We start from the raw sequence: 250,000 nt of genomic DNA on the forward strand, positions 1-250,000 counted from the left end.
TATATATAATTATGATAATGACCTGTGGATATGTGGTATTACATGTTCCATGTTGTTTTTCTCTTCAATGGCCCAATATGTGAAGCCCATCAGAATAACTCCCTGTACTCCTGACAGCCAGTTTTCTATCTGGTTTCTGGTTAATATTACAAATCTGTAAATCCTAGAGAATGCACTTTTTTTTCGAAGGCTTATAAGAGCAACGTGTTTACAAAAACGTTGCTGGAAGGCACAGTCAGTACGCTAAGTAAATATTTATGAACAAACTCCTAACCTGGAAAAAAACACGCAAGAGATGGGGCCTTGGCCAAACCAGCCGTTGCTTAAATAAGGCCCAAGTTGCTTCATCATCAACCAGTGAGCATTTCAAATAACAAATGCAGAGTCATGAAATTTAGTAGAAAAATATATAATTAATGCAGAAGATTATAGACAAGCACTTGAGTTTAACAAAGTTTAAACTGGCATGAAATTCTGAATGTTTCACAATAGGGTTGCCAGTAAGCTTGTGAGAGGGGAAGTGGTACAGTGGAGCAGAAGTGTTTCTAGTTAATGTACTCTGATTAGGACAGTTTGTATTTTCCCTAAATAGAACAACACTGAGAACACACAAAGTAAATTTGAGTATCTCTTTCTCTGCCATTTTTAAACACTTGATGTTGGTTCTTGGTGTAGTAATATCTGGTGTCCACTGGGTGGTGACTTTGTCATATGTTATTCAAACTGACATTCACAGTATGTTAAATGTAATGGAGCCAGAGCCTTCTCAGCCTGGCAAATCTGCTCGGGTCTTGCAGTTACAGATGATGATGTAACACAGTAGCACGTTAAATTTGGCTGTACATCAGAAAGTGTACGAATGCCGCAGACTTTCACATTTTGATTGTGTAATTGTTTGCGTAGAGAAAGAGATCTGCTTCTAAGGTAAATGTAAATGGTTTTGCCCTTCTGTCCATACATTGGAGGATGGCCTAGCTGTAGATAACTGGTCGTTCCCTGTCAACTACTATTAAGATTAGTCAGTCACATTAACAGTACACTACACTTTCCGATGCACCCTAACGTCTTAATGTGTTACGTCTCCTATAAATGCAGGACTCCATGCAGAGCTGCTAGGCTGATCATTTCTGGTACCTGTTTAAAATCTATTTGATTGTGGGTAAAATATGTGTGTTGTTTATACCCTAGGTGAAGCCCTTGATCTGGATTGAATCTGTTATTGAGAAGCACTCCCACAGTCGGATCGAGTACATGATCAAGGTAAGTCACTTTTTCAGTTGGTACATAAGTTGCTATGTAATTTATTGCAGCACTGCCTTTGTTGTCAGCCCCATAGTTATTCATAGAAGACAAAGTAAACAAACATGTTTTGGCTGTAATGCAGTTCAGACGAGCTCAAGGTATGTTCCCTCACATCAGAGTACCAATATCTTGTAATGATTTTCAGGCACTTTGTGTCTCGTGTTTTCATGCGTGACACAACCTATTTTATACTATATATAAAGCTATCATTAAGCACTGGTTGAATACCCTGTTTAGGCTGGACTTCACGTTTAACTTGCTTGATACTTGTTTCAGGCAAAGAGTCAGTTCAAAAGGCGTTCCACAGCCAACAACGTGGAGATCCACATTCCTGTGCCAACGGACGCCGACTCACCCAAATTTAAGACCACAGTGGGCAGTGTGAAGTGGGTGCCTGAGAACAGCGAGATTGTCTGGTCAATCAAGTCCTTCCCTGTGAGCAGAAATCATGACTCATGAGTATCATGCAGATGGTTAAAAATTATTGTGTAATCTTGTGTTTGGGATTTTTTTTGTTTTACGGCTGCACTTTGCTTGTGTTTTTCACCTTTTTTTTCATGTGTAAGTTTCTGCATTTGTCCTGCTGTTAATGTTTATAAAAACTTGTAAGGGGACTCTCTTTAGGGTTTAACACATGAGGTTTCCAGAGTTTTAGTTTTGTATTATAGACTTTGTGTTATAACTGTCACAGGGTGGGAAGGAGTATTTGATGCGGGCCCACTTCGGTTTGCCCAGTGTAGAGGCTGAAGACAAGGAGGGGAAGCCGCCAATCAGTGTCAAGTTTGAGATCCCATACTTCACCACCTCCGGCATCCAGGTACATCCGGCAGATATGCACACATGACCTCTGTCGAACAGAAAATAACTCCAAGTAATTTGTTTAACCTTCTTGCAGCAGCACATGGAGGTAAAATTAAGGACATTGTATCACAGGAAAACGTCTGTTCTGTTTATAGTTGGTCGAATTGTGTTTTTTATTATTCCTTTACTAAACCAAATAGGAGCAGATTGATGATCTTCCAGCGCACATGACTGCATAGTCCAAATATCTTGTGGTTCTATGTTGTTTCCCCATCATCCTGGATTTAAAATTTATGGCACATAGCAGTGTCTCATACTCTGTCTTCAGAGCAGGAATGTAAGTTGTTTTTGTCCTGTTTTTTGCCAGAGGGGGCAGTAATGGAGCACTTTTAAACTGTGTGACTCCTTTTTGTGGTGGAGAAAATTTTTACTGTTGAACAAACCAGAGAGCAACTGCTCATCATCTCGGACATGACCCTCTGCCTTTATGTTAATCACAGTGATCTAAAATGTCGGTCTTAGTTACAGGTGAGTAGATTCATTGGATTTTGATTGTGAAATTGAGAGAGAAGATAATGTTTTTCCTTCATGTCTGAATGAAAACTCTTCCTGACCACAGACGTACACAGATGTGCTACACTTACTATATAATCACAGCTGTCCTGTGATTATACGTGTAGCACCACAGTGACACAAAATTAAGTTTTCCCATGTCTTTATGTGAGGGGAAAAAATGGCAGCATGGCAAACTCCATTAGAAAAAATCATATTATTGCTTCGAGAAAGAAAAAAAGAGCGTTTTCCATAGGTCCATTTAATAACTACACCTCGGTTACACACAGAGAAGAGTAATAATAAAAACCACAGGAAAAAGATCTTTGTGTTTTTTACTCATTCTCTCTAGATTTTAAACGTCACGTATTTCATTTTGAAAGCGTTAATGATTCTCAGTTAGCACATATGTAGATATGGCCAACCTCTCCACCACATAGTCAGTTCCTATGAGTATGCGGTGAACTGTAATCACACTGTAATTACAAAATGTGCTTAAGAAGCAGCTACGTACATCTTTGTAATCGTAAATAATCGTTGATTCCTAAAACCAAACTTTGTGTAGATTATGAAATGATATTACCCAATTACTGTTACATAATTACAGCGGTTTGTAAGTGTGTTTGTTTAAAAAATACAGGAAGTACAGGCAGTAGATTCCTAGAGCAGCAAAGCTTGGTTATTGAGCATTTATGAATTCGTATTACAGTATAAACAGTCAAATTGTATATAAAGTATTTCAAAACTTACTTTAATAACATCTGTTGTATTTACCATCCACCCTTACAGTAGCTCTTTGATCAACTTTATTCTCTTCTTCTAATACGCTTTTATTTACTTCTTAACTTTTAATACAGCTTTCTGTATAGCTCATAAAAAAGAGCTACAAGATCATATTTTCCAGCTTCTCCACATTTCCTGTGATAGTCAATAAAACATTATTAGGTTGTATGGACATTATGCAGCCCACTCGGAAACAATAAGCTCAAACCCAAATTAATTGAGATATGTTGTACTTTCAATTGGGGCGGTGTTGGCAGTGTAAGAATGCTTGCCATTTTCCAAGGTAATTGGCAATCTGAAATAAGTAATCTCCTTTTCCTTCCTTCCTTTTCAAATCTTTGCCAATCCATAAATGAACAGATGCTTGAATAAAAGCAAGTGCATTAAGTCATAGTGCAGCGACAAAGGCAGGTACGGAGTTGCTTTGCATGTGATAAAGCCTTGTCATACATTACGGTAAAAGCTAAAATCCCCAAATGGCTTCAACTTTTAATCTTGTTTCTAAAATTTAGTTGTTTTTTTTAACTCCTTTTATAGTCCCTGTCTACTATTTTTAGATCAGTTCATTTGGCCAGAAAACCTTCTCTTTTAACACAGTTTAGCAGAAATCTTTCAATTTCTAGCAGGTTATTTCTTATTTCACGATTTTAATTCTGCTTCATTCTCCACCTTGTTTTAGTGTTTGCTCACTACTTGAATCTGCTCCTTTTCCCTTCAGTTTGTCTTTTCCCCAAATGATCACACCTACACCTCTGACTGCAAACACACCGCCTTGCCTCTCCTCTATATTTCTCTCTCTTTGTATGTGTCTGCTCTGTTGACTTTCTCCATCAGTAGTGTTTTTTTGTAAAGTTGCCAAAAAGACCCATAACTCTGGACTCTTTGTCCACCTGTGATTTCGTTTTCACAGCAGCAGGTGCGGCGCAAGTGGAGTAGACTTGTTAATGACGTAGCCTATTGAAACGAACAAATCTGCACTGATGTGGTGTGTTCACTGTTGCTTTACCTGGTCCATGCTTGTAAAATATACACCATCACCAAGGATACACCAAGAATGAACTAAAGCAACAACTAAAAGTAATATAATATACAGTGAAATCTTGCCCAGTTATTTGGTTGATGGATCCTCTTTTTGTGGTTTTCTATAAACCATTGCTGACACATTTCCTATTCCTATTCAGTTTGAACACACACTTCGGTGCAGTGGTCAGTGTCTACAAACACCATTGTGCTTTTCTTGACCATTAAAAAGATGTAAAAGAAATGCTATAATGTATCAATACGTTTACAATGGAACAATGTCAGTTTTTTCCGAACTTTATATTCCAAGACAATATTAAATTTTTGTAAGCGGTTCTTGGCAATACTAGCTTTACTATTAATGGACCTCTCTACTGATTGGCTGGGACAGTTTTTAAAACATATTCATTTGCATAATTCTGTTCATCAGGCCATCTAGCTAAACGGCTAAACATTACAGCTAATGACTAAACATATGAAACTCATCATAAACGGGTCAAATGTCAATAACTAATTACTAATTCCAATAAATTAGTAACTGCCTTCCAGGAAGTTGCACTCTGGGGACTTTTCTTTTATCTATTTGTTGTTGTTTTTTTCTTGTCTAACATACCTCAGCTGAGTGCTAGAGATATTTCCAAAAGATTTGACATCTGAAAATGTGCTCAGTACTTAGTATCAACCTAAAATATCAGATTCAGCTTCTTAAGTTCTAGCAGTTCACTAGTTCCCAAGTTGCTGTAGGCCTCCACTGTTCTGTCAAGCCAAAAGCTTCAAAACTCTTCTAATCACACTGCGTTGCAGCCACCATCTCAAAGGCGACTTATTAAGAGTTATATTCCCATCGAACTCTTGTCAGGGCAGTAACCTTTCCTTATTACAGGGTAACAGCAGACTGGGTCTCAGGCTCTAATGCAGCCAGTAACACAACTCTGTACGTGTGAGAAGAGGCTATGAAGTTTAATTAGACGCATGTAAATATCAAAGCATGAGAAAGTTCCTCTTAACTCTGCCACTAAGTGTAGGGAAGAGCACATGTGAAGTGTGTATGATGCAAGTAACTGCACCTTATAAATTTAACTAGGAATGGAGTAATCCCACACTTTGGCCGAGTGGCAGAACGAGCAGAACTGTAGTTAGGTTTTCAAATCTCCCATCTTTAGGTGATGCTGAGGGACCCAAACAAGTTGGTAGATACTTTTCGGGCCAAAGCTTCTACCAAAAGCCTGATAAGTCCAGACCACACATGTAGTCTGTACTTACCAAACGAGATACAACAAACATCCTTCTTTCCCCTTCTCATCTTACAAGCCATAATGATATTTTGCGGAGGATGGCTTTTGATGCAGTTTTGCTGACTGCGTACCCACGGTCAAGCCGACTACATGTTTGGCTGCTGGGTTCAGGGAGAATTGCTGTGCCGGCAGACTTGGTGATCCTGTGTCTATGTGTTTGTCGTCATGTGTCTGGCGGCCACAGCGTTCTCGCTCTCTCGCTCTCTCGCTCTCTGACCTCACTGTGTAGTGGAAGGTAATAACAAGGCAGCCACTACCGAGGCCTTACCAGAGGCCCGCCGCCACACGACCCACAAATTCCTGCCCTGTCTGTCCTGCTTTCGGCTGGGAACCGGGATAATGGAGACATGGCACGGCGGCATCTCCCTGAGAGGGGTCGTGTCAGCCTTAAAACGGCCGAGCTCTCATCCCTGCTAATTGTGAGAGCACAGATCTGATTTTTTTTTTTTTTTTCTTGTAACAGAAAGGTTTGTGTGAAGGTTATTACTGAAAAAGCACACAGAAGCAAGAAAGAAATGTCTGTAATTATTTTTGTACCTCATAGTGACAGATACTTATTGCTACCACAAGTTGAAAAGGCACGCCACAGAAAAGTAAGTTTTCGTAATTGTGGTTGACTTGTGATAGAAATGAATTCAAATAAATGAAGACATAGCTCATCTTTTAGAAACAAGTCACTATAAATCTAACTAACATGGACAGATTGTTAAAGAGACATGCCTTTTAACAGTGTTTTTTCCCACCTGACGGGGAAAAAAACGTGCAATCGTGTTAAGCGATGGTCAGGATGGCAGGGTATTTTTAGAGTGTTTTTCTCGAAAACCAGCTCTGTTGTAACATTGGTCTGGTGAAACATCGGTTAATGGCTTGTGAAAGTTGTCTTGATTATGCTGATGTGCATTTTTTTTTCTTTCTGGCCTCAAAAAATAGTATGTTACAGTTATGTAAATTCAATTTGTGTCTCCCTTGAAAGCTGTTCTGTATCAGCTTCCCCCTTCTCAGTGTGACTCATACTACTGCTTCCTCATCAGCAACACCACTCTCACTACAACTTGCAGCTTGCTAAAAGCTTAAAAGAGTACTCAACTAAAAATCTGTCTTTTGAGTATTGAATACTCAAAGGATAGGGTTTAAAGGTGGCTCTGAACTCTTTGTAGTTAGCTATGATCAGAAGAAAATTGCTTCACGCCAAATGCTTTCTGCAGTACATAATAATTATATACACTTTCATGCTACATGCAACATTTTACAGTATACTGTCATTCAACATATCGAAATACCTTTTTATACTGACAGGAAATTATACAATGTATGCTCTCTGATGTACATTAAAAATGTGGCTTTACAACACTGCAAACTAACAAAAGCAAAATGGTTTTTGAAATATTTCTATATTTTTTGGTTGCTGTGATATTTTTGGAGCTATCTCACCATCACTGCAATTTTTTGCAGCTGTGAGTGCCACTTCCTTTGTGAGAAAATAGTGTACATCAACAGTAGACAAAAACATCAAGTTTTTGTTGAATTATTCACTTCCTTATGGAGTCATGCTTTTTTAACTTTGACTTTTGTAGTTTAAACACATTACATACAAATTATTTGCAGGTTTTGAGTATGTAGTGCGGAAGTGGGCTGGGGCCTTTTTAATGGGTACTGTTTGCATTTTCTCCTTCTGTCTACGTGGGTTTCCTTTGGGCACTTCACTTCTCAATTCAGTACTTTCCACAGTCCAAAGACATGCAGGTTAGAGTAGGTGAGAATGTATTTATATTTTGGTTTGTCTGTGTGTTAGCCCAGTGATAGACTGGCAGCCAGTCCTGGGTGTATCCTGGCTCTCTCCCAGTGCATCCTGAGAGGGGCTCCTGTCCCCTGGGACTCTGTGCAAAGTCATTTCTCTATATTAGTTATGTTCATACCAGTCATTCAGCTTTGTTTTCCCTTGACAGGTGCGTTACCTGAAGATCATTGAGAAGAGTGGATATCAAGCCCTGCCATGGGTGCGCTACATCACCCAAAATGGAGGTAGGTTAAGAGTTCAGAAATACTTTTACAGAGTGCCCATATATGCAGTTATTAGGCAACAGTTGGGCAATGTAGTGCAATGTTGTGGGAACCAACCTTGAACTGAGGCAGTTCTACGAAAAGGGGATACACTGCAGAACATGAGGCAATGTGGTAACGTCCTGCGAAATGTGAGAAAGTGAACTTATGTTAAGCTTCCCTGATCTTCATACTGAGATTGCCAAGGTTGCACATGTTGGTCTTTTTGCTAATGTTGCCACTAATTGCCAAACATCCTCATCTCATTTCCTTTATATTCCATTCATTCTGGGTGGACAGCATCAGCTGCCTCCACTTGATTTCTCTCCGATTCCCTTTTTTCTTTGTCCATTTGATTAAGTCTTGTCCATTTCCTCCTCAGATTACCAGCTCCGGACCCAGTAGGCAGCTCTTCAGCCAGCAGTAGGCAGGTGGAAATCAGAGGGGGCGGAGTCAAGCCGCTAATGTGCTATCAATGGCAGGTGTCAGTCAGTCAGTATCTACTTTTTGTTTAGTTTTTTGTATTTGTTGAAGTTATATTAATTTCTGATCAATGCAAATATTAGATGGAGCCTTCAGTTAGGCAAGGTTTAATAAAAAAAAAAAGAAAGGAATATTATTGTTTAGTGTGAGCGAGGCCAAGGAGAGCAGGAGTATTGTTTACATCCAACCCATACAGCGCAGAGATGTACATGTACACAATCTATTACAATGGGTCAAGTTTAAGAGTATGTTACAATTCTCACTTAAAGTTACTGTAATCACCTCCACACAGGTTAATAAGTATATTTTTTATGAAGCTGCTTTGTTCTGCCACAATTCCTATTTGTTGATTATCTGTATATATTTGTTACATGCTAATGAACTTCAATTCAGTGTTATATGTTTGATAACTGTAAATTAAAAAGTTCTCTCTTGCTTTGTATTATCACCTGAATGTGATGCCATTGATACATGTCAGAGCGACGCCTTTCTGCATGGCTGTTGTGCTTTTTCGTCAGTTTGACTCCATAGACATTCAGCTTTGCAGAAAACATGGAAAGTCAGTGTAAGTTGCACGGTAAACAGAATACCAGTTAAAAAAAGAAAAAAAATCCCTCTTTTCCACCCCAACACCTGACACCCCCCCCCCCCCTGTCTGTAACCACATTATTTTAAATCATTAAATGTCTATTTAGAGAAAATTGTTCCATCGTCTCTTTGCGTCATTTCATGTGTGATGTCACTGCAGTCATCACAGTGAGTTGTCATAGTGTCATCTGCAGGCACCTGTCCCACAGACCAATGAGGAATGCTGAATAGAGAGGAAAACTCCACAGAGAGAGACAGGGGAGGGGGTTTCCTGTATCAGGCTTGTGGTTATAGCAAACCCTGGATGGTTCTTTCCACTCTGTCCTGGAGGTCTTTTCAAACAGTGCGACTCCTAATAACCCAGGGCTCGTGATATCATAGGCAGTTGAGCGCCAGCACTCCGTAAACAAGCAGGAAAGCCGGGAAGGATGTGACTCAAGCTGTGGTCAATGCTCATAGACATGCTGGAGAGAAACGTAGGATGGACCAGCACAGACTCGCTATTGTTCATACCAAGCCAGACTGCAGTGGTCCCGCATGAGGTCATTTTCAAGTTTGTCTTGTAAGCGGGACTGTGATACTCTTAATTCATGTGACGCACTCAAAGCAGGTGCTGAAGATTGAGTTTGTGTCACTATAACCTGAAATGCCAGATTTATTCCAGTTAGTCCTCACATGATGGTCTGGATTCTGCCAGGGGTGTTCTTCTTGCAAGCACCTGTTTTTGTTGAAACACCTATACAGCAGTAGTGCTGAGTCTGGGAACAAAATATGACTAACTTTCTGAAGACGCAATGCTGTGGTATTCAGCTTTAAATGTTCATGATAGTGATCTAGATCAAGGAAAGTGTTAACCGCCTGTAACCACCACACCACCCATACAGTTTGTTTTACAGCACACAAACATTTGTCACATAACTTAAATATAACAATAAATGATTTCAATCCGTGCTTTCCTTTATGCGCTGTGACTGAAAAAACAAGTCAGTTAACGCTGATGCAAGTGATCTATTGATAATGTCAGTCTGCTTTTCAACAGACCTAATCTATGAGTGAGTGAGTGACAGTGTTAGAGTGCAGTTTTGCATGTGAATTCCTGTTTTATCCAGCTGTGATCTGGATGTCTGGCTGACACAATAACACCTACTCAAGATCAGATTAAATTTACTTAATCTACATTGACCTGTTGAACAGTCTGGTGTTAGGAGGATGGAGGATTTTTACAGGATTGTCCTTTCATACAGGCACTTTTACAACTCTTGCTAACAATAATTTAAGCATCTCTAACTCAAAGTCATAAAATCCCCACGGCACAGCCATTGGCGGAACACACTTAACTGGTCGACGTGTGCTCTCACTCACTGGGGATCAGTCTCTGTGATACTTGGCAGGCAATGTGAATATAGTATTTGGCACATGATGAGAAGGTTGCATTCATAAAGCAAATTCAACCTCTGAGGAGTCAGAGGGGAGACCTGACCTATACCTCCATGTTGCAAGATTGCTTACGGAGGGCTTGGTCGCAGCAGTGTCCTCTCTTATGTTCCCAAATATTTAACATAAACAGATACTCTCGTATCTAAGATTAACCGCAAGGTTTTTATAACATGTTCCTCATTTATGTTCAAAAAGTTAAAGAATTGTGAAAAAGTTACATGTCATTTAAAGCATAAAGTATGTGTAAATGTACATAAAATATTAAAAGTAAAAGCCTTCATTATGCAGCACAATGGCTGATTGTCTAATGTGTAAGCAATGTTTTACTTTATAAACAGCAGTTTAACCTATAGATAAATTAATCATATGCTTTGAATTTAAAATTGTAATCTGCAAAGTAACTAGTAATAATAGCTATAAAATGAGTAAAAAGAACAATATGTCTCTCTAGCAGAGTCTAGTTGAACTTCCTCAAAATTGTACTTGGAAGTATTTAAGTAAATGCTCCTTCAGCTAAATGCTATTTCAGCCACTGATGAACTATTGTATATTTTAACATTTTAATTAAAAACTCAAGCATTGTGATTGTGAACCAATTGAAAATACCCCAAAATAGGAATAAGGAATAAATATAAATGAACTGTAATGTACCTTTTAAAAACTAATAAACTCATCTTTATTTTTTAACCAGTATTTTCTCATTTTATGGTATTTAAAATGACAGCATTAGCTTTAATTCACTTCATTATCTCTGGAATTCATACTTTGGATTATGGTTTAAAGCATAATTAGTTAACGTTTGTGTCTGTAAAAGTGTCACAACAACTTCAAGGAAATATAATATGTAACCCAATCATTTTTGTATTAACCACAGGGTTACATAACTGCATTGTTTTAGTTTTGATGTGGTACTGAATGTAAGGAACCTTCTCATGCCAAAACTAGGTTAAAAGGCGAATCAAATAAAAGCTTCACCTTTCCCCTCAGGGAGTTATTTGGTTGCCGTGTGAACGTTTGCTGTGCAAACTATTGTAACAGATTTTTATAACAGATGCCTCACTGTAGTTTGTGTCAATGGAAAATAACTATGGTTACTCAACAGTGTGATGAAGCAATAGGTAGAGAGGTCTGACAGTGTGGCAGTGTCGACTTCAAACACAGGTGTGCCACGAGGAACCCCATGTTTGTCCACACACGGAACCCCGGTGCCTAGCAACAGAGGGAAATCCTCTCGTGTGGCATCAGGACTCTGATCTCTGCGTGACGTCAAGACAGGTCGTTCCCCTCTCAGGCATGCTGAGTGCCCCTATAATTGCCTGTGTATGAAGTCGCTCACCCTCAGTTGTGAAGTACAAATAGCTGATGAGTCACTTTGAGACAGTAACTTTAGAAAAGGTATTTCACTATAGGTGAAGCCGCAGAATCGGAGGGACTTCCTCCCACTGAAACCTGAAATAGCTGTTACACGTGTTGAAATATAGCAGGAGCTCAGTGTGTGGTCCGTGCTTTACAGCAGGGTATTCCTCAACTGTAGAGAAATTTCCATCCTCCTGTGTAGAACAATATTGGTTTAAAGAGCATATAGCTGAGTGTTCAACCTAGCTGACCTTGAGACAATGTTGTAATTTGACAGAGTCTCCAGCCCACACATCGCGGACAGATAGTGTGCTGAGACAGCCAAGTGTAGTACGTGACAGTAGGTCATACAGCCTCATCGGAGCCTTCACATTGGATCATTTATTTGTAGTGTCACGGGGTGAAAGTGCAGATCAGGGTAAACATTTGGCACTGTTGCTATATTTACTTCCCATTAGGAGATCTCATGTTGCAAGTGTTTTGTTATGTCTTTGCCTTGGAAACTGACTTATCAGCTGTGGAGTCCAAAGTCTGAAAGATCAGTAGTAACAATAGAACACGTACAACCTTATAATCAACCCCATTTCACAATACGCATAGAGCATATCATTATGGACTACTAGAGCAGCGAATCCCAACCTGTGGGATGGGCCCTCCAAAAGGACCCAAGATGAATTAGGGGGGTCAGCAGGTGATTAAAGGAATAGTAAGACATTTTGAGACATAAGCTTATTCATTTCCTGAAGGAGTAAGATTAGAAGATCAATATCACTCACGTGTCTTGTGGCAATGAAAGCAGTAACTTAGCTAAAGACTGGAAACGGAGGGGAGCAGCTAGCCTGTCTGTGTAAAGGTAAAATCCACTTACAGCACCTCCAAAGCTCATTGTGTCTTGTTTACTTAATCCATACAAAAACTGGTTATGGCCAGTTATGTCCCACACTATTTCTTGGCCAGAGCCACAATACTTCCTGCATTCTCTGCTCCCCCTGTTCCTGTTCCGTCTTCTCATCTCAACTCTCGGCGAGTAAGCAAATAAGCAAATCATTTCCCAAAACGTCAAACTCCTTAAAAGGGACGACAAAATTAAAAACAATGTATAGTTAGAGATGCCCCTTCACAGTCGGGAGAGAGAGTGGCACACAGCTCGGACACTCGTGTGCTTGTGGGACACAAACAAACAGAGGGTGTCACAGAGAGATGCAGTGGTTTTCATAATGTTTACAGTGTTTTCGTCGGCAGTTTGCTGTCACACACGACAATCCTAACAGTTGAGAAGCCAGGACTAGGGGAAAATGGCATTTGTGCTTAAAATGACAGAAAAGTCAATCAATTAGCACAATTATTAATTGATTGATTTTGTGTTGACTCAGTTATTGATTAATCACTTGAGCTCTATTTTAAGGGGTCACAAACCAAAGGGACTGACACATGCTGCATTTCATCCTTTGCTTCTTGGTGGGAAAAACTCAGCTGTAACTATTTCATGAATCACTCATAGATGTTTTTTGGAAACATAGACTGTAACCTCAGACGCTACTGATACACAGTATGTATTACAGAGTCGGTTCACTGACCATAACTGGAAGTCTGACATCATTATTTTTTCAGCCAACCCAACTTTCAAAGATCTGCTGCTTATACAGTATTCCTTGAAAACTCCCCTGGATATGGGAACGGCACGCAAAACAAGAGGCACTCACTGCTCACTGTCAGTTTGTTTTGTCAGTTAGTAATTGTGTCCTCTTTTAACACATAACCAAACTGAAAGTCAATGCAAGAGATAGTGCTTTTAAATATGCCCCCAGGTAGTTCTTTAGCGCTCTATATTTACAAGTTTGTCTTTCCCCTATGCTGTGGAGTTACGGTGCCCCGACATGCCCTGCACTGCTGAAGGATTATGTGAAAATGGCATATCTATAATGGCAGTATTGTACAACCTGAGCCAAAGTCTACAGGGAAGTTTGAATAATGTTTTCCTTTGACAACTGTCTGTGATGGCACTTGTCTTGAAAAGTAAACAACCCCCCACTAAACAAATAAAGATGTGTCCCTCCTGTATGAGAGGGAAGTTGTCTTCTAAAAGAAAGATGTCCTGCCTTTATCATCACATACATAAGAAGAGAAGAAGCGCCGAGTGTGTTCAAGCAGCACTCTCTTTCTCTTCTCTGTCACGGAAAAACGTCAAAATAAATGTATCTTGAGGCAGTGTGTTAATTGAGAAGCCTTTTCTTGTAGCACAATAGAGGGTAAAATCCTTGTGTGTCCTCTTTGAGAAAACGCAGGACACCTGGCTGTTAGATGTCAGTTCAAAGGCTTGTAGGAGCGTTCAGTAACCTTCTGTTCTTGTTTTATATTTGGATAAAGAAAACAAGTGCACAGCGAGCACAGAGACACCTTGCGCTCTGGCTAATGATAATTGCAGATCTTCAGCAGTACCGCAGAGAACAAACCTCTACTCCCTGTCTTTCAAATTGCTTTTTTTAACCAGCTACAAATCTACAAAATCTACATCTGGACATTGTCTGGACAGTAACAGCTGTAATAAACACTGACGCACTCATCAGAAACCTCCTAATTCACTTTGATTGTCCACCAGAGCGCCTTTTGGTTTTGCTCCCTGCTACTGAAAATATTTGTGCTCACTCCTCTGGACATTTGATAGGCCTTGGATGGCGTCCGACATACTTTCTGCTGTCTTAATGCCGGCCCGTTGCACCAAATGATATTTTAGCACAAGTGCATGGCAACAGCAAAACAAAGAGGCACAAGATGAATTCTTTGGCCGACCACTTTTTGAATTACTGATCATGTAAAAACCCACTGTGGCTCCCAGATTGCAAACATCAGTCCTTGGAGCCTGCATGCAAACCAGGCCTCGAAATAGGCTTGTCTATTTCTGTTAGGCTGTGGGGGGAAACATGTGTTTGACATCAGTGTCACTCGCGAGACGTTTTGCAGTGGGGCTTCATTGTCCCCTTACAGCAACTCCACTTAAATAAACGGGTGACAATGGCTGATTTCAGAGAGTACCGATAATTACAGTCCAATCAATGAGCTCATGTTTGAGGACAGCCCTGCTTACTGAGGTTAAATGGTTTTTGGATCCTTCATTGTGTCTCATTTTGAATCTTTTTGGGTTGCTGTTTATACTAGCCCTTTGAAAAGGGCTCTGGATAGACAGCAGCAAAGTAAACACACGCACAAAGTACAGTGTGTCCCGTGCCACAACAAACTTTCCAAGACTATCAGGCCATGTACAACATGTTCAACATCAAAGGGAACACTCATACGCAACTCAGAAACCTGATGCGCAGTGACAGTTTGGGCAGGCGAAAGTGAACGAGCAACTCTGTCCTGCCATGACAACTCCTGTTGAGGAGCTCATAATCAAAACACAGGCAAATTGCTCCAGCTGTACTACTGACGATCCAGTGGGAAAAAAATGCTTAGTGTGGATATGTACCAGCTAAAATGTGTGTTTCAGCTAATAAATAATAGTAGGTCACACAAAACTTTGTCTTCAAATTACTTTAAATTAGAAAATTCAGTGCATGTTAGGAAAAGACTGAGAGATACTTTTCCCAACATAAAAGGATTACATGATGGAGGAGACATAAAAAGACAAATCCAAAAAGAGGAGTTCAGGAGGATTTGCCATCAAATCTGTGAGATTGTGACTTTTACTACAAATGAAGTTTTCATTTTCAGTTTGTTTCTTAATTCTAACCCTAAACAGTTACCTATATATAAAAACTACAACATCCGTTATTGAAACTTGTTGTACTTGTTTGACTTTAAAAACAAACCCTTTCACATGACATGCGCATGAACATTTGTGGTGCTGCCTGTCACACAATGCTTTTGTGGTAAAGAAGCATAATCTTTGCGTTATTCGCATCCACAATGCAAAATCTGCCGTTTTTAGAGTTTTCATAGTGACTCTGAGCTGAATATCAATGTGAAGTGGGATTTCTGCTGAAAAAGAGCAGGCCTACATCACAACTCTCCTCCAGAGAGTTGTGATGTAGGCCTGTTTTGTGATGTCCTGTTGTGAAGGCAGGTGATGTGTCTTGTATCCTCATGAACCCAACCCGTGGCTGTTTCCCAGTCCCAGAGAAACCTTGTGTATTTACCCAATCAGCTCCTGGAGAAGAGGAGGAATGAAAGGCCTGTGTGACACCAGCTTTCTCCCTCTATAATTTCCTTCCCCATTTTCCACTAAGACCACTCAATCTTACAGCCATATGGCGGTTTGCTGCCATAACCATTCACAGCTGAGTAAAAATAAACCTTTGGGATGCATCCTTGGGACAGGGGTTTGAAGACGCATTCAGTACGACTTGTGCTTGACTTTGTGTTGGTTATGATAACCTACTGTGATTCATCCTATCTGCAGATGATTCCCCCTCATATAATTTGCAATGGGAGTACGGTCAGGGTATACAATATCATTCAGTTAAAATTCAAGGGTGAGGCAAAAATAGAAATTCAACCACATGAAGAAGTTCAGACCAGAAATAGCTTGTTTGATGGGTATATATTTCGGTGGTGCAATGATGGGGTCTCTTCAGAGAGCTTTTAAAGCTTCCCCCCCATTTATGATTTGGGGTAGGGTGGTTGCACACGTGGTTAGCTTACTGTGTGCCTCTGCATAAGACACAAAGAATTCAAACATCCTGCAGCATTTTAGATAAAAAAAAAAAAACATCTTTAAATTTAAATTATACACATCTGCACTCCCAAAATAAACACACGTGTTGAGCATGCCACTTACTGTTAATCTTAGACAAGATTAATGAGATCAACTGATGCTCTTTCCTCAGTCTTTCAGCAAACACAGCATGTCTTCATATTACAGTCTGATGTAGTAACTACTGTATATTAGGAGGTGTGGTCGACATTTACTGCCTCCCACGTTGATTAACCTGTAAATGTGGTATGAGGTGTGCAGACATGGAGGCACAACCTTCGCCCACCTTGGAGCAATTAAAGAGATTACTGTCTCTATAATTATTGTGTCTGATTTATGGCCTGCAAAGTATTGTAACAGTATTTCACAATGGAAAAACCCTGTTGGTAAATATGTTCATTAACAGCTCAAATACCTGTGTGCAGACAGCCTGAGATATACAGGCAGAGCATTTATTTACTTAAGCTCTTTAAATCCTAATATGAGGACTTTGCAGGATTAAACCTTATTTTTAAATGAACAAAAATCTCTTTTTGAAAGCACAGTAGCTTTTCAGTGAGATTAATAAATCCCAATGTGGGGTTTTCAGACTGGTGGTCCAGACTGAAATATCTCTTTTGTACAAACATACATGGTACGTAGATGATGAATCCTGCTGACTATGGTGATCAACTGAGTTTTCCTCTAGCACCACTATGAGATTCACATTTTTGATAACTTTGGTGATCCCTTAACATCCCATATAACAGGTTAATACTTTAGTTTATGACCAAATGCCTGCAAGACTAATAACATTTCAAGCAGCCTCAGCTGTACTTTGGTTGAGTACTAATTAGCTAATATTAGCATGTTCACACGCCAAACTAAGATAGTGAACGCTTTTCAAAAGCAAGAAAATTACCAAAACTGGAAGTGAAGGGCCTTCACTTGACAAAAGATTATTCTCTGAATTCATTTTCAATAAGGTGGTATAGAAAGGGAAACTCACTGTACTATGTATCTGAGAGACCTGAATATTTGTCAGTGAAGAGATTCACCTTTACACCCTGGGTTAATTGTCTTTTCTACTCTCAGCACTTACACAAGCCTGACAAGCTTCAGCTGGCATCTGTCAGCACACCAAAGCTGAGGTTGTAGTGCTGTGATCACTATCTCAACATCTACACAGAGGGACAATTCCCTCTCATGCCCACAGGAGATCATAAGGCACTCAAGCAATAAATTACAAGTCTGAATCAAAGGCCGTGGTTCCGTGTGTGTGAACAGGAAATATTTGCAAATTAATGTTTCCCTGCCAACATTTCAGCAGCGTGGATATTTTTTCACTGCTGTTCCTGTTTTATTTGTCACTGTCACAACAAGATGCTCTTCCTCGTTACTTTATGCTCAACTTATTGTTTTAACAAGAACACAGAGGGGATCTTTTATTTTTATCAGCCCTGTCATCAGTATTATCTTAAATAGGCAGGAAGTTATTATAAAAATAAGTTATTCAAATCCCCTGGTGGCTACTGATGTACCCAACAGATTCTTAGTAGGGTCACATAATGATGTCTTCTGTCACATATGCAGGAAGTCCTTCATTGGTTTCATAAGACTACACAAGCTCTGACTTTCAGTATGTGTGTAGCTGTTCACTTGGGAGTAAAAGATAGTTTAAGTGTGACAATAGTCTGTCTGTCGGTGGTTTTCCACTTATTAATAACAAATCACATATACTTTACATCACTGGCAACCATTTTCCAAGATGGGTTATCTATCTAACTTCCAGGCCCCGGTTTCTGCTTATTATACTAACGTATGAAACACAAAAAATTTTGAAGGTCTTTCGTCAAAATTAACATATATTTAGCAACAATGTTTCACGGGAATGTTGCTGTGAACAGAGACCATTTTGAAAACTTTTGAAAATCTTGCTAGTGCACTCGAGAAACCTCCAAGAACACTGGTCAAACATGTATGTTGTGAAATGATCATTAGAATTTAGCCCTTTCTTGCATAAAAAGTTAGCTGAATGCACACAAAAATTAAAAAACTTTGCAGTTGCATTACCTTTATAATGATAATCTAACTTTGACTTTGCTTGGGACTCTGGAAGATGAGAAATCAGTCTAAAGATGTGTGTTGTCCTTTGGAAAATAGCTGTGTGTGTAAGTGTATAACCTACCTTAACCTAAACCACAGGTATGTCTTTTTACGTTTGTATGTGTAGGTGGAAGTGGGGAATCAGAATCTATAAATTGCATGTAAAAAGCATGGCATTCCCAGAAATACCACACAGTGAATGGAGTTGTTTGAGCAACAGCTGCTTAATTTAAGTGATGCATCTGGATCTGCCTGAGGGACACATTTCATTACCATAGCACTGTGTAAAAGGTTTAAAAATGGAAGGGAATTCTTCAGCTGCCTCCTTCCTTTCTCTCTTCATCAGTTACATAATAGCTTGAATAGCCCCACCTCTTTCTTGGTCTTTCTTTTCCTCCACTATCCTCCACATACACACCTGACAGGACAGGTGAAGCGAGGTGAGGAGCAACAAGAGGCAACAGCATGCCTCGGGGCTGAAGCTCCTCTCCTTTGATCCTCCACAGCAGATATGATCACCGACGGTACCTCACTAGCCCACCCCCCAACCCCCCCCCCAAAAAGACCTTCAGAATCATCTCTCAGAATTCAAGCTGTGCTAATCTCAGTGATCTTTATCTCCACACTTCACCCCCCCCCCCCCCCCCCACCCCCCCAAAGTACAGCGAGGGTCTCAAAGTTCAACAGAATCTCTTCACCTAAATCCTAATGAGGAGTTTCACTAGCAAGGGATGAAACAGCTCAGCTCTGCCACCTGTTTGTGTGCTCTGCTTTCTGAAGGAGGCTGAGGGTGAGCCAGAGTTCCCCGTTTGTGTCAAGTTCATAGCTTTTAAACAGATGCTGGACCCGCTGTAGCCAAACCAGCCTCACTTTTAGTGTTGACCCATGTGGTAATTCGATTTAACTTCTTACAGACCCCATTAAATTGACCCAAATGACTCAAGCCAAATATATCAAGCAATTTCAGTTTATATGGAGTCGACTTTAGTGAGTCACTTTTAGTTTTACCAGCGTGCACAGGTCGGTTTGAAGGAATCCTCCAGGAGATATATTTTGAGGATGATTTAAAACTCAGGGGAGTTTAACTTGCTCTACTCCCACAGGAGATGTGTTAAAGTGTTTGAGTTATATTGTTAGAAGCTTGTGTGGGAAAGTCTTCAAACATGTGTTCCCTCAGAAGGAAAACTGTGTATGCCGTTCGTTGACTCCATGCAATGTAGGACATCCACTCCCTCTGCATCTGACAGAAATTGAGTGAGAGATACATTTCAGCCATGATAGAGAGAATTAGTGGAGTAGTAGGCGGGTTACAGAGGAAGAAATTAGTCAAATGTGTTGATTGTCTAATTTAGCAGAACATCCCCATACATTCATCTGCACTCCCTCTTAATCATCTATTACCCTCCTACATGCACAACAACAACAAAAAAGACCATTTCCCTCTGCGGATGGTTAGCTGCAATGGTTTTATAATGGCTTGCATGTTGAAAAGTCTTCTTCTATTTTATAGGAAGAAGGAAAAATAATAACAGCAACATTCCTGAGGGGCTGTAATTTTCTTCCGGCGGGTAAAAGTTGTCCATTATGGTCAGGGTCAAGGAACACATGCAACCCCGTCATCAGGGCCGCGTGGTCGGCCACATCAGAACCGCCCGTCACGACCAGTGGAAAGGCCCTGTCTGTTAGCACAACACACAGCCAATCACCAGCCAGAGGCCCCAGCTTTGGTGCATTTGCCCCCCCTAACCACGCCATGCTCTAATTTAAGCACACATATTCCATTTAAATTACAGCATACATACCCACCCTTCCCTGCAATTTACATGATTTGCACTCTGATGGGGTGAACTTAGACAATGCTGATGCAGTAGATACACAGGATGTTTCTTTTTCTTTTCTTTTGTGCGGGTTAGTAGTGTAATCGAAAGCTCAGAGACAAGCTAATCAAGGTCACAAGAAAACAATAAGTCACAACAAGTTTCATCAGGAAGTTTCATTAGTAAATATCATTTGATTCATTCACTAGAAACAAGCACCCAGCACTGACACACAATAACGAAACACTGAACAACAAAGTCACACATTCACTGACACCTCATTTGTCCTCATTGGATGGCAAACTGCCAAACAGTTTTCTGAGCGAGCAACAAGTAGTGAGAGATGTTTTGGCAAAACTCACACCATCTCTGCAACAAAAACGTACTCCATCCAGTTGTAACAAAAACAAAAGTAATGAGTTTGAGGTTTGACACTTGCTGCAAACCTTTTTACTTTTCATCGTTCAGTTTGTGAGTTTTGGAACATTTTAATCTCACAACAATATGAATCTGTGAAGACACATCCTAGAACATTGATTGTTCCTGGTGCATGGGTTTGATGGATGTGAAACCCAACAAAATACTTGATGAAAGATGAATAATAAATATTTGACATATTTTAGAATGGTAGACATTTTTACACTCTCCAAAATGTGTACGGGAAGTTGTTACTGAAAAATACTGTATGAATAAAAAACTAAATGCACAGCCTCTTTTGCTAACTAAATGTTGCTAAAGAAACCCTAAATAAATCTAGCTAAGTGTGGCAACAATTTTATAATTTTTTTCATAAAAACGGCAAGACTTTTAAAGCTGCACATCAATATTTTTATGTTAACAAAGGCTCAAATGACTATGTGTGAGGTTAAAAGTGTCTCTCGTATTGATGAACCTGTAGAGAATCATCACTCTGCAGTTCCCCTCAGCTACATGGAGCATTTTAGCATTTCTCAGTTAATTGTTTTGGTTTTACAAAGTTAGCAGGTAGTTAGTGAACACAATGGAACATTTAGCTGCTAAAGAGTTCTCAGGAGCTTGGGACAACCAAACTAACTAACCATGGGTGGGTTTCCCAAAAGCATCGTTGCTGACTACAGTAGCAACTTTCTTGGTAGGAACTATTCCCAAAACCCTAGTTCGAACTATGGAAGTAACTAAGTTGTTAACTTACATGTTACGAACCATCTTTAAGCGTTCCTCGAAACCGTCGTTCTGACGAACATTCCACTGTCGTTAAGTTGCATAGTTTGAACTATGTCACCGAATTCAGTGTTAGGAGGTGGATGTAATGTGTTTTAAGCAGGCAATGTTAGATAATCCTGCTGTACAAACATATTTAAGGTGAAGTTTTTTTTAAATGTAGATGTATAACTACTTTTAAATGTATTTCTCGGGTCAAGGGTAGGGTTGCATTATTTCAGTGGTAAGTATCTTAGTTTGGACAATTTACAAACAGCAGGTGTTTTTCTCAAAGACTGCTATTCTCAAGGCCTTGATATTGTTTGCGGCCAAGGGATTCATAATAGTGGTAAAGTGTTGAAATAAAGATACTTGCAGATTTAACTAAATGTCTTGTAATCACTAACCATTTTTCTTCTAAAATGTCGCTATTGCTATAAAAAATGTCTATATTTAGGCTAAATAAAATGATTAGGTTATATATTATTTATATTGTTTATTTCATTAATACTATTGCTGATTTTCTTGTTTTTGCCAGCACGACATGATATGAAAAGCCTAAATAATAAGTTAGCAAATTAATGTCACTTAATATCAGTCTCAACTAACATATTTAGGTAGAATATGACAATGTTTTGTGAGTTTCATGCTGTGAAAGTCACAAAACACACCTGGGAACATGCTAGTTTGAACTATGTTGGTTCAAACTAAGTTAATTCAAACCACTTAGGTACCAACATGGTTCAACAGTTTTGGGAAACGGTCATACTTTGTTAGATAGTTTAACAATGCATCGTATCAAGATAGTTCAATGCTACCTTCCATTGTTGTACAGGAAACGCACCACAGAATAAAATTAAACAATACTCAAGTAGCGAGAATTGTGAGAGAACAGTGTTGTGTTGTTGATTATTCATGCATCAACAAATGTCAAACTCTATCAACGTTTTTGTACTCGTGGAGAAGCTCTCTTGTATATAGCAGTATGAATAAAATAAAAACGCAACACACCCAATATGTCTGAATATCTGCTGGTGGACAAACTGTCTATCAGAAGTTTAAAATGTTGCTCATTGTGGGTCTTGCTCATGCAAGAGTAGACTGCTTTTATCTAAAGGCCTGTGTGGGATGTCACTTGGCTGCATCAACACTGCGATCAAGAGTGGAATTTTACAGGTGTTGTGGGAATGTGAGGCTCCTCTCTACATAACAAACCCATCTTCACACCTACACAGTCTGAAACTTTAATAGTTGTTGTTGGACCTGAAGTTATTCGGCATATCTCCCTTCGAGCCATTGACAGAGATAAATGTCAGGAGCTCACTCGGGCTGTCTGCATGTAATAGGTGCAATGAAAGACATGACAGAATTACACACACACACACACACACACACACACACCTCAACTGGGAGTGCCTCGAAAAACACACACTGCTGCAGTGCGTGGTGCATCCTGGGATAGATGACAGTGGTGAGTCATTGCAGCACGCTGGGAACCTAGAGCATGAAATGTGTTGTGGTGTTTTGGTATTTTGACTATCAGATCCAGACACCGTCACTGGCATTTGTTTTTATTTTTATAAGGCTTGTCTGTTATGCATTTTAAGTGTTTGATTCTGAGAAACAGATTCCATGAGTATTTAACAAAATGTATTAACCTTTGCACATTTACATGAACAAAGACGCCAACGGTTGTACGCAGGCAGTTGGCAGGTGTCCGATGCAGAGGCGTATTTAACTTCTGGTCACCAAGGAGATAAAGATATTGAAGACAATAACCCAGACCAGTGATTCCCAAAGTAATGTGCAGTTGATAGGTGGTGCATTGAAAGATCAGATAATTAACTCAACTGAAACTAGAAATGAATCGATCAAAGTGAGAAAAATATTGTATGTCCATGTATTTGTGTCTGGTAGGAAAATAAACAGCGAAATTGGATAACACAAATAACCAGGAAGCTACCCATCCTGAGTAATTTGTCACCACAGATGTTGAAAATAGTTTACTGAAAGTAACCAATAAACAGTTGAAATAGTAAGTACAATAACATCCAGTTTATAATCCATCCATGAGAACACATGTGGAACGTGACAGGTCTGGTGTTAATGAAGGGATACTTCATCTGGGCTGTGGGGGTACATTGGACAAAAATGGTTGGGAACCACCAACCCAGACCATACTTCATGACACAATCATTTTAATCGCCAGTGAAATGTCTTTATTTTGGACTGATTTCAATGTGTCAAACAGGTTTTTGAGTAATGACAAGAGGCATTCATCCACGTTTGTCACGTTTACAGCTGAAGTAAACTGTAAAAGTGCTTTGTTCAACACTGATGTGATTCATTCATTTACTCAGGTGTGTTGAAGGCACCACAATGCTACGCTATCGCACAGTAAGTGCTTTTGAATAGGAATTTGTTCATTGTCACGTAAGATGGAGAGCCGAGGGGGCCTTGGCATTTGAAAAGGCCATATTTGAGGGCCTCCTCTGTGAGTGTTTACCTTCAAGGACAAATGAAGCCATTGAGTCGCTGTGAGCTGTGAATGAGCTCCTTCTGCACACACAGGCTTTTTGAATGTACATCAAAACAACCTCAGCAAACCCAGGGACGCATTCCTCAGGCGTTTAATGTGAGGGCAAATAGGCAACCACTTCAATAAAATACCTCTTGGATGGAATTGCATAAGTCAGAAAACCAAGTGTTGGCCAGACTGGGGAGAAACTCAGGGAACACCAACAGTTGAAGGTTTACCTGAAGTTTTTAGGGACTATTTAAATAAAGGCAATTTATTGTGTTGACAGGTTTACCGCGGAAATACATGCAACCGGTGTGTGCAGATACAAAAACGTGATTGAGGGAATGCCGAGGCTGTCACTTGATTAGCTATCAACATGTCGATCAGTGGAACCACCTCAATGTCAGAATTAAATCATCAGATCTTTGTAAAATACATGAAGGAAGAAGAAGAAAAACTTCTGCCACATGTCTATTTTTACATGACGTCTTTTTGAGGTTGAAAAGACAATAACAAGTTGAGCCCTGCGAAGGCCATCCTATTTTAATTATATTGTACCAAAGCTCCCCCGCCCCATCTCCCTCTCCTTTCCGCAACCCCTTCCCTTCACAAACACACACAAAATGGCATCACATTACACGGTAACATCCCCGCTTCCCGGCCATGTAATTATACAATCGGCAGAAAACATTTATTTTTAGGGTTAGTAAATGTTTGACTTCTGCTTGTGTGTATGAGGCTGCGAGAACAAGATTTCACTATAAATTTTTTAACAACTCAAGCTTCATTGTCCAGTTTGGGGATTTTATGGTCTGTAGGCGGTTTACTTGAGTTGAAAGCGTTTCCAGTTCCAGCATCATCCAAGAAAAGACTCAAAGCACACAGTGTTCTCAGTATAACAGGTGTAGCTAGTTAGTAGTTAGCAAGGACTGTGGCTACTCTACAACGGGTGGATTTTCAAGGTAACACTGCTAAAATTCTGTTCATTCATGACAAGGGTGTCACTTTGTGTTGAAAAGTGGTGGGTACATTTAAGTGCTCAGATTAGGGGTGAGACGAAACACTTAGTCCACGAGACATGATAATGCACAATATTGGCGTCACAAGACAACAAGATGCTCCAATTTAGAAGAAATAGTCATTTATCAAATAGGCTATTCAATTGGGGGGTCTGGGGGTCCTCCACCAGACGATTGTGAGCATTAAACTATTAATTTCCTGCATTCTGGAGACATTTACTGCATCGATTTATGGTTGAAATGTCTTTATTTATATGAAGAGAAACAAAATTCATGTGTCTGGTGAAAATTCATATAAATAATAAATAATAAATAATATCGTATATAATGCAGTAATCAACAGCTTGTTTTTTTTAGCCTAAGTTACTTTTTTTGGACAAGGCAGATCTGTTTCTTCTATATTTACATTGCATTTCATGTTTTCCTATTGTGCAAGTAAATCTTTCTCATAGAATCTTTATTTGTTATTTAATATTTTTGTTGCAAGCTAATTTACAGAAAACTTTTAGCAATTGCTTTCAAAAAGTGGTGGGGACATGTCCCCAGAGTCCCCATTGTAAATGACACCTATGATTCATTAGGAGTTCAAGAGGCATAATGCCACACAGGAATGTCAACAATATACAGCACAGAAGAAGAAGAAGAAACTGCAATTGAAGCAAAAAAATGTCATGATGCCAAGTCCAATTTCTTCAACTTTTACTTTTTTGAGTCAGTAATGTGTTGCAACATCGGTTGCTTGCTCACAGCTGTCTTCCATGTTGGACTGAAGAAAAAAATAGTTTGATTGTGTCATAAATTAGTAAATAATGACCCAGAACAACTCTGCTGTTATTTTTTTATTCATTTTATTTTTAAAAATGCAGTTTCTTGAAATACTTATTGCCAGGGAGCATTTCTCTGCCATTTTAGTGGAATGCCGGCCAGAAAGTGAATTTTTAAAGCCAGAACTTTCTGAGGCTGGCAAATTAATCTGTGAGTCATTGGGATTGGTTGATAATTATATTAAAGGCTTATTTATATGATGCATTGTGCTGCTTAGAGGAAAGTAAAGTCTTAGTCATAGGATCATTAACCTCCGTATGAATAATATTCACATTTTTTAGACATGAGTTTGGGGAGTATAATAATATTTGGGGTTGTCCCTCCTTTAACAGACACTGGACATGTTCTGATAACCACTACAACAATGAAGGACGAAGACGACATGAAAGTAAAGACAACAGAACATGCACATGCGTCACTTTATCTCTTTTTTCAGTGACTAAAAGTAAAAACACAAGTAGCAGCCTCTTCCTGTTCTTTAACCCCTGAAAAGATAAGTCTGGTGATATTCTATATTTATCGTATTGTCAGCAAATGAAAGGACTAAAACCAACAATAAATTCATCCTTCTAACAAGTATTGTCTGTGTAGCTAAAATCTGATATGGCGTATCCCTTTGTGCTATAGAGCTCCATTGTTGTCCAAAACTATTAAAACACATCAATGAGCCACACTCTTGCTCTGTGTGGCATCTTCCGTCATTGAACACAGCCAGTGTAATTTATTTTCAGTCAGTCCCGCATAAATCATCCTGTTTCCGGAAAGTCTCATTTGACCACACAAAGTGTATTAATCCGCAACTGAAAATAGAAAACAAATGAGCCATTTACTCATTTTTAAGTTTTGTTTTTAGGAAATTAGTTTTTTTTTTAAACCTATATATTTGTGATCTGTTTGAGAGATGAACATTTTTGTTTTTGGTGTTTTCATGGGATTTGCTGACAGAGTTACTGTGTTCTTTAACAAGCAACACCCAGCTGAACTGGCATGCAAAGTTGACAAAGTATAGATTGTTTAAAAACACCTAATAATTCTATCAGTGTAAGCTACTTATTTTTGCAAACAAAACAGAAGAGCATAGTAAGATTACATTAGTATGATTGTGCCTCTATAAATGTGGCTGACTGTGACTGCACTTCTTAAGAGTAAAATCAAAAGCGTTACCGAACAGAAGTGTTCAAGGGTTCAAAGGCAGTAACCATTTTATTTTTGGTATGTTGAATTTGAGCTTGTACAGAAAAAGATCTGTACTTGTTAATGGGTACAATATTTCACAATTTCCACAACTGCTTGTATATGAAGAGTGCCTCATTAGTAACTCAGACAGTCATTCTGCTCATCAGTATTGCTGGTAGCACAAAGAACAAGACTGCACATGGTTTGTGCTATTAGTTATTACTCATGATAAGTTCATCAAAGAGGTATTTTAATGTGAAACAGGACAAAGAATAAGAAGGGATAATTGCTGCTGCAATATGCTGTGACTTGTCTTTCTAATGTCTTGCTGTCCATCACATCTTCTGAGGGCAGACATGTATTTGAGGCTTGACTCATTGTTGAGGTAGGATCAGGCAGGATGGTCACAGTGCCAGTGTTATGTAATTAGCACGTTTCATCTGTGAAGTTCATGTGACCTGCAGGGCTGCAGTTGGTCTACACCTCGTTTTTGCTTTGCAAGTCGCACGATCACCCAAAGCAAACTGTTTGCAGAAGTTGAGGCCTTATCTCGGTTTAATAAATAAAACATTTGCTAAAGAAGCTATTGAATCTGGTACTGTGCCAGTTTTTAATCTAATCTAGCAGACTGAATCAATGCCAAGGAGAAATGATATGGAGGTCTCCTTGTGTGGTTTATCTTATCTAACAGTGCTTATAGGTATTAGATTCAATTTTTATCTCTACCAAATTACATTTTAGGATATAATGTTGGTTGATTGGACATATTTCTTTTCTGTTTTTCTAAAATTGTTTATACACATTTTGAAGAAAAGAAAAATTCAGGGATTTGTTGCTTATGTTTCTAAAAAAAAGCCAATGCAATGAGAAATAGAGTCAAAATTACTATAATGCTGTCAACCAGGGACACAAGTGAGCTATTAAAATATACAAAATGAAAAGGACAAAGAAACAAACTTGAAGATCCAAAATCCCATATTGGCTAAATTCTGTTATATTGGGTGAATGGAGTTTGATGGGGAGAAAGAAATGGCACACCCATGTTTGCAGTCATGGTGACTCATACTCAAAAATCAAGTTGCTGGCACTATCCACACTCATATCTTCTCACGTGGTCAATTATGCACAAGCATACAGAATATTCAAGTGATACAGAAATGTTTCTAAATGACTTACTGCCTATTTTCTTAAAAAAGCCAATCCAGTTTGTCTGTTTTTTAACAGAAAGTGGCAGAAAACCTGCAATTTGTCTGCAGTATTTTTTTCCTACCTAACAGACAAAATGTAATTCTTCTACTTAACAATCAGTTCACCTTCATCATGGAAAATACAACTTCTCACTTGCCTTTTAATGATGTATCTAGCCATGCGGCTTTTTTGTGTAATTTGGCCTTTACTTTGAAGAAGAAAAAAAGCAGCAAAATTAAAAACAGCTCCATTATATTGGAGTAAATTTATGTTTAGGCACTGCCTTATATAAATATGGTTAATGTTAGGGAAAGATCATGGTCTTGGTTGGTTGAATATGTGTACTTTAGGAACATTTAACCAAAACCACAACCTTTTGCTTTTTGTTGCCTAAACTTAATCACACGCTTGAATTTATTTTTTGTGGTGTAATAGTCCTGTGCTGTGTACGTTTCCAATCAAAATGTAATTAGCAAAATGTAAATGTGAATTCTAGACAAGGTTGACACGTGAAAACCAAAACTAATATCAAAAAGGGTATGTCAGAAAACATCTGTGAGAACATCTCTTCATTGCTAAATGCCGTTTTTAAGTTTTTGATTAGTTTTACTTATTATTGCTACCTTCATGCAACCTGAGATCTTCAGGCAGAAATGTCCTGACTTTTCCTCTTACAAGGCTGAAAACTAAAGGTGACCTGCTGGCTTTGGAAAGACCTGCCAGAGGATCTCCAGCTAGAGAACACTAATCTTACTCACACAGAATAATAAAGAAATTTTGGCTTTAACTCTCTTTATCTGTATTTGTAGTAGGTTTTTACATCATGTTGAGCTTTGCAGGTTGAGTACAGTAAACCAGCTTGAATGCTAAATTTAATTATAGCCAAGGAGCCGCTGCTGAATGAGTCAAGTTAAAGCGTGCTCTTCCACATTTTTAGAATAGCAGGATGTTAACACATTGTGCTGATGCTGTTTTAATGCAGATTCATTGTGATTGCGGGCATTTTTGAAATCAGAAATCCTACCTGAAAACGACCTCTGTTTCATGTTACCTGAATGTTTTTCTAACAATACAAATGAGATTTAATTCTATTGTCATTCTTGATTAGTTTGGAGTCAGAGGGACCTCAGGGCTACAGCTTCGTTACCTGCACTTAGTGTTTGGTGTTGATGGGAGAAGGGGGGCGGGGGGGGTGTTACTTTACCGAGATGCTATCAGATGACGGAGTATTTACCTCCATTTGTGTTTTCTGTAAATAAAGAGTTTGCTTTTACTAAATGCTGTGACCACTAATGACTTCAACAGCTATTGTCCTCCAGTAGCCTTTCATGGTGTCATGGATCTCTTTTAGCTTAGAAAGCATACAAAAATTACAGAGTAGCTCTGATACAGTCATTTGAATATGAAACTTTCATTTCAGATCATTCTCTGCTTCTAATTACAAGATGAATCTGTCATCTACTCTGGTGTGTTTTGAATAACGTCACATCTCTGAAATATGACACCTAATCTGCAGCCTACGGGAACGCCATGCCTAAAGGAAACCACTAAGAGAAGCCTCAACTGTGTTAAGCTGGACATCTTATCTACAACACATCTCCAGGGCTGCTTAAAAAGTCTGCAATTATAGGTTGCCACAAAGAAAGAGATAATGAGTTAAGCTTGGCTGCTGGAACAGCACAGGCTTATTTTAAAGGTTACAGTTTACGTCAAACATCATTCTAGCGCTTCACCCCCTTCAGTCCATAACTTAAGAATGTTTTGGTTAAAATTTTTCTCTGTGAGGTTTAAAAGACAATTTAGAGCATGTTAGTGTTGCAGAACAACAGGGCTTTAGGATGAAACTCCCCAGCTTCTGCTGTAATGTTGTAAAAAGAAAATGATCAGAAAAACGTTTGTTTTCGCAAGGACAAGGATTTTTGTCTTTGACATGACTCAAACAGAATACACAGAATAAAACTTAGTTTACACATAATGTTAAAAGCTAATTTCAGTTGGGAACAAAATGTTATTGTACCCTTGCCTTTGCAGTTTTGGGGCAGTGGGATATATTACTATAAAAACATAATGTTTACAGTTCTCAACACTACCACCAGGCACAAAAAAGTGAGTCACAACTGTATTTAGGTAAACTCATTTTCAAATTACTTTTCAAACTCATTATGATTGTGTTTTCTTGAAATATGTCAATATTATTGTTGCGCTACTTTTTTCCATTGTCATCTTGGATTAGCAACATACTGTTACACCTTCAAGAAGCTGCTCATTGAGAAGCTTTTAGTACCAAGAAACGTGACCTCTGTCGTGTTGGGGACAATATTATCGGGGACAGCAACAAATGCAATGTGATACCTCCACAGCAAGCCATGTGATGTAATTTCCTCTGGGTGTTCAATTTGGCAGGGTTGTGGGAGATTAAAGGTTCTTCCGATGTGCTTCCTCTCCCTCTGAAGAAGCACCCGTGTTCCCCTTCTAATTTGCCTCCCCCTGCCATTTGCTTTGTGCACAGATTGAGGCCTTTGAAGTGGTGAAGCTATCCTGCACATAGTGTATATCTTCGTGTTAGTGTGTGTGTGTGTGTGTGTGTGTGTGTGTGTGTGTGCACTCACTTTGGTGTTGTGCACACAAAGGCACCAGCACTGAAGTCATAATACAAAATATAAGAGATCAACAAAAGGTAGGTTTCCTGCCGTCCCCATTCCCATGTAACACAATGCAGGTGAACAATGGAAGCAGGCTCAGTCACTGTTATTATCCACCGAGATTCCCTGTGCTTCAGTTACATGAGCTCTGCACACATCCCTCCAGTGAATCCACTGAAGAGGTAACCTCGGGTTTATCTGGTTGACCGTCAGTATAAAGTTGCATATGAAGGGGTTATATTTCCAAATGTTACTGTATATATGTTTTTGTTTTTGTTTTGCATTTGTGAATACAATTCACCACGTTGAACACGAGGTATGACAGCCAATATCTGAAAAATCCCAGATTACTCTGAGGATTTACCATATTCCAGGCTGATAAAGCACTTGCTAAAATGGCATGCCAATTTATTTTCCACTTTTTCATGTGCTGAGTTTGTCTCTTTGTATCTTTGTAACCAAACCTTTATTTCTCAACTGGCCTTAGAGATAATGGACAAATTTTTGGCTAAATAAATAGGGTGACTGAGTGATATTCACACATCAGCACAGACCTAGCACTGAGATCAGCAGCTCCAATAACCGTGGATATTAGTGTATTTATGAATGTAAACTTTGAATATCAATCATTTTTTAACAAAAGACTAAAACAAACTTCCAAAATTACACTTCACAATTTCTTCTCCTCCCCCTTGAAGTTGTTCTTTTAGCATCCTCTTGCGTGCTGAGGAAGAGGCTGTTAGCAGGAGCTTGGCTCGTTCAGTCTGCTGACAGATGTTAAAACGTTCCCTGATCTGATAGCAGCTGAGTCTTTGATTAGTTAAACAAAACAATGGCTCTGCAAAGAGGGGAAATCACAACACGGAGCCACAGAAAGAAAGAGAGCAGATATTGATATAAAGGTCTGATTACGGCATCATGCAACAACGTGGGGTCCAAACACAAATATGGCACATTCCTTATCCTGAATGTGCCACTGAGTGCATTTGAATGTGGAGTTACTGTTTCTGTATGTTTCAGTACAGTGTGTTTATATGCATGCATTTATTTGGTTGTGTGTGTTTATTCTAATGTTGGAAACATTTAACTTTAACCCCACACAGTTGCAACAGTACAGAATACAGTCTCATAGCTTCAGTCTTATATCAGAACTTTTTTGAATTAGTTGTTTACAAATACTGTACCTTAGTAAACATTTAAGAATAGTTGTATATCTGCCTACAACTACAATATAGTGTGTTATAAACCATTTATGTTTATAGTGTTTATAAATACTAAATAGGGGTATCTAGTGTCAATAGTATTTGTTGTAAGGATCTAGGCTATGTAGTATGTTTGGGCAATTGATTTTGTACCATATTTTAAGAACTTTTTGTAATTTTTTGTCCAGACATCAAAACACTGCACATCAGCCAGCTAACCTGAAAGATGTAGTTTGTAGAATTAACACATTTTAACAATTTTCACACTATTAGACACTTTGTTGATGTTGTGACTGACAGCAGCTTCAAATGTTGTACAGTTCAACAGGTAACATCCTTTAGTCCTTCTTTTCAAGCCAGTTTTGTCTGTAATTGGAGTCCTTACAGTAAGTAGAGCAAGTAAAGAAACCATCTTGTTTCAATTATTTTCTAAAAACACGTATAGTGAGACACTAACATCTGGAAATTTTCCTGACACAAGCTGATTTACATTGGTAACAGGCTGAAATATTTCCACTGCGCTAACATTTTTTTAAACTTTTTTTTTATGACCCAATAATATACTGTGAATCGTAGATTACCCACAAAAAATGTTTCCATACTGTTTTTACAATACAGTAGGCACAGAGGTTATTAAGGCTGTTTTCATTTGTTTGTTTATATATATGAGGTTTAATTTTCATAATTATTTAATTATATTATCTATCATATTAATAATTGATCAGGTGTGTTGTTGAAGTTCCATTGATATATTCCTATTGTATTTGATCACTATTTGAGACTGCTGTTAATCCAGGCAGCAGCAATTCATCCACATTCTTCTGTCCTGATGGGGTATTTTGGTGCGCTGATGGACTCCCAGGTGGTTCCATTCAGCAGGTCAACAAGACCTCACAGGAGCCGCTGGCAGCCCGATGCCCTCACAGCCAATTCTCCAGCACGAAGCAAGACAATATTGCAAGAGGCCCCTCACAATGCCGGGCTCCCATTAACAATGAGGGGAGACTAAAGAAGCAATGCAGGACTCCCAATGAGGCAGACTAGGGCAGTGCAGACGTCTGGGCTGGGGATTTAACCAGAGGCCTTGGGCCATCATACCTGACTGCAGGCAACCTGAGACAAAGAGTGGAAGGAGGGGGTGGGGTGGAGAGGTGAATGAATTGAGAGAAAAAAAATCACCCGAAAAACTGTTGCATTTCTGGGCATATCTCGCTGCTTTGGCTGTGTGCAAAATTTCTGCTCAAACATACAAATTCTCTCATCACATCCAGATGTCTTCAGCAGCTACGATGGGAGGTACAATATTTTAGTTATGATTCATGTCAGTTCTTGAGGAACAGGAGAGTGGAGTGGCATGGTTTTTACCTGGACCATGAAGCAACTTTTGTGAAAGTCAAAGCCTTACTGTTCACTCCCACATCCAGACAACAGTCCATCCCACAAGCGTACTTGGTAAAAGCCCATAATACAACTTGAGGCATTGATGGAATACCGGGCACAGACCAAGGGCCCAGGGAGTCAGGGGGCCCTGCCTCAGCCGAAGGCTGTTTGAAATTACTGTTTCTGTCATTTTTATAGTCAAAAGTAGGGATGTCCTTTAATATTGATTATATGCCAATACTGATTCCTTTAATAAATGTATTTGTATGTATACTACAGCTAGAGTGGGGTTGCCGAGCAGTTTGATTCCCCGGATCCTCCAATCTGCATGTAAAAGTGTCCTTGGGCAAGAAATTGAACCCCAAATTGCTGTGTGATTGGTGTGTTTGTGTGTGTTCATCTATTTCTGTTTCGGATGAGCAGCTGGCACCTTAACCTCCTCTTAATGTTGTCGTGATGAGAAAAATAAAAACTGATTTAAAGTAGACATAAGTGGTGGTTTTCTGTTGCGTCCACTGACTTTCCTCTGGCCTCTTTTTGGAAGAAAGCTGTCTCTCTCACTGTGTTTCAGGTCTGATACGCCCTTCTCTGCTCTCCTGGATCACCCACACCTGAACGTAATTTGATCATCAGTGGAGGTGTACATCAACCCCGAGAACGAGCACTTCTTGCCGTTTGGCCACTGAGCTGTTTGTTGAGCGGGTTGCAATTGTTGTTGCGTGTTTTTGATAGCACCTTGGTACAGCTCACGTCCTTTTCTTTACTGACTGGCAGATAGAAGTGCTTGTGCCAGGTAACCTTGCTAATTTTAAGGAAGCCTTGTAGAGGTTCTCCGCTATTTATTTTCCTGCTTTGTTGTTAGTTTGGGAGCTATAAGCATTGTTTTTATGTTTGATTCTGTAGATCAACTGAGCTTTTTATTTTCTAGTGAGTGTGGGATTTATTTACCATTTCGGCCTTAGATACCCTAATGCCTTATTTACTTCCATTTCTGCAATTTTAGTTGGTTTCTCTGTTACTCAATTTTTATGTAAATTAATGTTATTTATTGCTACACTTAGTGTTTCAGCTACCTTTTCTTCATTGCTATAAGAATCACTTTATCAATTTATGCATGCAGCCAACACACTCAACACATTGCTAAATTGATGCAATAGCTTGTTATATCTAATAGTGTAAGAGGATATGATATGAAGTATTTCACTTCAAAATATTTAGATCTTCAGTGACCCAAAACTATAATTACATGGTATGAAGTACAAACAGCATGCAGTATAAAGTAATGACAAAACAATGGCACCCAGCAACATAAAATTCAGAGGTAATGAAAACATTCTGCAAGAAGGCGCCTGATTTATCCTGTTTATCCAAAAGTGAATTTAGACTTAAATGGACCACTTAAATTGTACTCTGGCCTTTCCTTCTAAATTATTGCATTCCTACATTCATTCAAAAAGTGTTATTTAATTAATTCCACTCTTCTAAATACCATTTGTAACAGAAGTAGAGTGTCTATGACTTTTATTTTGAACTTCAGTGGTCACCTCTGTAAGCCAAAGCATGATTATTTAACTCAGAGAAGTGCTATTTATCCATACACACATTCATCAGTCCCTTTGCATGTGGAAAAAAAAACTAGGCAACAAAGAAGGAATGAGACCAATAACACGGCACTTCTCTGGCCTTAGGTAATCCGATGACATCTTGTGAATCCTGCCAAAAGGACCGTTCCAGCTCAAATTTAAAAGAAAATCTAATCAAATGGGAGGGTGCAAGTGTGCGTCTGTTTGCCATTTGCGTTTACGTGTGCATGTGTTTGTGACACGCCGCATAAATATTTACCATCTCTAACCAAATGAGTGTGTTGATGTGGATTTAAAAGCTAACATTACAGCGGATGAAATAATGAGCTTGTGGTTTCAGGGAGCTGGAGGGAAACACGCTTGGACAAATAAGGATGGTGAGTAAATGGGGCCTTTGTTGAGCTCCGTGATACTTCTCACTCTGCACAAACAGAAAAGAGGTGTCGGAGGTGATTAGGAAAACAAATGTCAAGTTCTTTCACTCTGTTATCAGCTCTTTTCAGCACAATCCTGCACAGGTGCATGGTGTGTGTGTTTAACTGAGTGTGTGTGGAAGCACGCCCAACTGAAGCGTGTTTTGCTGCTGATAGCCAGGGTTTGACTTGATGTAACCTTGTTAGGCCGAATCACGCTCTGCCACCTATTAGCCGCTGGCGTTTATTAAAATAATTTATTATATGAAAAGTGAGAGGTGAAGGGTTTTTTGTTTTTTTTCCAACTGACACACCTAAGCTTCCTCAACAAACAGGTTGAGTCAGGAGTTGCATAAAACTGAATATAAAAATCAAATGCACTCTTAAAGAGTTAGTGGGCTGTAAGGAATTTTATGTGGTTGCCTGTGAGAAAATCAAACTCACAACTGGTCTTACCTGCAAGACTTGATGCTCCTCATAAATGGTTAAAAAGTAATAGACAGATGCAGCACAGAAAGTGCTCTGTGAAAGGACCAACAAAACACTGTCAGAACTCTTTAATTTTTCTCTGTCAACACAAGTGCATTTTTAGTTTATGATGTGCTCATTAAAATACTTGCAGTCTCAGGTAACATTTTACAGGGAGGTCACACTCAAGGAGCTCCTCTGCAGATTGTTTTATTGATGAAAGATCTAAACAAAACTGGAAAAAAATATTCATGCACGATTCTCAGTGTAGTGTTAGATTATGTATTGTGAAGAAAAGTAACAGACAATTTTAAATAGTGTTTCATGTCAAGCAAATTTGAATTAAAAAAAAAATGTGTCTGTTCTTCAAAGGAGACATGAATCCACAGCTAAATACAATAAAGGTGTGGCAGAAGATGAGACCTGGGCAGACAGGTAAACACGCCCATGGAATGTAGTAATAGTTTTGAGAGCATATTTTCCCACAACTGTTTTTTTTTTTTTCTTTCATCTTAATACAAACCACATCAACAAACAAACAAAAAAAGCATACTTGGTAAATTAAAGACTGTGCTTTATCTGCTTCTACCTCTTAGATTCAGAAGGTGTTCTAAAGCTCTAAATTGAAACCTCTCAAGTTGTACTTGGTGTGTTAAGTTATATTCATGATGTGCTATTGATGTTCTTGGACACTTACAGCATATCAGTGACCACCACACTACATACTATATGTAATAAAACATGCAAATATACCCTCAGAAGAACATATATCTGTAGAAATATACCATTAACATACTTATCATACCAACAATATACTTTCATTACAGGGAAAAATACATGTTTTTGACTTGAATGCATGCACAAGCAAACGTACTCATGCATGCATGCCCACACGCATACACACACAAGCTGTGTATGAGAGAAACAAAACAAGAAAACAAAGCAAAAAAACAAAATAGCTACAGAGTTGTAAAAAAACATAACTTAACTTAGTATGTCTATAATATGGTATATCTATAAAATTTCAGGGCCTGAAAATGTCCATTAATGATTACCTCTAGAAATTATTTCCAAGTAAGCAAATAACAGGAACCAAAGGTTCTGATATATCCACAGTTTTGTTTTTCTAGAGGGTCTCCATTAGTAGAAATGATGACATTTGGTCGAGGAACAGCTTAAAAGTTGGAGGAAATTTTTCTAAATTAGAAGTATGCATTTCTTGGTAAAATATGTTCCTAATGTTTGTATTGTCTCATACACATGACACCAATGGTTTACTCACCACTGCAAAAAGCAAAGGTGACAATGGAATCCCCTCACTTGTCCCTCTGGATAAAGAAAATAAGTCAGAGGAAGCTCCATTAGTGATATATGCTGCTTTAGGACTTTTATAAATTGATTTGATCCATTCAGTGAAATTAGAGCCCACATTATATCTTTGTAAAACGGAGAAAAGATAATTCCATTCATCCCTGTCAAAAGCCTTCTCCGCATTGTAAGTCTTGTCAATATAAAACACACCTACACTCTGTGTTATATGACTACAAAAACATGTCTGTGGTTGATTTATAGGTATTACCCAACCACAAGTCTAAAATAGAAACCTTATTATCGTCCATGTACATATAGTTTTAACATTAGTCAATGTGAAAAATTTTAACTGAAGTTATCAAGTTCAACCCCTTGACACTGATGAATCAGTTTCACCTTATCTTAGAAATAAAGATAAGTTTGAAATTATGGTCGCAAAGCTAATGTCAACGCCCAATGCTTTGCAAACAATTTTGACATCCTTTGAACTCTGCATTTACCTTGAACGATAGCAGGGATATTATCATTAACAAGAGACTAAGAAAAGCTTGCAGATTTCTTTGAAAAGCACAAGAGGAGAAGAAAACAAGGGGTTGATAAATAACAGGTTGGATTTCCCGTCTGATTTCTCTCTCTTGCTCTTAATCCCCTTCTTTCATATTGTATACTCCTCTGCCGCATCTATCTTTGTAACCATCTGTTTTTCTTTTTTTCCATTCCAGTGTGGACCAGTTGGATTTGTGACACCAAATCGGATCCAAACTTGTACAAAACACGCCACCTGGAATTCGTCAGCAATTCTATGATAAAAGTAAATCTTTCATCTGAGAATTTGGCATACCTTTGCTCGGCTGAGCCAGCATTAGCATGAAGCAGCATGAGACACAACAATGGGGAAAAAAGCAAAACAGCCAAGTTGACTAATACTTGGAGAGACACCACAGTCAAACACGAAAGGGATACACTGCAGATACAATGTGTGTTAAACTATTTTGGGTGAAATAAAAATATTTTTTATTTATTAACATTGCAGTCACATTCGTGCTTTCGTGTTTCCTGTAAAAAAGGGTTATATTATCTTTTTGGTTAATCTGTATGTGTTTTTTTTTAAACAGACGCATTCACTGTAAGCATCCATCTACTTACTGTAGGAAGGTTTACTGTAAAAAACCTTTTCTAAATGTGGTTGCATTGTAATATTTTTGTGCAGAGGATACAAAAAAAGGTCTGAAGCTACAATTAAAGAAATAACGGGATGAAAAACATTGACATCTGTTGCATAAAAACAATCTTTCCCCTTGTACATTATATATATAATTTCCTGCATTGTCTTGTTCTGAATGTTAAATGTTATATCACATGTGAATGGAACTATTTTCCATGATTTTTGATGATGACTTTAAAACAAACACAGCAATATTACTGATTCCATGACTGAAAGGGGCTTATCTTTATGGCTGCTTCTATTTCCCATCTCTCTCTCTCTGTCTCTCTCTGTCTCTCTCTGTCTCTCCCCCACATAGTCGAGTTGTCATGTCAAGTCTGTCGTCACCTCTGGGTTCAGGCCCGGGGTGCTGTGTTGTCTCCAGGTGAGAGGAGAATCCTCCTCATACTCATGTTTATCACTCCAGTGCTGAGGAGCTGCTGAGTGAGGTCGGTGTAAACTGGGATTAACCCATCCCACTTTCTGGTTGACCAGAGGGTCAGGGTGAACTCTCCTGCCTCTCACTCCACTCCCTTGTTTTTACTTCTTTTGTCTGGAGAAGCATCTGAAATATTTAAATCATTTAAAGAGCTTTTCTTTGCTAAGAGGTTCGCCTGTGTTGTCGGGGGACCAGAGCTCATTGGTTGCCTCGTGCAGGAGCAGGTGAAACAGGAGATGTTGGGTGCATGAGTGCTGACACTGGAGGAATTCTCCAGGGATTAATTCCTGAGAAGCCAGAAGATCAAATGCCCTTGTTCTAAATTGTTATATTTTGAGGAAATTCCACAACTTTATAATTTAAAATGAGCAAACTCTAAAAGTGTCATCAGTCAGGAGTTTAGGTTAGCCATTATCGAATCTACAATCAATCAAGTTTTGATTTTATGTCAACAAGCGGGTTTCACTTTCTCAAACATTTGGTACACAGTGCATTGAGATATTCATTTGGAAGACACTTTAGTCTAAAGCATTTCCCCCCCTAATTTCGACTTCAGAGTCTTGCTAAAAGTTATATACATCGAATATTCTTCAAACCACAAACATAAAATTGAGACAAGCTGCTAAAAGTAATTTTCTTCAGCGAATATCTAAAGGAAGTTTTAGATGATAGCCTACATTAAAATTAATTTGAAAACTATAAAACCTTTTGTTGACTGGGGTTCAACTCCCCACTGTGACATATCCCCCAATGTGTCCCTGAGCAAAACACCTAACCCCTAGTTGCTCCAGAGGCGTGTGACCTCTGACACACACACATATATATATATATATATGTATATACAGGAATTGTAAGTTGCTTTGGATAAAAGCATCAGCTGTAAATGCAATCAATTACTATTTTCCCTACAAACTCTGATAAAGGGGAAGTTGTTTCCTGAAAGTTATAATTTATTGAATTGAATGTATTGAAAAAGTGACAGCTGTATATCTACAGAACACATCAGCTGCCAAACAGTGCACTGCTAACAATAACGGTGGAATGCACAATATTTCTTTGCTCTTATGCATTGTAATTGTCCCACTATTCACACTGTAGAGTAATTAACCAAGCAATTAGCAAATATGATGAGGGTGTCAAAGGTCTACCGTGACACTCCAGAGTTCCATGCAGGCACTGTGACCTCCCAGGCAGTGTTTGCTCTCCAGCGCAGCACGAACATGTTTTCACTGTGGATCCTGGGCTCATAAAACACACTAATTAGAAGGCATCCTTCAGCTGAGTGCAGCTATCAGTCAGTCATTTTATGTTTATGGCCATTTTTTTCTGTTGCTATAAAATTCTGTTGCTGAAGTGGTGTATGGCTGACTGAAGGAGCCTGGGGCTGAGATAAGACACCCATAATGTCTCCATATCAGCACTGAGGTTAACGCTGTCTCCATCGGGCTGTAACCCTTGGTCAGGCACCAATTCATGGCTCTGACAGTCACCCACGCATGTTTTCAAAGCCAAGAACTGTGTGCACTTAATGTAGTGCATGTGCTTTGGCAACACAACAGATTCCATCATAACGAATCAAAGCAGTCTTGAGTGACATGTGAGATGCAGTTTTAAAGAAAAGGAAAAGACAGAGAAAGGTGTTCACTTGTCTTTGAGATGGATGTTGCCACGTTAGCATGCAATAACCACAGATAGGAATGCCTTACAAAAGCTCAAGTCAAACATATACTCTACTTAAGGCCTGAGAAAAGATAGACAGTCCGGGTCCCATCCAACAGGCATGCGATGAGTCACAGCAGTTTGGGCAAACAACGCTGTCTGGAGTGACTCACAACCACTGACACATGGGCATCCAGAACACGTGGCTGGGCAACACAACAGGCAAGTCCAGGCAAAGGGCTGCATCCAGCCATTTACACCTGGATAAATCCTCTCATCTATCTCACACCAAACCATTCTCTACACCCAACTGTGAGGGTGTATAAGCACGTGTATGCATCCGTTTTGGTTTCATTGTGCTTTTGCTTTTCCCTGCTGTCTTGCTTTACTGTGTGTCCGGACTGGTCCATCTGAGTTTACCTGCAGCAGGATCCTGCTCCTCCACCCTCTCACATGGCCATATACTCTTGTGATTAACAGCCCAGTACAAACAGCAACAATCCTGCTGTGAGTCACTAAGTCAACAAGAAAGTCGTCTTCTTGTCTTTGGCTCTGAACAGTTCTCATCACATCGTCCTCTTTCCAAGTCTCTCAACGCCTTAGAAAGAGTGGAACAGTTATTTGTGCATATATGAAAAAATATGTATTTAACATGTTAACATAGTTGTATAGGATGTTTTTTGTATTGTTTTGTTTTTGACTCACAGTTTCAAGAGTTTCCAAAAGCAAACACATGCACACATGCACACACACCTGTCACCCTGGCAGTTGTGCAGGCTTTGCATATCCTGTCTTCTTTTTCAAACAGGATTTAAAGATTAATATATCACACTGAACAAAGCAGCCAACTTGCCATCTTGGAGCCAGTGTCTCCAGGTTGATATAAACCAACCTACCGCAATACACCATGTTGTATATTTATTCACTGTATTCCAAGAACTAAAGTACACACAGCTGCAACATGTGGCTCCTAGCAGTCGAGGTATTTGAAAGGTTACTGTACGGCTGGGTCGGTTGGTTAGTTGGTTGGTTTAGGATACTCCCACAGAGTGAAACAGAGCAAGTTTCCTTCAGCTTGACACGGGACATTGTGCCAAATGATCAATGACTCTAGAACAGACAGTGCTCTTGTTTGAATGTCTTTGTCGTATTATGTGTGCCAGTACAGCTGATAATTCATTTGGTGGAATGTGGCAATTCCTGCTGATGCCTCAGAGGAAATAAAAAGAAAACGCCTGACCTACCATCCAACTCTTGTAGGCGTACATCTGACAAACGTTTTTAAAATGTGTGAAGCACAATTAAACCACAACCTGCAAAAGTCCCCTGTTGTCCAATTTTGATAATTAACAAACCTATCATCCAATATTGTTTCATGGCCACTGTTTTCAGTGTCAATATGGCAGCAGCAAGTGATGAGAGAGAAGTCAAGAAAAACTCAGCGCAGCCACAACTGAAAGTTGAACTTGATCGTAGACAAATCACAGGCAGGGTTTTCATATCCTTGCAAACATTCAATAATAGATCATGAACAAAGTTTTTCCTTTTAAGTAGCTTTAAAAGGAATAGCTCAACATTTTTAGCAAACACCTATATGCTGTCTTGTAGAGAGACAGATGAGTAGATTGCAACTACTCTCATATCTGTGCTTTAGCTACAAAGATGGACCCTAGATTAGCCTACCTTAGCATAAAGACTGTAAGCAAAGATAACAGCAAACCTGACTCTGTCCAAAGTTTGAAAATATGCCTACAAGCACCTATAAAGCTCACCAATCTGTCTTTATGCTAAGCTAACCACGCCAAGAGTCCATGTTATTTATGGCTACACTTCTCGAATAATCCTTAACATTTGCAAAACATTAAGTGCATTTCTCAAAACAGGTAGTACAAACAGCACAGCACAGTGGATTACCTGCAAAAGCCCAGTCTATCTCTCAAAAGCAAATCTTTATGTCATTGAACTTGTCAGTGCCATTAGAACGACAAGTCCTTGTGTCTTGTTTATGAACAAGCAAGTAAAAATGTTTAGCCATCTTGTCAATATAACAGTGTACAGAAATTGCCCCAAGCTGCACTTTTTCTGTATGGCATATATCACTTTACTTTAAAGTTATACATTGCAGGAGAGAGGACAGCTATGCTTTAACTGTTCGTACTGTAATTTGTTGACAGAGCATGTCACTGTAATACGGAAAACAATTTTGCTGAAGAGGATAATACACACAAAAGAAGAAAAAGAAAGTCAACAAGATATATTGATAATTGATAATGTAGGAAACAGCAGACAATTGTACATAATCATTTGCATCAGTGTGTCAAGTCATTTGCAATTTGTTCAAAACCATGAAAAAGTGCTTTTATGATGTGCACAAGTGACGAGATGATGTGGAGGTTGAACAATTGGTTTTGAGAATTTCCAATTCTGATTTGAGAAATGCACCAAAGCAGAGAAAAACTGTAAATGAAAATATTCTAAAGTGTCCTGTGGAGTATTTTATGCACATTTTCCCAGTTCAAACATGCAGTATTAATATCCTTGAAAATTTTAAGATTACTCCACTGCTGCACAGCACAAGTTTGTAGTAACTGCCCCACTGGTTAATCAAATGGTAGAGGTGCTTTCACAGTATCAAATAAAACCTTTAATGTCATTATCAAATTAAGCTAAATTAATGGTTAATAAGCTACTGTATAAATTAAACTGTATTTTTATGAACTCCGTATGTATCTTTTTTGTCCACCCCTAACCACTGCAGATACTTGACATTCTGTACTGGATAACTGTTGTTAAACTCGGGATATTTTGAAGTGTAAAGTTTATGCAGGTTGCATGCAGATGCAGCAAGTTAAAAAGCACTTGAGAGTTGACACTCACAAGCCAGCTGCTCCATGTCAAAGCTATCCTGGAAATAAAGGTTCTGGTGTGTAGAGCCAAGAAGCTGTTGTAGGTTAGTTATGAAATTTATGAGACTGATAAAGGGAAATCCTAATCAAGAGCACATGTTATCCTACAAATGAACCTAAAAAACAGCTGCCACTGACATCTGCAATGAGAACTCGTAATCCAAAGGAATATGACAGGTTGACTGGAAATGTTTCATGATCAGTTAAAATTTGTGTCCATTAAAACCCTCATCTAGTGTACACTTTTCATCTGCTGTTGTGCTTTCCACAGAAAATCCACCCTGCTGTGACCTGTAGTTTAAGTGCAGCCATGAACTCTCTGCGGCCACTCAGGGTCTAAGGATGAAGACGAGGTCCCCAGGGTCCTGATGTGACAGCTACACTGGACACCACAGCTTAGAGGTCTCTAGCAGAGAATAGGATATGGTTTTTCTTTCCTTTTCCTTCTTTTTTCTTTTTCTCCAGGGTCGCGTAAACACCAGCGCCAGACCTGAGTGGGATCAAAGTGCTCATTAAAGAAGCCCACAACCCTGAGAAATGGCAGACCAAATAGCAGCCCACGGTGGCGGGCAAAAACTAAATTTGGAACAAGGGCACGCATTCATTTCCTAGGAATGGGGTGTCTTAGGCAATTGCCATTGAGCAACGACAGTGTTTTAAACAGCAGTGTTTTTAAAGCTACAGTAACAAACAGATGAGTTTTGATGCAGAAAACAAGATGAGTAGATAGATAGATAGATAGATAGATAGATAGATAGATAGATAGATAGATAGATAGATAGATAGATAGATAGATAGATAGATAGATGATTCTGAACTTTGATTGACCCCCTAAAAAAATATGTCACATGCTTCAGAAATACTGTAAATATGCTATTTAAAATATTTTAATGTCACCTTATGTCTAAACCAGCCGTATTACAAAAGGGAAAATCTGAATGTCTCATCAAAAAGGAAAATGGTCCAAATAAAGACAAAACCCTGCCAGCTATTCATAACACAGGTCAGTGCAGCTCATGCATGATCAGCAAGTTCATAAACAGGTGACCAAACCTCAAGTTAAAATAATATACACCTATATGGAAGAAAATGTGCACTACATCTAATTTTCATACCAAGAAGGTGTCATAGTTTCTGCTCATTTAACGGTTTCCGCCAGCTGGGCTGTTTGTGTGTGTGTAACAGAAACACAGTGAGGCATCTGTTGTACGCGGGTGAACACAGGAGTGCGATTCACAGTTGGCCACTGATTGAAGTCAATGTCAGAATTGAACTGCCTTTTAAATCGGCAAGATACAAGACACAGAAAAACACCTTTGATGTGGCTTCTGAGTGAAAGCAAAAACACAAAAGCACAATTACATACCACCACGTTCAGGCTTCTTAAAGGCTCAATCAGGGAAATGTTAACATTTGTGCAAGGGACAATGGCTTTTCCAGTTCCGAATGTAAATCAAAATGGCCTTGTCTAAACAGAGGGAACAAGTCAATCTGGAATCATCTGTTGCTTCAGATTTCTATTTGAGTCTTTGTGATTATGGCGTTCCCACCATTGCTCTGTAATTATAGACCTGCTCTCCTCGGCAGTAAGGTTCACATTACAAGTGTGGTTATCAACATGTGTGTGAGAGCGAGTGAGAATGTGTGAGAGTGAGTGTATGTGACGGGCAGTGGAGAACTTACAGCGCAGGCTGAGTGTGCTTGTGGTTGACCTGTTACCCTTAACATCCACTGTGGAGGCTTAATTATCAGAAATAATGCGTCTGGTGAGACTTTCATATAAACTGTGCGATACACGAGTATACTGATGACAGGCATGCATGTTTGTCAGGGTTGGAAAATAACTAAATACATTTACATGTGGTTTGCCTGAGTTCAGTTTTGAGGTACTTGTTGTTTACTTGAGTATTTTTATTTCATTCTGTTTTTTCCACTACATTGCAGAGAGTACTATTACACCTTATACTGACATCTATAGTTATTAGTCACTTTGCAGATTAAGATTTTCTTTTTAATTTCAGAGGGCTTTTTAGCCTTTATTTTTATGACAGGACAGAGACAGATAGGAAGTCTGTGAGAAAGAGAGAGGGGATAACATGCAGCAAAGGGCCATGGATCCTTTGTACATGGGGTTCGTGCTCTAGCAGTGAGCTAACTGGTGCCCCGCTGATTAAGATTTTATATCCAAAACATATGATCAGTTTATGATGTATAATGCTTTATCATTGATAACTACCAACTAAGTGCATATTTTAGGTAACATTATCTAAGTATAAGTATAAGTATTATATAAGTATTTAACTTTTGATAATTGATTAAATTTTGGGGACAATACTTAAATGCTGTCAGATTACTTGAATTTACTCAAATTAATTATCTTACAATTAAGTTACAATTTCAGTCTTGATGGATTTGGCGACATCTGTGGTTACCGGTGGTAACAGCAAGTGTGTTTTTATATTAAATGTCTGTGTGGGAAATCAGTCCCTCGTTCACTCGACCACTATTCCCTATATAGTGGTCGAGTGAGACACTAGACACTACTTTCATGTTCTATTGTGGAAACTTTCGGAAGCACTATAGTACATAGATTTAGTGCACTAAAGAGTAACTAGGGTGTGATTTCAAACACAGTCCAGGTCCCAGGTTCAGAGAAACAACACAAAAAATAAAATATAATACATCAGAAATGGAGTTTAACATTTGACTTTTACATAGACCTTTTGCTTACTGACTGACTTTGTACCTTTAATTCAAGACAGGTACGCTTCTGCTCAGTAAATTTGGTACTCTCCATGCCCAAACAATCACAGTGACACCATTCTATGTATTTGCATTCCATTACCGCCTCTCTCCATAGTGGTTTTCATTGTTACTGGTTGAGTCACAGAAAGAATTCATAGTAAGCGATGCGTGCACATATTGGACGTGAAGCGTAAGACGATAGCTGATGCTCATCAGTTCAGTATGAATGGGAATGGCAACACTGTTGAATCTCTTCTTTAGGTGTTGAGCTGCTATTCCAGTTCAAAACACGCTTCTTTACTTTGGATTTTTTTCTATAGTAAATTTTATTGAATTTATACAGAAGAACAACACATCTAACTGTGTATTACAACCACACCACCCCAACCTTCAGTCAGCACATCATACACATCACAGTGTCACACTCAAATGCATGATTTTTAATTGTAAAAGAGAATTTTAATATGGTAGTATTTCTGTTTTTGCTTAAATTGGGGATCGGGATCCATCTTCCACCAGTGATGTTTGTTATTTTATGAATGAAGCCAAAAAACTAAAGGATTAGACAAAATGCTGTTTCCTTTGTCAAATGGGGGGACGGTTGAAGAGAAATGCAGGCTTACAGTTTTTAGGTAGAACCACATTTTAACTGTGGAATTTTGATTCTCCAGAGAAGTCATCAGTCAAATGGAGGACAGGACTGAGTTGTAGTTTCTTTAAGCTCAAGAGACAGCGCCAACAGTCCCACTTTTTAAGTGTAGATAGAGATATTCCCAGATGAGGCTTAGACAGGCCTAACCCCGAATGATGAATTAGGCTATTCACCTCTCCCAAATCCACACAGACCTCTGTGTGTTTTGTCACATGAAAACACAAGGTTGCCTCTTGTACCCCAGGCCCAAGTATGTAAAAACAGAGGAAATAGCTGAAAGAAAAGGTGTCATTTTTCTTCATCTGAAAGAGTGCACATTTGTGTGTGCATGTACGACTCAGAGAGAAAAAGTAAGAGCGGCTGCATGCGTGAGAAGCACATGGAAGAAAAGTGAGAGTGCGAAGGGAGAAAGAGAAACCAGCCTCTAATTCGCTGATCTCAGCTGATTACATTTTCCCGTCCAGACGGTAGACATTCCTCCAACCTGTGGCCACAACCATAGGCCCCTCGGTTTTCACTCTGCAGCAGAGTCCCATTAGAGGTAAACAACCCAGAGTCTATGCAGGCCACAGAAACAGGTGGGCGTAAGGGGTTGAGACTGGTCACTAAAACTTTGATAGAGGTCAACAGACAGAAAATATTCACCAAAACTTTTGACAGAGGACATGAGGATTCAGACTTCAAGTATTTTTAACTTTTGTGCATCGGATTTCAAAACCGGCCAGTGATACTAGGAAGATATGACATGGCAGAAATAAGTCAGGTTCATAGTATATAAATTTAAGCAGTTCCTCTCGCCTGGCCGGTGTCGCTGTACACTAGTGGTGGAAGAAGTATTCATCAAATAAAAGTACTAATTTTGCAGAAACATTGCTACTGTGACTGAAAAATCATTGTAATATTGTTCATTCTGATGCATCAGTGTGTAAGCAACATTCTACTGTTGTAGCTGCTGGAAGTGGCGCTACAGTAGTTTATAGTTTGTCATTAACTACTTTTTATACTGGTAACTTTAGTTGTGGTTGCAAACAGTCACAATATAAAGAGATTAATCAGGTATGAAAGAATAATGAACTAAATTCTGCCACACAAACATGTTTTTTTTAGTACTATTCTTTAATCTTTGCTGTTTTGTAAAATATTGGATCATTTTATATCTTTGAGCCGCAAACATTTGTTTATATTATTTCTGTCACTTTGTCATGTGAGCAACGGCGTTATCAGGAAGAAATACTGAAAACTATACTTGAATAAATGTACCTAGTTACTTTCCGCGATTGCTGTACACCCGCAAACACATGCACACAGTCAAAACACACACCTCAGCATCAGTTTTTCCGCCATGAAGGCCACGAAGGTCAAGGAAACAGTGGCAGCATTTCAACAAACCCCTCACCCCACCCCTCCCTTTCTCTGTTCCTCAGCAGGCCACACGTTTACTATCAACAGGAAACATCTTTCACAGTAAAGGAAGTGTTACTCTCTAATTGGCCTGATGAGATTCAATGACCAGAGTGCTCTCAGCCAATAGGAGGGGGATTATTTTAAGAGGAGGTATAAAAGGGAACAGAGGCCTTTCCAGAAAGCTTAGATGGCACAAGGTTCTCACACTGACTACATGGTGCGCTCTCAGCTGAACTTCTGCAAAGTTGTTAAGACTGTACATAGACACATTACAAAGCACATCTGGTTTCATTGTTGTTTCATGGATCCCATAACACATCATGAAACCACAGTCTAAGCAAAAGAAGATGGGGAAACCCAGAGTGCAAAAAACTGACCTCCTTATGATTCTCCAGTCTTGGCAAATGCATTCCTCCTCGCACATCTTGAGAAAATAGAAAAAAATACCCATGTATCCAGTAGCCTGTAATAAATCAAATCATAAATAATACAGGAACTCACATGCATGTGAAGGTGAGAGGATGATCCCGTTGAAAGGGATTTAGGGAGTTATTACTTTTACTTTTGGAGCTCATGACGGAGCAGATACCCCCCTCAGCTGCCACTGCTGCCACAATCTCATTTTTAGTCTACACATTCCTAAAAGTGATTGTTCTTGCCAACTTTGACTTTTTTTGCTTCCGTGGACTGTGAGAGGCATGAGAGCAGAGCCAAAAATATCATTACACAGAGGGTGACATTAGGGGAGCGCGGCCTAGCGACAGGGAGCTATGACGGAGTTCCCTGATTAGTGAGTTACCACGCAGAGACAAAGGGCCTCTGAAATCACAGGAAACAGAACAATCAAAGAGCCAGCGCACATTCCAAGAAAAGCAGCGCGCCACAGAAACACAACATGATCCAGGACGTTGCTGTGTAAGAACATCTGATAAAAGCTTTAGCTGAACAAGTGCAGTGGATTGTTAGTAAAGAATGATGCCAAGGAGAGCAAACAGATGAAATCTTAAATTACTGAAATGCATACATCAGACACCATCTTTCATTGCTGTTCGTCACATTTTCCTTCTGAGAGAGGGAAAATCAAACAGCCTGACGTGAATCATAGCCATGTTTGGATAAGATCTGACCCTAATTATAACGTCCACACAGTTTGAATATGTCTTACAATCTGACTGACAGGTATTTTCATACACTTGCAGATGCAAAACACTCAAAACTGTAGCCTCCCCCTAAAAAACAGACCACAAGGCCAATGATCTATTAGATCTCAGCCTGGACTCAGGAAATAACTGGCTCCTTCCCTTTCTCCAAAATGGCAGCTCTGTTTCCGCAGCATTGGTTTGCTGGATTAGAACAATTCCCCACCAGCCCATAATTTGTGGGATTGTCATAACATGCCACACCCTTCCATACATTTCCATTAAAACCCCATTTTGTCCCCTGATGAGGATATTTCAGGATTAAGGCGGACATCCAGTTTTTGGTGTAAGACCCTCTGGTTTTTGGGGCCTGCTTTGGATTATGCCCTACACGGATGAGCTTCTAGTTGCTGAATGGCTCAGGTTTCTCCTCAATTGTTCAGTAGCAGGTAACAACAGGGTTGGGTGGAAAACCCTAAATGTGGGCGCACAAATTTTAGGTCAAGTAGAGATGAAGGGAATCTATTTTCAGCTAAATGTGCTGTTTATCTCTGTGTGTAAATCTAGTGGGGAGCCTCTTCCCCCACAAGTCAGGCCCACTTCTCTAACTTGTGGTGTATGTGGCTACCTATGTGATGCGGTTGTATCTGTTTTCTCTTTCTGTTGTGTGTGAGATACAAACAACTACCAAATTGATGGAGACTTTTACTATCTCCTGAGTATTTCCACATGATTACAAACATGATATCATTCAAATCCCTCATGTGAGTATCAAATGCAGAGATCAGAACAAGCTGTGAGCCCTTTCTCTGTATTTCCAGGCCAACAGCGTTTCAGTCAGGCTTGTGCAACGCAATGGGGCGAGGGCGAAAAACGCCAGATGAATATAAATCTTAGTACGGTCGACCTCAGAGTCTGCGAAAACAAATTAGGGCCCGGCAGTCCCCTTGGCTCAGAGACACACACATTATATACACAACTGGTGTACACGTGTTCCTGTTAATCGCTGATTTGAAAGACAACATTCAACATGGGCCTTGGCGCATGCAAGAATGTGGTATCTCTGTCGTGAGGCTGTGTAGGGGCCACGCTGCTGAGCTGATCGTAGACAAAGCACAGAAGAAGACAATGTGAACAAAGCTCCCACATGTTGCTGTTCAGCTGAGTAGGAAGGTTACAGTATGATGCCAGAATGGCGTGTGATGCATCAGTTTCCTGATAGTGTTAAAGAGAAAGAAGTTTGACAACATGTCACTCAGGGAAAAAAAAGGGACGCTCATTTTGTTCCATTACAACATCCCTCCATAAACACAACCATCACACTCACACAAGAAGCTACATTAGCACACAGATTTGCATAGCTGCACATGCACACAGACGCAAAAGCACACACAAATACAAATGTTATTGGTGCATACTTGCCATTAACTTTAGAAAGATTGTATTGTATTTGCAGCTCACAAAATGCACCACATTGAGTAGAGAGGAACTGTGATTGTTCATTGCAAACATGCAAGCCACCTCAGTTTGCGTTAACCCACAACACACAAAGGCTTGCGCTCACACACACGAAACACACTTCAGGAAATTATGGCCAAACTGTGAGAAGATTCACTGTTCAAAAAACAGGATGTGGTTACCAGCTGCATTAAACCAGAGTACACCTCTGTAATACTAACACTCAAAATACACAGACAACCTGCAATGTCTGACTACTTTAAAACATCCTCCTCAAATTGAATTTTCTATTTATATTTATAATTATTTGCATCAGAGACGCGTGTTCAAACAAGTGCATTATTTATTTTGTGCAGGAATGCAGTTCCTCAAAGAAGCATCCCCTTCTCATTAGAAAGTTGTTCTCACTCACATACATGCGGGCCTTTGTCAAAGAACATCTCTATCCCTTTAACAAAAGAATGTCTGAATTGCATAATATGCCAGGCAGGTAGATTAGCAAAGGCTTATTTCTCCTACACCGTGTCTGTGCCTCAGGTTAAACAGAGCAGCTGCATTTGAGAATGTCACCCAAAGCTGCAGGGCTCTCTTTCCAAATGAGCACACATGCATTTATGGATCAAGTGTGCTTATCCCCTCGGCCTGCTACAGGTTGAAGTACATGACCTGTCCTGCTGCAGAGAAGTGCCCAGGCACGCTGGCGATTGTGAGAGCTTAGATGGGAACAAAAACAAAGAGGGAATTTATCGAGCCAAGAGTCATTATCTGAGCGGTTTGTGTCAGTGGCTCAAAGGACAACACAGGCAACAGGCGGTGTGAGAACAGGTTCTGACAGTTGAGCTGAGCTGTTCAAGATGGGTCCGATAAGTGGTTAAGAGAGAGCTCAGGTGAGTTTAAAGTGGTCAGTCAAGGTTGAGAGGGTGGGGACCTCAAGCTCTCCAGAGGTCATGGACTCAGGGCCGACTCAGAGAAGCGGCCACTTTAACCTTTGGCCCTTAAAGAAGCCCGTGAAATGTGGTCACAGACTCAGATGTTGAGGTGGGAGAGTTGCTCTGTCTCGGCTTTCCCCAGTCCGTCAGAGCACATGCCGTTGCTAAGCACTAGGAGTGTTTGTGTGTGTGTGTGTGTGTGTGTGTGTGTGTGTGTGTGTGCAGTGTGTTACAATAACTATTCACTCTGACAGTACAAGATGATCCCATATTTTGGGAACAGTTGGTTGATGAATAAGACACTCAGTCATGCAACACCGCTGTGCAGTTACGTCTTCTTTTTTAAAAAAATACACCCAGCCATTCACAAGTAGACCTGACCCTGCCTTGACATATTAGAAAACTCTGCACTGACGCCTGGAATTGGACACGTGTTAATTAACGTTCTGTAATCATTATCTTTCTGAGGTCAAATGGTATCATCCAACTATGCTATTAGTTTTGTCTTCATTCCTCAGCTTCTCAGGTATTATAAGAACCAGCCCTGTCTATTTGCATCCCACAAAAAGCCCATAATTTACACCTTGATCAGTGGTGGGCCCCACTCAGGAAGCGATTGAAGAGGCACAAATGATACAAGAGATACAGGTTATTAAAGAGCAGCGGGGAGAAGGGGAAGTTTGTAGTTAACCAGTCGGGTGAGGCCCCTGAGCCATTACAGCAGGGTAATTATACCTTAGTTGAAGTGTTAAATAGACCAGTAACCCATGCTTTGGTGCCGTTTATTGAAGCCAGGTGTAGTTAATAAATCAATTAGGTATGCAGCTTCGGAAGAAATTTGACTCACTTCACTCCTTGGGGGAGTTTTTGAAGCTATCTTTCACTTGATGTTCTGCACTCTGTGGGCATTTTCAGTTCTGTTACAGTACTAAAACACTACAATATTTAAAATAGATGAAAATCTTCTAACTGTAAACGACTTTGTACAGATTTTAAATCAGGTTTCATCAGTGGATTGCACATAGCCACAAAAGAAACTGCTGAAAGTTGGAGAGGAAACCGACATGCGGCTCAGCAAACCACTCTCTCCGTTGAGGTAGCACACTTCACACATGATGAACTGAATATTTTGCATTGGTTTGGATTCTCTCTGTGCATCGTGGACACACCTGGTTAGCTGACAAAACCACACTACAAACACCAATTCCTGTCAGCAGGCTAAGAGTGAAAGAGGGACACATCAAAATCTGAATGTTGCGCGTGCCAAATGGTCGGTACACACCGGATCTCGTTTGTTTGTCAACCACAGGTTGTTATCTTCTCTGTCTTTTTGCAACCAAACCCCAAAATCTAAATTAGTCAGCTGTAGATACACCCTCAGCACCTGAACACTCCCTTTAACTGCTCTAACTGCCCAAAGTAGAAAATGCATTGATTTAGCACTTGTTACACCCAGAAATCACTTCATCATGCGTATTTTGCTCAATATGAAACTCACACTGTGGCCATCATTAAATAAGATAATTTCTATCAATCGAACAAAACTGCAGTTTCCATATTACACTATGTAAGCCAACAACGAGTGATACGAAGTGTACTATACTAGATACCATCAGACAGCATCTTTCTCACCCATCACCCGCTTGAAAAGCAGGGATGTTTTATGACAGTTTGACTGTAGGTTAATGTCCCTGTGCTCCTTTGAGATAGCATCTGTAATCAGTGCCACAGCCTGATGAGTTATTGACTGAGTGAGTGCTGGACGGCTTGCAGGCAAACTCGGGATGCCTCCTACTCAGGGAGACTTAAGACCTGAGTGGATACTCAGGGAGACTTAAGACCTGAGTGGATTTGAGTTCCTGTAATTATTCTTACCAAGACCTGCCACGTTAGATATTTGGGAAAATAATTATACTACTACCTCAAATAGAGGCTGTAGAAATATATTACTAACTTCAAACTTTAGATATCATGCCGGGATTTTTTTGTCCATTTTTACTTGTTGATTCCTAGAGAGTTTTTGACAACTTTCAATTTGCTGATACTATATATATTTATCTACCAGTGTTGATTGAAGGAGCACTTTGGTATTGCATTTCCTCAAAGTTGGGGGTTTCACAGGAAATGCTCAAAATCAAAGCAACATACTTTTAGTCTCTAGCATTAATCAAGCATCAAAAATATCTCTGCCTTTTAAATGCACTCTCCTTTTAAATCCAACACCAACTGTTTGTCCCTCCAGGTCACAATAATCTTTCACTTTGGAGTTATCTTCACGTAAGATCAAGATCACTCACACGTTGGCTAATGGCCTTGTAAGCGGCTCAGAGGGAAGAGATGTACTGGCAGTGGTCTTCAACATCAAATTTGAATTCAATCTCTCTGTGCTGTTCAGATAGTGTGGTGATGGCCTCCACTAGCTGCAGAGTCATCTTTTATACTGGCAAAGCATTAAAACCGATATAACTGATATTTCAATAATAACAACGTATCAAATGACAGTCTGAACATAATGTGACAATGTAAAAGAGGTCACTTGTAATGATGAACCTACAGAGAATTATCACCTGAAACTACAGTTCTGAAACTTTTCAGCTCAATGTGTACTGACTAAACTTACTATTCAGTGGAATCAGGTGGACAGAAACATAACTCCAAATGAATGATAATGTTGCTCTGTATCTGCTCAATTTGTAAATAAGCAATAAATTTATTAACAAGTTTGCCAAATCTACCTTCTGACCCTGGTTTAAATACAAAAACAAAAAATGTAGCCCTTTTAAAAATTAAAAGAATTTGAAGCCATCCCACACCTCAAGTTTGCAATGCAGGCATTCGGGTAAAATGTTAAGCCCACGCACGTTTTTAAACTTTAGAAATGTCCAGAGCCAACGTAGACATTATACAGCTGTTGCTACAGACTGAAAAGTACTCCTCAGGATGTGTAAAGTGAACTTCATGTGTAAAATCAGTCCCTCTATTGAAATATTTATCTTTGAAATGTGACCCATCTGAGGCCCTGACCATGAGATTGAGAAATTCTCCTGATACACAGTCATACAGTCCTGCTAGCTTTGTCACATCCAGTGATAGCCTTCTTCTCACACAGACACTTCTTCACCATTTGACCCCTGTTTTTGACGCTTCTGCTGTCACCTGCCTCTGCCTCCCACTTGATTTCACACACGATGACTTCCACTCATTACGAAGTTCACCATCACATTGTAGCGCATACTCATTCATTTCCCAGCTACCAACAGCTCACCACAAAGCTCGTAACAGTTTGGATTGAAATGGCGTCAAGCTCTGACCCTTTAAGGGAACCGTATTTTCAGTGTCATCCATTTAGAAAAACACAACGCCATTCATGAGTACAGGATCAATATCCACTCTCAGGGAGAGCATGGCTCTATGAAAACAGACGAGTACACTCAAGGAATCGCAACCAGGTGTAGGGGAGGAAATACCTGGAGCATTCCTTGCTGCAGGAATGTTTTTATTAGCCTTTTTACAAATGTCGCCATTTCGAGGTGTGTACACTATAAAGTGCACTGCAGGCTGGATCACTCCATCAAGCGGAGCGTGGCTTCAATGGGGAACCTGTGTTGGGGCCGGGGTTATTCTATTTGAACAGCTGGCACAGTTTAGTTCGGCATGTTCAAATGTGCACTGGTCTGAAGCTGTTGTACCACAGAGAGAAAAAAAACACCGGCCTCCCTGAGCTTTCAGCAGGATAGACTCTACTTTATACAGTGTCATCATGCTGAAAGTGAAACAGTTGACTTAAACTGCTGACATTAGATGGGTCATAAATCAGTAAAAACAGAACAGAAAAGGTCATATGCGGTTAAATGGACACACCAAATTATGAGTGAAAGCGTCCACATCATGCACAGTCAATACATGAGCTTTAAAGGAGTACTTTGACATTTTGGGAGATACACTTGCCAAGAGTAAGATGAGATGATAGATGCCACTGTCTGTTTCTACACTAAAATATGTAGCTACAGCCAGCAGCTGGTTAGCTTTGCTTAGCAGAAAAAAATGGAAATGGGTGGAACAGCTTGCCTGGTTCATTTTTACGTACACTTTGTTTTTTGTATGGATTAAACAAACTAACTATAACTTACTCATTAGTGAGCTTTAGAGTTGGTGATGGACAGATTTTGTTAGCTTTGGACATAGCCAGGTTAGCAGTTTCCCAGTTTTTGTGCTAAGCTTCTTATGTCACTCTTGCTAAGAAAGTTTATCATCCAAATTATCCCAAAATGTCAAACCATTCCATTAAGGTGAAGAAAAAGCAGAAAAACACTTTTAATAATGAAATAGTTGTAGTGAGCCTGGCCAGCAATTTATGTGCCAGAGTCATGTGTCCAAAGGCCGATCTGAAAATGTTCCAGTCTTTTCAGAGTGGCCTGCTTCAAGCCCCCAAGAGCCTGCCCATTCTCATTTATCAAATTAAAAACACCTTTCCTAGCACTTTGGAAAGAAAAAAAAAACGACATTTTCACAGCCAGTGAAACCATGTGTGTGTGGTATGACGAGTAGGACCGGTATGATTCCTGGTGTTAACAGCTAATAAATTGGGACCCATCCCCCGCCTGCTCTACTGGCTCAATTATATCCACATGTAGCCATTATTCCTGCCATGTTAGCCTGAGTGAGCTGCATATTTTTAAAAGGTGGGTTTCCATAACACTTGCTGAATGCTATATTGGTTGTCAAGACAGATGTTTGGGTTCTGTGGAAGCCAGATACTGGCTGTTTAATGCAGAGGTGCTGTGGAGCACAGCAGGGGCCAGCATGTGCCCTTTGTTTTCAGAAGTCTCACCTCAGTAATGTGTGTAGACACAATAAACAGGTTTGTTACCTGGAGAGATTCGCAACACTTGACAGAACTGAAAAACGAATAGATGCAAAAGAGGAGGTTTTTTCTCAGTTATTTAGTACTTACACTTTTGTACAATAGACCTGACATACACTCAGGTGCTAGTTTATTAGCACAATTAGCTACAATTAATGCGGTCTAATACAACAGCTTCAAATCCTCCCTCATGAAGGTTATGATGTTAAACTTTTGTTAAAACTTTAAGAGAAGTATTGATGCAATGTTATGGTCATTTTGTAGTTTTTGGTGCTATTGAACTGTACTTCTAATATTCAGTCTACCCTCATTGATAAAACTGGGATTGCCCTCCATAAAAAACACTACCATTAACGTACAAAGCAAAAGTTTGACTTTGGTGGTAGAAACTGTAAGGGTTTGAATTGATTTTTCTGTATTCTCAACTATCAACTAGTTTACATTTACATCTCAACAATGTAAACAACCAGTCAGTGTCATGCAATACATTAAATAAATTCAAATGAGTGCAGTTCAATAAGCTCTGTAGTATACTCTGTAATATACTGTAGGTCACTGACAGCTCCGTTTGGTGACAGTTATCTTTAACAGTGAAACTCAACTGTTCTTTAATTATGCTAATTCACTACAGAAACCTTGTTGAATGCTCCCCAGCAGGTACACATGTGGGATCAGGACTATCTGCCCTGTCTCCACATTGGTTTTTTTTTTAAGAAATGTTTGAGGGTTTCTGAACTACAGCCAGCTCTTTGAATGTCATGCCGTTAGCGCGTGCCAAAGCTTTCTGCTAAACATTTCTCTCCCCCCTTGCCCTCCTTCCCCTTTCCCTTTCCAACAGGGGGGTTGGAGAGCCTCAATGCTATCATTCTTTGATTCTGTTTGAATCTGGCCGCGTGTGAGCAGGAAAAGGAGCCAAACGTGCTTCCTGAGTGGTCCAGGGGGAAACTCTGTAATAAGCAAGGGGTGGGTGGTTAAAAATAACTGGGCTATATAAGCCCAGAGCAGGATCCCGCTCACTCTCAAACTCTCGCTGACTCTCGCTCAGTCAGGACGTCCCTTGCAGGCCCGGCGCTACCTCTCACACTTACACACTGTTTTTCCATGGACATTAGTGGAGTATGCCACATGAGGCAGAGCTCATGTGTCCAAATTGTCACCACAGTGACAGAACACTTACAGACCAGACATGATGTGTGCTTGTATTTATGACTGACTTGCCCAAAAACAACTTATGGGGAATATGAGACATATATGCATGTGAGGAGTCATGTAGCACACTTGTTGAGCTGTTCTTGTAAGTAAATATGAAATTCTAAAATACTGTCAACATCACAGGTGTGCCGTTTATATTCTGTCCAAAAACGTTATATTTTAGGAAACTGTTATGTGTTATCTGTTTTTCCACAGCCACGGAAAAGTTGGACTTAAGTATATTTTTCGTTCATAAATGCTTAAGTGAAAGAATGAGGTGGAGGCTCATGGATTTCCATGTAGGGGTTACGCTTTTGTACCTTTTCTCAGAAGTGTGTTGTCTTGATTTTCTGTTTTGCTGTATTTCTAAGAAAGCCATGTTGTGTTTAGTTGGAGTCCTCTTGTTTCTGTGTTTGGGTGGGATGGGACATGGAAGTTGTGTTTGTAAATAGACTGTATGTTTAGTGATACTGATTTACAGAACTGATGTTGTTTGTCAAAATAAAAATTGCAAGTCATAAAAAAAACAAAATTAACAGTGATCTTAAAAATAAAAAATAAAAACAGAAGAGGATGTTTTTGTGAGAACAAGTGCATTAAGAAAACAGAATATTTTTAAAGAATTAGTGTCTCTCACTGAAGAACATGTCAACAATTTGATGACTTGTTCATAACTTGGTCACGTAACTGGACAGAGACCGCAACCCCAATAGTACAAGCTTTACAATTGTGAAATGATACACGGGTTGCCCAATGGTAAAACTATTGTGTAAATGTCAATTCAGGGAAAGAGATTTTCAGAGGCTTCTGTGGAAATGTTGCGCATCCATATTCAACACTTGTTTTATGCAATGATTTGAATGGTTCCTCTTCTGCAGGGAAAGTCTAATATGGAGTCCACATGGGGCTGCACGTTGGGAGACGGTGCTTTGACATGGGGTCAAGAATTTGAGTAGGACAATGAATCCCTACATGCTCCGAGGTGTTTGTCCTATTTTTGACCTCTTTGGAGGTGGCAAGCAAAAGGAGAATTTCCTTAAAGGGATAAATAAAGTACCACTTCTTTATGAACTTCTCACAAATCTCTTTCACTTTACAAACCTCAACTGAGAAATGTTTTCATTTGGGCTGCTGCCGTCAAAAGAGTGCCCCACCTATCGTATGTGAGGTCATGGACATGCACCCCAGTTTGCCCAAATGAAATTTTCTCGTTGGGTACGTACACTTCTCCACAGGAAGCGATGGATCAGAATGAAATACAAACCTGTCTCTGAAACAGCATGTGAATTAGTGAGTGCTCCCCCCGGGGGAAACACCATACTTGCCAACTACATCTTAATTTTTTTTGTTGCCTTTCTCATCCCTTTGCTGCATGTCTCAGAGCAGAGCACGTTGTGTGCAGTTTCACATGATTTCAGGCTTCTCAAGTGCACAGTTTTCAGTTCTGTCATGCTCAACCAGGTGTAGAGTTGGTAAGTAAAGTCTTTGTAGAGTTCTGTCGCAAATGTCCTGTTATCAAGTCAGGTTGTATCATGACATTTAACTGAGTGTATGCAAATAATAGATGTACCAGTTATAATAATACCAGGTGTAATATTTTAAGTAAAAGTTAACAAAGGGAAATGTCTGATATGGTGGATTTATTTAAGTAATTTCCAAATTTGGTTACAGGAACACCAAGATCTATACTTGTCTTCCTAAAGTTTAGTCCTAATACAAACCTTGAATAACGTAAACATGAACAGCAGTTGTAGTTTCATATTAATCACAGAGATCTGAGTGTGGTATCAATCTTCTTATGCAACTCTCAGCAAGAAACTAGCTATCCCTATAAGCAAGACACTGTTTCCCAAACAAAAAATTTAAGTTGCTCTGGACAAAAGAATAAAATAACTCTCAAATCAGTGAGGTCATGAAAAGTTTATTGTCAAATAGCACAGACATGTTGAGATAGCCTGGTTTACATTTTGAAGCACAATCTGATGTCCACAGTCACTGAAATTCATCAGGTGAGAACCTCCAACATAAAGAAATGTTGCAAAAAGCTTTCAATGTAAAACAGAAAAGTTTTTGAAAGTAAATTCTAAGATATGATTATAACTACCAAGAGGTCAGTAGCGGGTGAAGTTCCTTAAATGTGAAATATGCAGCATTACAACTTATTAAAGGTAGCTGAGTAAGAGGGGAAGTTGTAGCACTTTCACTGGTAGCAGAGCAGAGCAGGAGCCGGGGTCAGAGTTAGCGGTCAGAGGTTCAGACATCGGGCCGGCCGCTCCGCAGCCACTAAAAACACACTTCCTCTCCGGCCTTACTGAACTCCAGTCGTGTGACGCACAGCACAGATCAGGGATCAGGATGTGGAAACCTCACACCTCAAACCTCTGCACTGACAAAGTTTAGTGGTGGTGGAGGACATGACAGCTTGATGAGAAGTGATGTGTCTCTCAACAGCTCAGTTGTCCTGTATTTGCTCACATCATCAGCACAATGAGTACTTTTAAAGCTTTTTTCACCTGTTGCAAAAGCTGATTATTTCCCTCTCTTGGGTTTTGGATTACACGATGATGCTACTTACAGCAAACAGTGTGTTGATCAGTGAAGGGAAAGTACTTTTACTCAGGTACTCACTGTACTTGAGTACAATTCTGAGTACTTCCATTTTATACCCCTTTATACTTCGGCTGCACTACATTTATGAGGTAATTGTTTTACATTTTAGACAGACAGACACTTTTTAAGTTTATCATATCCATAAAGTAGATTGAACAATCGCAACAGCATATAATCACTACTTTTACTCAAGTGAAGAACCTGAACACTTCTTTCCCCACTGCTCCCCACTGCTGATGATTGTGGGACTTAATAAACCTGAAATAAATGTGAACCATATTTAAACCTTTAATTAGTCTCTTCATTTCCATTGCTAGATATTATTTATTTGTGTGATTTTACATTCTCTGTTTTATTGCTTATGGAAATGATGTTCAATGGGATGACAGGATGATCTTAAAATCTATATATCAAAGTCCAGGTCAGTGACTTCACAATATAGCTTTATTTAAAGATTTAAAACAGTACAGTTGTGCAGAGTTACAGTTGACCCAGTGACCTCTGGAGCCAGGGCATCCCTGGTGATAAAACAACCTGACTGTCTTTGCATCAGAAACCAGATCTTAGCAGAAACAGCAACAAACAGGCAAGACTTTTTATGTAAATTTGGCTCCAATCGACACAGTAGCCCCCTCGTCCGTCATTTACACCTGAATGGGACTTTAACTTAAATCATGTTTACATGGCGAGTGGTCAGAGCGTTAAAAAGCCATGAAACCCGTTTCAGACGACCCTGGCGCCTGTTTGGACAAGCCTGCGGTGAGCGAACAAAACCATCTTCCATAAAGATAATGTGCCGAGAGCAAGACGCGTCAAATAGGTGGAGGCAGCAGCACAAAAACTGTAGAGAATCTCTCTATCCGCATATACAGTAGGCTATATTGCATTATTCTAAACTCACGTATGTTTTAATAGACATAGGCCTAACGGTTATAGAGACTTTTATAGACACCAATTTAAAGGTTTGAACGGAGTAGCCTACTGACTTGCTTTTAGAGTTTTGTTTTAATAAAAGAGAGGTAAAAAGAAACCATAGACTGAAATGTATTTTGAGGCTAAATGATGCAATCACAAAGAAGAATTTATAAAACTTAAACATAAATTTTGATGTTTTGGGACATTTTCTAGCTATTATGCCAATAGCCTGCCTTTTATTAAAGAACATTTTTTAGTGCTGTGTCTTTCCTTCCAGAGTTTTACCCAGTACTCTGAATCTAATTATATTTGTATTACTGTGCATCAAAAAAAAAACCAACCCAACCACATATCTATTTCTGCTGTGATGATTAACTAAAGTACTGACAGCCTTTATATTAAGTTGTTGGTGCGGCTTATGGCCACCAGCAGTTTCTGCCCTTGGGTTTATTCTTTTCAGCGCATTACGTAAGTATCTATGGTTGCTATATTGTCCGTGTGTTTGTAATTTGACAGCAACTTTTTTCCAACTCTAGCTCAGGTGGGTTGGTCTGTTGAGTGTTTGCGTCAGCCTGTGGGGGAGGTCCTGCGCTTTATAGGCTCGTCTGCCCAGCCCTGCCTGTCATAGAGCGCACTGAGCCCCGCTGCCTGCTGGAGCCGCTTTATAAAGAGCTAAATTTACCTAACTTTACGTTGTTTCCTGAGCTCTCACAATTGGCCAGACGTACTCGGGTTAGAGAGTTATAAGGTTTGGAGGACCTCCTACCACTTTTAAACTTGTTCATGTCTTTGGATCGCAGCTGTGGAGAGGCGACAGTGAAATACGCGCACTGACTCTGGTGCGGCTGCCGCTCAACACAACGAGACTTTGACAAGAGATAGTTATTATTTCACTAAACGATGGCCTTGTCTGGAGTGATGCTACCGTCATTTTCGACATTCTCAAACCAAAGAGAGAGAACCTGGGAAAACGTAAGTTAAAAATACAAGGGTTAGGCAATGTTTTAAAATCTGAGGATGTCACTTTGTTTCACCCATTTTGATAAGGATTGTAATCTCTTGATATCTTGTAGATCTTTTGGAACTTGCTTAAAGAAAAAACACAAAAAAATAATATATTTCCTTGTTTTCTGGGGGGGAAAAAACAATTAGGTATTATGCTGAATTACTTGTTTAGCTGGATATATTTTGCAATTTCTCATACAGCATTTTATTTTACAGCAACGCTATTATATCTAATCATTTCTTTTTTTATACTTTCAGAGGTGGAAAGGAGATATGGACAAAATAGTCTCCACCAGCTGCTCCATGCTTGAAATGGTACAGAACCTGGACAATCACAGCAGAAAGGACGACGAGGATCTGAGTAATTATTTGGATCTGGATTTTATTCTTGCCAACACAACTGGCTCAGACAGCGTGGCGGAATTTGTGGGCACAGTTGACCCCAGCATGTACACGACTGGAAACTCGGTGCCATCCTACCCAGGAGACGACCACCGCTCCCCGCCGCCCCCATACGGCGCCAGCCTCATGACAGAGCTGCTCCGCTCCGAAGGACCCAACAACTATGGCATTACGCGCAACCCTGGTGTTCAGGGGAGATTTTATGTCAGCACTGGGCCTTTTCCCCGCCAGGACATCAAAGTGGAGCCACCCATGGACGGTTACGGTCCCGTTTTGGGCATGGTGCCCCAAAGCTGCAGCAAAATCAAGCAAGAAGGGAACGTTTCGTGCATGATGCCCTTCGAGCAGCCCCGGGTAGCCATCTCCCCGAGGGCAGCCAGCAACATGACCCCGCCTCTCAGCCCCGATGACCAGGGAGCTTCGGACTGCCAGGCACAGCTGTGCCAGGCCATGAACTTCTCACAGAAGTATCACACACCGGCGGGTTTCCCGCACCACCCTCAGGCTCCCCAGATGCAGATGTCTTACCACGCTCCACATACTTCCTTTGGCATGTACGACGAAGGTCTCAGCCTGCAGCCAGGCGCGCAGAGGGTGATGCTCACACCTCCCTCATCTCCCCTCGAGCTGCTGGAGTCCAAACCCAAGAGGGGACGGCGCACATGGCCGCGAAAGCGCACAGCCACGCACACCTGCACTTTTGCTGGCTGTGGAAAAACCTACACCAAGAGCTCACACCTGAAGGCACATCTCAGAACTCACACCGGTAAGTTTAAGTCCGTGTCCATTATGATGAATATCGTGTGTGCGCAATTAAGCACAGCCCGGCATCGCTCAAAACCATATTCCCCCTCTCAGCACAGGCTAATAATCTTCCATTTTTTCTGTCCTCGCAGGTGAGAAGCCGTACCACTGCAGCTGGGAAGGCTGTGGATGGAAATTTGCCCGGTCCGATGAGCTGACCCGTCATTTCCGCAAACACACAGGACACAGGCCCTTCCAGTGCCATCTGTGTGAACGCGCCTTCTCCAGGTCTGACCACCTGGCACTTCACATGAAGAGACACATGTGAAGGAGCCCACATAAGGACTTGGGGTTCATAGGGGATTGTGTTATTTTTATTGTGATGCAACTGATGTAATTTTTTAATTTAAATTGTCCTCCAAATGACAAAAGTCTTTTTTTTATATATAATATTGAATTATTGAGGTTTTAGTGTTATTATTTTCTAATAATGTAGCTGGTACTACTTTGGTTCTATAAAAGCTTTAGAAAAGCTTTGTTTGCTTAAGAGCAGGCAGACCAAGAAGGGGCTGGCCCTGTACAGTATACTACTCCTCTTTGACAGAACTGGAATGCTGTTTGACACAAAAGTGCCTTTCTATGACTGTGCTACTGTAAAACTCTGTGTGACAGAACGCTATGGCCACAAAATAGTACATGTTCTTGTTGACAGGAGTGAGATGCACATACAGTTGCTTGACATGTGCAAAGACAATGTTTTCTTTAAACTGCCTCAATGTCTGAATGGTTTAATTTTTATGGCTTTTCCCTATTTGGAGTTGATGTTGTCTCCTCTTGTGTGAAACTCTTGGATCTAGTCCCTCTGTTCACTATCAGGGCTTGATGTCTTGTGCATTCTTTTTCACTTAAATTTATATAAGTATGTACATGGATTTTATACTGTTAAATGTATTTATTGTAAATATTAAAAACAATGAAATTGAACTTTTGACTGGTGAACTCTACTTTTCATGCATGCTTAGCCATTCTAGATACATCTTGTTCACACATTTAGTTTAATGAAGCACATCCACCCACTCATCAACAGGTTTCATACTGCACCTACTTAGACATACAACCAGTCTAAGTACCTACTTAGACATACAACCAGTCTAAGTAGGTTCAGCAGACCCGCAGACCACCAGATCAGTTACACTGAATAGGTTATACACGTTGCCATTGTATACCCACTTTAATTTAAAACATGGGCACTTGATTTCCACTATGATGTTTTGCAGCTGCAAGACAGAAGGGCAGCCGATTGTGGGCTTAGCCTATAAATACAAACACTCCATTTCCATAATTACAGACTGAGCCGGGAGTTGTCTGGACAGAGGGGCACAGCAAACCCTCATCAGGGAGCCCTTAGACTCCCTTTCTGATGGGTAGAAATTATAGGACATCAAAGGGCCTTAATACTACAATTACACAGAGTCACTCTGCACCACAGTTTCAAAGTATCTGAGTCCGTGCATATTATGTCTGCATGGTGTCAGTGAGCATGTTTCTCCCGCATCAAAGGCTGCATTGAGTTAACGTATCAAAGCCAGATGGCATTCTAAAAAGTAGATTAATATTAAACATTGGTCTTCAAATATGTGGTTGGTGATTGACATAGTTCTCTTCTTTCTGGTGAGTTTTAAAACTTTAAAAATAACTTGAGAAAACCACATTTGTGGCATCAAAGCTACACATTTAACTTGTATCTTATATTTACCAATTACAATAAAATGTACAGGCAGAGTGTGACTTGTTGTTCAAACACTTTACTAGAATTTATCTACCTATTTAAAAAAAGAGGAAGTACACAGAAGATAAAAATATCTGCAGTGGTAGATGCAAATGTATCACTCCCATTTCTCTTTTTTTGTTCCAATATCGATGCAGAACTACAAGATATAAACAAACTTTCTCACACGTATTTTAGTGTACTGTCTGCAATTTTTTTTGATATGAGAATTTGTAGTATCAGATTAGGACCTAAGAAGATAGTTAATAAAGTTCCCCCTTAATACTTCACATCTGTGCAATGCTGAGCTACTGTTCCTCAAGGCCATCTACAGTACATAAATTCTATATTTATCACAGATAAATTTATTTCACAAACTATTCATGACCTGCTGTTACATGTAACTGCGTCACTTCTTTCTGTGGCTGTTGTTATACTTTATTTAAATGAAAAGACTTACCTTGTTCCAGAAATGTTAAAAATCACTTTTATTCAATTAAAAGTTATTACACTTTTGAGTAACTCAAAACTCTTCAGATTCTTTTATAATCACATATATACTTTGCAATATTACATGTTACAATGTTGATATGTTGATAAATAAGGCGCTGTCGCTCTGTACATGTCCAGGAAACTCTGGAATGCACAGTGCATACATTATGTGCCAAATAAACCCCATTAGTGTTCTATAATTAGCAAGCAATATTTTAAGGCGTTTTGTCCTTTTGACCGGATCATAAGACATTAATGAACAGAAATACACTTTCAGTGTTAAGAGAAAAGTACAAAGTTGCAAGCAGATGTCACTGTGCATCAGTGGTAGTGTGAACAAGTAAAAAGGACAAAGCTAAGTGTAACAGCACCAGTATAAACAATGTAGGTTTATACTATTTCCATTTTATAGGAGGCTTTTAGTTGTATGGGAGTGCAAGTTGTTTGGGCGTTACAACAAGTCACCCAATGATAAACATGAGCTGTTGATGCAACAGTGCTCCAGGTGGAGTAAACTTTTTTCAAAGAAAGGAAGACCTCAATGATTATCGCTAGCATCTGAATATTTATATTAAGAGGCAACCGATGATACGGGACCAAATCATATTTTTAACCAATGCTAAATCAGGACTAAAATCCTTATGAGAGATTCCCAAAACATCATATTTTTACCTTGACATGTAGATCCCTCGAGGGTGTGATTATATTCAAATACCTCTTCAATCCCTGTACTTGAAGGCCATTATCGTTATGCAGGCATAAATGGCCAGAAACATTTCTAACATTTGAAATAAAAATCTAAATCATGCCATTATTATCTGATCACTGAGCTCAAGTCCTTTAAGACAGATTTGGGTTTTTTTAAAGGCGGACTCTGCTCTTCCAAGGTTTGTACATAAAACCATCATCTAACAATATTTACAATACATGAAGGAGTTTTGTTTTAAATAATAATAAATGAAATTGGACAAACTCAATCAAAGGCCAACAGTAGTTAGCAAATATGATTTGAATTTCAATATGAGTAATTAAAGGGTATGTAAAACAGTTTATACACCGCATTTTACAAGTACTTCATACACCACAGAGTCATTGCTTAAGCATATAAATAAACAGTAAAATATTCTTAAAAGATTATTTTTTCTTGCAACAGTAAGGCTTTTGGATGGATCAGGGTGATTATCCATAACAACATATGGAGTTAGATGTAGGTTGTCATCAAGTACCCTGCTGGTTGCGTTAAACCGCTATGTTCTTGCAGGACGAAGCCAGGTTCCGTATTGTCCCTGATTCTAGTTGCCATGTAGTTTGGGAGCAATGGACCTTAACTGCTTGCTAAATGTGGAGTCATTTGACACGAGTCCAGTTATGGCTGGAGAAACACTGGTCTCTTACACAAATTGGTAACAGGGGCTGCTAGTCATGTTGGGCCAGTCTTGGTGCTGTTGTCGTGAGCTTGTGTACGGAGGACTGTATGGCAGGAGGATGTAGCTGTGGTGGGGACATGCCTGGTCACGAGCCGGGCATGTTGGCCCTGCTGAGAGCGATGGCGAGCTCCAGGTCCTGCTGCTCCTGGAGCCGCAGCCTCCTCAACCTCTCCTGCTCCTCACGCTCGCTCTCACGCTTGGCCCACTCCAGCTGCTGGATCTCACTTCCAAACTAAAGCAGACAAACAAACATTAGATGTGGACAAAAACACAGCGATGCAGGCTGAAATATCAAAACAAATGGAGAGAAGTCACTGGGTGAAAGAGAGATGGCAAAACTAACAGTGGATCAAAATCAAATGCTTCTAATACAAAGTGTGAAATACTACGTCAAACATAACTAAATGATTTGATATATAGCAGTGAATTAAGAAAAAGCAACACAAAAAGCTTCAGAAAAGATTCCTACACAATACACTAATAAACTAGTGCCATACATTGCTAGCCACATATTTCCCGTAAACATTCAGCGCTTGAATCAATGGGAGATTTACTGAAATAACCGTGCTCATGAATCACTGTACTCAGATTAAGCAGTGCACACAGCTTTTTCACATGCAAAGGATTGACCACCACACCCTTGTACAGTCTTACCTTGATTTTTTCAGATCCTGGCAGAAAAACAAAAATTACAATACAGAGCACGATATAAAAACCCCCCACAGAAATCCCTTTCACAACTGTCATGCTAGCATGAGGGACAAAATAAATTCATGTCATGTCAAATGAAGCCAGACATAAAAAGCTGCCATTCATCATCTCTCCACTTGAGAGCACGCTCAGCCGTTTGGGCCATACACGACAGTAAAGAAGCGGAAGACGGAGGACAAAGAGGCAGATTTACCATGTTGTGCTCTGCTTCGAGGCATATCATGCTTTGACAACAACTAAGCTTTAAGCTTGTACTGCAAGACTTGAAAAATGCTCCTCAAGTGCTACCTGACCAGGCAAGTTCACTAACTCGCTGAAGTGTATAAATTATGACTTCCTTTCAAGGCTGAAGCCAGAGACAACAGCAAGCATGCAAAAGCCCCTTTACCAGATGGACAGACAACTAGACAGACACAAATACAGGGACTGTCCAAGTCAGTGATGTAAACATTTAATACCTTTCAAACCAAACCCTTAAAAAGCTCTCATACATTCTATCACTTGTTAGTCAACAGGCAGTAAGCACGACGGTCCTGTGATCGCTTGTTGAAGTCACTGTGAGGGAAAGCTAAAATAACATCTCTGAGCCTTCAGCTCTACAATCTGGAGAGTGAGATCATGAGACCAGCAGCTCATGCAGACAAAGATACTTGATCCAACAGCAAACTGTAGACTACACTTACAGATCCCAAATCTGTAGAACCCACAGGACAGCCTTTGGATGCTTTACTCAAGTGTGTCATAACAAAAGAGTCTGTGGAGCAAACGCTCTGGAACAGCTCTGATGCAGTCAAACTGAGAATACCTACTAGAGAAGGAAGACATTTAAAATCAATCCCAATAAGATAACTCACTTTAGTGCCTTCACATCAGATGATAACAACTGGTGTCCCCTTGGGAAAATATGCTCAGACTTTAAAAGGCCATAGTGTAATATTGTGTTGCAAAATTTTCACAGGAAGCCAACAGCTTTAAGGTGATGGCTTGCAGAGTAAGCACCCAGGGGAAAGCGATATTGGTTCACAAAAGGTGTTAACCGCATTTTTTGAGTATGGCTCACTGATGCATTGATGCTTAACAAGCAAAGTGTGGCTTTTTTGGAACACGCAATTGTAAAAGACGGACCCACCCTTGTCTACAGTAAGCTTTGAACACATTATAAGGTAGCCACAATTATTCATCTCTCGACTTTGTGCACCAATGCCGCATGGACTGCACCTGCATATTGAAGGGCTTCTATCAAAAACATAGCTCCACTATCTAATAAAGAACAACTGTAAATATTGTAGGTCTAAAATATTGCTCTATCAAAAATCAACAAACTATGCTTTATTGTTGCTAAGTAACGCCTGAAAAGTTGCTGCAACACTGAAGGCAAAAAGCTCAATTACACTTTTAAACTTGACCAAAATTTGCTTTTGCAATGGTCCCTGTGATTCAGACATTCAGAACAGCCCATGCCTTCAAGACTGGGTTTCTTACTTCCCCATCCGGCATGAGGCACACCTCTGGAGCTAGCTCGCTGGCTTACTGTGGCTACTCATCTCCCTCTCCATGTCGTAAAGCAAAGGGGAACACCAACTTTCTCACGTTGTGGCTTCTGCTAAAAGAATAAGTGCAAAGTCACAGCGGAAGGGCATGTGCTGGGCATGGCCTGTGGGTGATTGTGTGAACGTACACAGAAAAACAAAGATGAACATAATTTAACACTGAACTGGCTATTTCAACTGTTGGAGACAAAAATACATGAATAATAGCACTAACAACGGCACATCACTCTGTAAAACCCATAGTACTTCTATACCTCTAGCAACACCTTTCCTGTTTACATCTTCAAAAGAAACTACTTTTTCCTGCACATTCATAGCTCAACAGGGAAGTTATTTTTTCCCCTCATACCATATCAAACAATTCCTTTTAAGTAGGACAACAGTCACTCACCCCGAAAATGTTGCTGCCATTACATTTCTGTGACAAGGTGCAACCACTTAAAGTTGCAAAGAGAAATATCTTACAATGTCGTACTCACAACATTTGCATGATAAACACTATTAATTACAGTTGGTTTAAACCAACATTACATGCTAATCATGAAAATCACTGAACCATTAATGTCAAGTTAAGCTGCAAGCACAGTCATGTTCAAACACACACACACACACACACACACACACACACGGGGCTTACCATAGGGAGGTGCAGGCCGGTTAGGCACATTTTTCTTTGATGGGAGCACTGGGTTGTCTGACTTCTGTTCACACACAAGGGAAAAGACAAAAAATACTTCAGCTCTAAAAGAAATGTCAGCCAAAATTCAAAGCTTCTGGCCTCATAACCAGAGACTGTTTTCATAAATGTGATAAATTGGCAGAAAAATAAGAAATCACTCATGATGAGAGCAAAATTAACAACACAGCTTTCTACAGCTTAAGTGGAAAATGATGCTTTATGGCGCAACAGATTCATAGAGAGCCTCCTGAGCTTACCTTTGACATCCGACTAAAGTCAGCAAATCCACCCCCCTTGCTTCCAAAAGAGTTGCTTCCAAAGGGGTCCGCTGTCCCAAACACATCTGAGGCAAAAGTGCATTAAAATGCATTTGGAACATTTAAATATGTTTATAGAAAGAGCCAGAAACTATAATGAAGTTCAACCCCATACCACACAATTCAAAATCGTATTTGCATCTTGTTTATTCTGAAAGGGCCTGCATGCTATTTTCAGAGAGGGGAATGTGGCATGACCGTTTAATTTTCCGTGACATTTCGCAAAAAACCTGGAAAGCAGGGGTTTTGTTTAACCTGACGCATGCATCTGATCAGCTAATTAAAGGCGTCAGTTGGCGTACTGTTAACCAGAACTGTGCCTGGGTTGTTTTGAAGCTCAGTGGTATGCCACTTAATAAAAAAAAAAAAACCCAGCAAACTGCAGATGGTTACAGTGAAAAAACAAAACATTGTAATAGAATATGTTTGTTGTGAGTGTGCAACCACAAGAGGCCCCATTCATGTCAAGTATGCAGTGTTTTCTTTTACGCACAGTAACTCAGCTCAGGTCTACAGTTGCCTCTGTGTTCTTCTGAAGGCGTGTAGCATGGCACAGCATTGACCAGAGGTAGCCACTAACTTAAAACAACTTCCGTCCAGAATGAGGTAGAGCCGTTCAATTGCAGCAGATATAAAGACAGGACAGAGGCAGCAGAGAACTGGTTAAAGGAGTGGCAGTGTATTCTAGTAGAGCAGGACCAGCAGTCACAGAGTTTCTGTTATGTTTGGCTCCTGCAAGCCTCCTGTTTTTCCAGGGTAGGGGGAGTATTTTTAGTTGGCCAGTAGTTAAATGCGTAGGTACTCTGCTAAAAATAGTCCTAAACCACAGGAAAAATTGAAGCCACAGTCAGGAAAAATTGTTTGCCCCTGATGCCCCAAAACTAAAATCTAAATCTAACACGTCACCCAGAACGGCAAAGAATGACTCTTTGAGACGTGTTTCATAACTAGAATGTTCTTTCACGTTTAGATGTCAATTAATAGAGTCACATACTGTATAACTCTTCACGTAGTACAGGGATGACTATGTCTTTTATTTGACAAACTGCCATGGTAAGATGTCAACGCACAGTTCCGCATCCTACTGCAGTACCATCACATCTTACCTTCCTGACCACAGTAACTGCAAAAAGAGAAGCATACAACCTACATATTCAAAAAAAATAAAAATAACCACACAACCTGAAACCAACAAATACAAATACTGAAGCTTCAACCTATTCTAATTGTATGTGTAAAGTATTGTCTGTACTACAATATAGAAAATTGGAAAAACAATGAAAAAGCACATGTGAGATGACATGCTTGTGACTAGTAACGTACCTGAATCCTTTGGTTTTGAGCTGTTTGATGTGAAAGCGTCACCACTGCTGAAGGCACTTGGCTGAGAAAAACAAAGAAGCAAAGCACAAGTTCAGTAAGCAAGCTATTCAAACAATCTTCTTTAAAATACACACACACACACACCATCAGCATAACCACTAGTACTCTCTCTTTGTCGTACTGTTTGTTTTTCCAGTTATCTATAATAGTGAAGACATGGTCTTCAGAGCTGGTTTATATCAGCACTGAACTATAGCAAGTAATTAAACATAGAAAAGAAAATATCATTTTCAACTTTTGACATAAGAGCACTTATTTTCTGACAGTCATTTTGTAAACAAAAGAACCATAATCAGCACTTTTGACAAACATCATTTGAGTGGTAAAGAGAAGAGGTGTTCAATACTTTTGCTGGCGGTGTGGGTCTTCTACCGAAGGGGTCTGAGGATCCAAACCGGTCTGGCTTGTCTGTTCTCTTAAAAAAATCTTCAGATGAGGTGCCTTTGAAGGGGTCACTTTCCTTGAAAGGATCTTCTCCAAATGGATCTAGAAAAAGGACAAGACAATGAGAGGAGAGCAACTGTCGTGGCTGGGTATATGTACTTTGATCATCTAAAGCCTCTAAAAAGAAGTAATCAAGAGCTGTCTTTGATTTTTTTTCCCCCACAGCATCAATTCCAACAGATTGGAACATACAAATATTTCCATTTCATTAAATAATTACAATTTGGCATCTTAATTGTAGGTACATGTCAGGTATTTAGCTGAAATGCTTTTTCACAGGGCGTCTAATGAGTGCAGGTGATAACCAGCAAGCAACAGCTGGCAGAGCAGGGAATAACATTGATCCTTACAGAAATACAGGAGCAAATGATAAAAAGGTAGATTAGGTATTCTGACCTTTGAAGGGGTCGGACTTGAAGGGGTCCTCTGTCTGGAAGGGGTCTGCTGTAGGCCCCTTTACACTGCTGTTGTTGAACATGGCCATCTTTGACTTGAAAGAATCACCCTGATAAATGATTTAAAAAAAAAAAAAAAAAAAATCAATACATAAAAAATGGACGCTGTCTATGTGACAGCAGAACACAGTGAGCCACAAAAACAGCATGTTCACTTTCTAAACTGAAAAAATAATGCATGATAAATTATGACATAAGGCCCTAACTCCACCAAAACAGTGCATTTCATTCCTCAGATGTTTGAATAGCTATGAAAAAGGCAAATTGGGAATAGGTGATATGAAAAGTACTATTGAGACTGAGATGTTTATGCAGTTATTTATCCTTCTTTTTAGTGGGAAGGATTCAAAATCTGAACCAGGAGGATGGCAAAATAAAGTTTCTGGGTTCTGTAATAAAGTCTTGTAGTGAAAAGAGTTCCTGATCTCCTCACCGCACTTCTGAAACCTCCGTTTTCCTTCTCAGCAAACCCTTCATTTAAGTCCGACAGGTTACTGAAGCTTCCTCCATTGATGTCACTCAAAGTGTTGTTGTACTGCTCAATGGTCTTGGTCATCTCCTTTTGGCTGTCCTGGATCAGTGACAGCTTACTGCGAGCCTAAAAACACATATAAGACTGTTTAATCCATATCTGATTCCATAAAATATATTGATTATTATTGATTTTTTGTCTCTTTTAAGCAGGTTTCATAGTTGGTCTGGAAAATTTCCAACCTGACAGAAATGGGTAAGCAACTATGATTTCAAGCCACAAATTTAAAATAAAAAAGTGATTTTAGAGCAAAACCAGAGTTTGCACACTATTATCGGATTACTTTTTTATTTTACAGAATTATGTCCTTTGATTATTTATTATTATAATTTACCGTCACTTATAATGCAAGTGGTGGTTAGTGGTTAAGATGATCATAAGAAAATACATCAACCACCATGATGCAACACTTTCACTTCAGTGTACTTGAAGTGTACGTGAGAGCATACTAAATACTTCAGCATAATGGTCATGGAGGTAAAAGTAATAATAACTTTATTTATAGAGCAATTATCAAACAGAGTACAAAGCGCTTTCACAGAAGAAAAGTAAGAAAGTAAAGTAAAGCTAATGTTTCCAAAATAGACAATGCTGTGTTGTAAAAGCCATCGCCAACAACACAAACATAACACAATCCAAAATCCACAGAATGTCACACAGTATTGAGCCAATTAGAGAGCTTATTGGGCAAAAGTGGCTGAATTACCTTATGTAACCTCTAGTTACGCTAGTTACATCTGCACTGACCTGGTTGATCTCTTCCTGAGTAGTTTTGAGCGACTTAATGATGCTGTCCAGCTGGACACGACCAGAGAGCAGGCTCTGCTCCAACTGGGCCTCCTCCTCCTGCAGTCGGCTCAGGTCCACCTTGGTGCGGCTCAGTTCATCCTCCTGGCTCCGGAGGTCGGTCTCCTGAGAGCGGATCTGGCTCTGCAGGGACGAGATCTGGAGGGTGAAAGTAGAAAAAAAAAGAAAAAAAAAAAAGTAATAACTAACTATTTTATGAGGTTTAGGTTTCTTATTACGAAGACCAAAGCAACAGTATTTTAAAGTTTGTTCTCAGGAGGATTAGAAAAAAATAAAAAGGTCTGCATTAAAGTTAGATGGTGGTGCTCATTGTACTTATTTTAAAAATAATTTTTATCTATTTGCCTCAAAAGCATCAGCCATGCAGTTTCAAGTAAGCAATACTTACAAATAAGTACAGTCTTTTAAAACACTTTATTGTTTAAAGCAATAAAGTGCAGCATTTTCCTTTGAACAAACCTCAAATGACAAATGTTTGATTGATATCTGATTGATCTGCTCCAAAGATATCAAAACATATGCACTTACAAGATAACAACATAGTAACTGCATGTGTATTTCCATATAACCACAAGCACAATACAAATCGCAACTGCATTTTTTTTCATAACTTCCGTCTCTGACCATCTGGGACTCTTCCTGGCACTTCATCTTGATATCGTTGAGCATTCCCTCCAGCTTGGAGCGCTGCTGGTCCATCTCCTCTAGACGTTCCTGGGCATCTTGCTTCTGCGACTCCAGGTCCTGCAGGCTGCTGCTCTCCCTGTCCAAGCCATTCTGCATTTCCTGCAATCGGTGCATAGGTGTTTGTATCATACAGCTACTGAGTATAATTTTTATTCAGGTACTAACTCTAATACCAAATTATATACAGTGCCTTGTGAAAGTATTCGGACCCCTTGAACTTTTCGACCTTTTGCCACATTTCAGGCTTCAAACATAAAGATATAAAACTGTAATTTTTTGTGAAGAACCAACAACAAGTAGGACACAATCATGAAGTGGAACGAAATTTATTGGATATTTCAAACCTTTTTAACAAATAAAAAACTGAAAAATTGGGCGTGCAAAATTATTCAGCCCCTTTACTTTCAGTGCAGCAAACTCTCTCCAGAAGTTCAGTGAGGATCTCTGAATGATCCAATGTTGACCTAAATGACTAATGATGGTAAATAGAATCCACCTGTGTGAAATCAAGTCTCCGTATAAATGCACCTGCTCTGTGATAGTCTCAGAGGTCCGTTTAAAGCGCAGAGAGCATCATGAAGAACAAGGAACACACCAGGCAGGTCCGAGATACTGTTGGAGAAGTTTAAAGCCGGATTTGGATACAAAAAGATTTCCCAAGCTTTAAACATCCCAAAGAGCACTGTGTAAGCGATAATATTGAAATGGAAGGAGTATCAGACCAATGCAAATCTACGAAGACCCGGCCGTCCCTCTAAACTTTCAGCTCATACAAGGAGAAGACTGATCAGAGATGCAGCCAAGAGGCCCATGATCACTCTGGATGAACTGCAGAGATCTACAGCTGAGGTGGGAGACTCTGTCCATAGGACAACAATCAGTCGTATACTGCACAAATCTGGCCTTTATGGAAGAGTGGCAAGAAGAAAGCCATTTCTTAAAGATATCCATAAAAAGTCTCGTTTAAAGTTTGCCACACGCCACCTGGGAGACACACCAAACATGTGGAAGAAGGTGCTCTGGTCAGATGAAACCAAAATCGAACTTTTTGGCAACAGTGCAAAACGTTATGTTTGGCGTAAAAGCAACACAGCTCATCACCCTGAACACACCATCCCCACTGTCAAACATGGTGGTGGCAGCATCATGGTTTGGGCCTGCTTTTCTTCAGCAGGGACAGGGAAGATGGTTAAAATTGATGGGAGGATGGATGGAGCCAAATACAGGACCATTCTGGAAGAAAACCTGATGGAGTCTGCAAAAGACCTGAGACTGGGATGGAGATTTGTCTTCCAACAAGACAATGATCCAAAACATAAAGCAAAATCTACACTGGAATGGTTCACAAATAAACATATCCAGGTGTTAGAATGGCCAAGTCAAAGTCCAGACCTGAATCCAATCGAATCTGTGGAAAGAACTGAAAACTGCTGTTCACAAACACTCTCCATCCAACCTCACTGAGCTCGAGCCATTTTGCGGATGTACCCCAAGCGACTTACAGCTGTAATCGCAGCAAAAGGTGGCACTACAAAGTGTTAACTTAAGGGGGCTGAATAATTTTGCACGCCCAATTTTTCAGTTTGAAAAAAGTTTGAAATATCCAATAAATTTCGTTCCACTTCATGATTGTGTCCCACTTGTTGTTGGTTCTTCAAAAAATTAGTTTTATATCTTTATGTTTGAAGCCTGCAATGTGGCAAAAGGTCGAAAAGTTCAAGGGGTCCGAATACTTTCACAAGGCACTGTATATAATTTGGTATTAGAGTTAGTACCTGAATAAAAATTATACTCAGTAGCTGTATGAGGGGGGCTGAATACTTTCGCAAGGCACTGTAGTTTGGGTGGGAACACCCAAACACAGGCAGGGTGAGTTCAATGATTGAAGCAAATACAAGCTCGGCCTATTAATTTACATTATACTGTATATCATATTGATTAAGTTAAAAATATTCTTGAATGGATCTCAAACACTTTAAAATGGGTTCATATGTTTGCCTTGTTTAAAAATGTGTATATACATTATGTATTTTCAAGCTGTTGGCCACTCAAACATTTATTGATTTGAACCCCTGAACTTCATACTAAACTTCACTAAATTGGACCTGTCACTCTCACGTTCACTGATATTTTAACAGAAAACTTAAATGATTTTGGTGCAGCCTTACCTGGAGTTCACTATTTTGCTGTCTGATGGCTTCCTCCTTTTCCCTGATCTCGTGCTCCAGAATGAATTTCTCTCTATAGGTGAACAGGACAGGAAAAGAGCAAGGTAAGTAACAAGTGGTACTATTACTTGCTAACAATGCCTATGCTTCAGAAAAAAAACACACACACACGGCTCCATGGTGAAACTGTTTTCTTGACCAAGTCTCTCTTGGATTAAAAAGTAATCTAATATGGTTAAAGGTTAAAATTATTTGATGAAAATGTATCTAATAGTATCCAAAGCACTTTCATCATGAACATCACTTCACTGCAAACTCCCCTTCTGTTTCTCAGAGGAAGAGAAACAAAGTTGTACTCCTGCTACTCAGGAGTAGCAGGGGGCTCACCTCTGCAGCTGAGCTATTTCCTGGCTGAGGTCATCCAGCTCTTTGATGCCTGTCAGCTCGGCCGACCCCGTGGAGGTGGTGCTGTCCTGAGGCGAGAGACAGAGATGGACGAGTGAGAGAGCGGGGAAAAATGAGAGTTGGGTAAGAAAGTACGATGGACCAAGTGAGGGTGACAGAAGGTGAGAACAAAGACAATGAGAGTGACAACCGCTGGTGGAACAGGTAAATGGATGAAATGGCTGCTTAAAGAGGGCACAAGAGGGAAAATGTTTAAATAGGGAAAGGGGATAAAACTGAGGGAGAGTGGAGCTCCCTGCTGATATGTAAAAAACAAAAGACACAGGAAGGAAATACAAACACCTTGCACAGCTAGGGAGGGAGCAACAGTTCCAGACAATACATGAATGAGGGGAAATGCATACAGACAAGAGAATACAAAAGAGTTTTACACTACGCTTTTATATCAGTGTTTCACATACAGTGAGGAAAATAAGTATTTGAACACCCTGCTATTTTGCAAGTTCTCCCACTTAGAAATCATGGAGGGGTCTGAAATTGTCATCGTAGGTGCATGTCCACTGTGAGAGACAATCTAAAAAAAAGAAAATCCAGAAATCACAATGTATGATTTTTTAACTATTTATTTGTATGATACAGCTGCAAATAAGTATTTGAACACCTGAGAAAATCAATGTTAATATTTGGTACAGTAGCCTTTGTTTGCAATTACAGAGGTCAAACGTTTCCTGTAGTTTTTCACCAGGTTTGCACACACTGCAGGAGGGATTTTGGCCCACTCCTCCACACAGGTCTTCTCTAGATCAGTCAGGTTTCTGGGCTGTCGCTGAGAAACACTGAGTTTGAGCTCCCTCCAAAGATTCTCTATTGGGTTTAGGTCTGGAGACTGGCTAGGCCACGCCAGAACCTTGATATGCTTCTTACAGAGCCACTCCTTGGTTATCCTGGCTGTGTGCTTCGGGTCATTGTCATGTTGGAAGACCCAGCCTCGACCCATCTTCAATGCTCTAACTGAGGGAAGGAGGTTGTTCCCCAAAATCTCGCAATACATGGCCCCGGTCATCCTCTTCTCTACAGTGCAGTCGCCCTGTCCCATGTGCAGAAAAACACCCCCAAAGCATGATGCTACCACCCCCATGCTTCACAGTAGGGATGGTGTTCTTGGGATGGTACTCATCATTCTTCTTCCTCCAAACACGGTTAGTGGAATTATGACCAAAAAGTTCTATTTTGCTCTCATCTGACCACATGACTTTCTCCCATGACTCCTCTGGATCATCCAAATGGTCATTGGCAAACTGAAGACGGGCCTTGACATGTGCTGGTTTAAGCAGGGGAACCTTCCGTGCCACGCGTGATTTCAAACCGTGACGTCTTAGTGTATTACCAATAGTAACCTTGGAAACGGTGGTCCCAGCTCTTTTCAGGTCATTGACCAGCTCCTCCCGTGTAGTTCTGGGCTGATTTCTCACCTTTCTTAGGATCATTGAGACCCCACGAGGTGAGATCTTGCATGGAGCCCCGGTCCGAGGGAGATTGACAGTCATGTTTAGCTTCTTCCATTTTCTAATGATTGCTCCAACAGTGGACCTTTTTTCACCAAGCTGCTTGGCAATTTCCCCGTAGCCCTTTCCAGCCTTGTGGAGGTGTACAATTTTGTCTCTGGCGTCTTTGGACAGCTCTTTGGTCTTGGCCATGTTAGTAGTTGGATTCTTACTGATTGTATGGGGTGGACAGGTGTCTTTATGCAGCTAACGACCTCAAACAGGTGCATCTAATTTAGGATAATAAATGGAGTGGAGGTGGACATTTTGAAGGCAGACTAACAGGTCTTTGAGAGTCAGAATTCTAGCTGATAGACAGGTGTTCAAATACTTATTTGCAGCTGTATCATACAAATAAATAGTTAAAAAAATCATACATTGTGATTTCTGGATTTTTTTTTTTTAGATTATGTCTCTCACAGTGGACATGCACCTACAATGACAATTTCAGACCCCTCCATGATTTCTAAGTGGGAGAACTTGCAAAATAGCAGGGTGTTCAAATACTTATTTTCCTCACTGTATCGGGCTTCTTTACATCTCAAGTAGTCGTAGTATAAAATCAACGTCCCAGAATCGTCTCCTTTATGAGCGCACATATCCTACACCTAAAGCCCCCCTCCCCCAAACACTATTTGTTTTTAGGTTTCATGTTCAACCTCAAAAAGGGAACTGTGCAATAGAGCTATTTGTCTGTAATGATAGTATTTGTGTAAGAGTTACAAAAGAGTATGTATTTGTACTTTTCTTTGAATGTTAATTCAATCAATGTTAATTGATTTTACTCATGACATTAATCAGTTTATAATAAACAAAAGATCAGGCTTTCGGATTTCTTTGATGTGGAAGGGAGTGAAAGAGTGACTTATTAAGTGTCCTTGCCTTTATAGTCAAATTTGAAGCTACACACTTCAGGCAGTTTCTCCAAACTGATTATGTGTCCATTGACCATAACTGTGAAAAACAAGCAACCTTTAAAATAATTTGTCTTTTCTTTTCTTTTCTTTGCTAATACTGAATAAAAAGCTGCAGTCTGATGTCTGTTTTGATGGTCTCACACAAAAAGTGAAGAATTTGATTCAAAAATGACATCACCCAATTGGGAAAACTGAAAGCTGATAAGAAATTAAACATCATAAGATGATAAGGATAAGATGTTTTTAAAGATTCTCAAAGGCCTCCTCAATCATTGGTTTGCCAAAACATCACATCTTTACCTGAATATTGTATATTTCCAAACTTGTCAAGTAAGTGACACTACCTGTTTTACTAAAACTAAAATGTATTATTAAGTAACTATACTTTAGCTGACCATCATTTCACAGTGGCCGCTGTGAGAGACCAATGATGGTGGAACTCCAGCAGGTGGCAGTGTTTGCCTTCAGCACAGGTTTAAAAAACCTGACACATTCTGGGAAGTCCAAGGCCTGACAAATATTTGGCAAAGACTAAACAAGATTTAAGATATTCTATGTTCCTCTTTGCTGTGTAAATACATTGGGAAAATAATCCATAATGCAAGGGAGATGGTCCAATTCACACCTATTGCTTCAGATTGAGACAGAATATATGACAGAACAAAAGCGCCACCTTGTGACACAAATATTAGCACATATTAGCTTCTGGGACAAGCTCAGGTCACACGGCTGACATAAGCCCCACATAGCTCTGTTAGACAGCATAGAAGAAAGCTCAAAAAAAGCAAAAGAATAAAAATAAAAAACAGGTTTGCAAGGCAAAAACTTTTTATATTTCCCTGTTGCTTTTATGTTTTATTTAAAGCACTTTGAATTACCTTGTTGTTGAAATGTGCTATACAAATAAACTTGCCTTGCCTTGCAAGGCTAAAAAGCAAAGAAAAAAGAAATCACCATTTAAAATGCATAAGAAATGCAGGAAAACAGAGTCTTGAAGTAAATATACAAGTGAAGAAATCCAATAAATAGGGATATTGAAAGATGATGCAGCGGTTGCAGTGGGCAATAGTCAGGACTCACGGTGCCAGCTGCTGAAGCTGCAGTCCTTTCTGATGGGGGAATCATGTCTGGGGTTAGAGCTGACGGAGGGTCTATGCCTTTAGTGGCCTTCTGCTGGATCAGATACATTGCAAGAGAGAACTGCTCCCGGGTCAGCTTGCCCGTCTGTTTAGTGTCAGCGAGTCCCCTGCAGAGAGGAGAGATTTCTCTCAAAACACAAGAATAGATACTGCATTCTTTCTGAGAAATAAAACCCAAAGTCATCTGAAAGGTCACCGTTTGGCACACTCATCATCATTTTTGCATGTTATGTTGCATCCACTTTCTGGAGAAAATCTAATGATATAAAATGGCCACCAGATTGAGCTATAGATTTAAACCTGGTGATACTAGATATGCACAGGTGTGTATGATTCTGCCCTATTCAGATACCGGTACTCAGGTATGATAAAAAGTAAGATAGGTTCTATAGGGCATAATTCTTTTCTTGAAACTGAAAAATATAGCATATAATGTATACGCTGATGAATCGGTTTCCTAATTTGCTTGTGTTTTCTTAAACTGCAGTGTATTGAACTCTCTTGGCCACTGTAATATTCTTAATATGTGAAAAGTGGGGTGTGAAAGAAATGAGGAAAACCTTCTGTGAATAAATACGATCTGAACTGAGTTGTGGTCTCACCATATCTGTGCCAGCATAGTCTGGGAGAGACTGGACATCATGAAGATCTCTATGACCTCAGTTCCATTAACGAGGCCATCGTTGTCAGAGTCTGTTTTCTTGAAGATGTCATCGTATCTCTCCCTGTCAGCCACCGGTACCACCCAGTTAACCGCTGGCTGGAATCAACAAAAGACAATATGTATGTGATTTTAGTCGATCTGCTGAAACCTCAAGAGCCATAGCTATAATAGTATAATAGTTAAGGTATTTATATTATTATAGTTAAAAGTAAAAATGAACTGCACTTGGTGACGAATGGGAAAACATGTCCTATATATACACACACACACACACACACACACTAGAGGTGACCCCGAATGGTCAAAGATTTGACATGAGGAGCCTGATTGAACTCACAATCTCACAGTCAAATATTCGCAGAGCTGTTATGAAACGAGGATCATGCCATTTTGGCTATATGGAGTTGGTCAACATCTGCTTTTACACAGAACTACTAGTTTTCTCCCACTAACTTAATATACAGCCTATTATGATACAAATATCAACATATGATGCTGTAAATATACATATATACAAGAAGCTTTTAATAAATTTTTTAAAGTGTGTAAATAAATCCAAAACTGTAACCCTAAACCCTAAAAGGAGGCGGCGTCAGTCAACTATAGGCAATCCTCGACAATTCTGATTCGACTATCTAAATTCTCAGTCGAATACACCCCTAATATATACTAACAAGTCTTGCCATACATAGCTAAAAGTCCTAACACGGCTAAAAATGTCCTGCAGTCCTTATCAACTGTTACTGTTGTCATTGACCTATTATACACATTCAAACAAAAACTGAAAAATACTAAATTCAAGATACTGCAACTAAATTAGCTGATGATACATAACTATGCAAGAAAGATTTATTCTGAAATATATATCTGGGAAAAGGGCAATGAAACTGGCTATTAAAGGAGAAAAAGTGGCACAACTGAAAAAAAGGAAATCACAAGTGTCATGACAGCAAACACCAGTTGATCATGGTATGAGGGAAAATCATTCTTCTCTTCTCTTTAAAGGAAACCGGTTTCTCTAAAAGTCACGGGCGAAAATCCCTGCAACTATGAAAAGGTGGAGAGAAACACACTGGGCTGTGGACAATACTCGAAACAATGTGGCCAAACAAGTCCAACCATTAGCAACAGAAAAACATCAATACAGGAAATGCTTGTTTCTTTAAACTCCAGGCTCTGCCCTTGTGATACTCACTCGGACAACTAAATATCAGGACGGTGCAATATGCAAAACATAAAATACTATTGCATTTATTTCATCAGATATTGAGATGGTGATAATTTTAGTGCAAATGGTCATTTTTATGTTTCATGGTCACTGAAAAAAATATAAAAAGTCAAAATTCTGATTCCAGCTTCTTAAATGTGAATATTTTCTGGTTTACTTACTGCTCTATGACAGTAACCTGAATATCTTTGGGCTGTGGACAAAACAACACATTAGAGGACGTCATCTTGGGCTTTGGGAAACACTGATGGACATTTTTCCCCCTTTTTTGACATTTTATAGAGCAAACAAATAATCGATTAATCAAGAAAATTATCAGCAGATTAATCAACGATGAAAATAATCATCAGTTGTGGCCCTAGAAGGAAACAAAACCTGTAAATAAACAGCTAGTAAAAGAAGTATATATTTTTAATTCCGAGAGAAGGGCTGGGTGCTAACTTAATATTTACATTCATCAACTTTCAGAACAACTATATGTAAAAAAACTTTTTTTTAAAATTATCATATCATGTTATTATTTCACAAAATACTGTTGTCTTAATTACCTACTCTGAGAAAATTTTGATAAAAAGCTTGTTTTACTCAAATGAAGAGTTGTTTGATGTAATGCAGAAAAACAGATCATAGTTATGTAGTATATCATTGCACTGCATTAGTTTAATTATTATATGTGTATTACTTCATGCCATTTCTCTATTAGGATGTAATTAGAACCATATCGAAAGAGCACATCTCCCATAGACTAATCAATGTAGTCATTTCGCCTACATTAACACCACGAGAGAAATGTTGTCTTACCGGTGAGCTGGATTTAAAGGAGTGTTTTGGAGAGAGGTTGACAGTACTGGTAGGAAGTACTGGGGAAGTACTTAGGTGAAGAGTGCTGCTCACAGGAGGAGTGCTTCGCAGGGACTCTTTCAAGGGAGCTGGGCCAGCCGTCAGCCCAGAAAGAACAGGCAGCACAGCCACAGCACCTGGCAGAGCACCTGCAGACTTCTTCCTTTTAGAAGGGGGGATGAGGGAAGTGGGTAAGGTAGTTGGGACAGGCTCATTTTCCATGGCACGATACACAAGATGCATGGCCTGGAAAATAAGAAATCAGATAATCTATTAATAAAAATAAAACGAACAGTATTACTCTGGAGTGACAGTAAAACCTTAACAAAACGGCACCAGCTTACCACTGTGAATTCATCCTTATCCAGGTTTCCATCTTTGTCTACATCACTTAGGTCCCAAATCTACAGAAAGTTATGTAAATGCAATAATGAGCAAGAATTAGTTGCTTTGAATTGTTACCATTGCAATGTCAGGGAAGACTGTACAACAATAAATATACATCATTCTAACATGTAATATCACCTTTCCTAACACATCCAGAGGTAGCTTGGAGTTGATCAAAATTGGCCTGACTTTTTCACCAGGGAGGAGGCCATTTACAGGGGACAAACTCTCAAAAATGCCTTCAAACTTCCCTTTTTCATCAGGCTGGGGAAGAAAAAAGTTTAGGTGATGTGACAAGGATGATTTTATTATATTCTCATTTTGTTCTTGATAAATGGGATCAACTCACCCTAATTGCCCACTGTGAATCAGTTCCTGTCACTGAAACACTTAGTAATGGACTGTTAGTGTCTTTCTGTAAAAAAAAAAAAATGAAGTGAATATAAGATACTAGCAAAGAAGACAAACACGGTAACAACTGTATGAAGATGGCAAAAAGACAGGGATACATACAACATTATCACTTTGAGACATTCAATGTCCACTCATTTCTCATATAAGCAGCAGAAGTAGATTTTCCACTCAGTGTGTTGACTATCACAGCATTGAATACTGCAAGTGTCAGGAGAATCACTTACAAATTTGGGCGCAGCTAAGTTTTGGTTGAGGTTATTGAGGCTGATATCATTTCCGCCCTGTGCTGAGGCCACCAGTCTCAAAGCTATGAAGAAACCCTACAAATCAGGAAGAAAGTAAGGAAAATCATGCGTTTTATGCACACATCAGCATTATCGATCACAGTAAATCTCCAGCGAAATTCAAGAGAAGAGATACGATACCCGCTTGTCCAAATAGCCTTTTCTTTCTGAATCTGCCAAATCCCAAATCTAAAGGATGACAAAAAAGAAAAAAACATTTGTGTGCTATAAACCTATTATATGAGTTTTGTGTGTTGGTGCAAGCTGCTTGGGTTTTTGACCCACCTTCCCCAATGTACTGTCTGACAGCCCAGACTTCTTAAGGAACTGAGCTGCATCTCCAGCCGATATTTTGCCTGTGTTTCCTGGATCCAGCTACAACAAATCAATAACAAAACACTAAATGGATGCAGCAGACATAACTGGGTTTATTAAATGACTTTATTCAACAGATAATATTCAGCTGAATGAACACCACAAGAGCTGGAGTGTAAAAATCAAAGCAGTAACCCAGACCATACCTGTCTATAATAGCTCTCATAAGCTGGGACTCCACTTGATAGCTGGAGAAGCACACAGAAGAGAAATATAACACCAGTTACAAATGAGAGTGTGTCAGATTGCCCATACCCCAAATTAAAGTTATTTAAAGCTAGAAATAGCTATAACGTTAGCAGACTGTACGTCAGTAATAGGTAAAAGTAACTGGTTAACGTTAACAGATAAATACAGCTATGATGGCTAACGTTAGCTAACTAAAGGTTTGTTTCAGTTCAGCTTTAGCTACACTGGTTAGACAGTTTTTAATTTTCATTAACACCACCTTAGCTGCTAAATTAATTTACTTCCAATACTAGCTTTCTTCTTCCATTAAAACGTACAGTAACTTTGCTATCTTTACTTAACCTAACGTTAGCTAACCATGTACACTTAGCTGACACCGGCAGGTTGCTAATACGGTTCCACTAGCCAATATTCACTAAGTAGTTATATAGTGAGACCATACAACGACTGTCACTGTCTTGACATTGACCAGTATTAAAATTTGAGACATTTCTTCAGCTATTGAGAGTTGTTACCTGACTGAGCGTCATAAGCGCCGCCATATTTCCTGGTGTGTCGGGAGTGCGCACACGCCCCTTAATCGAGCAGGCACGAGCGGCTAAAGACGGACAGACAGGACCGTGGTTCCGGTTGGTGAAGTGTTTAGGTCACCACACGAGGTGCAGGGCATTGTCCCTGTGAAACTGTGAACCAAGCAATAGCTGATGCTAGAGGGATTCGAGATGAGAAAGATATATTGTTCGAGTCCTCAGTTCTGATTGGATAAGTCACATCCCGGATGGAAAAACATACCATCAGACCAGGCTCAGGTGGGAACCTGATTAAAGGTTTTATTATAGCGCCAATTTACTCCCATACCAGCATCATGCCATTACTTCTCACCATTTCCTCCTTCAGAAACAGCAAGGTATGAATACCTACTGCGCAAAAGTGGACGACTGCCCACCCCAGACCCTCAAGGACCGCAAAGGCCCTCTTATTAACTGTGAGGTAACTTGACAGATTTTAATTTTGTGCATGCTACTAAATAAGGTTGTGTTTAATCAAATTACCACAAACAAACAGACGCAGTGTAAAATTGCAGACTGTTTAGTAGTATTTCTGTAGGAGCATTGGCTCATTTCTGGAACTCTAGGCAAAATATAATGAAGATTTCATTTGTGCTCTGCTGTGTGTTTAAACATGACATACACAGTTCAATGAGAGTGGGCCTGAGCAACAAACCAGATTTCAGAAATGGTACTATTTGTTAATTGTTAAAGTTTTAGCAAATTTAGCAATTCTACTATTTATTCACCGTACTGTTCTCCATTGCAATTTTTAATAATGTAAATATTGTACATTTCCATACCCATTTATATTTATACCCTTATATTTATCTACCTTCTATTATTATTTCTATTCCTTATGCCTTGATGTGAATAACAAAAATGTAGGTGTACAGTCAGATAATTTACATTACTTCAAAAATGTGCATATGCAGTATAAAATATGACCAGGCAAAAAGGGTATAATCTTTTAATAAAAACTTTGGTATCAATAACATTCTGTCCAAATAAAAATAAGTTTGTGACCCTTAGTGATGTCACAAGTCACACCAGGGGCTCAACATCTCTTTCGCCAGATATTCAGGGTATAATGTAGATCCCATCATTAGCATGACGGCATGTTGAATTTATGCCATTTCAATATAGAAAAAAAAAACTATTTAACTGGGTGCTACTGCAGAAGAGGAAGTGGAAAGAAAACTAAGTCAGTGCCACAGATATAATGAAAATAAGTTACATTACTCTGTAATTTCTTTTTTCAGTAAGTCTTAAAAGGTTTTGCATTATATGTTCAGTTATGTGCATTTTATGTTTCACCGGGCTGCAAGAGACATTTTCCTTTGGGGAAAATTATTAAAATCTGAATGGCTAATCCTTGCAAATCTCAATTTGTCATATTTATCACAGCTCTGGGTCAACTGTGCAAGGGAATCTGAAAGTAGATGTGTAGATCAAGAAAAAATAAAAACACAAAATAGTAAATGAGCAATGGACTTTGTGGGTGGAAAACCTTAGAATCAATCCAGCAGTTGAGGGCAACAGCGTAATATCATGACCAAAATGAAAGAGAAACTTAAGTCCATTTACTTCCACTTGCCACCCTACACCAAATTTGCTCCCCCCCCGCCTCCCCCTCCCAAAAATGGGTTGTGTCCAAATCTCAGGGAAAGGATGCACAGCAGCCACAATACCCCTGGGAAATACAGGACAGTTTCTAACGGAGGGACAGACAAAATCTCTGGCCACCTCCTCAAAGCTCATCTTTAAGCTTTCCTTCCTCATCATCCATTTCTGAAAGGGCCTCCTCCATGTCGTCCTTTGTTTCTTCCTCATCAGTGTCATCTTCTTCATCATCATCATCATCATTGGCGTCAGTGTCTTGTTCTTTGTTCTTCTCCTCCTCTTCTTTTCGTTTTAGGTCATCTTGCTCCTGTTTCATTTTCCTCTCTGGTTCCTGTGGGGAAAGTTTAGATAAATCACAAAGCATGTCTTTTAATCTCTTCGGTATATTATTGGCAATTGTTGCATGGGTTGTTCAAATTACAAAATATGTCTTAAAAAGAATACCAGCACCAGCATACCTTTGTCAAACCCCATGTCTCGTTTGCAATGTCTTCTGCTTCCTTCACATCATCTGTGATCAAGAAGTTGTCAAAGATGGTACCAGATTTCACCTGCGATAAAAAGTCACAAAATGTTACACTGCAGTTGGGGCATCACTACAGCAATAACATTACTATTTCAAGATAGTTTCTTTCCTGCTCACCTGCCAAAGATCAAGACCTAAAACACCAATTTTGTCAAACTTGTAGATGTTTGAATCAGGACTGTATTCAGGATTGTCAATCTCAGGGTGCACCCAGGATCCTTTATAGTTGGGGTTGTCGATCTGTTTCGGTTTCCATTCTCCCTGCAATAGAGAAGGTATTTTTCAGGCTACAAATGCATTGGCAGGGTGAATGTTAAGCATTTCTCAGGCAGAGGCGATCACACAGAGCATAAGCTCTAAGCCATGACCAATTTTAGCCTACCTTGTACTCTGGGTTGGGGATCATGGGTGGCTCCCACTCTCCGTCCATATCCTCCTCCCAGTCTTCAGGCTTTTTAGCGTCAGGGTCTGGAATGTTCTCAGGTTTGTCCCAGTCCTAAAGTACACATAATACAAAAGATGGAAGTTGAACTAACAGATGTAGGGATGGCAATTTAGCCCTTCAAAACACCAGGACAGCTGTGGGAGAGAAATCAATGGGAAAACTCTTCTCTTTAGCATTTCCTATGAAAAGCACTTTCAGTCAGTGCAAAGTAGAACAAAAAGGTACATTTTATACAGGAAGAGGTTGATTAATTTAACTACTTAAGTATATTAGTAATAAATTAATTATATTTGTAAGCTTACTTCAGGCTTGGTGTCATCAGCATCGTCAATCTTGGCGCGATCATCCCAGTCCTCTGGCTTCTTGGCTTCGGGGTCCTTAATTTTCTTAGGAGGTAGAAAGTCCCAGTCTTCCTCCAGACTGCCAGATTCTACCTTCTCATTGTCAATCTTCACCTCATAGGTTTGATCTGGATTCAAGATCAGTGTGTACAAGTGGGTCAGCTCATCATCCTAGAAGAAACACAAGTGTTTAGATTTGGCCACTGGTGCAGAGGCAATACATGTGCAGACAAATACTCCCCCACCCACACACACTTAAAATGCCAGAATTCAATTACCTTGCACTTAATCTCTTTCTTGATGAGGTGATTCTTGCCCTTGTAATTGAAGATGACATGGACTTTCTTTGTGCTGTAGCCGCAGATATCAGGGCCTGGGTGAAATAAATTTAATTACATGTTGTTCCATATGCTGTTATTGTAACCATTTAATGACAATTGTTCATTACCAAGAACATCACTTACCAAACATGATGTAGTATGTGGATTCTCCATGCATCTCAGCCTGATCCAAATCAGCAGGGAACACCTTCACGTAGCCACCACCACAGTCGATCTTTTGCTCATGCTTAACTGTAAACTGAATGACCAAAGGCTTGCCCTCGTTGCTGAAAGGTTCGAAACGGGCAGAGGTAGCATAGAAACGAGCATCCTGACTTGTTTGCAGACCTGAAAGTGCAAAAGAAACCTTTAACAAGACTTTAAGAAAACAATGTGGGTACTACAAAATAGACACAGGGGCACTTTAACTTGACTGGGTATAAGAATTGTGTAAGATACAATATCTTATTTGTTGTTCTCAAAAGATCTATCTACCATTTAGTTTCTACATCTGGAACACATTTTTAATCACTAGAGACTTTTAGCCATAATTAATATATCATGACCAACACTTGTGAATTACTTAAAGCACATGACTCTTACCTTTGTCTTTCTCAGCATCTCCAAAGAAGTTGCCAGCTGTTAGTTTCCACTCTCCATAGTCAGATTTGTGTTTGGAGTTCATCCAGCGACTTCTCCATTCATCTGAAAAGATAAAGACCAGGTTTAACACTTGGGGCATCCTTTTAAAATGCATCAAGCTAAGTTACTTCCCGAAAATCCTATTACACAATTGCCCATTCATTGGCATTATTGAAACTGTCACATCGTGTAAATTCGTTTGGTTGGCTAACGTTACACAACAACACACACATTTATACTGCTACTTAGGCCACAACCTAGCAACTTAGTTAGGGGTTAGTGGTAACGTTATGGGTGTTAAGTTTGCTAGCGTTGGGGCCTTGCTAAAGTTAGCCAGCTAACAAGTTAGGATACTGAAACTGGAGCTTCTTTTCACTGAATCACCGACTGAAAAACAAAACGTTTCGTCAAGAGAACAGTGTTTCAAGAGAAACTTACTATGCTAACTGTGACCAAATGATGGCTAAAAGTCAAGCTAACATGCAATCAATTAACGTTAACCTCATGCACAACTAGTTTTTTACATGTCAATGCCAAACTTACCACCGTCCACAAACTCCTCCCGAAAGTAAACCTTTGCATGTACACAGTACACTGCTAGCATCACCGCAACTACACCCAAGACTTGCATTTTCCCCATCTCAGCTCTCCTTTCCAATGCAGCCAACGTCCTTGCTAAAATGTGAATACCTTGTGGAGACGGAAGAGAACAGAATATTTTAGAGTCGCTCCAGCGAACAGATGTCTGCCTGCCATTGGACAACAAGATGGTGTGCCTGGACCAATAATAGTAGACCACGAAACATATGTCATCTCCAGAGCCTGATCCAGGATCAGTGATCATTTCGACTCTGTTATTGTGTCCACAGTCCTGTAGAGGGTGCTAAATAGAGAGGCTCGACACGACCTATGGTCTCGACAAAAACTCGATGGCCATTACTTAGTCATCCTGACATTATGATAATGATATTATTGAAGCAAGCATAGGTTTTGAAGCTTAAGTAGTTGGGTTTGGTTACATAAAAGCTTGACATTACGCTTACGTCAATTAAAACGTCTACAAATTAATTATGGCAACCAGGCAGGGACGTGCACAGACATTTGGTGGGCAGGGGCTCAAGGGAAAAAAGGGCATTTTTTTTAAACAAGACAAATATGTTAACTCAACAACATCTGAACTTTTCTACACAATAATCAGTTCACACAGAGACCACGGCCTTCTTTAGTATTGTATTAGTATCTATCAGCATACAACAAACTAATAGAATGGAGAGTTATTAGATGAGCAGCCTACCATTAAAACTATGAAGTTACTCTTTAAGGCACTTTTTCATGGAGTGGTCAATTTTGAGACTTTGCTCTATTTTGCTTCCATGTCTTCTTTTACTCTAATGGAAATAAAACTTCAAGAATACACCTTTAGACCGTGTTGGTTTTAAGCCTAATAACTTCGGTCTATTTGCATCTGTAGATTTATTCTATATTAACCAAAACAAGCTAATCTGCATATGTACAAAGCACGTTTCAGAGGAAAATAGCCAACTCTTGATGTAAGTCATTAACTCGGGAAGTTCTGTGGTGATATGCTTTAGTTATTTTCTTTATCCCATTTACCTGCAGTGACTTGTCAAATGTGTGCAAATTGCCGTATTTTAATTAATTGTGATGACGTTACGAAATCGTTACAAATGTTACTGTGTTCACCTGTAGTGTCTGCATCAGTACATTAGGTTGTAAGGCCATGAGATATTGCCTTAGCTAAACTTCAGCTAACTTATTACATTAGCTCAGCTCATGAGTCATGCGTTAGCAATACATAGGCCTAGGCCTATATTGTCTTTTGTTTAATTAGCGGTAAACTCGAGGCACTGGTAGTTTAGTCTTTTGTTCATCACCACTCACCTCCACACAAGCCAAGAAAACACTGCTGGGAGAGAAGCTGGAGGGGCTGCTGTCTGTCTGTCTGTGCGCTCTGGTTGCACAGTGAGATGCAGAGAGAGAGAGAGAGAGAGAGAGAGAGAGAGAGAGAGAGAGAGAGAGAGAGCATCTGAACTCCAAAGTCTCATCTTCCGACCTGATAGCCTATTTAGATTTTTCCCCCCAATAAATATATTTGTTTGACAGGAAATCTGTTGCAAACAGGAATAAATATACTGTATATTAATTTATTTTTACATGGAAAAGCGTAATCTTAATCTTTGGCAAGTTCCCTAAAACGGAGGGAAAGGTCATAAACAAATTATTAAGGTTAACTAGGAACGTTGAGATTTAAACTGTCTTCCATCACGTCATGGTGGCGCTAACTGCTACAGCGCGTGGATTGCCAACGTTAGGCAACGGTAATAGTTACAGGGCTGATAACGGCTGGATTTGGATGAAAACTGCGTTATCATCGGCCAAAAAATATCAAGTCTTTTCTACTTGGAACTTAGAAACAGCACAAACAGAAAATGTGTCCAACAGGCGTCTATGTTTTTATCGGGTGACTAAGTTTTGGTAAGAGTAAATATGTTAACGATACAGTAAACGTTTAGTTAACAAGACGAAAGTTAAAATATTAACGTTAACGTTTGCTAACAGCAAAGTGTTGTTTGCTAACGGTAACGTTCATTTTAGTTCAGTTATCAGAATGACAACGCTAGAATTGCGTTAGGGAAATAATTTAAGGCTAACCCAGTTATTACAGTAAAGTTAACTACCTTTTAACGTTACTTTTATTTAATTAAGTTTGAAGAAACGTTAAGTTACGTTACAAGGTTGCATTAGCTTAGCTGAATGTTAACAAGCAAATTAACTTTAGCTAACGTTAAGCTAGTTAACATAACGTTTATTGATTAAACCTTAGCTATTTGCTAGTGGCTGTATTCAAAAACGTTTTCATGTAACGTTAACGTTACTTAACGTTCGCTAAATATAACTTCTGTCTTCATGAATGTCAGCATGATGAAAAACGGCCATGAAAAAAACACATTTATTAGCTTATGGATATTACCAATTATTTAGGTCTTTATCATAGAAGTCAGTGTGTACAAGCTAGATCTAGTTAAAAATTAAAGGAAAGAAGGTATACCTAACGTTAATTGTGTTTTTTCATTTTATCCACTGAGGATAACGTTTGTTCAGCAGAACTGAGGAGGTGGAGGTGATTTTGCCTGAGCTCTTTATGATGGATGCACATGATCCAAAAGCAAACAAGCATGGATGTCAGGTAAATGAATTTAACACCTTTACAGAATACAAGTCAGTTTAATTACTACTATTAACAACCCTTGTCTTTTTCAGGCCAAATACAAGCAGGCAAGAGAAGAGCGAAAGATGCTCCTCACCCCTGCACACCAGTATATGATTGACATCTTGGCTGACAGGCTGTCCTTGGAGCCAACAGCAGTCGAGGAATTTATTTTAGATTCTTCATCTGTGAGTTTTGACAATCGATCATTAGTGGTGGATCATTGGTTTTGGACAATTTTACTTCCTATGCAGCACAATTAGGTCTCTAAACAAAAGAAAAGAGAGTGCCAAGACTCAACATTAATGATATCTTCCAGATAGAAACTCAGTGTAACATCATGCACACATGCTACCAACAATTCCATTAAGAAAAAAAGGATAAAAGTAACGTTTTTTGTTTTTATGAGCCATCATGTGCACAATGGCAAATGTTTATTATTCTTCCAAATATTTTGCAAATTGCCAGTATACATCAACACATTTTATTGATGCATATTTCTCACTGCAGTACCACTGGAAGATGAAGAAGTCTGAACGTTTCCAGTTTTACACATAGTTACTTTACATTGTGTCTTTGGTTATGTTGCCATGTCAGTAGTGTTAAAAAGTTTCTGTCTTTGTTTTTTTGTTGCTGAATAGCTGGCTGCTTTCGATGATTTCTTTGCCAAAGGAGGTTGTAAAACCATTTCCTTTGTGTATCAAGAGTCTGAAGTCCCAGGAATAGGTACGCATATGTCTAGAAAGACTCAAATTTTGGACTGTCATATATCAGGCCAGCATGTCTTATTTAATTTGTCATTAGACTGTCCTGATTTTAGTATTAGATGTTGACTAACATTAGTTTAAAATAGCCCAGGATTACAGTATGTAATTTTTCTAAAACTGAAATGCCAAAAATATCAAGAAAAATATAAATATCAGAAATTTGAAAAAAAATTTAATTGATTTTATTGACTTGATATCTGTAATGGAGGGGAAAACTGTCAAGTTCTGTCAAAATCATCTCAATATAATAGCAACATGTATTGACAGTTATATTTATAAGAAATAAGCTGTGGATCATAATGGTAGTATATTATACAGGGCTTAAAGTTCTCCGGCACTGCCAGAATTCCGGCGCGTGCGTTTTATATTTAACAATATATAATTATGTCTGTAAAATATTCTATTAACTAACTAGATTAACTAATTGGAGACTGACTACCATGTAGATAATTTTTCTTAAACAAGGATTTAATGAATGAAAATACCCCACAGAAATGAAACTGCTGTCCAACTGGAATTAATATTATACTAGTGTTGAGCTATATATTATACTATTATCTGAAATTATAATGAATACACTAACCTTTGTCCGAGTACCGTCCGATACACACACCAACATGTGAATAGGATGTACCAGCAGGGCAGCGCAATAAAACAATAATCAGAATTATTGCGATATAATTTTCCTAAATAAATATAACACATTTTTAATAAATGTTCGATAAGTGTTTGATTTAATTCATTTGAATCATGATCAAATTAGCACTTATTTTTTCTATTAAGATATTTATTTTGTTGAGGAAAAGGGACTTAATAAAGATTTGACTAAATTTTACTCGTGTATATTTATTGAAAAATACTAATACTAATTAGGGCCCGAGCACGAACCGTGTATCATGTCCAGACACACAAAAAAGCCTCAAGAACCCATATCCTAAACTCAACAGGAAGTCGGCCATTTTGAATTTTACGGCCATTTTTGAATGATTTACACACTTCATACTTTAATGAACTCCTCCTAGGCGTTTAGTCCGATCGACTTCAAGTTTCTGCTGTGCCTTCTAAAGGCATTGACGATGAAAAGTTGTGCTATCTGTGTTTTTGTCAATGGGCGTGTCCGTGGCGTCGATGATTCGCCATGAAAACAGGAAGTTATTATAACTTCAGTGTGCATGCTCACATCTAAACCAAACCTTACATGTAGGATGAGAGTCCCGCCCTGAACACATGTACATGCCGACATTCACCCACAGTCATAGCGCCACATGCTGGCAACAGAAAGTGACTTTTAACGAAGCAGCCCCCGCCGCACGTTTGACCTACATGTATGAAATTTCTGTGGCACATGTATCATGTCCAGACGTACCAAAAAGCCTCTTGGAGCGATCCCCTAAACCCAACAGGAAGTCGGCCATTTTGAATTTTACGGCAATTTTTGGATGATTTACACTTCGTACTTTAATGAACTCCTCCTAGGGATTTAGTCGGATCGATTTCAAATTTCTGCTGTGCCTTCTAAAGGCATTGAAGATGAAAAGTTGTGCTATCTGTGAGTATTCGTCAATGGGCGTGTCCGTGGCGTCAAAGATCAACTCTTCGCCATGACACAGGAAGTTGTTGTAACTTCAGTGTACATGCTCACATCTGAACAAATCTTTACGTGCTTGATAATTCTCCCACCCCGAAGACATCTACACGCCAATACCGATTTATATTTATAGCACCAAGTGCTATGTAGCGCCACTAAGGGGACACAGCAAGTGAGGAATAACACCTTCATGCAGCGTCCAAAGCGTGTAGCAAATTCACAGCCGCGCCGGCAGAGCTCCAGAATATGCAACGCGGTCGGCTCACACCCCGACGCACTACACATGCAAGGGCCCGCCCAACGCTGCTTGCAGCTTTAATACTAACTTTGAATTTTCTGCCTCAGATATGTTAACGGATCCACTCTGTGGCATCAAGTGTTTTTTTCTGACCATAAAGAAAAGTTAAAACCGCAAATAACCATCTGTTTTTTTCAACTTTCACTCAGGAGCAAAATCAGCCTTTAAACTTGAAAGAAATAATGATTTGACATTTATCCTGATAATTGTCTATATCCAATGATATGAAATTTGTAGCTCTAAGTACCAGCACCTGTTTTTTACCAGAAAGCAGAAAATAAAGAAAAATCTTTCTTCCACATTGAACATTTCTTCAAAACAGTGTACAATCATCTTCTGGTCTTGTTCTTGTGAACCCAGTCTTGCGAGTAAAGTGTATATCACTCCCCTGATCTGAGCCCCTATGGCCCCACCACTTTTCAACACAGTTACGCTCTTTCTCCATCTTTGTGGTAACCCCCGAACACATTCAGCTTTATGCCCTGTTTATGTGATTGAGTTTAGGTCCACTTCATTTTTGGGTTGTTTGTGTAAATCTTTACCAACTACTAAACATAAATGATTTTGTTTTTGATGATTTGTTCCCATACTGATGAATGTTCAAACTTTAGTACACATAATCAATATCACCAATGATTTGTTTCACAGGTCCATTCCAGTTTTTCATCTCATCAAAAATCATTTGGATTTAATTTCAGAGTGTGGACGCTCATATCCTGGGACTGTCAAAGGGGGAAAACTATTGAGGATGTTTTTAGCCAATATGTCTCAGACGTGCCTTACAGGTGTTTGCTGCACCTTCACACGGATTAGACTGGACATTCCTGTGAATTCAGAAAACATACATGAGGTAAGAAAGTCTTGTATGTGTAAAGTGGTATGTTTCTGTAATTGTAATTCATCAGAATTTTATAAATGTTCTAAAGAAAGCTGTCTGTTTATGTTATAAATTTTTAAAATAAAGACAAAACTCTATCAGGGAGCATACAACTACAAAGGCTAAGTAGCTATAAATGTCTTAACAATGTAGAAAGTAATGACATTTTTATTGTAGATACGGATCTGCATTAAAGTACATAGATGGATAGATCATTGATCATTAGAGATCATGCAGCTTTTTTCCAAAATGAATATTTTGGCTTTATAAAAAATTTCAAGTCAGCCAAACCCATTACAACTGAGTTATAGCCATTTACGATAAATGCATAATTTTCCTGGAGTGCTCATGTTGGCAAAATAGACTCAAATTTGTTCAGATGCTGATGCTATCATGTATGAGGAACATTTTTTCATACCATTTAACAAAACAGCTGATTTTACACCTGTAACAAGTCAGATGAAACAAATCCGCATTCCCTGTATTCATATGGGAAACGCTCGCAGTTATTGTCATTGAAAAGTGTTGCTTAAGAAGATGCTCGCTGCTGATGACAACGCAACTAGCACTAAGTTAGTTTTTACATGTTTTGAATGATCTTGTGTTGATGCTTTGTAGGAGATCTTCTTTTCAATGGTTGATGCCAGAAATGGCCTCCTGAAAGGAGCAAGGAACGCTTACAACTTTCTACTACCAGCTCTTGATGCGGCACAAAACTGGGGTGTCTTAGATAAGTCTAGACATGGAGAAAAATTTAAAAAGAACTTCAAGTACACCATAAAACATTGTCTTAGCTCCTTAGATGGTTAGTAATTTTCTTTTCTTAAAGTTGTCAGTTACATATTTTTTTGAGTTTTTGAAGTTTTATGTTTTATTAAAACGATCACAGTAACGTGTCATTTTAGTAATTTGTGTCATCATTTTATTTGGTAAACCATACTTGATATATATTTATATATCTTTTACTTTTATCTTTCTTGTTTGTACCACAGACATCCAGATGAGCAATGAGAGTATTGTTCATCTGAATACAGCTGTAGATATTGACTTCTCAAAATTGGCCTCCCTTGAAGATATGAAAGTTGCAGCTGCCAACTTTGACATGGTGCATCGACTGGAAGAAGTACTGAAGCAATGGTATAAGCAAATAGAGCAGGTTTGTAAAATTAAGATTTGATATTGGCTATTACAACTCTAACTCGGAGTCAAATTCATGAGAACAAAAAAAGTCTATCTCAGTATCAAAGATTAAAGAACTAAGGCTAAAACAATACAGTGTCATTAAGATGCTGTGCAGATACAATATCAGAGAATGTTTAAGATCTATGCAGTTGGTCCAAAATATAATGGAAAGTACAGATAACATGGGACATAAAATATTGGTTAATTAATCTTATTAATTGAAATGTTAAAGCATATAACTTCCTAAAGGAGTCTAATTGTAGAGTATTAAATGAAATTGCTGGCCTGTAAACCTTTCTCTGTATCCATAATCATCAGGTCCTGATAGAAAGTGATCAATTGAGAAAAGAGGTTGATTCTGCAGGGCCACTGAGTGAGTTAGAACACTGGAAAAAAATGTCTTTACGGTTCAACTCCATCATCACTCACATTAAAGGCCCAGAGTGTAAGGCAGTGGTAATGGTGCTCCACATCAGCAATTCCAAAATTATGAAGGTACGGACACTTAAGTATTGTATCTAAGGTTTGAGTTGTGTGTAGATTCAATATGACTATTTTATTCTATGGAAAGTGAAACAAGACAAGTGTTTGTGCAAATTATGATAGAAAATGTTATTGTTGCATGAGATATAGTAATTATCACAGATCAGTGTCCACAGTGTAAAGATGATCATTCCAGGTGTGCAAATTAATTCAAATAATTTTTTTTATATGTAGTCATCTTGCTTTAAGGTACTAACCAATAACTGTAAACAATTTATGAAGAGCACTAATGCGTCATGATATTGTAAAGATTCTAGCACTGTATTATTTTTAACTGTAACTATCAATTTAATGTGTTATGTAAGATACATTTGTTCCAACTCTTTCAAATTTGTTACCGTTGTTTTTTGGAGTGTTTATGAGTATTCTGCAACCTGAAAACATCACTTTAGGCTCTGGTACAGTCATTTGTGAAGGGCATTGTATGGACTAAAAAACATTAGATTTAAAGAATCAAAATTTAACCTTTTCAACCATGTACCTATGTAGATGTGGCGGGAGCTGGATGCCAGGATAACTGATCGTGCAAATGAGGCAAAAGACAATGTAAAATTCCTTAACACACTGGAGAAAGTCTGTCAACCTCTTTACAGCAGTGATCCGGTATGTATAGTCATATATTTCATGTGATGATATTTATGTAAAGTTAAGGTTGTATTTGTTAGTAATGAATGAGAGACTCTCATAGATCGATAGATCATTTTATGTATACAGAAAGATGAAGGAGCATAATTCAGGTACAATGTCTGCAAAAATAGCAGATTAAAAGATGCATTTGAAAAAGAATGCCCTAAGTGTTGTTATAGATCTAAGTTGTTAAAAAAAACACATTTTCCATAAAAGTTGGCAAATGTGTACGTCATTTTGTAATGCTGTTTACATTCTAAAGTAAGGATTAATAACACCCTATGTAGTGGACGGAAAAAATTGCATAAAGCAACATGAAACATATTGAACATGCATGGTCACCAACCAACAACTACCATCATGTGTTGCACATGACATCAGTCCAAATTAGTTTTTGATGACTGACAATAACACTCAATATACTGTTGATGTAGTATTTATTCCCTGTATAGTGAAGGCAATTTCAGGTGCAGCCCATGTGTGCAGCAGGTGTTGGTTAAACTGCAGATACCTGAGTGAGAGTGACCTCTACTGGATACCAGCTTATAATGAAAGACAGCAGCTATATTTAGACAAAAGATTAATAGGTATAAATAAATAGGTATAAATACAATTTACGAGTTGTCCAGACTTGTCGTAGGACTGATGTGAAATTAATCTGCTGTTATCCCAACCTAAGTTTTTTAAATGGATGCATATTTAATTACTTTGAAGCAATTTTGAGTTTGAAAATCCTATATAAATCACACTTCATAATTACGTTGACATGATCCCGTTTAAATCTGCAGTTCAAATGATATCATTCATTAAAATTTCTCATTGATGCTATTGTATTAACACTACAATAGCAAAATAACTTAAATGATGCACTTACTGAAGGTTAATTTGTCTCTGACATGTCGCTGATAATCAGGTCAGCTGGAAGAGCCCGTGGGCTTTGCTTCTGCAATTGTGAAACTTGTAAGAGTCGCAACTCTGCAGACACACATATCAATCATTAACATCAATATTATTCCTTTAATTCCACTGCTGATGCTGCTAGAAATGCTTCTCCTAAAGCAGGACTTCAATCATCAAACTTGTTAAGTTCTTTTTACCCTTGTGTAATTTTTATGAATTAACACGTGCTTACATATGGACCAGGATAGCCTGTGCTGTATACAAAGTTAGGAGCATTTGCTGAATCTGATTTACCCACCATATGAAAAAGTATGAGAAAGTTGAGATAAGAATACAAAAATGTTCTTGCAGCTTTCCCATCAGTAGGACAGAGTGGTAGTAATTCCTACACATTACTAGCATTGACTAAGAGTCAGTTGATTTGCGTGATAGAACTTTTAGTGCATCATGAATTAAAGTGTAAAGTAGCTGTCCATTAGAAGGTAAAGGGATGCCAGTAATTTCCACACAGAGTTAGTAAGTAATATAGTAAAGTAAATAATATAGATATACATGATGTGTGATTTCAGGTCACCATGATGAAAAGCGTGCAGAACGTTATCAACGCCATTCAAATGATTTACAGTGTTTCACTGTACTACAATACAAGTGAAAAAATATCTGCACTGTTTGTCAAAGTAAGTGTATTGTATTCAGTCTCAGAAAAATATACAAGTTGTGTTTTTACAAAATCTAAGGATCCAATTTACTTAGCAAGACTTTGTAATTGCTTTCCTGAAAAATCTTCCAGGTCACAAATCAGATGGTTACAGCGTGCAGATCATATATAACTGACAATGGCACAAGTCTAATATGGGACCAAGATGCTGAAGACATCATCAGGAAAATGCAGGTGATGATGATACCTACCTGTGCGGAACACATCGGGTATCATTTCTGAGGCTTGACATGTTGACATCAGCATGTAACTGTCATTCGTGTTTTATCTTTGGCAGGACTGTATCAGCTTATATCAGGAGTATCAGTCTCGCTTCCACAAAACAAAGGCACAAACAATGGAGAGGCCCGGAAAGAGGCCCCTTGACATTTCAGAGATGCAGATTTTTTGCAAGTTTGAGGGCTTCTGCAAGCAACTCGATAAGGTGCAGTCCACGCTTACTTTGTAAATTTAAATCCCACTCTTACTGTAAGGCCTTGCCAAGTAACAATAAGCATAATTTTTTTTATAGATCACACAAATAATTACAGTGTTCAAAACATTTGAATCTCTTGGAAAATCAAATATTGAGGGCATTGAGATTCTGGCCAGACAATTTCACACTATATCTATGAATCTGAAAAGGAAGCAGTATGATATGTTGGCTCCAAGGACTGCTGAATTTGAAACTGATTTTACTAAGTTTATGAGTCAAATCAGCAACATTGAGGTATGTATAATTTCCTCTGTTTACAATCTGTGGTGTAGGTAGCTTCTATTGTCTCCCTCTGTCATATATTAAATATTGTTTCCAATGTAGATTGTCATATTAAAGTTTTGGCTATCCTTATGTGCAGAACCAGCTTCGGGCATTTATGAGTTCATGCTTCGCAAACATCATCTCATCTCAGCAAGCTCTTTGCCTAATACAGCGGTCAGTGTAATATGACATTGTAGCATAATATAACGATTGTACTGTAATTATTTAAACTGGATTATTTGGCATTATAATCAGAAATTTCTGACACAGGTCTCACAAATACCTTTATTTGTAGTTTTCAGAGGCTGAACATTCCCTGTCTTGACACAGAAATTCCCAACCTCTTTGGTCTTATTCTTAAGCAATATGCCTCAGAGCTAGAGTTTGTGAAAAAGGTATGACATTTTCATGCTAGAATAAATACTGAGAATAAAGTATAACTTCACTGTCAAATATGGACTTTGAAAGAATTGATTAAAGTAACATTTTCTTTGCAGCTCTATGACAATCAGAGAGATGACCCCCCATTAGCTAGAAACATGCCTCCTGTTGCTGGAAGGATTGGTTGGGTCAGGCACCTCTACAAAAAAATTGAGGAGCCCATATCATACATAAAAGTAAACCTACATTTCTCTCACCAAAACAACAAAAAATACTTTATTATCGTACTGAAATATTTTAACGTTGAATGCATCTGCATTAATAGATAAACAACCCTGAGGGACAAGAAGTGGTCAAAATGTACAATCAAACTGCAGCTGCATTAGTAGAGTTTGAGTCTGTTTACCATGCAGCGTGGATGGATGAAGTCTCAAAACTAGATTATGGTTGGTTCTTTGGCTCAGACTTAATATATTGTTCCTTGTTAAGTTGCATCATGGTTACATGTCATAATTTCAAATACTTTCTCCCTATTCTCCTTTATAACAGTCTTGAATATTACACTGCTGGTTCGTCACCCAAAGACTGGAAAATTAGTTGTCAACTTTGATCCTAAAGTAACTGAGGTAATTCGGGAGGCTAAGTGTTTGTTGAAGATGGGTCTGGAAGTTCCAAAGCAGGCTTTGCGTCTGGTCAATTTGGAAAGCAAAATAAAGGGCTATCACCTCCGACTACAGGTAAATCCTAACATTGTTTTTCACAGATAGACAAGTTACCTTAATATAAAATTACATGTAAGCTTGTTTGTTTTTTTATAGACCATTTTGGATGATTATGGGTCCACTTGTGAGAACATACCTGCAGACTTCACCAGCTTGATGGCTTCAAAAATAAAAAATGTAAGCAGTCAGTAAATACAGTACATTTTGAAAGTAGAACATTTAAGTAATCCACGAAATATCAACAAGTGGAAAAATAAGGTCATGTTCTCATTGATGTAAACACTAAGTGGTTCAACAGAATGTGTCACAAATCAATAACAACACTTAGTGTTTCTTGCTTTGTTGCTTAACAAAAAAAAAAACACTTCTGTGGGAAAAGGTATGGAACCATATTTTATTTTTCTGGCTTTTGTGTAAAAAAGTTACTATATCTTAATTTGTCATTGCTTCCAGATTTGATCATTTTTAGCTATTATGTTTTTGGTAAATTACAAGGTGGAATCTGTGCTTCGTCATGGATCAGTGCTGCTCACCTGGTCATCCTTCCTCCTGGACAAGTTCTTCCAAAATGTTGACACTGCTTTGTTTGAGCTCAAACTTCTTGTGAAGAAGGTATGTTACTGACGAAATCACTGAGCAAATTATTAGCTGTCTTTCCTTTTAAGATATGGATATTGCTATAATTTCAAGTATAGTTATTTACTGTTAAAAGCTGTACTAAAGATAATTAACTTCTAGAAAAAGATTATTTAAAAAATCATCAGTAGGTTTAATTGCATTTTCTGTAGAGGAATTACTTAAATGAATGGCTGTGTATCTGCCGTGTAAATTATATTAACCAGTGAGGAATCACACTTTTTACCCTTCAGGGATTCTTAAAAATACTATAGGCATGTTTCTAGATAACATTTTGTATTTTCAGGTGCAGGATATCTGTAAGATACACATTGACGATGTTCTTAAAGACATCTCAGAGACTATGCTGATTGAGCTCCCAGAAGATGCGTCTTCATTGCAGCACCTGATTTACCTTAATGAGGTATGGACTATTTCACTTTTTTTGATTGCCATCTTATTTTTATGATACTGATATCAAATGACAATGTAAAAAAAGGGGTAAAGGGGTTTTTAGTGATTTATCTTATTTCAGCTGCAGCAGGCAGCTGTTTTCAGCAGAATAAACTCTAAAAAACAGTGATTGGTGGGAGATGGTGCACATAGTGGAGCATTTAGCAGCGAAAGATCCAGACATGTCCCTCAAGAGTTTATAGAGACCAAACAGGACTCAAAATGAATTATAATGTTGCTTTGTAACTGCTGGATATGTATATAGGCAACTGTTTGCCATATCAACTTAAAAGGTGATGATATGACAGTGTTGTGTTCTAAACTTGTTTACGCTGCCCCCAAGTGGTCAGAAAACTCATGTTCAACAATTATTACTTTGGTAAAGATGAAGGTATAATTTGTAATGGGTTTTTTTGTTGGGTTTTTTTGTATTTGTTTTTTATGAATTATGTCTGGTTCTCCAATTATTATAATCAATATATATATCTTCTTTTAGAATCAATGCAAGGAGTGGGCAAAAAAATTGGACTACGAATGTAGTCGTGTCAAACAAGCAGTGAAGGAGCTGGAGAAATTGTTCAGGGACATTTATGACTCAAAAGGCACCAAGAAGACTGTCGAGGAACCTGTTTCAGGTTCTCTTTAAGTCTCAGTTTTAAGTGTTGCACACAAACTTCAGTCATACAGTACATAAAATTCTAGAAATATGTATGGGTGTGTATTTTTTTATATAACCCTTTGAACATTTTAGGACGGAAGAGTGTGACATTCTCAGGAGAGAGCCAAAAGCCCCCTAATGAAAATGAGGGAATTAATTTAGAAGGACCAGACCGAGATAAAGCAATCAAATTTGAAAAGGTGTGTTTGCTTATCAACACAAAAACATTGTTCTTATAAACATTATACCAACATGTGTTAATTCTTCTAATAAAAATCTTGATTTCAGGAGTTTAAGAAGCTTTATGAATACTTCAGTGCAAGGGTATTAGATGCACTGGTCAAAACAACCAAGTTATCTCTGGAGACCATGAAAAGGAGAATTTGTGGCACTAAGTAAGTATTAATGTGTTTGTTATTATGTAAGTAAAAGGCCAATTTCTAAAATGATATGATCTCTTATAGTCCGACATCAAAGTCTAAGACGGTCTCACTAATAAAATCTGAAGTCCAGCTGGTTAGACCAAACGTGGTGAGTTTCTTCTATTCACTGGCGAACTAGTTACCTTGTAGGAAAGAGGGATTATCTGGAATTCCTCGTCAAACTTGTTAAACAGAACATTTAGTCTCTCTGTCGGATATTTGTTGTCATCAGGTAATGATTCCCACTGAAGATGAGAGCCAACAGGCCATAAATCAACTAATTGACTTGGTGTTGGACGTTAGCAAGGGCATTGCATGGTCATGGGAATACAGTCACGATAGCACTAAAATCAAAGGTAAGTCATTGTTAGCATGCACATTGATGGAAAAAAAACCTGACAGACAAGTTGACAGGAATGTAATAGTTAATAAAGTTGTTAATTTGTAAATGTCTTTGTTTTAACAAATGCAAAAAGTTAAACAACTAAAATGAAATAATAAAATAATAATAATTAAACAAAACAAAACAAATATAACCCACCCACCGTCTGGATCCAGAACTGCATATCTCAGTCACATATTAAATCTGAAAACCACAGAGGATAGCTAAGAGTCAATGCCAAGCCTCTATTGCTGACTCTTTTGCTCCGTGGACTCTAGCTGTCGACAACTCCAAATAGGCAATATCCAAATATGTTTAGACCCAAGCTCGAAAAGAGAGTGAATGTGGAGGTTTCCAACATTTGGCAACTAGTTTTTTTGCAGCCGCAAGTCCAGCCAACAATGCTCTTTTATCCAGTGGCAAACCCAGCCTTGATAAATCATTAAAAAGGAGTGTTGCAGGCAATCTAATCTCAAACAACTTAGAGAGGTTAGAGGCAACCATCTTCAAAAATTTGGCCACTGGGGTACACTCCCAAAACATGAAAAAACTGCTAGTCACTTTGGAGGAACAGATAATACACGTAGGATCATTAATAACTTTCATCAAATGAAGCTTGGGAGTTAGATATACCCATATATACCCTGTGTATGTAATTATAATGTATTTGCTCAGGGTTTCTGGATGCCCAGACTGATCCACACTTAATGCCAGTTGCCAGTCAAATGTAGGTTCCAAACCTGGAACATCTCTCCTCCACACCGTGTCCAATGCCAGAGGTCTATAAGCGTGCCGCAGTAAGAACCAGTAGAGCCTCGATGCAAAATCCCTTGTGCTCCCAGCAGCGTGAAACAAATTACGAAGTGGATGTGGTGTGAGAGGACCCTGTAAAGGGACACCATTGCTTTTTAAAGTCGATCTCAGCTGCAAATAAAAGAAAAAGGAAGTGTGTGGTATACTATGCTTAATACATATATTCTGAAAAGTAAGTAAACCCTCTTCCCCATAAATATCACAGTGTCAGTGTGCAGATGTTTCTTATTTCCCAATCAGTAAATCAAATATAACGATCGCCAATCAACAATCTGTCATTGTTAAATATTGGGGAGTATGGGTCCAACAGAAGAGCAACCAGCAAATTTGTCCACCCTCCTCCAAATCAATAGCAAATATGAAATCATAGGATCAAATGTCAGACGACAGTGATGGGGTGAGATTTTAGAATGCAGAATGTTAGTAGAAGAGTATGAGCTATCATCTGCGCCTCCAGAGCTCGCCAAGACACCTGAGCATCAGATTGAGTGTGAAGGCCCACTCTTGAAGTTTGAAATTCGGGAGAGATAGGCCACCAGCTTGCCTTTCTCGCTGCATAGTAGTGAGCTTAATGCAGGATCGTTTGCCACACCACAGAAATTTAGTTACTGCTGACTGTGATTTGCTCCAATATTGAGGGGCGTGGGAAGGGGGAGCATCAAACTGACAACGGTCTGTATTAATTGAAGTTGTATACAACTCTTAAAAAAACAACAACCTTTGAACCTATGTGTGAATACAGTTAAAATTGTCAAGAACAATTGTTGGTTATTTGTGTGTGTGTGTATGCCTGTTTGTGATGATCTCATAGATGGAGAAAAAGAAAATTTGCATAACAGAGTTGTTGAACACAAGGACGTCAAAAAAGTGGTGGTCATTCTGAAGTCAGAGGGCAGCTCCCTGAGAGGACAAGCGGCTGATGTCCTGCAGCAGTTCGAGCCTTTCAGAGTCCTCTGGAAAGAGGACAGGAACCGCAAAGTCAAGGTATGTTTTCTTGTGTAGGAAGTTCTTGTTGTGACTTTTAGACAATCTACATTTTCCTATAATTGTAATGATAACCTTATGATTATTTAAACCTTTCAAAGGAATTCATGGACAGCAATCCATCCTTGATCCAGATCAAATCTGAAATCCAGCGCTACGACTCAATTGAAGAAGAAATTGATGATATCAAATCCATAATTTTAATGGGGTTTACTGAATTGTCAACAGGTAAGTTCTAAGGTATTATTTTTTACCCACACTTCTTTCTTTTGGTCTTTACACACAATTTTACATTGTGTGCTGCTGGGTGAAATTCTACAAGAATGGAGAGAGATAGTTAAAGCTTTTTATCACACAGCCAGAGGAAGGAGCTAAAGCTTTAGTGTTTTCCCACTATTGTTGTTGGAAGCAGATATGTCAAAGAACTAGAAGCAAATACTAAGACATGAACTAAGGCACAGGACTACGAACTAGGACACAGAGCTGAGATGCAGGGCTAAACCTAAGAGTAAACTTAAAGATGCGGATAAATAATATAATACACAAGGCTACACAGAGAACACAAGACCAGGAACCGAACCTCATAACAGGAAACATGGAACAACTGACTAACAGAATAAAGTAGGGAACAGAGACGGAACCAACTGGGAAACAAGACAACACTAAACACAGACATTAACTAGGTTACACTAGACAACAGACAGAACCCTAAAACACAACAAACCAAAATAACAGATAATCAACTGACCAAAAACTCACAGAGTGCAAAACTAAAACATCGCTGACAGGCAGAATGTGACACCACATACCCACTTCCTCCCACTACACAAATGAAGCCAAAATACCCTGGATGTGTTTGCTGTCATCTTGTGCTGGTGAAGTCAGTTGGAGCCGCCAAACACCCAGCCGACTCAATCGCAAGCAGGGTTCAGCTGTCCATCATGATGTGACGTCCCCTTGTTATAGCATCAAATAACTAATTTAAACAAAACTTTTCAGAAAAATGAACACTTGAACGTCCATCAGCATGATATTACCGTGGTGCTTATGACCTACACTGCAGCCAGCCACAAGTAGAGGATAGAGATGTTTTGGCTTCACTTTTGGGGAGCTGTCATAAAAATAATAATAATAATACATTTTATTTCTATTGTGCTTTTCAAGTCGTTGTAAATGAATGAAATAAACAAATAAATAAATAAAAGACCCTCAAAGACACTAAAGTACTACATTAAAAGCAGAAGTTATGTACGTTTAAAACATTAAAAACATAAATAGCATAATAGAAAATGAACAGTAGATAAAAACATGTGGTGCAGAAATACATAATAGCAAGGGGCTACCATATAAATAACAAAATAACAAACAGCAGCAGGTGTATATAACAGTTGATGTTAACAACTAGTCTAAAAAGGTGGGTTTTTATTTGAAAGAGTCCATGTCGCTGCAATCTCGGATGTGTATGGGTAAGGAGTTCCATAGGGAGGGGGCTGCAATGGTGAAAGCCCAGGTGCGGTGCTTGGTCCTGATTTGGGGTGAGAGGAGGTTACTGTCAGAGGAGCAGAGGTTGCGGGAGGGATTGTGGTGGTGGAGCAGGTCTGTGAGGTAGGCAACAACCTTGTTATGGAGGGCTTTATGTGTGAGGAGGAGGATTTTGTACTGAATGCGTTGGGGAACGGGTAGCCAGTGAAGATTCTGGAGGACGGGGGTGATATGGTCACGGCTGCCTGTGTGGGTGAGGAGGCGGGCAGCAGAGTTTTGGATATATTGAAGTTTATTCAGGGCTTTGGCAGGTGAACCATAGAGGATGCTATTGCAGTAGTCAATTCTTGATGTAATGAAGGCGTGAATCAGTGTTTCGGCAGCAGAGAAGGTGAGTGATGGGCGGAGACGTGCAATGTTTTTGAGGTGAAAGAAGGCAGTCCTGGTGACATGGTTGATGTGGTGTTCAAAAGTGAGGTTGCTGTCAATAACGACTCCAAGGTTGCGGATGTGTGGGGATGGAGACAAGGTGGAGTTGTTGATGGAAAGGCTGAAGTTGTTTTTGTGAGTGATTTGGGGCCGATGATGATCATGTCAGATTTATTCTAATTGAGTTGTAAGAATTTGGTTTGCATCCAGGTTTGTATGTCGGTGAGGCAGTTGGTCAGAGTTGCAGAGGTAACTGTTGTGATGGATTTAGTGGAGATGTAGATTTGGACGTCATCGGCGTAGCAGTGGAAGTGGAGACCATATCTACGTATGAAGTTACCGAGTGGCAGGATGTAAATGATGAACAGGAGAGGACCAAGCACCGAACCTTGGGGGGACGCCTTGTGACAAAGGAGCAGTGGAGGAGGAGCAGTTATTCATGTTGATGAACTGTTGTCTGTTTGTGAGGTAGGAGCGGAGCCAGGAGAGTGCAGTGCCAGTAATACTGGAGTAGGTTTCCAGTTGGGAGAGAAGAGTGGAGTGGTTGATGGTGTCGAAGGCTGCTGTGAGGTCGAGCGTGATTAGGATGGTGAGGTGACCGGAGTCGGCGGAGAGGAGGAGGTCATTGGTTATTTTGAGGAGGGCTGTTTCAGTGCTGTGTTGTGAGCGGAATCCAGATTGAAATGGTTCGAACAGGTTATTAGTGGTGAGGTGGGTTTGAATTTGAGCAGCGACAACACGTTCTAGGATTTTTGATAGGAAGGAGAGATTGGAGATGGGTCAGAAATTGGGCATGATGTCGGGGTTGAGACCAGGTTTCTTGAGGATGGGGGTGACAGCTGCAACTTTGAGTGTTGTGGGGACTGATCCAGATGTGAGGGAGGAATTAATGATTTTGATGATGAGAAACAAGACAGTCATGTCATCTATCTTTATATACTGTACAGTCAATGGTCTGGACCAAACTGGGGCAAATGACCAGTAGTGGACAGTAACTAAGTACATTTACTCAAGTACTCTACTTAAGTACAAATGAGAGGTATTTGTACTTTACAGGAGAATTTTATTTTCATGCCACTATATCTCAGAGGGAAATGTTGTACTTTTTACTTCATTACATTTATCTGACAGCTCCAGTTGCTAGTTACTTTACAGAGTTAGATTTTTACACACAAAATATATGAGGATCGTTTTTTAAATTCTGTTTGACAGAAACCCCTGACAAACCATGTTCTCTGTTAAAACCATACTGATAATACTTTTTACTTTTGGTTTTTAAAAGCAGGTACTTCTGTACTTTGACTCAAGTAGAAATGTATTTATTTATTAATTGAAGACCTCTACTTTTAGTGGAGTAATATTTAGCAAGGGTATCTGTACTTTTACTCAATTACAGGATTTGTGTACTTTGTCCACCATTGCAACATTTCCGCCTCTGCCACACCTGGAAAAATGTCTACAAACAAGAATCCTTTTGACCATAGAAGCAACATCCTCTTAAGAAACAGTTGATTTTATACAAAATGTCTAATGACCATCTGAGTCTTAAATAGAAGAGAATGTTGGTTTTTTTAGTAGTTACGTCATCACTTGGTTGTGCCTGGTTTGAGAACTGTATGTGTTAAAGGGAAGGAATGCAAATTCTGCACTGTAAATTGTATCTCTTTTTAGAGCCATTAAAGAAGTCCTTGACACTTGAGACCAAAACCTGGAAGAAACTGCTGTGCAAATATCTGAAGGAGGAGTACAAGAAGAAAATGATTGACACCAGCATACATACTAACAAATACCTCACAAAACTATCTCACCCTGTGGCTAATCTGGAAGATGTGCGCCACGCTATGGGGGCCCTGTCTAAGCTTCGGGATGCTGAAATACAAACTGATATGACATTGATTTCCATTGAGGTATGAATTATAACTAGGAATGTGCATGTATTTGATTGACCTGTGCAGTGCCAGATGATGTATTGCAACAAAATTTGAGCCTACGTCAGCCGGAGGACACTTTGTCTTTTTGAGCTTCTGCATTGACTCCTGTTGTGCTAATCATAGACTGTATTAAAAAAACAGTTGTGCTTGCTCATGGTGGGAATTGGGTCTCTGTAAATAATATGACAAAGTACGATCTAGACCTGCTCTAGATGAAAAGCGCTATGAGATAACAGTTGTTGTGAATTGGCACTATATAGATAAAATTGAATTGAATTGAATTCTTTGATTTCTTGAAGTTGTCAAATAACCATCTTATGATGATGTTTTACAGGAAGCCTATGAAATATTGACTAAATATGAAACAGAAGTGACCAAAAGAGAAGCAGAAGGGGTGTACAATATGAGGCATTTCTTCACAAAGCTTCAGTCTAAAGCTGTTAGTATTATCATTAGATTTATGCTTTTTTTACTTTTGGATTTTTAATGACCTTTTCTGTAACTCATATGTGATCTTGGTTTTTGATTCCTGATTTCCCCAGAGATCAGTTCAAGATGAACTAGTTCGTATGCAGCCCAAGTTCAGACAAAACCTTCTGGAGTGTGTTGCCATTTTCCAAAATGATGTTGACACTTTCATGAGAAAATATGATTTAGTAAGTTATCTGTGTATTTTTAATCTGTATCAGTTTTCAATCAATCAATCAATTAAATTTATCTATTATTCAGTTCTTGTATAATTTTGTGTTATAGGAAGGCCCCATGGTTGATGGAATAGCTCCCCAAGAAGCCAGCCGCAGGCTCCAGATTTGTCAGGTAACACAGTCAATTAACTTAATATAATTCTGTATACTGGTCAATGTTAGACTCATGAAAAGCATTTAAACAAGTAGAAAAGCTATTTACTGCATTCAGTATGTGGCACACTAAAGACATGTCAGTTTGAAATTAAGATTTAATGAAATTGGCAAAACTCGGCAATAAGCGGCCCGCTGGTCAAACTTGGTCGGTCAGCAATAATATCTGGCTTCTACTTTAATACAGATTTCACTTAAGTGTTTATGATGAAGATAGTTAGATAGACCAAAAACTAATTCTGATTTATAATCTCCTCCCTTACTGTGTCTATCAGCTACCTACACCACCTCTAAGGGCAGACGCTTTCTGATGCAGTTGTCTTTATTCTTTAAGAGTGTGTCAGCTCATATAACATCAATCCAAGGATCTTAATGCAAAATTATCAGAGGCGATAAGTGAGCAATGGATTAAAATGCTATGTAAATCTGTTCTATAAACACAAACACTTATCAGTTTCTTTTTCTTTTTAATTAATTTAATAATTAATTGTATTTGAATGTCAGTTGTAACTGGTTGATTTTCTGCAGAATAAAATACAAAAATATATTAGCATTTTACTGTTTTGAGATTATATTATTTTGTGGATTTAATACAGACCCTTTTTAATTGTACTCAGGCTAGATTTGAAGAACTGTGGAGAAATTTCAACACATATACCTCTGGGGAGCAGCTACTTGGCTTACCAATCACAGAGTATGACTGTCTACAAAAGAAAAAGTGAGTTACCACTCTACAAAAGCTTACCCTACATTACCAGAACAATGAAAGTTCAGCAATACTTATTTATGCTGTTAATCATATTAATTATTCAGACTAATAGTTGTATGATTTTCTGTGGTTACCTTAGAAAAGAGCTTGACCTGCTACAGAAACTCTATGGTCTATATGATGCAGTGATGAATAAGATTCATGGATATTATGGCATTCTTTGGACAGATGTAGATATTGAGAAAATCAATGCAGAACTTTTGGAGTTTCAGAACAGGTAATCAAAGTATTTCTACCAATTCTCATTCTCTCCCAATGTTAATACGGTATTGCTTTGAAAGTATTTAAATGTAGATTGTGAAAATGAAACTGTTGTTTGTATATTGTTTCATGAATAAACTTCAATGATTAAACCTATTTCGAGGTGCCGAAAGCTACCCAAAGGACTAAAAGACTGGCAAGCCTTCCTAGACCTGAAGAAGACGATTGATGATTTCAGTGAGTCATGCCCTCTACTTGAGATGATGGCTAACAAGTCTATGATGAGGAGACACTGGGACCGAATCACAGACCTGACTGGTCACCAATTTGAGGTGGAGTCTAAAGTCTTCACACTGCAGAACATCATGGAAGCACCTCTGTTGAAGTACAAGGATGATATTGAGGTTTGCTGGCAGTTTGAACACAGTGGTTACAACCAAGGTTATTTGATTTTTCATTAGTTTTTATTTCATTTTTACTTTTTGTTTTCAATTTCAGTTTAGTTTTAATTAGTTTTTAACGTGGGTTTGCTAGTTTAGTTTAGTTTTTAATTTTTTGAAAATGCTTAGTTTTAGTTTAGTTTTTATCAGTTTTATTAGTTTTAGTCTTTGTTGCTGCACAATGCCAAGCTCAGTTCAGTTTAAGTTCAGTCCAGTTTAGTTTTTTCACAAAACATTAAAATACAAGCTATCTAAAACTTGTACATAGGGGCCCAAACACTAAGCAAATATACATATTCGAAGTACTAGCACATTGTCTTAATAAATACTACAAATAAATGAAGAACATGCAATCTACAGTTTCATTTCTAACCCACTGTTCCATAATAAATGGAGGTGAAATACAATTTATAGACAGCTAAGAAACTGGAAGATAGTGTAGGTCCCCCTTGGAGCCACAAAAAATAAGTCCCTAGCACCCTGTATGCAAGTATGACTGGAAAACAGTTATATTAAAATCTAAACCTTTATTAATCAAAAATAGGTATTAAAACCATGTGAAACACAAAGAGATTAGGTTGGCTGAGATATCAGTGAGCCCATAAAGCACTAACTGACATGCAGTAAATATAATGACCAGCAGACCGTTAATCCAATGCAAGGGGAGCTCACAATCAAGGGGCAAGTTTATCCCACACGCAGGATGAGCACTAAGCCAGAACAACAGAACAAAACAAAACAAGGAAAAGAAAACCACCAAACTAAAAAAACACAATTCTGTACTGTTGTTGCATTCATATTATTTTGTACATATGTATAAAAGATAATAGAAAACAGACTAACTACGCAGCCGATCCATACCTGGGTCTAAGTTAGCCTACCCCTAACGTTACATGGGGGTCACCTTGTAACAGCTGTAACACCACCTGCTACACTGCAGCCGGACGCTGTCCGGGGTCAGGGCTCTCTTGACGGATAAGGCAATCATGGCAGGATAGCCACATGACACATAGCATGTCAGCTCTTCACGCGGAGGACAAAAGCATAACACACCTGCTAACCAACAGGCACCTATCAGCAAATCACCGCTTGAACTGCTGCTGCCTGTCCAGCCAGATCAACTGACCCACAACGTCAGTTTCACCGGCTTCATAACCACCCGAAATGTAGGCTAATATAGGTCCTATGAAATAAATAAATAAACGAAAACTAAGAACATTTACTCTTCCATTTTTGTTTATTTTAGTTAGTTTTTTGCAAACCTACAATACAGTTTTACTTAGTTATCTTTTTTTTGTAAAGCCTCGTTTTTATTTTATTTCAGTTAACGACAGTGTTTTTTCACATCTAGTTTTCATTATTTCGTTCGTCTTCATTAACGATAATAACCTTGGTTACAACCTGCTCTAATTTCTAGCCACAACATTTATCTTATTTTTTTGATCAACCTCCTAAGCTTCGCTTTTTGCATTTGTACTGTAGGACATTTGCATATCAGCTGTAAAGGAGAAGGACATTGAGGCTAAGCTGTCACAAGTGAAAGAAGTGTGGTCCAGCCAGACCCTGAGCTTGATGACATTTAAAGATAGAGGAGAACTGATGCTAAAAGGGGCAGATGCAGCAGAGATCCTCACCATCCTGGAGGATAGTCTGATGGTGCTGGGGTCTCTGATGAGCAACAGGTATAACAGAGCAAACACTGGCTGATAATTATTAACAAATGATGAGATTTCAAAACATTGACAGAAATCAAGATTTAACACCAAGTAAGAAAAAAACGTATTGAGGACAAAAGTATGCTACTACTTCAAAGATAAAAATAAATTATTATTTTGGCTTACACAGTGTCTTGTGCTGTCTTAAGGAACTTGTGTCATTGTCTTCCTTTAAAGATACAGTACCTTCTACAAAGCAGAGATCCAGGATTGGGTCTTCAAGCTTTCAACATCATCTGATGTCATTGAACAGTGGATAATTGTGCAAAACCTGTGGATCTATTTGGAGGCTGTGTTTGTTGGGGGTGACATCGCCAAAGATCTGCCACAGGTATAGTTAATACTTTTTACCTTTATATTACAATGCTGAGTTCTTCCTTTGTAAAACAGAAAAATACTTCCAATTTTCCCAATATAGGAAGCAAAGCGTTTTCAGAACATTGACAAATCCTGGATTACGCTCATGCAGCGAGCCCAAAAAGTCCCAAATGTGGTGGAGTGCTGTGTGGGTGATCCAACTCTGGGAGAGCTCCTACCAGATCTTCAGAAGCAGCTGGAGTTCTGTCAAAAATCTCTCGCAGGGTAAAACTTTGTCAACAACAGTGCAACAGTGGGGCTAAAACATAATTATATATGATATTCTAAGTAGTTCTGCCTTTACTAGTGCATTTTGTATAACTGTACTTTAATTTCAGCATCCCCCAAATTGCTGCTGACAGTATTATGTAAACCGAAGAGATTCAAGCAACATAGAAGTCTGGTTTGCAGCATCCTCACTGCAGATTAACTGTTTTTTTTTACTTTAATATTTTCCATTCAAGTGTCATCATCAGACTTGATTATTATTGATATCATTTTTTTCATTTCATTTTGGTTACTCCTTGCTCCTAGCAAATGCTTTGGGCCAAAAAGAAAACATTGTCCAAATTGACATAGTCCCCAGCCTTCTAGCAACAATTGATGGAGATAATGTTTACACAGGAGATGATGTGATCTCACTAAACAGGTACCTTGAGAAAAAAAGGCTCCTTTTCCCACGGTTCTTCTTTGTGTCTGATCCGGCCCTCTTGGAAATCCTCGGACAAGCCAGTGATTCTCACACAATTCAGGTTAGAACATTGACTGTCACTATAATTTATTTTTATTTACTGTGAAATGTTAAAAGGAATCGGTGTCAATGCAAAATGTTCAAGTAGTAATCTCTCATATTGACATGTTGATTTCTTGTATTTGGTTGGTAAAAATGTGGCAAACTAATTTTAAGTGCAATTATTTTTTCAGTCACATCTACTTGGAGTGTTCGACAATGTTAATGAAGTGAAGTTTCATGCAACAGAGTATGACAAGATTTTGGCTGTTATTTCACAAGAGGGAGAGAAACTACCGGTACGTAATGCGAATTGCATTTGCAGATAATATAATTCTACATCTGCAAAATTTAAATATTCCACAGAACAGCATGTGTTACTCTTAATGAAAAGCACTTTTTCACAGCTGGTCTAAATGGTGCTGATTTTAATTACATTATACAGTATATTGTTGGGTAGTTGAATCTATTACACTCATGTACGTTGTGTGTCGTGTTTTGTTTGTGAAAGCTTAATAAGATAACTTGTAACTACATAAAAATCTAAACTACCTTAAAATTGTGCTCAAATTTATGCACTTTGTTGCTTTCTTGTACTGATCATTAGTATCGTATAGTAAATATGTGTTTGTTGTTTCAGCTGGACAGTCCTGTCGTGGCACAGGGAGCAGTGGAGCTGTGGCTCGGGGAACTGTTATTACAACAGCAGGCTTCATTGCACTCCGTTATCAAAGCTTCAGATCTAGAGATCAACGATGAAGACTTTGATCTTCTCTCTTTTCTAAACAAGTTTCAAGCACAGGTCAGAAGACAGTATTGCTGTCAGTAAAAAAAATAAATAAGTTGACATTTATCATGCTAGTTGCACTATAATACCTTTTGTATTAGATAGCAGGTCAATACTAGGCTTGTACAGGGTATAATTATAAAAGGCTTATCCATGTCCTGATCAAACTACTACATAGTGATCACTTGACAGCTTAGCCTCTGTGTCTTGAATTATGGCATCATGCCTCATGAAACATCTACAAAGTTGTTCTTTTCATGCCTTCATCAGTGCCATTCAGCAGCCTAACATGGTCAGGATCCTTTTCATATTCTTAGATGCATTTTGTGGCAAATGTTTGTAAAATAACAAAAAAGAATAGTCTGAGCGGTATAAAGACGTAGTACAGGATAGCACTGCAACGAATGGGTTAGGGTTATCTTAGGTCATACTTTTAGGTTACTACTTTTAGGTTTAGGTTATAATTCACTTCATCAGATGGATCTTTTCATGCATCGTTTGGCTCTTACTTTTTTAGGTGGGGTTGCTTGGAATACAGATGCTTTGGACAAAAAATTCAGAAGAGGCACTGCAACATGCTGAAGATGACAAGGAAATCATGCCTCTTACAAAAAAGAAATTCCTAAATCTACTCAACACACTCATTAAACAAACCACCTGTGACCTGAGCAAATTTGACAGAGTCAAATATGAGACGCTCGTCACAATCCATGTTCACCAGAGTGATATATTTAATGACCTAGTAGGTTCTTTGAAAAATCCTACTCCTGTCGTGGATTCTTTTATATTATTGATTGATTGTTGTCATTTATGTAACACATTCTGACTGATATCCTACATTGTCCTCAGGTAAAAAAGCGTATAAAATCGATCAGTGACTTTGAATGGCTAAAGCAGAGCAGATTTTACTTCAAGGAGGACCTGGATAAGGTCATTGTGTCCATTACTAATGTTGACTTCATTTATCAGAATGAGTTCCTAGGCTGTACCGACCGTCTGGTCATCACCCCTCTGACTGACAGGCAAGACTAGTGGAATTTGATTGTTTTACTTAAATTTACTTTTTTGATTTAGTGTTACACAAGTTGAGTCAGACAGCTTCTTTTTATCTACAGGTGTTATATCACACTGTCCCAGGCTCTGGGCATGAGTATGGGAGGAGCCCCTGCAGGGCCAGCCGGCACTGGGAAAACTGAAACCACCAAAGACATGGGTCGCTGCCTCGGCAAGTATGTGGTGGTGTTCAACTGCTCAGACCAGATGGACTTCAGAGGACTTGGCAGGATATACAAAGGTATCTCAGGCAATGAAACAATTCATCCAGCAGTGTGGTGTACAATTTCAGTTTTCTCACACTGTGTTATTTTTTAAGGCCTTGCACAGTCAGGGTCCTGGGGCTGCTTTGATGAGTTCAACAGAATCAACCTGCCAGTGCTTTCTGTTGCTGCTCAGCAGATCTACATTGTTCTGATGGCACGCAAGAAACACAAAAGCATTTTCATCTTTACTGATGGAGACTGTGTGGATCTGAATCCAGAGTTTGGCCTTTTTATCACTATGGTAGGGTACACAAATGTACATGAATCTTATGAGAAACACCTTTAACTAGGTAGAAAACATTAGATATACAATAAACAATGTGTTGTCATTCCATGTCTAGAACCCTGGATATGCAGGTCGTCAGGAACTTCCTGAAAACTTAAAAGTGCAATTTAGGACAGTGTCTATGATGGTACCAGACCGACAGGTGAGTCATGGCTACAATAAGTAATGTTTTTCCTTTAGCTTTGGTTTTAACAGACACTCACCTCTCCACTGTTGTCTTTGGCAGATCATCATGAGAGTCAAACTAGCCAGTTGTGGATTCAATGACAATGTCATCTTAGCCCAGAAATTCTTTGTCCTTTATAAGCTGTGTGAAGAACAGCTTACAAAGCAGGTGAGAATATTGTGATCAGTGCTTATTTAGTTTTTTGAATAATTGTTGACCTACTAACACCCAACCACTGCTATTTGTTAGGTCCATTATGACTTTGGCTTGAGGAACATCCTGTCTGTGTTAAGAACACTGGGGGCCAGTAAAAGGGCACGACCTGATGACACAGAGTCCAGCACTGTCATGAGAGTGCTGCGTGACATGAATCTTTCTAAACTAGTATGACAGAAGTGTTGGCCATAAGGGATAATAAAATACATTTTGGATGTATTGCACTGTTTTTGCAGATACTGTGTATGTGAGTCATTCTGTGTGTTTCAGGTGGATGAGGATGAGCCCCTCTTCCTTAGTCTGATTAATGACCTGTTCCCTGGTATCCAGCTGGATGGCAGCACATATGTTGAACTTCAAACTGCTGTTGCCAATCAAGTTGAGCTTGCTGGTATTGTCAACCACCCACCATGGAACCTCAAGCTGATTCAGGTATCTCAAAGCGTCTTTATCTGTAACTAAGACAACGCCAATTGAGGTACAACAGGTAGTTTATTTGGTTAGCAGAGAAGGTTCAGGAAGGAAAGGATGGAGGGGTCAAGTTGGAATGGATGAAGGGATCGGGCGGGGGTTGGGGGGGTGAAGAGGTCGTGATAGCATGAAGGGGTCAAGAAAGTAGAGATGAAGGGTCAGGGGGATAGGATGAAAGAGGTTGATCTGGGTCAAGCTGCTGAGCTGGTCAAGACTCGGGATGGGGGAATGTTTTTAAGTGTCTTGCTGTATGATCTCCCTATAATAATAATGATAATAATAATAATATTGCATTACATTTATATAGCGCTTTATCATGGAAACTCAGAGCACTTCACTGTGAAGGGGGGCGGGGGGACTCACCTCAACTACCACCAATGTGTAGCACCCATCTGGGTGATGCACGGCAGCCATTTAGCGCCAGAACGCTCACCACACATCAGCTTGAGGCAGAGAGGGAGGGAAACATTGAGCCAATTACTACGGGGGATGATTAGATGGCCAGATGGTGAAAGCCAGTTTGGGAATTTTTGCCATGACACTGGAAGAACCCCCTACACTTTGCGACAAGTGCCATGGGATCTTTAATGATCACAATGAGTCAGGACCTCGGTTTAACGTCTCATCCGAAGGACAGCAGCTCCTACAGCACAGTGTCCCCATCACTGCACTGGGGCATTGGGATCTTATTATTAGGACTGCCCCCTACTAGCCCACCAACACGTCTTCCAGCAGCAACTTAGGCTGTATTCGAAACCGCCAACTATACTAGTAGTACATACTGATTTGGCCCGTATGTAGTATGTAGTATGCAGTATGCAAACAAAAGCAAAATCTGCAGTATGCCAAAAATACCCGGATGGCATACTGATTCGGGAAAAATCTCCAGTATGCATCAGACCAGTCTATCTCGCGTACTGTGTCCCATAATGCAAAGCGCTAGAACTTGGCACAGCAACCGGTCTTCTCTTTAGAGGACAACAACAAAACTTGTTTCACCATTTTCACACGCTATTTCATCAGTAAATCCACTTCTAACAAGTCTAGATTTCAAATATTAGCAGTTTTACGAAAATTGTTGGCAGATTGAAAATGTACTTGAACATTTTCAGAGTTGAGAAGCTCCGCAAATGTGGCGGGGGAAGCTAATGACCCAGCACTCAGGGTTAGCTAACGAGCCGGCCAGTCAGCTCACGGATCCCCCTGGTCCTCGTGCCAGCTCATGGAGCTCACAGCCACATAGAGCGCTGCAGCCGTAAGACCGCAGTTGTTAGCTAAATGTTCGTACCGCTGTTATTCTGTCCTTGCATTCTGAGTAATGTTGTAACATTTTAATTTAAATCAAGAGACATCTGGCTCATGATGGACAGGCTTGTGTAACATAGAAGCACTTTGATAAAAAATAAACAACAGTATTGGTATGAAAGGGGACAGTTGTCGCTTTTTTATCATCATTATTTTAAATAGACATTACTTTGTTAGTGTAATGTTACAGTTGCGGTTATAGTACTTGCTTTTTATTTGCTTTTATTTCACATAATTCTTATTTATGCACCAATATACCAAAGCAAACATCTGCTACAGATCGGCTGCAGCCTTGTTCTCCTTACATAAGAAGAAGAAGATTTTAAGTTATATTCCTGATTGTTCCGATTTTGAAAACCGGAAACTGGCTAAGCCTGGCCTAGCATACTGCAAAATAAATCAAATAACAGTTTCATACTGCATGCAGTACATACTGTGGTTGCCAGTAGTATGTAGTAGGCGGTTCCAAATACAGCCTTAGTTTTCCCAGGAGGTCTCCCATCCAGGTACAGGCCAAGCCCACACCAGCTTAGCTTCAGTCATTCAGCAGCAGCAATTTAATCTTTGTGTTTTAGTTATTTTTTGGAACATATGTTACTGACATATTACTGTCCCTATCAGCTTTATGAGGCTTCACAGGTGCGCCATGGCCTGATGACTTTGGGCCCAAGTGGAGCTGGGAAGACCACGGTCATCAACATTCTCATGCGAGCTCTGTCTGAATGTGGAACCCCGCACAGGGAGATGCGCATGAACCCCAAAGCAATCACTGCACCACAGATGTTTGGTCGTCTTGACGCAGCCACAAATGATTGGACTGATGGTATATTTTCCACTCTGTGGAGGAGGACACTTAAAGCCAAGAAAGGTTTGTAACACAAAGTTTAGGGCACATTCGAACTAATATTGCTCAGTTTATGTCACAACTTGCCTTTGAGTCTGTTTCAGTTAAAAAGAAATCTTGCATAAGCATATGATTAATAGACAGTAAATAGATTTCAGCATCAGAAGCTGGACTCAAGGCAAGGTTCATACAGTTTAGTTGTTTTTTCTGATGAAAGCAGGTTCTGTTCACTTTCTAAATAAGTATTAAACATCAAGTGATGCTTAGACCTAAAAATGTGTGCACTTCAGGGGAGTTTATATGGATTGTGTTGGATGGCCCTGTGGACGCCATATGGATTGAGAACCTCAACTCTGTGCTGGATGATAACAAAACATTGACCCTGGCTAATGGTGACCGCATCACCATGTCTCCATCATGCAAGCTGGTGTTTGAGGTGCACAACATGGATAATGCCTCCCCTGCTACTGTGTCCCGGGTGGGTATGGTCTTCATGAGCTCCTCAGCTCTCAGTTGGAAACCCATACTCCAGGTACAGTTGTTTTGTTAAATCATATTGTCAAAGGAAAGAGTGTTTGCAGAAAAGAAACTATGTTTTGTTTAGATTATTTTTACAATGAAGTGCTTAGGTGGAACATGGGCTTTATGTTGTAGGGATGGGCTCACAAGCGCAACGCAAAAGAGGCAGAAAGCATTATGAGTTTATACGACAAGATATTTGAGGACGCTTACTTATATATGAAGCAGAATCTTAAACCAAAAATGGAGCTTTTGGAGTGCAACTACATAATGCAGGTATGTATCCAGAACTGCTGAAGACAAACAGGAATTAGATGCTGGCTCCAAACTTGTTTCATGAAACAGTGAATCATCTAAATGTGATCCACCCGCAGTCTTTGAATCTGCTGGAGGGCCTCATCCCAACCAAGGAGACAGGGGGCTTGGCCTGTAGCAAACACCTTGAACGCCTCTTTGTCTTCTGCCTGATGTGGAGCGTGGGAGCCATTTTGGAGTTAGAGGATAGGGACAAACTGGAGGCTTACATCAGAGGTCATAACAGCTGCATTGATGTGCCTCAAATACAGACAGGAGAGACTATGTACGAGTACATGGTCAACCTAAACGGTACAGTCATTTTATACATTGAATACCACCTCTTTGCTATCTTTATCTGTTTTTCAAGGACTGTTTTATAGTAGGCATACCACTATATGTATGTCAATCTTCTGTTACAGGTGAATGGTGTCATTGGAATAACCATGTGGGGGAGTATGTCTATCCAACTGACCATGTGCCAGACTACGCCTCCATCCTTGTGCCAAATGTGGATAATACAAGAACCTCTTTCCTGCTGGAGACTATTGCCAAACAATACAAGGTGATTGTCTTGTCTCTTAAAATAACAGAAGTATTTTCCATTATAAAATGTAATTACTTAATTTAGCTTTAAGGTATTTCTGTTAAAGACAAATATTGTGTTTATATAGGCCGTACTGCTTATTGGTGAACAAGGGACAGCTAAGACAGTGATGATAAAAAGCTACACAAAGAAATACGATCCAGAGACAGACGTCTCCAAGTCCCTGAACTTCTCATCTGCGACAGAACCCATGATGTTTCAGGTGGAATATTTATCTTGGTCTGTATGCACGGCTTTGTACAGTTCTCTTTTTGATTGATTGATGAAAGCGTTTTTCCCCATTATAGCGAACAGTGGAAAGCTACATTGAGAAAAGAATTGGCAGCACCTATGGACCCCCAGGGGGCCGCAGGATGACGGTCTTCATTGATGATATCAACATGCCTATTGTTAATGAATGGGGAGATCAGGTATTTATATAGAAGATGTTTTTATATATTTAGTATTTCATGTTCACTCTAAGTAACTACTCTATCTGACTGTCCAACCAGATCACCAATGAGATAGTACGCCAGATGATGGAAATGAGCGGCATGTACAATCTGGACAAACCAGGAGACTTCACCACTATTGTGGACGTACAAATATTGGCTGCCATGATTCACCCTGGTGGTGGGAGAAATGACATTCCACAAAGACTGAAGAGACAGTTTACAGTCTTTAACTGCACTCTGCCGTCCAACACCTCCATTGATAAGATTTTTGGTAGCTGTCTCTAAAATTATTCATTTTCTTCTTGTACCTGTATGAAACACTTAAATTGTTTGGTTTTTTCCATGCTCTTTTTCTGCAGGTATAATTGGCTTTGGATATTTCCAACAATGCAGGGAATTTAATTCTGAGATATCAGATATGGTGAGGTGTCTTGTGTCTGCTGGGAGGATTTTATGGCAGTGGACAAAGGTAATCACATGAAGATGATGTGAATTTGATTAAAAGGGTAGATTTATTATTGAAGACATGACCTGATTTGATCATTTCACATTGAAGGTAAAAATGCTTCCTACACCCTCCAAGTTCCACTACATCTTCAATTTGAGGGACTTGTCCAGGATCTGGCAAGGGATGTTAAACATTAAGTCAGAGGAGTGTAATGATATCCCCACTCTCTTGGCTCTTTTCAAGAGTGAATGTACAAGGGTGATTGCTGACAGGTACAATGCTAACATACAGTAAAGCTATTTTTAAGTACAACACAAGTGGAAGAAAGGCAAACTGAAACAATGTTTTATATCTATAGGTTTATTTGCTCTGAGGACAGAGAGTGGTTTGAGAAGGCTCTATGTCGTGTGATTCAGGAGCATGTTGACCCCAGCCTTGTCTCAAACCTTCATCCTGAGCCATACTTTGTGGACTTCCTGCGAGATGCTCCTGAGCCCACTGGAGAAGAAGATGATGATACCTGTTTTGATGCCCCCAAAATTTATGAACTGGTATGAACTTCGTATGTATACCATTGTATGATATTTGTACTCTTCAACTAAGCAAACTAATGTTCTACCAGGTGCCAAACTTTGAGGTCTTATCAGAAAAGTTGATGATGTATCAGGCCCAGCACAATGAGATAACAAGGGGCTCCAGCCTAGATCTGGTTTTCTTCACAGATGCCATGACTCATCTTGTCAAGGTCTGACTAAAAGCCAGTCTAACAACACACATCCTGTAGAATAAGCTGTAGATCATTCTGATGTATTTGAGGTTTGCATTCCTGTAGATCTCACGAATCATTCGAACTGACAATGGTAATGCTCTGCTTGTGGGAGTGGGAGGATCAGGGAAACAGAGTTTGACCCGCCTGGCCTCATATATAGCTGGATACAGCATCTTCCAGATCACACTGACAAGGTAAAAACAAAATCATAAAACTGCTGTCAGCATTAGTGAGATAGCCTGGAAAAGGGTGACCACACACTTACAAGATAAGGTGGTAAACAAGGTGAAAACTCAATAAAGTCACTATGGCTACGTTCAGACTGCATGCCAATGTGACCCAAAACGATTTTCTCGCCCAAATGTGACTCAGATGTGATATTTTTATGACAGTGTGAACAGGCCAAGTCACATGCAATCTGATCTTTTCCAGTTCGGAATTGAGCCATTTCTATATGTGGTCAAAATCCGATACAGATTGGATCTTTTTAAATGAGACCTCAGTCTGGACACTCAGGTCGCATTTGATGCGACTTTGACGTCAGTCTAGAGCAGCTGTTGTGCTGTAGACGGAGCCGCGCTGAACGAAAAAGCTGCACAAAAAGCCACAGTTAAACATGTGGCTCTCTTCCTTCTCTACCTCGCTATCATCTGCTCACAAATTACCTTTCTTATACCTAAAATCCACCGGACCGGGGCTTTCTTCTGAGTTACGTGCATGCTACTTGTCCGAGCGGACACAGTAGGGAGAGAGGGAGTGAGTTGTGGGGCAGATGTGTTGTACAGCGCCAGAAACTAATGAAACGAACAGAAAGTTGGTAACACTTGTCATAATTCGGGAGAAATGTGACCCGTGAGAGGACAATGCAAAACGGGAGTCTCCCGCGAGTTAACTGGAGCTAACCTCTGTTGCTCCCTGTTTACTTCGGTAGTGTGCAACACCGTGCTGCTTGTGACATGGTGTTGTTCTTCTGCGCATGCGGGTCACTTTAAGGCCGCGGGCAGTTCACACTGGAATCTGATATGGGCCACATTTAAACTATAATGTGAACTGTCAAACAAAAAAAATCGGAGCGTAGTCTATGTTGTTTTGTATGTTGTAACATGTTTGCAGAAAGACTACCAATGAATATTCCTGAATATTTAAATGATAAGTCAGTGTTTTAAATTAGTTTGTAAAATAAAATATACTGATTCTAATAATTAATAAAATCTAGATGAAGTGGACTCTTATTGACCTATTTATTCTCACCGTTTTAAATTCACTACAAAACAAGCTGATTACCATATCACCTAATTCTCATTAATTCCAATGTTTGTAAGTAAATGTATATATTGTATGTAATTTGTTGTTAAAATAATAATGGATCACTTTGTCACCCTTGTTATTTTGATAACTTTGTTGTTGTTGTCAAATGTTGTTGGAGGATTTGGAGTTATAATTTGTCCTATAGTTTATAAATAATATTTTCCAGTAGTCGAAAACCTATAACACATACAGTACAGTACATTATTATGGTATGTGTTTTTTGGGACTTGAGCAAATTGTCATGTACATATTATAAGGCCATTGTGATTAGAAACAAAACATGTTTAAAGAAGTACCAGGCCTTTTTGTTTAAAAAACAATGGAATATGTATTTTTATCTTTTTGTATTGCAGATCCAGTTATACATAATTGTGCATCTGTCACTGTTTTACTGCATTCACACTTGCAGGAGGAATTACTGAGGGTTTGTTTCTTATACTGCTATGTTTTCTCATCAGAACGTACAACATAACTAATTTCACGGATGACCTGAAACTGTTGTATAAAATAGCTGGGGCTAAGGGAAAAGGCATCACCTTCATCTTTACTGATAATGAAATAAAAGAGGAAGCCTTCCTTGAGTACCTCAACAATGTTCTTTCATCTGGAGAGGTGAGAACTTAACTTCAAAATGTTTCATGTCTTTGATGTCCCAATCCATGGTCATCCAAACCAGCTGAGTCTGAATTTATATAATGTAGTTGAGAACTTTCCTATTTATCCTAATTAAAGAAATAAATAAATCCTATAAAACAACAACAAAGAGGTCAGACAAATGCTTTTACTGGTCCTGATGGTTTCACTGAATTAACTGTGTGCAGGTCTCCAACCTGTTTGCTAAAGATGAGATGCTAGAGATCACCCAGAATCTGATCAGTGTGATGAAAAAGGAGTTTCCTCGTGTTCCACCAACTTTTGACAATCTTTATGACTACTTCATATCCCGCTCCAGAAAAAATCTGCACCTAGTTCTTTGCTTCTCTCCGGTAGGTAAAATCTTTGTATATTCAATACTTTATATTTCTCTGCATCTTTATTTATTTGTCCACATTGTTACCTACTGAATTCTTTGCTGTTCTATATTTTTTTTGTTTTGTCACATTACACACGCATAAGTGAATATTCTCATTTCAATTACATTGTATATGATCTTGACAGGTGGGGCAGAAGTTTCGCTCCAGATCCTTAAAGTTTCCAGGATTAATTTCTGGCTGCACCATGGACTGGTTCACCCCTTGGCCCAACGAGGCTTTGGTGGCTGTGTCCAACTATTTCTTGTCTGAGTTTCCAATGGTTTGCTCTGCTGATGTGAAGGCTTCTGTGGTGACCACCATGGGCACATACCATGACAAAGTGTCAGATACTTGTGAAAGCTACTTCGAAAGGTATAGGTTCACACTGCTACATTGTAATTATTTATATCTAGATATAGAGACATATTTTACATGAAGGTAAAATTGTATGCTGTTTGATCTTTCAGGTTCCGAAGAAGGACTCACGTCACTCCTAAATCCTACCTCTCTTTTATAAATAGTTACAAAACACTGTACACTGAAAAGTACAACAATATCCACACACTAGCAGAACGCATGAATGTTGGTAAGGAAGTTCAGCAGCAAGGCTATGACATGCTATAAAGATGACATGTATGGACAACTTTGCAAAGTCTACTCTAGGGAAAGGATTTTAAAAGGTGTTACTGTTTTCCAGGGTTGGCGAAACTGATGGAGGCTAGTACCTCTGTGGCTCAATTATCCAGAGATCTTGAAGTCAAGGAAAAAGAGCTGGCTATAGCATCTGTAAAAGCTGAGAAGGTAAATTATACAGCCTCCTGCAATCCAAGATGACCATGTGTAGAAATCAGAATTTACAAAATTGCATAAAAACAAGTATTAAAGGTTCTGGCAAATATGATATGATATGATATTGGTCACAACTATCTGCCCCAGTACTGAAAACTGAAAAACTGGATGAGAGGTCAACAGCTTATAAACATTTATGTGATACAATTTATTGTACTATATCATTTGTAACACATTTCTTGTTGCATTCGCAGGTGGTGGCAGAGGTAACAGTCAGTGCTGAAGCTGCTACCATTGTAAAGAATGAGGTCCAGGTTGTGAAGGATAAAGCCAAGAAAATTGTGGAGGGAATTGAGAAAGAAAAAGCTATTGCAGAGGAAAAACTGGAGGCTGCCAGGCCAGCTTTAGAAGAGGCTAAAGCTGCACTAAATGTGAGATTTGTGTGATTTCATTAGTTAACTCTGACTTATTTTTGTATCCACACCATATACAGTGTTCTATTGACAAATTTAAAAAAACCATCAACAGACCATCAAGCCTGCTGACATTGCCACTGTGAGAAAATTGGCCAAGCCACCACATCTGATTATGAGGATTACAGACTGCTGCCTGATTTTATTCCAAAAGAAGTTGGACACTGTCTCCATTGATCCAGAAAGGCACTGTCTTAAGCCATCATGGGGAGAATCACTGAAAGTAAAAATCATTTTTATTAAATTTCAGTTGCAATTAATTTTTGTTACAATTACACACAGCCATCACATAGGTATGAATGTTGTTTGTATGTAGGTTCCAGTTTTGCACAATATGTAGTGTTATAATAATAACACACTCAAAATAATCAACATTGTAACTATTGTATTGTTACTTGTGGATCCCTTTTTGTAAAAATGTTCTTTTCTACTCATCCAAAGAAGGTTAAAGTCAAGAGCAACTGGACTTTAACCTTCTTTGGATAACTATGACCTGGATGACTGAGAACCTTCACAGACATTCTTTTCTACTCTTTAGCTTATTGGTTCCACTGGTTTTATGACGTCCCTCCAGCAGTTCCAAAATGACAAAATTAATGAGGAAGCAGTAGAACTTCTGCAGCCGTACTTTGACATGGAGGATTACACAATGGAAAATGCCAAGAAAGTGTGTGGTAATGTAGCTGGTCTGCTAGCATGGACCCGGGCTATGGCCGCGTTCTTTGCCATTAACAAAGAAGTGCTGCCTCTCAAGGTAAAGTTAATCTTCATCATTGCAGCCAATCATTTTTTCCAATATAGATCTGGCATAGCTGACTATTAAAGTAAAAAAATCAAAGCTTTAAACCTGTTTTAGGGTGTACACATTCATTTTAGGTGAATATTGTGGGAATTGTACCTTACAGCTCATAAACTGGATTATATTTAAAAAGAGACATTGTAGACAGATGCGTTAATATTATAATGATGGTACAAATGCTACTACATCCTACACGTGTTGTATTATACTTTGATTTTGCTGTGAACTTCAGTGTCCTTTGTGTCCAGGCTAACCTGGCCATTCAGGAAATCCGACTAAGAGTGGCTAATAATGAGCTAGGCAAGGCTGAGGCTCAGCTGGCCGAGAAGCAAGCAGAGTTTGACAAAGTCAAGGCCAAATGTGATGCTGCTATGAAAGAGAAGCAGGTGCGTTTCAAGCCTGTAAAACATTTTTGATATTGCATTTACTAAGCTAGAAATTGGAATTGAAATTGTGGGTCACTTAAAATATCAATATCGTTTTTTCAGGACTTGTTAGATGATGCTGAGATGTGTAGGAATAAAATGCAGGCTGCATCTGCACTTATTGATGGACTTAGTGGAGAGAAAATTCGCTGGATAGAGCAAAGCAAAGAATTTAAATCACAGATCAACAGGTAGGTTGCAAAGAAAACTGAATTTAGCATTGAAAGAAGTGACGCATACAACTTTAGGGACATATATTATTTATATAATTGGGATTGACTTTTTTAAGCGTTTAAATGAGGTCATTTGCTTCTATACTTCTTGTCAGACTTGTGGGAGACGTGCTCCAGCTCACTGGTTTCTTGTCTTACTGTGGGCCATTCAACCAGAGTTTCCGTGAAATGTTATTGAAGGACATCTGGGAGGCAGAGCTCAGGAGGCATAAAATTCCTTTTACAGAAAACCTCAACCTCATTTCTGCGTTAGTGGACCCTCCCACCGTAAGAACAACACAAACGCAATTTTAATTTGACCTCACTGCTAGCTGCACACGAACTTATTCATATGAACACATTTACACCTGTTTATGTTTCAGATAAGTGACTGGAACCTTCAAGGACTCCCAGGAGATGACTTGTCCGTGCAGAATGGTATCATCGTCACAAAAGCAACAAGATATCCCCTCCTCATCGATCCCCAGACTCAGGGAAAGGCCTGGATTAAAAGAAAAGAAAAGAATAATGCACTCCAAGTACATAGAGAAATTCAGTGAAGTTGTGCCATTTTCCCACATATTAGTTGTTTGGGTAACAGATGGTATGGAAGCAATCTGTGATCTCTCTTTCAGGTGACATCACTCAACCACAAGTTCTTTCGCTCTCATCTGGAAGACTGTCTTTCCTTGGGATGCCCACTGCTTATTGAAGATGTATGTGAGGAGCTGGACCCTGCCCTTGACAATGTCCTTGAGAAAAACTTCATTAAATCTGGGACTAGTTTCAAGGTAATCAGCTGTAATACCCACTTGAATTGAACACTACAACTGTAAAATATGTCCTCTCCTAAATTCCTGAATTTGTTTTGTATAGGTTAAAGTGGGAGACAAAGAGATAAACGTGATGGATGGCTTCCAGCTCTATATAACCACCAAACTGCCTAATCCAGCATACACCCCAGAAGTCAGTGCAAAGACATCCATCATTGATTTCACTGTTAACATGAAGGGCCTGGAGAACCAGCTACTTGGTCGCGTCATCCTCAGAGAGAAATATGCAAGTGTCTGTTATTTCCATGTTGTACCATACAGATTTTCCTCACGTGGATTTTGTATTAGTGGTAAATAATATAACATGAACTGGTGAAAACGTCAAGTATCACTTGGCAGCCTCCCAACAAGTTAGTTGTGTCAGTGTAGCTGAATCAATGTTTCCTGTTATACAGTATTACCTTGTTATAAGAGTACTGACCACATAATATTGGTCATGCTTTGGACTGCATGGGAATTTCAATTGCTCTAATAAGTTGAGAGTTATTTTAATTCTTTTAATAGGAACTGGAGGCAGAAAGATTGAAGTTAATTGAGGATGTAACTGCCAATAAGAGAAAGATGCAGGAGTTGGAAGACAACTTGCTGTACAAACTCAGCAGCACAAAAGGTACAACAGTTACTGGTGTAGATTAAGGGCAGTTTCTTCTAATCCATACTTGTGATGTTTTATATATTTCTAAAAATAAGAAAAATGTTTGTGGGATTAAAGGTTCTTTGGTTGATGATGACTCCATGATCGGAATTCTGAGTACAACTAAGCAAACTGCTGCTGAAGTTAGTGCAAAGCTCAGTATTGCAGCAGACGCAGAGTTGAAAATCAATATAGCTCAAGCAGAATATCGTCCCGTTGCCTCCCGAGGAAGCATCCTCTACTTCCTCATCACAGAGATGAGCATGGTCAATGTGATGTACCAGACCTCCCTGGGTCAGTTCCTCAAACTCTTTGACCTGTCACTAGCAAGGTATGGTTTCATCAAAACTGGCTTAAGAAATATGTCTGAATAATCATGGTGTTTGTTTTGAGGATGGAGCATGTGGCTGTAACAGCCTTTACTATTGTTACTATCAGGTCTAAGAAGTCCTCGAAAACTCAGAAGCGGATTGCAAACATCATTGAATATCTAACCTATGAGGTGTTCAGATACACTGTAAGAGGCCTGTATGAAAATCACAAGTTCATCTTCACACTCTTGCTGGCCCTCAAGATTGACTTACAGAATAACAAAATAGACCGTAACAAATTTCAGATCCTTATTAAAGGTAAGATAATCATCACTGCAATTAAAATCTAATGCATCTTTCGGTTATAGCATCGTGTAAAATGATAACTTATTTAGAATATGCAAATAGGTGGCGCAGCTCTTGACCTGAAGACCTGCCCCCCAAAGCCATTCAGTTGGATCCTGGATATGGTATGGCTACATTTGGTGGAACTCAGCAAATTGCCACAGTTCACTAACATCATAACCCAGGTGAGCTTAAGTTCCATCGATCATACATATGAATTCTCTATAAAAGTCCTTACAAGTTGTTGCTATTGACGTATTTTGTAGGTGTCTCAAAATGGGAAATCCTGGAAAGCATGGGTCAATCTTGATGCTCCAGAGGAAGGTGTCATTCCTGATGTATATAACTCCCTCGATGTCTTCCATAAACTTTTGCTAATAAGGTTGGAACTTGCTGCCAGTTGTGTTGCCTATGTGTTCAAATACACACTATGATATTAAATAGACCCCGCGACCCTGTACGCAGGATAAGCGGTTGACGATGGATGGATGGATATTAAATAGAATATTTATACAAGCAATTTCTCTCACAGGTCTTGGTGCCCTGACCGTACCTTGTCTCAGGCCATAAAGTATGTAGGAGATTCCATGGACATGAGATTTGCTGAGCCTGTCATCTTGGACCTTCACAGCACATGGGAGGAGAGTGACCCTTGCACCCCTCTGATTTGCTTCCTTTCTATGGGCTCAGATCCCACCGACCAAATTGAAGCACTTGCTAAGAAACTTCAACTTGGTGAGCTTTACTGCCCTATTAAATTTACAACTTTTACAGTCTTTACATCTACAATAATAATTTTATTTATAATTTATAAAAAATCAAAAATCAATATGTGGTTGTCAGTGCTGATATTGTGGTGGGCCGCCACAAATAAATCAATACATTGGAAAGACTGCAAGGCTTTGTACACGATTAGCATATTTAAAATCAAATATTTGTTTTACTGGAAGCCAATGAGGGGAGGCAAGAACTGGGGGGATGTGGAACCTACCTATTTGTGAACAGCCTCGCTTCAGGCTAGAGTGGACTGAATGTTCTAAATAAGAAAGTTCAACTGAAAACAAAGATTTTTGGCAGCAGGCTTGATGTTGCTAGCAAGGGGGCCAATAAAGTAAGTTACCTCCTTAGTGAAACCATCAGGCCGTTCATGAGGACCTCCACTTTATCAGAATTTAGAAAATTTTTAACAGAAGTGGCAGTCATGAAGGGGTTTAAGGATATTAAGGTTATTAGGTTTAGCCGAGAAGTACAGTTGCCTGTCATCGGCATAGTATGAGAACAGACGCCACTGGAGAAGATTAAGCAGATGACCCAGTGGAAGCATATGTAATGAAAACAAAATAGCATGACAAGTCTTACATGTGCTGTATGTCAAGAACTCACTACATTGTTGTTTCTTATAGAATGCAGAGCTATATCCATGGGGCAAGGTCAAGAGGTGCATGCCAGGAAGCTTGTTCAGACATCGATGGCAAAGGTGTGCATTTTATGTTAATTAAGTAGTACATTGTATGAATGAATACTTTCAAAGTGGTGGCTAGCCATTTCATCTGAACTGTGGCCTCTATCTGGATGTGTATAGGGAGGCTGGGTCCTTCTGCAAAATTGCCACCTGGGCCTAGAATTTATGGATGAGTTGCTTGAAACTATCACAACAGCAGAGACCATGCATGACACTTTCAGGGTGTGGATCACCACGGAACCACACAACCTGTTCTCTATCACACTCCTACAGGTGACACTTAAACAAAGCTTTTATGTCAGGTGGTATGATATATTACTTAATGTATTTCTTAATTTCCTGATATGTAAAATCATAGAGAGATTATTTCTCACCTTTAGTGTTCTATCAAGTTTACCAATGATCCACCCCAGGGAGTGCGTGCTGGCTTGAAACGAACATTTGCAGGAATTTCACAGAACCAGTTGGAAGTCAGCAACCTGCCAATGTGGAAGCCTTTACTGTACAGTGTGGCCTTTCTCCACACTTCTGTGCAGGTACTGTCCATTCCAAATTCACAGATGAGATAGAGGAGCATATTTACTGGAGCCAATAAAGAAATTTTATAGGCTTGATGTTATATGTAATAGTGTGTTTTATTGGTTCTTTTTTTAGGAACGACGCAAATTTGGACCATTGGGTTGGAACATACCGTACGAGTTCAACTCTGCTGATTTTACTGCAAGTGTTGAATTTGTTGAGAGACACTTAGATGATTGTGGCCCCAAAAAGGTGAGGATTCTGCAACAGTGGTCTAACTTTAAAGATTTACTATACTATCATCTTCCCTCGCATTTCATTTTGTGCTTTTTTCCCCATAGGATGTCTCATGGGTAACTGTGCGATACATGCTAGCTGAGGTGCAGTACGGAGGAAGGGTTACAGACGATTATGACAAACGCCTACTCAAGTGTTTCGCTCGTGTAATAAGCCCATTTCTGTGTTCATTCATGTGTTACATATCCTTGATCGATATTTCAATTTAATTTTGTACAATATATGACAATTGGTGTTTTTAATTGCAGGTGTGGTTCAGTAAAAAGATGTTTGATCCATCATTTTGCTTCTACGTGGGCTACAAAATTCCAATGTGCAAGACAGTTGAGGAGTACATGGAATACATTCAGAGCTTGCCCGTTGTGGATTCACCCCAAGCTTTGGGGCTGCATCCTAATGCTGACATCACGTAAGGAAACATTATCCTTAAACTATCACTGAAATGAATACTGTGCCTATAATGTGTGATTTTATAATGAGTAATATTATTACTCATAGCATTCATGCTCTGTGTTCATTGTTGACTAGGTATCAGACGAACACATCTGCTGAAGTGCTGGACACAATCACAGATATCCAGCCCAAGGAAAGCGGAGGGGGATCAGGAGCGACTCGGGAGTCTATTGTTTATAACATGGCCGGGGACATGTTGGAGAAACTGCCTCCTAATTATGTGCCACATGAGGTCCGTCTGTTTATTCAGTAGGGTTTAATTCACTAATTCTTTCACCAACTAAATTCTAATCTCTGCCACTTTGTATGTTAAGGTCAAAACCAGGCTATTGAAGATGGGAGCTCTGAACCCAATGAACATTTTCTTACGCCAGGAGGTGGATCGAATGCAAAAGATCATCAGTGCGGTGCGCTCTAGTCTGACAGACCTGAAGCTGGCCATCGACGGTACTATCATAATGAGCGAGGTCAGATTACCCATTTATCCTATTACTCACGCTAAAACACTAGCTCTTTTGTTTTTTTCTTAAAATACTAACTTCAGTACATGTTTGTGATTAAAATCTAAAACAATTACGTAATGAATTTTGATTTTTTATTAAATGTAAAGTGCAAAAATCTCTTTTTAATCCTTGAAAACGCAAAATATTGAAGCTGTGAAACTACTGATCTGTGTTTGACTCATAGAACCTCCGTGATGCCCTGGACAATATTTTTGATGCCCGTGTGCCAAACCTGTGGAGGAAAATCTCCTGGGAGTCATCCACACTGGGCTTTTGGTTCACAGAGCTTCTGGAGAGAAATAAACAGTTCCACAGCTGGGTGTCTGAGGGGAGACCCAAAACGTTTTGGATGACAGGCTTCTTCAACCCACAGGGTGAGAAACAGGTTTTTGTCGAGTGGCAATAATAAATTTGTCGTACACCAATAAATAGTATGTAGTTTTAAAATAAAAGGAAAATAAATCAATAATGTGTTAGTTGTTTAATATATTAATATGATGTTCACAGGATTCCTGACAGCTATGAGACAAGAAGTAACAAGAGCAAACAAAGGTTGGGCTCTTGACACAGTCACCCTGACTAACAAAGTACTGAAGCAGGCAAAGGAGGAGATTACAGCCTTACCCACAGTGAGTCAGAAACCAACTAATAACAAAAAATCAGCTTAGACTTACATTCATGATAAACTTGGTCAGACATTGTACAACAGTATTTTCTGCTCATGTTGAATGCATGACAGTTGACCTTCGTTAAGCTAGCCATTCACAGCGCAGTATAGGACTCACTCTAACTGAGGTCCGTCACTTTCATGGCTGCACTCCATTGACTCGTATGCAAGGGGAGTCGTTTTCTAGCTTTATTTTGCTGTATTTTTCCAAGATATGGTCAAACGCTGTTCCTAGGGCACTTGTAATATTTACAGTTGTTACCCAGAGAGCTTGAGAGGACAAGTACGATTTATTCCCTTTACAAAACCTAAAACCAATCCAGAAAAATGTAGGCTGTGGATTGTTCCTAATGTAATGTTAGTTAGCTAATGCTACTTAACTTACTACTGAATAGAACGTTATAAAACCCTACTGCTTTAGCTTTTTAATGATTGTAATAGTGAATGGAGACCTACCCAGCTTTACAGGAACAATGTTGATCATTAATATAGTTTTACTTTGTCTCTATCATTAGATGATGCAGAGGTTCACTTTTACTCTGTGATCCATAGGCTTTAGCTTTTGTCTTTATTTGTTTCACATCAGTTTGACAGCCTGAATACAACCTTCAAATGTATAATGCAAACCTTTGTCTCCTTTGAGAATGCTTTTTAGTTTTTCGAAAAATTACACAATATTTCTCCAGTGATAAATACGACAGGTCTGACAGTTTGTCAGACTTAACTAAGGGGGCGTGGCTTAGCAAATGGTCAATTGGTGTTTATTCTTAAGGGAACATGCATTATTCTGTCACTGACTGCCTTTCCTCAACAGGAGGGAGTTTATGTTTATGGTCTTTACCTGGATGGTGCCAGCTGGGACAGGAAGAACACCAATCTCATCGAGTCTGCACCCAAAGTGTTGTTCACACCCTTGCCTGTCATCCACATGTTTGCCATCAACTCCACTGCCCCGGTGGATCCTAAGCTTTACCTCTGTCCCATCTACAAGAAACCAAGGCGCACCGACCTGAATTACATCACAGCAGTGGTATTACCTACCATTGAGCCACCAGACCACTGGATCTTGCGTGGGGTTGCCCTGCTATGTGACATTACTTAAAAATTAGCAGATGTCTGAAATAATATGTAATATTGCTTAAAAGGAAAATAAATATTCCTTTTTAATGTCCATCATTCTTCAAATGCCTGTCAAGAGGAATACTTAAGATAGTAGTTATATTGCTATGTTGCAGTGTATTACACAAAAATGCAAATACCATTTAAAGTGGATGTCAACTAATTGACAAATCTGTCAAAGGCATCACAGTGAGGTAATGGACTCACAAAGCACGACTGAAGGCGGCTCACAAAAATGAACAGTTTATTGAACCAACTCCAAAAAACTCACAGGCAGAAGTACAAAATCTCAAGGCAGAAGTCATAGTTACAAAACGGAGAGCTAAGGTCAAAAACCATAGACTATTTAAGAAATGGATGTAGTCAACATGACGTCACCCGTTGGTTTGTGGACTGCGGTTTTGAAGCCTCGAGTTTGGCCGATAGGGCACCACCATGTTGAGTTTTTGCAACCAGCAGCACCGGACGTGACCATATTTGGACGAGACTGTTGAGCTAACGGCCGTGTGCGGAGCTACCTAGCTTGCTAAACTTGGTGCATCTGTAATTCACGGAAACTGTCATTTTAACAGGGCTTATAACTTTGTCTAGCGAACAAAAATAAATGGTCTCACCAGGGGAAGTGAACAGCCAACTCCTAAGCTTTTTTAACGGCGCTGGTTAAACTTACAGTGCCAAGGGTCGAGTCGCCTCTATCCTGATTGATTGAGGTTGCCATGGTAATGTCAATCATAGATAATCCTGCCCTGAAACATACTGTGCTTTATGGTCTATTTTAAAATAAATGGGACCATTATTTACTAACAGAAGGCCTTCCAGAACTTGGAAATAAATTGCGGGCCCCGGTCTGACACGAGATCTTGGGGAAGTAAGTGCAACCTGAACACATGGGATAACATAATTTCTGCCCTCTCTTTGGCAGACAGGAGTTTAGCCAGCGGAATGAAATGTACCATCTTGGAGAATCTGTCAACAACAGGATGGTTGTGTAACCTTCAGTGGAGGGAAGCCCCGTAACTAAGTCCAGGAAGATGTCAGACCAGGGGCTAGATGGAACAAGGAGGGGCCTGAGGAGTCCAGCTGGTGGTTGACGGGGCACCTTGCTTTGTGCATACGCAGGACAGGCCGCAACGTATTTTCTCACCCCTATGTCCATGGAAGGCCACCAAAACCGCTTTTTAATTGCGAATAAAGCTTTTTAATTGCGAATAAAGTTCTTTTGACTCCGGGGTGACAGTTGAGAGCAGAGGCATGCGCCCAGTGGATAACCTGGGCCCTTAATTCAGAAGGCACAAACAGACGGTTAGGTGGGCAGCCTACTGGGGCGGGCCAGCGTTGGCCAGCCTGACCCGGTCCTCCACCTCCCAAGAGACTGCTCCCACCACACACGAGGAAGGCAGGATAGTCTTCTGGGACTTAGGGGCAGAGTCAACATCAAACCAGCGGGACAGAGCATCTGCCTTAACATTCTTAGATCCAGAGCGATATGACAGCATGAAGTTAAAATGACCAAAGAAAAGGGCCTACCTGGCTTGCCGAGAATTCAGTCGTTTAGCAGTGCGAAAATACTCCTCTTGTGGTTCTTGTGAGCTGTCCATACCAAGAATGGCTACATAGCCCCTTCCAGCCAGTGTCTCCACTCTTCCAACACCGCTTTGATGGCCAGCAGCTCACGGTTAACAACATCATGATTCCTTTCTGCAGGAGACAACTTGCGAGACATACAGTGAGGAAAATAAGTATTTGAACACCCTGCTATTTTGCAAGTTCTCCCACTTAGAAATCATGGAGGGGTCTGAAATTGTCATCGTAGGTGCATGTCCACTGTGAGAGACATAATCTAAAAAAAATAAAAATAAAAATCCAGAATTCACAGTGTATGATTTTTTAACTATTTATTTGTATGATACAACTGAGCACCACTGTACAAGATTATGAATTTCCTCCTGATAAGAAGTCTCATCGTTGTTTGAAATCTGGCCAATGATGGTGGTGTCGTCAGGATGCAGCCGTGGGTGTACAGCGTGAACAGCGTGAATCCGAACTGACTGGGTTCTGTTTGTGAGGAAGTCCAATATCCAGTTGCAGAGTGTTGTATTTAAACCCAGAGTGCTGAGTTTGCTGATCAGTTTCATGGGGAGATTGTGTTGAATGCTGAGCTAAAATCCACAAACAGCATTCTGATGTAGGTGTTGTTTTTGTCAAGGTGTGAGGGCTGTGGAGGCCAGTGGAGATGGCACCCTCTGTGGATCTGTTGATTCTGAATGCAAACTGGTGAGGATCCAGGCTGGCTGGGATGTTGTTCTTTATGTGCTAAAGAACCAGTTTCTCAAAGCACGTCATCTGTTATGGGATTGCGTGGTGTGTGGACAGAGGACCCAAATGCAGCACTGAGGGAAAAAGGGTGAGAGGGACTGGAGTGGAGGGAGAGGAGGACGTCGGGGAAGCACAGGTACGGGGAACCAAGGAGACAGGGGGCCAGGGAGCCGGGGAAGCAAGGAGAGGCGGGGGAACAGGGAGGACGCCGTGAGGGAAGTCCAAGGAGGAGTGGGCCAGTGGATGAGCCCAGCCGAACGGAGGACGAGTGTACCTGGGAGGGAAACAGACAGAGAGACGAGGTTAGGGAAGACAGCGACAAGGCACAAGGTAAATGTGAAAAAACAAGAAACATGAAAGCCTGAACGTGGGGGTGGCACCGGGTATGGAGCAACGACTATCAAGCGAGGATGGTGTGGAGAACCGGGGTTGAAATACAGGCAGTCATGAGGTGACTACTGGCAGGTGTGGCAGGCTGATGAGATGCAGGTGCTGGTAGTTGGCTGGGCTCAGGAGCAGAGGGAGAGAGAGCACACAGGGGAGAAAACACATGGAGGCAGGCAGAGAACAGAAAACCAAGGAAAGAGCAGAAAAACTGATAAAAAGGAGAAAAAACCAGGACACTCACCGTCAGCCGGTCTGCCACCACAACATCGTCAGAATGGGGGTGAGTGCCACAGGGCAGTAATCGTTCAGACAAGACACTGTAGACTTTTTAGGTACAGGAATGATGGTGGCCGTAACAACGTCAACTAGCTTATTGGCACAGGTTTTTAGTACACGGCCAGGAATGTTATCAGGCCCAGCTGATTTACTCATATTCACTCTCAGCAGGACTCTCCTCACATCTGCTGTGGATACTGACAGTGGCAAGTCCTCTGGAGGTGGAGGAGACTTTACTGCTGACTCCTTGTTGAAGAGATCAAAGTGAGCACAAAAGGTGTTAAGTTCATCTGGTAATGTGGCCTCACACATGATGGGGGAGCTCCTGCTTTTGTAGCCTGTGATGTTTTTGATGGCCTGCCAAGTATCTTTGGTGTTGAGATCTCTCTCCAGTCTCTGCTGATGTCTCCGCTTTCCCTCCTTGATGCCAGCTTTCAGTCTCGCTCTAGCGGTGCTGCAAGCCTCTTTATCACCTGACCGAAAAGCAGCTTTTTTGGCTCTAGATAGAGCCCTCACATGTCCATTCATCCAGGCCTTCTGATTGGGGAATTATTTTATCAGCAGTTACTACATTCGCATGGGTGTGTACCCTGCACCACTGTACAGGTTAAAGTTACAATAATCTGAGAAACTAAATGTGTCACTCAACAGCTGCCACAGCTGGATGGCTTCAAATAGTATGGACAGATGACATCTGCTGAGGACAACTGTCAAGCTGACCACCAACATATTCCTGTTGCCATCCCATGATTCCAACCACCAGACCACTCGGACCTATACTCACACCAGCACCGAAATGCAGGAAACTCCCATTGGAGAGAGCCACGAGAAGAGTACTAGTGAGTAGTTATCGGGGAAATGTGTGGCACCAAACTCTGATCAGTACTAATTACAGTATAGGTATAATCAAGCTCTTCTTAGTCACTCCTAAGTGAACTCAATTGTGCTTCTGACACGAGATGTGTTCTAATGTGCACAACACAATTCACAGCTTGCTTGTTGTGGCTGAGTATTAAAGAGGTCATATTATGCTTTTTGGCTTTTTTCCTCTCCTTTATGGAGTTATATATCTTCTTGCAAGTAATAGGTTTGCAAAGTGAAAAATCCCAAAGTCCACCCCAAAGGGAGTTCCCATCTCCCACAGAAAACACTGCTCTCAACTGCCTGAAAACAGCTGGTTTGAAGTCCAACCGTTTTCCTTTCATCCCTGTGACAACACATGGATGAAAGCAAAATGCACGTCATATAGTGCTCACCAAGCAGCTAGTCCAAAACGCCCTCAAAAACACTGATGGAAAAACACTGAGCTGCAGCACACACCTCCCTTCCAAACATTAGCAACCCTCCAGGCAGTCATTGGACAGAAAGTTGTTACTGTGATGTAGAGACAGAGCATGAAAGTTACATTTGTTACAAATTAATAACTCACCACTCTGAAACTCTTGCTCCAGTCCATGTTGCTAAGCTGGTAAGGGGAACATATACAGCTGAACTGAAGACGTGTTTAACGGCTTCTCACGACCCGACCTTCTCTGCTTCTGATTGGCTAGTAGTCCTTAACTAGGAACTGCGCATGTGCAACTCAAAGATCATTTAGAGACTAGATGTATCACTCCATAGCTAAAACGAAGCCTTTAACACAGGGTGAAAAGAGGAGCTGCAGCAATGTGCAGTAAAAATATGGTGTTTTTTGAAAATTAAACCATGTAAACCAGTTCTGGTAGAACCCCTAAATAAGATTTTGAACCTTAAACTGACCACAGGTGGTGTTCTCCTTTAACTCCTGTCGTTGTTGTTGATAGGGAAACTATTTTGAGTATGACCTTAATATTTTATTGTCAAGTGGAGAAAAACAAATATAACTGCATAAACAGATCATTACAGAAAGTTTGACGTTATAACTGCTAACAATCAAATTTTTTTTGTAAAGTTCTGAAAAACAATAACGTAACAGCAATGAGACATTACTCAAAATCTATAGCAGTCTCATAGTAGTGACATGTTTGTCCGTTATGGTTACGTTTAGATATGCTGACTGCATGTGAGTGAATGCAAAATTAAGCCATTAACATGTGTGCCGGTGTATGTTATGCACGTGTGTGTAAGGCAAGAGTGGGGTTACTGTTTGAGTGACATGTCCTTTTTCTCAAAGTGAATACTGGGCCAAAGACGAGCAACTGGCGCCAGCCATCAAACCCCCATCCCACCCTCTGAGTGATCCCCAATTATGTCAAGAGGGGAAAATGGTGTCCCTTTGAAAAGTGTTCTTAATCAAACCCAATTAATTCCGCTCCTTTCCCTTATTATTTCCACCATGTACCATGTCCCGCTAGTCAGCCTGTTAACTAGAGCCTGGGCCGAAGAGAAGGTCACGCTTGGCCAAGCAAAATAATATAATAATGTGTGTAATTAATTGCTAGCTCTGAGTACGTCTCTAGCAAATTCTGGGTGATGCTGACAAAGGTGTGGGACGAGAGGGTTATCACAAAATATAGTATAGTCTTAACACTTCGTCTACATCCTTTCCACTGATTTATTATGCCAAACTGCTGAGGCTTATTAATGAGTAGGTGTGAGCATGAGTAATAGCAGGTGAGTGAGAGAAATAACTTTATTAGCCGCATTATGTTTATCTTGGGCAATTATGTTTATAGTACAGAGATGTTAAGATGGCTACATATGGTTTGGATATCATTTTTCTTATGTCCGCAGCCAACTAAACCAACTGTCAAAATGTCCAACACTCAAAGACTAGTATTAATCTTGCAGACAAGTCTAAAATAGTTGTTAAAGACAGAATTTCTCTCTCCAGTGGCCAAACAACTTCCTTAAGGGTTTGACCAATAGCAGTCCATTAAACATGGCTAAAGCTAGGGTAATATTTTTTGTCCTATTTTAAATTGTATTCTCTAAAAGGGGTCGAGGTTAAAACCTGGACTTAGTTAAAACCAAAGTCATCATCCGTCTATTAATGATGCAGTGCTGCCTAGGCCAGCAGACACTGTAAACTCAGACATCATTTCACTAAGACTTAAAAATAACAGTACATGTAAAACTATTTCACTACTTTCCCAACAGTTTCTTTTGCTGTTCAGGTGCAATGTTATCAAATCAAATATAATAACCACAGAAGAGTGTTTCATTTTCCCTACTTCCCCTTAGAGAATCTTTGCACACCAATTTTTCTTTGTAATTTACTGAAGCTTGAACAGCTCTCATGAAGCCACTGTTTCATTACCTACCCCAACATCCAAATGTAGTTTACTATAGAAAGAAGCTGTGAAGCATATGACAGAAGCATCTGATTGATGTCCACATAAAAAGAAGTTGTTACAAAAACAGTTTCAGGTTGTCTGCCTACTGAGACACTGTAGTACTCAGATGCAAAATAGATGTCTATACAAACTTCCAAAAATAAATTGGAGCAGCAAAGCCACACAGGCTACTGGAGGGCAATTAGAGCTTGAGCCCTTGTGGCCTCTGCAGCCTAGCAGGCGGGGCCTCCTGACACCCCTGGTTGGGCCTGATGGAGTGGAGCTTCATCTGTCTAACGGCCTGGCAAAGCTCCACAGGCCTCGACGAACACAACAGGCCTCCATCAGGGCAGCTCGCTCTGTCACACCTTACATGGCCTATTGTCCACCAGCGCTCATTAACAGCACTAAGTCATGTTGGTGGCTCACTGCATGTGTAGAAAGAAAAACAAGATTCACAAACAAAGTGCTTCTACAGTGGTGCTACTGTAACTTTATTCTGTGTTTTGCACATAAAAGAAAATAAAATTCATATTCTAAAAACTTGACAGGACTAGAAGTTAGTATACAATGATACTGACAACTCATAAAAATATTTAAAAATAACAAACATCCTCACACACTTATACATGTGTGTTCCAGTAATAAGAAATGTTCTTTTTTATGTCTTTGGCTTTTCAGTCCACTGTTGTCAACAGGGATTATAACAAAATAATAAACAACAAACCCATAAAACTGACAGTGTGGATGCTGCCATTTCTAAAGGCCATGATATACAGATAATGTTTTGAAATTATATAAATGACAACTCTTCGTTACTAATCGGTATGGTGTCTACAGACGACATCCATTACCAGATAAATTTCCCTCAAAGCATTGCCACAGTACCTTTTAGGTAGGTATTGATAATACTACCTTTATGACACATTATTTGAGAAATAGTGGAAAGCATGGGTAAAATACCTAGCAAGTTCCTGTTCCCTTGATTCTATTACATTCGATGTTGTCGTTCAAGAGAATGATCATTAATGGACATTTTAATGCACACACACCAAATGCACACTTACAGTATTAAACACACCATTATATATCATATATATATATATATATATATATATATATATATATATATCACCATTACCCTTTGTCTCTGGAAAAATGTCAGTGCAATGTCATTTCCTTCTTTTCTGGTCCAGCAGTTATGTCACACAGTAGGTAAGAGAGGCTGCCAGCATTTATTAACTTTCTCACTCCAAATCCACCTGACTTGAGTGAATATTTTGTCAACAATGCAGTGAGGTGTATCATTTACCAATAGGGATGAAAATTAAGGGAGTGCATAATGAATGTTGTGTTGTACCTGTAAATTAGAAATCGTATAAATGGTGGTTTTATGGGAGGGGCAAAGTTAATCAGGTCTTGAAAAGGGTTTTTCTGGGGCATCTGAGGGCATTCTGTCTATGGCTGACAATCCGGGGTTAATCGCTTTAAAAGCAGTAATTAGGTGTTAAGAGGTATGCTTGTCTGTTTAAATTAGCCTCTGAGCCAGATTATGCTCTGTGACTTCCGATAACCTCCTCCATCAGGGCTCAGTGCTCTCCAAAAGGCCAGTTTAATAATTTTAATTAAAAAACACATAATGCCTATTGACCTAATCAAACATACATTTAAGTGGGTGAGGTGGTTTTGAAATACACATTTATGCCCACTTTCAAAGCAAATTAAACGATTTCTGGAAAGCATTTACACTATCCATAAAAAACCAAATGTATTCTTAAACTGTCTAGTTTTGGAGATCGGGATATCAACAAATGCCCTCAAAGCACATTAGTGTTCATTAATCCTTGAAGATATTATCACTTCAAGGGAACAGGAAAATCAAGAAGACAACCCTTATTTAAGACAGTAAACTTGTATGAATTTGTTTGAATTTCTCATCAAGTAATAAGCCCAAACACAAAACATTGCTACTACTGACCACATGGCTCTACTTGACTGCTCATATAGTATAGTCATGTATATCAGAAATATACTAAATTAATGTTGATACAAAAGTGTTAAACATTCATGCTCCTCGATATTCTCTTACTCCTACCTTTTGAGCTAAACCAAAAATAAATGACGCCCAGACATTTGGGACAACAACATGGTTCATTCAAAATTAATCACATTTTTAAAGTGATTCTTTTCACAAGAAGTTCATTTTCAGAGTTGCTTAATAGTGTCAGTGAAAAAATAACTGACCCCTTTGATGTCGTGTACCCACTTCATTGGTACATGAAACAAACAGTGGATAAGCAGTTTGTAAACATTCACTGGAGCAGCTCAAAAATCCGTCCACAGTGCCTCATCGGATCACATGTGCTGCCAGGTTTTATCCATTGATTGAATGTGCTCTTTGGCCTTCATCCTGAGTGCTGCAATGCTGGAACTCCTGTCGTCCTCCATTGGGTATTTATCGTTAAAGCTGGGTGGGCACTGATAGGGAGGGGGCCCCATTGGCTGCATACCTTGGACCATGCCAGGTGGGGTGTTGAGGAAGCTGTGGTTTGGATAGGCAGACTGCAAGCCCTGCGGTGAACCCATGAACCCTGGGATGGTATGCATGGGCGTGGCACTGGAGATGGGCGAGGTCAGCCAGGGATCGAGTGGCATCGGGTTGGCCATTGGCCCCACGCTAGGAGGCATCGGGGGACGATTGAAGGATAGCATGGGGGAATCATGGAGCTTCATGGTGCTAGTGTCAATCTTTTCTTGACGTCTCCATTTGGCCCTCCGGTTCTGGAACCACACCTAGACAAAGATAATTCAAGTAGGATGAGATGGTGCTGTGATGCACTGAGACACAACAGCAAAAGTCGGGAATCAGAAAATAAAATGTTAGACCAATTGTGCTGTGTATTTTTGGATACTACCAATAGGTGTTGCAGGAGTTGCAAAATGTAATTTGGTGCCCACAATAACTCCCATTTAAATAGACTTTCAACATTGATACATCCCTGAAATAAATATGTCTTATTCTGTTGCCATTCAGAGCTTGTAGTAAAATAGATTTGGAGGTTGGACCAGTGGTTTTGGAACAGAGGTGTTGTAGGTTAAACTTTGTCATTAAAATCCACCCATTTTTTTTTTTTTACTGCTGGGTGCTAAAGGAAGGTTGGGAAAACTTGATGATGAAATGATGTATAAATCGTGTGAAATATTAATTATTCAGCATTTTAAGCCTAATGAGGCTTCTGACAAATTATTAACATGATTTACCATAAATTGCAGTTCTCTGTTCATCATGAACTGTGTAACAAATACAGTAGTACACCATTAGGATGTCACATACTGTAGTCCTTACCTGGACTCGCACCTCAGGCAAGTTAACCTTCATTGCCAACTCCTCCCGGCTATAGACATCAGGGTAGTGGGACTTTTCGAATGCTCGCTCCAGCTCATGAAGCTGATAGGTGGTGAAGGTGGTACGGTTTCTTCTGTGTTTCTTTTTAGTGTGCTCTTCATCTTTAACTGTCTCTGGAGACCCCTCGGCAACATCCACTTCATTCTGCAGGTTGCCCATTTCCTCATCACACTTGTCACCGGAGAAAAGGTCCGATTCTAAAATGAAGGGCGGGATACATATAGTAAATGAGTTAATGTAACACATGCCAACATATGCTTGATACCAGTTGCACATGTTAACATGACAGCAGTCCTTACATCTTGAAAACCTTTATTTGGCTGAGTAGATTAAAGGACGTAAGGACAGAGCAATTTAGAGCTTAAAAAAAGCAGTTAAGGATCCCGGAGAGGTATGACTACTTTACATTTAAAACAACCAAATTACCAAACCACATTTTAGAGACAGTCAGTTTTGGGTACCACCACGCCTACAATTTCAAATGTCAAGAGTAATGACATGATATATCAATGAATCTTTGGGAGTTCACACCTAAAAGCTTTGTTTGGTTTTCTAAAACAACTTCGTCTGTGTTCATTCATACTAAATAAATATAACTTTTTCACATAGATAAAAATACATTTTGAGATAGATAAAGCATTTCTCAAAGTAAAACCTTGTGTTTTTATTTTATAATTATCTTTGAACTTTTATTTATTCCATGCTTTGCACCATTTGGCTTTTCTTACAATCTCTTACCAACAAATATATATAGTAATAATACCTTGAAAACCATTAAAGATGAACCTTACATGGTTTTATGGACTAACTAAGACAAAGTATGTGTGTGACTTCAAAAGTCACTTTCAACATATCACCCTGTTTAAACCAGAAATGTAGTTACCATTTCTAGCAATATCTGATTATGCAAACTTTTTTGCATGAACGTGGTTCACATTCCACAGCATTTCCAAAAATTGTATCTCTTAATAATGCATTCATTCTGGAGACAAGAATAAAACCTAGAATTTACCTCAGCTTTCTGAATACTAGTTGTAAAATTATCCTTTATTTTTTTTCTTTGATGAGTAATGAATGCATTATACTTCAATCTATTGTATTTTTTTTTCTCTTGTCTAGTTTTAAGACAAATATGTTACCAGATGAAGACACTTTACTAATGTGTGATTGTATGTGTGATATATTAACAACTAACTCATCAAAAAGTGAAATCTTAACTCTTCTTGTGATAAAACAGCTTAATGACTGATGCCCTTTATTCAGTTGAGGGCTTGTAAACACCAGGGGTTTGGCAAGTCCAAATGACATCACGTCTTTCACTGAATGTTTCCCTTCAGTAATCCCATAGTAACAGATGCTACCAGTTAAACCTGAGAGTCCCCGCCTCCTCTTATAACAAGGGACTTTAGTTGGCTGAACAGTCATAGTCCAGATTGTGTCTTCCCAGAAATGGATGTAGAGCAAGTGAGCCATGTGTGTGATGCACCAAAGCTCATTAATCTTACCAAATCGTTTAAGGCAACATGGTTAACAGATCAATGGCTTGAAATAATCATGGCAAGCAGCAAAAGCTTTGTGTTCAAGGTAGTTAGTGAAATATTTAATGCAAGATTGGTTTAAAGGTGCAATACACCATGAGTAGGGAATGAGTGGGACGATGGCTTTGCCCATCAAAAGTTGCTTCCACTTTCTTCCTGGACAAAAATGTTATTTCAACATCAGCACCATCCCATCTGAATTGTGTTAGTGTTGACCTCTAAATTAAACACAAAACTCTGTCAATCACGAGGAAAGTTTCAGAGTTGGTCAGGAACCATTCTTTCAGCATAGGAGTTACTCTATGGCTTTGGAATGTAATATAAATCTGTACAAATTACAAAAAAACAAAACAGAAATGACTCCTTCTCCAACACTAATCTTCTTCTCCAATGTCTATCCATTCGTGCTCCTCCATTGGTCAGACCTGCCATTGGCTTTTGGCTGCTATGGCTACTGTAATGTACCTTTCATATTTTTAGCTATTAACAGCAGTTGCACAGTAGGCTAGATTCAGACAGAGGTGATTTATTACATCCTACATGTACTAAAATTGTCTCCTTGTTATTAAAAATCTGTACTTTTCAGGCGTGCGCCAGACATGTAAAAAATCTTTTGTGTTGCTTGAGTAACTGCAGACCACATAACAATTATATATGCCAGCCGGAATGGACTTTTCTCACATACAGAAAGCAAGAAGAGCACAGGTTTAACTAATTACATTAATCCTAGCTCTCCTTTCAGATGTGCCGTTAAGCTAGCATGCACAATACCAGAGCCCTGGCACTTAAACACCTGAATGGAATGTAACCGTTGTATTAGTACCGTAATTACAGTGGTGTGTGTTTGCCCCCTTCCTGATTTCTTTTTTTTTTTTGGAATGTTTGTCACACTGAAATGTTCGAGATCATCAAACAAATTGAAATATTAGACAAAGATAACACAAGTAAACACAAAATGTAGTTTTTAAATGAAGGTTTTTATTATTAAGGGGTGAAAAATCCAAACATACATGGCAATTTATTAAAAAGTGATTTCAACAACTGTAATCAAGCGTTTGCGATAACTGGAAAATAGTCTTTTTTTCAGCGCTGTGGAGCAATTTTGGCCCACTCATCTTTGCAGAATTGTTGTAATTCAGCCACATTTGAGGGTTTGAGCCTTAACCACTTTTTTAAGGTCATGCCACAACATCTCTAGGCCACTCCAAAGTCTACATTTTGTTTTTCTTAAGCCCCCGACATACTTGCTTTTTAACAATATGTAGGCATAGACAGGCGTAGAAAGGCATAGACGACGCGGATGGCATTGTCCACATACTTGCCTGCATATTTTGCGTGTATCTGGAGGATTAAACGTGAATCCACTAAGGGGCAGATCAGGGCCGGATCATCCCTTGCCGACACTGGATTATCTTCCTTGACAACCTCCAAATGTACACATTGTACACAAACTAAACATAGCGACACTCAAGGAGGTTATGATTTTAATGAGGCATCATAACGATCTCTGTAAATGCGGACTAGCTCCAGGAGTCTTACTTTAAACATCCTGCAATAAATCTCCTTTTTTAAAGTCTGCTGCTGACCGTCTTTTGCGTTTAATGGTGGTTGGCAAGCCAACTGCATACCGCCACCACCTGGGCTGGTGTGTGGAACAGTAGATTGCTGCTGACCTGCCTGTCAGATCGACATACTGCCCCCATGTTCATTTGCTGAATTCCATCTCTCAGACATGTAGTGTTAATTTCTGGAGACGTGCACAACCTACACTCCAAAGGAACAGAGGATGCGTGTGGCAGCCATCTTGCGTACGCGAACGTGTGTTAAAAGCAAGTATGTCCAGGCCTTTAAGCCATTCAGAGGTGGACTTGCAGGTGTGTATTGGGTCATTGTCCTGCTGCAGAACCCAAGTGCGTTTCAGCTTGAGGTCACGAACAGATGACCAGACATGGCTGGATTTTTTGGTAGACAGCAGAATTCATGGTTCCATTTACCACAGCAAGTCTTCCGGGTCCTGAAGCAGCAAAACAGCACCAGACCATCACACTACCACCACCATATTTTACTGTTGGTATGACGTTCCTTTTCTGAAATGCTGTGTTACTCTTACGCCACATATAATGGGACACACCATCCAAAAAGTTCAACTTTTGGCTCGTCAGTCCACAGAGAATTTCCCCAAAATTCTTGCGGATCATCAAGATGTTTTCTGGCAAAACTGAGATGAGCCTTTATGTCTTTTGCTCAGCAGTGGTTTGTGTCTTAGAACTCTGCCATGCAGGCCATTTTTGCCCAGAACTCTTTCTTATGATGGAGTCATGAACACTGACCTTAACAGATGCAAGTGAAGCCTGCTGTTCTGTGGTGGGGTTTTTTCTGACCTCTTGGATGAGTTGTCACTGCACTCTTTGGGAAATTTTGGTCCGCTTCTGGGAAAGTTCACCACTGTACCGTGTTTTCGCCATTTGTGGATAATGGCTCTCGCTGTGGTTCGCTGGAGTCCCAAAGCTTTAGAAATGGCTTTATAACCTTTTCCAGACATATAAATTTCAATTACTCTGTTTCTCATTTGTTCCTGAATTTCTTTGGATCGCAGAATGATGTCTAGCTTTTGAGGATCTTTTTGTCACTTTTACAGCAGGTCCTATTTAAGTGATTTCTTAATTCTGAACAGGTGTGGCAGTAATCAGGCCTGGGTGTGGCTATAGAAATTGAACTCAGCTTTCCAAAGATGTGATAAACCACAGGTGATTTATGTTTTAAGACAGGGACCAATCACTTTTTCACATAGGGTTGTGTAGGTTTGGATTTTTTTCCCTTAATAATAAAAACCTTCATTTAAAAACATTTGCATTTTGTGTTTACTTGTCTTTGTCTAATATTTCAATTTGTTTGATGATCTGAAACATTTCAGTGTGACGAACATGCCAAAAAATAAGAAATCAGGAAGGGGGCAAACACTTTTTCACACCACTGTACGTGTGGTTGTCATAAGTCAGAAGAAAAGCTGAAAAACCTGTAACTGGGAAGTGTGTGAACTGATGTATGAGACATTTAATGTATTTCCATTTGATATTCCTCGTATGTGAGAATGTACCTGGCAATAAATCCGATTGTAATTCTGATATACAGTAAAAGCGTAGCCATTATAAAAATGCATCATTTTATTTTATTTATTTAAGCATCATATAGATTAAATAACATTTAAAACAAGCAGACCTATAGTCTGTATTTGATAATGTCAGATATTGTATGTAGGTTTTCTCTAACTTTAAAGCAATATAAGTGGACATTTAAAGAAAAAATATGAATTCAGCAGCATAGGACACTGGTGAGTAACATACAATACATACAAACTTGGTACAGCTCTAATTCCACTTGTTAAGACAAAAAATCCCCCCAAAAATCCCCCCAACTCTTTACAATGTGGTAGAAATGTATTAGATAGTATTTTTGCCTGATGATAGTTTCTTTTCTGAAAAGACTCACCGTGATAGGAAGAATGTTGGGAGCTGTCACCCAGTTCTGGAAGGTGCCCATAGGGGTCTGATGGGACCTGCTTCTGAAGGTGCTGTGGGTTTTCTACGTTTGTTTTCTGGCTGTCATCATCTCCTACTGAATGGAGTAAAGGGTCTTGGTCTTTAGTGAATCCCAGTATGACATCGATACTGTGGACCCTGCCTCCACTGCTTGACCCAGCACCTTTTGCCATGTCATAGTTGTCCAGGCAGCTATCATCCACTATTCCCAGGGTATCCATTGACAAATGCATCCAAGCCTTTGGAGACACTTTATCTCTTCTTTGTCAGAAAAAAAGCAAACTTCTACAAAGTGAGACAAAAAAGACCGGTTGTTGTACAGAGCTGTTGTTTTGCTTGACGTGCAATGGAGCAAATTTACTGAATGTGAAGCAGATCAAATTCGCATCTTTGTCTGCAAAAGAATTAGAGAAGAGAAAAGAAGACATGACAGATACAGTGCACTTAGGTTTTTCTTTTCCACTGTTTTTACATGTAAGAGTTGTAGTGGTAATTAGACATGTCAATGTGATATCTGTATTAGCGAGCAAGGTTCCCTTGTTTTTATTATTAAGATAAATATCTTCTTTTTTCAACCACAAGAAACTTCACCAAGTTATGTTATGTTCATATAATTTCCATTGGATGGAGAATCATCATCAGAAACAGTCATGTGTCACACGCAGGCCTTTTAGGGGCCAATAAAGTAAGATAATGAAATAAATAGTCGGAAGAACTAAGAAGTGAATCAGCCCAAGACACTTGAGAACGTCTTGAGAGGCACCAAAAAGTAAGCTGCACTTGGACAATATTTACATCTATTGAATGAAAATGAGCATTATACAAACCCAAACAGTATGATGCCATTATTGACTGAATGCACAGTTAGGAAGTACATAAAGTAATCTTACCTTCCTTCAGGTTCCTACCACAGGCTACGCTACGCACATGGTGTCTCTGTAGTCCATAAGTAGACAAATGACACTAACAATATCTACTGTAGTCCCTTGTTGCTCCCAGTTAAGTCCTTGAAATCCCCTGCACACAAGTGAGCAAAGGACCTACTGTTGGTGTCCTGTGCAAGAAGCACATGCAATGTCTTTTTCTCCTGACAAAACTCTCCTTAACCACACAAGACACCCAAGCTTGCGGGGGGAATGGTAGTAAAACCAAAGGGGTTTAAGAGGTTTATTAATTGGAATCCTTCCCCTTTAAGAATGACTGACAGTTGTTTTCTGGTCAAGTAATTGCTCCAAATGTGTCCTGCATTCAGACCACAGAGGGAGGCCATTGCTAATGAAGCCTCGACAAAACTTTCTTTCAAAAAATCTATTGTCTGAAAGATAATGGCTCGTACTGAGAGTTTTTGCTAATCCTTTCATTATAGACAATGTAAGGGAGAAAAGACACAGAGATGGACTTTTAACTTGAATTGCTACACTGTAAAGACTTATTTCTTTTGGAAAAGCTGGCTTTAATACAGAAATAAAATAAAACAAGGAAGTGAATTACTTGTTCAAAGCAAATTTGATTAAATTTCATTATTTTATGGGGGGGAAATAAAAGGTAATGGTATGATGCTTACCTCTTTAAGACATGTTGTCTAATTATACATCGTTAACTATAAATGATACACAACTAATAAGTTGTCTAATAACAATCAGATGTTTAATTTTTCATGCGCATACCAGGGGACCTACAAAAGGCCAAAAAAGGCAGTGAGGTATAAAGTAATGAGAGAAAATCTTCTATTTAACCTAATATAGTGGAGAAGTAGATTCAAACACGAGCAATTAGTGGACAAGACTAACGTTAAACCCAGTCCTTATCACCCCTTTAAATTTTTTCATTTGAGACTGTGACATACAATCATATTGTTTGTGCCAAATAAAGTGTTGAATAAATACATAACAAATAACATGCCTGTTTAACGAATAATCTTGTTGCTCAGCCTCAGTTCACAGTGGAATTGGGTTGGGGGCACCGGGTGCTTTTTATCCTGCAGCCTGCAAGTTTCTCCTTTGCCAGCTGGCACACCCAAAGCGGTGGCAGCTACAGTAGGTGTTGCAGAGATCAATCCCATCCTTAATGAGCCTAAAGACTTCACTAGAGATTTCCTCTGTCCTCTCTCCTCCCATCTGAAGCTATATTTAGGATTTCTATACATGCCAAAGAAAAGATCCTGCATGGAAAAGTGGTGCAGAAAGTACTTTTTTCCAACAGTACGTTGTTGAGAAAACAAATGTTTCAGAAATGCAAATTGGGGGGTTTTCCTATGGAGTTAGGTCTCAACTAAGCCACTTCAAGAGCATACTGACTTAGGGTTAGATCCCTGTTAATGAAGCTTTGCCTTGTTTGCTCTGTTCATTGTGTTTTTGCAACTGAGCATTGTTTTTGATAATGACCACAAACACAAAAAGTCTAATTTATTAATATTTTGCATATTGCAAGTTCATATTCACGTAATTTTTCTTTATACTAGCAGTCAGTGTAATTTCTGCATAGTGCTAGCATTCCAGGAAATAGCAGTTGGTAAAAGTTGTTCAAAATAGCTTTTGACACATATAAACACCCTAGAAAGGGGCTTCCATCCATGGATACACCATCTTCTAGGAGTCAGGAAGGTACACTTGTCTGCACATTTGGCACATGCCTAAGCAGCTGAGTAATCTTAAATGCTAACCAGTTTAAAGCCATCTGGCAACACTTAGCTGCATGGCCAGTGCTTTCTATGAACAGGTTGGTATTGGTTGTTAGGGTTGTTTTCCAAGTGCAAAGCCCATTACTTTTGCCTGTGAGCAATAAACTTTGCCACAAGAAGAATGAAATGTACCTGTTGCAAGTATTTGCTATTAAGTAGGTTACTGTCATGTGGTGACTATAAAGCTTGTGGTGTTATATTTTCAGCAGCTAAACAAAAGAGCATGCAACAGCTTATTTTCTTTATCCATGTATTCATAAATGAATAAGGCACCATAATTTATGCCATTTTTTTGGGGGGGGGGGGGGTTCTACTACGTCAGATATATTGTACCAGGATTTCAAAATATTCTTCTAGCAAGGCAAAACTTGGAAAGGAGCAGTAATTGCCTTAGTAAGCTGATACCATAAGACAGTCGGTGGATTTAGTGGATGATAATTAGCCTCATTAATTAATGATGCACGTGAGAAGGTGCATTCATGAGTCATTCCGTGCATTCAGTTGTCAAAAAATGTACTGTGTGTCTTTGCAATCAGTTTCACGTAACGTAAAGTTGATTGTCAAGCACACTTACTAAAATCCCTTTTGAAATATAGGCAGTATACCATTAGTTATTGGGGTTAGAACAAGACTTTAAGATAGTCAATGAAAATAAAAAAGACCACTGAACTATCATTACAAAAAGTTTGTAAACCTCAAAAGCAAAGTTATAAATCCACTCTTAACAGGGATCCTGCATTACAAACTAGTGGGCTACTGTGGGCAGAGGGGTCTGATAAAACGATGTTACTGAGTTGCATTGTGGGAAATGTAGGATTCAGGGTTGTTGGAGCTTAACCCATTCTGGGGTCTAAAACACTGGATATCTCAGCCTCTGCTGCTTTGGCTTTGATCATTCTTTTTGAAACCTGTCTCCCAACTTTACTAGCATGTACAATATTTCTGATTACCTTTACTGTCTGGCTCACTTCATCAATGGATAATGTTCACATGAGACTTGCATTATGCTCCTAATGCCACCCAAGTTGTTGGTAAGGGAAATTGATAATCATTTTATCACATTAATATATTAAAGCTGTCCCTCTTTGCTTGTTTTCCCATTATCCTAATTGAGTACAAATTGGTTAAGAGGGTGCAGCATAGCTATCAAGCTTCTTAGTTTTATCAGATGACAGTTTAAGACCCTGAGATCCTATTAGGAAGAAAGCGGCTAATGTTAAAAGGCGCTGTGTCAGCTTACTGGGGGAAAGGGGGATGGTGAGCAGCAGGGGGATGATGGGGAGATGATGGAAAGGGAGGGTAAAATGCTGAGAGGCTGGCCATGTGATCAGCTTGTTCTGAAATGTGAAGGAAAAGCTGACTCTGACATACCAGTCGTAGACGTTTTTGCTTATGATCATTTTGTGTGAGCCACTAAGTAAAATAATCTATTCTAATCTTTTTTTTACCTGAAAATGATTTTAAACCTTTAGTTACAGCCAGAATGACTTGATTTAAAGTTCATTTTGTTTAGAGTTTTAAAATAACACATGGCTCTAGAAGTCGATTATTACCAACCAAAACAGGTAATCTAACGTGACTGTCAAGTATGAGAGGGGACAAGAATATAATGGCATATAAAAAAAACATTTACGGAACCTGGATTGGGTGGTTATATTCACGAGAAAAAAACAAGTATATTCTGTGAGAATTAAATGGTAAATGTATGATAGAAAAGCATACATTTGCATAAAGTAATAAAAAGAAGTCAAAGAACCACATTACTTCACTTGCAATGTGTGATCAACCTCATCAGACCACAAATGCAGCTGGTGCTATGCTAGGGTAATCACCATCTGATAGGAAGTATGTCCCTGGCTGCCAGTGCGGGAATACATTCCGTGAATGTAGACCTACATTGCTACTTCTTTCGATTTTCAAATTGTTGTAAATTAATAACTCATAATCCCTGCCAAATCAAGGTGTAAGGCACGTGGATTGATGGATGAACAGTAAGTTCCTAAATTTGCTTATTTTTAACCCAATATTAGTATTATATTTAAACTGATGCAGACAAAGTTGTTAGGTGAGCATTCAGGTATCTTAACCATCCCTTCACTCATCCAGATTAGGACCTTCCTTGGATTTATGGTTAATGCTTCCCTTACTTAAGTCTAACCTTTTGACCTTTTAAACGTAGCTGTTGAGTGAAGTGAATGCCGTCAAAAAAAGCAACTAAATGACTTCTAACATTAAAATGGCAGTTCTTGCTGAACAAAAATGATTACCTCGTAAATACACATTGAACATGAATGGTGTGTCTTTGCATGTGACCACAATTTTGAAGGCGTGGATATGATGCGGGTCCAGTATATTTTAATGAATGGCAATCACACTTAGAGTACACTTCTCCTCTGTATTCTGCTTTATTTCAGTCACTGTGGCCTTGGCTTTGGTTTTCAGTGTATCCACATCCATGTTTTAAAATTTATTGAGGATTGAATCAGTTTTCTTTCTCACCTTTGTCCACCATTTTTGCAAGATCCTCTGGCAATTCAACATCATCTCCTGCCATCTGAACTGTAGTGTCTTGAGCACTCTGTGATGTCAGAGTGACAGAGGCAATGCACATTCAATTTTACAGTCGTGTGTGAGACCAAAATGTTTTGTACTGTAACAAATAAATGATATAAATATATACAATATATATACAATATAAAACAAATCAAGAATAATGTCAGGAGAAACCCTAGTATGCACACATGTTTGACACCCTTATATGTAGTCTTAGTCTTTATAGTCTGATCAGTCTGGAATAGTGTGCACCTACATTACAAATAGGCCTTTTCTCACTGTAGATAATTGCATTGTCAGGGCAGGAAGAGTTCAGGTGTAACGAATAACATTAACAATGACTCAGTTTCATTCCATTATCCTTGAAAGCTATGCCATGACCCAATGTGCACCATACCTGACCCTGGAAATAGCATACTTCAATAAATTACAACCGTTATTAGTTATTAAAATCACTTGTGCTTTTCCTGCTGTGATATGTCAACATTTCAAGCCTTTTTACAAAAATAAAGCATGTATTGAAATGTGATTACATAATAATGAAAGAGCACATGAATTCTGTATTTAAGTAGAAGTACTGTTGATATTGAATAAGAAAGACAAATTAGCATGTGTTATCCCAACTGTAACCAATTGTGTATCAATAAGCCCTGCCCCCAATCCCTCTTTTAATTCAGTGATGACATCAAAAGTGATGTGTGAAGCTTTCTCATAGATTTCCCCTAAAGAAAATACAAATAGTTAGTAGTTATCCATAACAGCATAACTATGCTAACCTGTGATTCTGCCTCTGCAATAGTAGCTGAATTTGCATGCAGTATTATACTTAATTCTAAAAGTGTTAAAAGTAGAATTATTGAAAGTTATTGGTGCAAAGTCCTTGTCTTGCTTAATCCTGCACACAGTATGCAGTATTTAAGCTAGTCAATGACAGAAACTATAAAACTATAAATTGTGCAGCATAGTCACCATCCATCCATCTTCAACCGCTTATCCTGCGTACAGGGTCGCAGGGGGGCTAGAGCCTATCCCAGCTTACATTGGGCGAAAGGCAGGGTACACCCTGGACAGGTCGCCAGTCCATCGCAGGGCCACGCATAGACAAACAACCACTCACATTCACACCTAAGGACAATTTTAGAGACACCAATTAACCTAGCCTGCATGTCTTTGGATGGTGGGAGGAGGCTGGAGCACCCGGAGAGAACCCACGCGGACACGGGGAGAACATGCAAACTCCACACAGAAAGGCCGGGGCAACCGGGGTTCAAACCCACGACCTTCTTGCTGTGAGGCGACAGCATAGTCACACAAAATATTATTTAAAATTATTATTTGTGAGGGTGTGTGAATCATAAAAAATGTGACTTAAATATACTTCAAAATACCATTAGTAAACAGTGAGATTTAAAAATATCACCCAATTAATACAAGAGAAATTAAAATATATTAATCTTCAGCTAGTAATTTTATCTCCGTAATCCATGTATTGTATAAATTGTGTGAATATTGTACCTTTCAACGTGTCCCATATCTCTGTGTCCTGTGTCTAAGAAGCCTAAGCCCAAACAATGTGCACTCACATAAGGACAGCGTATTTAAAGGTTAAAGGGTACACAAAGAAGCAGGTGGCTTTGAATAAAGCTTTCCTTAAAGATCAGTGCCTTGTCAGTAGCAGCATTAACATATTATAGTAACGTTGTTAGCAAGGGAAAACAAACCACACCAGGAATGCCTAATCAGGGCCAATAAGGTCATTCTGTGAAACATTATCATATTGGTCTGATTAACTACTCTCACTGCACAGTTTTGATTTGGTTAAGATATCTGTATACCCGTCCTCCTTTACTGCATATGACCTTGTGTGGATCTGTGAGAATGTTTATTCTCATTCTTCATGCTTGTACTTCATCCTGGTTTTTATATATAAAGATATGAGATACGGGAATGAGTACAGATGAGCCTGATGGGCACGCTATGACTATGGAGGAATATAAAAAGAAGCCACAAAACCAGATCACTCAAAACCCAAGTAAATCACCTGGCTTAATGGAGGCACTTCAATTTAGGGTCTGCATTGTTTAAGTTGACATCTACTACACCAAATATTTTTAAAAATATGTGTAACTCCCACAAATTCAAACATTCATATCTTTAACTTTGACTATGTCTTTGTTTAATCCACATTTGAGTAAGAGTGTGTGAACTAAACCGAATAGAAAACTAGACATTTGTTTTCATTAGTCATGTGTTTAAAACAATATATTTATATCTATATATATTCATGACATTAGGCTCTACAAACAAAAAATACCTTGGGGTTGCAGAGTAGTGAACAGTAGGGTTTACCTTATCCAAAGCGGAAACTAAACTGTTACGTATTCACCTCAATCCAGATTTACCTGACTGGCCTGGAAAAATTTAACTCGAACGTCATTTGTGTTATCAGCCCACTTCTGTAAGTGGACCTGCTGTAATGGTACTAGAGATAACCTGTGTCTATTTAAGGGTGGTCTATTCAGATTCTGACCACCTTTTAATAAGATTAGCTCCTAGAGCTGCAGCTTGGCACAGGGCCATGGTCACTTGACGTCTTGGCCAGGTTTGCCCTCCTTCACCTTATTTCTCTTACTAATTTGTCATCTATACACAAAGATCATCTGAGCATTTAGTGTGATAGCGTATTGTGCTTCATCAAAAATGCAAACCAGTATAGATTCCAGCTTCAGTAGAATCACAGAAACTGCAGAAGGCAAACTCACTGACCTAATTTACTGAAACTGCCACAGATCTGGACACAGTCTCTTATGTATATAAAACAAAATGATGACTTGTAGAGTGTACTTGACAGCTTAATCAAGTAATCTGTTATCTTAACAGCCAGTTTAATTTGTTTTTGTAAAGAAATCAAAAAGAATGTGTGAAACTAATGAAATATTAAAGATGCAGACTCTACGCTCTAGCTCAGATGAAGAATATAGCTTGGATAATCTTCAAATAAAATGTTTAAATGAAAAACTTTCAATAGTCTTATTAAACACCCTATGGCACTTAAAATCATAGAAATAACTGACATGTCTTATACAGGCTGCCACACTTTCAATTGGAGTCAGTTGAGACTTTAACTTTATTACATTTTAGCTTTTAACTTAATGAAAGATAACTAACACATCAGTCTTACTGTAGATTGTAAGGTGATTAAATAATTATTGTTTTAAAGCACACTGTCTAAGAGACGTGTTTAATAGCGGCATCCTGAAACCTAGCCTTGACGCATTGGTACACATAGTGTCTAATCTTCTTCCCTGGCTAATAGGAGCCCTAAGGAAATAAACATTCACCTAAAGCTACCTAATAAGCCATGCTCTCATCCGTTGATGTCACACACGCTTTACACGTAGCAACACAGGCAAGCAATGAACTTCATTGCCTGTCAAATTCACACCCCATAAAACAAATGTTACTGGTATCTGATTAGCTATATCAATAACACACAACATATATTAGATTATGTAAGACAAGGAAAATGTTATGTCATGTCATGTTATTTTATCAATCCCAGTACTGTCCACTAAATTGACTCTTAAATACTGAGGATACTTAATTTATTGTGATTTGTGGCAAATAAACCCCATCTGGAGGGGTTTGCTAAAGGGGATAAGTTTCATCTTGTAATCTTGTGGCACGGTGTAAAACATATTACTGTGATGGACGGATGGAAATCATACATATAAACTGTAACAAATGTTACATACAAATGTTACTGTATCATATTGAAATGTGTGTCTACCCCAACCTGTCTAAATGAATCTTTCTTCCATTTCAACTGGCTACACCAGCTTAGCAGGTGGTAATTTAAAAAGACCAATCTTTTCTCCTCCTACTTGCTATGTATACCATATTTGCAGTTTTGGGTCCACACTGAAAGCTGTAAATTTCTGTCCAGGTATCAAATGTAATTAGATATTAGAAAAACTGGATGATATTAGTACAACATATTAACAATTACATAAGAATAATATAGTAAGATTAGGATCTTGTTTTAACAATATTAATGGGGTAATATCAGTATATTAACTTTATAATCTCACCAGGAAGCCATTGATGACTCACACTCAGTTACTACCAGCCAAGGTTGTGCAGTCACAACTGTCACAGCATTTTGCATGTACCTTTTATTTAACCTAAATGCCAAAAATAATAATTGTTACTTGTTAAGTGTGAGTTTTTGTGTAAAAAATGCTGAATCTGGGCTGGAAAATATTTTTCTCTAAATTCAAAACTTTGTAGTTACATGACATCTTAGAAACATAAAGGGGGGCTTTTGTGTAATAACCATAATTCATAGCTGGAAAATTTATACCTACCTGTTTCTTCCTTCTGTAACTGCTACCAGCATGGTCCACATTGCAGTAGCACCCTATGTCATTGGGTGTACTTGGACCACTTCAAATGTGGATGTTTAGAGTAAAAAGATTGCTGTATACCAATGCTGTGTCATTCCTTCACTGTTATATAAGTTGTGAGGCTATTTGTTTAGTTTATGTCTGTTGACATCTGTGGCTCTGACACAAACATAAAGTGGGAGCCTACTTTAAGTAATGCTAATCACACATGCTAATCCCTGCTTAATGGATATGTAGGTCATATTTTCTCTTTACTGCCACTTTCCACTCTATTCAACAATTCAGAATGAAGAAATCTTACATTAATTATGCTCAGTTTGTCCATAAAATGCAGCGCAGGGTTATTCGTGTTGTGCTCAGTGCTTCCAGGGGCAAACATTGAAACATATAAGCATTTTAATATGTTAGTTAAGACCCCTGGTATGTGTGCATAATTTGTCCAACACATGAAGCACACATTGATGAACAATTTTTAAGCCGTATATCTTGATAACAATCTCCACTTACTCACGTTTCTTCCACCACCTGCTTCTGGTACTCTCCAAACTCCTCCATGGACACACTTTTGGACTGGGTTTCCTTTCCTCCTTCTTCTACTGCTTTACTGACGTCTTCATCACCTCCTGCAGAAAACCTCTTTAACTTACTACCAAACATTTCATTCATGAGGAACGCCATGGCTCAGTTCAAATAGATGTTATTCATTCCTTCAAGCAAGGGGAAAGTGAAGCCGAGGGCTAGTAGAGAAGTTTAATGCTAAATCCATTCTTATTAACAACAACAAATTATTAACAAGAGCTGCTTGCTATTCAAACTTCCCAATATGAAACCTTGGCTATTGTGTGTCAAGATGATTAGACTGTATCAATAACTTGTGGCTGGAGTAAAACCGCTAAAGAGCTTAGCTTACAAATGAAAGCCTACAGACAATGGAGAGTCTTTACCTTGTCAACAAGATGCAGCAGAACAGACCCTCTGGGTGTATGCCACTGTTGTCTGCTCACTAGCCAGCACTAATGACCATTAATGTGGTAAAGCAAAAAGTACAAATAAATCCCATAAAGCAATAATAGCAGACAGATACAAATGTTGAAACATTCGTTACTACAAGATTATAACAAATTTCTTAACTAGAGTTAGTTACAGTTTGTGCAAGGAGATATAAATATTCAGTTATTCTAATATGCATAAACAGTGGTTCAAAATAGTCATACATTCTGACGTCATGTATAGAAATATAGTGAAAATAAACAATTCACCTTTTTGCTGAACCCCCTTCACTTTGAGAACCACTGTACTAAGACGCTGTTAGGTGAGTAATGAAACAACATAGGAAGCAAAACGAGACCCTGACAGCAAACGCAGACGTCATAGACATTTGATGATGTACGCCTCAGCATAATCCTTTACAGTCACACATGAATCACAGTTCACACTAAAGGATATTTTGTGGATTATTGGCATGTCTTGGTGGGAGAAGCTGTAAGATACTTACAAGGTTTCTATATCTTACCTCATATACTCTAACCTCTATACCTTACACAGAACTAATGAGGCTCTGGACATTAAGCCCGTAAGACCAAAGATCACAGATCAAGGTTTGTTTAAATTATTCTCTAGTTTTGTGGATTTATAATAACTTTTTTTATAATAACAATTCCAGAACAGATATCTTCAGACACAAACACACATCTTTTGCCAAATAAACTTTCTATCATGCTATTCCCTTTCCTCAAATATCCATCTGAAATCTATCAGAAGTAGCATGTTTAGCCATAGTTTTGTAAATCAATAAATGTATGCAACACACTGAGCAAATAGCAAAGACATGGGTTGTGCAGCACGAGTGGTTTGAGAGCTTAATATGAACTTTTTGATTGTTAGTTTGTTTCATCAACTAAGATGGTGAACATGCTATCAACATTAATTCCTGCTTTAAATCAGCATGTTATCATTGTCACTGTGAGTATGTTAGCATGCACAGCCTCTCAGTGCCAGTAGAATGGATGCAGAGCTGACGTGTCAATTTGATTTAATTATTTAATCTTAAAATAGCAGTCCTGGAAATCCATAGCAAAATAACCAAGAGCAAAAGACTATGCCTGAACAAGTAATGGTTTTGTTTGAGCATGTACAACATAAAGAAAGGTTGTAAGTTAAAGCTGTAGTCAAGTCATTGCGTTAGAAAACTTGTCAGTCTGCCAAGAGGAAACTACAACTACTATAACTGGACTTTCCTACCTATTACCCATGCTGTCTTTACTGTGGTGACTGGACTTGTGTGAAGACTGCTCAAGGAATAAGATTTTAAAGGTGATCTTTTTTCCATCAGTATCACTAGACTGAGGAGAATGTGAGCATTATTTTTAATTCACTTATAATGCTTGCTTGTTACTTGCATAGAGAGATTTTTATGTAATAGGTTCATTTTCATAATATTAAGCTGCTTTCATGTTGTGTATTCTAGCTTTTATGTCGTTTGACAGCCTTTGTAAACTCTAGCAAGATTAATATCTTAATAGTCTTTGTCATCCTGTTAACGTTATCTCTTTTTCTGCATTCTGTATTACTTGTAAGGACTAAATATGAAAGAGATGGTGCCAAACCCTAATGAGTTAGAGTTGGACTCAGTAGAGGTTACAGAACCCCAAGAAACCCAAACATGCTACAGATGTAATAAGCCCTCAGGTTGTGTGTCTTCATCCCAGATTGGATCGAATGTTATCACTTTTCTCAAGAGAAATGCTTTTGTTGTTGTCACAATGACTGCTGTTGCGTTAGGTAAGTACTTTGTTCTCACATAAAGCCTGAAGTTTTTCTTTTAATCTACCAAACCGTGTGAAGACAAATTGCAACCTGCTGCTTGCTTGCTTTGTGTTAATATGTTACTTCTCCTGCACTGCTCTTTGTATTGGCTCTTCTTTCTTTCGTAATTTGAACTCACCCTTTGATACTGTAGACACACTGACCCCCTAACTTTTTGTTTACGTTTCTCTGAGGTATTGGCTTGGGTTTTGCTCTGCGACACATTAATATGTCAGCCAGGGATAGACAATATTTAACCTTTCCTGGAGAGATGATGATGAGAATCCTGCAGATGTTGGTTCTTCCTCTCATCATTTCCAGTCTGATTACAGGTTAGACCTTCTTTTTCAGGTACTATTTTTTTATTATTATTTATCAATAAAAAAACTAAATGGTTTGGGTTTGACCCACATTACACATGGTAATAGCTTCCTGAAAAAATCACCAGAATAGACAAACACAATTCTGGTGTAAGTGTTGTTAAGCCTTAGGACTAATAAAGGTGGAGCATGGTCTGTGTGTAGAGTTGAGGCTCACAAACTTGAGTCTGAGATGTCCTACAATTGCCATTTATAAAGCATAAACTCTACTCTATTTACTTTGATTATTACAGCCACATCTTTTTGTTTCAGGAATGTCATCTGTGGAGAAGAGGGCTTATGGGAAAATTGGATTAAGGGCCTTCACTTATTACATGATCACTACATTTATTGCTGCGTTCACTGGCATTGCCCTTGCTCTTTTTATCCAACCAGGAAAATCATCCGGGACTGTCTCAGTGTCCTCTGGTGGTAATGCAGAGGCTGTGCAGACTGTGGATTCCTTTCTAGATCTAATCAGGTGTGGATCAAAATCTTCCTATGAAACTGAACAATGTGTAAATTACAGGCAACATTTAATGATATAGTCCACAGCGAAAACCCTAATTTGTGTTTTTGATTTATAGAAATATGATTCCCTCAAATCTAGTGGAAGCGTGTTTCAGAAAGGTGAGATGTGCAATGGCTTTGAATTGTTTTAATATTTATACTGTCACTGTTTCATACTTATCAATGATTAACATTTGCTTATACTTTTTATCTAGTATAAAACAATTTATTCCGGGAGTGTTTCTACAGGAAAGACTTGTGGTGTCAACAATGTGACTGAGACCAGCGAAAACAGTGAGATTCCTTTATTTTTGTCCCTGTAATTGTAACCAAATGTTTGGCGAACTCAGTGTCCCTTATGTTGCATTAAAATACCCTCTGTCTGATCTTCATTATTGTTGTTACATGGTCACTACACCACCTACTCTTAACGACATTCCTGGGACACCTGTAGATCACAGAGTACCAGTACCAAGCACCTCAAATGGAGTCAATATATTGGGTCTGTTGGTCTTCTCTGTTGCCTTTGGCCTCATCCTGGGCAGTATGGATACTGAGGGAAAACCTCTAAAGGATTTCTTTGACTGCCTGAATAAAGCCATTATGCATCTGGTCAACATGGTCATCTGGTATGCACAGGGGGATATCATGAAGATGAGCTGGCTGACTCCCTCAACACTGAGCCTCTCTCATTGCCTCTCTCATTCCTCTGCTGTGTCTCACCTCTATATCACAGGTATTGTCCAGTGGGAATCCTCTTCCTGCTGGCAGGACAGATTGTGAAGATGACAGACACTGGAAAGATAGGTCGTGAAGTTGCCATGTATACTCTCACTGTGATCACTGGCCTGCTAATCCACAGTTTCTTCACTCTGCCCCTCATCTATTTAATGGTCACACGTAAGAATCCCTTTAGGTTTATGGGCAGTCTACTCCAGGCTCTCACCACCGCCTTTGGGACTTCATCCAGGTGAGCCAGAGTCTTGATATTGAACATATCACATTGCATACGCATGAACAATCATGCAATTTCAGCTTCCTACACATGCTATATGGGATTTTTCACAGCTCTGCAACCCTACCTGTTACCTTAAACTGTATGGAGGAAAATCACAACATGGACAAACAAGTGACCCGCTTCATGCTCCCTGTTGGGGCCACAATGAACATGGATGGTGCAGCGCTCTATGAAGCTGTGGCTGCTTTATTCATTGCCCAGGTTAATAATATGGAGTTTAACCTGGGTCAAGTCATTGTCCTCAGGTATGCTCAAAACACATATGAAATACTGTATGTTCCCATCAGTTCTGTAAGTTGTAGAAATTCATGTCTTGAGAAGCACGGACTGGTATAATATTTTTATTATTAGCTCATTTCCATGAGTTACTGAAGACTTAGCAGATGAAGAGATAAAAAAGTATATCCTTTACACTGCACTAGTTCCCATAGAGTTGAGTGGGTTTCTTCTCAATGCATAAACAAAAATGCAAACTGTCACACCACATAACCAATACTATTTCTCCTGTTTAGTTTGATTGTCACAGCTGCGAGTACTGGTGCGGCCGGCATCCCACAGGCTGGCATGGTTTCTATGGTGATTGTGTTGTCATCAGCTGGGCTGCCCACTGAAGACATCTCACTGCTCATGATTGTTGATTGGATTCTGTAAGTGCGGGTGCAACCAATATCAGTTCAGACATATCAGACATTTTCATAATTTGATCATTGAATCATTTCTTCAAAGTGCAGTTTGAGGGTTTACAGTCAGTGTTAGGGGTAGGATTGGGTATAGACATGAACTTCGACGTTAGAGTTAGAGGTTAGTAAATACCTTACATCAGTGAGCATCTTTACAAGTGGAAAAAACAACAGTATTGAAGTGTAGAAGCTGCATATTTGATCTAATCCAGTGAATAATGTTATTGATTTCACCAGTAACATGGTTAACCTTTGCCCTAAAAGTATCCTGTAATTCACATTTTGAAATCACCCTACACTTGTGTGTAATTGTGATGTAAGTCATGCTCAGATTCCTACTCTAACCTCAGATCTTCTTGTATGTTTGCTGATAGGGATCGTCTAAGGACTGCCACCAATGTGCTGGGTGACTGTATCGGTGTGGGTGTAGTGCAGCATCTGTCCAGACATGAACTACAGAGTGTTCAGTTCCGAGCTTCATGAGGCTTGATAGCATCCCTTTCTAGTGGCCAAAACTCATGTGATATGTTATTGTTGAACTACACCAAAATTGTTAATTAATGAGATTAATTTTACTAGCCAGTATACAGTTTTAGCAGTTGTAGTTCATACTTATTTAGCTTACAATATAGACAGTTGACTTGCAATTGTTTTTGGAACAGAGGTTAGGAGTGGGGATTAACTGCCCCCGCTCCTGCTGGTGGAGTGATACATTTTGGAGACATAACCTTCAGTACTTGAGGAGCAGGAGGAGTTAACAGCACACTTTCTGCAGTGTTGCAGTTTAATCTCGAATTGTTATAGGCTGACAGTGTTTGTAAATAGAATAAACATAATATTAATTAAAATAACCAATGTTTTGCATGTATACTGTAACCAATGTTTTCTTGGGTTTGTTGTTTTTTGTTGATTTTCTTCCCATAATGCTTACGTGTCATAATCAAACCTTTGGGTGCCATTATTCCCCCTGTGACAAAATTCTTATAATTCATGTTTACTCTCTGGAGGTACCATACAGTATGCTTCATAGATTGTGGTAAATGAGATGTGTGGCAGGCTTGTTTTTTTATAGAGAGAGAATTTGTCCTTGTGGCGTTGCAGATGGTCTTTCATAGGGAAGACACTTCCACCATCTGGTGGCGGGAAGTTAAAAAAAAAATACACATGGGCTATGCATATAAATACATATAGAACTCTTTAATATTTTATGATACTGCATATTATGAGTGAAACACAAGACAATGCGGACCTTGAACTGAAACACGATCGTGTTTTGTGTTTACTCTGCAAATAAGTCACAGGAGTGTACAGTTAAATCAAAACTAGAACCGTAATTAAATCATCATTGAAAAATTATTTCACCTCACTGACTATAAAAAAACACACTTAAGATCTTTAAATAGCCAAGTACTCAAAACAAGATAAGCCACAATTTAAAGCTAGGCATGCCTGTCTTCCAAATAAGATAGATAAACTATGACAATTTATTAACTTATTTACAGTTAGTCATTAAAACTATGTTCTTAAACACCTAAAGCTATCTACTGTAAATTTACCATGTCTCAACTGCACCAGATCTGTGGGAAAACAAATGGGTTTTAGTAACAAGTCTGGGCATGTTGCAGTATTTCAGCACTGTGCAAAGTAGCGTTATTAATAGAAAACTGTTAACACACCCCAAATACATTTTTCTGCCAAAGAGACAATGGCAGGAGAAGAATAGGAAACTGCTTGCTCCCACTGGGCAATGAGTGCAATGCCAGAGAGATGCCACTGACATTGCCCAGAGCTCAGTGCAGCTGTGAGGAGAGCGGGAGAGAAAGGACGGTGAAGGAGGGGGTGTGAGCGTCACAGCTAGCGAGCAAGAAAAAAGGAGGGGAATTCATGTGGAGGAGGGGTTTTGTTAGGAGTGAGAGAGCTTAAAAGAGATGGGGTGAAAAAGCAAGAGAGAGAGAGAGAGACTGTGTGTGTGCATGTGTGAGGGAGGAAGATGCTGTTGCCAGGGAACAGCAGTGAAGTAGAAATGCCCATTTTTTCCAGCTCACAGGAGGATGAAAACACGTTAAATCATGGATGCAAAATGGACTGAAAGTGAGGAGAAGGAAAACATCTGATCCTGACGTAGCTGAAAAGAATCAAAGAGAAGGTAGGCAGGTGTCATTACATAACCACCATAACGCAGCTCCCATACGGGTGACATCATCACAGCAGGATTAGAGCCTGGGGTGGGAGCATTAGTGTTGATGGGGAGGAGGGGGACAGAGGGAGATTCAGCAGAGAGAGCAGAAGTAAAAAGAGGAAGAGAGATAGAGACTGATCATCATGAGACCAGCTACAAGCGCAGAGTGAGGATTATCTTTTGTCCAAACAGGGATCTGACTGGCTGAGGAGACAGAAAAGATGAGAGCACGATGGCGTTTGCTGTGTGATGACCCCGACTTTCCTTGCCATTCTCCTCTCCACAGGAGGACAGGATTTCTCTCTCAGCCCCCATTCGCAGTATCAGTAAACCGCAAGAATCATCCAGCAGCCCGGGTCCTGAACACACAAGTGTCCCACCTGAACACACAAGTGTCCCACCTGCAGATGTAAACAGTGATGACCCTCACTCTGTTCAGGTAGATTTAAGGAGAAGGAAAAGAAAGAGGAGCATCTGAAGGCAAAACAGGGAGGACTTCAAAACGGCAGAGAGGAAGTCGTCCTATTTGTAGTATGTGAGTACAATGCATTTCCATGAGCCATGATCTCTCTGGTTTTAGCTGGAGAAAGTGCCTTTCTTCAGGGCAGATTATGAATCAGTGACATGCTATTTAATGCTTTGTTTCATTCTGCTACTGTGACTCAGATTACTGAGACAGTGTCTGCAACATTTGAATCAGAGTCTGATGACAGGTGGTGGGTTGTTTGATCACTGTCATTCAAATTTGATCCATTCAGTCCTGATAAAGCTGATGAGAGAGTTTCAAGTGTGAGTTTTATTAAACGATATCTGGAATTTATTAATATGGGTTGTTGCTTGTTTTGTCATAAATATGGATAGTGTAATACTTCTTCTTCTGACTTGCTTTTTATGCTTTTATGCTGTTATAATTATCACTGTCCTCTTGTCTTTAAATTGCAGTCAAACAAGTTGAGGAAGGCTGTACTCGATCATGTTGCCCTGCCTCAACTTGCCTTTTATAATCAGTGGCTCTATTGATGCTAATCTCCTAACTGCAAGCCATGTAAATGATTTCATAATGCAGAGGCGGAAAGAATACTGTTGTGTTCTACTCAGGTGGAAGCTCTTCTGCTTCACTTACATTTTCCATACTGTCTGTCAAAGAAAGAGGCAAGAAATATATTTAGTAAACAAATAGCTAAAAGGTACAGCTTCTGTGTCGGGAGCATTTTCAGCTATTTGCTTTCAATCTCTGAGTCACTTTATCAGGTGTTTGGTTTGATAGGCACACAGATAGTGTTCGGGAAATGAAGGCTGCTCTGCCATCTGGACTCAAATCCCTACAAAACACGTGCTACTGCAACATTTCTTTGTGTCCATCAATCAACAGTTCACTGTATGAGCAGCTGAGCCTTGGCAAGAGACATCTGCACAAACAAGTTTCCGAAAGCTTTTTTTAAAGATTAGAGTGTGAGAACAAAGGAAGGTGACTCAAAGTGTGATTTAGCCAGAAGAATCTTTATTAAGGTTGTGTTAAAGGAGTTCCCCATCAAGCCCACATCAAACACTGCAACTCCTCCATCGTTTAGAATCCAATCACATCACAGCAGTATGTAGCCTGGAGGCCTGAGCCTTTTTAGCCCACATTTTCGGGGGTGGGAGTTCAGTACAGGCTCTGATGTGTCACTCTAGAGCACATCAGTGCCATGCCAGTGGACAAATGGACTGTGGTAACTTCTGCTGCATCATGAACTGGTTAGGACAGTGATGTAGGAAGGACCCTCTTCCCCCATATGCACATTTCTGACACGAGATTCTGACTGATCCTTGTATGAAAACTGACAAAAACACGAGGCACAGTGAAGCTTTACAAGAAAATATGGAAGTTCAGATCTCTATCTGCTTAATGGTGGCACGTATGATTTGTTTGTATCGCCCTGAGGGGCTGTATGAGCAACGTGGTGTTTTATTTTTGTCCCCTTCCCAAGGGAAAGGAAACCCACTGGGACTTAGTTTTGCCATTTGATTCATTTATGTCATCATTATAAAATTGTTACCCATAGCTAAACAGCACTAGGTTTTTTTGAGACTTTATTTTGTCTGGTGTAAACTAACCATTTGCTATGTGTCATGTTAGTGAAAAAAGGATAAAAGTTGAAGATTTGGCAAATGTTGATTGGTTTCTTTATTACACCCATGTCACGCTTTGCAGCTGATCTCCAGACCGCTCAGTCACAGCTCCTAAAAGCTATGTGTTGTGGATACGTAGGCTTTTACTTGGCCTTTTAAGGGGCACCCCAGCAATTTAGTATATCGCCTCCATAAGGTTGTTGGACAGAGAGACAGATAGATTTTAAAAAGAAAAGTCCAAATTGAAGCAAAAGAGGCTGCAATATCCTCATTTTCTACCACTAGTATAGTTCAAGCTCCATAAACATTAAGTCCTACATTTCCCATAATGCAACTGGATAGTGTCTTTAAATAACCCCCACCCCCTGCCTGGTAAACACCCACATCTGTCAAACCCCAACACCTTCCGTTTGTAACGTCGTCTTTCTGTCATAAGTTTGAAGTCTCAAAGTAAAAATTCAGATAATCCTGATGAAATCATCAGTGTTGCGTAAAATGGGGTGGAGTGCCCCATTAAGACAAGTACTGCATGTTTTAACAAGGTTTTTAACTCTTGGTTTCCTTCTGACATTGACATTCAGGCATTGTTTTATGTGTTTGTCAACCACAGTGAGCTGAAGCCCGTCCTCCCTGGCAGAGGATGGGTACAGCAGAAGCCACTTTACGCATGGACAGCATGGAGGTTAAGGACGAGTGGCAGGATGAGGACTTCCCCAGGTAATCCTACGTGTGTATGTGAGAGAGAGAAAGACAGCGTGTGTGTGTGTGTGTGTGTGTGTGTGTGTGTGTGTGTGTGTGTGTAGTTTGTCTTTTATGTGTACAGGCTTTGACAAACAGGCCCAGCTATGATGGCAAGATAGTCACGTGTGTTGAATGCTGAAAGGCAGCAGGTGTGTTCTTTCCTTGATGTAGTTGTTATGTGTAAAGTGACAATGTTGTGTCATGTCAGTGAACAAAATAGCAGCTTGCAAAGAGAAAAAAAAATGGAAAAATAGTCGGACAACCCACACTCTTTTACTGCCAAGTCGTGGAAATGTGTTCAAGGATATCCAGTGTATTCACAACCTGCCATATTTATATACTGTATATTATATAGTATTCTCCATGTTTGATATATATCTGCTGTAAGTCATGTTGTTTTTATGAGATATAATAATATAACAATGCTATGCTGGTAGCTCAGTTGACTAAAGCTTATACAATACAAATAATGAAATTAGATAAGGGAAGAGTAATGGGATTCAGCAGATATTCATATTTCACCTTGATCTCAACCACGTGTATGCACAGATCTTATTTCTGTATGTAGAACAATAACTATATGGTTGTTGCAGACAGTTTAAATCTGAGTCCTATAAAGGAACGTTTTGAATGCTTCTACACTTCAAATCGTTTTCTCTTCTCCCAACTATTTAATCCACTCTTGAGTATCTGTTGGTGCTGTCTTTAACGCACCTCTACAAAGCTGCTGACAACAAAATAGCAGCAATTATTCCAGCAGCTCCATCAGCTAGCCCATACTTGTGGTGTTTTAGGGTGTGTTTCTCTATGCATTCATGTCTGTGTTAATGTCTTTGTCTTCTGCTGTCTGTGTACAGTATTTGTGTCTGGCTGCATGCGTGTGTGTGTGTGTGTGTGTGTGTGTGTGTGTGTGCTTTCGACTATAATCTAACCTTCTTGTCCCCCACCACTGAGGGTTTAGCTGTCTTATTATAATGTCAGAGGGGAGTTGGTAATTACTGGTATTGCTTTTTCAAACAACACATATTGTTTCCATGGACACACTGTAGTTAAATCACAATAGAGACTCTCCAAAAACAAAAGGCTAAGAGCATGAATGCTACAAACAATTGTTCATACTTTGTAGTTTATTTCATTTTTTTATCATAGCAATTTATTTAAAAGGTTAATGCTTATAACTAGCAATTGAAAAAAACAAAAAAAACAATCATTAACTTGGTAGCAGGAAAACAATAGGACAAAGAGAAACTGTAATTCCAGTGTCACTTCATTTTTGATTTATACTGGGTATTTTCATTTTATTTATGCCGTTTATTCAGGCCACTACCAGAGGATGGAGATGTTGATTCATCATGTGGCCTCACTGACAACAGAACCAGTAAGTGGGATAGATACACAGCATTAAATATTTATATAAATTTTTATTATATTCTAAACTTTCCTGTATCTAAACTTTCCTGACTCGCTTATCCAGATCCTCCCACCACTCTGAATGTGGGCCAGTCCATGGTCCAGCGTAAGCGTCGCACTCTGGTCGCCCCTGACATGAACCTCTCCCTGGATCAGAGCGAGCTCTCTGATGACTTCCTTGAAACGCCCGATGACCTGGACATCAACGTAGATGACATCGAGACTCCTGATGAGACAGACTCGCTGGAATTCATCAACAATGGCAACGAGCTGGAGTGGGAAGGTCAGACAAAAGACACATGATTTGACAGATTTAGAAACATTTAGATTGAGAAAGGTACGAATTTTTTAAGGGAAATATAAAAATCCTTTTTTTTTGTCTTCTGTGTTTTACACTAATAATACTAAAAACTGTCATAGAGTATCTCTCAGAGCCAACAAAAAGCAAGAATTTTAACCATCACAAAAGCAGTACTATTTGCTGGGCTATTGTGCATTGGATTAAAAATGGCGTTCCTTTTATTTGGTGATGACAAGAAAGTCTTTTTGAGTCTGAGAATAATATTGTGGAAGCTGTGTATAACATTTAATGTTTGAAAAGGTTAAATGAGTTAGAGCAAAAATGTATTTGTAAAAAGCTGTGACTCATGTTGAAGCTTTCTAGCAGACGTTTGTTGACAAAATGTTAATGCGTGTGAGGAAAGAAGGTCAAACAATCTGGCCAACAACTTTTTTTGTGTCACCTTGTGTCTAGATGACACTCCTGTCGCCACTGCCAAGCGTCTTCCAGGTGAAGGTGAAGAGGAGAGAGACTCATCTGGTCGTCTGTGGCGAACAGTGATCATCGGTGACCAGGAGCAGCGGATTGACATGCAGGTCATCAGACCGTACCTGAGAGTGGTCACACATGGAGGTTAGGAAAAGAGTGTGGGTGCGTGTGTACTTTTGTTTAAATACCGGGGTGTCTATATGTGTGGGCTCGTGTGTGCGTTAGGGTTTTTCCAAAATGGGGTTTATCAGACCAGCAGCACAGTTTTCAAAGTTGGTAATTGTTTTTTTTTTATTATTCAAATATTATGAACTTAGGTGGAAGAAAAAGACATTGCACTCAACCAAAAAGAGCTGGGCTGCCAGTCCCACAAAAATATGGTATGTTGATAGGAGTTGTATAGGGACATATTCTCAGTTGCCAGTTTATTAGGTACACCTAGCTAAAACAAGTTCAGTCTAACACAACAGTCCTGCAATAAATCCTCCCCTCATGAAGTTTATAATGTTCCGATTTTGTTCTTTCAGACTGTCATTTTAGAGGATGCAGTTTGTGGTGTTGAATTGTATTGCGCTATACTGACAGGTGTTTCTATTATTTTGTCTACCCTATCTATGTACATAGTTTGTGAATGTGTGTGTACTCTTCTTTACTTTTTGCACTTCAGGGATTTAATATTGGGAAGTGGTGCTATGAGAGTTTCAGTAGCAAACTCTGTAGACTTTTATCTTATGAGAATTTCACTTGATGCACCTGAACTGAGTGAAAGTTATTGCTCATAGGTTAAAAAACCTAAATCCTCAAGCTACGTGACTATTCCACCCTGAAGAAAGCATACGACTGAAGCTATAAAAGAGCATTCGAATAGAGTTTGGCATGAAAGCTCTTTTTGTGCTTGCCAAATATCTTAACTTTTAAATCTTTTGTACCACAGGTTAATATTTTCACCAGGATAGTTACATGGTGGAAAACGGTGGAAAATGCTGAAACAGCATTCAGGTCATTAAGAGACATTAGTCACCTCATAAGTTAACAAAAATGAGTGTACTCATAGTTGTCAGACGTGCATGTAACAAATTGCCACTGTCATACTGAATGTGTCTCTCTCCTCGGTCAGGTTATTATGGTGAGGGTCTGAATGCCATCATCGTGTTTGCAGCCTGCTACCTTCCTGACAGCGGCTGCGAGGACTACACATACATCATGGAGAATCTCTTCCTGTAAGATCCAGTCGGGTCACTTAAGGGACTGTTTTACAGTAGCCCACTGTATTATAAGATTTTGCATAACATTATTCTCTCACGTTCACTGTATAATTGATCACAGGACATGACTGGAGAATATCTTTCTATGCAAAATGTATGTTAAATTTGAAACGATGATTAACATAATATGCTAGAAAAGAAAGATGAATACGTTTAAAAACACTCATTTGGGCTTCCAGAATTTTACTTTGAGAAGCACATATCTGGGTCGGATCCACTTCTAAACACATTCTTTCAAGTGAAGTGTTTTCATCTTACATGTTACTGTACAGTCTGAGTCTGATCTGAGTTTGGTTGTTCTGTCCTCAGGTATGTTGTGAGCAGCCTCGAGCTGCTGGTGGCAGAAGATTACATGATTGTTTACCTAAACGGAGCAACGCCGCGCAGGAAGATGCCTGGCATCAGCTGGCTGAAGAGATGCTACCAGATGATTGACAGGAAGTAAGACAGACAAAATATTAGAAGAGTTTGGGCAGATGTGATATGAACGAGAATATAGTCAAGAATGTTAAACTAATGTTGTTGATTGTTAAATACAGATACAATTTAAATGTATCATGATTAAAAGGATTATGAGAAGGAGGAAAGCAACACAAACTCTTTAAATCTGAATGTCTCCTGCAGACTGAGGAAGAATCTAAAGTGTCTCATTATCGCTCACCCAACATGGTTCATCAGGACCGTCCTGGCTATCTCCAGACCTTTCATCAGGTGAGAATTCATTCAGTGTGGTTTATACTCCATCAGTCTATCCTCATCATCTGAGAACCTCTCCTCTCAACTATAATAAACAGAAAAAAGATACATTACAGAGTTGTAACATAATGATGCAGTAGATCATTCAGACCATCACAAAACAAAAAAGGATAGCTGTTACACAATCATAGAGTGAGAGCCGTTCTACGTTGATGACACCACTACAGATATTTCTTCAGTTTTCAGACTGCATGTTGCTGTTGTTTACTGCAGTGTGAAGTTCATGGATAAGATCCGATACGTTCACACCCTGGAGGAACTCAGCCAGATCATCCCCATGGAGCATGTGCAGATCCCAGAGTGTGTGTTGCAGTAAGTACTCTCAGCCACCAAGGGTCTCTGTTGAGACACTGCACATATCTATCACATCTTATGTAAGGTTTTGCATGCTTACAGTAATAAGACCTTAAAAGAATGCTCACAGCAGAGTGTTCAAACTAAACTTGAGTGCTCATGCCTCCTGGACAAATTAGTATTTGCATCACTGTTTATGGATTGCCATCACTTCAAATGAATAAGCCTTTTCTTCCATTGCCCAGTCAAAAGAGTATATTATCTCTCATGGAGAACACACAAAAGGTTATAAATGTTTAGAGGAAATGCTAGGTAGCTAGGTAAGACATGATGTTATTTCAAATATGTGTTTACGTTTGGAGCCATATCAAAGTTTGGGTTGCAAAGAAAATGAAATTTGGCCTAATTACTTAAATTATTATTAACCTATTTATTTTCTTTTGAGTTTTATGATTAGGCTACTTTTGCAATGTGAAATAAAAATTTAGAAAATGTAGCGGCACATACATATTTAACTGAGGGAAATGTCCGCGGCCCCCTGAACAATCTAGTTGAAAAGCCCTGCAGTAGATGATCAAGATAGTATGTCGGCAGTCACTAAAAAATGGACTACTCTAAATCAGCAGTCACTGTGTCTTTTGTGGCAAACATCTGGTAGCTGAAACATAATAGTAAAACAAACCATGGCAGCCAAGTCCTATACAACATACAGAAGACCAGGATTTCTAAAAAGTAGAGACTCATCTTGTTATTCATATTTATTTTTAAGCAGACTTTTGGTGGCTGAACTTTGGAATTTAGTTGTTTTAGCTGGGTGAGTCTCATAATCAAAGGCTTTAGGAAGCTCATTTACTACATATGATTTGCAACAGCATACTGCATTGGACATTTGACTGTTGTACCATTGATGACAATGTTGATGTGATGACATGTCAGTCCAAGATTTCTATTCTGATTTTTTAAAGGTATGATGACGAGAAAGTAAGAGCACAAAGGGAAAGGTGAGCAATAGATTTTCATGTGATTTTATGGTAAAAATAGTTTTAATGCATGCTCTTTTTCTTGCATGTAAGTAGTATTATTAATATGTACCTCTCTCACTTACAGACTTGAGCAAGAGCAGCAGCAGACCAACTCAACAATGCCTAAAGAAAGGTAACCTAATTTTGCAGTTCATACAGTCCAGGGCCATTTTCTAAATAAATAAAATGCGTTTCTTCTACAGCACTACAACAAACATTTTCTTCTCTTATTTGAAACTAGTGGCTGCTAGAAGTCTGAAACAATTTCACTTACATACACTGCAACCTTAATTGTTCAGTTATTTCATTTAGTCTGTTAAGATGCTGAAATAAGGCAGTTTCCTCACTTAGTATGAAGAAAATGCCATGGAAAAAGCTGACTAGCAAATCTGTGAATTACTTCTCTTGAAAGTAAACGTGAGTTATTTCTGCAGCTACATGGATGTATTTTGGCAACAGAAAGTTCAGCCTAATATGAACCTAATATGAACAAAATATTAATATTTACTTATGGTTTAACTTTAATCTGTCATTTCCAGGCCAAAGTCAATGATAGCAGATGTTAGCCGTGACATCTGACATTAAGGTAAGGGTTCTCATTGACTGAAGTGACTTTCCATCCACTTCATCAAGGCTGGTTTGTAATGTCAGTCCACTGTAATTAATCTGTGACATACAGGGAAATGTTCTCTTCTGTGCGCTTATGTGCCCAAAAGAAACCCTATACGGTAAATCAGCCAAATGTTGGACGATGTTCTGTCTGGGGTGTTGGGTCACTGACCAGAGGTCCAGCGGGTCAGCTCTCAGTTCAGGGGCCCTGAGATCCAATTTACAGTTTCATGTCAAGTCAAGGAAGAGCACAAGCAGTAAGAATGAGATGACTCAGATCTCAGTTACTTAAAACTTAAACAGCTCATTTAATGTTTAATTCAACAAATAGAGCTGCAACCATTAGTCAATTTTCTTTGTCTTATATTACAATAAATTACATTTTGTTGATTTGAAAAAACAAGGCTTTTAATTACGTCACCTTGAGCTCTCTGGTATTATAAAGGTATTTTTCACTGTTTTCTTATGTTTTATAGATCAAAAAACGTATTGATTAATCAAGAAAGTAACCAGGAGATTAATCAATATAAATAATCATATTCACAAATTAATCAAATGTGTAGTTTTGGAAATCAAATTCAAATTACATTTTATTCATGGATTGTTAGGGAGATACTAAAGCATCAGCCTGTTTCTTCATTTATAATCACTTTCATATTCTGATGAAGATGAAAATCACATTTAAATGTTTTTGTGCACATAAAAGTAAATAAAAAGTAATAAAAGTAAAGAACCATTACATATTTCAGAGACCTGTCCTTCTCTAAGAGCTCTGTGCCAAAGTCTTAAGCACAAAACACAGTGCTGTGTGATTACTGTCAAACCAGTCAAGTCCAGCTCATTTTCTCTTTTGCTAAGTCATGTTTCACTTCTTTAAATTGAGACTGCGTGTGTGTTAGTGTTAACTGATCCTCAAACATCATATTCCCTCCATACCCCTTGTTACGTAAAGGACAGCTGCTCATGTCTTTAAGCCTGCCTGCACACAACCGATCGATTCTATTTTTGATGGAATGTACAGCCAAGGTCTGGCAAATTGATCTGCGTCGCACAGCCTGTCCTGAAATCGAGGGAAAAACCCACCGCAGCAAGCCGGGGTGTGTTAGAGTGGGCGAGGTAGGTTATTTTAGAACCCCCCTCCTTCTATGCTGTCCTGTGCTGCTGACCATTCCTATGAGCCTCCATATATCAAAGAAGCTATCGCCCGGAGGATTGGCTGACATCCCGGGAATGGACGCAGGCACCATATCCTAACCAAATGCCAAGCAGGGGGAAAATAAATAGACAAACCTGATATGTGTCAAGTTGGGTTTAGTTTAGTATTTGCACATGCCTACTTACAAATATACAGATTATACTAGAAAGGTATTTGTGGAGATGCACAAGTGTTGATTGATATCTGTCAGACTCTCAGAATAAAGGTAACAGAGAAAGAAAGAGTTCAACTGTCTGTATTTGCATTACAGGGCTTTACATTGAAGAACCAACAGGGGAGAATTCATTCATTAAAATGGGAGCCAGGATAGACCACCATCACACACTTTTTGCACAGGATTAAACCTCCTGACTGGATCCACTCGCTGCAAGACAATCTTTACTCAGAAACATTATCTTCAGTGACATGCTTGCTTCTAACTAAAAGTTAATATTACACCAAAGCATTACAAGATATAGCTAAATAAAAAAGTGTCTGCTCGTGCATGAGCTTTATCTACAGCATGACTCCAACTATTTAAATAAAAAACTGAGGACGTTTTAGGATGAACCCTGAAGCATTGTCCGACAGAGCCGGGAATATTATTCAACGTATTCATGCTTGTGTATATATTTTTGAGAAAGGTGTTTACACAGATATTTGGTTTTTGATATGAATGGCATGGGTATTGTTTGGTTTCGATGGCTGTTTCCTGAAAAATAATGTGCAATGTTCTTCTTAGACCTACAGTACATGTTACTGATGCAAAACGTGTGTTACAGTATTCAAGTTTTCCAGAGTTTGATATGCAGGTGGCATGCTTGTTTATATCCTTCTGTCTCTGTGACACTTGTTATTGTCCGTTTTTTAAGTCATTTGCCATCATGTTTCAAAAGGTCCTTTTACAAGACGGAAAGCATATGTTATAAATGAAATGAAATATATTTAAAGAGAGACAAATTAATTGCTAAAAGTGTTATTTATGATATTGTGCCATTTAATGTTTGTAAAAAATAAAAAAATAAAAAAATAAATGAGTGAACTAAAACAAGCTTTGTTCATGACATGATTAGTCACCTCTTGCATGGACAGACTTGCTCATGAACATTTACCGCTCATATTTAAACTTTTTTATGGTCTCTAAATGTGTTCCACTTTGGTCCAGAATGTTTTTGACAAACAGTTCCTAAGGAATTATTAAGGGGCATAGTTATGATTTATGAGTGTGTTGGACAAGTCAGTTGATCTTTGTGTCACCTGACCTCTTTGAGTCCCGTGCGGTTCTTCATAGAGGGTCATTTGGACATAACACTCCAAAGTGACCTTTCTTTATTTTTATATGCAACTGTGATCACAAGATGTTAATACACTACATGACCCTCAATAAATTGTACAGCAGGGTAGTGACGGAGCAGTGGACAAGACACATGCCTTTGGTGTGAGAGACCAGGGTTTGAATCCACTTCAGAGGCATGCGATCTCTGACATATATAGCAATTGTAAGTCACTTTGGATAAAAGCGTCAGCTAAATGTATGTTATGTAATGTACTTGCTCCTGCATGTCCCAGATTTCTACCCTACACTTTTATAGTCTAGTATGCAAATTCAGTCTTTTAAAGAATTAGTGATTACTTTTTATGTCTCTTGGCCTATTTTAATATAAAATTAATTGAAAGAAAGGCCTGTTTGCTAAACATGAGGTTTTAACAGATTAAAACAAAAAAAAAAATACTGATTAAAAAATAATTATTTGAATTTAAAGGAGTAGTCTGATATTTTGGTAAATAGGCACATTTGCTTTTTTCCTGAGAGTTTGATGAGAAGCTTCATTCCACTCTGCTTCCAACCTTTATACTAAGACTGGAGAGTGGTATCAATCTTCTCTTCTAAGACTTCCCAAACTATTCCTTTAAGATTGGAAATGTAAGTAATTTGACTCTCTCTGTGGATTAACCCTTAGTATAATTTTAAAACACTTGAATAGGTTAGGACAGTCAATTTCGGACTTTGACAGAAAAATAATACAATTATTCACCAAACTGCTGGTCAAGTAAAAGTTTGTCTGTCTTCTGAGTCGAAGAAGGAAAATGTATGTGCACCACATGCTTCACACAGTTGACCACATTTAGTGCTGTACAAGATGTCTCGGCCTATGTGGGACAGTTTTACAATCCTAAACTCTTAACCAGGATGCAACAGTTTCTATTCACTCACATCAGACAACTACAACACATCAAAGCTGTCAATCACATTTGATCTAAGGTAAAAGACATATTATTATCGCACGTTGTCAACAGGCATTACTTGGAACATGAAGCCCTGAACATGAAACCGTGTGCTCTGATAACAGGGACTCAGAGTTAACCTTTTTCACACTTACAGTTACAGAAAAAGTGCAGCTGTAAATGAGTTTATTGCGCAATCAAAATGAACACAAGGCTAGACTGCACCCATCCGGAGGTGTGTAACAAAGTGAGTTGCTAAGCATGAGGGGCGCTTAAGTTCAAAGAAATAGACCTGCATTATCAGACCTATAGCCCTGACTCGAGACACTGTGGTCACATGGCTGGCAGCTATGTACTCCAGCTGGTTGCATCAGAAATATGTGTGACGCAGCAGGCAGATACACAACAGCTGACTAAATATAGAGCCTGTAGCTTTCACCCACCTGGAGCTGTCTAAGCATGGAAATTTTTCCCTCTATAACCCCAAATCACGAGGTTTTTCTCTGAGCTATGATACAGATGTTTCAGTAACAGGATGTGACTTTTATTGTATTACATGTATTACTGTAAATTTGAATGATTGTACAGTTTGCAGCCCTTGCCTTCTCTCCATACAGTGCCTTTTCTAAGACCAATTATGAATGGCATCTGCACTTATATCAAATGTCTTTCATTTAAAATCCATTTTATCTCAAATTAAGAATAAAAATAGATTTCACAAACTCTGAACTATCAGCATCCCCAGTCTACAGTAGCTCTCCCTCTGAGATGGGCTCTTTCCAAAGAGATACTTCATTTTTGTGTTTCACAGCTTACCCCACATCGCTATTTCTCAGCTCTGCTGGGTGTGGGATTTGTCATGCGTTTGATTCACTGACCCCTAACAGCAGGTGGAAAATTTGGACTTCTAAGTCCTCCTCTTCCCATTGGTGCTGCGCGGCTGTAAAGCGGTAGCTTATTGGCTGCAGGAATAGGAGGCCGATTGGTTTGAGAGGCTGTGACGCTGCAGCTAAATCCTTTATATGCCTGGCAAAGGGATTGTCTATCAATGAAGTAGTAAAAGGGGGAACATATGTGGCAGTGGAGAAGGAAAGGTTTTTAACCTTTGAGTTTGTTTTGGCTGGGTTCCCTTCTTTTATTTACTGACTTCCAGCGGAGACCAATACACAGAAGTGAAAATGAAGTTCATCATTGGCATTGGAGGGTAAGTTTCATTTAAAGTATTTACCTATTTGTCTAGCAATTACAGTTTGCAGAATCCTAGGGTGTGACATATCTGTGTGGCATGAAATCTTCATTTCAGAGTGACCAACGGTGGGAAGACCACTTTGACAAATAGACTACTAAAGACATTACCCAACTGTTGTGTGGTGCATCAGGATGACTTTTTCAAGGTAAAATAAATTAAAGTCCACTTTCTTTTGAGCTTTTTACATTTTAAATCAGTTTATGTTTAGTTTAAAGCTACAGTAACTATTGTCATGTATTAATGTTGATTAACTGTAAGTGTTATTTTTGATAAATTTGCTACGTAAAATTTGCCCTTGAGGTCATTTTGTGCTCAGATATTTCCTTCCAGTCTGACCTGCAGATGTCCTGTCATCTCTGTAGTAATACATCTGGCTGATTGTCTCCTGGACAGCCAATGAAAGGACTGAGCGTCCCCACTTAAAGTCAAACTTTGTCATTCTGCCACCAACTTTTGGTTAACTTCATTTGGCTTATAAGAAGCCAGAAGATTTTATCTCTACCACATCTTTTCGTGCTGCATTCACGAAAGGCTGAGTAGCCACTGAACACCAATTGTAAAATATAAGTGTTACATGATGTCCTTTCCCCCCGTCATTTATGTTTTACTGCCATAGCAATGCACTGAATGTGTCGCCTAGAGCCACACAACGGCAAAAAAATCGCAATTTCCAAATCGCGAGAGCGTTACCAGCATAGTAATAATGATTTTCTAATTATAAGTTAGGAAGAGAAACCTTTATCCTGTAAGGTATTACAACGGATATTTCACAAGCACAAAATTAACTTTTTTACCACAAACAAAAATGTCACCGTGCGCTACTTTTGGTGGAGACGAGTCCTTGACCTTTCCTGTCCAGGTGTGATCAGCTCTGACTGGTTACTAGGTTGCAGCAATGTTTTATTGGTGACTGTTATTTCAGAAACCCGATCAAATAGAAGTCGGGGAGGACGGCTTTAGACAGTGGGATGGTAAGAATGGATTTCACGTAGGAAAACCATGCAGTAATGTACTTTTTCTTTTCTGCACAATTCTTTAGTTTGGTAACCAATCAATCCTAAACTTTGTGATTTTCTATCGTCTATTCTGTGAATGCTACAGACATTCACTAACCGTGACTAATGTGTACTAAAGCACATTGGTGAGGAGTGTTTGTTGCATGTGTGGTGAAACCCACTCTCCTCTCTCCTCTCCCTGTTCTGTATCAGTGATCACCGCCCTGGACATGGAGGCTATGGTCAACACTGTGAAGGGCTGGCAGGAGAACCCCATCAAATTCGCCCGCTCCCACGGCGTCAGCCTGTCACCTGAAGCTGAGGAAGCAGACTCGGTGGATAAGGGGATCCATATTCTCATCGTGGAGGGGTTCCTCGTCTACAACTACAAGTGGGTCATCTTGCCATCTTTTTTACACAAGCTCTAAAATTGAACCTGCAGGCCTCTTGACCTCTAAAGCTTTTCACTTATCTGAGCTTCGGTTCCCCTCTGCAGGCCTCTTATTGACGTCTATGACAAATGTTTCTACATTTCCATTCCTTATGAGGAGTGCAAAAGGAGGAGAAGGTAACAAGCTCTTGGCGTGACTCTGACTTAAGTGTTAGACGAAATATTACAGGCTATAATATGACTTGATTTATTTTGTTTCTGCAGTACAAGGAATTACACAGTCCCTGACCCCCCTGACCTTTTCGATGGCCATGTCTGGCCAATGTACTTGAAACACAGGAAAGAGATGGAGAACAACTGTGACAGAATAGGTACGTTAAACCAAATCCTCACCTCTGAAACAAAATATCAAATCTCAACATCCCTAACGTCAAAATAAAAGCAAAGGATTCCTCAGTCCTCTTGAAAAATAAAGATTTAACTGTCAACTGTTGACATAAATGACTCTCGTTCATTTTTGACTTTTCTTTTTGGACAGAGTACCTTGATGGGATGACATCAAAGGAAGATATCTACAACAAAGTGCATGAAAGCATTCAGAACTCCCTGCTAAACAACTTATAGGTAAATAAAAGACATTTTCACTGATAGATCATTGAAAACTGTTTCGTTCAGTGTAAGTAAAGTCTCTCCCTTTTCTTTCTCTCTCTCTCTTTACAGCAAAACGGGGGCAATAACGGATTTGTGTATAGACTTGTAAATATAATTTTGCGTTAATGTGTAGTTCTGTACTTCTAGCCTGATTTGTAAATAGTTAATTCTGTAACTTATTGTATAATCCTCTGTAACTTTTTTCTAAAAGATAAGCCACCTCTGGACTGCCCAGTGTATAACATCAGGGACGGATCTCAACTCTGATCTTGTTGTATCTGAAAAGTATAAAATGCCCACTGGGAGGAAAGATTTGTGTCTCATAAATGAAACTACCGAATCCACTTTATGTTTCCTGTTTTTTTTACTCTCAAACTCATTTCAAAAACACCCATGTAGCCCCCATAAAGGTCCTGTTCGGAATCACAAACCTCACATTTTACAGCACAAATATTTATGCAAACTGAGGATGAGTGATAAAGCCCTGAGGCTCCTTATCACCCAGATTAGATTTAGAGCATCAATAAAAGTGGCCTGCAATCTGAATCTCAGAGTTTTCCTCTCAAAGACAATAGATTAACTAATGAAGAAGGGCAAATAATGTTGATTGGATTTAATCCGCACTTAACTTTCATTTTAAACATTTGTATACATAAATATCAAAAATAACATTTGAGCATCTATAACTTTGAAGAAAAAAAAACAGGAGCACTTTTTGTATTGTGTTGTCAAGACAGCCTGAGGAAAACAACTGTGCCAATACCAATTGGTGTGTTTTTATAATATATTTGCTGATATTTATTAAAGAATCTTTATTTTTAATCATCCAGTTCAGTGTCTGGAACTGGATTTTGAATGCAACACCCAACACAAGGATGAGGGCATATTTTCTCTTTAACATTAACTTTGATAATGATTATTGTTTTAGTGTTTTGATATATAAAAAAGGAAAAAAAAAACATGACCTAACATTAACATAAAGATAAGCTCTCTAGACATCCTCAATTTGTTTTGGTAGTCAGTGTAAGTTCAAATTCTTCTACAAGGGAAATGTATAACAACATCTTTTAGTGTTTATAAGAAGATCAGGCATCTCAGCACAGCATTCAAGTGTAATAATAATTGTGTTAAGAAATACTGATAAGGACCATTTATTAACATCCACCTCCAATGCACTAAATTAAACCGTGTTTTTCATCCCTGGTTGTTTGGCTGAAGACTTATTATGCTTCCCTGATGTGCCAACAACCCATCCAGTAACATGCAATAACCTTTCAATATTCTAGCCTGTAACTTTGCAAAAATAAAGGAGTAAAATCTCTGTCGAGCACTCAGTCGACTTTCTGTTTTTACATTTTATCCAAAAGATCAAATGTCCTTTCAGAAATCACCCACATCACTCTACCCTCAGCCAACACTGTCTGCACAGAAATTAAATGAAAAGCAGTAAATGTTCACTTTTATTGATATTTCAAATTGAAAAATCCAGTGAATTATGTGGTAACCTTGAGGGTTGTATTTCCTATAGGCAGTTGAGCATATGAAGCATGAATTTGGACCATAAAATAAATGACTTTTGCCTGACCGGCAGTGAAGACTTCAAAGGATTTATAGTCTGAGAATTTTACACTGTATCTTATCTGTAAGTCTTAAGGGTCACAGGTGTTTTCTGAATCTCTCCTTCTTCTTCTGATCATATAGATCGCCTCACAGTATACACTAGCCAGCGCTGTCCCAGGACCTGGCAGAGCCTCAGAGGGTGTGTTGGGGGGGGAGTTGGTTCAGGGTCTTGTGATGCGTTTCTGGGAATCTTTACATGCCAGCAGTTGGCCTGGAGCAAAGGGTGGCTGGTCTGCCAGTTTATATTTAGGCTAAGTGCCTGGGGTGTCAGGGGAATATATTTAACGAGCGCACAGACGATTACTGACCTACACACCCACTCTACGCTCCTGCGCCTGGTCTGACTCAGGGGCCGGTCCCCACGCTCCCACCACCATGGGGGTAAGGAGAGAACCTTGTGAGGTGGCATGTGTTACCACGTCACCCACTTCCATGACAACCACTGAAGTATTGCTGGAGCGTCCATATTTGGGTCGAAAGGCAGGGACACAGGAGCTGAGCGGCTGTCACATGCTGTGCAGACCCCCTGTATGAGTGAGTGAGGGCCCGCGAGGCATGTGAACAGTTGTGGGTATGCCACTGAATGAATGACAGGAATATTTATGGCTGCCTCGCTGTGCCTCTAAACATGTCAACAACTGAATTCATTTTTTGGTAGTTGACTTGAGCAGGATATGAATAATTTAAAAATGCTTGATAACACTATGATGTTGTTTTAAACAGATTTCAGTTCTTATTAATGCACAGAATGTATTTAAGATCTGACAGCTTCTTAGTTCTATAATCCCAACATTAATCCAATATCAGATATATTTGCTGGTTTTGTTGGTTGTTTTGTTTTTACCAGACCTGGCTTTGTGAATGTGGCAACAGTTCCTATAGGTGTTTGGCTTATGTTGTCTACTGTCTTTTAACAAACTACTAAAGTTACTTAAATTTCATGATATTTATAACCCTTTATAAAAAAATAAATATCACATATATTATGTATCAAAAACCACTGCCAGTTTTAAAAATTCTAATTGTAGTCCAGCATTTACTGATCTATGCTTTTATTAGGTCTGCTTTTTAAGACTGCAGATGTGTATGAGCCTTTTGGATACATATCACGTTTGCTTATCTTTGTTTGTTAGTTGCTTTTTTGTAACTGTGCAAATATTTGTTCTAGAAACTTTAGGGTTAAAAAAAACATTAATCCAAAAAGTATTAAAAAAAGAAGTAGCCGGCACTTACATCGTACAGTAAAGCTTAAGGCAAGACACTACTTTCATGCACTGGTCAATGTTGAGATGTTGGCCTATTTTGCCAAAAAACACATTTAGTTGTTTACTACAGTTTTGTGTCTGTAGATTTCTCCTGATTCACCAAATGTTAGCATTACTACAAAAGATAATTGTTTTGGTGTAAGTCATCAACTGGGGAGGTTTCATGGTGACATCCATTAGTTAAACTCTTTTCACCTGCAATGTCCGGGCCTTAAAGACCAAGATAACCCCTTAACATCAGAAGGTATTAATGTGTATGTTTGGGTCCACTGGTCCTTTAAAGAGAGTTTTTAATAGCTCACATATTAAGTGCTCTCAGCACTAATTTGTCACGTGTAGATCGACCAAATGTGAAGATAGATACAGCAGCATGTTGCTCATAGCTGAAATGTGAGGAGAGCTGATCGCGCTGATTCTGGCAAAGGTTAATCAACGATAAGCAAAGCATGTGTCACGAGAAACCTGACTATCTGCAGCCCTGCAGTTGTCAAATAACGTATAATTCATAATTTATAAGACATTTCTAGGTTAACTCAGGTCAGAATGTAAAATCATTCATCCGTTTTATTTAAAAACAGGAGGAACTAAAGATCCACATTATGGGAGAGTGTCCCACAACAGAGTGTAATCATTTTCATTTTCAAACATTTCTTCAGCATCTCACCTGCATTGTCTTCCCATGATCTGTGGTAAACCCTCTGGATCTATCATTTAGTTGTAAACTCCTCAGACTGGCAGTGTGAGGCCTCAGGGGAAGACAACAGGTATATTCCTTGTGGGGAAGTTTTCTTGTGGTAAAACCATTTTAAGACCATCATCTTCGTTAAATCTCACAAGAACCAAAGCTGTGAGCTGCCCTGGATACCTAGATTCATGGGATAAGATATATTCAAAGCGTAAAAGAATTAGTCTCTCACAGCTGCTGCTGCTGCTGCTGCTGTAGGTGTACCAAGAAAACAACCAGAAACTGTATATTTTATTTCCAAGCACTCCTAACTTACAGTAAATATTAGTTTTGGGTTTCAACATTTGTTGTGATTTGTTTACTTTCAGGTCAGACACACAAGAAAGACTCAATTCAACGTCAATACTTACTGGCTACATTTTGTGGGATACATGTCCTGCTCGGGAAGTCTTGTGCCAAACCAGTACTGAGGATCTGTGGCTCTTATAAATCTGGACTGCAGCAGAGAGCAGGGCGGGGCTAGACTATGGACCAGGGGAAGGTTTCTTTGACTAAGAATAGAAAAGCCCGCAGGCTGAACCATCCTGATGCCCTATTTGGCAGGTGACAAATACTCAGGGTCTGCATGACTCCTCTGTAGATCAGTGTGTCTCCAATCTTATTTGTGAGCCAAATAAAACAGCATAAGTTCCTTACCTGAAAAACAAAAAGATCATAGTGATGTTAATAACAGTCTTTAGTTATATGTGAAAACCACACTGAGCAACAGAGTTAAATTGGCAACAGGCTGCATATCACTGAGTTCAATGATTGGACTCTATGGCAGAATCTACTGTTGGAACGCAGCTTCAGTGGGACCCCTTCCTCTTTTAATACATCCATTGTCATGCCAGTACAAATAATTAAATAAACAAGTAAACACAATGAAACAGATGTTAATGTTGCTAATACGGCGGTATTAGTTCACTCTGTTAGGACTTGGCTTGGAAACCGGTGGGTCTCTGGATCGAGTCCAGCTCGAACCAATGCCAAAGCTGTCCCCTGAGCAAGGCCCTGAAGCCCAAACTGCTCCCCGGGCGCCGTATGATGGCAGCCCACTGCACCTAAATAGGATGGGTTAAATGCCCCTTCCCCTTCCCTTTGGGGCTGCAGTAGCTCAGTCTGTAAGGATTAGGCTGGGAACCGGTAGCCAGGTCGGATCCAGCTCGGACCAGAGCTGCAGAGCGTGGACTGGTAGCTGTAGAGGTGCCAGTCCATCTCCTGGGCACTGCCGAAGGTGGCCTTGAGCAAGCCCCTGAACCCCTAACTGCTCGTGGCAGCGCATTTTCATACTATGCACCCTGGGTATGGAATAATTTGAAAAATCTTAAATTAGAAACATGTATATCAACTGATAAATTTTAGAGCATCCTAAAAAATGTGGTGAAAGAGACATGTGGTTGTTTTTCTTGAGAGGCCATTGTGTTTGAATAGATGGGGGGGGGGGTTTTTTTGGGTGAATTTTGTCATGATTGTATGTAGCATTTTAATATGTCGTGTTTATGTATGACTGCTACCTTGGCCAAGTCTCGCTTGTAAAAGAGATTTTTGATCTCAATGAGACTTCCAGGTAAAATAAAATAAAATGAGCATCCTCAGTAATGTAACTAGATACATTTACTCAAGTACTTGGGTATTTACATACAGGGTCGCTGGAGCCAATCCCAGCTGACATCAGGCGAAAGGGCCACACATAGACAAACAACCACTAACACTCACATCCACACCTAAGGACAATTTGGGAGACACCAATTAACCTAGCCGGCATGTCTTTGGATGGTGGGAGGAAGCCGGAGCACCAGGTGAGAACACAGGACACAGAAAGGCCAGGACAACCGGGGTCTGAACCCATGACCTTCATGCTGTGAGGCAACAGTGCACCACCGTGCCACCGCAGAGTCAGGTTGTTAATGTAAAATACAAATCAAGTAATAATTTATATTGTTATAGATTATAGCATATAGCAGTAAAGTAGCTAAAATTAGTCTCACCTTTACCAACTTCCACATTAGTAATGCTTACACATTAATGCATCACTAATAATAATCCAGTAATATAATATTTATTTTTCTTAAATGAGCCATTTTGCATAATGAGTGCTTTTACTTTTGGTTTATTTTAATGTTAACACTTTTTACTAGATTTTTAAATGTAGGACATTTTCTACACTGTTGCATATCACTACCTTTACTAAAGTACAGAAATGTACCACCAACAAAAAAAGTAAATGTGAAGGTTTTCAAGATTTTGACAAATAGATTTAGGATTATAGCTGGAATGAGGTGAAGACATCAGTGGATAACAGAGCCAACAAATAGTCCATCCATCCATCGTCAACCGCTTATCCTGCGTACAGGGTCGCGGGGGGGCTGGAGCCAATCCCAGCTGGCATCGGGCGCAAGGCGGGGTACACCCTGGACAGGTCGCCAGTCCATCGCAGGGCCACACATAGACAAACAACCACTCACGCTCACACTCACACCTAAGCAGACACGGGGAGAACATGCAAACTCCACACAGAATGGCCCCCAACAAATAGTGAAACATTTAATAATGAAAATAAAGATGTATAACCTAAGATTAGTTTAGTTTATAAACTGAACATATAAGAACAGTAAAGTAGTTATGAATGCAACATACATGTGTACATTTAACTATTCATATTGTCAAAGGAAATAATTGTTTGCATTTATTGTTGAGTTTAAATTAAAACAGGGCTTGACTTTAGTAAACAGTCAAATTAAGAATGGCGTTGATAGTGTTCAAAACACAAAACAAACTCGGAACCTCATCGTTTTTCTTTATGGACCTGGACTTGCAGACTCTCTCAGCATGATACTGGGTGATTAAAAAAAGCAGCATTGGTGACATAGATGCAGCCTGCCCTCGTGCGGCACGTTCACTGCCGTACAAGGGAATGAAGCCAAGTAGTGCAGCCTATCCAAAGATGCACAACGTCAGTATTTCTGGTTAAAAGCTACCATCAGTTTATTAATGCTGATAAAATTACCACTTGAATGCCATACAAATAAACTAAATATTTCTATCATTCAGGTTTTCTAATGGCATTTAAATACAACAATTCTATTCAAAGAGTATATTTGTCATGCCTAGTTTATATTTTCAGCGGAAGACTGTTGTGAAAGTGAAATCAAACACGGAGTATTTTCAGCATTTCATTAGTTTTCTCCTCTATTGGGCCAACTGGTCCTTAAAAATAACCAGATTGAACGTCTACCATTTAAAAGACTTCTGTTCACACCCGTGCGTAAAGTTTACTAAGCAAACATCCATGCGGATGTCTTGTGTAACATAAGTTAACCGCGGCAGGGCATGGGTTAAATTTTCTTGCAGGAAAGTTTCACTTTCAAGTGAAGTAACTGGGCTGAATTCGATAAATGACCTGTGGGGGGGATCTCCAGCCCACCTCTCGTCTCCACTTGTCAGTCCTCCTGAGAACTGATATGTGGTTCTGTGTAAGAGCTGGAACTGAGAGCGCACTCCTGCTTTTCATCCACTTTCCACAAAGCAACATCTGGTGCGCAGTTCATCTCGTAGTCTGATTTATTATTGATTTACAAGAGGGATAGTTTTTTTTCTAGTTTTACTGCCATGGCAAAATGGTCGCTTTTATTCTTATACTTTTTCCAAGGACTATTTCCCCTCATCTTTGGGCAGCAGCAGCGCTCAGCTGGCCCCTGGCGGCACCGCATTCAGTGGGAGAACAACGGGCAGGTTTATAGTTTAATGAGCACTGGATTAGAGTACCAGGCCCCGGTTCGGTCTAGAAGCCAGTCGAGGGTTTATGTGAGTAGCAGGAGGGATGGCACCATGAACCAAATGCCGGGAGCGCACAGAGGAGCGACGCCTGTAAGACCCGAACAGGCTGAGTCCAGACAGTTCAGGACTGATCACGGTGTGGAGCCAGGATCAATTGCACCAGGACATGATATTAGACAGTATGCGCCTTTTATTAGTCGTGGTTCAGGGGGCAGGCGGCAGCCTGCGCGCCCGTACGGTGCAGGAGCTGCAGGTTATCCAGGCGCACGACGCTTTAACCCCGAACACACTAACACTATCAACGCCTCTGCACCGGGGAGTTTTACAGATTTACCACGTAGAAGAGGGGTTGTCAGTGTGGAGGCTACAGCACTGCACGCCAGAGAGCCAGGGCCCGGTGCGCAATACCAACAGTCACGCGCGGTGCCAGATGCGACGTCTGTCTCCAGGCAACCGACGCAGAGGGATCACTCTATCTCAGCATATCCCACAACTGTGGAAAGGGAATCTGAGGCTCCTGCTCCATTCCTTGTACCTCGTGAGGATGTTTCAAACGAGGCAGCCGGTAATGGAGAGGATATGGTTAACGACGACCCTCGAAATCCCTTTAAAAACCACAGGAATTCTGTTTTCTATAACACCTATCCCACAAGAGGGAGGTCAGTGGCTCGCATGCGCGTTCCTCCTGGCACAGGATATGGAACAAGATATTTCCAAAATGGTAAGTTAAGTGTCCCATTTAATATGGAATGAGTTTGGCCTTCTTAATTTGATTTTAATGATCTTAGACCAACGTGATGGTCCAGTGGGTGCATCAGTTTGCAATAAACCTGCTCAGACTAAATAACCCTTTATTACATAATAATTACATTTTAAATCAGCTGGTTTTATGAATAGTATAAAGCCAGTTTGCACAGCCTCAAACTGAATGACAAGAAGGGGCTTTGGATCCCAGGCTGACAGCTCAGGAATGTAAAACACTTTAAATTATGCCTACAAACACAAAAGCTGCTTTCATTTTCAGCCTGGATATCATCTATGCCAGTGAATTGTTCTCTGCACGAATAAACTGACAATACTAAATTATCAGAGTTAGAAAAATAGCCTAGATATTAACTTTAATCTCCTCTCCCAGGACTGCCAGACCTTGTGCCAGACCCATATGCCATCCAAGCAGGTGCCTACATCCAGCGCATGCAGATGTATGCGCTCCGCTGTGCAGCTGAGGAGAACTGTCTAGCCAGGTAATCTGTGGTGCCAAAAGAAGTGGTGATTCACTTCTTCAGTACGCAGACACTGAAGCAGACACACACACACACACACATACATACCTACACTGTTTTTACTGCTCACTGACGGTTAATTTCACTTGTTTTAGCACAACTTTTGGTTGCTTTAGGATAACTTTCAATTATATCTGTACAACTTTTCAATCTGGCAGGATAACTGTTGTGTTGATAGAGTTACAAAAACTGTTTGATCTTATTATGGAGCAATGGTTCTCCAACATGATGTCCTGCCAAGACATAAATGTTCTGGGTTGGTTTTCCCAAAAGCATAAAGCACAATGGAACAAACCCTTTGCACTCCCGTACTTATAAGAAAACTAGCCCCGGGAGCTCAGCCAATAGCACTTTCCAACGCAGCTCATGCCCATTTCCCCTGTGACCCATCCAAGGTCGGCTTATGGACCCGCCGTGAGAGACATCGACTTCAGAGTACTGCTGCGGTTCCCCCAGAAAGTGAAGAATCAAGGCACGACTGACTTTCTTCCTGTCAAGCCGAGGCATCAGTGGGACTGGCACAGCTGCCACCAGTGAGTTTACTCAGCCTACAAGTGAAATGACCTCACATCATTTAAATGCTATGATTGGCAAAGCTCTATTCAGCTCTGATATGACAAAAAACCCACCACACCCTTAAAATTACCTTAAGAACATCAAATTGTGGCCTTAAAAGGATTCCTGAACCCTGTTTAAGCCCCACTACAAGAACGAAGTTCTTATTCTTTTCTATTCTACTCTGTTCTACATCCTCAGACACTACCACAGCATGGACGCCTTCAGTAACTACGACCTACTGGACGTCGTTACTGGACGTAAAGTGGCTGAGGGACACAAGGCCAGTTTTTGCCTGGAGGACACGGGCTGTGACGCCGGAATCAGACGGCGCTACGCCTGTACATCTCATACACAGGTATATACACTTATAAAGTATGTAAAGTGAATGCTGTCTAACCTTTAATTAATCGGGTAGTCTCACTGAGATCAAGATATCTTTTGCAAGAGAGACCTGAGGAAAGCACACATCTTTACATATGTTGACGTTCCAGTTATGTGATTGTTGGTTATACGATAATATGGTACATTAACTGCCATCTCATGAATACTGGACAATTCAGTCACTCATAAAGTGTTGATAATACAAATTCACAGAAAAGTAGGCAACCGTCTTAACAACTTATACGGTGAGAAAGAAACAACAGAGAAAAGCTCACTCCAAATTGCTTAAACAAAAGCAATCCTGGGCCATCTTTGATTTGTATTATATAATTTAATAGAAGAGCTGTGAATTTAATACAAGCGCTTGCTTGGTCAGAATAAATCATGTGTTTTTTTGTTTTTTCTGTTTTTTATTTTTTCACACGTTATAAGGAAATACCTGGGTCCCATCCAGAACTGTGCAAACAAGTCTGACTTTAAACCAAGTCTCTTTAAATTTGAGAAGAGATGTAATATACTGAAGCAACTGCAGTAGAAGACCTTTATAATGTAGTGGTAAAACTGTTAAGTAGTCAACAAATTGTCAACATAGTTTGAGGTTTTTGAAAAAATATCTTGGCAGCAGGTATTTGGTCAAGATCCAAAACACTGGATTCTACACTTTCCTAAATGCTACTAGAATGTGTCTTTTGTTAGACCCTCCCTGCTTAGTTGTTGCCTACTTCTTTCAATCTCCTCACCTCTAGTTTTTAGCGCAGACCTTTTGTGAAACTTTAAAAGCCTGTGAGCCAAGATTATTCAAGGGATGTCACATTTTTCAGACTTGTCAAACCTCCTTCAGAAGACATTATCCTGTTTTAACAGGTTGTGTTGTTCTCCCTATGACTAGTAAACTGACTATGATGAGTAAAACTGGTGCTCATATAAATGATGAAGTGGGAATTCTGGTTAAAACCTTAATAAGAAAAATTCAAAAGGGAAGGACATTGCTTTTCAGTATGTCATGGCCAGAAAGCCAACTAACTTATATTACTGTATATACAGATACTGTATATACAATTTATTTTATTTCATTTAGCCAAACAAAACGTAGTGAAAGGAAAATGCCTTGAGTTGCTGAGTTGCTTTCGTTTTGAAGTTTTTTGCATATCATCCAGATCCACTTCTGAGAAATGTTTTTGTAACTAAAACACCAGCATGTGCCAATAAAGAAAAACATCCTGAGGACCTGAGAATATTTATTATATGTGTTGTCTGGGCTCTGTGATTCTGGCTTTGCACTACTTAGTGCTGGTTTCTTGTAACAGCTTTGCTTCCAAAGAACTGTTTGTATAACTAAAACTCAAGTCTACTTTATTTGCAGCGCTTGTAGGAAAATAGTAGTCAAAGTCATCTAAAGAGCCTGATTCAAAGCTTTAAACCACACTGGCGGGGTGGGGGTTGGGATGTGCTTTCAGGGGCTGAGTCCAGGATGCCATGACATCTACGCTGCCAATATCGACTGTCAGTGGATTGACATCACTGATGTGCCTCCAGGAAACTACATCTTGAAGGTAACACATGTCACATTAACGGCACATCAACTGCTCACCTGCATAAATTCAGCTGTTCATGGATTTTATTTCTCATCATAGCGATTCATTTATCTCACCTACCTGCAGATCCGCCCAAACTGTTTTAATTTATGATTTTTTCAGGTTACTGTCAATCCCAATTTCTATGTCCTGGAGTCAGACTTCTCCAACAACATAGTGAGATGTGATGTCACATACACAGGAATTTATGTTCAGACACGCAACTGTCGAGTAACAAGGTACCGTATAAGTGTTTCTGTTGCACATGGTGTATTGTCATATAACATCAACATTTTAATCCTTAAGATAAATTTAGAATCAATAGGTTATATGCAAGATTGAACGTATATGAGAAAAAGATAGGTGACAATTGAGAGATGCTGTATCAAGTCTTTGTTTGTTTATAATTTAAATGCCTGTGTTTTCATATCTCTTTTTCTTCCCTTTTTCAGGGGTTAAAATCTTCCTTTTCAAGTGCTATCTGCAGGTATTTTGCAGCAAACATCTCTCCCTGTACTGTACAGCAACATCGACTCTATGACTTACAAAAAGTGCAATTGGTAAAGTGTTTAATTGTATGTTTACACTAATTTTGTACATTAAACTAGTGAGATCCTCAGATATACTTGATTATTACTACAAATGTGCCATGGTTCTTTTTTGCCTTAACAAATACAAGTACTTTGTTCATATACATGTCTTTCTGAATGCTGGTTTATTGCTTGAAATGTGTGTATTGTTGCCACGTGGTGTCTTCGTCTTGTTCATATGCTTTGTGTTATCGTTTTGTGCACATCATTAGTTTTTAAAGTTTTATTCAAAGGACAAGATATGTATGTTATTGTCAACAAATCTCATGAAAAGACCAAAACCAAAACCTTCCCACCTGGTCTCTGGCTTTCAGTCCCAAGCCCATTGGTTCCTGATGAAAACATAAATCTTTAAAAATGGGTCACAAACAGGGCTGCAGTAAGGGAGGGGGCTCTTGGAAGTTATGAAATAAAATGGTGTGTGTTTCCATTTCTTTTTTGCACCCCTCAGTACAAATTAAATGGTTCAGTCCTACCTAGCTGCACCCACGAGTCAGAAACATGGAAACTAGCTGACAGTAGGTCTCTACAGAAAGTCAAACTCAAAACACAAATCAGACTGCCAACAAACGGAAAGACAGGCAGAAAAGGGCTGAAAGGAAGAACAGAGGGCAACAATTTATTTCCCACTTTCTGAAAACCTTAATTGCTAGGCTTAATGTTGAAGCTGGTCATAAGATACTGTGCAATAATAACACTCTAGTGATGTGATTAACATTACTATCTATTTACAACATTCTTACAGTCATTACATTTTGTTTTTTTAGCTGAAATGTAATCAGTACTTTAATCAATAATCAGCTCTGCCCTCATCATGCAGATGCAGCTCCAGTGAACCCACCATCAGTCCTCCCTAGTCCTACCCAACTCTCAATTGAAGGAGAAGAAGGTGAGCAGTATTTCATTGATAGTAGCTAACGTTAGCTAGTTTTCCCCCGAGGTGCCAGTCTTTGAGTGAAACTTCAATCCTCCTCTACTTCTCCCAGAGTAGAGATCATTCAAAATAAGTAATTATTATCACAAAATTATACAGTAGTATTAGTATGCATAAGTAGTATGTGCTGACCAGCTCAGTGTCATCACAAAAAGTTTGATAGGTGTTTGTACAGCAATGTAGCCTACATGGGGGGTTGACATGGGTGATCTATGGAGGTACCCATGGTCACAAATATGTAGTTTCATTTTAAAAAAAAGACTAAATAATTTTTTTAATCAGCACGGCACTGTATATTTCTTTTGCAAATGTAATTCAGTAAGTATTCATGGTAGGTGTACAGTATGTGGTATGAACCTAAAGGAGGAATAAGCTACAGTATATTAGGCTTTGGACACACAGACAATATTTGTTAATAGGATTAATTCATTGCTGGTATGGTCTTTTCATGGGGTTCATTAAAGAGAATGAGCATGAGAATGAGATTATCACTACACTTGTCCTTTAATTATTTGGTGGTCACATTAGCTAATTGCAAATCTCATTTCATGTTCAATACCAAGGGCAGTATGTTGGAGTATGTTTGTTGAATGTGTGGTTGTGTATAAGTGAATGCAAAATGTGGAAAATTGTAACATAAAACTGAAATATTGTTGAACATCGTATTATATTCTGTTGTTATGTTGGACTTAATGCAATAAAGATGGTTAGGAGTGCGGAGTTTATTATTTTAACAACTCTTCCATTTTCTTTTCAGTATCAGCATTAGTTTAACCTTCTACAATGCCAGAATACTAAAATTGTTCCAATTTGTTGTTTAATCACTGAAAATCTTTTCTGGATGTTCTTGTTTTATTATTTATAATGCCATGGACCATTAATAATAGATTTTAACAGCTTTAACAAAAGTGTCTTTTTCATACAAAAGATGTCAGTGCTGTGCAGGACTGAATTGGTATTTCATCCTTGCCCTGTTGAATGGAGGAGCTTTACTTTGAGTGATGCGTGCAGATTGTGGCCTCAGAGACAAATAGGCCTCAAGGCAGATGATGTTTGCTGACAGGCTTCTGTGAAGACAGCCCGCAGGATCTTATACAGCCGTGCCATATCTACTAACATCTATCTACATAGCCAGAGCACGATGAATGGAGGCCTTTTCTCACTGTCTCCTCCTCTGTGCATGTAAAAAGAAGTATCTCTTAGTTGCCATAAAAGACTCCTTCCTGTCCCAGAATTTATCACATCATGGCTTTGTTCACATCCACTGGGGATTGTCTAAGACGACAGGCGTTTTAATAGCACTTGGATGTTTTGTCTGAGTGGGAGGATTGACACAACCCACCAGAGAATATCTCCAGCGAGTCATTCAAAGATGTTTTAACCAAGGACAAATGTGTTTTTGCAGCAAGCACTAGACTGTTTCAAACAGCAAAAGAAAGTGAGAAAGACAGAGAAATACTAAACCTGAGTATATTGTATTCACTCTGGAGTGGATGGTGCTTCACCTGATTCAAAGATGTTTTTCCCTTGAACAAATTGCTCTCTCACAACAAGCTTTATATATCATGAAGCGGTTTTGAATGATGTACTGGAAAACACGCAGGCTCCAGACAATGTATGCACTGTTAAATGCACAGATGTTGGATATTTACAGCGAAACACAGCTGAGGAAAGCAGCGAACTGGGGAGATTAGGCTCAATTGAAATGGTTTACGTTGGAAGTCGCCAAGGTGCTTCCCTGCCAGAAGAGATTGTCTGTGTTATTGAAAGTGTCTGGAAAATCCCCCCGACTCCTATTGAATCCACTCCAGTCCTGTCTGTCTAGGAATTTTCAGGACAATATTTACAGTGACTGTTTCAGCAAAGGATCGCTTTTAAGGAAGGCTGAAGTCTAGAAGTAAAAAAAAAATTTTTTTTAATGTAAAAGCAATAGTCATCCATGCAAGCAAGGCTGTACCTATACACAGCAGTGCTGTGAGCTAAACACTAATGTCAGCATGCTAACACACAATAACACTGTCAACATGCTGACGTTAACCACATATACTTTCTACCATGGTCACATCTTAGCTTAGCATGCTAGCATGCTATGATTTGGGAATATTAATTTGTGGACTAAATTTCATGGTAGTCCACCCAATACTTGTAAAGGCATTTAACTAAGAAATGTCAACTCCATGGTGGCACTAGAGGAAAAGTCTGAGCAAATCGATTCTTCTTCCTCTGGGAACCATTACTGTTTAAAATTGCATTGTTTGAGATATTTCAGTCGGGACCAAAGTTGTGGACAAACTGACAGACAGACAGTTTTGCCATCCCTGACGCTGCTTTCTCCACTAAATACAATGTTTGCCAAAAAGTGACAAAAGAAATTTATTTATACTGACCAAGAAAGATCTCCTCCATCAAAGTCAATGTTTAGCCATTTGGCATTAATCTTTTGAATTTTACTTACTTAACACTCTTGAAATTGTTTTTCACTCCTTTATAAGTCAGACCAACATTGCCATCCCCAGAGCCAATAAAAATTCAAGGGATTTTGAACTTCAAGCTGTCCAATTAGGTGATGAGTGTTTGGCTGACTGTGTTCCTCAGAACTCAGCTGGTCTCCTCCTTTTTGGACCAGCATGTCATTTTAAACATGTCATGCTGTAGCAAGGACAGTGTCTGTTTGTTCAGCTGTGGAGCTTCACACCAACATCTGGACGGAGTTTCTCGTTAGCCTTACACAAGCACAGACCAGCATTGGCAAAGGAAGTTGGGGAGGGGATGGGTGGGTGTGTGTGGGTGGGTGTGTGGGTGTGTGGGTGGGTGTGTGGGTGGGTGGGTGTGGGTGGGTGTGGGTGTGTGGGTGGGTGGGTGGTTGGGTGTGTGGGTGGGTGGGGGGTGCAGGCTGGCACCTCTCAATTGGCCTCAACAAACACAATCCAGCTTACTGGTAGGTAAGGTGAGGAGGGGATGGGTTTTGTCATCTGCCTGCAGCATACACTGAACATACTGTGGCAAGGAGAGACATTTTCCGGATGCATCTGGGCAGTGTTTGGAGAGGTTACTAAGGCCAGGGTTTGGAATTTGCAGGTCATATTTCAACAAAGCAGGGCCACGTGAGAGCCAGCGGGGACGTAACACAGGAACGTGCTCAGCTTAAAGAGAGCGTCTTGACAGGTTGGTTTAGGCACAGAGCAGAGAAATTCCTTAGCAGTGCTGTCATGCCGCTGAGATTGAGAACAGTATTGAGGTCAGTTGTAGACCAGCGAGGACGTGTAGGGCAGACACAGTGGGCTACTTCCTCAGCCGGGGTCACCTACACAACCAGCAGACACAGTGTTGTAGATTTAGAGAGGGAAAACTACAACGTGCGCTGAGACAAAACACAGAGGAGTCATCTTGTAGTGGGACTGATGATGAATTATGTTTCTCTTTCAAGCTGGGTGGTATTGTGACTTGGGTGGTATTTGGAGACACGGCTCAAAGGATTTGCTATTCTTTGATTGTTGATCCACTGTACTGTCTGTCTGTAAGCTCCTCATCTCTTATTTCAAACACTTGTATTCATTTTTCTCTATGCCAAACGTTCTTCACTTTAAAACGCCTAAAGGAAGCCCTTGGGTCATAATGGAAATGGAAAACTGTTTTCAAAATCCCTAATTGATCATAAACAATGAATCACACTTATAGTTTTCTGTTTAAGGGAAAGCAACTCAGTGTCTGTTGTTAGCTGGAATTTACAATATTTCAGGATTACCTGACTTTTTTTAATTTTGGGTTTGTCTAGAAGTAAAACAACATATGTTGCTAGACAATAATGTATACAGAGTTATCTTCATCTTACACAGCAATAACACACAACCTAGAGTATGCAAACAACCGTGGTTTTATTTTTCAGAGCCTGATTCTTGATTTTCAGTCTTATCAGTATTTACTTTGATGCTGTCTGATTTTATTGTTTGTCTTGCTATTTTATTAGTTCTGCTAAGGTTATTTCTGTCCCTTCTGTTTTACATTAAAGCACTATATAAATGGGATTTCAAATGTGACATATAATAAGAAAAAGGTAGCATTTTACATCAAAACAGAAAGAGTATAATATTAAACTCAATTAATAACTAAAAAAATCTAAATCTAATGACAATATATCAGCTGACACATTTTTGAAAAGTATCCTTTTTTAAAGAATTGTTACAAAGAAATGCACTTAGCTAAACATTTCACAATTAAAGAGAAATTTAACATCCCCTGAAAAGTGGTTTAACTTCTCACCTTTCTGCAGTGATGGACAGGTGTACTCCAGGATCTTGTGACATCACTGTTGGGTATGGTTACAGGTGCGTCATGTTATAGTTAGGGGTTTAAGTTCCTTCCTTATGTGTCGTGTGTACTTCCTGCCTTTGTGAGTTTGTGTTTTGATTGACTGTCCTACCCTGATTAGTTTTACCTGTGTCTAGTTAAATCCCTTGTGTTCCTGTTCTATGTTTAAGAATTCATACCAAAGGTCAGCAAAACACTGCTTTTCAAACTGGTGCCACTTTATTAGGTACACCTTACTAGTACCGGCTTGGACCCACTTTTGCCTTCAGAACTACCTTAATTCTTTGTGGCATACTTTCAACAAGGTGTTTGAAACATTCCTCAGAGACTTTGATCCAGATGGACATGATAGCATCACGCAGTTGCTGCAGATTTGTCGGCTGCACATCCATAATGCAAATATCCAGTTCCACCGCATCTCAAAGGTGCTCTATTGGATTGAGATATGGTGACTGTGGAGGCCACTGGAGTACAATGAACTCATTGTCATATTCAAGAAACCAATTAGAGATGATTTGAGCTATGTGACATGGTGCATTATCCTGCTGGAAGTAGCCATCAGAAGACGGGTACACTGTGGTCATAAAGGGATGGACATGGTTCTATTGTCTAATTTTGGTGAGCCTGTGTGAATTGTAGCCTCAGACCAGCACATCTGGCACCAACAACCAAGCCACGTTCAAAGTCACTTAAATGCCCTTTCTTCCCCATTCTGATGCTCAGTTTGAACTTCAGCAAGTTGTCTTGACCACATCTCCATGCCTAAATGCATTGAGTTGCTGCCATGTGATTGGCTGATTAGCTATTTGTGTTAACATGCAATTGAACAGGTGTACGTAATAAAGTGGCCGGTGAATGTATATTGGCTTGGCCAATTTATTAGTAGAGGTATACTAACGAAATTTGGCATAATGTAGTAATATATATTAAAAAAGGAACCTACTCAACTTAATATGTAATCAAAATGTTTTACTGTTCATTAAAACACACTGTAATCCATTAATATAATCGATTAGAGCTACATGTCATTACCTTAGAGCTGCTACTGTCTCTCTCTGTCTGTGTTTTAGGAGGCTGGTTGGATCTATTAGCACCTAGCTGTTAATCAGGCTGTGGCCTTTGAAACCACAGTTGTTCAGCTTGTAGTTTTCCATCCAGAACCTAAACAGACGAGGAAACAATACTCCACTAGACAGGCCAGTGGTATTAACAGCATCCTACTCATGTATTGTTTTTGGGTGGATGAGACAAACGGGAGGTGGCAGTACTAAGAGTTGTGTTGTTCTTGGTCTCAATGTCTGTCTGACATTCCAGAGTCACTCCAGTATTTACAAAGGCGGCACAGCCAACGGCTCAGCCAGTGTGCCTTCTGGCTGACAAGACTCATTGACAGGGTATGTGAAAAGATGCAGACTTAGACTGCAGGCCAAGACGTGGCCTTTCTCAAAGCCCACTAGGCTTTAGGCGCAGCATTATCTAGGAACCAGGCCAGCAGACTTTAAGTGATCGCATTGAGGATTGATTGTTTTGTAATTTCAAATTGGTGTTCATACAGCATTCTCAATATGTCTCTAGTGAGATTTGTGTCAAAACTTAGATTTGAATCAAATAGAACAGTTGAAAGAAAGATTTTATTTTTTTTTTTTAAAACATGCTTTTATCTCAATGCCAAAAATACCTCTCCAATGAATAGCAAGCAGATTGATTTTGTATCTGGAATATGAAAAACACTCGACAATGTTCATGACTAAGCTATAAAAATATTTATTTTACTTTTAAGAAAACACAGAATTTAGGAGATACAATGTTGTTATTGTAGTGGTGTGTGCTTCTATGCAGGCCTACAGGTGTTTAGCTGCTCTTGAACGCACCTCCAGAGCATCAAATTAGCTCCACCCAGAGCAAACCCCCTCATCAGCAGAGCTTATTTAAGGCAGCTGTGTTATCATGGCTGCCTCTTTACCTTTTCCCAGCCTTTAGGTTGCCACATGTAACCCTCTGTCACGTTTAGATAGGCGGTTGAGTTTAAAAAAAAAACACCTATCTTATGTTTGTGTTGTGTTTTCCCAATGACTGAGGTTGTATGTTTTGCAGCAGTCTGCTGCCCCTGTGTTTCATGTTCCAACGTTCCCTGTCTGGAGTGGCGTGATGTACTGTCCTGTACAGAGCACTGTGTTAAGGTATATGAAGCTTAATGAGCAACAAGTAGGGTATAACTTCCTGAGGTGACATTGCACATTAACTACTTTTATAGACCTGCTGCTAATATGTATGTTTTAATTGTAAATTGTCTGCTGCTGTTTTGCCTTTGTTAAAGGATTTTAACAATTGTTGCTGGTACACTTTGGCTGTAGTGCCTCCAGGTCGCACTCCCCTTGTATTTTAGATATAACTGGTCTGTTTTATTCAACTTGTTGGATTTTTTTCATTTAGTGGTCAGCTTGTGGTGGAGGCTAGGCACGCTAGTTTGGGTCCCTCCACTGATTGTAGTGTTAACAGCACTGGGGCATGATTTGGTAGTGACATGATTTGCAGTGAACTGGTTTGCAGTGACTGTCAATTGCAGTGGGCACATGCGGTGGGTAAGTTGGTTCGCCCCTGGAGCACACCCTTAGTTTGCCTCTCTACAGCTGGCCCTGGACCACTCTACCTTTTTGTTTGGTACAATAATATTCAGTATTGACTGGGAGTGTCTTCTTAAAAAAATAACTTGTTTGCCAAATCTGTAAAACTTTTATATTCAATTATAACTAATTATTTGCATTATTGACCATCCTCTTTTCAGGCACTTCCAGTTACTGATTATCAATAAATGAGTTATTCTTTTGGAGCCATGTCTGTCTTACTTCAATAAACCTGTGTAGCCTTTGTATAAAAGGTTAGTCAAAGCAGAAATGGGATGGACGTCCCCAGGTGGCGTTGTTGGATTCTGGTGCTGATTCCTCTTTTAGCGCCACCACCAGCCTGCTACATTATTTTCAAACTTGTGATTCATCCAGCGCTAGTCAATTAATAAATGTGTTAATCAGGAACAAAAATCATCACTTAAGGCATTTATCAAGCAGTGATAATTGCTATAGCTATTCAGATGTGAGTATGTGCGGTTTTTCTGTTTAACATTTTTAAAGTACATACTCTTGGGCAGGGCAGCCTTTCTGAAATACTGAGGTCAAAGAGCAGATTTTTAAATGTGTTATATTGAGTTTACTAAAACACTTACAATAGACATGTTGACAACAGCTGATAAGCTAGCGCTGGAGCAAGGTTTAAAGAAACTTTAACATCTTTGTCTTTTTCCTTATTTTATTTATCCTTAATTTACACTCCAGCAACTACAGCCAAACTCATAACCTGAGTTCATTACACTGAAGTACAACTACCGTTTCAAAGCATTATTCTAACGTGTTGCTTGACAATGTTTGGGGTGTGTTTTTTTCCCCTGTTAGAACACAACATTTTTATTTAGAATATTGTCATTGGGCTATCTAGTTTTCCCCTTCAATACAAGAACATTGCAGTTTTATCTTATGTAGATCAGCTTTTGGTAACTTTTTGCTGGGATATTTGCATTACTCTTTTAGCATGACATCATGTATGTAGCTATCAAGTGCATATTTAAACCTGTAGATTTGTGCCACTTGGGAGAAACGGAAAAGAGCGGTGAACACACTGATATGTAATCACCTTTACATTGAACAAACATTGCTTTATTACACATCCAGCAATTACAGAGCAGCATTAGCATTCATTTGGAGTCCTGTTCCTGTCCACCTGGCAAATGTAAGTGTTCGACTCTGCTTTTGGTCTCCAACTCGCAACAGAAATATCTGGTTCCTTAGCTGCTAAATGCTCCCCTATTTTCACCAGCTAGTCTCTAACTGTATCTGTTTACCGCTGAGCAGGTAAGTGTACAGGGTGTTTTTCTGCTGGAAACCACACTGAGAGCAGTGAGTGAATCAAAAAAGCTTAGGAAGCTGCGGATTCGGGTAATCCATGTAGGTTCATCACTACAAGAGACCCCTTGTCATTTAATACATTATAAAAATATAGATTATAGCCACTTTACAATTCTTTTACAAGGTTTGTTTTAAAGAGGTGGTATTATGCTCATTTTCAGGTTCATAATCTTATTTAGGGGTTTTACCTGAACAGGTGTACATGGTTTAATTTTCAAGAAACATTTTGTCATACTGCACATTGCTGCAGCTCCTTTTCACCCTGCGTGTTGAAGGCTTCCTTTTAGTTATGGAGTGATGCATCTTGTCTCAAAATGATTTTGAGTTGCACATGCGCAGTTCCTTAAGGACTATTAACCAATCAGAAGCAGAGAAGGGCGGGTCAGTGAGAAGCTGGTAAACACGGCTATTCAGCTGTACGTGTTGCCGACCAGCTTGGCTGGAGCAAGAGTTTCAGAATGAGTTATTAATCTGTAACAAATACAGCTTTCATCCATAAGGTTTTAACTAAGCTCTGTCTCTACATCACAGTAACAACTTTATGTCCACTGACTAGTGTTTGGAATGGAGCGGAGAGGTGTGTGCTGCAGCTCAGTGTTTTTACACCCGTGTTTTTGAGGGGTGTCGGAGTAGCCGCTAGGCGAGCATTATATGAGGCGCATTTAGCTTTCATCCCTGTGTCATCACAACGATGAAAGGGAAGCGGCTGGACTACAAACAAGCTGTTTTCAGGCAGTTCAGAGCAGAGTTTTCTGTGGGACATGGGAACTCCCTTTGGGCTGGACTTTGACCTTTTTCACTTTGCAAACCTATAACATGCACAAAAAAGGTATATAAAAAGCCAAAAAGCATAATACCACCTCTTTAAAACGAATCAAATTAAAATGTTGAAAAGATGTAGATGTTTCCATTCAATTCATGGGCTGTAATAACACGTTAGCTTATTGTTGTATTGTAAACTGCATATGTGCAGTGCAAAATTGGAAAGTGCAACAGTAGGGGAGCCATCAGTTGTCAACTATTAATCGCCAACTATTTTGATAATCTGCTTAATAAAAAGCATCTGATTTACAGCTTCTTAGACGTAAACATTTTCTCATTTCATTTCTCCTGTTTGTGGACAAATTAAGACATTTAAGGGTGTTTTCTTGGGCTTTGGGAAACAGAAATTGACATTTTTGACAGTTTTCTGACAATTTATAGACCAAACAACTAATCGTTTTAGCGAGAAAATAAGATTAATCAACAATGAAATTAATCGTTAGGTGCAACTATTTAATTTATTTTAAAAATGAAATATACAAAGTAGTATAAGTAATAGTCATAACATTTTTGGGGTCTTTTTTCATAAAATTGAAACATTGATAAATACACTGAGTATTTATCAATATCCCTATGACGAAAGAACTCCATGTTATACAAGCTGATAACATGAAAATGGTGATGTGTAGCAACTAGCATATCAAACGATTCCTCTCAGTCAGAGCTAAAGAATAAATAATGTTTGTTGTTATTGTCCTCCGACTGTTTTTTCTGTGAGTTTTTACAGTGATATGAGTTAAACAGCTGAGAACAGCAGACTCTAGGTTTTCATTTAGTGGTCCCCCGGGCCTTGAGTTTGACCTGTGCAGTGCTCAGAAAAGTAATGCCAACTAAATAATTGTAAGTTGCAGCCCTAGTCTATACTATTATCAAATCACAGGGGTCAAAAAGGAAAACATTTTTCATTTTGAATGTTGCTCTTGACGAGTAATAATGGACTCTGGTACTCTCACCTCGCCCATCTATCTAACCTTTAGCTGCTTATCGACTCTTCACAACCTCACCTCTCACTCGCCGTTATAACACAATTACTCCAGCTGCGATAGGCTGCAGACACAGAGAGTGACAGACAAAGTGGCCTGGACGGTTAACAGGTTGCATGTGTCATCCTCCATCTGTCACCATAGCTCTCCATCAGTGAAACAGACCGAAAGAGAGACACAGAGTGAAGGATGTTTTGTGATATGGATGGATTACACTAGTTGTCAGAGGAAAGTGGTGTGCTCTGATAGCAGCAGGACTCTTGTGAGAGCAGAGTGGTGAAAGTCTTTGACTAGATTTAAGTAATCAAGAGACACAGACCCGAGACAGCGTGACAGGATAAGGCCATGAGAGATCACACACTGTCATCTACAGATCACCATGGGAAGAATGTATTTCTACAACTTCCACAACCATTTGGGATACTTCTATCAGACTCAATGGATGCATAAATAATTTCCTAGAGTCAGGAGCAAGGAAATGCTGGCATCATTTCTTTTATTTCGTATTCAAATGTGGGACATTCAGCGGTCAATGCATCTCTGGAGTAAGATAATTGAGACGTCAGATTGATATATGAGAAAAGTGCTGAAGAATTTTTTTGTACTGAAATTTAATCTCAGCTCTGCCTTTGCCTTTTGTCTCCGTGCTGATTATTCTTCTTAAACACTCTTAAAAACCATGTAGCACTGACAAAAACAGTATAAAACTCTTTATTTGTAAAATGTCTGTACAATAGTTTTAGATTATATAAATCTTTAATATAGCATACATTAGGTTAGGTAGTATCCAAACTGGTGTAAGCTGCCTGAAAATAGATATCTTTGCAGTAAAAAAAAAAATAGTATAAATAAATTAATATTGTCATGAAAAGATACCTTTATGTTTCTAATGGTGGTTGTTGAGTAGTTTAGTCTATTTTTTTGCCATTGCATCACCAGTAACAGCAAAAGTAGAGATTCTCAGAGAGGTTTGACTGCCACTCCTCCATGCTTCTGTGCTCGTGTGACATACAGCTGCGGGTCGACTCTTGGGGGAGTTTTCCCTTTGGAAATATCCCCACCTTCAGGCCGTGCTCCGTTTCCGCCGGCTGACAGCTTGTCTCAGTGGCATCAGCTACTGCTGGAAAAATCAGAACATAAAAATGGGGGGGAAATCATTTAAATTGAGACCTCTGCACCTCAGTGCACTCTGACTCACCACTGCACCACAATCAAATACTGTAAAAACTGTGTGTTATTTCAAGGCTTTTCTTAGAACGTCATTCACTGATGGAGCCACAAAAAGTGTTAATATCTACTGTACTGAAGGTGAAGCGGCGTGTGTGTGTGTGTGTGTCCTTGTGAGTCATGTTGACTTGCTTGTGGAGGAACACTGGCAACCAAGTTTTTCTGTGACATGAGGTGTATGAGCAACAGCAACATTAAATTAAATGCAGAGCATATAACCACATCATGTAAATACAAAGTACAACTTTGTGAAAAATAATTATACAAGTTCAAACAATGAAAAAAGTCAACTTTCTGTCTTTTCATCAAGTACAGACCAGAAAACAGACTGTACATGCCAGAACTGCAGAATCCTGAATACTACCTCAAGTTTGCTGTGTACCGAAAAATTTATGGTAATTTGATTAAATACTAATGTATTAAGGAATGTGTATGAAAGCATAATATGCACTGATTTTATGAAGTTTTTAAATGTAGATTTTGATACAATACCCCATTATCATTTCAGTTGATGTAAATTAATAAATTACCACAAACCACACACACCTGAGGCTTTTCTGGTGTCAAGTTTGCAAGGTCAGTAATCCAGCCTTGGTTCTAATCCAAATGTGTAATCATCTTTTCATGTCTTTTTATTTCCTACTGGTTTATACAGTGTTGTTTCAAACTAATTAATTCTACCATGTCTCCTTTGTGTGTATTCATGGACACCACACTAGCTAATGCTGATCATATAATAAATAGGGTTGTTTGAGGATTGGGTAATGTATTATGCCAATGAGAATACTCACAAGTATAGAAGTACAAATGTGTATGTGTGTGTGCCTGTGTCTTGTACTTAAAACTATGTGGAGTCCTAACCTTTGCAAATGAGATATACTTCCAAACAACCACATTAGAAGAAGCTAATGGGAAACATTTGAACAAAAGGGGTGTTTGAGGGAAGACTTTGTTTTAAGGTTAAGATTAGATTAGTTAGGCTGAGTGTATGAGTATCCTCGCAAGTATAGAAGTATTAACATGTGTGTATGTGTGCACGGCTGGGTTGCCTTGCACAAAATCTGTTCTCTGGGTGACTAACTCAGATGATTCAGGCTTTTAAAATATCAACAGCATCTGTGCTTTTGAAAGACTTTGTTAGTGAAAAGAAAGGACAGTGTCGAACAGAAAAGCTACATTACATTTCAACTATTTAAACTCTTATCTGACTATAAAAATTAACGCTCAAGCACATGTACCTTTTCAACCCATTTCTCTGGCTGCCAGCCTTGACCCAAGGCTGCAGCCTTGGAATCGCGTCTCTCGCTGCAGCATAATATGAAGAGCTGCTTTGCTGTGCAGCGGTGCTTATGTTTATATGGACGTCAAAATATACCAAGATTTTGCCTCTCTCCAATCTGGCATGTGGCCAGGGGGGTTTATGATTAAAACCAGATTGTGCTTGCCCAACTCAGAGAGGCCAGAAAAATAGATTGCAGTAACACATACTCTGCACAAGAGGGAAGTACAGCTGTCTCTACAGTATCTGTAAGGGTGGAATACTTAACTGTATGTATTTAATTTTCCCCTCTGCTGGAGGGACTTTTTCACAGATGTCATCTTGTTATTAAGTCTGCTTCTAGTTCACAGTCAGTAATGACACATCTGACTGTGGCACAAGACGAGATGTTTGGTTCCTCCTCATCAACCCCTAGTGGTAAATGATGCCAATCCTGAGTCAGAGCTATGATCATCCTGTAAATCTAATGATGCCTCTTTTGTGTCACATGATTGGAATCAAGCGGCTATGGGGTCTTCCTTAGCCAGAAACATCTAAGCTCCTGCCAACTCTCAGTTCCTTTGAAGTGATGACTAAGTTACACTACAAAAAAAGTGTCTTAAGATTTTATCCTCCTCCTTTTATCAGATTCAAGTGATTAAAGTGAGGATTGTATTTTAAAATAGGAAATAACCAATGGCTAATCTTGTTTTGCAAGTTCAGAAATTCCCCAGATCCATTCTTAATAGTTAAATTTTACTTCAGCAAGTGACATTTTCTCACCCAGCTGGCTGATTTTGACCACATGTGTAAGCAAATTGAAGAACAAACGCTCATTTCTCATTTCACTTGCCAAGACAGACACATTTTGTAGTGTAGGGAAGGCTGGGAAATCATGTGACATCAACAAAAGCAGACGCATTACACCCCCTCCACCGCCGCCCACACACAGACATCACACACACACAGACATCAAACATACACATAAACCCTTTTTTCAAACAGGGAGGAACACTGCTATTCATTTACTGACTTTGAAAAATATGCTGCCAGTAAACACGTCATCGGCTGCGAGCGCTGACGGAAACTGTAAAAGAAGAAGGGGGGTTACTCTTGTATCTGAACTTACCATGAGTTGTTCCCCTGCCTGGTCCCACTCTGACCTCCACTCGCTGCAGCAGGGTCTCATGTTTCAGCCCCCCATGGCACTGGGGCAAACCACCCCCCTCCTTCACACCATGCTGGTGCTCTGGCAGCCTCTCCCTGGGTAGGTAGGGGTCCTCACAGGCTTGGGAGGTGGGTACGGGCCCTTCCCACACCGTCCGTTTTGAGGGTACAGAGGAGGCTTCTGAGTTCTTGAATTGGAGGTGCTGTTACCAATAATGACCTTAGGGTCTAGGCTCTGTGGGTGGGTCTTAGGATGAGTTTGGTTGGAGTGATACAGGTGGGGCGGGTGGCCGTTTACACCTGGCTTTTCGTGGTTGATCTCCTTACTGAGGCTGGATGGTGTAAAGAGGCTGGTTTTGACGACTGATGCCATGTGAACTGGGGAGGGAGAGTTAGTTCTTAAGATGATGCGGTCTTCATTGATGTGTTGCGACACCTGGACAGGGGGAGGCTTGTGATTGGGCAGCAGGGCCACCCTGAGGTCACCTGGGTGAGTTGAGCCATGAAAGTCATTGAACTGAGTGATACAGGGCGCCTCCTCACTGAGGTCGATACTGGCTGTGAGACGATCAATCTGCTCGACCACCTGAATGACAATAAAGAGAGTCGGTACGTGTCCAGCAGTGGTGGACAGAAATAAGTAGATTTTGAGTTTCACCAAAGACACATTTCCCCTCTAATGTCAGATGGTTTCATTTAATAGAAGGTGTAAAACTCTCCAATATTTCAGAAAAAGGAAAAACTTCAGAATATTTAAAAGTAATTATTACAAATCTGTGTAGCAATTTTTTTTTCCTTGCCCTGACCCCCTGATTGGGAACCACTTGACTAAACTATCTAACTGTATATAAAGAAGTTCAAATTAGCTCCACTAAAACACAAACATGCTGATTATGCATTGATACATCAGCATTAACAATCTAATAATGTCTGAGTAATAATAATGAATGAGTACTTTCATTTTTGACACTTTCAGCTGATCATACATCTGCACCATGTACGGAAGTAGGATTTAAACGCAGGATTTATACTTGTAATTGAGTATTTATGCAATGTAGTAGTATTGGTACATGTATTTAAGTAAAGGATGTGAGTATTTATTACCACAGGTTTGTCTCTGACTGTGCTAAAACTGAAACAATAATCAACAATTTAGCCAGTCAAACCTGCTTCACTTCCTTTTGTTTCCAACAGTCTCAATTCACAATCATAAAGATTTCTAATGTCACTTTAGTACGCCAGGCGTTGCGCAGATGCATTCAGCTGTGAATCAATGCAATTTTACAGCTGCATGCAAAATGGATACTGTAAGAGCAAGGCATAATTTTGTAACAGTCTCAAGCTTTTTAATGTGCCGGCCGGAACGCTGCCAATTTCAGCAGCGTTCTGCAAAAGGTCATTGCAAATGGTTCTCAATCACCGCTTCGGTAAGAGATGATGAGTGAGTCACAAACAATACAGTCAGCATGGAGCACACATACTGATATGCTCTCATGAACATGCACACACAGATACACAACCTGTGTCAAACTGATCTGCACTTTTGTCAGCATCCAAGCTTTGTGTCAATTGTTTTAAATGTCACAGTATTCAGGGGAGCATCGATAAAAGGCTGGGACACCTGCACCTGACGCACACCTGATCCATACACATGAAGAATAAACACCCATAATAATAGACACTCCTACCTCTTTCATCTCCACGTGAACTTGCTTCAGACCTCCCAACACATCCTCCAGATCCGTCACCACTTGTCTGATCTGATCCCTCACCAAATCCTGCCTCCTCTTCTGCTTCACCACCTCCGAACCCTGCCGCTGGTGGTCGTTGTTGGTTGTCAAGCTTGAGGGCTCTAGACTGGTGATGCCAGAGGGAGGGGTGCAGGGCCCCCTGTGTCTGCTTTGGTTCAAGTGTTTTTGTGGGACTTCAGTGGGGAAGAAACATTTGTGAAAGCCACCGCGTCCGTTACAGCCCTCCTCTGATCCACCCTTCAGTTTGTCTCGGTCCTGATGGCTATCTCTTTCCTCCCCTCCCTCTAAGAACACAGGCCTCGGTCTACAGTGGCCATTTGGCATGTGTGAGTGATCTAGATGGGGATTGCGTGGCTCCAAATGATAGTTCTCAGAGGTGCATTCACAACTTTCCTCCCCCTCGTCCACAGAGACATACCTGACAGTCCTCCTGGTCCTGTACCCTTGACCTTTGACCTGAAGATGGGGGAGAGGATGTGGTATTCCGGTGTTAAAGGGGTGTGCCCTGGTGTCGCTGCGCACCACACAGCCACACTGTTCCCTGACAGACGGGTAGTGTCTCACCCCAGGCTCCAGTGGGTAGCTCCACTGGGTAGGGTTCAACTCCCAGGGGCAAACTTGGCTCAAGTCATCTGAATGGTTGTAAGGGCCTGGCCCTGCGAACACAGGCCTCCTCTGTGGGCTGCGATGACCGCTTCGCTCAGCTCTGTCCACTACGAAAGCTCTCCCTCCTACGTCTTTAACCCGAGGAGCCTGGATGTCTCTCCTGCAGTCCAGAGATGGGTGGTCTGTCTGTCTGGCTGATGCTGGATGGTATCCCGGCCCACCGTGATGGCTGTACGCTTGCTGCTCATAGTGGACGCAGTGCTGGCAGGGGCAGGGAGTGTTGATGTGCTGAAGAAATCGGTGGTGTCCCGTAGTTTGTGCGCCTCCTGTGTACATGTCCAAAGAAGTCCAGAGGCTTGTGTGGAAAACGCCTTAGAAAACAATTGGTTCCCCTCCTGTCCCTGGTCTCTCTCTCACTAGCCCAGTCATTCACTCGCTCTGTTTTCCTCATCTGCTTCTTCCCACAAGAAAACTTTTCTTCAGCTCTTTTTTTTCTCTTCTCTACTCAAGAAGTCTCCCTCCCCTTCCTTCCTGTCTGTTGTTTCCCTTCTTCTTCTCTCCTGTAGTTGTTAATCTCTGTTCCTGTTCTTTTCTTTCCTCTGGACCCTCTTTCCCCTACTTCTCCTAACTTTTTCTCTACTCTTTCTTCTTCCTCACCCTGTAGCCCTCTCTCCTACACGGGGCCCCTCTCCACCTCCCTCCCTCTCTCTTTCTACCTCTCCCGCCTCGTTGTTCTGTCTCATTTGCTGCTCCAGGCTTCTAGTCTCTCTCTCTCTCTCTCTCTCTCTCTCTCTCTCTGGCTGTGTATTTCCCGTTTCCTCCCCTCCCCTCTCCCGCACTCCTCTCTCTCTCCACCTCTTACTCTGTCTCTTGCCTCTGGTATATTCTCTCACATAGTCGGCTGTACCTGAATTTATGAAGTCCTTCTCTCCCCTCCACCTAAAATCCAGCCGTCTTGTGAGGCTCCTCCGGTAAAGGACTCCATATGGGTTTCGGTGTCTCAGAGAGTGCGTGAAGGAGTCCCAGCTGCAGTGCTGAGCTCATTAGCCCAGCTAAAGCCTTTGCACTCTGCAATTAAACGCTGCCTTGGATTCCTCGGCCACAGACTGAGAGAGAAGGGGAGGGGAGGAGAGAAGCACTGGGGGAGGTGGGGTTTCTAACATACACAGACGAGGGAGTAGACAGCACTCAAGGAGACATAGCCACTGCCTTTGTATAAGGGGTACATTTTTTCTGTATTATCTCCTTTTTTCTACCTCTCTCTCCACGAGTTCCTTCCCCTCTTTGTCCTTTGCAGCTCCCGTCATTCCCTCTCTATCATTGTCTTGGTTCAAGTGCTATCGCCTCAACAGTTGAGGAAAACTTCACTCTGCTGAGGCAAGTACAGACATTATTGAAGGAGTACTGTATACAAAAGTACACACCCTTCTTCCCCTTAAGTCCATACAATAGTGGTTAAATGCCACTTAAATGGCTCACTGTCAGAAAAGTCAAACCATGAGTTCAAGCCATGTTAAATTCATCACATTTTTTTATTATAAATAAATCTCTGCTCACTATAGATTCCCATAATCTCCAGACAAATAGGACAAAAAAACTCCTTCATATAAAATTAGAAAAGCAGGATGAGCAATCAAGATCTCTCTCCGTCTCCAAAATAGCATAACACGCCCGTGTTGTGGCTCTTAATCCACAGCGACTGAAGACAGCTAGGCGTTTGTTTTCAAAGAAAATAACTGGAGCTTTGAAAACAATGGTTTGTAAAAAAAAAAAATAACAAAGAAAAGAAACTACTCAGAATAACAGCAGAGGAGGATGAAGGAGATTCATCCATCCCAGCAGGAGGATGAGCAGTCCATTCCCAGCTGCTGAGAAAGACACAGGAAAGCGAGGTTATGCACATCTGTGGGTCATATTTACTCTAAATATAAGCAAGGTTGAAAATAACAAATCAGAATTGTTACTATAATTAAGTAGCTGTTTAATGTACACTAGTGGTGGCGAATGTAAGTCCATTCTTCTCTTTTCTTTTAGCTCTGTTTTTGGTCTCCACCAACTCCTGAGGAAAACGTCTGGCTCCTTTGCTGCTAAACGCTCCACTGTGTTCCGCAGCTACTCTCTGTGTCTGTCTGCACTGTGAGAGTGGTGAGAGGGAACCAAAACAGTAAAGTTGTTGCACATAAAACCATAAAAATGAGCTCAAAAGCGATAAAACGCTTTATAGAGCTGACGGGGTGATAATTCATAACTACTACAAGTAGTAATGTGATAAATTGTTTATAAAAATTTTGATCATCGCCTGTTTCTGGTTTACCAGTGACTTCAATACATGAAAAAATCAAAGTACATTATAAATCATAAATAAATCATCATTTTTTTATATCGCGCACCTCTGATGTATAATAATCTTATTTTAAAAGAACCCTCTCAGTACATTTTGACTACAATTTATGTAGTCTCTCAGTAAGCACATAATGTGGATCTGAACCCATTGTAAAATCAGCCAAGGATGAGCCACCTGTAGCAAACAGTCAGCCAGCCAAGAAAAAAGAGCAATCTGGCTATACATTATTTATTTATTTATTTTTAGTCAACCGTGTCCTTTCAACCTTGTTAGAATTGCATCACTGTTCACTTTTCAACTCTTTTTTGTTCTTTTTTTACTTTCCTTGACCCACAATATTTACACCACAGTACTGCATTTTGGTGTTTTTGGTATTGGTATTTTCCGCAGTCCAACTCTATCCATCTCATACAATATGGATCTATGCAATCCAGAAAAGAAAGGCAGAAAGATGAGAAATTCGATAAAAGGAGACAGAGCAACACCTCAACCTGTCATCTCAAATCTCAGTATTTCTCAGTAGGGTTTCCTTGGGCAGATCCCTGGCTACGAGCAACAAAAGGAATATCAAAGGTTGTAGTTGTCATACTGTCATACATATACATGGGTGTAGTATGTGAGTGTGTGTTGCCTCAGAAAGTTCCCAGCTTGTGCAGCTCTTACATCACACTGTTTTGTCTTGGACTGCCCACCTCCCGCTTGGCTGCATGACTGGAGGGCAGCCACGAAGTAGAGAATGGGAGCCACACTTCACCACTCTGCACTCCCCTGTCCTCACCAGGGTCAAGATGACCTAATTAGCACATATAGATACTTCAAATTAGTCTATTACAAGAGCTCAGTATGGTGTCGGGTATGTGGCCCATTTACTGCAGTCATCAGATTCTGCTCAAATAACAAACCCACCAACTGAACCTAAATCTAAAGGATGTATTTGAATTAGCCAATATGTTGAAATCACATTTAAAATATTTTTTTTCTCAATCTCCTTAATGGCTAACCATGCTTAAAATGTAGGCCGATATCCTCATGGTGCACATATGGCACATGGTCACCATGGATCATTTGTAAGGTTTTGTTACTTGCACTGATACAATGTTTGAGTTTCACTACCGATACCTAAACTCTACTTTTTTTCAATGTCTCAATCTGACATAGAAATACAACAAAATAAATCAAAGTTGTCAAGTGTTGAAGGCTGTCTAAACACAAGCAACCGTACAAGAACTTTTGCTTAGTGTGAAGAAAATTGTGAAAAACTGGCAGAAACAAGACTATGTACATGACCTGACATTTGATGCTTAGAGGACTTACTTGGCACATACTGACACATTTAGTCTGATACTTCAAAAACCCTCTCATCATAACAATTCAATGAAAAGTAGTAAGGCACCTCTAAAACATGAACTTCTCAGGAACTCTGTAGAAAAGTTTTTACATTTAACACTGTCAACTTTGAGTTAGAGTCACGTGTCATTTTCTGATAACTCCCATTTCAGACTGTTACTTCCACACGAGCACACAGATGTGGTGCGTTTAATGAGTTCTCTATGATATAGATATCAGGGTGTGTTACTGTGAACATTGTGTTGACTAACTTTAGTGCCAACAGAAGTATTCTAATAATGCACTGATCACATTGTCTTTGTTATTTGCAGGATAGTGGATATGATGTTCTCATGAGTATTTTAAACTCCTCATCACGTTCATTTTTATTATAACACTGCATAATAAAGCTAAAAAGAGCAGGAGACAACAGAGACCTCCACCCCACCCCACCCTCTCAAAAAAAAAAACACACATACAGCAGTGTGCCCTATGGAGACACTGCCTTCATGCAGCACACATCAATGCTTTAATGTGTACTGGATGTATAAAAACTGAGGGGCTTCTTCGTGACACTGCAGTATTCGTCTGTATCTCTTCATCTAGACCTTCTCCTTAAAAACTGCTACACCCTGGTTTTTAGCTGCTTTCATGTGAATTGTCAAGTATAAAAAAGAGTGAGCATCCCCTGACATTTCTTACATTCAGTGCACACTGGGTTCTTTAATGAGGATGAACATTTCCTGCATCTGCAGATGAGGTCAATCTAATTTCACTCCTAAACAATCTCCTATTATGAGCAAATCATTGCTTTTCCTGAGGAACCACCATTACCATGAAGTAGCAAGTCAAATCTCCATCTAGGCTTGACATGAGATCATATTTTGTATGATAAGAACTAGAGTAATACACCAACTGTGTTTTTGTGTCAAGTGTCAAAAACGGGGGAAATCACATAAATTAAGCAAATTCACTCCTCAGTAGCATCTTTAAGGTGTTTAAAAGTTCGGAAACCTTTGAAGCAAGACTGGACTCACTGAGACAAGAGAAAGTGGCCACAAAAACTGCAGTCAGAAGTGATTTCTCCATTGTGGGATAGTGACTAGTGACAGTGTCGAGCCTATTTTACAGAAGACCACGTTAGATCTAACATGAGTGAGGTCATATCTGATATCAGTGCTCGGTGTGTCGGTGCACGTCCTGCTTTTTGGGAACACAATGGTTACGTTGTTCCAAAGAGGATTATAAAACAATTCCTTTTTCCAAGCCAGGAAACTCACTCAAGGTGCCACACAAAACGCTGCGTCATGCACTTCATAAGATAAGTTATTCTTTGAGTTTCTGTAAGAGAATGAAATCATTTTCATGTGATGTTGGAAGCTGAGAGGCAAAATGTGTTCTTGGTTTAAAGGGCACAAAAGTGGAGTATCAAATCACTGGAAAAAGATTTATTAGAATTAAAATATAATCGGGTAGAATTAAAATATAATCTATAGTTTATAATCCTTTAGACTATTTTACATGGTCAGTCATTATAACAGTTTATCTCACAATACATTGACAGAGAGTGAATCTGCTCACAACGCGTAACAGACCTCGGGGTGCTGTAGCTAATTTGTCTGCATGTGGCGAGCATCAAGGACACCACACAGGAGTCCGCTATTAAAAAACGGCCTGGAATCCAAATGACAATGGCAAAAAGCACTAATGGACAGGATAATGACAGGGGAGGGTGAGTGTTGCCTTGAGAAGCACAGTCTGAGATGGCTCGCAGAAAGCTGTTGCCATGGCTGACAGTAAGAAAGTGGGAACAAAATGATTCATTTTGCCCTGCTGGCTTGAGATTGCACTTCCCATGAGGACTAAGTGCAGAGAGAGAGGAAAAAGTGCCCATGTTCACCTGGTTTGGCTCTTCAAGGGTGACAAAAGGGGAGAAGAGATAGATGGCCGACATAGAAGAGGGGGTTTATCAGCTCTATACTGACAGCACAAAGGACACGTTACAGCGAATGCAAGGGCATGTCTGTAGTTAAGACTGCCTGAGACAAATGTAAGGCCACGCTAAGACCAGTTCCACTGTGAGCTGGAGAGAAGACCACATGCTGAGACCGCATCAAAACCCAAAGCGGACAAATCAGTCGGACCAAAGTAAAGTGATAAATGGTATGTCTTTCCAAACTAATTAAAAAGGGATTTCTTAAGGATGAACAGAGATGAAGATCAATGTGGTGAGTTTTGCACTAAATTATTAAGTTTTAATAAAACCATTGTTTTAGGTTTAAGGATCATCATTACATAGATGTAACAAATAAACTTGCTTGTAGGGCTGAGGAGGACATTCATAAAGATGGACCAGGTGGAGAAAAAGGCAACTTTGAGCAATTCATAAGACTATAATCTTTGTGAGGCTTTACTTGGGCACAGTGGCACTTTGAGCTAAATGCTAATGTCAGCATGCTAACAATAACAATGCTAACATGCTGATGATCAGTTGACCAAGTTCCCCAGCTTAGTTAAGTGTTAGCATGCTAACATATGCTAATTAGCACTAATCAAGGTACAGCTGAGGCTCCTGAGAATATCATACATTTTACAGGTATTTAGACAAAAATCTAAGTATTTGACTAAATATATTTATATATAATTATATCTAATTTACTGTGAGGGAGACATAAATATGTATAGCAAATTCAAAGTGGTGGACCAAAAGACTAACAGCCATCTATAGAGCCACACTGCTAGCATGGCCAGGGCTCTCAAGTTTTATCAAAAGTTTGGAGTGAGATAAGGTGTGTTAGAGGAGGAGCCACTCAAATATTTGCAGCAGCGGCCCCAGCCAATTCTCTCAAGTTTTTACTAGCAGTTAAATTTTACCTATAGTTGGTAATTGACCCGAACAAATAGAAATTATAACATTAGGTAAATCTTATAAAAAACTATTTAAAATATATACTTATATTTCAAAAATACAAATGTATCAAAAATAAAAAGAAATTTGGCCCCAAATGAGCCCACCGAACAGCAGTGTTCAATGTATATTGTACACATAGGCCTACAGTAGGATGGCAGAACTTGCCCTACGCATGTATGCCAAGCTGTGTGTGTGAGTAGGCTACACATTTCAGCTTATGAATGGTGTTTTGTGTTGTAAGTGTTTGTTGCACATTTTAATGCCTTGATGACAGGGGTAGGGGGCTCCCACTTGAAGCACTGTGCCTCAAGGCTAGCCATTTTCACCTTAATGATAGATAATAGCTTTCCGTCCAGAGCCAAAATATAGAACAACATCTCTAGTCCTTTCCTTAGTTTCAGTTAGCCAAAGCTAAGCCCAGTGGTGGACAGTAACAAAGTAGTACTGTAGCTACTTAAGTACACGAGGTATTTGTACCAAACTTGAGTATTTTCTTTTCATGCCACTTTCTACTTCTACTCCACAACATCTCAAAGGGAAATATTGTACTTTTTAATTTATCTGACAGCTTCAGTTACTAGTTAGGCTACTTTAAAAAAATAAGCTTTTTACACATAAAACAAATGAAGAGCTTAAAAAATATGATTTTTGATATAAATGAAATTACTTAACAGTTTATACAAGTCCGGTTAGTAGAACTACATCTGTTAGACTAATTAACAGAAATTTACAACTGTTTTGTTAGTAGTAATTTATCATGTAAAAACATTTCAAGGTTCCAGCTTCACAAACATGCTGCTTTTACTTTTGATTATTTTAATGTATTTTCAATCATTTTTAGGTTTGGACTGACAAAACAAGCATTGTGCCTAAGTCTCACTTAGGCCACTGGGTAACTGTGACAACCTTTCTCACTATTTTCAGAATTTATTACAATCGATTAATGGAGAAAGTAATCAGCTGAGTTCTGATAAAAAAATAGTGGTACCTCAACCAATTACATTAATGCATGAGGAATAATAATCTAATGATATATTATATAGCATAATAGTTCTAAAATAGTATGTATAGTATAATAGTTATATATAATAGTATTCATCGAGTCTTGCGCTTCCAGCCTTCACTCCGTGTGTGCACGCGCATCCATGTTGCCTAGTAACCAACGTGCTTGCAGCGGGATCACAGAATTTACCCGAAAACAACACATTTTAATTTCTGATTGGCTTAACAGCTCTGGCATCTAGTAGGCAACAGGGAAAGCTATGAACTCGGCACAAAAATTATCGTCCATTAATTGAATATAGGCTAGCGGGACAACTTCAAGGGCATGATCTCATAGTTTAGGCCTAACTTCTCTGTGTGAGAAATACACGGTGTGGCGTGTGAACAGGCTGAAATGCGTGAGGCTTGAGAGACCTGAGCATAGCTAAAAAGTCATATAATATCCAGAAAGAGGTCCAGAGGTCAAGATGTCAAGAAAGTATTTAGTCTAAACACTACAACCTCACAGAGGCTACAAAATTACAAAATTAGTCATTACAAAACATTTCTATTGAAATGTCTGACTCTTATATTTTGTTTAATCTGGGAACTAAACGATGCACCACAATGACCATATATATCTGGGACATGAAAGCTTGGCCTGGCATTGTCTTACAGCCTGGGACACTGATTCTAAAACAGGAACAGACAGTCAGACTTCTTTTCACTCAGATCTGACCTGCAGCAGTAACATGCACTGACCCAGATAAACCCACATCACATTGTTCATTAAAAAGCTGAATGGCAAAGCATTTGGTCATTAGTGCAGTGCAGAAGATTAGAAATCACTGCCAAAGCTCATTGACTGTTTTTAATGGTGGAATAAGTATTCAAGATCCTTTACTTAAGACAATGTAAAAATAATCTGTTATAAGTAAAAGTCCTGTACCTAAAAGTACCACAGCTGCTCCAATGTACAACATTTTATGAACAATATTTGTTGAGATATTTCAGTCTGGCCCAAAGTGGTGGAGCGACCAACTGGCATCGCCATCTCTAGAGTCAAACATTTATGCAAAACAAAATTATATTTATTGTTTCTCCACTCTTTGCTTGTTTTCTTGTGAATTACTAGACAGCTTTACTTCTAAGCTTCTATAAATTGCCAAAATAAAACCAGCAATTTGATGATAACCCACAGACCAGTCTACAAGTAGGTCTAGACTTTTTTTAAATTTTAATTTAGAGAGTCTCAAGCGAAAAGGTTTGGTGAACCACTGGTAAAAGGCATCCACACATTTACATGATCAGGTATCTAGATAACTTAAACTGATTACGTAACATTTGGGTAATTAGAGGCTCCATTCATTAATCTCAGTAGACCTACCTTATTCAGATTTGATTAACTATTTCTCAGATGCAGGTGAGATATAATTACTGCAAACATCCTTGCTGTAACATATAATAAGCTGAAAACATTAGTTAAATTCTTTTTGTTTTTTTCAAGACTCCTGCAGTTTTAACATTTGGTTTCATAGAGCAAGTAGCACTCTAAATACTCAATTTTGCTATTTCCCTGACCTTGAAGTTCATGGTTGTCCATTTGTTCAGAGTAATCTCTCAGGTTTATCCACAAACAACAGCTGAATCATTTACTCTCCACCACTGCCTTTTCCCTCAGTGAACAGTGAAGCCTTCAGTCCTCATATTTTCCCATTTTAGATGAATAGCAATGCACTTAAAGCGGTGCACCGAGGGAGAAATCAAAGCCGTATTTGACTTGACAGCTGCTCACTATAGTGTTTAATTTCACATCCATTATGATAATGTGTAAAATGCTTCAAGGTAACCAGTTAACGTCAAAATCATAATTTGCTTCTCCCTGTTTCACATATTTTTTAAACTATTACTTTAAATCAGCCTCAAACAAATGCTTACTCTTTAAAAAATATATAAGTGCTGTCCTTTTGTGGATGTTTCAAGTAGCTCACAGTGTCTTTTGTTGTGTAGATAATGGAAATGTACAGTAAATGGCAAAGAAAAATCATCTTATGCTGCACTGTGGAGATGCTTTGGAGCAATAGATTATTGCTGTTGAAACCTTCACTTGGTTCCAATCTAATCTGAGGAGAAACGTGCCAACATAGATCGAGAGTCATTAAAAAGAACATGTGACCTCATTACGAGGAAGTTTGGAAAGATGTGCTCGTGTAGCCGTAGCTTTAGAGGAGCTGCTCATGGTAAGTGGCGGTCTTGAGAGGAGGTTTTTATGCTTCGTAAACAGCCATTAAAGAAAGATGGGCAGTCCTGCAAGACCTTGGTTGAACCAACTTCAACAGCCAAGCCTGGGAGTGTGGTTTAACACACTCTGCTGACACAACGTTCAATCTTGGCTCCAGCTATCCAACCTCTCTTATTTTCCTAAGTGGCAGAGTCTTATTTAGTGCTGCAGCTCTCATATAGCATTGTCTCTGAGAGCTGAGTCTTCTTTTGTCCTCTAAATCATAATTGTTCAAAAGTGTAGCTAAGACAATCAATCAACTTTCAACCTCAGGTCCAGTCCAGTTTCTGTCAAGACTGGGGCCCGTATTTATTAAACTTCTAAAAATTATGATGATTTAAGAGAGTGAATCGGTCCATCAAATGGCTCGACAAAACCCTAAAATAATCTGGTGCACAGAAGAGCAAAATTTGGAATGACTGTTTGGTTTTGATGTGTTAAAGTTTGCTAACTTTGTCTCAAAATCCTGGAACGGAAGGCAAAATAGATTATTTAATTAGTATTTATTCAGATTGTTCCAGTGGTACATAGAAAATGGGTTTGTCAGATAATTAAAGAGCTTTCGTTGTCAGTTTGTTGGAAATTATCTGGTGTCAAACTACACAAAGTTTCAAGAACAACCAAAATAATGTGCTTTGTTATGAAGACATGTTTGAAAGTTGAATATTTTCTCCTACTTGCATAGAAAAGAAAAGTAATAATGGAAACAGAGAAATATACAGCATGGCAGTGTGTTTATGTGCCATCTGAGAGCATCATTTCTCTGCCATTGTCCACCAAGCAGCTGGCCTCAGTCAGAACAATGCTTTCCCTAAAAGAGCTTTTGGATGATGAACATGAGATTCGCTGAACACTTTGGATGAAAGCAGCTTGTAGTTGTAGTAGCTGTTTTCTGCAGAGACATTTTGTGTCAACGCTGTTCTGAGAAACGTTTAGGATCGTGATTACAATCTGGTGGAAAATTTTGTGTGTTCACACTAGTAGCCTGAAAGTGACACTGTTACGTATACTTACAAAATACATATTAATCATTTTTTGAGTGTGCTGTTGCTGTACACTATTTTGCTGATGCATAAAGGAAATGGAGGTCAGGTGTGAAGGTGGTACTCACAGCTGTAACATATTAAAATAAATTGCAAAATGGCGTTGAGACTGCTCCGGAGAGGTCTCAGAAAAGAAGAAATACAGTGACATATTAAGTACTTGGAACTCAATTTTGCCTTTATTTGTGAAGTTGCGTTCACGACAGGGTGGTGATGGCACAATGGATAACACACACGCCTTTGGTGTGAGCTACTCGGGTTCAATTCCCCACTGTGACACATCCATCAATGTGTCCTTGAGCAAGACACTTAACCCCTAGTTGCTCCAGACTAGGCATGCAACCTCTGACATACAGTAAGTTGGCTAAATGTAACGTCAGTGAGTTGGTAGGTGCATTGCTGTTAGAGGCCGTGTGTATTCTGTTAGCGTAAAGCTTGATTTCTTGTATGCTAACTGCAAAAACATTATACTATAAAGATTAATAGCATATTCTGTATACAGTTAGAATGTAGTATCGAATTTAGAGCTGGAATGGATAGCCAATTAATCCATTTGTCGAGAAAATAAATGAGAGATAATAATTGTTAATTGCAGCTGTAATGAAAATGGCATGCAGCTATGATAGGAGGACATTTTTGTTCCATAACAATGTCAGTGAATCTCACTGGAAAACTTACTTAAGTATTAGTTTAGACCACTTAAGAAGAGTGAGATATCCACCATTTGAAATAGCGTGTCACCTCCTCTGATGGTTATTTATTTGCTTTCTAAATTAAACACTTGTTTAGAGCGAGATACATGTAACTTATTCATTATAATTAGCTCCTCTGCATTTCCTGTGTGATACCACTTGAGCCGACCTGACAGCTTGGTATGCACAAGTGACACTGACTCCCGCCAACCACTGGGAGGGTCAAAGGTCGCCCAGCCATTCTCACAGATATTGTTTTCCTTTTCTGTAAGCAACAGGATATCTACTGATCCCGCTGAGAGTCCAGGTTATCGGGGTAAATGTGTTACACATTCTGCATCTGCTCACAAAGTAAATGATCTTGCATGTAGAACATTTTTGAATTGCTTTGCCCCTTCTTCATTTTTCAACCAAGCAGGCGTGAAATTGATTGAAATTATCTCTTGTGCCTGGAAATTAAAATTCCCAACATGATCAGTAGGTGGCACTCATGATCCTTGACAGTTTTGCAATGTCATCTGTTTACAAGATTTAATTATCGCAGCAAGCAGTGAGTCAGTTACAAATAAATAAATAAAAATAATCTATTCACTGCTTTTAAATTTTTTGCCTCATTTCATTGAAAAATAAGTTTTTTTAAATGTTGCAATGGTATCTGTTATTCTGTTATATCCTAAATAATTAATCAAACATAGATATTATGTTGCTCCGCTTGATGGATCTTATTCTGAATAATCCTGCTGAGTAAAACAACCTTTTCGGCCATAAAAACAATGTCCATCTCTGTCCTTCATTCTCATTCTTGGCTGCTGAAACTCTTACTCAGGCATTTATCACCTCCAGATTTGATTAAGGCAATAGCACCCTCTATGGCACATCCTCCAAAGTCCTGCAGTACATCCAAAAACCTGCTGCCAGACTGCTCTTTCTCTCTCTCTCTCTCTCTCTCTCTCTCTCTCTCTCTCTCTTTCTCTCTCCTGCTCTATTACATTACTCACTCCGTCCAAAACGCCTGTTGGCTTTGTATGCAGGAAAGGATACAGATCAATCCACATCTCTCTACTTAGAGAGCTGTTCATCACGTGCCTCCTTCCCGTCTCTGTGGCCTTTTTAACTTTTACATTTAGAGCCGATGCCAAATGCCCTGAACCTCACTGCAAGGACAGAAAACCCTCATTATCTACCTTCAGTCAAACTATTAACAGTCACCTTTTCAGTGAAGCAAGGATGATTTCGCTCTCACAGGCTTATTTCTTTTTTCTTGTTCAATTTTTATGTCAAATTACATACAAATGACAGGTTCTGTTAAATTGATTTGTAGTACTTTTCTAGTTCTTTTCCTCTAAAATGTTATTGCTGTATATTTTTCCAAATTAGGTCAAAACATCTCCTGAGATAGATAGATAGATAGATAGATGGATAGATAGATAGATAGATAGATAGATAGATAGATAGATAGATATGAGAAAAGGAAATGTAATTGTTTTTATTATATAGAATGCCAATAAGAACAATCTGTTTATGTCCAGTAGTAATTTAAATATAAATCTCGGAGACATCAGTAACACATAATTATTTGAGAATTAAGGGGCTTGTTGGACATCAGAGCGGTCAAAAGCAGTTCACCTTCAAACTCTTCCAGCCGTAGTCGCACATAATGGACAGTCAGGCCTCTCGGAGCCAGCTAGCCCATTAGCCTAGGCTAATGCATCCAGTACTCCCCACCATGCACTGCCCATCACTCCCGACTGGATCTGGTTTCACACAGAAGCCGCCTCATCTCTTTGTGCTCAGGGCAACTCTTTGCTCAAAAAACAGTGACCCCTGATAAACAGTAGCTAAGAAAATGTTTGTTTTCTCTCTCATAATAAGTTTGTGTATATAGTAGCTGAGGTTACAAGGTCAAGGAGCGGATATAAGGTACCTGACACAATAATAAACACGTCTGAGGTTTTACATACACATATATTGGGACTTTTTGGTGTAGGGAATAATCTGGAATTACTGTTTCTGCTACAGCAGATTACAAAATGCAGAATTTGTATATTGTAAAGGTTCATCAATACATACCAGATTCCTGTTTCTCCTCAAAATGTAAAGTGGATATTGGCTCAATCAGAGGGTGAAATTGTTTTTGACCATGCCTGTGATCTTGGGTTTCACAGCTCTGCTTTGCTAAATGGACCGGGTGCATTAGGGGCCAGAGAGCAGAGTGCTCTTAAAAGGCGAGAGGAGAAAAACAACTCGAGACAGCCTCCCTGTGTTTTCAGTCCCACTGCCCTGCTGTACAGGGACAGCGACATGTAGCAACCATGTATGGGTATGTATGTATCGGGTTGCAGCCGTACAATCAAAACAATCATCCTGATGGAGTGAGGGCAGAATGTACATGGTGGCTGTGGTAACTGACATGAGGGCCCTCATGTGATGGAGGGTGAAAGTTTTCCATTTCCTGTGCTTTGTTACAACTGGACCAGGTTTGTAAAAAGAAAAAGTGAGTTCAGGAGTCACTTTTTAACTAACTTTTTATTAAATAATTTTCATTTGGCAAAGGTCTGTTCAATCCAGATCAACTGATGCCCCTCCCCCCATCACCGTTCTCAAGTTACACACCTGTAAAGCATGGGAGTGCTTTTGGTCATAGGAATGTTGATGAATATTCACTGTTTTTATCAATATTTCAATGTTTTGGAAACTTTATGTTATTTGGTACGTGGTTGTATGGACAGAAATAATAATAATAATAATAACAATAATAATCTTTATTTGTAGAGCACTTTTCAAAAACAGGTTACAAAGTGCTTTACCACGTGTAAAGACAATAATACAGAAATAGTGTGTTAAAGATAACTCCCATTAAAAGTCAACATTTAAACAGTAAATATTGCCAAAATATGGACCTCGCCTGGTATATTTTTAAAAAATTGTATGATAACTGTTGTATTTTAGTTTATTTTCATCAAATTTACAGTTATAGTTGCATTCCAGGTGTATAAGAAGATATTCTGTTGCATTATAATCTATCTGATGATTATTGCATTAAAAATTTTTATTTTTTTTACCAGGTGAGGATGAATAAATTTTTTTCTATATTGCATCTCCATATAGTCTGTAATGCTAAAATAAATATGTTAGTTTACGATGGATTTATATTCCTTAGCTTCTGACCTTTCAAAGGAGACCAGAATTATGCATCTAGGCCAAATGGTGGAGTTATTCCTGATTCATTTTAAGTATTTTAGGGGTTTTTCTGTGTATATGTGGGATCGACTCAAAATGATCTACAGTGGCTGTGTCCGTTATAGTAACAGTGTAATTAATTTATGTGTTTTTAATAGCACAGAGCTATATAGCACAGACAAATAAACCAATGTCAGGCTGAGGCTACACAGACAATGATTGTTATTAGGATCAATTAGTTGTTGGTTTGACAAGACTTACCCATTAAAGTCAAACAGAACGTGTTATAACATGCCAGTAGTGCGCAGGGTGTGTAAATTCCACACCTGTCCCATCATCTTTCTCTCTCTCTCTCTCTCTCTCTCTCTCTCTCTCCCTCCCTCCCTCTCCCCTCCCTTTCCCTCCCCTCCCCTTTTGTGCCTCTCTTTTCACACATGCTCCCCCCCACCCGTCGCTCACCCACACCTCTCACTGAGCAGCTTGAGGAGCAGTAAGCAGCACTGTCTTGCTGAGAACATGCAACAGACACCAGAGAAACCAGCAGAGAGTGATCGGGGTTTGACAACACCGAAGGCCTCTCGCTCTCTCTCTCTTCCTCCTGCTTTCTTCCTTACAAACAGGTAAGTTGAGATTCATGACCATTATAGGAACATCTATGATATGATGCATGAAGTCTGGTATCTAAGCTCTTTGGTCATCAGAAGAGGAGTGGAAGATGAAATCAATCGCATGAATTACACTGTAATGCATTTAAGTGCATCTTTTCTTATTTGGAAATATCTTTGCAGAATATGGCGCTGCCAAATTGCTTGTACAGACTGTGCCTGTCTTTCCTTTCTGTTCCCCTATCTATGTATTCTATATCCTCCTATGACACCCACATTTTCTTATAACAACTTCACCATCTCTGAAATGTTTTTGCTTGCTTCACCCTATAGAAGAAACTATTAAAATTAGCAGAAAAAGCCTTGAGAAGTTGAAAAAAGTCGTGTATAATAGGGATTTGGTCGAGGCTTTGTTTTCCTGCTTATTAAATCCAAAGAAGGATCATTGTATTTGTTCTCCACAGGAAAGAAGGAGGTGGCGGGATGACAAAGGCTGCAGCTGCCTTTTCTTCTCCTGAAGCAGTTTGAAAAATGACATAATGACAGGCGAGCTCAGGTAACTTGGACACTGATACCCTTGAAAATAATCCAACTCTTTGGTTGTGTTTACAAGATGTGTGAAAGTCATTTTGAGAACATGATGACGACTTGTTTAGATAACAGCAACAAGAAGTGATGAGGAAATGCTCTATTTAATCCTGTGAATAAGTATTATTATCATCTCAACTAGTGCAACTTGGAGGAGGGAGGAGTCTAAATATTGATCATGTGCAGTCAAATTTTGCCACTTCAATGATCATAGAGGAGTAAATTGTAGTTTATCAAGGCACAAATGTTGCCTGTGTGTGTAGGAAGTTTACTCGTAAAGGTCCAGATCGAGGTGGCACGAATGTGAGAGCAAGATGTTTTCCACTGAGCCGTGATGTCATGACACCGCTGTTTGGGCGGACTAACAGTTTATTCTGAAAACTGAGCTTGTGTCCTGAGGCTCAGACAAACTATCTGAGTACAAATGACGAAGGTAGAGACTCTTCCCAGCCGGGAGGGAAGTAATATACCCACAGTGTGAGAAGAGAAAGCCGATATCTGCATTTAAGGTTCATAAAACCCCTAGTAATCATGTCGTTTACATACCGTTTACTAAACCTTCTAGCAATGGTCTGCCCAAAGCTGGGACCTGCATCTGAGTCTGGTTTGACCCACTACTGTTTTTTCTTCTTCTTTAGTAATTACATTTGAGAAGTGGTGGAAAGCAACTAAATACATTACATTAAGTATTGCGCTTAAGTAAAATATAGAGAAAATGTGGAACTACATTTATATGAATGCTATAGCTATTATGTACAAATTCAGATTATACAGACGAAACCTATAAACATGATCACATTTGATACACCGTGAGCAGCTGCGACGTTAGCACAGCTTACATGTTTTATGCATCAGTTTTTATAATACAATAATACCTTATGTAATATTATAACACTGACAGGTGCCAGTACATTTACTTACTCATACTTTAAGTACATTTCGCTATTAATATTTCTGAACTTTGCTTGACTAAAATTTTGAACTGGGGACTTTTACTTGTACTGGAGAATTTTCACTTTAACTTGTTTTTACTTCATGACATAATGAAGTAAATTATAATGAGTATTTATTACCATTGTATTGGAGGAGTGATGTGAGGAAATTTCCTTTTTACATTGCTTACTAACGCATGTCCTAAAAAGAACTATTCAGTCCTTTGAAATTTGAAAGTAATAAACTTTGGTCTAACTTTTTGGCTCATCTTACAGTGTGTCTCCCCACATTTTACATTCATGTTAGTGGCCACTGGCCAGTGTACTATATTAGACTAATATAGTTTGTTTTTATGATTAAATGTTCTATGTTTTTTCTATATTTAATGACTTCTTTGCCCGAAGTGTACATGGATTTCTCGTTTGGACGAATCACAGCATGAAAGCAGCAGACGTTCTTATTTTTACAGGATTGAGTGTTTGATTTGAATCTGTTTAATTTGATGAGTTGTATAAAGATTTTCTTTCTTGCAGAATGAGACTCAGGTTTCCTGTTGCAAATGCCACTCTGGGATGACTTTTCTGAAGATGCAGAACTTAGCTCATTAGTGAGCATTGAACCAAACAGGAATTGTTCACAGTGGCTAAGTTCAGTGTCTGACATGAAAGAATGAGCTCCCGCATACCTGAGAGCCCCTGCGGAGAGGTGAGGGGAGAAGGATGCACAGGATGAAAAAGAGGGGCCACCTGTACTGTAAAACAAAGAGGAATGCTGTAAAAGTCTTTGCATGTCCAGACACACTGAACAGAATTCAGCTTCCCCTGATTTATGGGGGGTTTATGAAGAAGAAGAAGAAGAAGAAGAAGAAAGGCCAACGATGGATGACAGAAGGTCAAGTCAGTGTGATCTGTGAAGCACAGCACTCATTTGCAGTTTTCTTTTGTTATATGTTTGTTTTCAACACTCTATATTTATATCTAAATGATTACTACTTAAAGATTTTCCAAGACAAAGATGTTTCAGTCACTAAAAGCATTATCAATGTGTCAACTATGGACTTACTTTGCCTGGCAGTTTGAAATAGAACCATAATTTGTCACATTTTGTGCTTTTAATCATTTTGGGATTGTGATGATGTGGAGTTTTTTGAGTTGTGTACTCCTGTGCCTACTGAACTGGATTCAGTGTGTCTTTGCAGAACTGGCTCAGTCCAGCAGGAACAAGAGTGACACCTAATATGACAAGTCATCATCGTCCCCATTAAAGTAATCAGAAGGAACATACCAGAAATGACCACAAACATGTTTATCACAGCACTCAGCAGAATTTGTTTTGTGTTTTGTCAGAAGTGATGATTTTGTGATTCTGAAACAGAGAAATTATGTGCATGTGTGCGCGTGCGTGTGTGTATACATGTGTGTGTCCTAATTTGTCTTCCTGTGCGGGTGAATCTGGCTGCCTCTACGGGTAGCCGTTATCAACAGCAGCTGATTTGTGCTGAGTAACACTTTACAAGCCTCACTTCATTCCTCACACTATAATAAGCTGTCAGTGTGTCTGCGAGCTTCTTCACTAAATTGGGATACACCGGCTCAACACCTCTGCAGTCATTATATACCTGAATGGACAGGCGCTGCATTAGCATAAGCAAAACCGGTCATAATAAGACATGTTATTGATTTTGGATGTCCTCAGTTGTCAGGGTGCCATGTGAACAATTACTTTTCACCTTGGGCCATCGTCCTGTGAACTCATTTATTAAAAAATCTGAAGACGTGCAATTATTAAAACAGCCTGCTCGAAAAAGAGGTAAAAATCTTGTTGACTTGCTAAAACATTTACATTGCAATTACATATCTGTTGAGAAAGCAGTAAATATTTATTTGTATTTATTGTTACGTGTGCTTTAAGTTTGAATTTCTGTTTCTCACTTAAACTGTACTTGAGGGTATAGAGTGAAGCACAGATTTGACTTCTGCTTTCTGTTCGGGTTTGATTATGTCAAAGACTTCTCCTTTAATACCAATTAAAATTCTTGCACTCCATTTGACAAAATCCTGTAGGCAATCACCAGTGACCATCCAAATCAGGTTTTTAAAATTGTTTCTACACCTTTAATATGCATTTAAATGTTATATGTTGTATTTTCTCTTTACTGCTTATGTAAAGCACTTTATATAGGCTATAATACCTCTATACAGAAGAGACTTGCCTTGCCTTTATATATGAAGAGGAAAAATAATTGTGTCTACTTGTGCAGGTAAAAAAAACATGCAGAAAATGTTCCAGTGATTTAAAATAAACTTGCTTTTAGACCTAAAAATTGTGACTTTTTAAATATTAACTGATGATAAAACTGTTACTGTTATTTGCATAACACCGCCACTGCTGCACATAACAGGCACATTTCAGCTGTGCATAAACACCTCTGTGAAACAACAAAAGCACTAAGGTTTTGGTGTTGCTTTTATTGTATCCATCACCTGTTATAATACTTAAACCATTTTAATGCCCATAATATTCCAGCAGGATTCCATGTATAAATGAGTTATTAGGATTTGTCATCACCTGAAGCAGCTCTACAAGCCACATACCAATAAACATAACCTTAAAATATAAGCGTACATAACCCACAATCCCCCTTGTAAATAAATAAATTAATGTCCTTCAAGGCCAAATAACTGCTTCATTTTCCGCTGCTTCGGCCAAAATCTTTATTAAAAAGGGAAAAGGATTTGGAGCCGCTGAACCTGTTTTAAGAGTGAAGACAACTTTTAAGACACATGAAAGTGTCATCAAAACCTGGCAATAAATCTTAATCACCCAAACATACACTGACTCCACCTCCACCTCCAGGGAACATCCAAAAAAAAAGACAAATAAAAGGACCTTGTGCAATCAATTTAATAAACAAATGACATTCACATTTTTTGGTGAGACAAAAACAAATGTCTTGCCCAGGTAAAAGAATAATGTTCTGTTCTAGTAAAAACAGTGATCTCTAATAAGACATAGATATAGATAGATAGATATTATTAGATTGTTAATACTGATACATCAATGTGTAAGCAGCATTTTACTGTTGTAGCTTGTGAGGTGAATCTAGTTGAACTACTTTATATACTTTTAGGTAGTTTAGTTCAGCGTTCCCCAACCTGGGGCGGGGCCCCTCAAAAGATTCACAACATAAATCTGAGGGGTTCTGAGTTTATTAATGGGAGAGGAAAGAGAAAAAAAGTTCTGTTAAACACACTTTCAATCAACATTTGGACAATTTTCTAATGTTTGCCTTTTTGTGAAATATATATACATATCATTTTACCTCTTTGGGCTGGAAATAATATAAACCATGTGAGGAAGTTTAGAGGGGAAATGTCTCGCTGATTGATTAACTCGTGGACATCTGAAATGTTTAACTTTTATATGTTTATTGAATATTACTGAAAAGTAACTAGTTACTGGACAATAGCTGTCAGATTAATTTAGTGGAGTAAAAAGTACAATATTTCACTCTGGATCGCAGTGCCTAAGCACCAGTGTTAGCTGACAATTACATAAAATTTGAAATTACATAGTGATCATGAAATGACAGGGTGGGCTCTCAGCTAGCTAACATCAGATAGCTCATTTTAAGTGAAAGAAATGCTAATTACGAAACTCTGAAGGTAGGAAAGAGAAGTGTATTAAAGCAGCTGGATAGTTAACTGCTGACATTAACTTACAGTGTCTCCATTAGCGTGATGTACTGGACTGGAGCAGCTGCTGCTGCGAGTGATGTGTGCAGACCTTTTTATATACAGTCTATGAGGCAGACAGACGTTTAACTAACGCCAATGTTAGGAAATGGTACGGTCCATTTAGGGGTGTCTAAAATCGTATTTCAAGATTCTTAAATATAAGGAATTAGTGTGGAAACTATTGTAATATTTACAATTACAGGTAAGAAAGACCCCCTGAACTGTTGTTTTTGCCTCTTTTAGGGGGGGGTCCAAGCCTTAACTGGGGGGGGTCAGACCCCTACCATCCCCCCCCGTTATCGAACCATGTGTATACAGTGTGTATTTATATTTCATATTTGATTCTGATAGTTACTGATTCTAGTTGATTCTAGTCTTGTTGCATTCCCCTGTGCTGCTGTCCCAGTCTGGATTTCCCCTACAGGCAAACAATAAAGGAACATCTTATCTTATCTTTCTTATCTTATTGATCCCCAGAGGGGAATTCACAAACTACCCTGCAGTACTACTGTACATAAATCAGTTAAAATTAGTCCCGCATCTACCAGCTGCAACATGAAAGTGATGTATCAATACATCGATAATTATAATACAATAATGTAATAAACATTATTCTGAAATGGGCCATTCAGTTTTGGTAGATTTTGATGATAAAAGCTTTTATACTTTTACTTAAGTTTGAATCAGAAAACAGAGTGTTTCTACACTGTGGTATTTCTACTTTTACTTAAGGTAAATATCTGAGTACTTCTGGTAGGCTGCTTAGTTACTTTACGCCATTGCCTTTATGTGTTACTCTGCTGTGAGTTGGTTGTAATACTTCAAACTTCCGCTAGGAGGTGTTCAAACCACACAGCTTACTAATAACAGTTCAGAGTTCAATTAAACTGCTGACTCGTATCGCTGTTTATTAACTTCTCCTCGGTAATGTGCCAGTTTCACCTTCTCTCCTTCTGTTATGAACTCTGGTGTTTTTTCTCTGCAGTTATATCGTGTTGGCTAAAGGGTGGCATCTCTCAGGTCAGTGGAGGAAAAACCACCCTTTTTTTTTTCCACCTCGTCGACGGGTGTGTGTGTTTGTGTGTGTGTGTTTGTGGAGAAATCTAGGAAGTAACGCACAACCGAGCCGACGAGGAGACGTTAATCCTTGATTTCTCAAAGAGACTGTGATTTGTACGAGCAATAACACCGACGAACTGCTGGGAAATAATTTTTTCATCATTTAAAACTGTGAATAAGCGGTTTCTCGGCTCACCTTTTTTTGGGAAGCTCAGGTGAAGGAACTTTTTTTTGGTCAAGTTGTGTGATTGGAGTTCGTTAACGTTAACAGGAGGTGCAGCGATCTTCCCCCTCTCTCCGCTGTCAGGGGTATTTCGTCTTTTAAGGATGAAATTGGTGTTTTTTCTGGAAAGGTGAGACTTATTTTGACATTTCGGTTCTGTTTGACACTTGTTACTGTTCGTCAGTTGTCACGTGGGCGGATGTGTATGTGGGAATTTTAGTGGTCATAAGGGGAAATGTAGATTGCCGTTGATACAGCAGGGATGTTGATACTGTGGATGGAAATTAGGCAAACAAAGATACATGAAACTTTTTACCAGAAATAATGCGTTTCACTGTCAAGAGTATGTTTGAAATCGAACTGTACGTTTACGCTATTTCCTACTTTGACATTTGGTCACATTGTGTGTGTGTGTGTGTGTTTCTACAGTGGATGCTGGCAGAGGGTTGGGGCAGTGAGTTATGCTGAAGCCTGCCTTTAAATCTGTACATCAGAATGAGCGCTACAGATGGAGCCAGGGGGCCTAAACAGGATAGAGAGGCCCGTGTTGTGCAGATATTCCCCAAGCTGTCCCAGGACACACTAGCCTACTGTCCCTTGCAGGTCAGCAGTGGGGACACGGCAAAGTCCGTCATCCGCAATGCAGTGGTCTCTCTGGGCCTGGATGTCAGACGGCAGTACAGTCTGCTGGAGGTCAGGGAGAGCGGCGGAGAGGAGAGGTTGCTGGAGGCTGGAGAATGCCCTTTGGACCGAGTCCTGCTGTGGCCACCAGAGACACAGAGGTGGCACCCTAAGAGCCGTGGGTATTACTTCATACTGCAGCAGGCCAACAAAGGAGGTAACCATGGAGAAACCAGCACAGAGGACTATGATGACCTTTGTAACCTCCAAACTGTCACTGAGAAGAGTATTCTTGAGGCTTTACGCCAACGCTTCTACAGTCTTAACATCTACACCTACGCCAGCAACATCCTCATCGCCATCAACCCCAATAAGTTCCTTCCTGTTTACAATCCCAAGTATGTCAAGATGTACGAGAACCGGCCACTGGGCAAACTAAGCCCTCATATATTTGCCATAGCTGACGTGGCCTTCCGTGCTATGCTGAACAGGCAGGTTAACCAGTGCATCGTGATATCTGGTGAAAGTGGCTCAGGAAAGACTGAAAGCAGCAGTTATCTTATCCACTGCTTGACTGCTCTCAGCCAGAAGACATACTCCACTGGGCTGGAACGGACCATCCTCGGGGCTGGAGCAGTGCTAGAGGTAGGTCACTGTGAAGCTGTCCACCTTCTAAAACCACTGACGCCCACATCTGTCTTAGCATCTGTCCATATTGTTAACTTTGTAGAGGCATTTCGACTTTAAAGAGTTTGTCACTTTTGTGTCGTCTCGCTATCAGTATCAGATACACAAAATAATGCAGTCAGTCTTTCAAAATTAGTAGATCCAGGGTTAAACAATGAGGCAGTCAACAGAAAATTAATAGACAACACTTTTGGTCATTTGTCAGGTAAAACTGTGATACATTTTCTGGTTGCAGGTTCTCAGATGTTAGGATTTACTGCTTATTAACGTTGCAAATACAATATCTTTGGTTTTGATGTTGGCTGGCCAAGAAAAGCAATGTGAAGATTTTGCAATGGGAACTTTTGATAGACTTTACTTAACCAGCAGCAGGGAGTGACAAACCAAGACTCTCCTGACCTGACTTCATTGAATCGTGGTTATATGGGTTAGCCGAGCACCAGACTGATGTGCAGATTTCTGTTTTATGGTTCTACGTCAGGGTGCAGAGTCTAAATGAAACTGCATTTGCATCTTCCAAAGTACCAGAAGTCATCTCCTGCCCTTTTTTTAGACATGTTAATCACTTCTGGTCAAAAACAGAAAGAAGGAACATCTCCCCCTACACAGAAAGTATGCATCAGCTTCATGGGTTTTGCACTTCCTGCAGTATAAACATCAGTGAAATCAACAATAACCACAAAAGGGCTGTGTGATGTAAACACTGAGTTACTCTGTGGTATTGTGTTAGTCATTTATTTGTAAAAGAAGATTCAGCAAATCACAGAACATAAAGGGCCACAAATATGTCCCAGAAATATCTGTATCTGAGCTGAAAATATCAACATTTGAACATTTCCTCAAATCAAAAAGCACCTTGGGGCAAAACGGTGTGACTCTTGTTTACTTAACATTCAACTCTACTTTCACTCTCAGACATTTAGGTTAAAGGTGGGTTTGTTGGCTGTCACATCAGCGTTGTGCTACAGTACCCATGTCTATGAATAACCAGACGACATTACCAACATGTGTGCTTTCTATTTCAATTTTGGTTACTGTTGAATTGCACCATTTCAACAGACATTTGTGGGGGGGCTCTTTGGGACATACCAAGCATTGTGTTTTATGGGAATACACACTGCCAGTGGGAAGTAATGCATTAGCTGTTTTCGGTTCATTTAAAATACAGTATTATGAAACAAAAAGTGCTGCTTGTGGCTCTTTAATTTGTACCATTTAAATCTATTCCAGCTACCAATATGTGGAAATTCTTGAAGCACAGTAGTTGTGGCGACAAGTGCACGGTTTATCTATTCATCAATAGGCTGAAAAATTTCCCTTCCACACACACACAAACACACAATCCCAAGGGGCCAGCATGGTTTCAGATGGTGACTAAATATGGCTTCTTCCTCTTTCTGAACAAGTCCAACAAGTTTCTCCTTGGAAATAAGCCACTTAGCGACAGTATTGTTTCTGTTAAGTGATCTTTCTGGCATTTTTTAAATTTGTGCTCCTAATTTGTTCAAAAAAGGCAGAGATTTAGTTTGAGGAGAGAACATGGCTTGTTATTTTGGTGTAATCTAATTTTTGTTAACTGGGTGAATGAGGAAGAAGCTTGCTGAAGAAGACAGAGGTCATGCCACGACAGTTAGCCTTAGGTTAAACCAGAGGTAGTCTCTATAAACAGATGCAGATTGCATATAAAGCAGTTTGTAGTCCGAGTGGTATTGACCAATTGCATTTGAGCTGGTGCAGGTTAACAGTCTGTGTGGAGAGCAAAAGAGGGGGAACACGTAATCTCAGAACCCACTGGCTATCATCTCACAACAATTTAGCTTTTTTTCAATCTCTGAACTCTAAAGATTATTTTTTTTATGATCTATTTTTAATTGTATAATTACATTCAAAGTGTCTTCAGGCGATAGTAGATGTGTTCCTAGATTGCTAATCGGACTATAAACAATGACAGAGGTTCAGAAGAGGAAGTCTTTTATCTGTCTATTATCCATATTCTCACTGGCTTCACCAGAAGCTCCGAAACATTGGCGGTTGCCCCCAGAGGCTGAATTGTCGTCAGACGAGAGCCTATGGATTCCGAGATTGAACCAGAGGAGGCCATGCACAAGTGTTCACACTAAAGCTGACTGTCATTAGAGGCTAAGACCAGATTAATATTGGCAAGATTCCTGCTGTAGTAATGATGTGTGAATCTGTTTTTATGGTTCTGTTGTCTGGCTGCTTTGCAAAATGCCTCATGCCATCCTGGGATATCTAGATCAGATAGAGTCACACCCCAAGACTAAAACTGAGTTCATTTTGTTTCCTTCAGGCTTTTTATTCAATGTTATCTCACTTGATGTCAGCATTTAGTAGAAACTGCACGCGATTTTAATCTCTCTGCTGCAAAAAAAACCTGACACTGACTCATGTACTCAGTGCCACAAAATGTTGTGACGTAATGAGGATATCAAAGCATGTCGTTTGATTTTTAAATTCAGGAAAAGTTTAATTCATTTATAATGGCAGTTACCTTACTGACTGAATGGTTGTTGCACAAGGTTTGTGTTGGGTGTTGGTCGTAAGCATAGGGGGAATGTGCAGGGCGTTGTCTTTGAAGGAACACCAGACACAGGAACATGCCAGAACAGGCTCAGCTAGTCTTCTGACAAACCCCTACAACAAAGTTTCCTGCTTTCTCTCACGAGTGCACTCTTTCTCTCGTTCTTATTTCTTTTGTTCGGCTGTGTTTCAACTAAGGGATAATGGATTCTCCAAGGTCTCAAGGCGGAAGTGCAAAGTTTTATGTCCCACTTTCCCCTTCTGTTGTCTGGTTCATATAGCTTGCAGCCTTCACTATCCTGAAAATCCCCTACCTGGTTCCCTACCTCAGGGTTACGACCTCAAGGTAGTGCCTTGTACAACAACCATTCAGTCAGTAATTTAACTGCCCCAACCCTCACCCAACTCTAATTGTTTTATTTTCTTGTGAATTATTGGATACCTGTTTAACCTTAAGGCCTCCAAAAGTTATAAAATATTAAAGAGTATAAATCAGTCTTTGTGTATCCCAGTTAAAACTCATTATCATAAGCAACTACTGATGATGGGTCACAAGTATAATCGCAAGCCAAAAAGTTTGGAAACCACCAAACCAGGTGAATGAAAGAGCAGGGTGCAGGGTGAATACAGTAAAGGGTGAAACTCTATTTTGTTTTTAGCAGCCTGACTTTGTGTTTATGTATTAGGGATAATTCTAATAATTCATTTTCATTATTTATCAGTGGATCTGTAGATCATGTGTTTGAGTAATGTAATCACAAAACAATTACCAAAACACCAAGGTGACATCTTCAGCAGATCCTCACGTTTGAGAAACCAGAGCATGTTTAGCACTTTTGCTTGCTAAACCAACCAAAATAAACAGTTTTTCATTATTTGTCCATTATTTGTCAAAGGGAAATATCACAGCTCATTTTGTCAACTCTGGTGTCATCAAACTTCAACATCTCAGTTTATCACTGTTGTTTCTCATTTTGTTGGCAGTTTTTTAGGGCAAATTCCTGGTGATAAACTTTACGAGCGGACCGGGACCCCGTTTCAGAAAGCGGGATTAGTGAAAATTCTTAGTATGTTAAGCCTGAGTTGAGGGAAACTCTGGGTTTTCTGTTGCAGAGAGCGAGATCAGATAAACTCTAGATCAGTAACTCCGGCAACTGATGCTGTGAACCTAACCTCCTCTGGAGGATTAGGTTATGTTCACAGTATAAGTTGAAAGTTTCTCTCTGACTCCTCCCCTCCTGCGGAGCCGTTTCATTTCCTCATTCATACTGTCCATATCAAAGCACATATCTGAGCTCATCTTTAACAACTTTAAAATCCCGGTTGGATAGGCTATTCGTTTTTCATCCAAACATGATCTTGAACATGAACGCTTTTATGATTTATCTATTTATGATTTATATATTTATAAAATGAATGTAATGGGCTATAGAAGAATTCAAGCACTTAAATGATGAATGTGCCACGCTGTATAGAAAGTACTTACGTTAGCGTATTGACTCCTTCCTCCACTCCTGCGTTTTAGAGCCAATCATGGTCCGCGTTGGTAGCATTAATTTTTCTAGCTCCACCCTATTAAAATGGAGGTTCTGCCTTTATTTACCTGTTGCCATGGTAAATTGTAGTATCGGAGCTCCATTGATGATGCCTTTTTTTCATCCCCCCGCACGCGCTTCCATCAGGTTCAACATACTCACAGTTGATTGAACTTATTCTGATCAGCTGTTCTGGAACCGAAAACTCAGTTTCCCACCTCAGGCTCAATCAACTCAGAGCTCAGGGATAAACTCAGTTTGTTAAGCTTGCTTTCTGAAACAGGGCCCAGGTCTCCCTGAAGGCATCAATAGTTTTTGTCTCAGTTAGGGAGGAGACGCAATATCAACTTGGCCGTCTTCATGATAGTGTCCTTCAGAGGACCCCCCCCCCTTAAACTGGGACATGGTAATCATCCATTTCTCTCCCTCTCCCACATGCCATTTTTACTTTTCTTTCCACATGCCTTTCATCCTTTCCATGCCGCAACTCCTTTATATATATATATCTGGTTGAAAATCAAAGGCATGTGTGTTTTGAAAAATCCCACACTGTGTTTACAGAGGTGCACTGGGTAGGAACATTCCAGCTTTACCTGCGTGCGATCAATAGTAACCATATCTATCTCACTGTGTGCGTAGACTCTGGCCTGTTAAGACACGAACCTCAGCTTAGCTCACCCTGGAATGAAGGAGAATGATACCTTCAGATGCTGGCGTGGGCTCAGTTTGGAATTTTCTTTTCCTTTGGGGAAAAACTTTGGATGTATTAGCTGATCCAGAGTCAGCTGCAGATAATGAGCGTCATTTTACCCAGTGACTTTGCCTGGGTGGAGTCTGATGTGTTATTGACATTGAACCTTAGTTACTGTCTCCAATCATAGAATAACAATTCATGCAACACTGAGATTAATCATAATGTTTCCTCATGGGCTGCAACTAATAATTACCTTAGTCAGCAATTATTCTACCCGTTTGTTTGTTGTTAATTCCTTAGACAATAATGACACATGCTTGTCAAGTCATCCCAAAGTGTCTGCTTTATCTGCTGTGCAGTAGAGAAATACATTTTTCACTGAAATGTAATAGACATTAAAAAGAGCAACCACATAAGCTGAGCAGAAAAAAAACAACCACTAAACAAGGAAGTGTGTTACAGTAAAACTCCACTTTGTTTATTCTGAAGCCTCATTGATAACAAACAGGTGCTTTTCAGTGCTTGTGCCCATCTGCATAATGGGTGTGAGTTTCCTGGTTTAACTTTAACTGCATCACTGAAGAAAGCACTAGTAGAGTTCGGCCAAGAGGAGTGAAAAATTATGTAGAGCTGCAACGATAGTAATTGACAATTTTGCTAATCATGTTGAGTCATTTTTTTTCTAACACCCATAATCCAAATTCTCTGATTTCAGCTTTTCAAATATGAAAAAAAGTTTCTTTACTCCCCTCTGACAGTGAACTGGATATCTTTGGGTTGTGGACCATACAAAACATTTGATGACATTTTGGGAGGCAGTTATTAAAATTTTCACGAGTTTTCTGACGTTTTATGGACCAATCAAGTAATTGATTTAATCAAGGAAATGATAGACAGATTAATTAATAAAGAAAAGAAACGTTAGTTATAGCCCTAGATTCAGAGTTTTGAAATGGTAATGTTGTGGTAAAAAAAAAAGAAAAAGTGGTTCAGTTGTAACATCTTGTCAGTGTGTTAATTTGTAGGCAAACAGTTTCAGTATATGTTAATAAGTCACAACATCAAAAATCTATTTTATTTTTAGAAAAGCAATGCATTTATGCTGTTTAGTTTTATGCAATTCCTTCATTTAATTTTATGTTCAAGGTACAGCTGGTGGTATTACCAGCGGTGTCTTCCCTTTCTGAGGGTGTCATGTACCCACATGGATCTCCGTTTCCCTGTTTATACATCTGTCTCCCATAAACAATGCCAGAGCTAGCGCCCTCTGTTTGTCTATTTTTTTTTTTTTTTAAAGCAGATGTTTTTAGCAACTAAAGACACAGACCTGTGAGTTGTGATCAAGTTTCTGCTAATATGACAGTTATTACTTAGCAGCAAACCAAAGATTACAGATCACTGGCGCTATAATCTTTGATTAGACTGACAGGACACCTGATTTGGTGGTTGTCTAGCAACATAAAAAAAAGAAAAAAAAAAGAAAATTAGAACTAATTTGATAATCGATTAATTGTATTGAGTCATTTTTAAACAAAAGAAATGTCAGCTTCTCAAATGTGGATGTTTCAGGTTTCCTTAGTGTTTTATACTGAATATCTTTAGGTTTTAGACTATTGGACAATAGAAGCCATTTGAAGACACCTTCGTCTGGGAAGTTGCGATGGCCATTTTTCACCATTTTCTGACATTTTATAGATTAAAGATTGATCAGTGAATCAGGACAGATTAATTGATAATAACCAGTAGTTGCTGCCCTAGTTCGGCGTTAGACCAACTTGATCTTCAGTGTTACAAGAGGCTGCTAATCGCTGCCTCCACAAACCAAAGTGATTTATTTGATGAACATTTACAGTGTTTAGGTCTGGGTGCCAGGTTCGGTGAGACACATGCCCACAATGAAAAATTATGTTCCCTATGTTTTAAACAGGCCTTTGGCAATGCTAGGACTGCAGTGAATAACAACTCAAGCCGCTTTGGGAAGTTCATCCAGCTCAACTATCTGGAGAGCGGTGTCATCAGAGGGTGAGGCATCATGTTTTGTTTTCCTCACCAACTCTCTGTATTCATTTAGTGAATCTTCTGCAGCCTAGTTGACAGCTTTTCTTGGTTGATAGATTTGTTTCATTTAACAGTTTGGTTTTTCTTCCTATGTCATAGTTGGACAATGTTGGCAACCACACAAAAGCTTTACGGGTTCTCTTCTCTCTTGTGTGTCTCTTGCAGGGCAGTACTTGAGAAGTACCTACTAGAAAAGTGCCGCCTGGTGTCCAGAGATAAGAGTGAGAGGTATAATGAACCCTGACCCCCTACTATAAGTAGACATCACTCAAAACACTTTGGAGGAAGTTCAGTGTAACCTAACCACCTTTACAGCTTCATGTGCAGAGACATTTGGTGTAAATAACACAGGAAATGACACTTGCGCAAGCCCGGATTAACTCTGTCGGCGCTCTGTAACTTCTGACCCGCAGGAACTACCACGTGTTCTACTATCTGCTGGTGGGAGCGTCCAAAGAAGAGCAGGAGGAGTTTCATCTATTAAAGCCGCAAGATTATCTCTACCTCAAGCAGGTACCTTTTATCTGTACACTTTATAGCAGCAGTTTCAGAAAAAGTGGAGGACTAGCATAAGGCATGATGTGTCATTTCATTAACAAATGGGGAAAACCAGTGGTAGATGTTAGATGCTAGAAACATACCCACAATGTCTTGAAGCTTCTCAACAATCCGTTGTGCATCAAAGCTTTGGTTGTGAAGTGAATAAACAGACACTCGCATAAAACTGTAAAACTGCACTTTAACTAGGCTTATAGTGCACATGCTTTCCCTCAAAATCATTGTATTATATTGAGAATTCAAGACCATGTTCACACAGATACATTTGCCTATTTAATCAATATGTCTTTTGAAAATGCTGTTGTTTCTCTGTCTGATTTCAAATCTAATCTTCAATAATACAACCATGTCAATTTATTTATAGAGCACCATAGACTGTTGAGTACACATGAAAATCAATGAATGAGAATCAGTATTTTTAGATTAAATTAAAAAAACACAAAAGGTGTAGAGAACTAAGAAATAACTGTGGGACCATTTATGTCTTCATGACTATCAAAAAACTAAAAAAAAAAAAAAGAAGAAACAATTCAGTTGTTCATATTTCTATATTTTTGATTATGTTCAGGGTGTTGACAGTGTTATCTTTATTTATACACATACTGCTGTTGCTAGACGTAATATTTATCCCCTCTTTCTCTCTATATCTCGTCTGATCGTTCTGCAGGAAGACTTCCGCTTAGATGATGAGGAGAAACTTAAGCAAGAGTACAAGAGGCTCCATCAAGCTATGGAGATGGTCGGGTTCCTGGCCTCCACCAAGAAACAGTATGTATGATTTTGCTGCAGGCAAGAGTCAAAGTAACCAGAGAACCGATAGTGTATCTACCTTTTAGGAAAAGTCCACAAAAGTTAATGGACCAGCGTAAAAATGTGCCTGCAAAACACCAAACATGAAAAAAAATTAGTAAAAAAATTAAAAATTAGTTGTTTTTTTCTGTCAGACCTGTGGGATTTGTCATGAAGGACACAACAGTACATGCCAGAAGGCTTAGACTGTCTCAGAAACATTTATTTTTACAGTGAAGTCCACTCACTTGGAGAGGGTGAAGAAAGGTCGGAATTACAGACATATTTGCAAGAAAAAATATTTGTTGTACATGGCCCATCAACATTTCACTCTGCCTCACAGTCAGACAGTGTTTACCGTGACACTGCACAGCTCTCAGTCAGCTATACCAATCTAACCAACAGAAAATAACTGAACACTGTCAAGAGTTTCTGTTTCTATAATGGTGTCAGTAACAAGTCAGAGCTTGACAAGTCAAATGGGACAAAAATGCAGCAAGTATGTTGACAAGTGCCTTGGGACATCATTTACACATAAAAGTGCTAGAAGCACAGTTTGTAACCTGTTTAGGTTGGTTCCCCTGGAGAATAACCAAACTGAACCCACAGTAACTGTTAAAGTGAAGAAATCTATAGAGCAATGTATAGTAGGGCATAAAACCCGAAAGTACAGCCAAAGTTAAAAAATATATATATATATATCTATATTAATTAATAATACATTCCTCAGCAAACACCCCTTGTGCAGTCACAGAGATCCAGTTGATAATTAGTTGTGCACAAATGATTAGTCTGTTATGGTGTATTTTTCTTACATTTACAGTGGGTTGATCTAACTCGGTAACTCTTGACCTGCATGTGCAGCTTGTTTTTGTAGCTGATCAGACGTATCAATATAGAAAAATAGATGATGTTATTCAACTATCAGCCACTATTACCTTCTCCAATACTGGGTGTTCTTCATTGAAGGTGACATTTATATGTTTAAGTAAACAGCAATGTTTTGTCTACCAGACAGACACTGCTGTAAGTTGGCTACAAATGCACAAGTTTCACATCAGCTTTGGTTTATTACTGACATACAGCAAGAAAAGGTGAACCAAATGACACAAATGTTAGTAATCTGTATAAATAGTGTGAGAATAATTATCAGTCACTAAGAAATAAAGTTAGAGTGCATTAAGCTGAAGTTTGAAAGGCAGACACTTAACAACATATGAAACAAGTCAATCACATTTGTTGTTGAAGTGGATGCTGTGACTAAAACCTTTCACAAAATATGCATAAATAAATCTCAACAGTGCGACTGACAATACAAGTGTCTTTATATACGTTGCAGAAATAATTGGGATTGATGGTTTCTAGGTTTATCATTGATAAAATAAAAAATCAAAATACAGTGGAAAAATAAGCACGTATTTTTGAAATCTGGTGGGGTCTGTGTCCGTTATTCTAGAGTTGAGAATCTTTATTATGGCTGCCAAGTGTGTTAATTCCACCAACAAAAAAAAAATGTATGCAATCTGTATGTGTATTTCCACTATGCAGCATATTTTCCATCCTCTCTGCCATCCTGCACCTGGGCAATGTGACCTACACACTGTCAAAGAACACTGAAGTCCTGGAGGTTGGACCTGCTGAAGTTTTGTCTACACTGTCTGACCTGCTCAAAGTATGTTCCTGAAATGAAACACCTGATTATGTATGCTAACATGCTACACACACTGCTAAATAATCATCTGGATGTGTTATCTAAAGTTTTGGGATATAATCACAGTATATAATCATTAGTAACTAGTAATATTTTCACTCAGTGAGCAGAGCGACTCCTAAAGTGTCATTGCGATGCCTAAAATAACAGTCTTTATTGTTTAAGAACATACATGTTTCAACCTGTTCTGTTTTTGAGTTAGTAGTGTGTAACTGTCTGAACTGTTAGTTTATGTTGTTTTGTGTTTTTCTAGGTGAAAAAGGAGCTACTGGTGAAGACTTTGACCCAGAGGAGAGTAGTGACTACCAGCGACAACTGGGTTTCACAGTACACACTACAAGAGGTAAAGTTTATTAGGCCTGCCCCCTTAAGTTAAATTTTTAAATCATTAAAAGTAACGATCTTGTCAAATTATCACTTAGCATTTTTGTAATCCTCATGCATAACACTCAGTTAAGTCTGCTATTGTGGTCTGCATGAAAGTTGTTTGATATTTCTGTGTGTTTAGGCCTACAGGGCACGGGACTCCATGGCCAAGTCTTTATACAGCGCTCTGTTTGACTGGATCACCCTTCACATCAACCATGCAATGCTCAATAGACGAGACATGGAGGAGTCCGTCTCTGTGAGTCACATGCTGCACCATTAAGTAAAAAAAATAAAAACTGAAATATTGGCTGCAGGAGGCCCACATAGTTACTTACATGAGAGGGGGTCAAATGTTTTCAATGGGACTCTTTGAAAAATAAAGCTCCACTTTGACTTTAATGTAAATTTTCCCACTGGACATTTTCATTTATTGAAATATAAAATTATTAACAATTGCATATAAGTTTTCCACTACAAGTCTTTAACTACATTTTTTAAGTGCTTAAGTATCTTAAGTTATATGACTGTTGCGTTATTCATCAAAAATACATTGTAAGTAAGCCTTAAATTAGAAAATTTATTACACTGTGTTTCCAGTATGCTGCCTTATTTATTTTTTCTTATTCTTATTGTCCTGTTCTGCTGTTTTGTTGTTAGTGTTTGTCCATTGGTGTCCTGGATATGTTTGGATTTGAGAACCTCCAGACAAACAGCTTTGAGCAGCTGTGCATCAACTACACCAATGAGAAACTGCAGTTTTACATCAACCAGCACATCTTCAAGTGTGAGCAAGTAGGTGTTTTTCTTTTTAATTTTTCATTCAGAGGTGGTTAATATTCATTATTTGTTTGGACTTTGCATGGCCGGCACTCTCTGTTAGATGTTCCAATGCCTTTGTAGCCTGTGCATTCAGTTACCACTCTGAAAAGGGCTTAAAGTATCTGAAATTAAATTATCATAATTCATACTGTAACATTTTACGTCATAAAGTCAGTTCTAACTCAGAGTGTTTCTTGGTGTTTTCATTTGTTTTTATTTTCCATTATTTTGGATTATTTTTCACATTAAAACTTTCAGAATCAGTTTTTATTGCCAGATATGTGTACACATGTGTACATTGCTCACGATGTGCTTACTTATACAATAATAAAATAATAATAATAAAATAAAATCAGACACAAACTACAGAATAGACAACACTAATATACACACTATGAACAAAACAATATAGACATATTGACAAATAGTGCAATGATCAGAGTGCAAAGGATGCTGGAAAAAATAAATAAGACTTATGACCTGAGGTAGGCATAGTATGAACAGCACTGAAATAGAGAATGGTGAATAAATAAATAATAAGTGGAAACCAGTAAACAGGTGCTGATTAGAGGCAGAGTTACTGGGTTATTGCACAGGAATTGTTCCTGACACTGAGTCAGAAATCAGCTGTTCATCAGAGTGATGCCTTGTGGAAGAAACTGTTCCTGAGTCTGTTGGTTTTGGCGTACAGTGCTCTGTAGTGCCTACCAGAGGGGAGGAGCTGGAACAGGTTGTGTCCGGGTGAGATGGATCTACAGTGATATTTCCTGCCCGTTTCCTGACTCTGGAAATGTATAAGTCCTGAATGGAGGGCAGGTTGGGGGCAGAACTTCAGGAGTTTGACAGATTGGTCCCCTGAGGTGCAGTCGTTGGTGTAGAGGGAGAAGAGCAGTGGGGAGAGCACACAACCCTGGGGGGCGCCAGTGCAACTTGCGGGCACTGTGGTTACTGTTTAAGCCGTCTGTTCTGTATGTTTCTGTTCTGTATGTCCTTGTTTCTGAATGTACTCTTTGGTTGTTACCAATAAGTCTCTTCATTAGTAACACAGACAAACTTTATTTCACCTGAGTAACCTGATTAAGTAATTGTGACTAAAATATATTTCAGGAAGATTATGCGTCAGAAGGCATCACCTGGAAAAACATCACATACACTGACAACAGTGGCAGCATTCAGCTGATCAGCATGAAGTCATCCGGACTCTTTGATCTGCTGGATAAGGAGAGCAGGTGGGTGAACTCGTCTTTTAACATTATCACCTGCTGTGAGTTCTCTCACTTAACTTGTCAGGGTAATATGGAAATTAAGGCATTAAGGCAAAAGACATTACAATACAATGCAGTGACAAACAGGTCAGTCTAGCTAGGAATGAGAGGAATTTTCTCATCTTAAACAAAAGAATCATCACCTTTTGTTCTGTGTCATCTGAGCAGTTTGAAGCCACCTCCTTTGGATTTCATCTTCCAATTGCAGCTAACATGGACTAGCTAGAAGTATAACTTCAGTTTTAAATCAAAATTATATATTTTTTCTGTGATGTCAATATGGCTTAGTAAGAGAACTGCATCCATGATCATTTCAAATTTATATCAAACAAAACTCTTATATCTAAAAATAGTGTATCCTTAAAGTTCTTTCAGTTAAAACTTGCTCTAGTTAGACAGTAGTATTGTGTATCAAAATATCATCAATTAATACTGAATTATTATGTGTACAGTGTTTTTCTACCTTTCTAGTCCATCACTTGACTCATGCAGTCATTTCTGTTGCTTTTGACTTGCTGTTTTAAGTTGGTTTCTTCTAGATATTATGGGCTGATTTTGATATTCTGTCCTCTCTGTGTATCTTCAGCCTCACTCAGGCCACAGATAAAACCCTGTTGGACAAGTTGAAGCACCAGCATCAAGACAACCCATTCTTTGTACCCTCTTCAAATACAGAGCTGACTTTTGTCATACAACACTTTGCTGGAAGGGTTAAATATCACATCAAGGTGAAGTAAATTTCCCACAGTGCAATGTGCATAATAGTTCCTGGCCACTTTAACACAGTGCTGCTACAGATTCCCCATTGATTCCTTTTTGTGTAACTACTGCAAGAACAAAAGAATACATCATGTTAATCGTGATTCTTGTTGTTCTTCAGGATTTCCAGCAGAAAAACACAGAGCACATGCGTCCTGAAGTCGTATCACTTCTGCGGAGCAGTAATCGGGCGTTCCTGCATCACTTGGTTGCATCCAGTCCAGAAGCGCAGTTCAGATGGGGAGTCCTCCGAGCCACCATTCGCCTCCTTACAGTATTCAAGAAACTGGGACGTCAGCGGGCAGAATTGAGTAGGTGCCTTTAGTTGCTAATGGGCTACTCTAGAAGTTACCTGGTAAAACTGTGCATGTGTCTTTGCAGGACAAGCTAGCTAGACAGCTTATAAGAAATTATATGTTTCACTTATCCTTTATGTCGTTAACATGTTTTAATTTTTCTTTCTTTTAATGTTCTGATGATTATTTACAACTGGCATGTTGTATTATCACCACAGTAGCTTCCAGAAAAAGCTCCTGCAAGTCCTTCAAAGGCATGACACGGAGCAGCAGTGCTATGACCAGACTGAACAGGTAATTTACTACACTGGCATATTTACAGTGGATTTTACTGCCACTACACGTTTCTCTTCCACTGTAACCTGATCTTCATATTGGTATAACCAATATGATATAATACCAATGTATTCAAATTGAAAATGGGTCTTTAATCAGTACAATTAATGCATTAAATAACCATTTAGTCATTATTGTTTTTTCATTTATTTGTTTGTTCGTTTGTCTCTTATCATTCTTATTTATTCTTTAATAGAGTGGTGAGTTTGCTATGTAATACAAGCTTTCTTAACTTTTTTAGTCTAATAAATAAACAAAATAAATTCACAAAATGTCAAGAAAGGAAATATTCTAACAACCGCACACCTTCAATTAAGTGTCTCTCTTTCACAAAACTTGTTAACTCATAATAAAAAACACTTTATTCAAACTCCACAGAAACTAAATAAAACTTAAAGAGGTGGTATAATGCTTTTAGGCTTTTTCCCTCTCCTTTATTGAGTTATGCATGTAATAGGCTTGCAAAGTGAAAAGGCCCAAATGTGCAGTATGACAAGAAATATGGTGTTTTTTGAAAATTAATGTTAACCTGTTCTGCTACAACCCCTAAATAGGATTTTGAACCTGAA

At 39.3% G+C, this 250,000-nt stretch overlaps 12 protein-coding genes, 2 long non-coding RNA genes and 1 pseudogene across 21 annotated transcripts in view; 9 read left to right on the forward strand and 6 right to left on the reverse strand.

The window, feature by feature from the left end:
• Window positions 1–8,870, forward strand: part of ap1m1 (adaptor related protein complex 1 subunit mu 1) — a gene marked incomplete in the record, with an annotated part of 10,258 nt that extends 1,388 nt beyond the window's left edge. Inside the window, 5 exon segments of the mRNA XM_038717581.1 lie at window positions 1,189–1,260; window positions 1,579–1,737; window positions 1,994–2,119; window positions 7,700–7,775; window positions 8,176–8,870. Coding sequence (XP_038573509.1) covers window positions 1,189–1,260; window positions 1,579–1,737; window positions 1,994–2,119; window positions 7,700–7,775; window positions 8,176–8,198 — 456 coding nt within the window.
• Window positions 8,871–34,053: 25,183 nt separating this feature from the next.
• On the forward strand, window positions 34,054–38,191 carry LOC119901856. The gene is made up of 3 exons (XR_005444256.1): window positions 34,054–34,177; window positions 35,308–35,344; window positions 37,882–38,191. It is a non-coding gene; the product is annotated as an uncharacterized LOC119901856 (long non-coding RNA).
• A 23,702-nt stretch (window positions 38,192–61,893) lies between these two features.
• On the forward strand, window positions 61,894–64,409 carry LOC119901857 (Krueppel-like factor 2). Its single transcript, XM_038717582.1, has 3 exons — window positions 61,894–62,246; window positions 62,538–63,447; window positions 63,578–64,409. Exons 1-3 carry the CDS (start codon window positions 62,175–62,177, stop codon window positions 63,751–63,753), a joined length of 1,158 nt encoding a protein of 385 aa, XP_038573510.1. The 5' UTR covers window positions 61,894–62,174; the 3' UTR covers window positions 63,754–64,409.
• A 1,254-nt stretch (window positions 64,410–65,663) lies between these two features.
• LOC119901858 (epidermal growth factor receptor substrate 15-like 1) lies at window positions 65,664–85,861 on the reverse strand. 3 transcript variants are annotated; one of them, XM_038717585.1, is made up of 23 exons: window positions 85,747–85,861; window positions 85,189–85,230; window positions 84,953–85,042; window positions 84,809–84,856; window positions 84,608–84,703; window positions 84,319–84,384; window positions 84,108–84,233; window positions 83,927–83,986; window positions 83,544–83,828; window positions 81,453–81,610; window positions 80,792–80,957; window positions 77,233–77,318; window positions 76,846–76,918; window positions 74,615–74,776; window positions 73,931–74,128; window positions 73,085–73,249; window positions 72,593–72,701; window positions 72,099–72,238; window positions 71,693–71,753; window positions 70,310–70,395; window positions 70,011–70,074; window positions 67,767–67,783; window positions 65,664–67,344 (listed from the first exon to the last, which is right to left on the reverse strand). In XM_038717585.1, exons 1-23 carry the CDS (start codon window positions 85,771–85,773, stop codon window positions 67,198–67,200), a joined length of 2,472 nt encoding a protein of 823 aa, XP_038573513.1. In that variant the 5' UTR covers window positions 85,774–85,861; the 3' UTR covers window positions 65,664–67,197. The 3 variants fall into 3 exon arrangements, with proteins under 3 accessions (XP_038573513.1, XP_038573512.1, XP_038573514.1); XM_038717584.1 differs by having other exon boundaries at window positions 67,202–67,783; XM_038717586.1 differs by lacking the exon at window positions 67,767–67,783 and having other exon boundaries at window positions 67,203–67,344.
• Window positions 85,862–86,735: 874 nt separating this feature from the next.
• Window positions 86,736–90,547, reverse strand: LOC119901859 (calreticulin-like). Its single transcript, XM_038717587.1, has 9 exons — window positions 90,220–90,547; window positions 89,638–89,739; window positions 89,179–89,382; window positions 88,993–89,087; window positions 88,676–88,885; window positions 88,311–88,424; window positions 88,046–88,189; window positions 87,861–87,953; window positions 86,736–87,733 (listed from the first exon to the last, which is right to left on the reverse strand). The coding sequence occupies exons 1-9, from the start codon at window positions 90,518–90,520 to the stop codon at window positions 87,530–87,532; spliced, it is 1,467 nt and encodes a 488-aa protein (XP_038573515.1). The 5' UTR covers window positions 90,521–90,547; the 3' UTR covers window positions 86,736–87,529.
• Window positions 90,548–91,830: 1,283 nt separating this feature from the next.
• Window positions 91,831–136,178, forward strand: LOC119901860 (dynein heavy chain 8, axonemal-like). Its single transcript, XM_038717588.1, has 93 exons — window positions 91,831–92,172; window positions 92,784–92,884; window positions 92,959–93,093; window positions 93,547–93,631; window positions 96,257–96,408; window positions 97,054–97,240; window positions 97,428–97,591; window positions 97,936–98,112; window positions 98,650–98,763; window positions 100,257–100,364; window positions 100,478–100,579; window positions 100,683–100,829; window positions 100,917–101,114; window positions 101,242–101,318; window positions 101,440–101,539; window positions 101,642–101,761; window positions 101,851–101,971; window positions 102,075–102,262; window positions 102,344–102,424; window positions 102,743–102,859; window positions 103,170–103,286; window positions 103,812–103,950; window positions 104,067–104,173; window positions 104,262–104,368; window positions 104,438–104,504; window positions 104,628–104,751; window positions 106,402–106,574; window positions 106,676–106,802; window positions 110,157–110,392; window positions 110,751–110,855; window positions 110,959–111,072; window positions 111,170–111,232; window positions 111,891–111,991; window positions 112,122–112,259; window positions 112,407–112,647; window positions 114,166–114,365; window positions 114,576–114,729; window positions 114,817–114,980; window positions 115,405–115,507; window positions 115,680–115,784; window positions 116,126–116,287; window positions 116,790–117,014; window positions 117,122–117,294; window positions 117,388–117,566; window positions 117,645–117,832; window positions 117,933–118,019; window positions 118,104–118,211; window positions 118,293–118,427; window positions 118,530–118,691; window positions 120,657–120,903; window positions 121,170–121,411; window positions 121,534–121,674; window positions 121,773–122,004; window positions 122,115–122,257; window positions 122,367–122,501; window positions 122,587–122,709; window positions 122,791–123,004; window positions 123,093–123,202; window positions 123,290–123,453; window positions 123,540–123,732; window positions 123,804–123,926; window positions 124,014–124,144; window positions 125,717–125,870; window positions 126,080–126,244; window positions 126,417–126,643; window positions 126,739–126,857; window positions 126,969–127,072; window positions 127,315–127,491; window positions 127,589–127,756; window positions 128,072–128,287; window positions 128,581–128,718; window positions 128,821–128,948; window positions 129,086–129,257; window positions 129,353–129,508; window positions 129,605–129,760; window positions 129,846–130,028; window positions 130,307–130,412; window positions 130,515–130,767; window positions 130,875–131,065; window positions 131,156–131,277; window positions 131,359–131,474; window positions 131,625–131,827; window positions 132,496–132,569; window positions 132,675–132,827; window positions 132,935–133,090; window positions 133,209–133,325; window positions 133,415–133,516; window positions 133,619–133,779; window positions 133,899–134,055; window positions 134,138–134,290; window positions 134,511–134,700; window positions 134,834–134,955; window positions 135,808–136,178. The coding sequence occupies exons 2-93, from the start codon at window positions 92,840–92,842 to the stop codon at window positions 136,093–136,095; spliced, it is 13,647 nt and encodes a 4,548-aa protein (XP_038573516.1). The 5' UTR covers window positions 91,831–92,172; window positions 92,784–92,839; the 3' UTR covers window positions 136,096–136,178.
• A 7,314-nt stretch (window positions 136,179–143,492) lies between these two features.
• LOC119901861 (retinal homeobox protein Rx2-like) lies at window positions 143,493–151,061 on the reverse strand. Its single transcript, XM_038717589.1, has 3 exons — window positions 150,779–151,061; window positions 145,692–145,948; window positions 143,493–145,138 (listed from the first exon to the last, which is right to left on the reverse strand). The coding sequence occupies exons 1-3, from the start codon at window positions 151,059–151,061 to the stop codon at window positions 144,701–144,703; spliced, it is 978 nt and encodes a 325-aa protein (XP_038573517.1). The 3' UTR covers window positions 143,493–144,700.
• A 4,802-nt stretch (window positions 151,062–155,863) lies between these two features.
• Window positions 155,864–161,145, reverse strand: LOC119902968 (annotated as a pseudogene).
• Window positions 161,146–162,702: 1,557 nt separating this feature from the next.
• LOC119901862 (excitatory amino acid transporter 1-like) lies at window positions 162,703–166,715 on the forward strand. The gene is made up of 10 exons (XM_038717590.1): window positions 162,703–163,248; window positions 163,467–163,604; window positions 163,905–164,112; window positions 164,219–164,261; window positions 164,357–164,435; window positions 164,596–164,770; window positions 164,878–165,111; window positions 165,210–165,404; window positions 165,672–165,806; window positions 166,214–166,715. Exons 1-10 carry the CDS (start codon window positions 163,053–163,055, stop codon window positions 166,320–166,322), a joined length of 1,512 nt encoding a protein of 503 aa, XP_038573518.1. The 5' UTR covers window positions 162,703–163,052; the 3' UTR covers window positions 166,323–166,715.
• Window positions 166,716–168,403: 1,688 nt separating this feature from the next.
• On the forward strand, window positions 168,404–179,253 carry atcayb (ATCAY kinesin light chain interacting caytaxin b). Its single transcript, XM_038717591.1, has 13 exons — window positions 168,404–168,553; window positions 170,741–170,847; window positions 172,191–172,249; window positions 172,346–172,564; window positions 173,036–173,194; window positions 174,168–174,270; window positions 174,625–174,756; window positions 174,940–175,026; window positions 175,285–175,383; window positions 176,331–176,366; window positions 176,473–176,520; window positions 176,927–176,973; window positions 178,463–179,253. Exons 2-12 carry the CDS (start codon window positions 170,771–170,773, stop codon window positions 176,964–176,966), a joined length of 1,059 nt encoding a protein of 352 aa, XP_038573519.1. The 5' UTR covers window positions 168,404–168,553; window positions 170,741–170,770; the 3' UTR covers window positions 176,967–176,973; window positions 178,463–179,253.
• On the reverse strand, window positions 174,656–187,834 carry LOC119901866. Its single transcript, XR_005444257.1, has 4 exons — window positions 187,684–187,834; window positions 187,253–187,453; window positions 174,977–175,096; window positions 174,656–174,735 (listed from the first exon to the last, which is right to left on the reverse strand). It is a non-coding gene; the product is annotated as an uncharacterized LOC119901866 (long non-coding RNA).
• LOC119901865 (nicotinamide riboside kinase 2-like) lies at window positions 181,452–184,047 on the forward strand. Of its 2 annotated transcripts, XM_038717592.1 has the most exons (8): window positions 181,452–181,621; window positions 181,721–181,811; window positions 182,589–182,637; window positions 182,875–183,052; window positions 183,158–183,229; window positions 183,317–183,423; window positions 183,591–183,676; window positions 183,773–184,047. In XM_038717592.1, exons 1-7 carry the CDS (start codon window positions 181,596–181,598, stop codon window positions 183,674–183,676), a joined length of 609 nt encoding a protein of 202 aa, XP_038573520.1. In that variant the 5' UTR covers window positions 181,452–181,595; the 3' UTR covers window positions 183,773–184,047. The 2 variants fall into 2 exon arrangements, with proteins under 2 accessions (XP_038573520.1, XP_038573521.1); XM_038717593.1 differs by lacking the exon at window positions 182,589–182,637 and having other exon boundaries at window positions 181,600–181,621.
• Window positions 187,835–190,702: 2,868 nt separating the features above from the next.
• LOC119901867 (protein-lysine 6-oxidase-like) lies at window positions 190,703–197,137 on the forward strand. The gene is made up of 7 exons (XM_038717595.1): window positions 190,703–191,813; window positions 192,228–192,336; window positions 192,771–192,908; window positions 193,132–193,288; window positions 194,772–194,867; window positions 195,012–195,127; window positions 195,341–197,137. The coding sequence occupies exons 1-7, from the start codon at window positions 190,925–190,927 to the stop codon at window positions 195,345–195,347; spliced, it is 1,512 nt and encodes a 503-aa protein (XP_038573523.1). The 5' UTR covers window positions 190,703–190,924; the 3' UTR covers window positions 195,348–197,137.
• Window positions 197,138–206,960: 9,823 nt separating this feature from the next.
• Window positions 206,961–213,600, reverse strand: LOC119901868. Of its 2 annotated transcripts, none has more exons than XM_038717597.1 (3): window positions 211,822–213,600; window positions 210,096–210,719; window positions 206,961–207,598 (listed from the first exon to the last, which is right to left on the reverse strand). In XM_038717597.1, exons 1-2 carry the CDS (start codon window positions 212,824–212,826, stop codon window positions 210,198–210,200), a joined length of 1,527 nt encoding a protein of 508 aa, XP_038573525.1. In that variant the 5' UTR covers window positions 212,827–213,600; the 3' UTR covers window positions 206,961–207,598; window positions 210,096–210,197. The 2 variants fall into 2 exon arrangements, with proteins under 2 accessions (XP_038573525.1, XP_038573524.1); XM_038717596.1 differs by having other exon boundaries at window positions 206,961–207,601.
• Window positions 213,601–234,047: 20,447 nt separating this feature from the next.
• The window catches only part of myo9b (myosin IXb), a 32,520-nt gene continuing 16,567 nt past the window's right edge, over window positions 234,048–250,000 (forward strand). Inside the window, exons 1-14 of one of the 4 annotated variants that reach the window (XM_038717599.1) lie at window positions 234,048–234,523; window positions 234,823–235,659; window positions 242,399–242,493; window positions 242,695–242,757; window positions 242,943–243,042; window positions 243,755–243,855; window positions 245,425–245,548; window positions 245,841–245,930; window positions 246,096–246,212; window positions 246,614–246,748; window positions 247,883–248,004; window positions 248,627–248,768; window positions 248,921–249,110; window positions 249,317–249,389. In XM_038717599.1, the coding sequence (XP_038573527.1) occupies window positions 234,889–235,659; window positions 242,399–242,493; window positions 242,695–242,757; window positions 242,943–243,042; window positions 243,755–243,855; window positions 245,425–245,548; window positions 245,841–245,930; window positions 246,096–246,212; window positions 246,614–246,748; window positions 247,883–248,004; window positions 248,627–248,768; window positions 248,921–249,110; window positions 249,317–249,389 (2,123 nt within the window). In that variant the 5' untranslated portion in view covers window positions 234,048–234,523; window positions 234,823–234,888. Of the gene's footprint in view, window positions 234,524–234,822; window positions 235,660–242,398; window positions 242,494–242,694; window positions 242,758–242,942; window positions 243,043–243,754; window positions 243,856–245,424; window positions 245,549–245,840; window positions 245,931–246,095; window positions 246,213–246,613; window positions 246,749–247,882; window positions 248,005–248,626; window positions 248,769–248,920; window positions 249,111–249,313; window positions 249,390–250,000 lie in introns of all 4 variants that reach the window. The other 3 variants (XM_038717601.1, XM_038717598.1, XM_038717600.1) reach the window with 3 other exon arrangements.

Source organism: Micropterus salmoides, unplaced genomic scaffold (assembly GCF_014851395.1).
Source record: "Micropterus salmoides isolate LMB-PRFRI ecotype aquatic unplaced genomic scaffold, ASM1485139v1 Ms_hic_scaffold_14, whole genome shotgun sequence".
NCBI classification, from domain to species: Eukaryota; Metazoa; Chordata; class Actinopteri; order Centrarchiformes; family Centrarchidae; genus Micropterus; species Micropterus salmoides.

Coding starts and splice junctions, on each gene's coding strand:
- LOC119901868 (XM_038717597.1), bottom strand. CDS start 212,826: ATGTACACAGGAGGCGCACAAACTACGGGACACCACCGATTTCTTCAG. Junction 210,720..211,821: donor TTCACGTGGAGATGAAAGAG/GTAGGAGTGTCT, acceptor ATTGTCATTCAG/GTGGTCGAGCAGATTGATCG.
- LOC119901865 (XM_038717592.1), top strand. CDS start 181,596: ATGAAGTTCATCATTGGCATTGGAGG. Junction 181,622..181,720: donor TTCATCATTGGCATTGGAGG/GTAAGTTTCATT, acceptor TCTTCATTTCAG/AGTGACCAACGGTGGGAAGA. Junction 183,424..183,590: donor GAACAACTGTGACAGAATAG/GTACGTTAAACC, acceptor CTTTTTGGACAG/AGTACCTTGATGGGATGACA.
- LOC119901861 (XM_038717589.1), bottom strand. CDS start 151,061: ATGCATTTGTCAATGGATACCCTGGGAATAGTGGATGATAGCTGCCTG. Junction 145,949..150,778: donor CCAACATTCTTCCTATCACG/GTGAGTCTTTTC, acceptor CCTTCATTTTAG/AATCGGACCTTTTCTCCGGT. Junction 145,139..145,691: donor TGCCTGAGGTGCGAGTCCAG/GTAAGGACTACA, acceptor ATCTTTGTCTAG/GTGTGGTTCCAGAACCGGAG.
- LOC119901859 (XM_038717587.1), bottom strand. CDS start 90,520: ATGATCACTGATCCTGGATCAGGCTCTGGAGATGACATATGTTTCGTG. Junction 88,886..88,992: donor AGAAAGAGATTAAGTGCAAG/GTAATTGAATTC, acceptor TGTTTCTTCTAG/GATGATGAGCTGACCCACTT. Junction 88,425..88,675: donor CTGATGACACCAAGCCTGAA/GTAAGCTTACAA, acceptor TGTGTACTTTAG/GACTGGGACAAACCTGAGAA.
- LOC119901860 (XM_038717588.1), top strand. CDS start 92,840: ATGATGGATGCACATGATCCAAAAGCAAACAAGCATGGATGTCAG. Junction 101,115..101,241: donor GTCAAATCAGCAACATTGAG/GTATGTATAATT, acceptor CCTTATGTGCAG/AACCAGCTTCGGGCATTTAT. Junction 117,295..117,387: donor ATCACCCCTCTGACTGACAG/GCAAGACTAGTG, acceptor TTTTATCTACAG/GTGTTATATCACACTGTCCC.
- LOC119901867 (XM_038717595.1), top strand. CDS start 190,925: ATGGCAAAATGGTCGCTTTTATTCTTATACTTTTTCCAAGGACTATTT. Junction 192,909..193,131: donor GACTGGCACAGCTGCCACCA/GTGAGTTTACTC, acceptor CTACATCCTCAG/ACACTACCACAGCATGGACG. Junction 193,289..194,771: donor CCTGTACATCTCATACACAG/GTATATACACTT, acceptor ATGTGCTTTCAG/GGGCTGAGTCCAGGATGCCA.
- LOC119901862 (XM_038717590.1), top strand. CDS start 163,053: ATGAAAGAGATGGTGCCAAACCCTAATGAGTTAGAGTTGGACTCAGTA. Junction 163,249..163,466: donor AATGACTGCTGTTGCGTTAG/GTAAGTACTTTG, acceptor CGTTTCTCTGAG/GTATTGGCTTGGGTTTTGCT. Junction 165,405..165,671: donor GGTCAAGTCATTGTCCTCAG/GTATGCTCAAAA, acceptor TCTCCTGTTTAG/TTTGATTGTCACAGCTGCGA.
- LOC119901857 (XM_038717582.1), top strand. CDS start 62,175: ATGGCCTTGTCTGGAGTGATGCTACCGTCATTTTCGACATTCTCAAAC. Junction 62,247..62,537: donor GAGAGAGAACCTGGGAAAAC/GTAAGTTAAAAA, acceptor TTATACTTTCAG/AGGTGGAAAGGAGATATGGA. Junction 63,448..63,577: donor ACATCTCAGAACTCACACCG/GTAAGTTTAAGT, acceptor CTGTCCTCGCAG/GTGAGAAGCCGTACCACTGC.
- LOC119901858 (XM_038717584.1), bottom strand. CDS start 85,773: ATGGCGGCGCTTATGACGCTCAGTCAG. Junction 84,704..84,808: donor AAGGCTATTTGGACAAGCGG/GTATCGTATCTC, acceptor CCTGATTTGTAG/GGTTTCTTCATAGCTTTGAG. Junction 77,319..80,791: donor CAGCTTCAGCAGCTGGCACC/GTGAGTCCTGAC, acceptor CTCTCGCCTCAG/GACAGCACCACCTCCACGGG.
- atcayb (XM_038717591.1), top strand. CDS start 170,771: ATGGGTACAGCAGAAGCCACTTTACGCATGGACAGCATGGAGGTTAAG. Junction 175,384..176,330: donor ATCCCAGAGTGTGTGTTGCA/GTAAGTACTCTC, acceptor GATTTTTTAAAG/GTATGATGACGAGAAAGTAA. Junction 176,367..176,472: donor GTAAGAGCACAAAGGGAAAG/GTGAGCAATAGA, acceptor TCTCACTTACAG/ACTTGAGCAAGAGCAGCAGC.